A 243,793-nucleotide genomic window follows, 5' to 3' on the forward strand; every position below is an offset into this window, starting at 1 on the left:
GCTCTGGTTCTTTACAGAATGATAATGCTCTGAAATTTTCATTGGATGGTAACCAATGGGATTCTCCGGGCAAGAATACTGGAGTGGGTTGCCATGCTCTCCTCTAAGGGATCTTCCCAACCCAGGGATCAAACCCACATCTCTTATGTCTCCTGTATTAGCAGGCGGGTCCTTTACCACTAGCGCCACCTGGGGAGCCCTGTAACTATGTGGGTAGATTGTGCTGTATTTTTAAATCAGCAATAGTTAGTTTATATGTGTGATTTGTACATCGGTATATTACTCATGGTTTATGATGGTTATGCATTGCAAGTATATCTATGTATATACACACACACATACATGACTGAAATTGCTAATTTATAGCATATTAGCTCCAAGGTACCCACTCCAGTGTTCTTGCCTGGAGAATCCCAGGGACTGCAGAGCCTGGTCGGCTGTCGTCTATGGGGTCGCACAGAGTCGGACACGACTGAAGCGACTTAGCAGCAGCAGCTCCAAGGTACTATCATGATTTTAGAAAGCTGAAGCAGTCATTTCCTTACCAGTTCTATTATGTCATATAAATATACACATTTGGTGTGGGAAAGAAAAAAATGTTGTACAGGCAAAAGATTGTGTATGAGAAAGACAGAATATTTGAAAGAGACTTAAATTCCATGATAAAATGAGAGAAGGAAATGACATTTCAAATACAATGCCCTTGTCAGGATATGTTAGAAAAAAATTTATGTCACTGACAAGCCAAAGAAGGAGGCATTTGTATGCTACTGACAGTTGGTACAATGTGTATGTGGAAGTAAATTTAAGTGTGGGGGAAAAAAGGAAAAAGACAACTGAAAGAAAATAGAGGATAGAGAAAGAAAAAGCAACTAAAACAAATGTTTAGCCATATGTGATGGACAGCAAGGAGATCAAATCAGTCAATCCTATAGGAGATCAACCGTGAATATTCATTGGAAGGACTGTTGCTGAAGCTGAAGCTCCAATATTTTGGCCACCTGATTTGAAGAGTCGACTCATTGGCAAAGATCCTGATGCTGGGAAAGATTGAGGGCAGGAGGAAAAGGGGGCAACAGAGGATGAAATGGTTGGATGGCATCACCGACTCAATGGACATGAGTTTGAGAAAACTCTGGGAAATAACAAGGACAGGGAAGACTGGTGTGTGAAAGACCATGGGCTCACAGAGTTGGACACGACTTAGTGACAGAACAGCAAACAGTTCTTAAATATAATTGCCTAAGATTCTCAGTGATGGATCTGCGCTGACATGCTGTCTGAGATTTCAGACCAAGTACTCAGGTTCACTTTGTTTAAAATCTTTACCCTAGACTTGAACCAACAGCTTACCTCCAACAGGGCAACTCGGCTATTAGCATCATGGAATATGAGAGTATAAGTTGATCAGGAGGAAATCCTGGTTTCAGGATAAAATGGCAAAGATATAAAGCCCCTATGGACATAATGCTGTAGTCAGCATTGAAAACATTGGCTGAATAGATGGCATGGACACAGAGTTTCATGCAAAGAATCCGGATAAATGCTATGACGAGTTAACTAAATCAAGAACATCTAAAAATGTTTCATGAAGTTGTAGCATGGCAATTAATTTATTATAGTACCACCCACAGATGCCCGGGTTCTAAAGACATTGCTCTTTTTGGGAAGTTGTGGGGGAAATGAACCCCCCTCTAGGATTTATGTGACTCTACAGCTTGCAGTGAGGTAGGCTTTGAATCAGTGGTAGGAAGAACTTCCTCCCAGAATCCAGAGGAATTCAAAAAGGATCAGAGGACTATGAGTCATGTTTGGCAGATACCAAACAATGCTGCTGGGGAGGTGGGTTTTGGAGGCCAAGGCATTAAGGAGATTAAGTGAGAGTCTACATATTCCAGTATTGGGGATTATTTGGCTAACATACACTGAGCTCAAGCAAGCTTTTCATAAATATTTGATGGATGAACTCATTGTTTCAATACTTTCTAAGTATTTTGAATCCCTCGTGAACTGTGGAAACTAAAACTTGATTTGGTGTGTTAATGTCATTACTATTTATGTATTGTCACCCTGAGCAAACCAGTGAATAACTTTTGTTGGTAAGACATCAAACTCTTTTCTAATTGAAAGGGATAAAAGAAATATGAGAAATGACCCTGTCATTAAAGGCTTATACTTTGGGAGACAAGACATACCCATGAAGGGAGAACTACTAAAGCAAGAAAGTACCAGATTAGTTGTGACTACATTTGTTTTCTCACTCTTTCCAGAGACTTGAAAGGCAAAGCGTTAGCCCTTTGAACGAGTTTTTCTTTTTCTTTATGGCTTTCCTTACACCCCTTTACCAATCTCAACCCAAAGTGTTGAGTTGGAAAATTTAGATCATCTGTGAGTTCCCATCATAATTTAATTTGAGGAGCACAGTAGAGACAGTAATTTTGGAGGGTGGCAGTTACTGGGCCCTTTGCAGAAAGTGTGTGTGTGCTCAGTCACTCAGTTGTGTCTGACTCCTTGTGATCCCATGAACTGTAGCCCACCAGGCTCCTCTGTCCATGGACTTTTCCAGGCAAGAATATTGGAGTGGGTTGCCATTTTCTACTCCAGGGGGTGTTCCAACTCGGGGACCCAAATCGTGTCTCTTGCGTCTACTGCATTGGTGGGTGGGTCTTTCCCACTAGCGCCACCTGGTAAATGTTTACAAGAGTGAAAAGTGGAAAGAAAGTGAAAGTGAAGTCACTCAGTTGTGTCCAACTCTTTGTGACCTTGTGGACTGTAGCCCACCAGGCTCCTCCGTCCATGAGTTTCTCCAGGCAAGAATACTGGAGTGGGTTGCCATTTCCTTCTCCAGGGGATCTTCCTGACCCAGGGACCGAACCCAGGTCTCCCACATTGTAGGCAGACGCTTTAACCTCTAAGCCACCAGGGAAGCCCACTCTCACTCTTACAAGAGTGAGACTCAGATAATTAGAAATGTGGGGTATGGATATTACAGGAGGGAGGAAGAGCCTGAAGGGGCCGCCTTTGAGGAATGAATGAATACATCTGTTTTACTGAAATGGGTAGGACAGGATATTCTGGGAGAGAAAAAAAAAATCTTGGAGAGAGATGGGGCAGTATGCAGATTGTAAAAGTTCTTTAATAGGGACTAATAGGGCTTCCCTGGTGGCTCAGAGGTTAAAGCGTCTGCCTCCAATGCGGGAGACCCGGGTTCGATCCCTGGGTCGGGAAAATCCCCTGGAGAAGGAAACGGTAACCCACTCCAGTATTCTTGCCTGGAGAATCCCATGGACGGAGAAGCCTGGTAGGCTACAGTCCACGGGGTCGCAAAGAGTTGGACACGACTGAGCGACGGAACGGAACGGAATGTAACCTATAAGTAGTGAAAAGTCAATGCAGGTTTGTACATATGTGTGTAATTTATACAAAATAGGATTTAAGAACCTTTCTAGACAGATGCATAGTATGGATTGAAGAAGTGAGGATATAAGAGGTAGATAAGCTATCCAGTGGCTTTAAAATGGCTAGAAACAACTGAATTAATCATCTTATAATGTGAGAGTGTGTGTATGCGTGTGTTGCATGGAGGGTGAGGAAGCTTGGCATGGAGATCTCCTTAGGTCACAAGCTAATTAATAGCAGAGACCGACTAGAAACCAAGTATCCCTCCTCACAATTTAGGACTATGTCCACTGTATCATGGTTAGGCATCTATTGCAACATCCAGAGCTAACAAATGAAGGCCTGAATTGCATACTGCCACTTGAAATTGAGATGAAAAGGACATTTGAGAGGAAGTGTAAAGTAAGAACCAATGGAGATGTGGTTGGTGGCTGGACAGTGTATTTGTTTCCTCTTGCTGCTCTAACAAATTACCCCAGACTTGAGGGTTTAGAACAACACAGATATATTATCTTGCCATTCTGGAAGGTCAGAAGTCTGTGATGGGTTCTGCTGGACTAAAATCAAGGTGTTGGCCAGCTGCATTCCTTCTGGAAGCTCCAGGGGAGGATCTGTTTATCTTTTCCAGCTTCTAGATGTGGCCCGCCTTTCTTGGCTCATGGTCCCTTTCTATCTTCAAAGTCAGGAAAGCCTGTTAAACCTTTATGAAGGTCCATCACTCTAACACTGACTCTTATATCTCCATCTTCCTCTCTTAAAGGACTCCTGTATTACTCTGGGTTTCCCAGATAACTCAGCTAGTAAAGAATTCATCTGCAATGTAGGAGACATTGGTTCAATTCCTGGGTCAGGAAAATCTCCTGGAAAAAGGATAGGCTACCCCCTCTAGTATTCTTGGGCTTCTCTGGTGGTTCAGATGGTAAAGAATCCACCACAATGCAGGAGACCTGGGTTTGATCCCTGAGTTGGGAAGATCTCCTGGAGGAGGGCATGGCAATCCATTCCAGTATTCTTTCCTGGAGAATCCCCATGGACAGAGGAGGGTGGCAGGCTATAGTCCATGGGGTTGAAAATAGTTGGACATGACTGAGCAATTAAACAAGCAACTATTACTCTGGGTCCACCCATTTAAACTGGGATAATCTCCTTATTTTGCAGACAGTCGATTAACGACCTTAATTCCTTTTCTAATTTCTGATTTCCCCTTGCCATGTAACATACCATAGTCACAGTTTTCAGGGATTAGGTCATGAACTTCTTTGAGGGTGGGGGAGGGCGGTGCCATCATTCTGCCTACCATAGATAGATTGCATGTGTGCTACGTCACTTCATTTCTGTCTGGCTTTTTGTGGCCCCATGGACAGTAGCGCACCAGGCTCCTCTGTCCACGGGATTCTCTGGGCAAGAATGCTGGAGTGGGTTGCCATGCTCTCCTCCAGGGGATCTTCCTGACCCAGGGATTGAACCTGCATCTCTTACGTCTCCTTCATTGGCAGGTGGGTTCTTTACCACTGGGTAGCCTAGTTCTTTACCACTTGGGAAGCCTAGTAGATAATGGGGCACCTGGAGAGGTAGATTATATAAAAGTAAAAAATCAAGGATAATTCCAAGGTTTTAAATCTAGGATACTGTAAAGACAATGATACCAATGACAGAAATAGGAAAGTTGAGAGGGGAAACGGACATGTGGGCAAATCATCTTGAGAAATGATGAGCTTTGATTAATGATGCTATTTTCAGAGAAAATTTCCTAACAGGCGATTATCAAGAACTCAGGGTCAGAAAAGCTATTTGACTAGTGCTAATTACTACCATGGTAAGATCGATTTCATGTTGTTAATTTTTCTGTTTGTGTATTTCAGTGTATTCAATAATTTTTTTACTGTAAATACTTATGTAGATGGATGTTTTGTTTTGTACCATAGAAACTCATGTTACAATTAATATGTCTACTATTTCAGAATTATTTTGCCTCTAAAATAACTTTTCCATATACACATAGTATATAGTTCCATATATACATAGTTTTATATTATAAAAAATACTGAAGGCAAAGCTTTCTCATAGCACCAGTGTTTTAATGGAGTTCTACACAACTTCAGATGAAAATTCTTTTACATAATAGGTATATTATTCAATATCCAGAGGCAATTTCCTTTGCAAGCCAAAATCATAGCAGCTGGTCATGATTCAAAATATTTGCAGGTAGTTGTACAGATCGCTAACAGGTACCACTCTGAATTATTCCAAATAACATTCCAAAATCAGTGCCAACATCTTATCATTTTGAGAAATTTATTTCCTAGAGTATTTTGTGTCACAAGTTTTTTTCTGTAATTTTCCAAAGCGCTGCTGATAGGGTAACAAAATATAGCCAGAGAGCAAGATTTATATGGTACAGTAATTAAAACAGCATTGTACTAACACAACGAAAGATAAATAGACTGAGGAGAAAGACTCAATAATCCAGAAACGGCCAAAAATCTATACAGGGAACTTGAAGTATAACAGTTATTAGTCAGTTGAAGAAAGGGTTCTGGGATACATGGTATTAAAGGAAAAGAAAAACATTTTTCTACTTCACACAGTAAAAAAAATAATTTCAGGTGGATTAAGATTCGTATACAAGTGAAATCTTAAAATGTGCAGCAAAAAATGAAGCCAAATTTGTTCATATCTCTGAAAGCACCTACCATGAGAACAGATTGTTAAATTTAATGATGTAAAAATTGAAAACCTGCATCTGACAAAGGCATTATTTAAAAACTTAAAAAGCAAACCAAACTTGGGATAGATTTTTGAAACACATGTGCTAACTAATAGAGTATTACAATCCAAAATACATGACGAGTTCCTACAAACAAGAGTGAATAAAATAAATAACTCAATAGGAAAATAAGCAATGAATGCTGCTAAGTCACTTCAGTCGTGTCCGACTCTGTGTGATCCCATAGACGGAAGCCCACCAGGCTCCCCCATCCCTGGGATTCTCCAGGCAAGAACACTGGAGTGGGTTGCCATTTCCTTCTCCAATGTGTGAAAGTGAAGTCGCTCAGTCGTATCCGACCCTTAGCGACCCCACGGAATGCAGCCTACCAGGCTCCTCCATCCATGGGATTTTCTAGGCAATAGTACTGGAATGGCTTGCCATTGCCTTCTCTCTTCATTGCCAAGCAATGAATAGGGAAAAAAATATTACAGAAACAACACCCAAAGGACAGTAGACACAAAGATGCTCAATCACACCTGAATTCAAGAAAATAGAATTAAAATACAATGAGATATTGAAAAGAAGCAAGAAGAATTACAATCCCAAAGCTGCTAGAATGAAACCTACATCAGAGAAAATTAATCAAAATGAAAATGTAGATGGTTATGTCCCAGATGAAGTAACAAGATAAAAACCCAGAAAAATAACTAATTGAAGTGGAGATAACCTTCCAGAAAAAGAATTCAGAATAATGTTAATGAAGATGATTCCGGATCTTGGAAAAAGAATGGAGAAGATGCAAGAAATGTTTACCAAAGATGTAGAAGAACTAAAGAACAAACAAACAGAGATGAACAATACACTTGAAGGAATCAATAGTGGAATAATTGAGGCAGAAGAATGGATAAGTGATATGGAAGACAGAAGGGTGGAAATCCGCTGCAAAGCAAAATATAGAAAAAAGAATTAAAAACAAACAACTGAAGACAGCCTCAAAGGCCTCTGGGACAACATTAAACACATCAGCATTTGCATTATAGGGGCCCAGAAGGAGAAGGACCTGAGGAAATATCTGAAAGAATAATAGCTGAAAATGCAATGAGATATTATTTCACCACCATTACATTGAAGTGATTTGAAGTGATTGATAATACCAAGAGATGGCCATGGTGGGAGAAAACAGTATCCTCAAACACTTCAACAAGGGTGTAAATTGATACAGATGTTTTGGAAATTAGCTTATACTTTATTTAAACTGATCATAACCTCTTATCCATAAATTTTCAACTTTAAGTATATATACCTCTAGATAAACTATGGTAAACACATCCATAGAAACATGTTCAAGGATTTTTTCCAAGTTTTTCTTTTTTTTTTTGTAGCAGTAAATGTTTGAAAACAATTTGAATTTTCATCACTAGAACAATGGATGAATTAATTGTGCTATTTTAACACAGTGGAGTACTATATAGAATTTAAGTGGATGATGTAGGTTTATACTTTTACTGGTCACATTTAAAAATTTTAAATACTATGCTAAGTGAGAAAAGAAAACTTTGAAATCTACTTTTTATTATACCATTTATGTAAAATGTCAAAAACATACAAAGTAGATTCATATTTTGTTAATGTATATACACGTAAGTATGGAAAGGATCAAGATATGCATAGGAATGATGCTCACAAGCTTTATGATAGTGGTTATTTCCAGGTAAGGTGGGAAAAGTGAAGAACGAGGATTTCAATTTATTTAATAGCCTTTTGCTTTTTAAAAATATTTGGTGCAAAAATAGCAAAACAACATATTTAAAAACCTTGGAGATATCTTAATGGTCTCTACTACATATTCTTTATGCAGTGTATAGGTTCTTTTATTCTGTGTAGTTTCTAACATAATTTGCTGAAACGAAGTTCACATACCATATATATTCACCAATTTAAATCGTGCAATTTGATGATATTTAGTATATTCACAAAGTTGTGCAACTATTGCCATAATCAATTTTTAGAATATTTCCATTACTCCCAAAAGAAACCATGAACCCATTCGTAGTTACTCCCCATTTCCTCCAAATCCTCTACAGCCCTCAGTTCAGTTCAGTCCAGTTCAGTCGCTCAGTCGTGTCTGACTCTTTGTGACCCCATGAATCACAGCACACCAGGCCTCCCTGTCCATTGCCATCTCCCGGAGTTCACTCAAACTCATGTCCACCGAGTCGGTGATGCCATCCAGCCATCTCATTCTCTGTCGTCCCCTTCTCCTTCCTCCCCCAATCCCTCCCAGCATTAGACTCTTTTCCAGTGAGTCAACTCGTCACATGAGGTGGCCAAAGTATTGGAGTTTCAGCTTTAGCATCAGTCCTTCCAATGAACACCCAGGATTGATCTCCTTTAGAATGGACTGGTTGGATGGCAAGCACTAATCTTTTCTGTCTCTATAGATTTGCCTATTTTGGTCATTTCATATCAGTACTTCTTTTCATGGTCAAATAATATTCCATAGTTTGGATATATCATGTTTTGTTTATCCAAACATCAGTTGATGGAAATTTGGATTATTTCCACTTTTGGTCCTTTATGAATAATGCTGCTATGAACATTTGTGTATAAGTTCTTTTATGGACATATGTTCATATCACCTAGAAGTGGAATAACTAGGTCATATGTTAACTCTATGTGTAGTGTTTTGAGGACCCGTCAAAGTGTTTTCCAAAGCAGCTGTGTCATTTTACATTCCCATGAGGGATGTGTGAGTATTCTAATTTCTTCACATCCTCACCGACACTTGTTATATTTTTAGTCTTTTTTTTTACAGTTATGCTATTGAGCATGATGGTTTTAATTTGCATTTTCTTGATGGCTAATGATGTTAGCATGTTCTCATGTGTTCATTGTCTCTATGCCTTTTTGAGTGCATGAAGTACTTTACAACCAAAAAAGAAATTTGAAACAACCCTTGTAGATGAAATCTTGATATGGAGGCTGATGGCATATAGAGTCAGTTCACATTGGTTTGGGTAAGTGTTGGGAGAAAAATAGCTTAAATATTTTTTCAGATATGTATTTGGGGCAAAATTGCCCAGAAGAAGAAGCAAGAACAATATTCAATCAGTGGGAGAGGGAAAGCTGTGAGTAGGGGAGTTAATGTAATTACAAGAAAAATACAGAAACTTGATTTCACAATTAGAAAGAAGGGGTGTGTAAGGGTATTATGAGTCATAACCCATGTTTATTTTTATGCAATGAAATACTAGCAAAATAGAACTGGAACACAGCAGAACAGAGAGGCTCTCCCTTGATCATTTAAAATAGAAAGATCATACACTCTGGGACAGAAACTTCCACCTAAACAGTCTGTTCCATAAATATATATTAATTTAAAAAGCAAGTAAACTCAGCTTGATGCTCTATGATGACCTAAAGGGGTGAAATGGGGGTGAAGGTGTGAGGAAGGCTCAAGAGGGAGGGGATATATGTGTGCATATGGCTGATTCATATTGTTGTGCAGCAGAAACTAACACAACATTGTAAAGCAATTATGTTCCAATAAAAAAAGTATTGATCTCTACTGCAAAGGTTGTAATTCAAATTAATTTAAAAGTTTAATGAAATTTGATTATTGTGTCAAAAGTCAGATCAATATATTCTACTACTCCATGAATAGGATAACAGTGCCAGAAAAAAAATGACATGATAGTTAAAGATTTATTCACAAAGAGCTATGAAGTCTTAGTGGGTATAAATTGGGAGAATTAATTAAATCTTTGTGTCCTGATGTACTTGCATTCATTTCAAATACTGTACCTTGTTTAAAGGAAAAATGTGTCTTTTTTTTCAGTGATAAAACATAATAGAAGAACTGTTCAGTTTTAGTATATTATTCAGTATACTGCTCAGTATAACTGTTTAGTTATAGTATCCTGTCCTTATTTAGACAAGAAAAATTTATATACTGATTGTGACATTTTCAAAGAAAATAAATTCGTTTTACCTTGAACTATTGTCAAAATTGGGTTTCTCAAGGTGTGTGCGTGTGGCTCAGCAGTAAAGAATTTGCCTGCCATTGTAGGAGGCGAGGTTCAAGCCCTGGTCCGGGAAGATCCTCTGAAGAAGGAAATGGCAACTCACTCCAGTATTCTTGCCTGGAAAATCCCATGCGCAGAGGAGTCTGGCAGGCTACAGTCTATTGAACACAACTTAGCAACTAAACAGCAACAATCTTGCTTAAAGGAAAAGTGTATCTCTTTTTTCAGTGAAAAAGGAGAATAGAAAAACTGTTCATAGAAAATCTACTTAGTGAACACATTAAAAATAAAGAAATGCTTCTTTCAGCAGCTATCTTGAAAATAGTAAATAATATATGTTATATATGTTATACATTTGGCCATATCCTAAGTATCATCAATTTAATTCATATATTAAATACATGAAAATATCAGTAATAACTTCAATGAATATAACTAAGGAAGAAAAAAAATACTGTCAAATTTTTCATTTTAAGTCCTTTTCTGCCCTCCTTACTAATTTCAATTTCTATTGGACTTACTTGCAAATTAAAGGAAGAGCCAGCCTCCAGTCTACAGAACTTTCACACAAGAAAGGGTGCATGCAAATCTCCTAGGACTAAAGCAATGACTATGGATGAATAAAAGGATTACTGGCCATTCACTCCCTCGACAAATATCACCGTGTCCTGCCCTGGGCCAGGCACCTCAGAAGCACGTGGTGTAAAAAGGAAGTAGATAGGTAAACAATGCAGTGTGATAAAGTCTAAAGCTCAAGTCTCCACAGAATTTTAATGGAGAGCAGAGCATACTAAACTCAATTCTAATCCTGAAAGTTTTCTTAGAAAAGATGACTCTTGAACTGGACCCAAAGGAATCAATTTCAGAGACAGAATGAGGGAAGAGTTTGGGGAAATGAATTACACACAGAAACAGTATCATGTGTCCAAATGCAAAACAGAGAAGAGCACATTTGGACAAATGCTCATAACTCAGTATGTTTGAATTTAAGGGCCTGTGTGTGGTGGCAGAAGGCTGGTAGGAGAGGAATTAGCAATCAGGCAGTCATAAAAAGTAATGAAACTGGGTCATTTGTAGAGACGTATATGGACTTAGAGACTATCATATTGAGTGAAGTAAGTCAGAAACAGAAAAATACATATCATGTATTAACACATTTGTGTGGAATCTAGAAAAATGGTATAGATGGATTTGCAAAGTAGATATAATACAGACATAGAGATCAAACATATGGACACCAAGGGGGAAAGGGGGTGGTGGTGGGATGACATGGGAGATTGAGATTGACTTACATACGCTATTGATACTATATACAAAATAGATAACTAGTGAGAACATATAACTTCTGCACAAATTCCAATTTTTGACCCCCTTCTCTGATTAGGCAAACACTTTGACTATGTGCCAGCAGCAGGTCATCAATTTCCACCAAGACCATTTCCTATCTCTTTTATTGGGGAACAAAGATCAATTGCTTTCTAGCCCAAGACATGGGAAACTTCTCTCTTCTCACATCTCCAGCTGTCACTGGCTGTCTGATTCTCAATTATGGTTGGAGATTTACTTAGTGGATAGATGAATGACATGGTAAATATATATTCCCTTCAGGGAATACACCATTCCCAACTGCTGCTCTCATGATTGCAAGAGCATGATCACAAAATTTAGTCTCATCCAAGTACTATAATTAAAGAGTTTGATTCTTTCCAAAAATATTAATTTATTTATTTGGCAGTATCTGGTATTAGTTGCGCTGTGTGGGGTCTTTGCTGCCTCGTGGGATCTTTTCATTGCAGTGCATGAAATCTCTAGTTGTGGTGTACGGGCTCAGTAGTTGTGGCACACAGGCTTAGTTGTTCTGAGGTTTGTGGGATCTTAGTTCCCCAACCTGGAATTGAACCTGCGTCCCCTGCACTGGAAGGTGGGTTCTTAACCACTGGACCACCAGGGAAGTCCCCTGGAGATTCTATGTGATTCCTAGCTTCTCCTCACTAAGGGACAAGAGAAACATTGTCAAACATGGTTAAAGAATTATTTCTGTTTTAGTGCAATAGGTAAGAGCTTGGATTTCCAAGTCAGACTTTAAGACCTGGCTCTGTTACTTACTAGACTATGTGACTTCGGTAATTTAATTAACTTCCCTAAGACACAGGTTCTTCATTGGTAAATGGGATAAACAATAATACCTACATTGAGGATTGTTCTGAGACTAGAATGAGATAAAATATATAGAGTTCCAGCATAGTGCCTGGCATGTAATAACCAATAAACAGTAGCGATTATTATTATTACTACTGTTATTTGTAATTTTGTTTCTTCCTTTTCTACTGATTATTTTGTCTGTTTCACATTATTCCACATTATGATTTTCATAATATTAAAACTTCTAAACAATAGCAAATAAATTTCATTATGTTGTGCCTCTGCAATTGTTTGGAATATTTATTATTTCCATTTGTTTTTTCTAATCATGTTTTCTGAAAAATTTCTGGGTTTAATTGTTACATAGGAAAGCATCTGATACTACTTATTTAAACCTGACAGACTGAATTTTTTTTTATTGTAACTGTATTTCAAAGTGTTACTTTGTCTGCATATTTAATTTTAAGCCTTTTCTCTCTCAGAGTAAAATGTAGCTCTGTCTCTTAACACAATTTCAGAAATTAATAAGCATTCTATATTTAGTGTGGCTTATCTTCACATTTTTTCTTCCACTTATACTACATAACTTAATTGGTAGGTTTTGTGGAAGTTTCTGCAACTATATGCTGCTGGTAACAAGTCAGGTTCCCTGTCTCAAAGAACTCATGCTTTTCTGCAGAAGATAAACATGAAAAAATAATAGAAATACAATCCTGAAAGTGTAATAATAGAAGCTATGTTTGGTCAAGGCAAAATTGGTTGCACGATACATTTAGCAATAAACCACCTGCAGCAGAGAAGGAGGGACGAGAGAAAGCTTCAAAGAGAGGGTTGTGTTTACTCAAGGGCTTGGTAAACAGAGACAATATAGCTATGAAGAGAAGAAAGAAATAATTTCATTCAAAAGGGTGTATGCGTGCCTGTGTGTGAAGGTATTTTATTATTCAGTCACTCAGTCATGTCTGACTCTTTGCGACCCCATGGACGGCAGCATGCCAGGCTTCCCTGTCCTTCATTGCCTCCCAGGGTTTGCTCATGTCCATTGAGTCGGTGATGTCATCCAGCCATCTCATCCTCTGTTGCCCCCTTCTCCTCCTGCCCTCAGTCTTTCCCAGCATCAGTCTTTTCCAATGAGTCAGTTCTTTGCATCAGGTGGCCGAATAATGAAGGTATGGAGGCATGAAAAAATATGATGTCTCTTTCAGGAAACGATGAATAGTTTGGGCAATATGTGGAGGAGAAAGATAATTGAAAGGAAGGCAAAGACCGTGTTTTGGAGGGCTTATTATATTTGAAGGGAAAGACTGGACTCCACTCTAAACAATGAGGGAAGACATTTTAAGTATGGTAGTCACATGCTCTTAGTTGTTTTTAAGGACAGTCATCTGGCGGCAGTTCACAGGATGGTTTGGAGTGAAACTAGAAAATTTGACCTGTAAGGAGACCTTTGTAATGATCTAGGAAAGAAATATAGGCCTGAAAGATGTTAGTGGTAATGGGGATGAAAAGGATCTGGCAAACATGAGCACGTTTCCTTTTGATTTATTTTTATTTGGAGGATAATTGCTTTACAATGTTGTGTTCCTTTCTGCTGTACAACAAAGTGAATCAGTCATAGTATACAAATATCTTCTCCCTCTTGGACTTCACTCCCACCCACCCCTTCAGGTAGAATGAGCATATTTTAAGAAGAAATGAATAGAACCTACTGAGCTAGTGAACATGAGCGAAGGGGACCAATTGTCAATGATTTGGAAGAAGGACAAGATCTTGTAGGATGTACAGGTAGAGATACTGGCTTATAGGTGTTATCCTTGTTATTTAATCCTCAGTCATGTCCAACTCTGTTGCAATCCCATGAACTGAAGCCTATCAGGCTCCTCTGTCCATGGGATTTCCCAGGCAAGAATACTGGAGTGGGTTGCCACTTCCTTCTCCAGGAGATCTTCCCAACCCAGGGATTGAACCTGTGTCTCTGTGTCTCCTGCATTTCAGGTGGATTCTTTACTGCTTAGCCACCGGAGAAGCCCTCACAGGTGTGGAACCTAGTACAGAACTTTGGGTTGCTGCTGCTGCTAAGTCACTTCAGTCGTGTCCGACTCTGTGTGACCCCATAGACGGAAGCCCACCAGGCTCCCCTGTCCCTGGGATTCTCCAGGCAAGAACACTGGAGTGGGTTGCCATTTCCTTCTCCAATGTGTGAAAGTGAAAAGTGAAAGTGAAGTCGCTCAGTCGTGTCCGACCCTTAGCGACCCCACGGACTGCAGCCCACCAGGCTCCTCCATCCATGGGATTTTCTAGGCAATAGTACTGGAGTGGCTTGCCATTGGGTTAGAAGCCAAAATATTAGGTGTTGTGATCAGGAAATGTAGAATTATAATAGAAAAGTACCAGGAGCAACACTGCAGACATGAGGGTCGCCAGGCAGAAAGAGGAGTCAGACCTGCAGAAAAAGTTTTAGAAACAATACAAAGAATTCCTGTACACCCTTCACCCATATTCCCCACTGTTCACATTTTAACTCTTTCACTTTATCGTTCAATCTTGCTCACACATATGTAAACAAGCACACGTATTATTACTTTTGTTCTGAAACATTGGAGAGTACATTGTAGACATACAGCTCTTCTTTCTCGTAATAATTCATGTGTATTTCCTAAAACCAAGACATTCTCTTCCATACCCACAGGACAGTGATTGAAATCAGGAGATTAACATTAATAGAGCACTACTATCTAGTCTACTGAGGGCTTCCCCATTGGCTAAGATTGTAAAGATCCACCTGCAATGCAGGTAACCTGGGTTCAATCCCTGGGGGTTGGGAAGATCCCCTGGAGGAGGACATGGCAACCTGCTCCAGTATTCTTGCCTGGAGAATTCCATGGACAGAGGAACCTGGTGGGTTACAGTCCATGAGGTTGCAAAGAGTCAGACATGAATGAGCAACTATCTACAGACCATACTTAAATTTTGCCAACTAAAGAGGAGATAGACTTGTTTTAGACTGTGAAGAAGCTACTGGTTAGGTAAAATAAAACCAGTGAAAGATAGCATTATCATCACAGTTTTCCAGAAAGAAGTGGTCCTCTGATTAACAGTACTAGAAACTCTGAATAGCTTATCCTTGGAAGGAAAGATCCTAGCCGTACAAATACCTCCTTATTTTTTATCCTCTCTCTTTATGGCTGTGACCGCTCATTCCTAACCTTGCACATTGTTGTTGAACAGTAAGTGACAAACAATATTAATGATGCCTGTAAAACTAGAGAACAGAGAATTTTCTCACAGATCAAAGAAATAAAGTGGCATCTTTCTCTATAGCAGTCAAATGATAAATCGAAGAAAACTCATAAGATTTGTCCTTTACTGTATCATGAAACCTTTCAATTTCTATAAAGTTCAAGCACATCATCCTCATAAAAAAAATAAAAAAGCTAATTGGAAACTACCTCAGTGTGCCTGATACTGACTTAGCACTGTTCTCTCAGTATGTAAAAATGACTTTTATTTGTTTACTATCAGAAGATACCTACCAAATTCCATTTAACTCCATATGGAAAAATCCCTGTTCTAGTTCACTTTCTTATAACTAAATATCAAAATACAATTTAAAAATATTTAACAGGTTATAGAATTAAAATATTGCTTTTTAAAAAGGAAAAATACCTTACCTAATTAAGAAGTATTTGATTAGAGCATGGAAGTATAAGCAAGGGGCATTTCTTACATAGTCATTATTATCAAATTAAATAATACACCAAAATTGCTTCATTATCAGCACTGGTTCTGACCAATTTTCTGAGTAAAAAGGCATTTATTGGCAACTGAACTTGAGTCTTGATTCTGTAGCTAGTATTTTTAGTAATCTTGGAGAAAAAGTTAATTAACACACCTAGGCTTTATTGTTGTTACCTAAAAATGTAATAAAGTATATATTGTAAGGGTAAAGTGATGCCACACGCACACACACAAAGTAAAAAAAACATTGGAGTTCTGTGATTACAAATTGTTGTTAATTGCAACTTCAAATTTGCAAATATTTGCAGGCAACTTTTAAAAAGAAAAAAAAAATCAGGTTTTGACTCTAATGCTCAAAACCCAAACAAAATAATTATCTAAAATAATATGTAGCATTAGCATAATTTATAAACTATAAAATATACAATTTAATTTTAGATATCAGAGGATGTTGATGTTTCCAGTTAAAGTTTTAACCTAGGCTATTTTTAATGCCAAAAATGATGGTAGCTTCTGTACTTAAACTCTACTATATTTGTACTGTGGTTTTTATTTACAAAATTTGTAATTTTCAGGGTTTGGACATACTATATCATAAAGAATAGAGAATTTCCATGAGAATGAACTTTGAATATAGAACCAAATCCTCATTCCAGTCTGTGAAGTTTAAAGACAGTCATATTTTTTGACACTCTTCTTATCAAAATAATGATTATTAAAATTTTTTTCATTTTTTATTGTGGTAAAAAAACACATAAACTTTGTCATCTTAACCATTTTTAAGTGAACAGTTCAGTGTTGTTTGTGTTGTTCAGTTGCTTAGTCGTGTCAACTCTTTGTGATTCCATGGACTGTAGCCTGCCAGGCTCCTCTATCCATGAGATTTCCCAGGCAAGAATACTGGAGTGGGTAGCCATTCCCTTCTTCAGGGGATCTTCCCGACCCAGGGATTGAACCCAGGTCTCCAGCATTGCAGCAGATCCTTTACTGCCTGAGTCACCAGTTCAGTACTGTTAAGTATATTTGTATTGTTGTGTAACATCTTGAGAACTTTTCATCTTGCAAAACTGAAGCTTATATCCACTGCATTAACAGTTTCTCCATTCCCCCTCCCCTCAAACTCTGTCAGCCACTTTCTACTTTCTATTTCTAAAAGTTTGACTTCCCTGGCTGTCCAGTGTTAAGACTCTATGCTTCCAGTGCAGGGGGCAAGTGTTCCATCCCCATTCAGGGAACTAAGATCCCACATGTCGCATGGCATGGCAAAAACAAACAAACAAAAGTTTGGCTACATTAGATGACACTAAAATGTCTAATCCTGCAGTATTTGTAAACGAAGGAATTTATGTCCACTTGCTTTCAATAAGGTTTGTGTGACTTGTACAACACAGCAGAATTGACGCTAAGACAATTTCTGACCTAAGCCTGAAGATACAGACAGTTTCAACTTTCTGTTGGAATATTAGTTCCTGGAACCTGACTGCTGCACTATGAGGAAGCCCAAGCGGTCCTGTGGAGAGGCCCACATGGAGAACCTCCTGCATAGAGCACCCAAGGTACCCAGCCAATAGCCCCGGTGGAGTTTGCAGTAGAGCCAGTGCAACTTGCCAGCTAAGTAAATGAGCCATGTTGGAAGTGGATTCTGCCCCAGTTAAGTTGCCCCCAACTGACGCTGTGGTGGACAAAACATGCCATTCCAATAAAGCCCCCTGCAAACTGCAGACTCAGGAGCAGAAAAAAAAAAAGATTATTATTGTGACCTCCATCCCACCCATCTTGGTCATCCAAGAGCACCGAGCTGAGCTCTCTGTGCTATTTTACAGAGCTTCCCACCAGCTAGTTTACACATGGTAGTGTGCATATATCAATGCTGCTCTTTCAATTTGTCCCACCCTATTTTTCCCCGTGTCCATAATCCATTCTCTGTGTCTGTGTCTCTATTCCTGCCCTGCCAGTAGTTTCATCCGTACCATTTTTCTAGATTCCACTTATAGGCAATAATATATGATGCTTGTTTTTCCCTTTTGGTCTTGCTCTGCTCTGTGTGACAAACTCTAGGTTCATCCTCATCACTACAAATGACCCAATTTTGTTCCTTTTCATGGCTGAGTAATATTCCGTTGTATATAAGTACCACAACTTCTTTATCCATTCATCTGTTAATGGACATCTAGCTTGCTTTCCTGTCCTGGCTATTGTAAATAGTGCTGCAATGAACATTGGGGTACATGTGGGGTATATGTGTCTTTTTGAATTGTGGTTTTACATTTGGGGTGGTCTGTCATGCAGTAATAGATGACTGGAATATAGTCTTAGAAATATGGTTTAGGTGAAGAAAAATCCGTAAATAAAAATATTCATATTGCAGTTTCAAAGACACATGATGTTAAGACAAATTCCTTTTTTTAATGTTAAATAGTTCTCTCATGTTACACGCAATAAGAATAGAGTTACTACTTTAATATTTGGACTGAATAAAGTGGAAAGCTGGAACTCTGGTTAAACATAAAAGGTGGAAAGAAACTAACACACTGAATTCAAGCAGACAATGACACTGGCATGTACAATAATTTCAAATATGCTTGCCTTATTAATCTAATTCCTGCTGGAATTAGAATTAAATCTACTGGCCACATACTTTCTCTAACATAACAATAATAACTTCACATGGACTAGTTTTCATTCTCAAGTTTGGAGCTGGAAATCCACTCAGTAAAATTTTAGGATCACAGATTGGGCAAAATGACAAAGATATTGAATGTAATTTTACCTCAGTGAATCACCATTTCTATCTAAACAATACTTATTGCTTTTTGGTACTAAAATAAGATAAATATAGCTTTGATGGACTGGACTGTAGCCATGGTTGACAAATCGAAAACTGTTATAATAATTATATTAAAAAGAGTAATTTAAAAATTCTACTATCAATGCAAACATGCTGCTGCTGCTAAGTCGCTTCAGTCGTGTCCGACTCTGTGCGACCCCATGGACGGCAGCCGACCAGGCTCTGCCGTCCCTGGGATTCTCCAGGCAAGAACACTGGAGTGGGTTGCCATTTCCTTCTCCAATGTGTGAAAGTGAAAAGTGAAAGTGAAGTCGCTCAGTCGTGTCCGACTAGTAGCGACCCCATGGACTGCAGCCCACCAGACTCCTCTGTCCATGCGATTTTCTAGGCAAGAGTACTGGAGTGGCTTGCCATTGCCTTCTGCTTATTTAAATTGAGGTCTTGAGAGAAGGCGAGAAGGCAGTACATGTGTTACTATATCATGACAATGCTATCCCTCGTCATCATCAATTGCTCTAGGGAAGAGTATGTGAGCCAAGTCTGGCCAAAAAGACATGGGGAAAGTGAACTGGGAACATTTAGAAGTCATTTCCTTCCCTATAACAGAGGCGCTTAAGGAGAATACAGCTTTTCTCTTCACTTTTAAGGTTTTTGTCTGAGCACATGATGCTAAAGAAAGTCCGTTAACCATCTTGCAATCACAAAACTGGCAGAGGGTAAAGATGGAAGGAACCCATGTTGTTTGTGATATTACTGAAACCCTTCCTCTGCTGTTGAATTGCCTACATCCAGACTTCTTTTTGAGTGAAATATCTAAATGTCTCACTAATGTTTAAGCAAATGGCAGCTCACTATTGTTTACGCAAATGGCAGCTAAAAGCAATTCTAATCAATTCAATAGTGCCACAAACGGCTCACACAGTGTCTGAAAAATAATTTTTTTTTGGCCAAGCCCTGAAGCATGTGGGATCCTTGTTCCCTGACTAGGGATCAAACCTGCACCCCTGCATTGGAACATGAAGTCTTAACCACTAGACCACCAGGGAAGTCCTGACAAATGGCTTTTGTTCAAAAACTTTGATTATTATTCCTGTAAGTAAGACATACGCTAAAATATAAAGATGAATACGTCAAAATCACCATTGATTCCCATTTGCTATTTATAACCCTTCCTCACTCTGAAATCTCAAAACATTTTGTCCTTTTATTATTTTTGACAACAAATTTGAATCTTTTTTCACATGATTTATATTGATTACTAGATTTCAATAACTCTTTTGTACCACCAATTACTTTATAGCTGGCAGATATTCAACAACTATCTGTTGAATAAATTAATGATTATGTTGATGCATTTAAATTGCATAAATATGCAAAAAAGCAAACATCATAATTTCTAAGGACTGTATTTTCAGTATGTATATATGTAACTTAACAGGATGACAGCAAATATTAGTAAATTTTCTGATAGTTTTCTATTTACATTTTGGACCATACCATTGACTGTAATTCTGATTTTTACTTCAGGATGAAAGTTACATCAGAAAATGTAAAGCCATTTGAGGATCTCACCTACGATTCTTCTTAGGAAATAGAGTCGAGGTCAGGAAGATGCCCTGGAGAAGAAAATGGAAACCCACTCCAGTATTCTTGCCTGGAGAATCCCATGGGTGGAGGAGCCTGGTGGGCTGCAGTCCATAGAGACTGAGAGTCAAACATGACTGAGCACACACACACACACACACACACACACACAGAGCCAAGTCCAGTGAACTTTGATCAAAGGTGGATAACCGGGTTCCTGCCAAGGTACTCCCCAAACTTCTATTCAGCTCAATTTAAGTTCACTGCTTTTTGTCTACTGTGATTGCAGAAATATCTTGACTACAAAATCATGACTAAATAATTCTGGACCCTTCCAGCTTTTCTATATTAGGGAAGAAGAGTTAAATTTCTTTAAAAAATACTGTGTATTTTTAATTGGAGGGTAATTGCTTTACAATATTGTGTTGGTTTCTGCCACACATCAATATGGATCAACACTAGGTATACATATGTCTCCTTTCTCCTGAATCTCCATCCCAATTCCACCCCTTTAGGTTGTCACAGAAAAGGGTTTGAGCTCCCTGCGTCATACAGCAAATTTCCACTGACTATTTTACATTGGGTAATGCATATGTTTCAATGCTACTCTGTCAATTCTATTTTTAAAGTCTTCTTCAGAACCAGCCACCAGAGAGGGAAATGGGGGAAAAAAAAGAATTTGTATGGGTCTTGTTTATCTCTCATTTTATTCAAAGAGCCTTCTTTGGAGCTAAGTAATTTGCAACTTTCTACCTGTGTAAATTTGGATAGATTACTCTCCTCCCTCTCTGAGTTTCTGCTTCCTTTAGTTGTACAGTAGGGATAATAATTCTTACTTGAGTTCCTGAGAAGTTTACATGGAATATATATGGAGTGTGTGTTTGTAAGGTTACTTAGCCTGGTTCCTGGGGCATAATACCCACTCACCTCCCCCATCTAGGGAATGTTAGATGTAGTCAACAAATGATAATTGAATGTTTACCAGCTGCTCTTCTTTCGGCACTGGTAATGCAAAGTTCTCAAAGAGTCAGACAGGACTGAAGTAACTGAGCATGCAGGCACGCAATGAAAAGTTGAGCAAGATGAAGCCTACATTCTAGGGAATGAATGAAAAGAGGTGCGATCATTAGAAATGACTGACCAACTGTAGCAACTAAAAAATACTCAAATTATAAGTTCTTGCTGTTTAAAAACATATGTTTAACATGTAATGAAGCATATAAAAGTTCAGTTCAGTTCAGTCACTCAGTCATGTCCAACTGTTTGCGACCCCATGAATCACAGCACACCAGACCTCCCAACACCAGACAATCACCAACTCCCAGAGTTCACTCAAACTCATGTCCATCGAGTCGGTGATGCCATCCAGCCATCTCATTCTCTGTTGTCCCCTTCTTCTCCTGCCCCCAATCCCTCCCAGCATCAGAGTCTTTTCCAGTGGAAACAGTGTCAGACTTTATTTTTGGGGGCTCCAAAATCACTGCGGATGCTGATTGCAGCCATGAAATTAAAAGATGCTTACTCCTTGGAAGGAAAGCTATGACCAACGTAGATAGCATATTATAAAGCAGAGACATTACTTTGCCAACCAAGGTCCGTCTAGTCAAGGCTATGGTTTTTCCAGTGGTCATGTATGGATGTGAGAGTTGGACTGTGAAGAAAGCGGATCACCGAAGAATTGATGCTTTTGAACTGTGGTGTTGGAGAAGACTCTTGAGAGTCCCTTGGACTGCAAGGAAATCCAACCAGTCCATTCTAAAGGAGATCAATCCTGGGTGTTCATTGGAAGGACTGATGCTAAAGCTGAAACTCCAATACTTTGGCCACCTCATGCGAAGAGTTGACTCACTGGAAAATATTTATAAGGGAAATACATACTGAATTTTAATACATAATAGATTTGTTCTGTCTTGTTTGGAATTTTCTTTTAAAACATTTTGCATTTCTGAATTGTAGAAGACATAAGAGTGTGATCTTCTAGAGGATTTCATAAAGGAGGAAGAAGAAAATTGAATAGAACACAGAAATGGAAGGAAAAGTCTTCCCAGTGGCATTAGTGGTAAAGAACTCACCTGCCATTGCATGAAATGCAAGTTCGATTCCTGGGTCAGGAAGATCCCTTGGAGAAGGAAATGACAACCCACTCCAGTACTCTTGCCTGGGAAATCCCATGGACAGAGGAGCCTGGTGGACTACAATCCACTGGGCCGCAAAGAGTCAGACACGACTGAAATGACAGCAGGCGCACGTTTACTGAAAGCTGGGGAATTGAAAAAGGAACCTAAATAGTCTAATAGTAGCACTAGTTAGATTCCGAAGAGTGGAAATAATTTTCTATTCACACTCTAATCCCTTCTAAGAAGTTATGTATATACATGTCTAAATGCATATCCTGAGAAGAAAAAAATCTATGAAAGACCATTAATCTGAGGCCATACCTAAAATATTTTGGTATTAAGGATTCATTAAGAGAAATATTTTCATTTTCATTTATGTTACAGACCTACATGTTTTCTTAGTAAATCAAGTTTTGAACCAGAGCAGATCCGAAAGGCTGCAGTTGTTTAGAGTTTTCAAAACATCTGGGAGGTTATTCTGGCAAATAGACTCAAATCCATTAGTAAAACAGATGTTTTCCACTGTGGCTGGAAAAGACAACTTTCTTACATATATTGCATATGGTCCAAAATCCATTTCAGAAATAAAATTCCACCTCTTAAAGAGTCTTGGGACCACAGTGGTCTCTTAGACTCAGCCAATGAAAGCATGGCCAAGGCCATTTAGGGGTTTGAAAGTCAGTTTTTTTGAATAATCTTTTTATCTAATGTCTTATAAAATAGAGAAAAATGTTATGCAGCTCTAAGTTGCTTCTCCAAGCCCTCAGTTTGAAAAGTTGGATTAAAACCAGCAATCTTTGGCATGACCCCTGGGAGCTAAGAGCAGGGAAGGACAGGAGGTCATGAGAGAGAATGGTGGCCTGAAAGTTGTTTTGGTCTTTCCTCCCAGAGAAAGTAAAAAGGAAGCTTCTTCCCACTGACCCTTAGGGAAGAGTATCAGAAGCTCTAGAAGATGGGTTTTGTGAAACATCCAGAGATTATTGTGCCCCAGGAATACAGGAAATCCAAAAACTCATTTAGGGAAAATTTTTTCTTTTACAGATGCATCTTACATTATCATATACAGATGAATTCTCACGGTGAGGTGGCATAAATCACATGTTCTAGATATTTTTAGCCTTTGTAAAAACAGATATAAAATTTGAATAGACAGCAAGCATTTGCATTGGCCTTTTGCCAATTAATTGTTTTGAACTAAAAAGTTCCATATTCTTAGCCAATGCAACATTTTCCTGGTTTAACAATTCAGATTCAGCTTTCTTTTAATCAAGAAAAAACAGAAATAAGGAAAAATAGACTGAAGATATTATCTATTTTTAATTGTATCAAATACCATGAGAATAATTCTTATCACAAATAAGAGAAGGAACCCTTGCTGATTAAGCGGATTAAATTGGTTAAGAATTATCAGGATTGTCAGTACTTGAAAATTTTGCTTATATATAAAGAAAGAAGTACTTGGGTTAGCACAGATCATTGCTGAGTATTCTAACATGTTTTATAATTTCAAAGGCACAGCCTGTAAAGATAAAAGGTGCAAATCATTATTTGGCTTCAGAGATATGGAGATTTGTGGTCTTTCTAGAAAGAGGCTGCTTGCTGTCACGAACTGTTTTAGGTCTCTTTATAATGAGGTGCCATCATGGTATTGGCTAGAGTACTGACAAAGATGCTTTATCTCCACTCTGTTCGTCTTTGCTTGGTGAATACGCCTGCCAAAATAGAGACTATTATGAATGATGGGATTTGGATTCACATGTGTCAGGAAAATGTGAACAGAGTCAATTATTGATACTAGGCAGACACGTCTTATTTTCAACATGTTATTAACATCGTAACCTGTTTCACTTATGATATCATTGCCATCTCTGTTTACTCTTCTGTCTGAAGCTCGCTCATCAGGAATTTCAGAGAGACTGCCTTTGAACCTGAAACACTTTAATTATCACCTTGCTCCAGGGAATTGAAAGCTAGGAAGATATCATGTTTTAGAGCGGAAAATAAAGATCTCTCTGGGAAGATTATTTGCATTTGTCTAAGAGATAACGCTATTCATCCATTGTCTGGAGGGATGCCCAGAATCAAAATGAGCAAAGATTAGCTGAGTGGATAGCTTCATAATTCCGTTTGAGATATGTCTTCCAAGTAGAGCTTTACTTTGTTTGAAGTGCTGTGATTTTCCAAAATTGGGTATATACCAGTTTGGGTAAGTGTGAAAACACATCCCAAAGCCAGAAAAGAAATGAGTCTTGTGTTTTCCATAGCCAACCTCTTTCCCCATCCTCATAGCCCTGCTAGTAAATCATTGGAAACTGATATCATGTGGATCAGAAAAGGAGCAACTAGAGATAGAAAAGGCTTCCCAGGTGGCACAAGTTGGTAAAGAATTCATTGGTCAGTGCAGGAGATGCAGGAGACCTGAGTTTGATCTTTGGGTTGGGAAGATTCCCTGAAGAAGGGAATGGCAACCCACTACAATATTCTTGCCTGGAAAAATCCCATGGACAGAGGAACCTGGCAGGCTACAGTCCTTGGGTTGCAAAGAGTCGGACACGACTGAGTCCTTGTCAGCAGCAGAGATAGAAAAGCTGGGCAAAGGCATGAAAAAGATAGGAATGTGTGTCACTGAAAGGGCTCTGTGTGGTGAGAATAGAGGGAAAAGAAGAATCAGAGGGAAAAGGAGAGTCTAGGATAATTTCTGGGACTATGAATTCCAGAGTGTGTGTGTGTATGGTATGTGTACACTCCAGTTGCTTATAGAGGAGCAGGAAAGGAAAAGTTTAGCTTAAAAGAAAGAAAATTGGGGGAAAGGAACGGTTTCAAGGAATTGTTAGTGGAGAAAGAATTGCAGGAAACAACAGTAATGATTACATAGTTTAAGACATATTGTGAAAGAAACATTATGTCTTGTCTATAACTGCCTACACTTAAATTAACTTTTTCCTGTGGAAGGAGGAGTAGGGTACAAAAGGGAAAAGGCAAGGAGGAAAAGGATGTGAACCCAGATGACCCTGACCCTTTCCTAACTTACGAAAAGAAAGTAACAATATGTCATTAGGCTCTTTTGGGCCTAAAGACAAAGAAAAACTTTAGGCTCCTCATAAAGACAAGAAATGTCACTAACCAGGATGGGAAAAGATGAAAAACTCATGAATTATAAGGAAACTCAAATAAAGAGGCTAGGGTTTCTATTTAACTACCTCTTTAAAAGTATATTAAATCATTTTTCCAGCTAATGTTATTGAGTGAAATATTCCATCTGGCTCCACGGAGAAAGAATTTCGAAGTTGTGGAATAGTAGAATCAGAGTTGGAAGTAACCCGAGTGTCTTCTCATCCAACCCCCTCATTTTTCTTTTTAGCAATTCTGGGGTGTGATGTAAACAGACTGTAGCGAGTCCACATGCTCCAGACTCGCTCATTAAAAACACCAAACGGCTTCTGCCACTCTTGTGTTCCTTTCCAGCTACAATGGGTCCCTCTTCCTTCCTTGCAGTAGGAGTCTACGTTTGCTCTCTCCACTTCTTCTCCTTCCTTTCCCCTCCCCAGGCCACAGAGCTGCCCCTCCATTGAAATCCTCTTCCCTCAAGGGCCCTCACAAAGCACACTCTTCTATCTGTGCCAAGTGGGCTTCGGAGGAAGATGACTGGACTTGAAATCTTGCTTCTGTCGTTTACCTCCTGTGTAACCTGGGGTAGGTTCACCTCTCTGGGCTTCATTTTCTCGTCTATAGAGAGGCAGTCATCATCAGCATCATCCCTAATTCACAAGGGTGTTGTGAGACTAGAATGAGACAAGCCACAGAAGCTGCTTAGAATGGTCTCTGTCATGTTATAGACCCTTAATAAAATAAATTTGAGCTCTTCATTCTCATTATCCTTCTTGCCACCTTCGTGGTCCTAGTCCCTCCTTTCAAGCTTCTTTCCATCCCTTCCTTTTCCCCTTCTTTCCCTTCCTCCCTTTTCCACATGTATTTGCGTGTCTCTTTACCCTCTGCCAGGACACTGAGGCTGGAGCAGTGAGCCAGACAGCACATGCTTGTTCTCAGGGGCTTAAACTTCCAGTTTTCCTCAAATCTCACTATTATGTGCTTCCCTGTTTTTGGTGGACATTCTTCTTCCTCCCTCCACCTCTTGCTCTCTTAAATTACCCTTAAATTTTGTGCCTTATTCTATTTTCCTGAAGATAAAGGCATCCATGCTATTCCAAACCTGTCTTCTGTCTTCACTTTGCACTTAGGGCCACAGTTCCACCTACGTATTAGAGAGACTTTAATCCTGAGATTTATAACACAGGGTGACTTTTCTGCGCAGCTCACCTCCTTTCACCGATCCTGGTTTTACTGTGTGGTCAATGGCACCCCTACCCATCCAGACACTTCTGTCAGAATCCTCTGCCTTCAACTTCTCCCTCTATGTTCAATCACATCACAGCTCTATTTGCTTCTCAGGTGTGGTCTCTCTTCTCTGCTCCCACTTTCTTCATTCAGGTCTTCCTTATTTTCCTCTTAGTAGAAGACCAGCCTTCTCAATTATCCCCACTTCCTGTCTTCTATTCCACCCATCTATGCTTCTGTGTTCTTTAAGACCAAAACCTGGTCATTAATTCAATCATGCGCTCATTCACTCATTTACTTACTCTCTCACTTACAGAGTGAATGAAAACCCACCAATCCTTTTTATTTCCCTCTAAATTCCTTCCAAGGTGCTCTGGTTCCTTTGCATTATCCTGTTCTTCTGTACATTCTGCTGTCCTCCCTGGGCCCTCCCACACATGCACTACTTTTTCTCTTGAAAAACCAATACATATTCTTCATAACTCAGCTCAAATTTCTCCTCATTCATTTATTCAATTAATTCTGTCCAACACTGGGGATAGAGCAATAACTACGAGTGATAAATCCCTACTCTCACAGAATTTACATGAGGGAAACAGACAATGAATAATTGAACAAGATGATCACAGATTGTGATAAGTGCTAAGAAAAAAGAAGGCAAAGTAAAATCAAAGGAAGAAGGAGAAAGAAAGAATTGAGTTTGTGTGTGTTTAGGGAGTGCACTTTTTTTTAATTGAAATATAGTTATCTTGCAATGTTGTATTAGTTTCAGCTGCATAGAAAAGTGATTCAGCTATATATATATATGTATGTATTTATATATATATATGTCATATGTGACATATATATATATATCATATATTTATGACCAACCTAGATAGCATATTAAAAAGCAGAGACATTACTTTGCAGACAAAGGTTCATCTAGTCAAAGCTATGGTTTTTCCAGTAGTCATGTATGGGTGTGAGAGTTGGACTGAAAGAAAGCTGAGTGCTGAAGAATTGATGCTTTTGAACTGTGGTGTTGGAGAAGACTCTTGAGAGTCCCTTGGACTGCAAGGAGATTAAACCAGTCAATCCTAAAGGAAATCAGTCCTGAATGTTCATTGGAAGGATTTATGCTAAAGCTGAAACTCCAATACTTGGCCACCTGATGCGAAGAACTGACTCATTTGAAAAGACCCTAATGCTGGGAAAGATTGAAGGCAGGAGGAGAAGGGGACAACAGAGAATGAGATGGTTGGATGGCATCATCAACTCGATGGATATGAGTTTGAGCAAGCTCTGGGAGTTGGTGATGGACAGAGAAGCCTGGCATGCTGCAGTCAGTCCATGGGGTCGTAAAGAGTCAGACATGACAGATAAATAAATAAATAAATTATGTGTATATATATATATATATATATACATATATATATATATACATAAGTCTATTCTTTTTTAGATTCTTTTCCATTATAGGTTATTACAAGATCTTGAATATAGATCCCTGTACTGTATAGTAAACCCTTGTTGATTACATATTTTGTATATAGGAATGTTTGTCTATTAATCCCAAATTCCTAATTAATCCCTCCCCTTGGTGGCACTAGTGGTAAAGAACCTGTCTGCCAGTGCAGGAGACATAAGAAATGTAGATTGGATCCCAGGGTTGGGAAGATCCCCTGGAGGAAGGCATGGCAACCCACTCTAGTATTCCTGCCTGGAGAATCCCATGGACAGAGGAACTTGGCGGGCTACAGTCCATGGGGTCACAAAGTGTCAGACATGACTGAAGTGACTCAACACACAGTACTTTTGGGGGGGTGTACAGCTTTAAATAGAGTGATTGGTCAGAGAAGTCTTTTCTGATGAGGTAACATAGGAGCTGAAACCTGAATGCAATGAGAGAGCAAGCCATGTGGATATCTAGAAGACAGGCATTCTGGGGCCAGGGAACAGTGAGTGTTGGAGCTGTGGTGGAAAGGGGCCAGGGTGCTCGAGGAACATCTGGGAAGTTGAAAGGCAGTCGGACGAGTCCCTGTGATGCCAGCCTGACTTTGCACAGCTGAGTTGGCGTTCATTTCTCTGGGCTCAGATAGTGCTAATACTGCAAGCCCTCAAGGGTGGGGACCATTTTGTACTGCTTTTTGTATCCCCAAGGCCCATCCCTGTGTTTGGCAAGCGCTTGAACCTTTGCTGAATGGATAAATCAGAGGCTTGTAGATGCTTTCTTAAGTTTGAGTCATCTGAATGAATTTCTGAGTTGCTACTATTTTCAATACTTTCCTTTGATCATGTCACTCTCAGCACCTGGTATTGATCTTTCACCTGCTTTGGCTACTTTCCTCCTGGAACCTTGACTCATGAACACTCCTGTATTGATTTCCAGCCATGCCCCTCCACTGCACCCCAGGTTTCTTCATGTTGCAGTGGTCAGTGTGGCTTGTGTGGGCAAGGCCATGGAAGGGTTCCACATATTGGTGCTGTGGGGAGTTCACAGCTGGAGCATTGATGAATGTAGATAAATATACAGGGTGGGGTCAGAACACAGAAGGACTTGCCGGTGGAGTAAAGAAGGAAAATACAGGCAACTCACTGTGATGATTTAGAAATGTCACCCTGAGACCATAATTTAAGATTTTATAAATACTTTAATATTTATTGTCATCACATTTTTTGTGGCTTCCCAGGTGGTTCACTGGTAAAGAATCTGCCTTTCAGTGCAGGAGATGCAGGAACATAGGTTTGATTCCTGGGTTGGGAAGATCCCCTGAAGAAGGAAATGGCATCCCACTCCAGTATTCTTGCCTGGAAAATTCCATGGACAGAGGAGCCTGGTGGGCTACAGTCCATAGGGTCGCAAAAAGTCAGACATGACTGAGCATGTAGGCAACTAATGTGATTATTTTTGGGGCAGGAGTAAATAAACTGTTTAAGAAATAAACTGTGACATCACCAACTTGATGGACATGAGTTTGAGTAGGCTCTAGTAGTTGGTGATAGACAGGGAAGCCTGGCGTGCTGCGGTCCGTGAGATTGCAAAGAGTCAGACATGACTGAGCGACTGAACTGAACTGAACTGAACTGAAATAAACTGTAGCCCTTAGCTTATTTTTGTATCACCAAAAGGTCATACATGCATATTTTAGAATAGCATGATTCACCAGGTGTCAGTTTCTGAAACTAGGTGACATCTATAAAAGGAGACATAATATTTCCTTTTTGTAGAGCAGGAAGTTAGAGTTATTTTTCAAAGATAACAATCTCAAAAACTGTGAATACAGGTGACAATCATTAGTGAAGAATAAAGTCTTTAAATTGTTGAAATAGATGTTGTCAAGAATGTGAGTAAAATTTGTATCTTATCAAAAAATAACTCTAGGGCTCCTTATTAAAATCTACTTACTCTAATTTCATGTTCAATTATAATAATTTATCTTTTTTCAAGTCACAGGAGATTAAAAATAATAGTTTTGACAGAAAACAAAATTCTGTAAAGCAATTATCCTTCAATTAAAAAATAAAGACATTTAGAATAATAATGAATTATTAGGGCAGGAAGGTGGTAAAGGAAGTTACAGCAAAAACGGAAAAAGAATGGAAGACTGTCCAACTACACAAAGGAGGCAGAAAGACTTAAAGAAGCAAACATTAAGCACTCAAAATGATAGCCATTAGAGTTTCAAATGAAAGGCCAGCGATGAAGTTCCTCCTGTGGCACCTTATACAGGTGCGTGATGGCTTTATCTGCAATACCAAGTCAAAAGTTTTTTTTAAAAGTTGTTTGTTTGCTTTTTTGTTTTTTCCAAATTTCATTTGGTGACAAAGCCTGACCTGACTTGTGCTTGTCTGACAGCACATCTCATCTGAAGGACTATGAGGCTACTTAATGAGCTTCATTTTAAAGTGTGTGAATTTGTTTTGTTGCAGAAGTAATGTGTTAATTACAGACCCTGCTGGGGTGCTATGAATAGGTCTCTAGTATAAGCACCATGTTACCTTCACAAGATGCAAACATCCAGTTGAAAGGGTTTGTATAAAGAATTATGTACTTGCATGGTACAATCATGAATTATGTGTATAATGATAATTGTGGTGAGTAAGATAAACACTCTGCTTAGGAAGATAAGAAAGTGTGGCACATTCTTTGAAAGCTTTGCATTAAAAACAAGTATTCATTAGAGAGAAGAAAAGTGTATTTGCAAAGTCAACAAGCACCCAGAGATTTCTGTGTGTGTGTGTCCAAGTTCTTTAAGATGAAATTAGACTTGGAATCTGGGGGATATTTTTCCTGTTGCCTTGCCGAAACTTGGATTTAAGCACCATTATCAGGGCTTTTGAAATGCAGTGTTGGAGGAGACTCTTGAGAGTCTCTTGGACAGCAAGGAGATCAAACCAGTCAATCCTGAAAGAAATCAATCCTGAATATTCATCGGAAGGACTGATGCTAAAGCTGAAGCTCCAATACTTTGGCCACCTGATACGAAGAGCTGACTCTTTGGAAAAGACCATGATGCCGGGAAGGATTGAAGGCAGGAGAAGGGGATGACAAAGGATGAGATGGTTGGATGGCATCACCGACTCAATGGACACGAGTGAGCAAACTCTGGGAGTTGGTGATGGGCAGGGAAGCCTGGCATGCTGCAGTTCATAGGGCCTCAAAGAGTCAGACACGACTGAGTGACTGAGTAACAGCAAGAGCAATCAGGGAAATTATCTTTCAAGTTGCTGGAGTTTTCTTGAGTACCAGAGCTACCGGAGTGAGAAAGCTAATAAGAGGTGTGAGTTTGCTTCTTAAAATCTTCAAATGTGTAATAGGGGGTGTTTTTGTTTGTTTGTTTGTTTTATTCCACCCTCTCCTGTCTCCAGGATTCTGCTGTCAATGGAGAAAAAAATTTGGGTGCCAACTTAAGGAAACAGAGTCTGTGTTTGCAATGCCAATGAGGGTACCCAAGGGGAATTGTTAAATAGCCTGAGGGTTATTCTAGCCCAGAAACCTAAAGATATTTTAGACCTCAGTAACCGAAATTTTAAAAACCTCACTGAATTCTAGACAGAAACATACAAAATGCACAAAATATTACTATGTTAAATTTTCTCTGCCACAAAATAATACAGGTCAATTTTTAAAATTCAAATATTATAAAAATATATTAACTAAAACAGTAAAAAAATAAAAGCATAAAATAAAATTAGCAAAAAATAATTAACTAAATAGTGAAAGGAATTCTTTGCTACACTCTCACCTTTCTCCCCATAAAAAATACTGTTAAAATATGGCTTGTATTTCTTTAGCTGTTATTCTTTTTTAACATAAATTCATTCATACTACATAGTGTATTACAACTCACCTTTCCTTTTAAACCACTATATATCTTGATGTTCATCCAAATTAGTACTTAATATAACCACTTCATTCTTTTTCATTGTGAGTTAGAATTCCATTTTATGGCTATTCTGTAATTTAAAATTAATGATTTTTTGAAGGCTTACTTTTCCCCATGGCTATTTTATTTTTCTCCTTTGATTTTCATCTGCTTTTGTGATTAGACACAAGTGGAAAAATAAAAAGTTTAGATCTGATTAGGAAAAAAAAGCTATGAATAGTGAGATAAAAAAATCATTCTCATGATCTTGGAGTAGGGATTAATTGAGAGAATGTGTACAAATAGCCCTCTACTATGTGTCTGGCACATAGTAGATATTCAGTAAAACTTACCTTGCTTCCCTTTAAAAAAATAGTGAGATAGCTGTTTTCAAAAGGCAAATTTCCATTCTGTGGAATGAGCAGTACAGTTATGTCAAAAAGGTAAAATGAACTGTGTCTCATCTGCATTTTAAAGAATATTCACATGTTACTAGTAAAGGAATCAATAACAGTCAGATTTAGGAGAACTAAATTTCCCTTGATTGTACAGAGACATTAGAATTTCTGGATGAAATAAACCTTGGTGTAAAAATAAACTTTCAGATTTAAAATTAGGGACAGACTATCTGTGGTCCTCCTGGAAAGGAGTGTTTTATCTACAGAGCTCAGTGGACTTTGAAAGGTCAGGGATAAAAAGCAATCTCACATTTTGATGACCTGTGTCCAGGTAAATAACTGGATCACTTTCACCACAAATCTGAGTTACAACTGCCTTGTCCTTCTCTCATTCTGGCTCATCTTTTCAGCCTTTCCATAGTTATAACCATTTCCCTGCATTAATGTCCTCCTCCCTGCTGTATGCAATTCAACAACATTTTCCGCCACAGGAGCAAGAGTAGTAATTATGGTAAACACCAGTGACACATATTACATTAGTAGTAGTAGCAGTGTTAGTCATTCAGTCATGTCCGACTCTTTGCAACCCCAAGGACTGTAGCTCACTAGGCTCTTCTTTCCATGGAATTCTCCAAGCAAGAATAGTGGAGTGGGTTGCCATTCCCCTTTCCAGGGGTTCTCCAGAGGGTCTTCCCAACCCAGGGATGGAACCCAGATCTCCTGTATTGCAGGCAGATTCTTTACTGTTTGAACCACCAGGGAAGCCCCCATCCCCAGTACATTACTATCACAATTTGTCTATAAAAACCTCCTTTTTTTCATTTCCCTTCCTGACTCCTTAAATGTTACCACTATTCTGAATTTTAAGATAAACATTCCTTTGTTTATACACTGGTTTTAGCACATATATATGTGCGACAGAGGACGAGATGGTTGGATGGCATCACCAACTCAATGGACATGAGTTTGAGCTAGCTCTGGGAGACGGTACAGCAAAGACTGGCGTGCTTCAGTCCATGGGTCACAGAGTCGGACATGACTGAGCGACTGAACGATAACAACCAGTAATATGTCATTTAGTTATGCTTGTTCCTGAACTTTGTGAAAGGAGCAAGTTACTGTACATAATTTATGCGACCTTCACTTAACTTTATGTCTCTAAGAATCATTTATGCTGCTGAATGTGGTGGTTGTTGCCTCGTGTTCACTTCCAGAGATATTTCATGTCTTGACTATACCGGAAATTATTTCTCTTGTTTTTAGTTCTCAGTATTTTAATTTTCCATTCATGATTTTCTCTTTGATCCGTGGTTATTTGGAAGTTTGTTTTTAAATCCCACTTATTTAAGTGGATCTTTAAAAATTAAAATGTACTGTTATTTAACTTTTAAGTGAAATCTTAAAAAAATTAGTATGCAATGCATTTCTAAATCTGTTGCCTTGTGAGCAGAGATTACAAAGTTTAGACTGAGAATCAACAAACCCAGTCAACACCTGTTTTTTTTTTTTTTTTTTTATAACTGGTGAGCTAAGAACGGTTGGCATATTTTTATTTATTTATCTATTTCTGGCCACTCGGTATGTGGGACCCTAGTTCCCCTAACCAGGAATCAAACTTGTGCCCCCTGCAGTGGAAGTGTAGAGTATTTTTTTTTCTTTTTTAAAAATTAATTTAATTGGAAGATAATTACTTTACAGTATTGTGATGGTTTTTGCCATACATCGACATGAATCAGTCACACGTACACATGTGTTCCCCCATCCTGAACCCGCCTCCCACCTCCCTCCCCACCCCATCCCTCTGGGTTGTCCCAGAGCACCAGCTTTAAATGCCCTGCTTCATGCATTGAAATTGCTCTGGTCATTTATTTTACATATGGTAATATACATATTTCAGTGCTATTTGCTGTGTTATCTCCCGTGTTGGCAGATGGGTTCTTTACCACTAGCGCCACCTGGGATCTAGCCCATTACAGAAGAAGTTTTTCAACCTCTGGTCTAAATAATCCAAATTCTTTGAAATGTGTTAAGGTACACTGGTAAATTTATGTAAGTATTTCTTACAGGTTTGATGAGAATATGTATTCTCTTAGTGTTGAATGTTGACATTGTAATCTCTAAATATTGTGTATCTATATATCTGTATCTATCTATATACATGGAATTATCAATAACTTATCAATAGGTAAGATAATTTTGAAATAGCCCCAACATAATGTTGGAGCTATCAGTTTCTCCTTATAGATTTTATTATGTGATACCCTTTCTATCTCCAATAATGGTTTTTAATCTTAAAGTTCATTGTGTGTGATATTAATGTAGCTCCACCAGTCTTCGTTACATGATTATATACCTGATAAATGTTTTCTACGTCCTTATGTTTTATAAATAGCATATACCAATGTTTCTGAAAAGTACTCTGACTCTTTTAGCTATAGGATTTAATCTATTTATGTTGTGATTACTTACATATTTGAATGTTGTTTTTCCCTTCAGTTTTTACTTTCTATCTTTTATTCGACCCTCCTTTTCTACACTTCTTTCCAGTATTTTTTAAGTTTTTCTTTGCACAGGGTAGAAAATGGATATACTCTTATGTTTATTTGTTCATTTCTTATTGCCTTGCCCTTCCTCTGCTGGGTTGGAATTTCTACACTCTCTGTCCACTCTTTTAATATACTGTAGAACATAATCACCAAAGGCATGTTTTCTGGAGCCAAGCTGTCTGAGTTCAAATCTCAACTTTGTCATATAACAGATGACTTATGGCTCATGTTTTTGTGTGTTTTCCCCCTCCCGTATAAAATGGAGACTGTTAGAAGATTGCTGTAGGAAGGTACATGAGTGTGTGTGCATGTACTGTTGCTTCAGTCATGTCCAACTCTTTGCACCCCAATGGATTGTAGCCTGCCAGGCTCACTGTCCCTGGGATTTTCCAGGCAAGAATACTGAAATGGATTTCCATTCCCTTCTCCAGGGGATCTTCCTGACCCAGGGATCAAACCCGTGTCTCCTGTATCTCCTGCATTGCAGGTGGATTCTTTACCATTGAGCCACCAGGGAAGCCCAAACATAAAATTATGGAAGTATAACTATGTAAGGTGAAAGATACGGTTTAATTGCAGTCTATGTGAAATTGACTTGGATGTTTTACCTCTCTGTAATTACTTTGCCAACAAAGGTCCATCTAGTCAAGGCTATGGTTTTTCCAGTGGTCATGTATGAATGTGAGAGTTGGACTGTGAAGAAAGCTGAGTGCTGAAGAATTGATGCTTTTGAACTGTGGTGTTGGAGAAGACTCTTGAGAGTCCCTTGGACTGCAAGGAAATCCAACCAGTCCATCCTAAAGGAGATCAGTCCTGGGTGTTCATTGGAGGGACTGATGCTGAAGCTGAAACTCCAATACTTTGGCCACCTCATGTGAAGAATTTACTCATTGGAAAAGACCCTGATTCTGGGAGGGATTGGGGGCAGGAGGAGAAGGGGATGACAGAGGATGAGATGGCTGGATGGCATCACTGACTCGATGGACACGAGTCTGAGTGAACTCCAGGAGTTGGTGATGGACAGGGAGGCCTGGCATGCTGCACTTCATGGGGTTGCAAAGAGTCGGATACGACTGAGTGACTGAACTGAACTGAATATGCTTGCTAAAAAACCTAATGCAGGTTTGGGATGTGTTATTGAGCGCCGAAGAATTGATGCTTTTGAACTGTGGTGTTGGAAAAGACTTTTGAGAGTCCCTTGGATTGCAAGGAGATCCAATCAATCCATTCCAAAGGAGATCAGTCCTGAGTGTTCATTGGAAGGACTGATGTTGAAGCTGAAACTCCAATACTTTGGCCACCTGATGCGAAGAACTGACTCATTGGAAAAGACCCTGATGCTGGGAAAGATTGAAGGCGGGAGGAGAAGGGGAAGACAGAGGATGAGATGGTTGGATGGCATCACTGACTTAATGGACATGAGTTTGGGTAAACTGGGAGTTGATGATGGACAGGAAGGCCTGGCGTGCTGCGATTCATGGGGTTGCAAAGAGTCGGACACGACTGAGCGACTGAACTGAACTGAACTGATTATCAGGGTATGGCTGGATCAAAGGGGCTGATCCCTGCAATATCTGCTTCTCAACCCACTATATTTGAATGTTGTGTTTTCTTCAGAACACACAATTTGAAGAGAAAAGTGAAAACTCAAAGCACATTCAAGGCAGGGTGTGGAGTGTACTTATGAGAACTCACCATTCCATCTGAAGAACAGTGAGAGGTTCTAAAGATTTTGAAGAAGAAGAAAATATGAGAAGATCTGGTAGTTACTTAATAATTGGTTCAAATATTTCAAGGCTTGCAATGTCTATAAGAAATGAGGTTAATTTTGTGTGGCTCTTAGGGGCAGAATAAGCACCAGTGCTTAAATTAAGGAAAGTTGATTTGATGTTTACAAATCAAATGACACAGACTTTAGAGTTAAGCATTTTTAATTTGGATTTTAATTCTGGCATCAGCATTGGCTTTGCCAAAAGGAATGAAACTTCTGAGTTTCCTTTTCCTGCTAAATAGGTATAACAAGGCCCATCTCATTTTAAGGATTAGCAATAGCATATAAAAATTGCATAGTTCCTAGCATAGTATTCAATAAAAATTATAATTATACATAATATAGATAAAAATAGAACCCACTCCAGTACTCTTTCCTGGGAAATACCGTGGACGGAGGAGCCTGGTAGGCTGCAGTCCATGGGGTCGCTAAAAGTCCGGACACAACTGAGCGACTTCACTTTCACTTTTCATTTTCATGCGTTGGAGAAGGAAATGGCAACCCACTCCAGTGTTCTTGCCTGGAGAATCCCAGGGACGGGGCAGCCTGGTGGGGTGCCGTCTATGGGGTTGCACAGAGTCGGACATGACTGAAGTGATTTAGCAGCAGCAGCAGCAGCAAAATGGAAAAGTTTAAGTGGTTGATGGTGTAGAGGAAATATTGGAGAGAGGATTTCTACTTAAGATACTGGACTGGACTTAGGTTTATTCCAACTTTTAGGATACTGGTTTTATTTCCCATCTTGGTGTGAAATCTTTCTTTTCCCTGACTACCGTTGTTCCTTATTGGATGAAACAAGAAGATTCAATCCATTTTAACCAAGTTTATTTTATGGTCTTTCCTTGATTCCTGGGGTTCATGACCTTAAAGAAGTAAGAAAGAAGGGGGCCATAGCTATGACAAAGGGGGGTTTCAAGAAGAAGTGAATGCAATGTCACACATGGAAGGACTCCTCATTCAGTGGTTCCAGAGGCTACTGGGTGGAGAAAATGTTGTGAGGGTTGGTTAGGATGACGGAAGATGAGATGGTTGGATGGCATCACCAACTCGATGGATATGAGTTTGAGCAAGTTTGAGGATCTGGTGATGGACAGGGAAGCCTGGCGTGCTGCAGTCCACGGGGTCGCAAAGAGTTGCACACGACTGAGCGACTGAACTGAACTGAGCAAGGTCGTGAGAGTCACTTTGTGGAAGAAGCCTCCACTATTTCAAACCACATCAGTTTCTTGGCCGGAGCTACGAGAGAAAAATAGCATCCCAGGCAGGTGTGTGAAGAGTGTCTAGTCTTGCCGCTTTCACTTAAGGACCGGCAGTTTGGAAACTCCCAGGGACCGAATGGGGGCCCCCTTGGGTGCCACCAGTTGATGGCATGAGTTGGGGAGAAAAATAAAAGGAAGGGTCAAAAGGGGAAAAATAGGTGGGAGGGTCCCGGGAGGAAGACAGAAGCTGGAGGGTCTTTGGGTGCGCCGGGTTTACTGTTCGCAGATTAGTGGCCACGACGTGCGCACCAGGACCTGGGGTGCTCCCTCCTCCCGGAGCATCCACTCTTGCCCGGGGCAAACCTCTTGCTCCGGGCAAACGTCTTGCTCTCCTCCCCTTCCAGCGCCTCCCGGCTGCTAGTCGGGCTTGCTAGGGCACTTCTGGAAACCCGTCGGCGGCTCAGAACTTCGGTCCGACTTTGATCGTGGCCTTGATAACTCCGTGCCGTGCCCGGCCCTCTCTCATCCCGCCCCTCTCCCGCCCACCAGGCCTCCCGGCGTGTTCACCTGACGCGCTGGGGTCGACCAGTTACTCGGCGGCTCGGCTGCCGCCAAGACCCGGAGAGTGGAGCCGGGCTCGGGGCCGCGCGGCGCGCGCTCGCGGGCTCGCTCCCGACAGGGGCACTGGGCATGCGCGGCGCGCGGCCGATGCAGCGGGCGAGCCGGCGAGCGGGCGTGCAGCTCCAGACTTCCCCGGCAGCGGCGGCGGGCGAGGCGGTCTCGCCGAGCGCGAGGCCGGCGCTGAGCTCGCCCCGGGAGACCGCTTCTCCTCCGTCGGGCGCCGACGGCGGCCGGCGGCTCGCGGAGGACTGGGAGGGAGCGGTCCGGGTCGGGGGCTTTCTCCCGGCCGCCTCCCGCCTGGTGAGGGCTCGAGGCGCCTCCGGGGAAGCCGCGGCCCCGAGGGCGGATCCGAGGTAAGAGCCCCCCGGAGAAGGGCGCCTCCCGGGGTCCCGCGGCTCGGACTCTTCCGTCGATTTTCAAAACCCGCCTTTGTGTGCCGAGATGGAGCGGTGCCAGGCGCCGAGTCCGCCTTCGTTCACTCTGACTGCTTTCAACTGGTGTCGGGAGCCAGGTGTGCTAGGGCGCTGCCTCCGGAGCGAGTCCGCGCGCGGGTCCCGGGCGCCCCGAGCCGGTGCCCGCCCTCCGCGCCCGGGGCTCCGGCGGGGTGGGCGGAGGAGGCGCACACGGTCCTTGCCATATTTCCCGGTAACCTGAGCTTCCGCAGGTACACCTGGGTTTCTCTGGTCCTCCGGTCGACTCCAGGGCCGAATATTCTTCTCCCGGCTTGTCTGAGACTTGGGCTTTCATAGAGCTACCCTCCCCATCCCCACATTGAGGGGTGTGTGTGTGTGTGTGTGTGTGTGTGTGTGGTCTTTTCCAATTGACACTTTGCAACAAGATCCCACCATCGCATACCCCTGCAATTTCGAGAGAGCACGTTGTTTGTGCGTAGTTGTCACTCCTGATTCCTGGTGACTTTCCTTTCTGAGCGGCTTCACTCGGCTCACTTACCCTTTTACTTTTGGGAAGACGGCCCTTCTGGGGTCTTTGTCAGTAAATGCCTTCGGAGTGGGTTTCCGAGACCCTGCCCGCTCCTCCTACGCTCTTAGTTTCTTCTCTCCTTTCAAGGACTCCCTGTATGCAGAATCTTGCTAGGGATCGTCCCCTCCCTTGCATTGTTTGTCAAATCCTTTCCCCATGGTACCCACAGCCTCGCTGGACTCTCTTTGGGGGTAGGATGCTGTATTAGGTATGAGGATTTGAACCCCTTAGGCGTCAAGAGCGGTAGGGCATTAGGAATTGGAATTCACCTTTACAAAATATATTTCCATGAAATGTATTATTGCTTTTCTTTTGACGGTTTCAGTCCTCACCTCAGATAATAAGAGGAATAGCTAATACCTGAAGAGTTCAGATAAAACTTGGTTTGAGACGCGTGTGAGTACTTTGGTTTTGGCTTTATTTTGGGGGGAAATAGAAGAATTGGGAGTCCTAAAAGTCTTCTTTATATACATATAACAAAGTAGCTGTGTTGTGTATTGCTTCTGGGTTTTGTAAAGTGTGAACCGGTAATTTAGATCATGTGGTCATTGAAAATTAAAGACTGTTGCCCTTTCTCACCTATTTTCTATTTGGAATTGGAGTTTTCTGGACATATTACTATAGTTCTTATATAGCTGGTGTGGGAAATTTTGGTCATGGGTTCACATTTTTACTTGGCAATTTGAAAAATAACTCACTTTGTAGACTTGCCATGTAAAGGGTAGGGTAGAATGTATCACAAATGTAATAACATTTTATAGACTGCCTTTAGTGCAGAATTCAGAAATTAAGACTTCTAAAAATTCCACAAGTCATTCTCTTCATAGAAGAAAAGGAAAGGTAACTTGCTTTTAATTCCAGTGTTGTGAGATAACTCACAATATTTGATACATCCTCATTGTAATCTTTTTTCTTCCACTTTTCAGTGTCATTGTATATCATTATATAGTAATTTTCATCCTTTTAGTAATATTGGGGGAATATTTTAAGTTGTATTTAGCATGATGTTTCTTCAAAATGGTTTATTCTTGTTTGTTCCCTGTTGGGAATCTAATGCCAAATTTTGAACACTTGTCTTGTTTCCGATCAAATGTAAAGATTTTTATTTTATTTTTATCTCTAGATTTTCCTGCTTTCAATTTTTTGTCTATGCTAATACTTTTCAGATATCAGTTCTTTTTTTTTTTTTTTAATGTTATGACATAGGCTTCCTGCCCTTTCCTTTCAGTGATTTTATGTGATACATTTCAAATAGTAATCTTTTCAAATAGTTCCTTTTTCATTATTTTACACCCGTGTTCACGCACTACTTTAAACTTTTTAAAAAAATTTACAGTTTTTTCTGGGTCATGCAGCACGCAGAATCTTAGTTCCTGAATCAGGAATCGAACTCATGCCCCACTGCAGTGGGGCAGCAGAGTCTTTACCACTGGATCACCAGGGAAATCCTCACCCATTACTTTTTATTCTTCTTCTCCAGACTCTTCTGTTTTCTTCATTTATCTACTTTAATTCTGCAGCAGCTCACTTCACGATGTGTATAAGGAAATACATTAAGAGTATCCAGAATAAAAGATGATGGTTTTTCTTAAGGTCTTGGTTTAGATGCTTCAAGTTTTGTCAGATGGATATTTTAGCACTGATTTGATTTATATAAAGTTTGTTAGCTTTTCGGAGTTGTATTAAGTATACAACTATGTTTGGGTCATCAGAAGGCAACAAAAGTTAATGATAATTACAAACTTTCAGACATCTGCAATGGTCTGTAAGAGGAAAAAGAATTTTAATTTTAGTTAAGTACTTCACTTAGGGTACATCCCTGCAGGGAATTACTGTGTGAAATTGTTTGCAGCTGTTAGTGATTGAAAATATTTTCTTCAGAAAAATTCTGTAATGGAATAGTTGTAAACATTTGAGGTTTAGTGTATCCATGGAAGGTGTGAGGTTCTTCCATGCTTTACTACAGCCTCTTCAGTGTTTTCTAGATACATTCTTAAATGGTATTTTTAAAAACGTATTTTGTATTTTAGATCAGATTTATAGAAAAAGTGTGAAGACAGTAAAGTGACATCTCATATACCTCCATATTGTTTCTCCTCTTATTACTAGCCTACATTAGTATTTGTTACATCAGTGAGACAGTCTTGGTACATTGTTGTTTAGTCACTAAGTCCTGTCTGACTCTTTTGCAGCCCCATGGACTATAGTCCCGCCAAGCTCCTCTGTTCATGGGATTTCCCAGGCAAGAATGTTGGAGTGGGTAACCATTTTCTTCTCCAGGGGATCTTCCTGCCAGAGGGATCAAACCTACATCTCCTGTATTGCCAGGCAAATTCTCACCACTGAGCTACCAGGGAAGCTCGTTGGTACATTATTATTAACGAAAGTTTATACTTTGGATTTCCTTAGTTATATCTAATAGATGCCTTTTCTTTTCCAGGACCTGTCATCTCGGGTGCCACATTACACTTGGTTGTCACATGTCTTTAGGCTTCTCTTGGCTGTGACAGTTTCTTAGACTTTCCTTGTTTTGGATGCTCTTTACAGTTTTGAGGAGTACTGGTCAGGTATCCTATAATCCCTCTATAGGAATTAGTCGAATATTACTCTCCTCATCAGATTGAGGTTTTGGGTTTTTGAGAGCAAGGTCACTAAGGTACAGTGCTACTTTTATCACGTAATGTAAAGGGTGCTTACTGCCTCAGTTGGTAAAGAATCTGCCTGCAATGTAGGAGACCCTGGTTCGATTCCTGGGTCGAGAAGTTACGCTGGAGAAGAGATAGGCTACCACTCCAGTTTTCTTGGGCTTTCCTTGTGGCTCAGCTGGTTAAGAATTGGCCTGCAATGCGGGAGACCTGGGTTCGATCTCTGGTAAAGAATCACCCACAATGCGAGAGACCTGTGTTCGATCCCTGGGTTGGGAAGATCCCATGGAGAAGGGAAAGGCTACCCACTCCAGTATTCTGGTCTGGAGAATACCATGGACTGTATAGTCCATGGCGTTGCAAAGAGTCAGACACAACAGAGCGACTTTCACTTCACTTTCACTATCAGACATGATTTATCACTGTTGATATTGATCTTGATCACCTGGCTGCAGTAGTATTAGTTTTCTGCACTGAAAAGATTGCTCTTTTTTCTTCCTTTTAATGCTGTTTCTTAGCAGGAAGTCACTGTGAACAGCCTATACTTCAGAAGTGGAGAATTATGCTTCTCTTTCTTGAGTGTAGAGTATTTATATACATTTTTTGGAATTTTTTTGCATGGAAGATTTGTCTCTTTCCTCCATTTATTAAGGGCTTCCCTCATAGCTCAGTTGGTAAAGAATCTGCCTGCAATGCAGGAGACCCTGGTTTGATTCCTGAGTCAGGAAGATTCCCTAGAGAAGGGATAGGCTACCCACTCCAGTATTCTTGGGCTTCCTTTGTGGCTCAGCTGGTAAAGAATAACCCTGCAATGTAGGAGGCCTGGGTTCAGTCCCTGAGTTGGGAAGATCCCCTGGAGAAAGGAAAGGCTACCCACTCCAGTATTCTGGCTTGGAGAAAACCATGGACTGTATGTATAGTCCATGGGGTCGCAAAGAGTTGGACACGACTGAGCGACTTTCACTCACTCACACTCCATTTATTAATTTACTTAATCATTTGCTTATATTGGTCTGGACTCCTGGGTATACTTACATTTGTACTTCGGGTTGGAATCCAATACTACTTTATTTTGTTCCCCAAATTGTTTCAGTTTTGGATACTGTGAGCTCTTTCAGTTGGTTCCTGTCGTCCTTTGACATCGCTCTATTAATGTAAGGTTTTTTTAAAAAATCTCTCCTTACTTTCTAACATTAAAAGATGCTCCAAGATTATCTTGTGTATTTCTGTTTCTTGCCCCAGCCCTAGGGTTAGCCAGATAGAATCTGCTTCATCTTCTTGGGAAATGATGTTAGAAGCCAAGATCTGGGTTCTAGGTATTCTTTTTTTTTTTAATTATTTTTAATTGGAGTATAATTGCTTTACAATGTTGTGTTCTTTTCTGCTGTACAACAGTGTGGATCAGCTGTATGTACACATATATGCCCCTCCCTCCCACCCCTCTAGGCCATCACAAACTCTAGGTATTCTTGCTGCTACTGAGGTGTCATTACTTCTAGAACCTCGCTTCTGACAGCAGGGAATGCATATGTGTGTATACAAACGCCTGTATATATACTTAGCTATGCACGTGTCTCTGTGTAACCATGTGTCTCTGTGTGCATGTGCTTGGTCCAGTCCAATTCTTTGTAGCCCCATGGACTGTAGTCCATCAGGCTCCTCTGCCCGTGGAACTCTCTAGGCAAGAATACTGGACTGGAGTGCCATCTCCTCCACATGCATATCTATTTTAAGCTAAATATGAGTTCATTTGGCTGTCTCTTACTCTGCCTAATCCATTACCACCTGTATCATTCTGGATTTCTCTTCCTTGCTTGTCTGTAAATTCACTCTAACGGGGAGAAGAAACCTGGCTTTTACCATCTGCCATCCATTCACTTCATTGTTCAAACCCATTGTGTGTGTACAACAGTATCAAAATTGTTAACCATGCTTTCTTTAGAAAGAGGAGGAAACAGCTTTATCAACTAGCGTACAGTGCTTACGTGCTATTCCTTTTACAGATTCCACTGAAAGATGCAACGCCTTCCCCCCTCCCATCCTTTTATTGAGGTTGTTGCACACATTTATGATACAGGTAGATACTTTTGTCACATCCTAAATTCCATCTTGGGATCCCCAGACCTTCTAAGTGATTTTTAAAAAATTTACATATATTGTTTCACTCTTTGTTCTGTGAAGTTCTGTGGGTTTTGACAAACCCACGTTTATTTATCTACAGAAGTATCATACTGAATAATTTCAACACTTAAAACACTGTGTTTCACATATCACTCCCTTAACCCCTCCCCCTGGCAGCCACTGATTTTTTTTTTTTTTTATTGTCTCTATAGTTTTGCCCTTTCTGGATCTCATGTCACTAAAATCATACAGCCTTGTCCGATTGGCTTCTTTCTCTTAGGAATGTGCATTGAAGGTTCCTTCATGTCTTCTTGTGGTTTGATAGCTCATTTCTTTTTATCATGTAATAATATTGCATTGTATGGATGTATCCACAGTTTGTGTCTATTCATCTGTTAAAGGGTATCTTGCTTGCTTCTGGTTTTTGGCAGCTATGAGTAAAGCTGCTATGATTATTCATGGGTAAATTTTTGTGTGGACAAAAGTTTTCACATCAGTTGGATAAATACCTAGGAACACAATTGTTGGATCATATGGTAAGATTCTGGTTAGCTTTGTCACATATTACCAATCTGTTTTCCAGAGAAACTGTACATCTTGCATTTCTCCCAGCAGTGAATGCAAGCTCCCATTGCTCCTCATCCTTCTTAACATTTGATATTATCAGGTTTTTGGATTTTATCTGTACTAATAAGCACATAGTAACATCTCATAGCTTTAATTGGCCCTTTCCCTAATGGCATTTAATGTTAAGCATCTTTTCATGTGCTATTTTCCATCTGTATATTTCTTTGATGAGATGTCTGTTAGGAACTTTTGCCCATTTTTAAATAGATCTCTGTTTTCTCTGTTTTCTTTTTTTTTGGCTGTTCTGTGTCTTCCTTGCTACGCAGAGGCTTTCTCTAGTTGTGACAAGTGGGGGCTACTCTCTAGTTGCAGTGCTTGGGCTTCTCACTGGGGGGGCTTTTCTCGTTGTGGGGCATAGGCTTTATGGTGCGACGGCTCAGTGGTTGTGGCAATGGGGCCAAATTGCCCCATGGTATGTGAGACCTTAGTTCCCGGACTAGGGATCAAACCTGTGTCCCCTGCATTGCAAGGTGGATTCTTAACCAGTGGACCACCAGGGAAGTCCCGTTTTCTGTTGTTGAATTTTAAGAATTCTTGATACATATTTTTGGTACAAGGGCTTTATCAAATACTTGTTCTGCAGGTGTATTTTTCTAGAGTGGCTTGTCTTTTTGTTCTCTTAACAGTGTCTTTACAGAGCAAATATTTTTAATTTTAATGGAGGCCAACTTAGCAGTTTTATGGATAGGTTTTTGGTGTTGTATTTAAAAACTCATTGTCAAACTCAAGATCACGTAGATTTTATCCTGTTTTCCCACCCCTTAAAAGTTTTATAGTTTTGTGTTTTGCTTTTAGATATATGAACCATATTGAGTTAATTTTTGTACAATGGGTAAAGTCTGTGTCAGATTCATTTTTTTTTCACGGTGATTTCAAGTTGTACCAGTAGCTAGTAAATGTGATATTTTAAGTAAAGTAGATTATAAATTAGGTTTACGGTGGAAAGGAAAGTGTTTTGATTTGATTGTTTTTACATATTTTGCAAAATCAATTAAAAGAAACAGTTGAGAAATGACTTGGAAAACCAAAATGTAACACTGCGTAGACTTTAGACTATGTACCAAAATTGATTCCTGGACATCGTATATAATTCATTTTCTTCTTTCTCACCAACTCAGAGATTCTTCTTTGTGAAAATTAGAATTGTTAATTGAATAACACATGTCAGTTAGTTTAGATCTAATCATAGAAATAATGAATAAAGCCCTGTTTTTCACAGAAAAAGTCCGAAATAAGGGATTTGCAGGGTGTATGCTGAGAAGGGACCGGTGATATCCACACCATCTAGAAACCTGAGACTCTCTTGCCTTTTCTCAAGTGACTTTTTTTTTTTTTTTCAAGTACTTTTCATTTGGTCAACACTTTTTGTTGTTGACATTAGGGCCAGCAGTATTGTTATATTACAGTTAGAACAAGAACCCTTCAAGAAGCATCTAGATTAGATCAGACATTATAAAACTACCTCCTTTGGTGTGGCAAGTGTTACATACATGATCTCTTTTAAGTCTCACAAGACCTCTTGAAGGCAGGTCTCCTTATTTCTATATTCCAGGTAAGAAATAGGCTCAGAAAGAGAAAATGACTTGCCTGTGGTCTGCATGGGAAGAGAGAGACAGAGTTAGGATAGATATCTTGATCTTTCTGACTCTAAAACCCATGTTTTTAGCTTTCTTGTGTTATCTCTGGCTTCCCTGATAGCTCAGTTATTAAAGAATCTGCAATGCAGAAAACCCCAGTTCGATTCATGGGTTGGGAAGATCCCCTGGAGAAGGGATAGGCTACCCCCTCCAGTATTCTTGGACTCCCCTGGTGGCTCTATTGGTAAAGAATCTCTAATAACTGATGTTACTGATGTTACAGCTCTGGTAAGCTGGTGTTATCTGTAGTAACTGAAAAAGTGCTAGGGTAGTCATTCATGTGTCTTTGATTTTATTCTTTTCTTTAACATAGTACTTAATTGACTACTGATTTAACTGCGAATGCCTCAAAAGATTGTGTTTTTGAGATCTGTGGTGATGCTTTTAATTTTTTCTTTTTTTTTTTTTTAATGTTGATGGATCTACATCCCACTGATCCAGAGCTATGAGGTATTGTAACATCTATAAAGAATGAGATTCCTTTAAAGAGAGGAAGTTGTGGGGGATTAGGAAAAGTAGAACACGCATTGTTGTCGTTAGCTATTTGTTTATCCCTGTGCCTTGCTGAATTAAGTTTCTTGAGGGCAAGAAAGTGTCTCATTGATATTTAAGCACATCACATGTGCTGCCCACTCACAAAGCGTTTGCTAGATGAAATCAGCATGCTGTCATACTTTTTACAGAAGTATCTTTAGAATGTTTAGAAGGGGATGAACTTTTCTTCACCAGGGACTTTGAAGGTAATTCCATTTCATTTGTTCATTCCATTCATCATTTATTGAGCATTTGTTGAGTATCTGTTCTGTGCTAGACACTGCACACACAGAGAGGAGTAAGACAGGATCTCTGCCTTCTGTCATCAGGGAACCCAGAGAATGGAGGCAACCAGACAACCGTCTCAAGAGAGTGTGGAGCTCAATGGAGTATGTATTAAACAAACAAGCAACCGATGGACTTTGAAATCAGAGAGACCTTATCTGCCTTAGTTTTCTTATGTTAGAAGTGGAAACAGTAGTAGTACCAGCTGGTGCAGTTGTTGGGAGGAGGTTAAGTGAACAAGAGAAAAAAATGTACACATTTATATTTATGTCTCAGTACATAGAAGAAGAGAGAGGCTCACTGTTGTTGATGGAGTCAGAAAAGTCTTTACTGGGTATGTGACACTTGGCTTTATTATAGGATAAATTTTTGAGGTCAAGAATGAGAGGACTCCAGGGCATTCCAGGCAGAAAGATAAATACATGTGACGTGTGCAGAATGGGTTGGCATGACAGGAGCGATGGGGAATTCTGCACGTTCTCACAGATGGAGCCCCCAGGATTATTAGAAAGAACTGCATAACCAGTTACTTTTCATTTTTATGAGTAACGATACAAAAGAGTAGTCATTACAGTGGAGTAGGAGAGACTTAAGGTACCAAACCTGCTAGAAGAACTGTATGAATGCCTTCTGCTAATCATGTGATTTCTGAATGTAGTCCTTTATGTAGCAGATAAATTCTTGTGTTCCCTTTTACCCCTGTGACACTCAAGTGATTTTACTAAGAAAGAGCATTTGTGTGTTTGGATGAAATCAGAAGTCCTGTCTCAAACGATACTTTTTTAAAAAAACTTTTTATTTTATATTGGAGTATAGCCAATTAACAATGTAATAGTTTCAGATCATTCTTTTTTTTAATTGAAGTATAGTTGACTTACAATATAAGTTTATAGTGTACAGCAGAGTGATTCAGTTATATATGTGTGTATATATTTATATATATATATATAGAGACACACACACACAGATGAATTATATATATGTATATACACACACACATATTTTTCCATTATGGTTTATTAGCAAAGTGTTCTTGTATTTAGTAGCATGAAAGTGTTAGTTATGTCATGCCTGACTTTTTGCCACCCCATGGACTATAGCCTGCCAGGTTCCTCTGTCCATAGAATTCTCCAGGCAACAATACTGGAGTGGGCTGTCGTACCCTTCTCCAGGGAATCTTCCTAACCTAGGGATGGAACCCAGGTCTCATGCATTGCAGGCAGATTCTTTATCGTCAGGGAAGTCCTATATTTAGTAGCAAAGCAACATAAGAATCTAATATCCTAATGAAGTGGGATCTAGTCCTGTTTGAGCCAATCCAAAATTCTAAGAACCATGAACAGTTTTTCACCAGAACCTGAAACATAATACTTAGGAATGTGCTAAAGTAATTTGTTCAGTGAATCAATTATGAATTGATAAGAAGTCAGAGTTCTGTAGTTGAAAAATTGTGATTTTAATATAAGGAGAAAGAAAAGAACATGAAGTCCAATAGAAGGAAGAGAAGTTTATATTTAAGTAGAAGGAAAAAGATATTTTTCAAAGTCCTCTGTTAAAGGCTAGTGATATGAATTTCATTTTATTTAGAAAGTTTTTTATTAGCACGATGATAGTATTACTTCTCTATCACCATTAGAATATTATTCCTTTTCCTAGAAATATATGCATATTATTGATATAGTAAACCAATAGTGACATATTGGCTTAATGCAACAATAGAATGTTTCCAGTGTCTGAAATATAACATTTGTGATCACTGAATACTCTGATTTTTCTGCAGATTCTAATATTTGTAATTTTTTGTAATGTAATTGTTTCTAATTTTTTCATTAGAAAATAAATGTTTAAAAAATATAAGCAGCAGAACAAATTCATAAGGAAATACGTGGATGAAATGTGTTACTTTTGAGAAGACATTGAACATGATTTAATTTTCTACAATAATTTTGAGATTTTGAGTTAATGGTAATCTTAGACATGAACAGATGATTGTGAGTATATTGACTTAAATGTGAGAAAGATATAACTATGATGAAAGAGAGAGCAGGTACGTTTAACTTTCATATGGAAGAAAATAAGACATTATTATAGCTATATAGACTTTTCCCCCCAAATAAGCATGTTAATCTTGTCTGTGTGTTTATGTGTATATATTTAATTTCCAGTTTCTCTTTCCAGTATATTTAAAAACTTTGTTTTATGAACAACTGTATATTGGTATTTAAAAATATTCCTCTTTAATTCAGAAATATTGATTTAGAACCCTATCTTTAGGGTTTCTTGATTTTTCTTTATTAGTTTAGTATGTTTATCTGCATTATCAGAACTTCTGATGTAAAATCTTTTTAGTTTGTGGACTATAAGCTAGGTTAGATATTATATCTCAGGATCCTTTTAGTCAAGAGAAAACATCGGTTTTTGTTGGTAGTTTTTTTGTTTAGCTCTTTTGTGGGGCCTTGTTAGACTCTGAATAATTTAAAAGCAGTGGAATTCTTTCTGTGATAAAAATCTAGTCATCAGGCCAAATCTTGTAGCATTATTCATGTGATATTCATGCATGTAAAGGTGTAGAATTAATATGTTTGCCTGAAGTATGTATATTAAAGAGGGTGTTTTTAATTATTAAAATAGCCCTCTAAAGATTTTAACATGTGTGGATTCACAGATTTGCTTAAAGTCTTAGCTCTTCTGTTTTTAAGTGAATGATCTGTGATAGCCAAGCCTGAACAATAATGTGTAAAGAATAATAACAAAAACATTTATAACTTCTTTAAATTTAGGAGTAATTATTTTTCTATTTTTCTGCATTAGCATATTTGCCATGCAGCATTATAAGATAAATTGAGTTTAAAGTACCATCTTTTTCTGTTGTTTTACTTTTTCATATATTTCTTATCCAAACGACCAAAACAGAAGTTTCAGCACCATTTATTACTGTGTCCATGCACTTGACTGTATTTCATGTTTTCCAGTTTAATCTGAAGACTACATAGTCTCACGAAGGAAACAGTCATATAAAAATCTTGAAGCAGATAAATGACCATGTGAGTTTTCTCTCAATACCCCTTCTCTATCCTACTTCCCTCTTTCCTGCCTTACCCTGTCTTCCAGCACCAGTGTCTGACCACTTTTTTTCAGGGCCCAAATGGCATTAGTTGAAAATGTATCTTTCATAACTTTGCTATCTTTCCAGTTACCATTCAGACTTTCTCACTGCGTGGTGAGATCTCAGCTGTGGCAAGTGAAATCTGAATAAGAGAGACATTCATGGTGGTTATGACAGTGAAGGTTAAGTTTAGGCTGCTGGAGAGTTTGAAACAAAGGAGGAATTGAAGCCCTCATCACCTTCATCTTCTTTTGGTAGTAAGTAAATTATTTTGGAAGTAGTAAAGTCTCATTATGAAGATAATGAAATCTTGTCCAGACTAAGTACATTCACAGTGACTGACTTCAGCTGGAATGCATCTGAGCACCGCTAAGTTTTTATACTAATTAGAAAAGATCCACCATGGTTTTGTTTGTATGTTACAGTATATGTTAGTGACTTTTTAAAAAGCATTTTGTTTTGTAGGAGCCCCTTAGTACTACAGGGAATTTTAGAATTTGAATTCAAATAGTTGTCAAGTAAATTTATATAATGTAAAAAAGTTTTTTTTTTTGTATGGAAAAGTCCATGGTGTTCTAAAGGGTCTTCAAATAGGAGTCAAGTTTCCCTCATCTTGCCCTCAAAGCCTCCCCTCTCACACCTTCCCTATAACTGTTTTTTAGTCGCTCAGTCATGTCTGACTCTTTGGGACCCCATGGACTATAGCCAGCCAGGCTCCTCTGTCCATGGGATTTCCTAGGCAAGCATACTGGAGTGGGTTGCCATTTTCATCTTCAGGGGATCTTTCTGACCCAGGGATTGAACCTATGTCTCCTGCTTGCCAGGTGGATTCTTTACCACTGAGCCACCAGGGAAGCTTCTGATGCTCTTTTAGAAACTTCTCGCTGTGATCACCTTAGCTTCCTATTTCCCCTTTATTCTTACTAAGTTTCTGTTACTGCTGTTGGTCATACCAGTCACTGGGAAGGATAATGTGATGGTGGTGGTTTAGTCACTAAGTCATGTCTGACTCTTGTGACCTCATGGACTGTAGCCTGTCAGCTCCTTTGTCCATGGGAAGGATGATACTGTAGTAACATTTCCTTTGAAAGGAAGATTGCAGAAGAGGAATATGTATACAAATGCATAGTGAATGTAGCAAAATACATCCTGGAACGACTTTTGTATGTGATGGTGAGTTTTGTTAGTCGTTGTGGTGATAGATCTTGTTTGATTCATTTCAACTTTCTCCAGTGATCCTTTTGTGATATATATATATGAGATAGTTATGTGAGATTAAGGATTTGGTTAAACCATTAGCAAGCACATTGGCTTAATTCAACCCAATCTAATTCCTGGACAGTCTAACAATTCTGGACATATACAGCTTTATTTAATAGAAAATAATTTTGTTTCATTTAGTGAAACTTATTTTTCAGTAAAGAAATATTAAATAAATACCTGTATTACTAAGTAGCAATAATAACTGTAATTAACAAAACAGACAAGGTTGCTAACCTTAGAGTACACAGTGTCAGAAATCTAGATTAAAAGAAGCATAAAAAACTTAAAAGAAGCATCAGATTCTATGTAAATGGTCAAAAATGTGGAAAATAAAGAATAACCTTTCTGACTTCTTCCTGCCTCCCTTCCTTCATCTGTCTCCCTTTTTTTTTTCTCATTTTCATTTCTAAGAGAGTGACGATATTAGCATTTTGTATTATATTTTTCAACACATCCCAATATTGTGGATTTATAAAATAATAACATTTTCAAATTACATTTTATTTTACAGTCATCCTGCAGAAGAACATTTATTTGTGAACAACTTTGGGAAAAATTATGGTATACCAGTACTCCCTTTGAAAGATTTTTTTCAACTAAGGTCAGCTTAAGATCAGAATAGACAAGTATGGTTTGTATTATAGACACTACTCAGTATTCTTTTCTTGGAAATGCCTAGGAATGAAGAAGCCATTATTCATAAAATGAAGTCATGCTGAAGACCTCAGGCTGGTCGTAAAGTGGTCATCTTTAGAGATGGCAAAATGTGTCTTACTGGGAATTTGAAATGTGGGTAACTTGAAGACCTTCATTTGAAGCAACATTGCCTCCTCCTTCTCTGGTGGAGCCCAGCACTTCCTAACACACTGCTCAAATTACACACCACTGGCATGATCCCCACAATGTATTTGGCTCATGTGTTTCTCATTAGCTATTGTGAATGAAAGATTCATAACTATCTATTTCAAAAAAACGTCTTTATTTGCATTACAGAGAGCTCGCTTGGAACAGGATCAAGAATTGTTTTTAAATTGTAAGTCAGCATGTATGGTTTGGGTCATGATTGACCCTGGACTTTTAAAAAAATTCTGTGCACCAAGAAGTTTCTGAATCAATGTTTCAATGACAGTGTTGACATAAATGGAGAAGAGTGTCTGCATTTTCCCACATTCCTAGTGATTTGGATCAAGTATTTTTGTAGAAAGCCCTGCTAACTTTTCCCTTATCTTGCCTACCAGGTGATATATGACAGGATCACAGAGGGGAGTAGGACATCATGCAGACTTGCCAGACAGATAATTAGAGTCCCCGTGGCAACCTTGTGACCTGTTTTTCCAAACTCTGTCGTCCTAACTGGAGAGTTAATAGCTGTATGCTGTCAGCTTGAAGAACTGTAGGCTTGTGTACAAGTTGAGGGGTTGGGGAAGGGAGAGGGGGTGGATATATAAATCCCATCTCTGCAGGTTTGCCAAATCCATATTGTAGAAGCACTTTTGTTCTAAAAGAAAACTTAATTCATTATTTCCTCATTTTGGCTATTACTTCTTATATGTTAACAAATCACTACCAGACAAATTAGTACCAGAGGAACTTTTTTAAAAATTTTAATTGTTGGCATATTAGAAGTTAGTTATTTTTAAAGTCTTTTTTTTCTTTTTTTTTTCTTCCAGTTTTATTTATTTATTTTTTTCAAGTTGAACAGACTAATTTCTTTAAACAAACTTACTTATACTCCAGAGTCCTTTAAAAACTTAATAGCATTTATACATTGAAGGTATTTGATTTTCTTGTAACTAGCACTTCAAATGCAACAAGCATTTGAAGCAACAAGCATTTGACCCAACAAGTAAAACTTTCTACAGTTCATAACTTTTATAAATAAAATAAATTAAATGTACAGTGAATAAGTTCTCTGAAATATTTCAATATTTCTGCAGGTTTAGTAACATCGTAAAATACATTTCAACTAAAATTCACAAATCTAAAAACCTGTTAGGCATTTTTAGGCGTTTTAAGATGGAAATGAAGACCAATGTTACATCGTAATATGCCAATTACAAATAGTACTTCAAATAGCAAATACTACAGTTTGTCCCAAACTTTAAAAACTATTCATGAACTCAACACTGAACTATTGATGGCTATGAGAATTGTTTCCTAGCCTTTTTGAAAATTTCAACCCATTTACGTTTAAGGTAATTATTGATAAGTACGATCCCGTAGCCATTTTCTTTATTGCTTTGTGTTCAAGTTTATACACTCTTTTTGTGTATCCTGTCTATAGAAGATCCTTTAGCATTTGTTGGAGAGCTGGTTTGGTGATGCTGAATTCCCTCAGCTTTTGCTTGTCTGTAAAGCTTTTGATTTCTCCTTCATATTTGAATGAGATCCTTGCTGGGTATAGTAATCTGGGCTGTAGGGTATTTTCTTTCATCACTTTAAGTATGTCTTGCCACTCCCTTCTGGCCTGAAGAGTTTCTGTTGAAAGATCAGCTGTTATCCTTATGGGAATCCCCTTATGTCTTTTTTTTCTTAAAGAAAAAGGTAAGATTTGAACATGCTGGTTAGAGGGGGTAAAGTCATTTCCACCCTTTTCTTTTGTAGTAAATTAGTTTGTGCATTTCTGGTAGCAGTTCCTGAACTATCCAGATAAGATGAGGCTTGTTTTTCTCTCACTAGGCAAATATTAATATTTATGAATACCTGAAGTTGATTATGTGATATTAAAAGTCACATAAGATTTCCAGCCTTTGTTATATTAATACGTTCTACAAGTTGTTACTACAAAAATGAGAATTTTAGATACCAATGTGAGTCAGTCCTTTTTGGTTATACACTGACTTTTTTTTTCTTTTTTGGCCATACCTCATGGCATGTGAGTTTAGATCCCCCACCAGGGGTTGAACCCATGACCCTCCAAGTAGAAGTGCTGAGTCTTACCCGCTGGACCACCAGGAAAGTCCTATACTGACTTCTAATTGCTCTCCTGTCTCTATATATTCGCACTTGATATGAACAGGAACTTTTTCTTACTGTATATACGTATGTCATATGCTCATGTTGAAATATATGGAGATTATTTGCTGGAATAATAAAACTCATTCAAACTTGTGTCAGCTAGACTTTTTAAAATCACAGTTTTTTTCTGATGAGAACTTACGCTTAAATACTTGCTTCTATCATATCATGTCTGTCTTCCCACCCCTAACATTTTCTTACTTTTCTCCAGCATGTCTTGAAGGGGCTTGTAAACCCAGTTCTAAAATATGTCGTGCATCCTTCAACAGGTAATTGGCCCCATGCCTATCTTTAATCCCAAACTGCACTGAGGTAGCTCGTTCATTTTCCTTCTTCCTCAGATGTGATTAAAATTTTCTGACCTCGTGAGTGCCTTCTAATTTTCAATGTGACTTAGACCAAATTGTAGTCAGTCATTAATAATCAAAATTAATAATATTGGGATGTAATTTTAATAATTTAGGCCTCTCTATCTTTGTAAATGTAGTAGAGAGTCAGTTTAAACAGTTATTCTTCTGTCATATGAATGTGTCTGAGTCAGAGTGTTTATATAGTAAGCTGTTGGAGTCATGGGTCTCTTGATGCAGGATTATGCACAACTAGAAACGGTTCTCTTAATGATCTCTTGTGCTGCCTTTCCATCTGGTTCCCAGCCAAGATTCTTGACACGAAGCTTGTACCTGTTGCTTTCTCTACCTCACTTTTCGTATACACTTGTCAGCCCACTTTAGTCTGCTGCCTAAACTCATTCCCGTAGGTTATTTGTAGTCTTCGTAAAGCCCAAACTTAAAGGAAAACATTTGGTTTTTCTCGTACTTGATTTTGCTGTGGCTATTAGAAAGAACATGGCTTATATTTAGTTCGGTATTGGATTTTTATCACCTGGAGTTTCTAGTACTCTGTTGATTTTGCTTACTTATTTTTATTATTTATTTGTTTGGCTGTGTCAGTCCTGGTTACTGCACGCGGAATCTTTAGTTGCAGCACCCAGGCGCTCTCTAGTTGTGGAACAAGGGCTTAGTTGCCCCACAGTATGTGGGATTTTAGTTCCCCAATGAGAGATTGAACCTGTGTCCCCTGCATTGCAATGTGGATTATTAACCACTGGACCACCAGGGAAGTCCCTGTAGATTGTCTGTTTGTTAAATGGATATATGTTTGCAATGATCACTGTTCCCCCATCCCCCTGCAAGAATGGTATATTCCTTTGGCTCCCATGGTGCTGTTCTTTCCTGGTTTCTTTTTTTATCTATCTGGACTTAGATGCTAATTCAGAAGCTCTGCTCCTTGGAGTTTACTAGGTATGTAAAAAGTTGTTCTGCGGTGGTAATCTTCTAAAGTAAGTTCTAGCATCATTTGTTGGTAGCAAGGAGAGCCAGTACTTTTTTGCAGGGAGTGGGTGGGGGATGGGAGAGTGGGGATGAGTGGGTTCTCAGTTCATGATTTTGTCTATAATCTGAATACTCACAGGTTGAGAAGTTTCTGAATTTTCCAGGATTCTTTTCTCAGCCTTCATCTGATTTCATGTTTCATTATCTTCCAAGGTGACTTCAGTCACTCACATTGTTTCACTTAGAACATTGACTCTCAATTCTTTATCGCTCGCAGATGCTGTTCTCCTGAGCTCCAGGCCTTTAGTTCTGACTGTACCTGCATGTTGCACAGGCCCCTTGGCCTTCACAGATGCCCAAATACATTGTTGCCTTTTTCCTAACCCAGCTCCCTTCTCTTCTCTTCCTGTTGCTCTGAATGGAGCCACTGTTACACAAATGGTAACTCTGAATCTTTCTGAACTCCTCAGTTCAGTTCAGTCGCTCAGTCGTGTCCGACTCTTTGCTGCCTTAACCCTTAACTTAGTCCAACCTTGAGGGGATCGGTTTGTTGATTCTTATTATAGAATGGGTGACAGCATCCTTTCTTCCCTATATTTTATGTTGCTTAAAATTCCTCATTGTTTCCTCGTATGTTCATTACACAGTACAGTTCCCCCTCGTATGGCAGGCAACAGCTCCTGCTCTCCTCCCAGGCTTTTCCTCTTTGAATGCCAGTGCCCCACAAATGCTGTAACAATTGTCATTCCCTGAATACCCTCAGCGTCACTCTTGCGTGACTTTGCACACTCCATTTCCTCTGCCTGGGTTTCCTCTCTGTTGTCCTCTTCAGCTTATCTTATCATTTTAGATTTGGCTTAAAGATCACTTTCCCAGAAAAAAGTCCTTTCTTTGTGCCTAAGTGGTAGGCTGTACTTACTTCAAAATAGTAATTATGCTTGTGTTTTATAGTTTATTTACTCTCTTTTCTCTCTAACCAGTCTGAGCACTTACAGGTGGAAGATGTGTTGGAATAATCTTTGTCTTTCTTGTGCCTTAGCACGATGCTGGATGCAGAGTATGTGCTCAGTTTTTGTTTTAATATGTATTTGGTGAATGTAAGCAAAATGTCTGTCTGAGGAGGCCTTACAAATAGCTGTGAAAAAAAGAGAAGCGAAAAGCAAAGGAGAAAAGGAAAGATATAAGCATCTGAATACAGGGTTCCAAAGAATAGCAAGGAGAGATAAGAAAGCCTTCCTCAGTGATCAATTCAAAGAAATAGAGAAAAACAACAGAATAGGAAAAAAAAGATCTTTTCAAGAAAATTAGAGATATCAAGGGAACATTTCATGCAAAGATGGGCTTGATAAAGGACAGAAATGGTATGGACCTAACAGAAGCAGAAGATATTAAGAAGAGGTGGCAAGAATACACAGAAGAACTGTACAAAAAAGATCTTCACGACCAAGATAGTCACGATAACGTGATCACTGACCTAGAGCCAGACATCTTGGAATGTGAAGTCAAGTGGGCCTTAGAGAGCATCACGACGAACAAAGCTAGTGGAGGTGATGGAATTCCAATTGAGCTATTTCAAGTCTTGAAAGATGATGCTGTGAAAGTGCTGCACTCAATATGCCAGCATTTTTGGAAAACTCAGCAGTGGCCACAGGACTGGAAAAGGTCAGTCTTCATTCCAATCCCAAAGAAAGGCAATGCCAAAGAATGCTCAAACTACCGCACAATTGCACTCATCTCACACGCTAGTAAAGTCATGCTCAAAATTCTCCAAGCTAGGCTTCAGCAATATGTGAACCGTGAACTTCCAGATGTTCAAGCAGGTTTTAGAAAAGGCAGAGGCACCAGAGATCAAATTGCCAACATCCGCTGGATCATGGAGAAAGCAAGAGAGTTGCTATTTCTGCTTCATTGACTATGCCAAAGCCTTTGACTGTGTGGATCACAATAAACTGTGGAACATTCTGAAAGAGATGGGAATCCCAGACCACCTGACCTGCCTCTTGAGGAACCTGTATGCAGGTCAGGAAGCAACAGTTAGAACTGGACATGGAACAACAGACTGGTTCCAAATAGGAAAAGGAGTACGTCAAGGTTGTATATTGTCACCTTGCTTATTTAACTTATATGCAGAGTACATCATGAGGAACGTTGGGCTGGAAGAAGCACAAGCTGGAATCAAGATTGCTGGTAGAAATATCAGTAACCTCAGATATGCAGATGACACCACCGTTATGGCAGAAAGTGAAGAGGAACTCAAAAGCCTCTTGATGAAAGTGAAAGAGGAGAGTGAAAAGGTTGGCTTGAAGCTCAACATTCAGAAAACAAAGATCATGGCATCTGGTCCCATCACTTCATGGGAAATAGATGGGGAAACAGTGGAAACAGTGTCAGACTTTATTTTTTTGGGCTCCAAAATCATTGCTAATGCTGATTGCAGCCATGAAATTAAAAGACGCTTGCTCCTTGGAAGGAAAGTTATGACCAGCCTAGATAGCATATTAAAAAGCAGAGACATTACTTTGCCAACCAAGGTCCGTCTAGTCAAGGCTATGGTTTGTCCCGTGGTCATGTATGGATGTGAGAGTTGGACTGTGAAGAAAGCTGATCGCCGAAGAATTGATGCTTTTGAACTGTGGTGCTGGAGAAGACTCTTGAGAGTCCCTTGGACTGCAAGGAAATCCAACCAGTCCATTCTAAAGGAGATCAATCCTGGGTGTTCATTGGAAGGACTGATGCTAAAGCTGAAACTGCAATACTTTGGCCACCTCATGCGACGAGTTGACTCACTGGAAAAGAGTCTGATGCTAGGAGGGATTGGGCGTGGGAGGAGACGGGGAGGACAGAGAATGAGATGGCTGGGTAGCATCACCGACTCCATGGACATGAGTTTGAGAGAACTCCTGGAATTGGTGATAGACAGGGAGGCCTGGCGTGCTGTGATTCATGGGGTCGCAAAGAGTCGGACATGACTAAGCGACTGAACTAATTGAACTGAACTGAACTGAATGCTTAACATGCCTTTTGGTGTTAGCGGGCTTGTCTTCTACAGGTTAACAGAGTATGATGGAAAAACTGAGCAGAATTCATTTATTCACTATTGGACCATTTCACCTGCTCCTTTCACAGAGCATACTGGAGGTGAAATTTTGAGGCAGTCTGTTTGCAGTGTTATTCTGTCCCCAATCTCCTGTCATTCTTCCATATGTTGCACCATAGATGCCTTAAGGTTATCCTCCAGTTACCCAAGACATATCTCTGTGACTGTCTTCTCTACCCTTGTGAACTAGTGAAATATATTGTTCAAGTTATGTCTGGCTGGACATCCTGTAATTTATAGATAAAATGCTGAAATTGGGAAATTTAAAAAATTTAAATTAAAAAAATGGGGCAATTTAAATGTTAAATTTAAATAGAAACTTTTGCTTGCCACCACCCTTCACAACCCTCCTTTCAATGAAAAGAAGACCTATAGTATTTGCCAGTGAGAGATCAGGACCCAACCAAAGTGCCTATCTGGCAGTGACTTATTTTGTATAATAATTATTTAAGAAAAATTAATTATTTAAGAAAAAGTAGCTTATGAGTAATCAAGATAAGAATATTAAAATATGTTTTTGGCATTGTGCTTTGTACCATTTATTAAATAAAAATTAAAAAAAAATGTTAACCATCATCTCAGCCTTCAGCAAGTTATAAAAATATTTGCAATAGTAACAGATCACTGATCACAGATCACCATAACAAATATAACAATGTTGAAAAAGCTTGAAATATTGCTAAAATTGCCAAAATGTGACAGAGGCAAGAAGTGAGCAAATGCTTTTGGACAAATGGCACCACTAGAGTTGCTAGATGCAAGGTGGCCACAAGCCTCAATGTGTAAAAAAGAAACACATTATCTGCAAAGTACAGTAAAGTCAAGCACAATAAGTGAAATATGCCTGTATATGCAATGGACTATATCCACCCACAAAAAAGATATCTTGAATATGCTACAACATGGATGAAACTTGAGGACATTCAGTTCAGTTCAGTTCAGTTCAGTCGCTCAGTCGTGTCCGACTCTCCGCGACCCCATGAATCACAGCACGCCAGGCCTCCCTGTCCATGCTAGGTGAAATAAGTCATAAAGATAGATACTGTATGATCTCACTATTACATGGAGGACTCTGAAAATAATCCGCCAAAAAAAAAAAAAAACCACGAAGAGATTGGTGGTTGCTGGAGGTGGGAGAAATGGTTCAGTTCAGTTCAGTCACTCAGTCGTGTCTGACTCTTTGCGACCCCATGAATCACAGCATGCCAGGCCTCCCTGTCCATCACCAATTCCCGGAGTTCACTCAAACTCATGTCCATCGAGTTGGTGATGCCACCCAGGCATCTCATTCTCTGTCCTCCCCGTCTCCTCCCACCCCCAATCCCTCCTAGCATCAGACTCTTTTCCAGTGAGTCAACTCATCGCATGAGGTGGCCAAAGTATTGCAGTTTCAGCTTTAGCATCAGCCCTTCCAATGAACACCCAGGATTGATCTCCTTTAGAATGGACTGGTTGGATCTCCTTGCAGTCCAAGGGACTCTCAAGAGTCTTCTCCAGCACCAGAGTTCAAAAGCATCAATTCTTCAGCGATCAGCTTTCTTCACAGTCCAACTCTCACATCCATACATGACCATGGGAAAAACCATAGCCTTGACTAGGCAGTGAAGGGGTGCAAATGTTCAAACTCAAGTCATAGGGGGATGTGTAATGTACAGTGTGCTAACTATGGTTAATAATATTTGTATTGTCTGTTTGAAAGTTGTTGAGCTAGTAGCTATTAAAATTTCTCATTATAAGAAAAAATGTTATATGAGAAATTTAGAGTTTGTGTATTTCAGCATTCTTATTTTACTGACGAAGAAAGTAAAACCAAGATGTGTCAAGTGATTTGCCCTAAGTCACGCAACTAGTTTATTGCAGAATTTCCTAATATCTAAGCATTCTAAGCCTCATATAACTGTACTGTCATGAGCCTGATGCTGTATTGAATTTGTCAGGAAATTGAAAATTCATTTATTCAAAATATTTATCAGCTATCTTCAAAAAAATATAGTTCTAGGCATTGATGATACAGATGCTAATAAGGTGGCTCTCCCTGGTTGCACCTAAATCGTGGCATGAGGGAGGCATTAAAAATTATGAAAACGATATGAATGATATCTATCTACTCAAGTCACAAGTATAATACTTGGCCTATATTAAAAATCTCTTTATTAAAGTCTGAGAACAAACTTGCTTAGTTTTTTTTCCCAATCCCAGAGCAAACAGGAAGAAAGAAAAATAGATGATAATGAGGTTCTAGAAAGGTTTATAAACAGTAATGTGAAGCTGATAAGCTGGGGAGAAAGAAAAAATAAATTTACTTACGCATACTATATACTATATATACTGTATGTTAATATATCAGGCAGAAGAACCCAAACTCATTGCAGACTAGGAAATGACTGTAATCCTGAGCAGAGCATCAGTGGGGCTGAGTGTCCTTTGGGCTGCAGAAGAATGGTATCATCACATGGGGAAATGAGAGTTTTCTATTGTTTTCTCCACTCAATCCTGAAGGAAATCAACCCTGAATATTTACTGGAAGAATTGTTGCTGAAGCTGAAGCTCCAATACTTTGGCCACCTGATGCAAAGAGCCAACTCATTGACAAAGACCATGATGCTGGAAAAGATTGAAGGCAGAAGAAGGGGGCGGCCAAGGATGAGATGGTTAGATAGCATCACTGACTCAGTGGTCATGAATTTGAGCAAACTCTGGGAGGTGGTGAAAGACAGGGAAACCTGATGTGCTGCAGTTCTTGGGGGGAGGGGTGGTCACAAAGAGTCGGGCATGACTTAGTGACTGCACAACAACAACCATTGTTTTCTCCCCATGAAGAGTACGTGGTTTTGACAATCACCCATGGACAGTAGGGCCCTTGTGGAATTCTGGTCGTCCCCCACTGTTGTGGGGGGAAAATGTCTGAGATTGCATGCACTGAAGAGGGCAACGGGAAGAGATTTGGTTTACTTGCATCACTCTTCCCCAAGGTGGCACAGCTCAATGCCAGTAGGGACCTTCCTGACCAGTGCTTTCTTCCACAGAGTGTTTGAGCACCCCCAGCGCCTCATCCATTCATAGCTCCATACTCTACCCTTTGGCCAGCTCCCTGTGTGCATCCCTGAAGCAAAGACAGTTAACCTTTGCAGACACTGGTGAGCACAAATGGAAAGCTAGCTGAACTCTGCAGGATTGGGAGAGACCACATGAACTTGAGCATTCAAGACTGCCCCAGGGAAAGCAAAATGGGAGGCTCTCATCATTTGACCTGGCTTTGCAGGATCCACAGAAGGCATACAGTCTTAAGAATTCATGCACAAAAGAACAATAAGTGTGGAACAGGTGAATCCATAGAAAAGAATTGAAAAAGTCTCCAAATTCCTCACAAGGCTCTGGAAGGTGTTTTTCTCCTAAAACCAGTCTATAAAGACTGGAGTAGGTGACTGCTTCTTCAAATGCAAAGACAGCAATGCAAAACTCTAAGGAACATGAAAAATCAAGGAAAAATGACACTATATAGGAACACAATAATTTTGCAGTAACTAACACCCTTCACCTACAAGACCTTTTAGAACTAACACCCAAAAAAGATGTCCTTTTCATTATAGGGGACTGGAATGCAAAAGTAGGAAGTCAAGAAACACCTGGAGTAACAGGAAAATTTGGCCTTGGAGCACGGAATGAAGCAGAGCAAAGGCTAATAGAGTTTTGTCAAGAGAATGCACTGGTCATAGCAAACACCCTCTTCCAACAACACAAGAGAAGACTCTACACATGGACATCACCAGATGGTCAACACCGAAATCAGATTGATTATATTCTTTGCAACCAAAGATGGAGAAGCTGTATACAGTTAGCGAAAAGAAGACCAGGAGCTGACTGTGGCTCAGATCATGAACTCCTTATTGCGAAATGCAGACTTAAATTGAAGAAAGTAGGGAAAACCACTAGACCATTCAGATATGACCTCAATCAAATCCCTTATGATTATACAGTGGAAGTGAGAAATAGATTTAAGGGACTAGATCTGATTGATAGAGTGCCTGATGAACTCTGGACGGAGGTTCGTGACATTGTACAGGAGACAGGGACCAAGACCATCCCCATGAAAAGAAATGCAAAAGAGTGAAATGGCTGTCTGAGGAGGCCTTACAAATAGCTGTGAAAAGAAGAGAGGCGAAAAGCAAAGGAGAAAAGGAAAGATATAAGCATCTGAATGCAGAGTTCCAAAGAATAGCAAGGAGAGAGAAGAAAGACTTCCTCAGTGATCAGTGCAAAGAAATAGAGGAAAACAACAGAATAGGAAAAACAAGAGACCTCTTCAAGAAAATTAGAGATTCCAAGGGAACATTTCATGCAAAGATGGGCTCGATAAAGGACAGAAATGGTATGGACCTAACGGAAGCAGAAGATATTAAGAAGAGGTGGCAAGAATACACAGAAGAACTGTACAAAAAAGATCTTCACGACCAAGATAGTCACGATAACGTGATCACTGACCTAGAGCCAGACATCTTGGAATGTGAAGTCAAGTGGGCCTTAGAAAGCATCACTACTAACAAAGCTAGTGGAGGTGATGGAATTCCAGTTGAGCTATTTCAAGTCTTGAAAGATGATGCTGTGAAAGTGCTGCACTCAATATGCCAGCAGATTTGGAAAACTCAGCAGTGGCCACAGTACTGGAAGAGGTCAGTCTTCATTCCAATCCCAAAGAAAGGCAATGCCAAAGAATGCTCAAACTACCGCACAATTGCACTCATCTCACACGCTAGTAAAGTCATGCTCAAAATTCTCCAAGCCAGGCTTCAGCAGTATGTAAACCGTGAACTCCCAGATGTTCAAGCAGGTTTTAGAAAAGGCAGAGGCACCAGAGATCAAATTGCCAACATCCGCTGAATCATGGAGAAAGCAAGAGAGTTTCAGAAAAACATCTATTTCTGCTTCATTGACTATGCCAAAGCCTTTGACTGTGTTGATCACAATAAACTGTGGAACATTCTGAAAGAGATGGGAATCCCAGACCACCTGACCTGCCTCTTGAGAAACCTGTATGCAGGTCAGTAAGCAACAGTTAGAACTGGACATGGAACAACAGACTGGTTCCAAATAGGAAAAGGTGTATGTCAAGGTTGTATATTGTCACCTTGCTTATTTAACTTATATGCAGAGTACATCATGAGGAATGCTGGGCTGGAGGAGGCACAAGCTGGAATCAAGATTGCTGGGAGAAATATCAATAACCTCAGATATGCAGATGACACCACCCTTATGGCAGAAAGTGAAGAGGAACTCAAAAGCCTCTTGATGAAAGTGAAAGAGGAGAGTGAAAAGGTTGGCTTGAAGCTCAACATTCAGAAAACAAAGATCATGGCATCTGGTCCCATCACTTCATGGGAAATAGATGGGGAAACAGTGGAAACAGTGTCAGACTTTATTTTTTTGGGCTCCAAAATCACTGCAGATGCTGATTGCAGCCATGAAATTAAAAGACGCTTGCTCCTTGGAAGGAAAGTTATGACCAAACTTGATAGCATATTAAAAAGCAGAGACATTACTTTGCCAACCAAGGTCCGTCTAGTCAAGGCAATGGTTTTTCCCATGGTCATGTATGGATGTGAGAGTTGGACTGTGAAGAAAGCTGATCGCCGAAGAATCGATGCTTTTGAACTGTGGTGTTGGAGAAGACTCTTGAGAGTCCCTTGGACTGCAAGGAGATCCAACCAGTCCATTCTAAAGGAGATCAATCCTGGGTGTTCATTGGAGGGACTGATTCTAAAGCTGAAACTCCAATACTTTGGCCACCTCATGCGACGAGTTGACTCACTGGAAAAGACTCTGATGCTGGGAAAGGTTGGGGGCGGGAGGAGAAGGGGACGGCGGAGAATGAGATGGCTGGATGGCATCACCGACTCTGTGGACATGAGTTTGGGTGTACTCCGGGAGTTGGTGATGGACAGGGAGGCCTGGCGTGCTGTGGTTCATGGGGTTGCGGAGAGTCGGACACGACTGAGCGACTGAACTGAAGTGAACACCCCTCCCCCATAAAGGAGAGCTACAATTGTTCCCAGTAAAAGATTTCAAAATAGTAATTTTAAGGAAGCTTAGGGACCTACAAGAAAACACAGGCAATTCAATGAAATAAAAAAAAAATATATGAACAAAATGAAACGTTAAAAAAGCAGAAAAAAAAAAGAACGAATAGAAATTCTGGAGCTGAAGAATATGATGAATGAAATTAAAAAATGCAGTAGCATCAGTGTCTGACTGGATCAAGCACAAGAAAAATATGTGAAGCAGAAGGTAGGTCATTTCAGATTATCCAGAGGAGTTCAAAGAAGAAAGAATGACAAAGAATGAAGAAAGTCTTTGTGAACTATGAAATACCTTTAGGAGAAACAACTACATATTATTGAAGTCCCAGAGGGAGAAGGGAGCAGAAAGCTTATTTAAAGAAATAATGGATGAGAATTTTCTAAATATGGGGAGGAAGTTGGGCATCTAATCTTCTGAAGCTCATAATTTCCCCCCAGATTTCAACCCCAAATGATTTACTACAAGACACATTATAATAAAACAGTCTAAAAGGCAAAGAGAATTTTAAGAGCAACAAGAGAAAAACCTTCCTTAAAGACAAGGAAACCCCCTCAAAACTATCAGTGGGTTTCTCAGCAGAAACCTTGAAGGCCAGGAGAGAGTGGGATGATATATTCAAAGTGATGAAAGAAAAAAACTGCCAACCAGGAATATTTTATCCAGTAGGAGAAGGCAATGACATCCCACTCCAATATTGTTGCCTGGAAAATCCCGTGGACAGAGAAACCTGGTGGGCTGCAGTCCATGGGGTTGCTAAGAGTCGAACACGATTGAGCAACTTCACTTTCACTTCTCATTTTCATGCATTGGAGAAGGAAATGGCAACCCACTCCAGTGTTCTTGCCTGGAGAATCCCCAGGATGGCGGAGCCTGGTGGGCTGCCGTCTGTGGGGTCGCACAGAGTTGGACACGACTGAAGTGACTTAGCAGCAGAGTTGTCCTTCAGAAATGGAGATGCAGAGACTTTCCTGGTGGTCCAGTGGCTAAGACTTGGTGCTACCAATGCAGGGGGCCTGGGTTCGATCCCTAGGCAGGGAACTAGATCCCACATGTTGCAACTAAGACTTTGCATGCCTCAACTAAAGGTCTCATGTACTGCAACTGAGATTCCACCCAGCCAAATAAAAAAAAAGAAATGGAGAGATAAAGATTTCCCAGACAGACAAAAGCTGAGGGAATTCATCACTATTATACCTGCCTGATGGAAAGGGCTGAAAGGAGTTCTTTAAGCTGAAAATGAAAGGACCCCAATTATAATAGTAACAAAAAACCATGAAACTGTAAAATACAATGGTAAAAATCACTATAGTCGTATTCAGAATACATTAATACTGTGAAGTGACTTAGCAGCAGCAGCAGCAGCAGCATAGTAGTGTGTTAAGCAGTTAACTCTAGTATAAAGTTTAAAGGACAGAAGTATGGAAAATACCTAGAGCTGCAATAATTTGTTAATGGATACACAGTATAAAAGAGGTAAATTGTGAAAACAACAAAATGTGTAACTACATTGGAAATACTATATAACTGAAATGAAGAGGGATCTGTTTTATATCATTTATGATACTGAGAAGCTACTATTTGTTTATTTATGTGTATGCATACATATTTTTGAAGAATTTTAACTTTGAAAAAGCAATTTTGTCCAGTGCCAAAGTTATGGTCTGGTTTATTGCAGAAACTCTATACAGATGTTGAGTGAATATTGAAGAAAAGTCCTGTGCTTGAAATTACTTTTCCAAAACATTGTAAAAATGTTATGTTCATAGTTTGCAGAAATTTATTTAATCCTCAATAGAATTGAGTTATAGTGGCCGAAGTTTTCTCTTTTTATAATTGGAACAAGAGTCATAAAATCTATCTCAGAACCTGAGGAACATATCTTACCCTTCTTGCTAAAACCTTTTGAAAAACATTCTCTCTAGTCTTTGTAATGTTCTTCAACAATCTGTTTTTTTCCCCTCGAGAAGGATTTTCATCTCTCTTTTTCCTTTGCTGATTCAGGAGTAAACTAACTTCTTTCTTGCCGAAAGAAGATACTGTTTTTTGTATGATAAAGTAATTAGGTTGGTTTATGTCCTTTTAGCTCTCTTGATCTTAAATTATGTGTATGCTATATACGTTTGTGTGGTGTGAATTTTTTTTTTTTTTTTGGTAGCATCCTGACTCTTTCCCAAAGTTTCTCTGTGCTGATCAAGTGATTGCTTTTTCAGATTCATCTAAAGTGATTTGGCTGAAATTAAACAGAATTAGAGACTGGTTGTAAAATGTTCTAAAAGCAAGAAGCTAAAAAACATGAGGGATGAAAGTTTGCTCAGCCACGTTTCATGGAATAGTTTTGTTCTTTCTTGTTGTTCATTTTCTAAGTCATGTTTGACTCTTTGAGACCCCATGGACTGCAGCACGCCAGGCTCCCGTCTTTCACTCTCTCCTAGAGTTTACTCAGACTCATGTCCATTGAGTTGCTGATGCAGTCTAACCACGTTATCCTCTGTTGCCTCTTTCTCTTTTTGCCCTCAGTCTTTCCCAGCATCAGGGTGTTTTCCAGTGAGTCATTTCTTTGCATCAGGTGGTCAAAGTATTGAAGCTTCAGCTTCAGCATCAGTCCTTCCAATGAATATTCAGGATTGATTTCCTCTAGGATTGACTGGTTTAATCTCCTTGCTGTCCAAGTGAGTCTCAAGAGTCTTCACCAGCACCACAGTTCAAAAGCATCAATTCTTCTGGTAACAGAGTGTTTGGGCTTGGACTTGCACTTCAGTTGATGTCCAAAAGTCAAACTCCCTTATTTTGACAGAAAGTGGTTCTGAAGCCACAGCACTCTAGAGAGCAAAGCTTCTTTACCCAGACTGCTTGTCCTGTGCTTATTCCAGCTGTCACTTGGCCTTCGGGTAGTTTACCTTTATGTCTGGTGCCTTGTTGCCTGGAATTAAAAAGGAAAAGTTATGATCGGACGGCCCTTAAGTTTTATTTTATATTTGTCAGTAAAAGGACTTTTATATGACAGGCATGTTTTCTCTAATTCACTTCCAAAAACTTGGAAAGAAAAAAGGACAAAATAGTGAAGGGACTTAGGGATCACTTGCTTGTAATATCTCATTTGAATACATGATTAAGTTATACAAAAATATGTTTCTTTCCCTCTTTGCTATTTTGAAATTAGCTCTCAATACTGTCACAAAGAATCCTTACAGTCAGTTAGTTCCAGAGAGTTCAAAGCCAGGGAGAATCTCTAGACTATGAAAAGAGCACATCTTTGACCCTTCTCCTTTGCCAGCCACATCCAATTGGTTGCCAACTCCTGCGACTTTCACATTAAAGTTAATCCTTGCCTTTGCCCTGTCTGCTTTAACATTCACAATTTTAGAGTCACATAAATGTTTTCTTAAGCTATTACCTCCTAAGCTGTATCTGCATCTGCTTCTATCCTACTTCAGTTTTCATTCTAATTGCTCCTTCCAGTTCAATTTTGCTAAAGCTGAGCTCAGATGATGTCAGTTTGTGCTTAGTTGCTCAGTTGTGTCCAACTCTTTGTGACCCTGTGGACTGTAGCCTGCCAGACTTTTCTGTCCATGGGGATTCTCCAAGCAAGAATACTTGAGTGGGTTACTCTGCCTTCCTCCAGGGGATCTTCCCAACCCAGAGATCGAACCCAGGTCTCCCACATTGCAGGCGGATTCTTTACTGTTTGAGCCACCAGGAAAGCCCAAGAATACTGTAGTGGATAGCCTATCCCTTTTCCAGGGGATCTTCCCGACCCAGGAATCGAACTGTGGTCACTTGCATTGCAGGTGGATTCTTTACCAGCTGAGCTGCAGATGATGTCAGGCCAGTCATTAAAAAACTGCCGACAGGAAAAGATTTAGTCTCGTCTCTCCGTTACCTGGTTACTTGCTTTCATTTTCACTTTAGCCTCAGTTCAGTTCAGTTCAGTTCAGTCGCTCAGTCGTGTCTGACTCTCCGCGACCCCATGAATCACAGCATGCCAGGCCTCCCTGTCCATCACCAATTCCCGGAGTACACTCAAACCCATGTCCACAGAGTCGGTGATGCCATCCAGCCATCTCATTCTCTGTCGTCCCCTTCTCCTCCCACCCCCAACCTTTCCCAGCATCAGAGTCTTTTCCAGTGAGTCAACTCGTCGCATGAGGTGGCCAAAGTATTGCAGTTTCAGCTTTAGCATCAGTCCCTCCAATGAACATCCAGGATTGATCTCCCTTAGAATGGACTGGTTGGATCTCCTTGCAGTCCAAGGGACTCTCAAGAGTCTTCTCCAACACCACAGTTCAAAAGCATCGATTCTTCGGCGATCAGCCTTCTTCACAGTCCAACTCTCACATCCATACATGACCACGGGAAAAACCATTGCCTTGACTAGACGGACCTTGGTTGGCAAAGTAATGTCTCTGCTTTTTAATATACTATCAAGGTTGGTCATAACTTTCCTTCCAAGGAGTAAGCGTCTTTTAATTTCATGGCTGCAATCAGCATCTGCAGTGATTTTGGAGCCCAGAAAAATAAAGTCTGACACTGTTTCCACTGTTTTTCCATCTATTTCCCATGAAGTGATGGGACCAGATGCCATGATCTTTGTTTTCTGAATGTTGAGCTTCAAGCCAACCTTTTCACTCTCCTCTTTCACTTTCATCAAGAGGCTTTTGAGTTCCTCTTCACTTTCTGCCATAAGGGTAGTGTCATCTGCATATCTGAGGTTATTGATATTTCTCCCAGCAATCTTGATTCCAGCTTGTGTTTCTTCCAGCCCAGCATTCCTCATGATGTACTCTGCTTATAGCCTCACTTCTCTCCTTTCTTATAAATGACTCTTGAGCCAAATGAAGCACTCTGCATTTGCCCCTGAAATCTTCCATCTTCCCGGGTTCTCCACTCTTAATGTCTCTCTTCTCTCTGTTTACTTGGAATGTCTTTTGACCTTATCTTCATATGCAAATCTATTCTCGTGGCAAATATATTCTATGCCACCATGGAATAAAATTTACCTTCCTTGATGCCACCCTCTCCTGCTCCCACAGTCCTCCAGTTTGTTTTCTCAGGATCTCTGGCACTCACTCACTTCTATTGTGTGCTATAAGGTATATGTGTATGTCTCACCAGACACCAGGTATTTACCCTCTGCCTTCCGACTCTATAGACTCCATATCTGATTTTTATTCCTGGCTAGACCACAAGACCTAGAGCAGTGATTTTATGTGTGATAAAAGCTTTAATATATGTATTAGTTAAATGGTAAAATAAACGAATCTCTGTCCTGCATATTCCACCATGAATTTTACATCAATAGGACCTCAGTTCCCACACCTGAAAAGACAAATTTTAATACCAGCCACCGTTTTTTACTGAGCCTGCATTGAAATACTCTGTGAAAGTTTAATCATGGGGACAATCAGAATGTACTCTGTCATTTAAGAAAAAACCTCTGGCAAACACACCTGTTTTTCAAGTTCTCAGTTTTTAAACGTGGGCTATGATTATTCCCATTAAACATCTCACAGATTTAATAAAGTGAGCCATTGTGTTTTAAGGTTTTATAACTTACTCCGTGAAGAAACTGAACTCTTGAAATAGAAGGCTAACAAAGGTGAGAGTATTTCGACTTGACACTCTGTTCTATCCATTCCTGTCATTACAGAACTGTTAAGATTGGTGTAAAATGCCAGCCTGTGAGTAAAACAGTGAGAACTTTCTGATACTTTTATTAATCAAATCCTCCTGAAAAGGGCCTCAGAAGCGGCTCTTTAGCCCATTGTTTTTAGAAAGCTGCATGATAATTGTGAATATTTTTAATAGTATGAATAATATCCAGTCTTTTTTTTTCTTCTCTGTTTTCTTTGGTAAAGTGAATTGGGTTCAGTGTTGCTTGTTAGAATTTTGTTTACCACGTGATTCTCAATCCAGGTTTTTATAATGAAGTCCAACTAAGAAATGAAAATTACCAATAATTAAGACACTGGAACTATTTTGGGTATTATTCAGCTGCTGAAAGGAAAACAAATATAACTACAAAAAAAATTTGAAAAATAAAGAAATATTACTCTGGTCAGAATGCTTAGGAAGTTTTTGTACTGTGTTCAATTTATTTATTTTGCTCTGTACTCAGTTTCTGATGTATTAGACAAAGGACTGAAAATATAGTTACTATTTAGAGATGTTCATTGTTTGAAAAGAAATTCAGCTGAGTCTTGAACATTCTTATTACATGTATGGAATAATTTTATAGAGACTGTTTTAAATTATAAATACATCTTCTGTGTTTATGTTTTAAGTGTTGCTTTCCAGATATGATGCTTAAGATATTTCTCTGGACATGTTATATTCTAATTGTCTCATTCAATGGTGTCTTACACCATATGTGTTTAAGTGAAAGTTGATTGATATCATAATGCTGGTTTGCTTGGTTTACTTAAAATCCTGAAGAATTCTCTTAAATATTTCCAGGAAGGTATATTTTTTATTCATTTCTTCCTTATATGTATATACCAACTGTGGCATCTATTTTAATGAGTGTCAATAAAATTTACAGAAGTAGAATTGCTGTTTGTGTTATTAATGATGGAAAAATGACTTGTAACATGTTCCTGACTGTGTCTATTATTGTGTATGCTTTTTGATAACCATCAGTTTATTTTGTTGAAATTATTCTATAGAAAGAGAACTCATCCTTTTTTTAGTGGTTACTTCATGCAGTCTTGATTAATGGAGCATAAAGTGAGATCTTATGTGGTGACAGAGACTTGGGTTAACTTGGGAGCATATAGGAAAAAATGAAGTATCTCTTCAAAGAATTTAAATATCTTACAGAGAACTCTTTGCTACTCAATTGTGAACAATTATAGTTGTGTCTAATTTTTATTTTATATTTTAATTGCTCAGGTGATTTTAATTTTTATCTGTAAAGCCTTAAAAGTATAGTCTGATTAAAATAATTTGTGTCTAAGAAATGATTTTGATCCCTTTAGATTTTTCTTTTTCTATGGAATCAAAAGGTGTGTAAACCTGGAACCCTCAGAGTGCCAGATCGTCTCCTTTTGTCTTTTTGTCACTATGGTATCATATGTTTTCTGGTGTCACTGTTAATATGACTTCAAGTGGCAGCTGTCACTATTGTTTAATGATAGTCATTCATCTCTGAGGGCTAGGAAAATTTTTTTTCCTGTGTGCTTATGTGCCCATAGCTAAATCACTACTATGATGGAAGGAGATTATATTTGTTTAATACTGAAACTACTTTTTTCGCTAATAATTCTATAGTATCAAGAACTCAACTTTAGAGTGGTATTCTTTAATTAATTCTTGGTAAGTAGAGCACACCCAAGTTTGTACAAGCTGCCAGGGAACTGTATTGTATTTTTACTTCTGTTCTTAAAATCCCATCTTCCCCTGTTTGCCCAGGATTGTTGTTTGCTATTGTTTAGTCGCTGTCATGTCCGACTCTCTTGCGACCCCGTGGAGTGTAGCCCACCAGGCTCCTCTATCTATGAGATTTTCCAGACAAGAACACTGCTGTGGATTGCCATTTCTTTCTCCAGGGGTTCGTCCCTACCCACGGATTGAACCTGCGTCTCCTGCATTGGCAGATGGAATCTTTATTCCTGAGCCACCTGGGAAGCCCCTTCCCAGGATTATTCAAAAGTTAATCGTATAATCCAGAATGGTCTTTTTAAAAAATGGACACCTCCAAGGCTCTTTCCAGCTCTAATATTCTACAAGTTGTTGATTTTAATTTAGCTCAGTTCTTACTTCAAGGGAAGCATGATATAATTCTAATTTTTAAGGTAATACTTACATTTATTTATATTATCTTGAGTGGAAATCTTTATTTGTAAAATAACAACTGAAAAATATCCAGCTTTTTATTCTCTGGGGAAAGACAATTCTGTAATACATTTTTTTCCCCTTTACATTTGCAATGCTTTTACTTTGTGAAATTGGGAGAAGAGATCTCCAATAAGCTTGAAACTGACAAATGAGTATTTTGACAGATATTCCTGGAAGAAGAGCTTCCAGATATTCCTGGAAGAAGAGCCATCAACCACTTCAGTTTCCTTATTATAACAACTGTGTTTAGCAGAAAACAAGACACAATTTGAAACAAATATTTAGTTTTTGGGGAGGTGGGTGAATATAAGACTTTTTAAATGTATTTGAAAAATAGGGCATTTGTTTCAGTGTTAAAGAAGAAGAGAGAGACTAACAATGTTGGTATAAAGTACTTTTTTATGGCCTAAGACTGACCTGATACTGTGAACTTTTGCATCTTCCATTGAAGAGGATATTCCTAAAAGAGGAACCACTTTTCTCTGCCATCTAATGGCTTTATCCTGTGTATCGTCTATCTGTGGCTTTAGAAAAGAAAGCTTCAAAATAAACCTAACAGCAGAAACAAATTTTTTGGTTTTTGTATAAAATACCATTGGCGAGCAGTATTCCTTTGACCTCAGACTGGTAGAGCTAGTCTGTTTCTGTAAAGTTGCGTTGTGGAAGAAGTAGACCTGAGCTCTTTTGTTTCTATTTTTATCTCATTCCAATTCCACTTTGTAAACGTTTCATTAGCCTGTATGTATTGTAAACTGTATTCTTTAGGTTTCCCGTGATCATATAAACACACTGAAGAAGCAACATGCAATCTCTTGTTCATCACCCAGAATGTCGGCTTCTGCCATTCGTTTTCTCCATCATCATCATCACCATTGCCAGTGTTGATTTATCATTAATATATGTATTTAAAAAACAGGGACTGCTGTTTGACTGGTTTGTAGAATTTGTGAAAAGCATAAATCTGGGGCTTCCCAGGTGGCACAGTGGTTAAGAATACACCAGCAACACAGGAGACATGGGAGACGCGAGTTCAACACCTGGGTCAGGAGAATGCCCTGGAGAAGGAAATGACACCCCACTCCAGTACTCTTGCCTGGAAAATCCCATGGACAGAGGAGCCTGGTGGGCTATAGTCCATGGGGCTATAAAGAGTCAGACACAACTGAGCAACTGAGCATACACATAAGTCTGAAAAGCTTAAAATGTGACCTGGTGTTTAAAATTATGAATAGGTAAAGAATGTAGGGAAATAGATGGAAAAACAGTGGAAAAAGTGTCAGACTTTATCTTTTGGGGCTCCAAAATCACTGCGGATGCTGATTGCAGCCATGAAATTAAAAGATGCTTACTCCTTGGAAGGAAAGTTATGACCAACCTAGATAGCATATTAAAAAGCAGAGACATTACTTTGCCAACCAAGGTCCGTCTAGTCAAGGCTATGGTTTTTCCCGTGGTCATGTATGGATGTGAGAGTTGGACTGTGAAGAAAGCTGATCGCCGAAGAATTGATGCTTTTGAACTGTGGTGCTGGAGAAGACTCTTGAGAGTCCCTTGGACTGCAAGGAGATCCAACCAGTCCATTCTAAAGGAGATCGGTCCTGGATGTTCACTGGAAGGACTGATGCTGAAGCTGAAACTCTAATACTTTGGCCACTTCATGGGATGAGTTGACTCACTGGAGAAGACTCTGATGCTGGGAAAGATTGGGGGCGGGAGGAGACGGGGACGACAGAGAATGAGATGGCTGGATGGCATCACCGACTCGATGGACATGAGTTTGAGTGAACTCTGGGAGTTGGTGATGGACAGTGAGGCCTGGCATGCTGTGATTCATGGGGTCGCAAAGAGTTGGACACGACTGAGTGACTGAACTGAACTGAAAGAATGTAATTCCGTTTGGTAGTAATGATTGAATGTTTTTTCCTGGTTTAGCAAATCAAGCTAGATATATTTTTACATGACCCCAGGGAGTCTTATTTCATAAATTTAAGCCTGCCTTACAATCAGTTTCATTTAACTTTTAACTAGGACATGGTCATCACCGTATTCTGTTTTTAAAATTGAAGTGTAGTGGTTTAGCAATATTGGTGTCAAGTGTATAGCATAGTTAACTCAGTATTTTTACAGTTTATACTTCATTAAACATTACCCTAATATAATGACTGTTAATCCCTGGCATGTGCAATATATCCTAGTCTCTTACCTACTTTATACAGAGTGGTTTGTATCTCTTAGTCTTGTACCCCAAACCATCCCCTCCTCTACTTTCCTCTTCCTCACGGATGACTGTTTTCTGAATCTGTGAGTCTGTTTCTGTTTTGATATATATATTTATCAGTATTATGTTTTGGATCATATATATAAGTGAGGTCATACAGTATTTGTTTTCTCTGACTTATTTCACTAAGCATAATATTCTTTAGGTCCATCCACACTGCTGCCAGAATTTCATTCTTTTTAATGGCCAAGTAACCTAGATAGCATATTAAAAAGCAGAGACATTACTTTGCCAACCAAGGTCCGTCTAGTCAAGGCTATGGTTTTTCCCATGGTCATGTATGGATGTGAGAGTTGGACTGTGAAGAAAGCTGAGCGCTGAAGAATTGATGCTTTTGAACCGTGGTGTTGGAGAAGACTCTTGAGAGTCCCTTGGGTTGCAAGGAGATCCAACCAGTCCATTCTAGAGGAGATCAATCTTAGGTATTCATTGGAAGGACTGATGCTAAAGCTGAAACTGCAATACTTTGGCCACCTCATGCGACGAGTTGACTCACTGGAAAAGACTCTGATGCTGGGAGGGATTGGGGGCAGGAGGAGATGAGGACGACAGAGAATGAGATGGCTGGATGGCATCACTGACTCGATGGACATGGGTTTGAGTGTACTTCGGGAGTTGGTGATGGACAGGGAGGCCTGGCGTGCTGTGATTCACAGGGTCGCGGAGAGTCGGACACGACTGAGTGACTGAACTGAACTGAACTAAATGTTCCAGCATGCATATATATTGTGTGTGTGTGTATACACCACATCTTCTTTATCCATTTGTCTATTGATAGATACTTAGGTTGCTTCCAGTTCTTGTCTGTTGTTAATAGTGCTGCTATGAACATTAGGGTATGTGGATCTTATCAAATTAGTGTTTTTAATTTTCTTCAGCTTTCTACCTGGAAGTAGAATTCCTGTATCATATGTTACTCCTTGGGTTTCCCTGGTGGCTCAGATGGTAAAGAATCTGCCTGCAATGTGGGAGACCTGGGTTTCATCCCTGGGTTGGGAAGATCCCTGGGAGGAGGGCATGGCAACTCAGTCTAGTATTCTTGCCTGGAGAATCCCCATGGACAGAAGAGCCTGGTGGGTCCATGGGGTCGCAAAGAGTCACACAGACTTAGCAACTAAGCACAGCAGCATGTGTTAGTTCTGTTTTTAGGTTTTTTTTTGAGGAACTCCATATTCTTTTCCATGGTGAATATACCAATTTACATTCCCACCAATAGAGTACAAGGGTTCCCTTTTATCCTCTTCCTTTCCAACATTTGTTATTTGTAGACTTTTTGATGATAGTCATTCTGACAGGTGTGGGTGATTTCACTGTGGTTTTGATTTACACTTCTCTGACAATTAGCAATGATGAGCATCTTTTCATGTCCCTGTTAGCCATCTGTATGTCTTCTATGGAAAAATGTCTCTTTAGGTCTTCTGTCCTTTTTTTGATTGTGTGGGTGTCTTTTTTTTTTTGGTGTGTGTGTGTTAAGTTGTATGGACTATTTATATAGTTTGGATATTAACCCCTTGTGAGTCATATCATTTGTAAATATTTTCTTCCATTCCATTGGTTGTCTTTTTGTTTAGTTAATAGTTTCTTTTGCTTTGCAAAAGCTTTTAGGTTTGATTAGATCCCCATTTGTTTATTTTTGCTTTAGGAGACAGATCCAAAAGGGTATTGCTACAATTTATACCATAGAGTGTCCTGCCTATGTTCTTGTAGAGTATTCATTTCTCTATTAAACCTTTTCTCTGAGTGTAGATACATTATCTAAAATCAAAATACTCTCGCCTTATAGGAGACTCGTAATTCCTTTAACTTCATATAGACATTTTGAAAATTACTTGTTTGTAATACTAATTACCTCACTTCTTGCTTTTCTGAAATAATTTCTTTCTCCAAGTTTTGTTGCCCTCCTGTCATTTATTTCTTCCTTCCCTACCGTCAATAATTTTTGTGTCTCATACTTTCTCTCCTAATATTTTAAAAAAACAAAACCAACTGTTCTTTTAAACTGAAGGCTGTTTGAAGGGTGCAGTTTTCTAATCCTTTATTCTCTCTCTCTCCTTGGAAAGGGGGCTCTGTATTTTTCCCCTTTCTTTTTTTCTTTCTCTTTCTTCCCCAATAAGTTCTTTTTCAAACTCTTACTAATATCTAACCGCTCTAATGTCTATTTCAGATGGATGTAGAAATCGGCAGTGGGTGTGGAGACCTAAGTAAAAGTATGGAGTCACACCCATGTTCCTAACAAGTATTTATGCATGAGACTTTTACTTGTATTCTATAGTTTATTGTCCTCTGATAACTTGAAAGTGAAGCAGTACATTGCTAGGCATTAATCTTCAGGGGACAAGCTTATTTTATTTCTTATTTATTTTAGGTATTCTTTCCAGTTTCTTTTATTAAGGGAAGTCTGGTTGTTAGTTTTGATTTGTGAACTAAAAAAAGCTTTAAAATGTTCAAAATTGGATCTTCTTTTAAAAACATTTTTGGCCGCAGCTTGTGGGCTTCTCTGGTGGCTCAGAGGTTAAAGCGTCTGCTTCCAATGCGGGAGACCCGGGTTTGATCCCTGGGTTGGGAAGATCCCCTGGAGAAGGAAACGGTAACCCACTCCAGTATTCTTGCCTGGAGAATCCCATGGACGGAGAAGCCTGGTAGGCTACAGTCCATGGGGTCGCAAAGAGTCGGACACGACTGAGCGACATCACCTCACCACCACCTGTGAGATCTTAGTTCCCTGACCAGGAATTGAGCCCAGGCCCTCAACAGTGAAAGCGTGGAGTCCTAACCACTGGACCACTAGGAATTTCTGGATCTGCTGCTTTTTTTCTGATTTCTCTGGAATTCTAAATTGGCTGTGACCCCATAACGGAAAGAACTCCTAAGCTTAATTACAACCTGATCAATATTAAATGCAGCTTAACCTCTGTTTATAGAAAAAGATGTTTCTGACTTTTAATATGAAATGATTTAATGGAAAGTGATTAATGGCTTCCTTTTTTAGAGAATGATGTTGTACATGGCATTGATGATACTTTAGTTTTAATGGTTGTAGATAGTACTTATCTTTCACTGCGTTATTTATAGTATCATTCTTAGAAAGTATGAGACCTTGTACCTTGAGATGAGTGATTAGATAAAGAAGAGGTCAAGTTTTAGTTATATTATTCAAACTGAACTCTTTTCTGTAGAATCTAGCACCTTAGATTTATGTCATTCTTGGGTATTCATTGAAAAAAGATAAATTGTTGAAGTACAGTTTCTTCTGAAGTTCAGATATTATTTTATCTAGTTGAAGTTTCACCAGGCGCAGAAAATGTAATCCTTATGACTGGCAGGCATAGACTTACACAGAGAAAAGGTCTTCAAAAGTTTGTAGGTTTTACACCTCAGGTAAAATCAGTCCCTGGTCCTGATAGCTACTGTCTGATATTTGGTCTCTTTCCTACTACGTAGTAGGATATTTTAAAGTTTGCTTTTGCCTTGAACTTTGTTGAGTTGAACACATAATCTCTTAACTTCTCAGCTAGCTACTTCTTACTTTTCTTATAAAATATTTTTTACACTTTAGCTTTGTACAAGTACTGGGCAGAGTATTATGAATTAAAAAAAAATCATGGTTTGTTTTCACAGTAGCAAGAAATCTCCTTGGAAGATAAACAATTCTAATATACACTAGTAAAATATTGTGGGGGCACGAACAAGTGGAGGAGGCCTGGAATAGGTATGCCTTCTGTGTGAAATGAGTCTGAAATTGGGAACTTTGAGGTCTAAACTGGAGCACTGGCATCATGATACAGAAGAATTGCACTAAAATTTGATTCCAGGCTGAAATGGCATGGAGAAAAGAAGATGCTATGTAGTGTGTTCATATATATATATATATCCTAGTGAGTTTATCTTTCTTCTAGTTATATCATCTAGTTGAGAGTTGCATCATTCCCTTTATAGATACTGTTTGAAGTTTGCAATTTTTTACATTAAGGAACAGAGTCCCCTTGCTGTGAAGCCAGCAGAGTCACTGTGTTGTGGGATGGTAGGTTGTCTTGCGTGTCAGCTTTGCTCCTTTCTCAGAGACCATTGTTGGGGGACTAAGGCAGTGGTCAAGCTGTTTCAGCCTCCTCCAGTGTCTCTAATCTGTGCAGTCTCCCCACTTAGTATGGAACTCACCCAGATGTGTCATCCTGTAGGTTGTTAAATATCGTCTCCCATCTTTCCCTGACTTGCCTTGTTTTTATCACCAACTTGGGAAGTTTACTGTCTGAACCCAGTTGGATATCACTGTCAGATGTCATTGACATACACACCTATTTCCCTATTTATCCAGGTTATGATTATGACCTGATTCTTGGAAAGAATCCTATCCCATTATTTTAAAATATAACATAAACCTATATAGCAGAAACAACTAACCATAATTTTATAGTGAAAACACAATTGGAATTCTGTTTTCTCTCCTGAAATTTAAACAAGGCTGAGAATTTTTTTTTTAAGTATACAAAAGTTTAAGTTGTTGATGCTGGTATGTTCCTTAATTGGAAGCTGGTAATTCTATTGTATGAAATACTATAGAACTTCATTAGGATGTTTCTTTATTGTAAAACATTAGTTCTATATTAAATCAGACTGAGATTGTGAAAATATATTTAATTGCTACATTAAAAGCATGATATCACTTTATTTGGTGAGAAATAATTCTGCTTCCCAATTGAATGAACAGATGTTCCTTTTCAAACTTAATTAGTTAATGAAAATATGTTTATTGGGACACATTTCATAGATTATAGCACTCTTTTGGTTACTATGAAATCAGATGTAGAGGATATAAAATACCAAGTTGTAAAATATGAAACCATAAGCAATTTTAATGATATAGTTCATGAAAGAAGTATATAATAGGTGTGAAAGAAGGAGGAGAATTTAATTCCTCTACATCTTTTTAATAATTTTTTAATACCTATGGGAAAGTTGGAGGAATAATACAATGAACATCCATTTATGCTTCATTCGAATTCACCAGTTGTGAGCATTTTACCACATTTGAATTCACTTTTTCTCCCGCTTCCTCCCTCCCCACCTGTATGTTTTGTGTGTGTGTGTGTGGGGGGGGGTGTGAATGTATATGTACATATATTTTATTTCTCTGTGTAGGTATATATACATGTAATGCTTTTTTCCTTTTATTTCATAGTGAGCTGCAGATGTCAAGATATTTCATTACTGATTAAGTATTTCCTAAGATTGAGAACATTCTCCTACATAATCACTAGACTATTTTTATACTAAAATTTTAAACACTGATTCAATGTTATCATCAACGACATAGTCCAGTTAAAATTTTTTTTTTCATTTATACTGCCTGTCCTTTTTTGTTTTGTTTATTTGAGCTTGGAACTTTCAAAGAATGACTTCATCCCTCTATATATTGTGAAAACAAAGTAAAACTTTTAAAACTTTCTCAGTGAAATCTCATTGCAAATCTGTGTTGTTGGGATTTCTGTGGTTTAAAAACACTTCTTGCAAGCCCTGCAGGAAGGATTGATTTCTGCTATTTATTGCTTTAATCATCTTAGTGTATATTTATGGGTCCACATAGAATATTTCATCATTGTCTCTCTGGTGAAACAGCTGTTGGTTAGACTACGTTGCTAATGTTAATCGAGTTCATGATATTTAATTCCTCTATGGGCTGTACATTTTCACCTGTTACTTGCTCTCAGACTGAATATTTAGCAACATTTTCTTCCATGTAACTGGTTACAGGAAAAAGTCCATGAGAGAGTGAATGAATCAATTAACAATTTAGAAAAGTAAATCGAAATACAACTCTGGCTGCTTCATAATTGTATGAAAATATCAAAGTAATTCTGTCTAGCTGGGGAAAAAGCAATGAAAAAATAAATGAGTTTGACAAAGTATAAAATTTTGAGAGGCCCACGGTGATAGGAAGGCCTATGTGTTTAACTCTGGAAGTGTGAGATAAACGTGAAGGAAGACAGGACTGTTTAAGAGATGGAACAAAACTGCAGAGGGTAGAGTTGTTGGAGAGACAAAGAGGGAGTATTAGGATATTCTTGGACACTGGCAGATGGGAAAGGAGGGGAGAGGAGAGTGTTAAATTTTGAAGTATAAGTGTGGGCTTGGGTGGTTAGGAAAGAGACTAGTTTAAGGATTTGCTGACTGGGAAACTCATAGACTGAGACCCAATTGCTGCAGGTAGTTTCAAGATAAAAACTTAGGTGGGAGAAGGAGAGGGTGGGATGAGAGAATAGCGCTGAAACATGAACATTACCTTATGTAAAATAGATAACCAGTGTGAGTTTGATGCATGAAGCAGGGCACCTAAAGCCAGTGCTCTGTGATAACCCAGAGGGATAGGGTGGGGAGCGGGGCTGGGAGTGGGGTTCAGGATGGAGGGGGACGCATGTATTTACCTATAGCTGATTTGTGTTGATGTATGCAGAAACCATCAAAATATTGTAAAGTAATTATCCTCCAATTAAAATAAATTTAAAAAATAATAAAAAAGAGGGGCTGGTTTTCCAAAATCTTCAGACAGAATGTATTGGCTTGCAGGCCCTAAAAGGCTCTGAAAGTGCTCATGTGTGAGTAATGCCGTCCACCTGTACCTTGGATAGATAGCATTTGTCGAAGCTGTTCTCCTGACATCTTTGCCTTCTAGGATCTAACAGACTTGACCTCAGGACAGTTTTCTGCCTGTGCCCACATCAGACCCGTGTGGTATCTGGGTCGAGGGGATAGCAAAGGGAGGAGCTCAGTTCCAAAGGCTTAGGCTTCCAAGAGGAAGCCAGACTCCCTCCTGTCACACCTAGGAGAGGCGAAATAAATAGTGACTGAGTGGCAGGTTGCCTGGCATTGTCACATCACAGCATCACATGATCAGCTGCTCAGCCAGCCTGCATCTCTGCCTCTATCACTTGGGGAAAAAAGTTAATATTGTTGCTTGTAGAGATTTCTTTTTCTTTGCAGGAAGTGGAATGGGAGATTTCTTTCCCATATTTCATTCACATTTTTTAGCTAAAAAAGTTTTATAGACAGTTTGCTTGGAAAACTTGGGACTGGATGTTCAGGGAAAGGAGTCATCATCTTCAGTTATGGAAGAAGAGTTTGAGAGTCATTTGGATGTCTTTACCACTGCTAGCATACATTACTCTGTTTGCCCAGGACCTTGAGAGGAGTAGCTACTCACTTATTCCTCATTCATTACCAAGCTATGCCAACTGCTCTATTCCCAAACCAGCTACTAAATGAAACAGGACTGTGCTATTACATGACTCATCCTCCCTGAGTTGTTTTCCCCCTGTATTTCAGATTTATAATGCTGTGATGTGAAAAGGTTCAGGATTTCCATTCCTGCTCTTTTTCTGGCCAAGCTCATGATCCCTGCCAGATTCTTCCTTTCCTTCATCTGCCTGAAATTTTGGTTTGAGTTCTGGACTCTCTGGGAGTTTATAGAACAGAGTCATTGAAACTCTCTTTTTCCAAATGGGACAAGTGTCTTAATTGAGGTCAGGCCAACACCTACTGTGACAGAATCTTCCCCTCATCCCCCCTGGCACAGGGAGAGAACTCACAGAGGAGAAGAATGGTGTGAAACTGTGTCTCCAAACAGCGTCCACCGGGATGAAGCTAATGCCCAGTTGGAGACACAACACAGCGACTCTCTTGCCAGGCTCTGTTGTTCTGCTTGGTCCCAAGCCAGATGGCAGCTTGGTGGGTGAACTGTTGGCTCTGGCCTTCCCCCGGGCCCCCTCAGGTCTGGGATAAAATGCCCAGCTGTCCCTTCCTTTGCAGGACTTACTTTGTGGAAACAGTAACTATCCTCACTGTTACTTAACATTTACATCATTTTTTTTTTTAACTCTGTAATTGCTATGCTACTAATGCTCTTTTATTGGTAGTATGAAAGCTTTAAAATACTTGCTAAAATTCAAGAATGGAGTCCATTTAGTACCAGACTATTTAAGTATTAAAACAGTTCTGGCATGAGCTTTATAGGGGAAGTGAGAGGATCTGAGTTAAACTAGGGTAGTTCATGTACTATATTTAGTTATTTTGATCACTCAAAACACTTCTACTAAGATTTGCTTTAATTTTAGTATCTTTTACTTTTTAGCCATTTTCTGACATCTGTAAGACAGAGATGAGCATCCAAGGTCTTACTTAAGTTGCATCTGCTGGTACTTAAGCTTTTGTGCCTGGATTATACTATAGTATTAATTACTCATTATCTCAGTAATGGGAGTGTCATTTATAGCTGTTATGGTAAGTTTTCAGTCCTCAACTAAAGTTGGAGGTATATGAAAAATCGAAGAAGGAATTCTGGAAAAGGAGAAAAGACCTTGGTCATTTCACAGAGCTTCATCTGTATAGAGACAGTAAAGACTCTGCCTGCAAATGCAGGAGACACAGGATATGAGGGTTCGATCCCTGGTTTGGGGAGATTCCCTGAAAAGGAAATGGCAGCCCACTCCAGTATTCTTGCTTGAGAATTTCATGGACAGAGGAGCCTGGCTACAGTCCGTGGGGTTGCACGGAGTCGGACACAACTGAGCGACTTGCACTTGCTTTCTATGACTAGGATGCATTATTAGTACCATTCTTACAGTTGTATTTTATTTAATTTTTGCTTTTTAAAAATATTTTTGAAAGAAACAAAAGAGCCCAAGGACTTTATTGATAATATTTCTTTTCTTAAAGTCTTTATTGAATTTTAGTTACAATATTGCTTGATTTATATTTTGGTCTTCTGGCCCGGAAGCATGTGAGGTCTTAGCTCTCTGACTAGGGATCGAACCACTGCGTTGGAAGGCAGAGTCTTAACCACTGAACCACCTTGGATGTCCCCATTGATACTATTTCTGAAGCTCATCAGTGTTTCTTTGTTGTTGTTTAGTTGCTTAGTTGTGTCCGATTCTTTGAGACCCGATGGACTGCAGCACACCACGCTTCTGTGTCCTGTTTCTAGATGTTTCTAGATAAGGCCAGGTTACTTTGGTAGACTGGGAAGAAATCAGTTTTTCTGCCAGCCCATGCTGGAGTCTCTTGTTCACCACTGGATCTGCAGCTCAAGGAAATATCCTGATTTCCTGAGGTTCCAGTTACAGCCTGAATCACATTTCTTAAGACACCAATGCTATAAATAAATTATGATTACCCTACAAATGCCCCTTCCACCATAATGTGACTGAAATGATGCAACTAATATTTTTGATGTCATTAAAAAAATAATGATTCCCTGACTTCCTCATAGGATTTTATGAAATGAAATGAATTAGTAGATTCCAAATTGTTTGACATTATAATGAATTATAGACATTATGATGAATAACATTATATAACATTAATGAAGACATTATAATGAATAACATATATATATATATGCCTCAATAACGAGGCATTCTGATTATGGTTATTGATGTTATTACAGTTAATTTTCTGTTACTTCTATCGTTCAGTTCGGTCGCTCAGTCGTGTTTGACTCTTTGTGACCCCATGAACCGCAGCAGGCCAGGCCTCCCTGTCCATCACCAACTCCCGGAGTCCACCCAAACCCATGTCCATTGAGTTGGTGATGCCATCCAACCGTCTCATCCTCCGTTGACCCCTTCTTCTGCCCTCAATCTTTCCCAGCATCAGGGTCTTTTCAAATGAGTCAGCTCTTTGCATCAAGTGGCCAAAGTTTTGGAGTTTCAGCTTCAACATCAGTCTTTCCAGTGAACACTCAGGACTGATCTCCTGTAGGATGAACTGGTTGGATCTCCTTGCAGTCCAAGGGACTCTCAAGAGTCTTCTCCAACACCACAGTTCAAAGGCATCAATTCTTCAGCACTCAGCTTTCTTTATGGTCCAACTCTGACATCCATACATGACCACTGGAAAAACCATAGCCTTGACTAGACAGACTAGACAAAGTAATATCTCTGCTTTTTAATATGCTGTCTATGTTGGTCATAACTTTCCTTCCAAGGAGTAAGCGTCTTTTAATTTCATGGCTGCAATCACCATCTGCAGTGATTTTGGAGCCCAGAAAAATAGCCACTGTTTCCACTGTTTCCCCATCTGTTTGCCATGAAGTGATCTTTTATCATTACTGACATCAGTATTATTAATATCTCTGCTGTTGGAGCATAATTTCTCAGGCCCATCTCTTTTACTTCCTAACAAACTTATCAGGAAAGGAAAAGTAATTTAGAATATATAATTGGGGATTTTTTTTTCCTTAAGAGAATCTGAAATTTAGTATAATGATATTTCTGATTCCGGGCCCCTGGATTTCTTTTCCCCACAAGCTTTATTGAGATATAATTGGAAAATGAAATGGTGTATATTTGAAATGTACAGTGTGATGGCTTGATACACTTAGGTGTTGTGAAATGATTGCCATAGTCAATTAATATATCTACCACCTCTCACAGTTATCTTCTTTTTCTTTTTTTAATGTGGTGAGGATACTTCCGATTTCCTGTCTTAGCAAATTCAAGTATACAGTACAGTATTCTTAACTCTAATTACTGTGCTATTGGATCCCCAGAACCTATTCATCTTATAACTGAAAGTTTGTACTCTTCAACCGGTATCTTCTCCAATGGGTCCGTGGTAAAGAAGCCACCTGGATTACAGGAGACATGGGTTTGGTCCCTAGGCCAGGAAGATTCTCTGGAAGAGGAAATGGCAACCCATTCTAGTATTCTTGCCTGGAGAATCCCGTGGACAGAGGAGCCTGGAGGACTACAGTCCGTGGTGTCACAAAGAGTCAGGCATAACTCTGTGCGCACACTCATGCGCACACACACACATTCTGCACGCACACGCATGCGCACACACATTCTGCGCGCACACGCATGCGCACACACACATTCTGCACGGACACGCATGCGCACACACATATTCTGCACGGACACGCATGCGCACACGCATTCTGCGCGCACACGCATGCGCACACACACATTCTGCACGCACACGCATGCGCACACACATTCTGCGTGCACACGCATGTGCACACACATTCTGCGCGCACACGCATGCACACACACATTCTGCACGGACACGCATGCACACACACAGTGGCTTCTTACTTGGTGTCAAGCACCATTGCTGCTGTTTTTGCATTAACTTTGTACCTCACACCGGTAACTGGGTTTCTGTGTTGCTTGTATGACAAAACCCTCAGCTGCAGCCCAGGCTGAGTCACTGATTTCCCATGTTGACTCTTAGTCTCGGCCTTAAAGACCTGTGCAGAATCCCTTAATGCTTCTTTGATTTCCTAAATTTAGCTGACCCGCTGCTCTCCTTCCACATGCTTCAGTTTTCAATCTTGCCGGAGTCTCAGCTTATTCACCAGCAATCTAGATAGCATAAAACATGTTGTCTGAACTATGGCATACGTGAGACTTGGTAGGATTAGTGCTAGCATGAAGAGAATATGTTGCGAGGTCACAGAGGAGAAAGGAGAAATGATGTGAACACAGCATAAAGGTATAAAGGGACAGGTACACATTTCTTCATCTGCAGGGTGTGCATTTTATAAAGGCAAGAAATGTCCTTTTGTTTACTGTTGTATTGCTCGTGTGTGAAAAAGTGCCCAACATTTAACCTATCCAGTAAATATTTATTGAATGGGCATTTGGAGGACACACTGAATTGACTGGTTTGAGTGAAAGACAATTTAAAGTGAACTTTTAAAGACTGGGATCATTATAGCGTTGTTGACTGCCATAGCTTCATATATTGGATTAGCCAGAAAGTTCAGGTTTTCATAATACCTTATGGAAAAACCCAAATGAACTTTTTGGCCAACCAACATTTTTGCTGAATGAAAAAGTATTGGGGTTGGTGGAGTTGGGGGCTTTCCTGGTGGCTCAGATGGTAAAGAACCTGCCTGCAATGCAGGAGACCCGAGTTTGATCCCTGGGTTGGGAAGATCCCCTGGAGAAGGGAATGGCTACCCACTCCAGTATTCTTGTCTGCAGAATTCCATGATCAGAGGAACCTGGTCAGCTACAGTCCATGGGGTCACAAAGAATCCGACGTGACTGAGCAACTAACAGTGGAGTTGCGGCTGGAATGCTGAAACTGAAAATGTAGAATCTCAAATGCTGAGACAAGGACTTGATTTTTATTATGACAAGGAAATAGGCAGAGTTCTGGATCTTATTGTTTACTTTTGGTGTCTAAAGTGATCGTTTTGTTCTCTGTATATGCTTATTTGATCTGAGAAGTTTAGGAAGAATATCCTTTTGATATCAAGGAAAAGAAGAGATATTTTTTATATAAGATGCTCTTTGAGTTTAAGTCCAATATCAGACTAACGGACATGTTTCTAAAACATGCTTTTGAAAGTTGCTTGAATGGATAGCCAACATGTGTTTACATCCCCATAGCAGAAGTATACTCCTATTCAATATTCTGTGAATAATTGCTATGCTTTCAGGTACTCAACAAAGTGAGGAAAGCCATCCACTATTTTCATTCTTATTTTGAAAATTTTGGCTGTGTTGGGTCTTCGTTGTAGCCTGTGGGCTTTTTATTGCAGTGTGCAGGTTTTTCTAGTTGTGGTGCATGGGCTTAGTTGCCCTGTAGCACATGGATCTTAGTTCCCCAATCAGGACCAAACCCATGTCCCCTGAATGGATTGGAAGGGAGAGTTTTAACCACTGGACAACCAGGGAAGTCCCCCACTCTTCCCCTTCTTGCTTGTTTTGGCATCCTGTGGTGTTAAGTAGTATCTATTGCTTGAGGTTCCTTGACTTCGGGTGACAGGCTGTCAGATTCACCTCTTCCTCTACCATTGTCTCTGGACTCTGACATGGACCATGTTAGGTCATATATATATATATATATATATATATATATATATAAACAGTGCTACTCTGGGGAAGTAATACCTATTCAGATGATAAACCAAATGATCTAATTGAAAGTGAAAGTTTTAGTTGCTCAGTCATGTCCAACTCTGCGACCCCATGGACTGTATAGCCTGCCAGGCTCCTCCATCCTTGAAATTCTCCAGGCAAGAATACTGGAATGGGTTGCCATTCCCTTCTCCAGGGGATCTTCCTGACCCAGGGATTGAACCCAAGTCTCTTGTATTGCCCTCTGAGCCACCGGGGAAGGAGAGCTCATTTTGATAGTAACACTTAGAGGAGTTTCATCTTGAATTTTGTCTTCATTGAGTACTTGGACTGCTGCTTATCAAATCATATTACCCCTGATTGTAATAAACAGTTTCATATATAGGTAGAGATTTTGCCTGCGTGTGTGTGTGTCTGCCATAGGATAGAGTATAAAGCCAGGCTTACTAATCAAGGGCAGTTGCTTCTGCCAGCTATGAATAAAACTGGAGTTGGAATTAGGGCACTGATGTGACAAACACACACTGAGCACCAGAGTGGCAGGTGTGTTTTCTACAGGGTGGGAGATCACTGTAGCTCTTGGCTCCCTGCTTTCACCTTACCTTTATCCAAGCACCCAGCACGTTTAGAAAGATAGCATCCAATTCTCTGGTCAGTCTTCCTCAGCAGGAGGAAATAGGAAAGTTATCATTTGAAGTCACTGGGCATAGGAGACAAAAGGCAAAAGGCTTGGAGGCTTCTGCAGTGTCAGTTTCATATGGTTGGGGATTCATTTTTCTTAGATGAATTATTATAGTCAGTCTAGATTTTGTTTACACATAAGAAACATTCTTTTAAGACTTAATGGTATATGGGAGCATCACTCAATTCTTGGAAACCAATCTTGGCAAACCTAAAGGGTAAATAGGCAAGTAACCATTTGTAATCTTAGCATACAGAGACAGTCGCATCTGATTTTAATGATGAACAATATATTTCTTTTTTTTTTTCAACTGTGTTGGGTCTTGGTTGCAGCACACTGGATCTTTGTTTCATCATGCAAGCTCTTCCACTATGGCCCGCACGCTTAGTTGCCCAGTTGTATGTGGCATCTTTGTTCCCCGATCAGGGATTGAACCCTCATCCCCTGCATTGCAAAGCAGATTCTTAACCACTGGACTATCAGGGAAATCCCTATATGTTGTTTCAGTGAGGATAATTTGTCTTCTTATTATTACCACTGTCATCATCACCATCAAATATTTATGATTCATTTCCTTGCTATAATCACAGCAACTTCCAGGAAGAGTAGAGAAGATAAATAAATGGAAGATGTGGTTTCTTCTTTTAAAAAGATAATTTTCCTTTTTTTTCAGTTGCTAAGTCATGTCCGACTCTTTGCAACCTCATGGACTGTAGCCTGCCAGGCTCCTTTGTTTATGGGATTTTCCAGGCAAGAATAGTGGAGTGGGTTGCCATTTACTTCTCCAGGGGATCTCCCCAACCCAGGAGGACTGAACATATGTTCTGGAAAAATAAAATTATAGTGGTACATGATTTATTAATTCAGTAGATGATTATTGAACTCCCTTATGTGCCAGATACTGTACTCAGTATTTGAGAAATAAGTGTTCAATCAGATGTAGTTTTGGCCCTTGAATTTACTGACCAGGGAAGGTGATAGACACTCAGTAAGAATTTCAATAACTTATAATGTGTGAATTCTCAGTGAGGTGCCACAGAAAGCTAGGGCTATAGAAAGATATTGTATTAACAGATACACTGAATAACATACTGGACAGAATGAAAGCATTCTTTAAAGTCCTTTCTTATGTTGTCCTTCAATGAGAGCCTGGGGCGTAGGTAGCCTTAAATAGTCAAGTAGTGAATGTGTTCTGTCAGTACATTACATCCTGCTCTTCCAAAAAAAACACAAGGATGGAGCTGGAGAAATTGTGTTAAGTGGGCCTTAAATTCTCTCTAGTAGCATATGTCTTAATATTTGCTTTCGTTAGAGGAGTTTAACATCAACATTGACAAGTGCATAAAGTGCTGATGTTTTGTGCTGTGGATTAAAGACAAGACTGTATGTTATTTTACTGCAAGTTGCCAGGTGTCAAGGTTAGCATTTCAGTGTGAAATCTGGGAAGCCTGATCTTGATTTCTTTCTTGTCAGTGGATGTTTCTGCCTCTGCAAGGAGGGAACTTGAGTGAAGGAGAAAAAGCTTAGGTCCATTATGCCTTACATATTAATATTTTGTCTTCACCTGCCAAGAAATTTTTTGTAGAAAAGAATTTTATGTCTAATTATTCCATTTAAATCAACATGTTATATTTTGTTTTCTTTATATCTGGTGAAAGAAATGAGAACTTGTTTGTTGTTTTTTAGACGCTAGGTCATGTCTGATTCTTTGCAACCCCATGGGCTGTAGCCCTCCAGGCTCCTCTGTCCATGGGATTTCCAAGGCAAGAATATTAGAGTGGATTGCCATTTTATTCTCCAGGGTACTTATTTGTACCTTATTTGAATTGTTCAGTTCCCCAGTGAAGATCACCAAGAGAGCTTTGGAAATTCTCTCCCAGGAGATCTTTCAGGAAAGGTGTTCAGATACTTAACTGCCTGAAATTGTTTGTGTAGAGTTTTGTGTGTCCTACTTTAAAAAACAAGATGTCTGAAAATCCAGACTTAGGAAATTGGTATCATTAAGGATAATTTTTCTCTTACTAATCCTACTCACTTTTGTTTTCTTACTAGGTGGTATATATTTGATAATAAACACAACTGTGAGTACTTGATTTAAGAATTTTGTTACATAATATCTTAATTTGTATCTGTGAAGCATTTTGCAGTTTTCAAAAACAGTTTTACATTATTGTGTCATTGGAACCTCAGAGGTTTTATATAGTAGAGGAGGCTGGTGTTATGATTATCCTCATTTTGCTGATGAGAAATCTGAGGATGAAAGGTGATAAGACTTGCCTGTGGCTATGAGTTACTAAGTGGTGGGGTTTGGCACAAGCCTTTGCTATTAAATTCTTTGCTGTTTTTAGTATGTATGTGTGTGTGTGTGTGCATGCATGTTAGTCACCCAGTCATGTCTGACTCTCTGCAACCCCATGGACTGTAGCCTACCAGGCTCCTCTGTCTGTGAAATTCTCCAGGCAAGAATACTGGAGTAGGCAGCCATTCCCTTCTCCAGGGAATCTTCCTGACCCAGCGACTGAACCCTGGTCTCCTGCACTGCAGGCAGATTCTTTACCAACTGAGCCACCAGGGAAGCCCTTTAGTGTGTATATGAACCACTAGTTCTGTTTCTATGTGAGAATCAGGTCAACACAGATTCTAGAGAACTGGATGATATCTCTGGGCCATTGATTTCTTTTTTCTGGCAACTGAATGACCTCTTGGGGATGTGAAAATACGTTTGGAGCGCCTCCCAAATTATTATTTAATCAGTTTCTTACCAGTGCAGCCTTGTAGATGGTAATTGGGAGTTCTCAGGTCAGTTCACAAAAATAATTTCACTTGTCAAATGACTGAATTGATATTACTGGAACTAACTTGCTTCTCATAAAATAACATGATTTGATGTTAAAAATAGGTTGAGTTTCTAGGAAAGAGTTGGTTAATGTACTAAGATTAAGAACTTTCACGTGACCAAATTAGCTATATACAATATCCAGTTCGGTTCAGCAATGATAAATTAGACTGTACAGTTTGGAGAACCAAAATAAAATTAGTTCATTAACTACTGAGTCCTTATATTGGAGCCACAGCCTGTGTAGATTGAGTTTTAGAGTTAACAAGACCAAATATGTACAGCAAATAAAGTTCCTAGGAAGGAAAAAGAGTTTTGCCATTGAGGGTTACTAGTTTTAGTACTGGGAGAAGGCAATGGCAACCCACTCCAGTACTCTTGCCAGGAAAATCCCATGCATGGAGGAGCCTGGTAGGCTGCAGTCCGTGGGGTTGCTAGGAGTCGAACATGACTGAGCGACTTCACTTTCACTTTTCACTTTCATGCATTGGAGAAGGAAATGGCAACCCACTCCAATGTTCTTGCCTGGAGAATACCAGGGACAGGGGAGCCTGGTGGGCTGCTGTCTACGGGATCACACAGAGTCAGACACGACTGAAGCGACTTAGCAGCAGCAGCAGCAGTTTTAGTACTATTTCATATATTGAAATAATTTTATCTTGTAGTTCTAGTTTAAGAAGTTCATTTTTTTCCTTGAATATTTACTGCATACAAAATATGTGGAGACTGTTGAGAATTTGCTAATGTCAGAAAAGGACAAAGAACAAAAAAGAAATCCCTGGTATGCCTTCTGTTTGAGAATGTCTTCAATGAGAGGAGAGGGTGACATCACTTTAGGAAAAGGAATTGTCTGTAGGGCACTGGAGGGACTGACAAAATTCAGGAGCATGAGAGTAGCTGGTGGTCAGAGCATATGCCTTGGATGGCAATTGTAGATGAGGTTGATTAGCTAAGTTTTGGCATGGCAGACCATGAATTCCAGTATAAGAGGTTTGTTGTTCTCATGGTAAGGGATTGCATTACTCTTCTAGCCCAGGACTCATGTTTTCCCGGTAAGGAAACCTAGTTGAGTTACTCAAATGAGTTAGTGGAGGAATTGAGGCTGAAATACAGGCTGCTTGATTATTAAACTAATTTTGTTTTTATTAAGTGACCTCATATGTTGCCACTGGACAGCAGAATAGAAGCAGTGCTTTTTCCTTTTAATATTTTTTTTGGCTGCACTGCATGGCATGTGGAACTTCCTGGACCGGGAGTCGAACCTTTGCCCCCTGTAGTGGAAACGTGGCATCTTAGCCATTGGACCACTGGGGAAGTCCACAGGACTTTTAAGAGTTAATTATTTTCCCAGTCTTATAAAAAGGATTAGATGAGGAAATTGTCTGTAGTAGGAAGACCAGTTAAGCTTATTTTGATCATGAGGTGATGTTGAGTGGAAAATGGAGGAGCCAGTAACAACTAGAGCTTCAAGCTGGGTGATGACGAGAAAGGAAGTGCCCTTAAAGTAAATGAGGATATTTGAAGAGTAACCTTGTTTTTTGGGGAAGATCAGGTTCAGTGTTGAATAAATTAGGACATAAAGGAGAAATGTTTTATTAGGTAGGCAAGAATAAGCGGCTGCGGGGGAGAAAAGTAGGGGATGGAGATAGCAAGTTTGAAATGGACATGTGCACACTGCTATATTTAAAATGAAGTGAACAAGAACCTGCAATAGAGCACAGGGAACTCTGTTCAGTGTTCCGTGGCAGCCTGGATGCGAAGGGAGTTTGGGGAGAATGGATACATGCATATGTATGTCTGAGTCTCTTTGTTGTCCACCTGAAACTACTACACCATGGTTAATCATTTGTACTCCAATATAAAATAAAAAGTTAAAGAATATGGGGCTGCTACTATAGATGTTAAATTATACTTTACAGATAGTGAGGATTGACCTGTAGGACAGCATGTATTATAGGACTAATCTTTTCACACAGAACAGTTGAGGGCAATTTAATTCTAGAAAATCTCCCTAAGACTGTTGCATCAAGAAAAAAAAAAATCTGTTAGATGAGCTGCTGAGTGAAATAGCTGGTTCATTGACTGGTGTGGGTTGGCTCACCTTAAAAAGACCTTTATAGGCCTGACTGTATGATGCTTCTTTTCCTCCAATAAAATTATTAGTTGGATATGCAACCCCATGTAAAAACTACGTGTTACATTAAATGGTGAACTCTTCAGCCATTGCTAGAGGGGCTTTGCAATACTTTATGATATGATCACATGTTTTATCATGATTGTAATTCAGGTTACTAGCAGTTAACTAGTTTTATTTGGCAATGTATTTGCCCTCGTCATTGATCATTTGTTGTTTTTAGACTTCCGTGTATCACTGAAACCAAATATGATAGCTGGTGGCGTTTCTACTAAAAGGTAGTGACCTGGAGCTATTATCTATTAATAAATGGTTCATGAAAAATTTAAAGAGAGGGCCAGTATCTTTGTTTACCTTCTCTTTGTGTATTTCTAAGGCTTTTCAACATATTTGTTAATTTTATGTCTTACTAACCAATGTATTTATTAATTTTATTTTTTACTAAACAGTTTACTTAAATTCTTGGTTCTAGGTATTTCCCATAACCTGTGTTCCAGCATTTATCACACTGTGTTGTCCTTATCTGCCTAGGTTTGAATCTAAACCTCATGCTGTGTTGTTGTTGAGTCACTGAGTTGTGGCCGGTTCTCTCCCAACCCCATGGATTGTTACCCGCCAGGCTCCTCTGTCCATGGTATTTTCCAGCAAGAATGTTGGAGCAGGTTTGCTATTTCTTGCTCCAGGGGATCTTCCCGACCCAGGAGTTGAACCTGTGACTCCTACCGTGTCTCCTGCATTGCAGGCGGGTTCTTTTACCACTGAGCCAGCTTGGGCTTCCCTTGTGCTTAGTAGCTGCAAAATATTCAAATTCTCCATATTTCCATATTCTCATGTCTAAGATAGGACAGTATTTTCTTTACATCATGGGCTCATTGTGAGAATTAAATCATATATGTCAAATACTTAAAGAGCCTGGCTCATTACAAGCTCTTAAATATTAGCTGTTGCTACCATTACTGAACTGTTTCACTTTCTCTCTTGTTCATTCTTATATGCCCTGGACCTAGAACTGTCTGCTTTCAAGAAAACCTTCAAGGATGAATTAAATAAGGAAGGGGGCTGGGAAGGTATTCCAGGGCACCTCATGGCGGGGATCAGGAAGAGGCCAGCTCTTTTTTCACAAGTGCTATCCTAGGTGGCTCTGTGGTAAAGAACCCACCTGCCAATGCAGGAGACGTGGGTTTGATCCTTGATCCAGGAAGATCCCCTGGAGAAGGAAATGACAATACACCCCAGTATTCTTGTCTGGAAGTTCCCTCGGGCAGAAGAACCTGGCGGGCTACAGTCTGTGGGGTCGTAAAGAGTTGACACAACAACATTTCCTGTTTTGCTCGGTTCCACTCTAGGTGAAGACGTCTTTGACTTCCTCTTACTGATCCCCTGTATGATGTTGTAAAGAAAACTGCTGGCTGATCTAGGTTGGGAGTGTCTAATAGGTTCCCAGTAGCTTTTATACTTGAAGAAATAATGTGTTCACCAAACACCCCTCTACTGGTGGCAGTATTTTTGTTGCCATCATGAAGAGAAGGATGGAGCAGGGTATGTAATTTGTAGGGCCCAGAGCAAAATGAAAAGAGGGGTGTCCAGCTTGGGTGGAAAAGTCAATCCCTCTTTCTCATGGACTGCCATGCCAAACTATGGTCCACCTCCAGGGGGTTGCCTCCAGATTTGCTTGGTGCCTTCATTGGGAGTGGGCAAGAGGATGCCATGAGCCACACCTAATGGGCTGTGGTGCTACCAGCTAGGATATGGATGGCCAATGTTTCTTCTCCCTGCCTCCCAGCAGTCTAATTACTGGCTTTGGTAAGGAGGTGTTAGGAGGTGGGATTCCTCATGAACCAAGGCTCTAAGCCAAGCCTTATCATCCCATTGGACTTCATGTACCAAGCACAGATTCAAAGGTACGATTATTAAGAATTTTAAGACAATTACTGCAGAACAAGATCCTGGGCCTTTGTGTGTGAGATCCTGTGCACCTGTTCTGCTTGCTTGACCGTGAAGCCTGCCCTGGTTAAGAACAGTTTTTTCAGATATTCCCTTCTGAATGGGATCCTCTAGGTGGGCAGTTCAGTTCTGCCTGGGAATCTGAGCATGAGGACAAACTTGCCTTATTGTTCATTTTGTTGGCTGCTGTTACTTTTGAATGTTCAGGGTCTCTTTGTTGTTCAGTCACTAAGTCGTGTCTGACTCTTTGTGTCCCCAGGGACTGCAGCACGCCAGGCTTCCTTGTCCTTCACTATCTCCCGGAGTTTGTTCAAACTCATGTCCATTGATTTGGTGATGCCATCCGACCATCTCATCCTCTAACACCCCCTTTTCCTCCTTTCCTCAATCTTTCCGAGCACCAAGGTCTTTTCCAGTGAGTCAGCATCAGGTGGCCAAAGTATTGGAGCTTCAGCTTCAGCATCAGTCCTTCCAATGAATATTCAGGGTTGATTTCCTTTAGGATTGATTGGTTTGATCTCCTTGCAGGCTCTCTGAAAGCACTATTTTTAAAAAAAGAATATTACCTTTTTCCTATCACTCCTAGTCCACATAGACGTACTCAATTGATGGTCTTGGACAGCATGATTCATTAACTGTTTTTTCCTCACCATTTTGCTGCAAGAGAGGTATTTCTTCTTTTATTTCTATTGAAGTATAATTGATTTATGATATTGTGTTAGGTTCTGGTGTACAGCAAAGTGATTCAATTGTGTGTATATAGATACGTAATATTTTTCATATTCTTTTTCATTATGACTAATCACAGGATATTTAGCATAGTTCCCTTTTCTATATGATACAACCTTGTTATTGAGCTATTTTATACATAGTAGTTTGTATCTGCTAATCTCAAACTACTAATTTAACCAAACCCTTCTCCTTCCTTTTGGTAACCATAAGTTTGTTTTCTCTATCTGTGAATCTGTTTTTGTAAGTTCATTTGTATCATATTTTAAGATTCCACATATAAGTAACATCATATGATATTTGTCTTTCTCTTTCTGACTTACTTCACTTAGTGTGATAATCCATGTTATGCCATTATTTCACTCTCTCTTTATGGCTGAGTAATATTGTGTATATGTATGACACCTTCTTTATCCATTCATTTGCTGATGAATGCTTAGGTTGCTTCCATGTGTTGGCTATTGTAAACAGTGCTGGTGTGAACATTGGGGTGCATGTATCTTTCCAAATTAGATTTTTCTCCAGATATATGCCGAGGAGTAGGATTGCTGGATCATATGGCAACTCTGTTTTTTGTTTTTTTTCAAAGACTGTCTATACTATTCTCCACAATGACTGTACCAATTTACATTCCTACCAGCAGTGCAGCAGGGTTCCTTTTCCTCCACATCCTCTCCAGCATATGTTATTTGTAGACTGTTTGATGAAAAGGGTGATATTATCTCTGGAAATCAAGGCTCAGAATGGTTGATCAGTACCTTTGCCAAAGACATGAATAATTGGCAAAACTGAGATTTAAACTTGGGAAAGAGGGTCTTATACATTAGCCTATGTAGCTTCTACTGGTTCCAGTGAAAGTTTTAGTGTCAAATCTACAGGGCATCTATGTTTTGTTGGCAGCTTTGGGCTCGAAGACCTTCTCTTTTATTGAATTAGCGTATGTATTTGTAAGTGCTCTGTAACTTTTAAGCTCTATCCAAATTTCAGTCATTAGTAGATATCTCATCCTTTATGCAGTAAGATTCTGCATCTGTCAGTTTGATTTTTTTCCCCCTAATCTGTTCACAAGATTTCTCGACTGCTTAGATTTTTTCTTTGAGCATGTTTTCCATTCTCAACTCTTGTCTGCCCTCATCCGAGAACTTCTGTTGGTTAGTAGTCTCTGTATCAATGGATTCCCTGTGTGTCAGAGAACCTAAGAGGGAAAAATGAAGGACTCCCAAAGGAAGCTAACATCGCTTTTTAAAAGCTCATTAAAAAAACGTCTAAAGTGACCTCAAGGGACTTTTAGAGCCTTTTTCAAAAGACGTTGTTTGTTAGTAAGCGTCTGTTCATTGGAGAAGGAAATGGCAACCCACTGCAGTGTTCTTTCCTTGAGAATCCCAGGGACGGCGGAGCCTGGTGGGCTGCCGTCTATGGGGTCGCACAGATTTGGACACGACTGAGGTGACTTAGCAGCAGCAGCAGCAAGCTTCTGTTCAGAGGACTCAGTGTTGAGAATTTGGGCTGTAGTCAGACTGACCTGGCTCAGGTTGTACCTCTGCTCTGTAACTTTGGGACTTTGAACACATTTTATAATCTCTAAGCTGTGACATCTTTATCTGTAAAATGGGAGTAGTACTGATACCGAACTCCCAGGTTATTGTAAAGATCAGGTGGACTGAAATGTGTGCTGTGTTTAAGTGTGGTACCTGGCATGTCGAGTGCTATGTTACCTGGTTGTATGGCTGGAAGGCGAGGCTTGGAAGAGTAATAACCCAGGAAGAGAGTCTGTGCTGTATTAAAGTTAGATGTTACCTCCATGGGCTAAGGGGGAAAGGTGAAACCACACCGAAAGTCTCTTAAATCCTAATCCCAGGTTTGGTAGACTCAGCTTCATCATAGAGTTTAACTGTGGGGAACTTAATGATTTGATCCAGAAGTCCTTGGAGTGAAGGTAAATGGACTCATAGGTGAATTCAAAAAAATATTTATTAAGCACCTGCTACTGTCAGGCACTATGCAGGTGCTGATGATACAAAAAAGATGTCTGCATCTGTTTTATTGGAATTCATATTCCAACTGGGGGACAAATATGTAAACAAATGAGTGCTATAACATGATGTGCTTCAAAGTACATGCAGAATGCCCTAGGGGATCTGGCTAGTTGGAAGGCAGTCATTCTTTGTTGAGACTATTTTCAAGGATAAGAATTTTCTTATAGTAGAAGTATTATCAGTAAGTCTAATGATTTATTTTGACATTTTTCATGTGAATTGATCCGTTAAATGCCAAATACATTTAAAATGTAACTTTACTTTGGCTATTTAACTGAAAGCATCCTCTTTTTAAACTTTTTAACCATTTTATTTATTCAGAATCTTTACAGTTTAGATAAATAGAAGTTACAGGGAAATTTTTGTTGTCTGATGATTACATGAAGACACTTATACATTTATACACTTCACTGTATAAAAGGGTTTCTTGGTCCATCAGAGAGGATGTGTTTTCCAAGTGACTTTTTACCATGGGAAATATTGTTGGCATGTGGGGAGAAGTAAGTCTATGTTAACCGGCAAAACAATCATATCAACTTGTAGAATAATTACTAGATGTTAACAGAGTATTAGCTACTGTGTATTAAACATTACAGGAATATATATATTTCTGTAGTATACAAAATATATTACATCTATTGTATATACAGTAATTCAAATCCACACATCATAGTATTGAAGACACTAATTTCCTTATTTTATAGATGAAGGAATTTGAACTTGCTTGAAATTATGTAAAACCATGAAGTGATAGAACCAAAATTAAATTCCAGACCCTTTGTACTTTACATTTTTATGTTGAATGCAACTGTTTCTCACTTAGCAAAGATTCATAATGTGAAATTTAAATTACAAACACATTATCCAAAGTTGAAGAATTTGAACCAAAATCTGTGCTACCATTCTCATTCATCATGAGCTTTCTTAGTGTCAGTTGAAGTAAACAAAAACTTTGGAAGTAAAAAAAAAATCTAGTCTGGCAGTTTGCTTATATTTTTTAACCAGTTGTTACTTTTCCAGTTTCCAAGAAATTGCTGTTTCCAGTGTACTAGCAGAACTTAATAAAGAGGCCATAACTTACAAACAAAACAACATTTTCAGTAAGGAATTGAGGCGAATATCTTCTGGTTGACACATCAGTATTATTATCTAGTCAAAACATTTTTTTTTATAGGAACATGCAGTTAAATTTCAAATTGTTCTTTAAAGTACTTCTGTTATAATACTTGAGGTACCATTTTTTGATGCACTAAATTTCTCAGATTAAAAATCATTTGTACTGTGGAAAATTTCACATATACAAAGTAGATAGAATGGTGTAACAAACACTTTTATAACCGTGATGTAGATTCAACAGGTATTAACTCTTGGCTAATCTTGGTGCATCCATCTCCACATTTTCTTCCCTCGCTTGTAAAACAAAGCATATTTCAGACATACTGTTTCATTTGTGAACCTTTCAGTATGTTATTCTGGGCTTCCCAGGTGGCTCGGTGATAAAACATCCACCTACCAATGCAGGAGATGAGGGTTTGGTCCCCGGGTTGGGAAGATCCCTTGGAGTAGGAAATGGCAACCCACTCCAATACTCTTGCCTGGAAAATCCCATGGACAGAGGAGCCTGGCAGGCTATAGTCCATGAGGTTGCAAAGAGTAGGACACGACTTAGCAACTGAGCATGCATACATGCACAGATAGGTACACATTTTAAATGTACTTTACATCATTGTAAGTTACATAGATATAGGTCATTTAATAACGTACTTTTAATATGGGTCTATTTAAAATATCTTGGTTACTGTGTTTATTTATAGGCTGTGAGCTGAATATACAAGTTTAACTACATATAAGAAATAATTAAATATGCCTATTCTACTTAACAGTTTGTAAAATGCTAGAAACTATTACAAAGATGCAAAATAAAGTGTCTTTGAGGCATCTGGGATTAGACATGGATTCAAGTCCTAGTTTAAATCTAGAGTCTTAGTTTGTTCAGTACTTCCCGGAGTGACTGCACAGATTAAATCAGATAGCCTGTTAATGTGCCTGTCACAATATGTGATTCTTCATGGTCTCTTTCCTCTTTATCTTGTCCACCTATATAATTTTCAATCTAAGATAAAAAGAGAACACAAAGTATAAGTACAAGAGAACACAGTGTATTTACTAAGCAAAAGCAACTGTTATTTATTTGCAAGCTGTGCTTCAAAATGAGTGATATTTTACCTTACATTTATTCATTTACTTTTATGTGAAGGTCATCTCTAATATAGCTCTTAATGGGCTGACGTGAGAAACATAAGAATTGGAGCATGTTTTCATTTTTGTGGTGAGTTCTTATGAAGATAAATTAGGGCTTTGCTTGTGGCTCAGCTGGTAAATAAATAATCTGCCTGCAATGGGTTCGATCCTTGGGTTGGGATGATCCCCTGGAGAAGGGAAAGGCTACCACTTCAGTATTCTAGCCTGGAGAATTCCATGGACTGTATTCAGTTCAGTTCAGTTCAGTTCAGTCGCTCAGTCGTGTCCGACTCTTTACGACCCCATGAATCACAGCACGCCAGGCCTCCCTGTCCATCACCAACTCCCGGAGTTCACTCAAACTCATGTCCACAGAGTCGGTGATGCCATCCAGCCATCTCATTTTCTGTCGTCCCCTTCTCCTCCCGCCCCCAACCTTTCCCAGCATCAGAGTCTTTTCCAGTGAGTCAACTCGTCACATGAGGTGGCCACAGTATTGGAGCTTCAGTTTCAGCATTAGTCCTTCCAATGAACACACAGGATCGATCTCCACTAGAATGGACTGGTTGGGTATAGTCAGACACAAATGAGCGACTTTCACTTTCACTAGTATATTTAAAGTAGTCTTCTGTTTCTTAGGAAATTTTGTCATTTTGTACTCAGAAACATACCACAATTATGCATGAAGTGCTGTTAGTATGGAGTGGTGGTGAGAGCCCCAGGCGGTATGAAGCTCTCCCACACCAGCCAGCTTTGCTGCAGTTCCCTTGGTGTTAAATTCTTTGGGTCAGTTTACCAGTTTTAGAATGGGAGTGATACGGCTATTGACTCTAGTACCTTCCAGATTACATGTTGTGAGAAGAAGCTGACATCATGGATTTGAAGGTTTTTTTAATTACAAAAATGTAAGGTAGAGGCCTTAGTATTATGAACTGTCACAATGACTTAAATGGGAATTAACAGTTTACTTGGAGAGAATCTTTTTAAGAATGATCTTTTTGAATGTGGTTATAGCCTAATGCCACTAAACCAGTGGTAATTGTAGTGAGACAGGGGCATCTTATGTCTCATTTCTGAAAAAACTGGCAGACACAAAAGGAGAAGATGAGAAAACTAAGAGAATGTAGATGTGGTGGAGGAAAGAACACAAAATAAAAGAAAACCAGTTAAATGGTCTTATAATCACTGGAGTTCTAGAACTATAGATTTCTTTACCTACTAGGAAATATTAGAAAGGATTGTTAATCTGTGAGTTGCTAAAAATGTATCCTTTATTAGAAACCTTTTTACATTATTTGCTGCTGCTGCTGCTGCTGCTAAGTCACTTCAGTCGTGTCCGACTCTGTGTGACCCCATAGACGGAAGCCCACCAGGCTCCCCCATCCCTGGGATTCTCCAGGCAAGAACACTGGAGTGGGTTGCCATTTCCTTCTCCAATGTGTGAAAGTGAAAAGGGAAAGTGAAGTCGCTCAGTCGTGTCCGACCCTCAGCGACCCCACGGACTGCAGCCCATTATTTGCAGTATCCTTATATTCAGAATTTTACATTCTTGCTGTGGAGAAAACTCTAGTTCTCAGTTTTCCCTTTTCTAGAGTTTTAGCCATTCATCTGTCTGCCTTGATGTTTGTGGTCTGAAGCTTGGTAAAACTGTTTCTTCTAACTCTGTCAGTTTTTTTGTTTGGTTTTCTTTTTAACTTCCTGTATTTCTCTTGTTCTTCACCCCACACGCACACATCATGGTCTGTCTTCTGTTTGGGCTGCCCAAAAGAGTTTTTCATCTATCCTTTTTTTAAAAACCTTTTATTTTGTATTTGAGTATAGCAGTTAACAATGTTATAGTTCCAGGTGAACAGTGAAGGGATTCAGCCATACATACACATACATACATACATACATATATATATATGTATCCGTTCTCCCCAAAACTCTCCTCCCATTCAGGCTGCCACGTAACATTGAGCAGAGTTCCCTGAGCTATACAGTAGGTCCTTGTTGGTTATCTGTTTTAAATATAGCAGTGTGTAATGTCCATCCCAAACTCCCCAACTATCCCTTCTACCCATCCTTCCCCACTGACATCCGTAAGTTTGTTCCCTAAGTCTGTTTTCACATATCCTCTGATTCTTGGCCTCCCAAAATGTATAATGTATACTAAGGTTTTTTTTTTAAAGTGCCGGGACACTATTTAGTAAATGTGATTACTATATTTCTTTCTGGTAACTAGTTTTGAGAGTATTTTTCTATATCTTAGAAGAGAAATACTGTGAAATTACTGTCTTACTGTACTCTGTTGTAGGAATTATCCCATTCTGGTATAGTGGTCGTTACTCTATAACTAGTTATTTTGGTCATCTTTTGTCTAATGTTGCAGCTGCTGACTGTCTTAGTCTCAAGGAAAGTGTTACATTTTCCTTGCACAATTTATTTATTATTCAGCTCCTTGCTAAGTGACTGAGTGACTGCTGTGTTCAGGGCCTTTCACAGTGATTAGTGACTTGTCCTTTAATCTTCAGAGGTAGCGCTACAGTTTCAATTCCTCTGTAGCCTCTTTAACCTCTAATTTATTGCTTGGCTGAGTCATCTGGCAACTACTTTTGTGTTCTCTTTATACAATGGCAGATCACATTCTTTTGTGTCTTCAAAAGAGATGTTGGTTTCTTACTTGTTAAACAATTGGTTTATTTAGTTTCACTTATAAGTCATTTCTTTGTTTCCACAAAAGAAGTGGACCAGTCCAAAGAAACATCGTTTTAGGAGGCTTTTACCAATTAAAAAAGAATTTAAATAGTGAGTGAGGGATGTAGCAGAAAGGCCTGGGTTCATAGTCTTCACCATCTAATACTTGTAAAATTTCTGCATCTATCTGCTTTGAGTCTCAACATTCAGAGTTATGGGTGCAGTGTTACCTTTATAGAATTGTTGGGATTAAATGAGATAATGTAGACAGAGTGTCTAGAACAGCGCAGAGCACAAATAGGTACTTAGTTAATTATTGTCCTTGCTGATTTCTCCTCCACCTTGTGATCATATTCATAATTATATAATGCAACCTTGATAAAGGTCCCTTGTTTCAATAGATCACCTTGAGAATTGTGTATGGTTTGAAGTTCTTTGTTGCACTATTCTCTTTATTAGGATGAGAAAGTCTAGGCTTACAGATAGATCAACATATTTGACTTACAAAAATGGATTGATTGGTCACTAATGAGCTCTTTCTGGCAATAGTGTTAGAGTTTTATGAAATGCGTAGTTTAACTTCAGACTTAACTACTCTTAGAAGTAGACAGTTATTTAAACTGTTTACCTTGGCAAAAGCAACACTCAAAAAAGTAATAACTACTTAAAATCCACCTTTTCCGGATGTTTACACTGTATGGATATGATGAAAAATTTTATAATACGTGAATTTTTTTAAATTAAAAAAAATTAAAAAATCTGTGAAATCAGAGTTTAAAGAACAGACTATATATATATATATGTATATATATTCATCACTATATATATAGTGATAAATCATCAGCTTTCTTTTGCCTACAGACAGGCACACTTTACTTTTTGTCTTTCAGTTCAGAATGTACAAGCTGGAGGGGTAAGATAACAGCGCACGGAGTAACTTCTTGCTGTCAGTGTGGGGATAATTGAAACTTCTGACACGTCAGACTGAATGAAATCTTTTTTTGTGCAAGATTACTAGAAAAAAATGTTTCTGTTCAGAATATACTCTAGCTCTGACTCTTTAGCATGAAGTTCGCTTGAAGTGAAAAAGCCTGAGTGAGTGAAATATTTATTTTAGTTTTATACGCTGAATTTAATTCTTCAGAATACCTTTGAAAAGGCAGTAACTTTCCAAGAGGACAAGGATTGTGTGTATGGGGATTTGATTCAATCAGTTAAAAAACTTGGGTAGCAGTTGCCCAGAACATTTTGATTATTCCATACAAAGAAGATTTATTTCCATATCATAGAAAGACATGCCTGTAAGATAATACTATAGGCTATATTATTGACTCAACTTTTTCATTTTTGAAGTGAGCATGTGGAATATTTTAAATGTCATATGGAAGCTTGTCATTTGTGAATCCATTTTTAAAGCAGTATTAATATCTAATAGATTGTGCTATTGGAGATTTTCTTATTTCCATGTAGATTAGGGAGGTCATCCAGTTCGTCTCTATTGTTTTATAGTTATATGTGAAGTGCAGTTATTTTCTGAGCAGGATGAAGGAAAAGAGGAGCTGTGTTACAGCTTCAGAATATGGTTGCTGTAGGGAATATGTCATGGAACTAAAAAGAAAGTTTGACGAGCAGCAATCAGAGACCAACTAATACTGGAATAGATTTATAGGGTTCCTGATTGTTAAGTTTGTAATTCTCCTTAGCAACACAGGAAGTGCACATGTACTGAAGCTTGACTTGTAGGAGGTCAGAGTATCAGTAAGGTCTCTGCCCTCAAAAAGTTAATAGTTTCATATACAAATTAGGATGATCTGTTTTAAAACCTCTTAATTTCTAAGCTCCCTGCAGATATGAATAGTCTAGTTGCAGTGTATCTTACTGATTCCTTATTTTTCAGATTGTCTTACTGAATCCTTATTTTTCAGATTATATTCAAGTACTACCTCAGTGCTTAGAGTATGTATTGGTTAAATTAAACTGGCAGTATGATATCAAGTGCAAAAGAGAAAGACCCGATGTTTCTTACCTGTGGACTAAGCAAGCAGAGGAGTGTAGACTTAAATACTTTAGAGAGTGGGAAAACCAAGGCCAGAATCCCCAACTGAGAATTCTGTATCTGGCAAAATTGTCCTTCAAAAGTAAAGGAGAAATGAAGACTTCCTGACTTGCCTCTTGAGAAACCTGTATGCAGGTCAGGAAGCAACAGTTAGAACTGGACATGGAACAACAGACTGGTTCCAAATAGGAAAAGGAGTACGTCAAGGCTGTGTATTGTCACCCTGCTTATTTAAATTATATGCAGAGTACATCATGAGAAATGCTGGGCTGGAGGAAGCGCAAGCTGGAATCAAGATTGCTGGGAGAAATATCAATAACCTCAGATATGCAGATGACACCACCCTCATGGCAGAAAGTGAAGAAGAACTAAAGAGCCTCTTGATGAAAGTGTAAGAGGAGAGTGAAAAAGTTGGCTTAAAGCTCAACTTTCAGAAAACAAAGATCATGGCATCCGGTCCCATCACTTCATGGCAAATAGATGGGGAAACAGTGGCTGACTTTATTTTTTCTGGGCTCCAGAATCACTGCAGATGGTGATTGCAGCCAGGAAATTAAAAGACGCTTACTCCTTGGAAGGAAAGTTATAGCCAACCTAGACAGCATAATGAAAAGCAGAGACATTACTTTGTCAACAAAAGTCTGTCTAATCAAGGCTATGGTTTTTCTGGTGGTCATGAATGGATGTGAGAGTTGGACTATAAATAAAGCTGAGTGCCTAAGAATTGATGCTTTTGAACTGTGGTGTTAAAGAAGACTCTTGAGAGTCCCTTGGACTGCAAGGAGATTCAACCAGTCCATCCTAAAGGAGATCAGTCCTGGGTGTTAATTGGAACTGATGTTTAAGCTAATGTTGAAGTACTTTGGCCACCTGATTCGAAGAACTGACTCATTTGAAAAGACCCTGTTGCTAGGAAAGATTGAGGGCAGGAGGAGAAGGGGACAACAGAGGATGAGGTGGTTGGATGTCATCTCTGACTCAGTGGACATGAGTTTGGGTAGACTTTGGGAGTTGGTGATGGACAGGGAGGCCTGGTGTGCTACGGTCCATGGGGTTGCAGAGTCGGACATGACTGAGTGACTGAACTGAAGATTTCCTCCGACAGTACCACAACTGCAAAACACATGGGGATTTGTCACAAGTACCCTTACCTTGAAGGAAAAATTAAAAGAAATATGATTTCTAATATTCCAATCTGTGCCTTATCTTTTTATTTTCTTAGTTGTGTTTAGCACACTTTTATTGGTTTGAATATTTTGCTACTGAAGCTTGAGGTCAAAATCTGTTATGCTTTGAATATTTTTGGAAGTAGTCTCTCTGAAAAGACCATATTCAGTTAAACTTATTCAAAATCTTAGCTAGGTAGTGTTCTTTTGTATTGAAAGTAAGTCACAAAACTTAAACTTTGGACTCATTTTCTTACAAAAGAGATGTGCTGTCCTCAAGTAGATGTTAGGAGTAATGGGTGACTTTTCAAATTCAGTTAATGACTTAATACCAGGGAGAATGTTCCTGATTATTGTTGTAACATCCTCTGAGGTTCTTTGTCGAAAGAAACAGATTACCTTTCCATGCATTGTGAGTCAATGTTACTGAAAGGGCCACTTCTGTAGTTTCTTTTAGCTTCATCTCTTGGACTGTTATTAACTTGGCATAGGATACTGTGTAAATTATATACATGCATACACTCCCAAATCACTTCCTGGTTTGAAAATGGAACCTATGAATTGGCTTCTGTGTCTGTTTTAAGAGTTATTACCATGGTGATGAATAGTCTGCTTAGTTTTATGGTTGGCATGATTCTTCCAGCTTGGGTCACCTGTGTTTTCTTACAGCCAGTTGCCTGTACTTTGGGCAGCAGTTAAATTTCCACCAGTAAAAAGCGAGTAGTTAGAAGACAAAACCAGTGATTTAGTAGAATTAGCTGCATCATTGCTTTTAATCTGTTGATTATTTCCTTTCAGTGCTAACTAGCAGGCACTTACTCTTCACATTGCTTTTAAGCTTCCCTTCACAGTTGGAACTGGTGGGGAATGACTATCCTGTTCTGTAGTTGTAGATTTGTCATTTGTTGAAGAATTACAGGGGAGGGAGAAAGAAACTCATGAAAACATCTTGAGAAAGGAAACTAGACTTATCCATTCCTGATTTTAATGTGTCCATGTTTCAAGTACTTTTTTAAGCTGTGGCAGTGAGTCAGCTATCTTAGCCTTAAACCTGTCCATATCTACGAACATTAAAATAAATATTAAGATTTTTCAATTACATTTAACATGTAATGTAGGAATGAGGAGGGATAATCACAAGTGATACGATGAATCTGGGGTTATTAAATGGGTTGTTAATTTGGAAATACATACTATATGCCGAATGGTCAGACTGGATATGATGAGAGCTTCCTATAGCAATCCCAGCTGAATATATTCCTAGATGTTTAGAAATTAAATCAGCCAGGGAAACAAGAAGAACTCCAGATGCCACAGGCCTTGTGAGGAATTTAAATGGTAAAACTGTAGTTACTTGTGTATTGCTCAGATTTAGCTAAACAACTTAATACAATTTCCTGAGTGGAATGATGATTTAAAAGAGCTGCTGCTGCTAAGTCACTTCAGTCGTGTCTGACTCTGTGTGACCCCATAGACGGCCTCCTCCCAGGCTCCCCCGTCCCTGGGTTTCTCCAGGCAAGAACACTGGAATGGGTTGCCATTAAAAGAGCTAGTGAATTTCAGACACTGGGAAAATACGACTTACTGAATTACAGTCATTCTAGTCTATTTAATAATCTAAATCTAAGATGTCATATGCAACAAAGTTTCATTTAGTTCATTTCTGGTTATATGTCTTCTCTATTTCATAACTCTTAGTAATCGAAATTGTTTTCCATGTCATTAGTTGAAGAGATTTCCCTCTTGCTCTCTCTTACTACTTCTATGGATTAAGAGAATCCATAAAAATCATTTATGCTTCTAGGATGATTTCATTTATGCCTAGTATGCTACATGCTTCACAATAGGCACTCAATAAATCTATTATTCATGCCTTCAGGAGGCCAAAGGACGCAGGAAAACTAATAACTAAGATGTTCAGTTCAGTTCAGTCGCTCAGTCGTGTCCGACTCTCTGCGACCCCATGAATCACAGCACGCCAGGCCTCCCTGTCCATCACCCACTCCCGGAGTTCACTCAAACTCGTGTCCATCGAGTCGGTGATGCCATCCAGCCATCTCATTCTCTGTCGTCCCCGTCTCCTCCTGCCCCCAATCCTTCGCAGCATCAGAGTCTTTTCCAGTGAGTAAGCTCGTCGCATGAGGTGGCCAAAGTAACTAACATGTTAAGTGAATGAATAATTAATAAATAAGTAAAAAAGATAAAGCTACAGATTATCACTTTAAAACCCACCTCTTATTGTATTTTACTATTTTGAGGAATGCCTGCTATATCATAAATATCTCAAACAACAAAGCATTCTATATATATGTATGTGTGTATATATGTGTTTATCTTCACTCTTTTCTGTCACTCCATAGATATCTAGGTATTTGACAAAACCTGGCACTTCCCTTTTGACTATTTTTCATAAATCCACGTGGCATTTGTCACTATAGAACTTAGTTGTTCTAGTTCTCTTGCACATATTTGAACTATACTGAACTGATGCTCCCTTCTCCGGGTGATTTCTTTTTAAGATTTTCTTCTCTTAAATCTTAAACAACAGTCCCCCAACAACCCCAGAGACTGAATTTTTTTTTTTTTTTACTTTTCTTTTTTTTTGTTATTAGTGTTTTTTTTTAATTTATTTATTTTAATTGGAGGCTAATTACTTTACAATATTGTATGGGTTTTGCCATACCTTGACATGAATCTGCCCTGGGTGTACATGTGTTCCCCATCTTGAACCCCCCTCCCACCTCCCTCCCCATCCCATCCCTCTGGTTCATCCCAGTACACCAGCCCCGAGCATCCTGTATCATGCATCGATCATGGACTGGCGATTCATTTCACATATGATAATATACATGTTTCAATGCCATTCTCCGAAATCATCCCACCCTCGCCCTCTCCCACAGAGTCCAAAAGACTGTTCTATACATCTGTGAGAGACTGAATTTTATACCCCACAGCGGAATATGAAATTCTTAGTCCCCTCCCCCAATCCCATCACTGTGTTCTCCTTGACATTATTATATGTCTTGTTTCTTGCTGTTTTTCTTTCTGCTTGTATCCTTTGTTTCTTAGCTTGTCTTTCATAGGAAAGACACACTTAATCCTTCTTGCTTTATCAGGCTGTTTTGTTTCAGTTGTGAAATCATCTTCAGTATTAACTACCCTGCAAAGTCTTTCTAACTTTACTATTAATAGGAAACAAGTGGCAGTTTGCTTCCTGCAATCTTTTGTCTATTCATTCAGGTTTTATGATTAACTCCTCCCTAGCTATCATATTAAAGTCTTCTGATCTTTTATTTGTACTTAAGTATGATTTTTATTAGGTTTGTGCTGAGTTTAATGTTCATGCATATACCTGTGCTACTTGTATGCTTTTAGTGTGTGTATCTATGTCTGTAATACAGAGTAACCTAAAGGGAAAATTCTTGACTTTATTTATGAACCAATCAGCCATACTCACATGAGACAAATTTCAACAGAAATATATACTGTTTAGTAAATATGTATTTAGTTGTTTATTTACAGAGCTTATGAATTTTTAAAACTCACATTTTTTTCCCTCATTCGTATTTTTCTTCATCCATGTCTCTTTCCTTCCGTGATGAATCAAGGCTCTTATAATGAGATTTCTACAGGTCTGGTGTTTAAGGTCAGTACTGAGTAGTGGATGAGTCACCATGTGACTAAGAATAATTGGTGTAAATCCCACTGTATAATTTTGATAGGGTGACAAACTTAAAAGAATTAAGAAGAAAAAAAAAGCAAAAGTGTTCTGTAGACTATATACGCACTACATACTCACACTTGGAGAGTGATTTCAAGCAATAGAGAGTTGAAGGTGAGAGATAAAGTGTGTTGTTGCTGTAATTACTGACAGTCCTCACAAATGAGCGGAAATTGGCTTAGAGGGCCAGCAGGTGAGTATCAGATATTTATGCCTTATCCTGATTTATTGGCATGCATCTGTGGGATAGTGGTACCCTCATGACATGCAGAATAGGGTTTGCCTTGAAGTAAACAAGGTGAATTAAAAAAAAAAAATGTTCCCGAACAAGATGCCTGGGAATGAGTAATCTTCTGTTGATATAGAATTTTGTTTCATTGTTAAGTGAATCAAAATGATATAAAGTGAACTGAAGGCTCATTATTTTTGCAGATTATATACAATTTTAATTTAATTTTAATTTGAAGACTGGTAGCTTTTCAGAATAAAGCAGTATCCATTACTCTCAGGTCCTGAGATGTCTGTAAATAGGCTCCCTTACCAAATGGAGCAATGCCAAGAGAACGGTATGGGCGTTATGCACATGTATATATCTTTCTCAAAGATCCATGTAAGCATTAATTTAAAATCCCTATAAGTGACCATGTAATATGTGCTTGTAGTACCATAGCTATTCAATTTTAAAATAGAAGTATAGCTGATTTGAATTATTTTTTATATTTAAAGATATAGAAAACCTTTGATAAAATTAATTCACATTCAGAAAAGCTGTTATTCTTTCTGAATCTTAGTTTCCTCTAGAATGTCAGAGTCAGCTAAGGGAGACTTTAGGGTGGTATTTGAAACATACCATATATGTTAAACTGTGTGTTAGTCACTCAGTTGTGTCTGACTCTTTGTGACCCCATGGACTGTAATCCACCAGGTTCCTCTGTCCATGGAATTCTCCAGGCAAGAATACTGGAATGGATGGCCATGCCCTTCTTCAGGGGATCTTCCCAAACCAGAGGTCAAACCTGGGTCTCCTACACTGAAGGTGGATTCTTTACCATCTGAGTCACCAGGGAAGCCCATCATATGTGTAAAATGCACAGTTTATCCTGGGAGTCTGATATGAGGATTGGATTTTGACATCAAGCTCTGAAAGTTCATAAACTTTAGGGATTGACTGACTGTCTAAGGGGTGATATTTTGATTTTATGTTAAGAAGCCATAAAAGTTTTCTGTTATGTTAATGAATATGGTAATATTCAAAGACATTAAGAAATAAAGAAAGAGTGACAAAAGGCATCCTCACATAAATGCTGTTGTAGAACTGGACATGGAACAACAGATTGGTTCCAAATTGGGAAGGAGTATGTCAAGGCTTATTTAAATTATGTGCAGAGTACATCATGAGAAACACTGGACTGGATGAAGCACAAGCTGGAATCAGGATTCCTGGCAGAAATATCAATAACCTCAGATATGCAGATGACACTACCCTTATGGCAGAAAGTGAAGAAGAACTAAAGAGCCTCTTGATGAAAGTGAAAGAGGAGAGTGAAAAAGTTGGCTTAAAGCTCAGTATTCAGAAAACCGAGATCTTGGCATCCGGTCCCATCACTTGATGGCAAATAGGTGGGGAAACAGTGTCAGACCTTGTTTTTTCTGGGCTCCAGAATCACTGCAGATGGTGATTGCAGCCATGAAATTAAAAGACGCTTACTCCTTGGAAGGAAAGTTATGACCAACCTAGACAGCATATTGAAAAGCAGAGACATTACTTTGTCAACAAAGGTCCGTCTAGTCAAGGCTATGGTTTATCCCCTGGTCATGTATGGATGTGAGAGTTGGACTATAAAAAAAGCTGAATGCTGAAGAATTGATACTTTTGAACTGTGGTGTTAAAGAAGACTCTTGAGAGTCCCTTGTACTGCAAGGAGATCCAACCAGTCCATCCTAAAGGAGATCAGTCCTGGGTGTTCATTGGAAGGACTGATGCTGAAGCTGAAACTCCAATACTTTGGCCACCTGATGCGAAGAACCAACTCATTGGAAAGGATCCTGATGCGGGGAAAGATAGAAGGCAGAAGGGGAAGGGGATGACAGAGGATGAGATGGTTGTGTAGCATCACCGACTTGAAGCACATGCATTTGAGTAAGCTCCGGGAAATGGTGATGGACAGGGAGGCTTGGCATGCTGCAGTCCATGGGGTCTCAAAGAGTCAGACTTGACTCAGTGACTGAACTGAGCTGACTGAGGTGCTTCCCTGATGGCTCAGTTGGTAAAGAATCTGCCTGCAGTGTAGGAAACCGGTGTTTGATCCCTAGGTCGGGAAGATCCCCTGGAGAAGGAAATGGCAACCCACAGTAATCCTACCTGGGAAATCCCATGGACAGAGGACCCTGATGGGCTGTAGTCCATGGGGTCGCAAGAGTCAGACATGAGTTAGCAGCTAAACCACCAGAGTAATCTAGACAGGTATAAAGAAAGGATTATCACATGCATCCAATTTATAAAAAGATTAATTTTGTTCCCAATTTAGAGATAAGGTCTGGTACTATTACGGGCTTCCCTGATGGTTCAGAGGGTAAAGAATCAGGAAGAAACACAGCAGGAGACACAGAAGATTCTGATTCGATCCCTGGGTTGGGAAGATACCCTGGAGAAGAAAATGGCAATCGACTCTAGTATTCTTGCCTGAAAAATTGACAGAGGAGCCTGGTGGGCTACAGTCCAACGGGTCTCAAAGAGTTGAATATGACTGAATGACTGAGCATGCAGGCACACAGGCATGTCTGATACCATTATAAAAAGTACAAAAAGACCTAGTCTACCTTTTTTTAAAATAAAAGGTATGGATATAAGGTCTACAGTATATGTTCTCAGTTGGAGCTTGACATTGAAAACATATATTTAAGCTGCGTGTTTATTTTGGTCTAATCAAATTAACAATAGAGGAAAAAATCTTATGCATGTTTATGCCTTATATATATACAATTTTAAAATACTCATGCTGACAACTGACAGCTGAATCCTGTTGGTCTAAAAGAAAAAAAAGATGAAACATCAGCAAGAAAATTTTGAGGAAGTTATATGGAAATTGTTTTAAAGAGAGATGAATATGACTGCTAAACTAAGAGATGTTTAAAAAAATTTTCCACTGCCAAATTGAAATAAATTTTTAAAACAAATAATATGCAGTGTTTGGTGAGAGTGTGGGTGAACAGAAAAAAAAAACTTATAAAGTCATGTGAAGTGTGATGTCTAGAGCACAGGGGAGAAGAATGTTTTCCTTAATTCTCTCAGGTCTCCTGGCCAGACCTGCAAATTAAGCTGACAAAGGCAGATTAACAGGAGAAAAACACATACATTTATTTAGTAAAAGTTGTTTGTGATATGAAGCCTTTGTAGGGAAATGGAGAAACAGACCTGAGTGGTTTTATGTTGGTTTTGATGAAGAGTGGATGGTTATGGAGGAATATGATAGGTTAAAGTGTAGGAGGTAAGTGCTGGAAACTGGGGGGAAATTTAAGAAGGCCTTTGTGTTCAGACTGTTCTGTTTGCCTTTTGCTTCAGAAATAAAAATGTTCCTTTTCTCTGGGTATAGGAAGGGCACCTCTCACATGACGATTTTTGGACCCGTTTCTGGGGAGAAAGGCTTGGGGAAGGTTGGGTGACTGTCTTGCTTCCACTTTTTCCTCACACTTGTTGTTTAGTCACTAAGTCATGTCCCCAACTCTTTGCAGCCCCATGGACTGCAGCACTCAAGGCTCCTCTGTCCTTCACTGTCTCCCCACTTAAAATATTCTATGCCGGGGTGCTATATTTTGGGAGTAGTGTGTCCCGAACTCTGTCATTCATTCTAAAACTTCACCAAGAACTTTCATGGTCTAAAAACTGAGCTAGTGTAGCTTGTCCAGTAACCCATTGAAATGGTCTCTAGGTGCTGGAGATTTCTCTGGAGACAAAAAATACAAAAAAACAGGTTAATGGTTAGAATGAACTATGAACTTAGTTTTTGAGTGCAGAGGGCAATCAGCTGTTGAGAGTATTTCTAGATGTTGGACTCAGAGAATCTTCAGATAGAGTAGGGGGAGTGTTAGCAGCAATGTGGCAGAGTTTCCTAGTCTGCAATTTGTCTATGTGATGTCATCAGACCTTCTGGAGAACTTTCTGAGGGACTCATATGGCAGCAGGAAGGAAGGTTGTCCATACATGAGTTATTGTGGTGATTTCCCAGAAGTTCACATCAACTTGCCCAGCTTCGGCTTGAGGGACTTTGGAAAAGAGGCAGTTTTAATTTTTAGTGATTCCAAGTCAGAAGAATGGGAAAAAAATTGAACACATTAGTTTGGAGAGTTGTAGCTAAATATTGGGGGAGCCTGGAAGAATTCAGGATCCAGTCCAGTTTACAGGTAGTTGACCAAACCTCAAAGACAATGAACAGGACAAGAATTTAATACCCACAGGGGTGTGCTGTAATTTTGCACTGAAACATAATTTTTGTTTTTGGGGACACTCATTTCTGTCAAAGATATTTTAAGTAAGACTAATTTGTGTGCAACATAAGTCTGGTCTCATTAAACTTGGCCTGATAATTTATATCAGTCCTGCAAGAATAGTTATCAACAATGTATGCTCTTTTTAAGTCTGCCTTTCTGGAGCCACTTCTAATAAGAAATCTCAGATTGCACTTAGCCACTTGTAATAAGGCATCTCAGACTGTCCTCTTAAAATCTTCTGGAGTTAGGAAGCCAAACCAGTGACTCACCATCAGCTTTTGCCTGCAATACTTAAAGACAGGTGAATTCCTGTCTTCTGGAGGTCCCCCCCACCAATATCCCTAGGTTCCTGGGTCTTGTAAGAATAGACTTTGCTCTCTCACTTGTTAGGCAGAAACCATATAAGCAAGGTATCAGGCTGATTTCTGAAGCGAGCTTTATAAACATTGGCTCCCTAAATTCAACCTTAGTTCCTTAAAGCTGTCTTGTCATATCTTGCTTGACTCTGTGCACATCATTCTCAGATATGACATTCCAGTGCAAGTTTCGTTAATATAGCCAGTGTTTACCATTCTCTCCTTTTAGAAGAACAGATGCTAATTGAACTTTATGTAGATAACTATATGGCTGTACAGATAGAATATTCACTAAGAGTTTTCAGATTTTGGGGGGATCAGGTAGGGAGAAGAGATAAATGCTTTGATTCTGTTTACAAAGGTATAATTTACCAGATTGCTATAAATTATAGGTAGCTTAAGAAAAGAGAGAAAAGACTTCTTTAAGTCTGGAAAACATAACAGTAAAGAGCCAGCAATGCCTCAAACAAAAGTCAAAAAAATTATAATCATCCACACTAGTTCATTCAGTCCCATATTCTGTTTGATTTTTGGTTAGCAGTTCAGTTTCCTCATTAGTTCTGGAAATTCTTACACAGCCCAGTGGCATGATCTCTACGTTATTCAAGGTAGGCCATTATGGTATGTTCTCACAGTAGCTGATTGTAAAAGCTTTCAGGGAAGAATCAGAGTAAAACAATAATTGTGAATGGTGGAAGACTTAAAAATAGTCATGGTTAAAGTTTTGATGAGAGTTCATTTGATAAGGATATAAAGCATGCAGCAGTTTAAGATCGTACTCAGGCAAAGGTAAAGAAAACTCAGAGAAGTGGTGATATTTGTTAAACTGCCATTTTATTCCTGACAGTTAATCAGGCTGTGCTCTTTACATGCTTTTCATTCAGCTTCTATGAAAAAGAGCCTATTATTTTCACTTCATAAACAAGCATAAAGACTTAGTAATTTGGCCAAAGTCATACAGCTGTGAGTAACAGTACTGGTATCTGAACCTGTTTTGCACATAAAGGCAAGTTCTTTATAACTATATCCTATTGCCTATATTAATGATTTGTTTAAGGTTGTGTGTGCATGCATGCTAAGTGTATTCAATTGTGTCTGACTCTTTGAGACCCCATGGACTGTAGCCCACCAGGCTTCTCTGTCCATAGGATTCTCGAGGCAAGGATACTGGAGTGGGTTGCCATTCACTTTCATTGTATTATCACTTTTCTGTTGCCTGGGCAAACTCGAGTCCAGTAATATTCAAAGAAGTTAAAAGTGATACAGCCTCTAGCACTTTAATCTCAGTGCATCACGGTGGCATTCAGACATATGTTGAAGTGTTTGCTGCAGTGACTTTTCTTTATGTGACTGCAGTTCTCTGTGCCACTGGTGAGGCTCATACGATTTAAGGCCCCTGTGCAACCCCTATTTATTGGTGACATACAAGCTTCAAGGATCATTTGATGTGCAAATTTAATTGCAAGTTGTATTTTCGAAGGATGATGTAGGCTATGTCATTCTCAGGACTGTTTATACAGCTTTTCCTAATCTGCTTGCTCTGAAAACAGGCATTTCATTCTGTTTATCGTAGTGCTGCCTGATTTAATTTTTCAAGGCTGCTTGCTTAGTATTAGCTTGTTAAAGTATATATAGGATGATTCTTCACAGTATTTCACAGGGTGCGTTTCTCTGGAGTTTTTGGTAAGATGGTCCCATATCAGCTTTCACGGTTCATTTTCTGCATTTGCTGACTTGCTCCTTACTTTCTTCCTGGTGCCATAGCATGTATGTGATTATACTTAGGAGAGGATGTGTGTATATCTGTGTGTGTGTGCACGCTCTTTCATATCTGACTCTTTCCCACCCCATGGATGGTAGCTGGCAGGCTCTATGTACATGGGATTTCTCAGCAAAAGTACTGGAATGGGTTGCCATTTCCTTCTCCAGGGGCTCTTCCCAACCCAGGGGTCAAACCTGCAACTCCTGTGTCTCCTGCATTGGCAGGTGAGTTCGTTACCACTGAGCCACCTTAAGTCATATTATCTAGCTAATGTGATAATTTCCTGACTGTAAAAATACTTTTGGAAGGGTTTGGTACTTTATATTAAATGTCTTTTTCTTTCCAAACGGCACTTAAATATCCTGAAGCACCCATGATTTTAATAGGCTAATGTAGTATGATCATTTTTTTAGCGTTTAACTTTTTGTGGAAAGCATAGGTTTGGGGGATGATGTTATAAGTTTAAAAATGCTGTTTTACAAGGAACATCTTGGCAGTTCTTTTGATGTGTATTCATCCAGCCAGTTCTGTGAAATGCCAGCCGCATCTGAGTCAGGTGAAATGAGGAAGCTGTAAGTGAAATCTTTATAATGATGAGAAATATTGGTACTGTGTGCCAGAAACTTCTATTTTCTCTGCCTCTCAAATTTTTTGTTCCTGTTGTGTTTTGGCGGAGTCTATATATGCAAATGGGAATTTTTCAGCAGAAGTTGGAGGCTCTGTAAAAGTATTTCTTTTTAATTTCTGAGGTGAATTTATAGCTGTCCTCATGGCAACTGACACTTTTTTCCCCCTGATTTGTCAACCTAGGTTCCATCCCTGGGTCAGGAAGATCCCTTAGAGGAGGAAACAGGAACTCACTCCAGTATTCTTGCCTGGAGAATTCCATGGACAGAGGAGCCTGGTGGGCTATGCAGTTCATGGGGTCACAAAGAGTTGGACACGGCTAAGCAACTAACACTTTCACCCAGTTTTCTCCTTGGTAATTTTATTTTTCTGAAAATTTACCATTTTCTGTTGGAGAGAGTGAAACTGTCAACTGCTGTGTCTTCAGTTCCCTCAGTCGTGTCTGACTCTTTGCAACCTGTCTTAGCCCAAATCTAATGAAGGAGATTTTCTGTTTTTAAGTTTGAATTAGGTAAATGTTCTAGAATAGACATGAATGAGAGTTTACAAACGGGTCTCATTGATCTCCTTTTGCAGGTGAGGAAATGGAGCAGAGGGAGGTTAGGTTACTCCGTGAGGTACAGAGCTATTCAGTGGCAGAGTGAGGGCATGAACACAAGCGATCAGTTTCTTTGAGCTGAGGTCACCACACTTTCCAACTTCTCTTTGGTTGTAGGACATGAATAGAAATGAGAAATCCTTTTTTCTTTTGTTTTTACCATGTTTTTCAAAATTTTGTTGGCCTTTTAATTGAAATTGTCAAATAAAAGCATGACTCATTGGAACTCTACAGTGATTCCTAGGTTGAAAATGACATTGAAATCCATAATCAGGTAAGTCTGTGTGATGTTTCCCAAGTATATACCTAAAACTTTGCCAATTTAAGGCAAAACTGCCATTTTGTTCACTTACATGCCATTATATTATTTTACAGTAATAATGAGTTCATTGTTCTCAAATCAGTATTTTCTATCTTATAATAAGAGAGACTTAAGCTGTCTGTGGACTTCCCTTGTAGCTGGTGAAGAATCCACCTGCAATATGGCAGACCTGGGGTTGATCCCTGGGTTGGGAAGATCCACTGGAGGAGGGCATGGCAACCCACTCCAGTATTCTTGCTGGAGAATCCCCCTGGACAGAGGAGCCTGGTGGGTTACAGTCCATGGGGTCGCAAAGAGTCAGACACAACTGAATGACTAAGCATAACACAGCACAAGCTGTCTACAGACCTGAAGTTGAATTATGATCCCATTCTTCTAAATGACTTCTGTGAAGAATGAATATTGTTAGTCCTGTGTATATTTATTCACAAGAAGTGCCCATTTATGTTTGTTCTGTTTTTATGTTTTCTACCTTTTATTCAGATTCTGTGTCCAAACAATGACTCTTAACCCCTAGTGACTCATTTGATCTTTTATTATATGAACAAATTGGTTCTTCCTCTCTTTCACATGCCATGCATGTTTGCCCTTTTGTATGCCTGTAAAGTGTTAATAATGTGACATAATTCTCCCCCAATATGTGTTATATTGTACTCTTATTCCTTTTCCAGATAAGTTGTTAAGGTATTTTGTTAGTCATTCTACCCGTATGTATTCAACTAGCTTAGTTTGTATATAATTGAGGTTTGACATTTAGAGTTTAGAAACTTCTTTTGGCTTCCCAGGTGGAGCTAGTGGTAAAGAATCTGGCTGCCAGTGCAGGAGACACAAGAGATGCAGGTTCAATCCCTGGGTTGGGAAGATACCCTGGAGGAGGAAATGGCAACCCATTCCAGTGTTCTTGCCTGGAGAATGCTGTGGGCAGAGGAGCCTGGCAGGCTACTGTCCATAGAAAGAGTTGGACACAACTGAGTGCAGACACACACACAATTTATTTTGGATTTTCTCATATTTCTAGCACATTAGTTTCTTACTCTCATTGAAAAAAGGTTTTAAAGTTAGAAGGAGAAGACCCAGCAGATTGTGATTCTTGGGAGAGGAAGGAATGAAAGACAAACTGAAGACCTGAGAGTGAGACTCTGTTTAGGTTTGCACAATGAGTGGGTTATGAGAGTGTTGATCCATTCTGCTTGGTGGTCCTAACAGTTTATGTAAATGCCGTCAGGTCTTTTTGGATCTGGTGGCTTTAGTTTGAGAGGTTTTGCTGCAGCTTATCTTGTCTGCTTCTGTATTTGTGGTTACAAAACGTGGAATGTAGGGCAAGGTTACTAGTGGAGATGTGTGTGTGTGTGTGTGTGTGTGTGTGTGTGTGTGCATACACAATGTCCAACTTCCTTTAGTAGTCATGGGAAAAATGTATAGCAGTCAAATCTGTCACGTTCCAAATATATCCTGTTTCTCATGACTGCTTCTGGTGTTCTGCTCTTTGTTCGAAAGGTAAGGGAATCAGCAAATACCCATGAACCTTGCTTAGATTTGCCCAGTGTCATTGGCATTCTGAGTGTGCGTATGAATATTGTTTTAGTTTGTGCAGTTTTTTTTATTGGTGTTCTGGATAATGATTAGTTATATACCAGCCTGTACCAGAGTAAGACTGTGGGTTCAATCCCTGGGTCGGGAAGATCCCCTGGGGAGGAAATGGCTCCCCACTCCAGTATTCTTGCCTGGAAAATTCCATGGGCAGAGGAGCCTGGTGGGCTATGCAGTTCATGGAGTCACAAAGAGTTGGACATGACTGATGGCTGAGCACACACCACAACTAGGTTAAGATTAGCCTTGTATAAAACTATCATTAACATCTTTATCAATGATTCAAAACTAAAAGATATATCAGAATTCTGCTACTGGGGCATGGGGCAAAGCTAAGCTAGGCTCATGGGTTTTTGACTTTCTCCCCTTTCTAAGGTAAGGCAGCTCACCAGAAGTAGCCATGAGAAATATGTATTTGAAATGTGGTGCATTTGTTTGGTGCACATTTTTCGATGACTATTAACAAGGGAAGCCAGAAATTGCATGCACACACACATGCACATGCGCACACAGCCCACCCCCCCACCAACACCACTCATATCACTACTGGTAACCTTGTCATAGCAGAGTATTAAATGTACCTGTTAACTTGCTTTGGGAAAAGTGACTGTCTTGAATAAATGTTCCTATTTCTAAGCAGCTACAGTTTTGGCATTTCACAGACTCCTGGGCCTAAGAGTTTTATCTTCAAAGCGACAGGGGCTAGAACTGGAATACCCTGTTAAGATTCTTTTTGACTCTCAAGTTCAGAGATACACTGATATGGCGGGTGGGAATTTTTGTGATTATATTGTTCATTTTCAAAAAGGCCTTCCCTTCTATTATCAAAGAAAGAGATTATATTAATACCTTTTGTCATTCTCCTGGCTGGTTACAAGTCTTTCTTACTCTTTTCACTTCCTTGATAGTATTGCTCTCATATCCTGTCTTTTTTATTCTTTTCTGATTTTCTTCTGTTGCACTTTGAGTTCCCTAGGATGCAAACTCAGATGGAAATTAGTGTGCTGGAAATTTTTCAGAAAGTGCCCTTGGGATCAATCAAGCCCTGGGAGTTGAAGGAAGAAAACAACTCTGGCAGGGGGCAAGTTAGGCTGTCTTATAGTTTTGGTGGAAGCCTGACTCCTGGAGGCTCTAAAGCTGGGATGGTGTTTCACCATTGTCTCCAGCCAGTCTTTGGAGGTGGGCTGCCCTGAGAGGGGAGCATGAACTTACATGAGGAGACTCTTCAGCTAAGGCCATTCTTAAGAGAGCTGATAGCCAAGGCCTGCATGCTGGCATCACTACAACATCTGGGGAAAAAAAATCCTTCAGTTGTGAAAGAGGATCAGGGTGGCACATCACAGTTTCCACTCTATCTTTTTTGCAAGGGTTGGAGGTTTCTGAATGGCTTGGGGGATGGGTTAGAATTTCCAGGAATGAAGAGTGATCAGGAAGTTGAAAAATAGTAGTGAAGAAAAGTTGGTGTGAATAGGTTCTGCCAGATAATTAAGTTCTGGTATCGATTAGAACTTTTCTAAACAAGTTTTTAAAATTCTATTTATAGTGATGCTATTTTCCTTTCTAAGTTACAGGATTCTGATGAAAACTATGGGTCCTGTATGCAGAGAAATGCACATGTCTGTATGCATATAATGGGAAATAGATGGGGAAACAGTGGAAACAGTGTCAGACTTTATTTTTTGGGCTTCAAAATCACTGCAGGTGGTGATTGCAGCATGAAATTAAAAGACACTTACTCCTTGGAAGGAAAGTTATGACCAACCTAGATAGCATATTAAAAAGCAGAGATATTTGCCAACAAAGGTCCATCTAGTCAAGGCTATGGTTTTTCCAGTGGTCATGTATGGATGTCAGAGTTGCACTGTGAAGAAAGCTGAGCACCGAAGAATTGATGCTTTTGAACTGTGGTGTTGGAGAAGACTCTTGAGAGTCCCTTGAACTGCAAGGAGATCCAACCAGTCCATCCTAAAGGAGACCGGTCCTGGGTGTTCATTGGTAGGACTGATGCTGAGGCTGAAACGCCAATACTTTGGCCACCTCATGCGAAGAGTTGACTCACTGGAAAAGACTCTGATGCTGGGAGGGATTGGCGGCAGGAGGACAAGGGGACGACAGAGGATGAGATGGCTGGATGGCATCACTGACTCAATGCACATGAGTTTGAGTGAACTCTGGGAGTTGGTGATGGACAGGGAGGTCTGGTGTGCTGTGATTCATGGGGTCGCAAAGAGTTGGCCATGACTGAGTGACTGAAATGAACTGAACTGAACTGATGTGCATATAAATTTCAGTTTGATTGTTGTAAAACCTGCTTGTTTTTCACTTCCCTATTTATAGGCTCTTTTCTTCCCCCATCTCTTAATAATTCTGCTTTTCTGGCATCTTCATGTTAAAACATTAGTTGAGTGCTAAATTTTCCGTTTGCTGTATTCGTTAGTACTCAAATACATCAAATCACAGTAAATCATTTTCTCACTTATTTTGTAATTTCTAAATTATAAGCTACTTTTTAGTGAGAATTCTTTTTTGCTTTTGTTTTGTATTGATTTAGTTTTTCTAGATTGTGGGAATCCATTACGGCCTTGTTGATGTAGTGTTACTTTTGATGGAGTTTTATTTTTGTTTATTTCAGATACTCCAGGGATATCAGAAGCCCAGGATCCATTTTTTCTTCCATTTCTTACTTTGCAGATTCTCACAGACTTCAGAACTGTTGTGACACAGGCTTGGGGTTTGTTTGTCTTATTTTTAATTTAATTAATTTATTTTTTTTGGCTGTGCTGGGTTTTTGTTGCTGCCTGGGGCTTTTCTCTAGTTGTGGAGGGCGATGGCTACTCTCTAGTTGTGGTATCCAAGCTTCACATTTCCGTGGCTTCTCTTGTTGTGGAGCACGGGCTATGGAGCCTGCAGACTCAGTTGCTGTGGCTCGCAGGCTCTAGAGCACAGGCTCAAGAGCACAGGTTCAGTATTAATGATGCACAGGCTATGTTGCTCTGCAGCATGTGGGATCTTCCCAGATGGGGGATTGAACCCATGTCCCCTGCATTGGCAGGCAGATTCTTTGCCAGTGAGCTACCAGGGAAGCCCCAGGTTTAAGGTTTTAATTTCTGGCTGTGTTTCCCCTGACCTTTCACCCAGACTCTCAGAGACAAACTCCACTGAAAGTCTTGCTAAGACAATGTGTGGATTTCTCCTGTCACCCTCATCATTCTGTAATTGTGATTGCAGTCCTTTGTCGACAGCTCCAGTTTTATGGAAGGACCTCAGAACCAACTTTATGCCCAACTTGTGTGCCTCTTCTTCTCTCCCTATATGAGCTTTAGGGTTGCTGTGGATGGTTGAGCAGTTTGTATACTGTGCTGAAGAAAAGCAGGGCTGGAAATCTCGCCCAGCTCTGCTCTCCTGAGAGAGAACTCTCTTCTTTTTTTAACTTTTTCTTTTATATTGGAGTATAGCCAATTGACAATGTTGTGATACTTTCAGGTGGACAGCAAAGGGACCCAGCCACATACAGACATGTAACGATTCTCCCCCAGACTCCCCTCCCATCCAGGCTGCCACATAACATTGAACAGAATTCCCTGTGCTGTACAGTAGGTCCTTGTTGATTATCTGCTTTAACTATGAAGCTGAAGTCAGAAGCTAGTGCACAGACATGAAAGTATTGTGCTTTTCCCATAGTTCATGCCTTCAGTGTTATGTCGCAACAAAGAATTTGTGTGTTTTGGTCACTCAGTTGTGTCCAACTCTGTGACCCCATGGACTGTAGCCCACCAGGCTCCTCTGCCCATGGAATTCTCCAGGCAAGGATATTGGAGGGGGTTGCCATTTCCTTCTCCAAGCGATCTTCCTGACCCAGGAATCGAACCCAGGTCTCCTTCATCATAGGCAGATTCTTTACGGTCTGAGCTACCAGGGAAGCCCATTTTAACTATAAGCAGTGTATACGTGTCAATCCCAAACTCCCTAACTATCCCTCCCCCCCATGCTTCCCTGCTGGCAACCATAAGTTTGGAGAGAACTTTCTTCTGATCCCATTCTTTGAGGAGACGTCTCCATACCAGTTTCAGTTAGACATAAGGCTTAGACACTCCAGTGATTCTTCTGTTGGCCACTACTGATGATATTTGCTTTTGTGCTTACTAGTGCTTTGACTATCAGTCCTGGCTTTGGTTTGGCACCGGGGGATTTTTCTTTACTGCAAGTGGAGCTGTGTATTTCATTTAAAAAATCTGTTTCTGTTTCTCATTTTTTCTGTGTATCTGTGGTGGAAAGTCTTCTTCATTAGCTCAGCTGACCGGATTGTGGCACCTGTAGTTCTCACTAAGTTACTTATTAACCTCTGTTCTTCAGAAATCACCTCTTTAGATGGGAATAATAATAGCCCATCTGTACAGTGTTAGTTTAAATTTAGAGCACCTAGCAATTTCCCCATCAGTATTTGTACCATTTACTGCTTTACCACTTTAGGGAAGAGTTGGAAGCATAGTAGTGGCTGTGTTTACTCACTTAACAAGAGGAGGAAGTCTTAGTTAACGCCCTGGAGAAACCAGAGAAACTTTGTCCAGGGTAGCACAATGCCGAAACTGAAGCTCCAAGCCCCACCCTTGCTGATGTTGATGTGCCGAAGGTCACTTGGCACCAGAGTGAACAGAGAGGAATGTCCTCTCAGTATTGCCCGGAGGATCCTCAGAGCAGCTTTCCTGGCTTGTGTGGGTAAGTTTGAGTTTGTGAATGTTTTCTTTGCTAAGGAGGGCTCTCAAAGGCGTAATTATCATGGAGGATATTTGTAGACCTTGAAACATGTGGTAATACTTTTAGTCCCAATAAGCCCTTTGACAATATTGTAAATTCCTATTTGGAACTCCAGGGGAATTCTGGACTTGGTGAAGTTGGTACTCTAGGTGCTATAGGGTCCTGCCTTCATGGTTCTTGCTTATAGAGGTGAGGATATGCAGAATTTTCTTCCCTTAGGTCAGTGGTTAAGAGAGTAATCCTTCCTCCCTCCATCATTATAGCTAATAAAAAAATCTGTTGACTATTAACAGTTGGGAAACTGTGTGTGTGTGTGTCTGTGTATCTCAAGTTTTCTTAAAATTACTTAAAAATTAATCTGATATGCAAAATGCTGTGATTATCCTATAAATATTTATTGCTCTGGGTTATTCTATGCCTTTAGTTGTGCTGTGAAAATGTGCTTATTACCAAGCTCAGCTTTCTTAAGTTTTTATTGGCTCTGAGCACAGACTTTGCACTGCCAAATTTCTGTGTAAACATTTTGCTTGGGACCAAGAAAGTAGTGAATATGTGTCTTTAAAGGTTTTTTTTTTTTTAAACCCATGTATGTTAATGGATCTTTTAAATGTTTAAAGAGTCAATTAATGGAATTTTTCAAAGAACAACTCTTCTCCAAAAATCCATAACTTTTCATAAAACTCTTTCATAACACTCCATAATTTTATACTTAGGGTGTTTTAAGTATGAACTTAATGGCAAGTATATATAATTCTTAGTACATAGAGATCTACTAGTTTTTATAGCTCTTATCTATTTATTTGTTACATTTACTATTCAGGAGGAGACTTTTTTTCTCTTACTAATAATTAAGTGCAAGTATAAATTAAGATACTGTAGAAAATCAGAGGAGAGCTAGTAAAAGTGTATCACAGTGTAGTGCATAGCAGAAGTAACTGATTATATCACTGTTAGGGTGCTGGGAAGTGTCATGCCTTCTGGAGTTCAGGTGCCATGGTTATGACTGTATGGATCCTTTTGGAAATGGGATAAGTTGATTTTCCTGTAATGTGTCTGTTGTTTATTGAGACTCTACACTGTAAGGAATATTAACAGTTCATGCAAGTTTGAACTACTCGTACAACCATTGTATGCAGCTTTTTGTCAGCATAAAAAGAAAACACGATTCCTTGAGATGTTTATGGCTTGATTTACTTTTACCCTTGCTACAAAGCTTTGGTCAGCTTTACAGGCCAAAATTGCCAGGCACATGTCAGTCTCACTGTTACTATAAATCTCATACATGCACTGGGGATGGTATATAAAATATTTTGTCTTTTGACACACCTATTTTCACCTGAAGAAGGATATCCTTGTACCTACTGTACCTAGAGTATTTTCAAGGAGGTTTCTGTTTTTCAGTAACTAAACTTGGACACAGTTTCTTCAGTTTAAATAAATTGCATATAAGAGGGAATGACATTGGAGGGACTGATGCTGAAGCTGAAACTGCAATACTTTGGCCACCTCATGCGACGAGTTGACAACTGGAAAAGACTCTGATGCTAGGAAAGGTTGGGGGCGGGAGAAGAAGGGGACGACCGAGAGTGAGATGGCTGGATGGCATCACCGACTCTGTGGACATGAGTTTGAGTTAGCTCCGGGAGTTGGTGATGGACAGGGAGGCCTGGCGTGCTGTGATTCATGGGGTCACGGAGAGTCGGACACGACTGAGCGACTGAACTGAACTGAACTGAACTGAACTGAAGATAAATGTTTAGACTCATTTTCTATGTAAATAATTCTGAAATAAGTTGTATCGAGAGGTCTCCTTTTTCATTTATTCTTCAGTGAAATCACATATGTCATTAACTCATCAAGGTAGGTATGATGTTTACTTAAGGGAACTGGCTTGGAGTTTTAAGGGACTCTGAGTCAGCTCATTATATTTTGGATTTTTAAATAATAGCTTAGTTGAATTGCATAAAATTTTTGTGGAGGTGATATAATGAGGTAGATTATCATACATTCTTTTGATCATTTACCCTATGGGATAGTTCTGATTTGATTAAACCATTAAATATTCTTTAAAAATTCTTTTTTATTTTAGAGTTGAAGTTTGTGTATGTTTTTAACTGTTTGGCTGATGAACATGTTAATTAGACTTTTCAGCTATGTGAAAAACTATACTTCTTATTTTAGTTAAAATTTATGGGCTTTGAATACAAATCTTCTGTATAGAATGTATTAACTTGGTTTGGGAATTTGATTAGAAGAAGCCTGTGGTAGTTTTAATTCTTAATATATTTTCTAAAAATTTAAAGCACCTTGTAAAATTTTGTTTCTCTACTTGGTAATGTAAAATCTCAGTTGAAATGCATGTATGTTTCTTAATCTTGCTGTAGATCTCACATGAGCATATGTTCAAGAATGCTTTTGCTTTTAGGAACATTGGTATACAGTTTTTTGAGTATTAAAAGTACATTGTGTCAGATGTTTAGATGTAATTCACGATCATATTATTTAACTCCCCTCACTGTGTGATCCTAACGAATGTCAGATTTAAATATCTGACAATATTATTATTACTGTAGGTTGCATCGCATTCTCTTGTTTCCTTCCTCATTTCTAAAAAATACCTTTTCCTCATTTTGTGGGTAATTTTCCTTTTTTTTCCCACTTTTTCATACAATTTGCCAGACCAAATGACACAGTTAGTATCCATTAAGTAGAGCCGTGAATATCAATCTTGGACACAAAGCCGGGAATTGTAGCTGGGGGAAGCCCTCCTGCTGTGCTGGCCTGGCATCCAAAGACTCTGAATGAAGTCTCTTAATTTATTCAAAGCCCGGGATCTCTGAAAACCCTCTGGGCTCCCCGTTGCCCATTCATCACTGATGTTGCATTCTACTGGTTAAAAATTGTCTGTGGCGTTTCCATTTCGCATCATATCAAATGCAAAGTCTGGTACATAACTTAGCACTTGTCATATATCTTAATTTAAGGCCGACACGTCTTGATTTTTATGCTTTACATCTCCATGTCCTGCTTTTTTCTTGACTCATGCCACATTAAGGAAGTCTCTCTCATATCCAAAATTTACTTCATCCTTCAGGTCTGCTAATCACCTCCATGAACTTTCTCCTGGTCCCCTCTTCCAACATTGAAGGTAATGTATTTTGTACTTTCTATTAAGGTGCTTCATGTTATGTTTTGTGTTACTGTTATTTTTACATGTGTTGTAATATTTTACACCTTCTGCATAACATGGAAGCCCTTACATAGCACTGACTTGAAATAATCTGCTGAGTTGAGTCTCAACCTCTTACTATGATGGGTTGGATGTAGCTTCATCTTTTTCTTTTTTTAAACGTTTTATTTTGTATTGGAGTATACAGTCCATGGGGTCGCAGAGTTGGACACAACTGAGCAACTGAAGTGAACTGATAGCCAATTAACTATGTTGTTATAGCTTCAGGTGGACAGCGAAGGGACTCAGTTATACATATACATGTATCCATTCTCCCCCAACCTTCTCTCCCATCCAGGCTGCCACATAACATTGAGCAGAGTTCCCTGTGTGTACAATAGGACTTGTTGATTATCATTTTAAATATAGCAGGATAGGATGTGGTTTCATCTTATAGCGCCTATGCATTCATGTACTTAGCCGATTCTCGCTGTAAATATTTGACAACTGAGTAAATGTCATGCCATGGCAGTGAGTTATTGACTAGCAGGCCTTTTCCTCCTCTGTTGCAGTGGATACCTTTGCGGACAGGACAGTTTAGCCTCCTAAACACATACGGCATGGCTGTCTGAATCAAAGTTCTCCATAGCTGGGAAAGCTGAAGAAACAAAGATGCAGTTAAATATTTTAGATTATGTGTAGTAGCTCAATACTGACGAGGAAAGAATGACTTCTTGGTAAAGGCTTTGGGCTGGTAGGAAACTGAAGGGCAACACAGACTTTGAAAATAGTGATTATATTTCTGGGAATGTTTTTCAGGAGTTCACAGTTTGGAGATAAATACAGTCAGTTCAGCTACCGTGCTTGTTTTGAAAATGAAATTTTATTCCTACAGCGTTGATGTTAGGGAGCAATTTGAGTAGAATGTAGATTTCACATTTATTGTGCCTGATTTTACTTTATTTTCACCTAGTTGGTGAACACAGGGCATTTCACCTAGCTGAACTGAGAACCACATAGAAATTGACAAAATACCCATGCACACACCTCTGCCGCCCTACAGCTCCCTGACTTCACTGCATATCATGAGCCACAACCACCCGTGTCTTGATTCATAACCCTCCAATTTCAGATAAGCCTTCTTCCACCATTGCACAGTGAACTCACAAGCCACAGCCCTTGGACACCCAATTCCACAAGCAAACTTCAGGTCTTTTGCAAAGTAAGGTACCATGTTTATTATCATTTTAATTTATTTTTTAGCCATTTAACATTTGAAAAACTGTGCTAGGGTCTTTTCTTTTTTATGTGTCACTGATGGCTGTTTTCTCCCCTCAGGCCTGTGCTTTTCATGGTGTGATTTTGCATAGCATCACGATTTTTCAGGAACCCATATGCCACATTATAACTAAACTGACTGTAACTAATTGATAACATACAGAATGTGAACTGAGAATTCTCTTTCTTTCCTTCCTTCATTTCTGTCCTCCCTCTCCCCTCTCTTTGAATGGTGAGAGACATTAAAAAAAAAAAAAAATCCCTGCAAGAGGAGCACAGTGCAACAGAGAAAAATGCCAGAGAACTTGTTTAACCAGTGTCATTAAAAAAAAAGGCATGAATTTACCTGTGTAAATAAATAGATATGCTCAGAAGTATGTAGAGACTGGGAAGGTAACCTAAAAGATCAGGGAATTCCTGATTTACCCGTAGATGATAATTATGTTTAACTTTTTGTCAGCCTTTACTATATGCCCTGCACTATAATGAGTGCTGGGTATGGATTAAGCCACGCAACCCTCACAAAACCTTATAAGTAGATGTTATTACTGTCTTTATTTTACAGATGAAGAAAAATAAGGTTTAGAGGGGTTAGTTAACTTGCCCAAGGTCATTAATTCATAAATGTAAATGGCAGAGCCATATCTTTAATCACATCTAACTTCTGAACCGGAGATCTCAGAGGCCTCTTAGAGTACTTTATAGATAAGAAAAACTTCGACTGTGTTATTTTCTCTGGCCTTAACTACATCTGATTGGCATCACAGGCTATCTTTTAACCCCTGTGATAGATAAAGAATCAGAGGTCCTCAGGCTAAGAAATTGCTCAGATTCTCAGAGGCAGAGCAGTAGCAACTCATTCTGACATGGAATTCAGAGTTTTTTCCATTGGGATTTTGTGTGAAAAGGGACAAAAATGGACAAGTAGGAATCAGGTGAGCTGAAATAGGGAAGAGAGGAAGAAATTATTGTTTTGGAAGCTGGGGGGAGAAAGGTGAATTTATTAAAGAGTATCAGAATTGAAAGGAGAGAGCCTAAGGAGGGATGGGCAGTGGGGGGACCCCTAACTCTTTGGTTGTTGTTGAGTCTCTAAGTCGTGTCTGACCCTTTGCAACTCCATGGACTGTATGTAGCCCGCCATGCTCCTCTGTCCATGGGATTCTCCAGGCAAGAATTCTGGAGTGGGTAGGCCATTCCCTTCTCCAGGGACTCTTCCTCGATCTAGAGTTTAAACCAATTGAATTCTAGATTGAATTCAACCTAGAGATTGAATTTGCCTGTTTGGCAGGCAAATTCTTTATCACTGAGCCACTAGGGAAGCCCAGTTCTGTGATACAAGAAGCCTAATCAGATTCTCATCTAGGAGCTCAAGCTAGCACCAATTTCAATTCAGGATTATGGGAAGAGAAACCCGAGGTCATGAACGTAAATTGGTTATGCTGTAAATCCGGATTAATAGTAGGCTCAGGGGGGAAAAAAAAAAAAAGGAAAGAAGTGACAATAGAGGAAAGCTTCAAAAGGCTTTATTTGTACTTCTTTTTAATAACATGAGATGTATCTCTTTTTCTTTAGGTTATCAGTTGCCTGATAGCACTTTGCATATAAATGTGTTAATTAGTGTTTGTTAAACTGAAGAATTGATAAATAGTAGAGAAAATTTTCGGTTAAGTATTAAAGAGCCTAATATTACACAGATAATGAGATGAGGATTAATGAGCATCTATAAATTTAGAGCATGGGGCTAGCAAACTGTGTCCAGGGTTTTCTTTCTACTAGCCAAGAATGATTTTCACGTTTTTTGTAGATTATTAAAAATAAACACAAAAAATTTGACAGACACCACATGTGACCCAGAAACTCCAAATAGTTACAACCTGGCTCTTTACAGTAAATTTTCAACCCTGCCCTGAAGTATAGACATAAAACAGAAGAAGTTAGATTTGTCTTCTTTCAGGAAATCAGATTAGGTAACAGAACCTGGTATATTTCACAGACTTTTTATTTTCCCCTTCATGGAGGAAGGAGTTGATATGTAGTGCAGTATTTTACTAGCGACTTTAGATGCTTTGTATTTATTTCTTATACCCTTGAAAGATTTTATTCTTACAAATGAGGACACCAGGCTCATAGAGGCTAAGTAAACCTTCACATTTATTAAGTAGTGGGATTCATATTTGTCTGGGTTTCTCCACATAAGAACATGGTAGAGAAAATTTGTTCCTAAAAATTGAGTATCGTCTGTTCAGAATTCTGACTTGAAAATATCTAGATATCAGATATGAACAATTTTAGTGATTCTAGCTAATATATAAAATATTGAAAAAAATGTAAATTGTGTACACCAAAAGTAGAATTGGTTGCAGAATTGGTAACTTTTCCCCCAGACTTTAAACTTTTTATTTTATATTAGGGTATAGCTGATTAACAATGTTGTCATAGTTCAAGGTGAACAGCAAAGAGACTCAGCCATACATATGCATGTATCCATTCTCTCCCAAACTCCCCTCCCATGCAGACTGGTGAGAACTATGTAATTTTAATTATAAAAATTGCACCTGAAGGAAGATTTTGGATAAAGAGTTATAAAGAAAATGTAAAGAACAGAGAATTGAAGCCTCATGTTAAAAACTTAATATTCACCTAAAAGAAAGATGAAGCTTAAAATATTCTCACTATAAAATACAAAATAGAAAAGTATGTTCTGCTTCAATAGAGATTCTACCATGTAGCAGTTTATCTTTGAAAAACAGATTATCAAACAAATATTGGCCTATGTGTCTAATGATAAAGTTTTATAAGGAAGACTTCAGGGTGTAATGAAAACATGCAATAAGGGATCTAATACAGATTGGAGGGGTCAGAGGAATAATTCTTGAGAGGCTTATTTAAATTGAGACACAGGATTTAGGGGGTTCCTATGTGGCTTCATGGAGAAGGAAATGGTAACCCACTCCAGTATTCTTGCCTGGAGAATCCCATGGACGAAGAAGCCTGGTAGGCTACAGTTCACGGGGTCGCAAAAAGTCAGACACGATTGAGCGATGGAACAGAACAGATGTGGCTTCAATGGTAAAGAATCTGCCTGCCTATGCAGGAGACACAGGTTTGATCCCTGGGACAGGAAGATCTCCTGGAGGAGGCATGTAACCCATTCCAGTATTCTTGCCTGGAGAATCCCATGGACAGAGGAGCCTGGCAGGCTACAGTCCATAGGGTCACAAAGAGCTGGATACAACTGAGTGACTGAGCCCCCACACACAGGATTTAGGCAGTCAAAGACAAAGAGGATGATTATTCCAGACATAGAATTGTAGGCCTTGAGGATGGAAAGAGCGTGGCATATTCATGATCAAAGGAATCCACTGTGTCTCCTGTCAACTCAGAAGAGGAATTGTATCTGTTTGATCATCATTGTATATATCCAGCCTTGGACATACCTGCTGGCACAAAGGAAGCTCTCAGCAAGATTTACCAAAGCGACAAAGATGGAATAGATATTTTTCTGGGAAATTCACAGCGTAATTTTGAGTCCAGGGATTGTCTGGATGTAGCCTACTGCCCTCCTCTCTGTAGCTCACCTAATTATATTCAAGTCCTCGGATTGTTGGTAATCCCAGGTTATTCTAGGCCACTGGCAGCCCAGCTTTTCCAAACCTTCTTAAATGCTGTTAAGTATCTGAATGGATCCTGACCTGGAGAAAGTCTGCACAGAAAAGGCAGGAAAAAGGAACGTAGACCATTTCAGCCAGATCCGGTCCTGAGCAGGAGAAGTGAATTAGCATTATGACAGCGCCAGGACTAACTCTGAGATAGAGTGAATATAGCTACTTTGCCAAAAATAGCCAGCTGAGGGGGAGGGTGTTCTGTCCTAGAGCGCATGAGCCCAGGTTCTCTGGGTGATCACCGGGCTTAGAGGTTGAATTAAGAAGTTAAATACTGAAGCACTTCCTGTTTGTAGAACTTATTTCTTCAACATCAAATTTGAACTTCTAAATTGAGATAATATCACTTACAGGTTAAGTGCATTGAGGAATTTATAAGGTAGAAAGAGAAGGGGAGGGAATTGTATATTTCCCAAGGGAGTGAACTACGGTCGTAGTGGATTTGGAAGGACGGTTTTATAAGATATTTGCTATAAAATAGAGGTGAAATAGGGGTTTACTACAATCAAGGAAAGAGAAGCTCACTTAAGTGGGAAGGAGAATGGGACTTGAAGACAGAAGGAAAGAAAACATTTCAGAATTATTCTGAAATGTTAATTTTGAGTTGAAAAGAGCCATAAATGGTAAAAAAGCAACACATATATAGCTGATTATATAAGAATTTAATAATAAACTTGTCTGTGCTTTAAGCTTAAACTTTAGTGAACTTTAGTTGATGGGATTTAATGTTAAGTTTGAGGAATTTCATACTGGATGTCAAAAGTCTATTTCCTTACAAAAAGAGAAATACTGGCTGGCAGATGGGGTGTGCTTTCTCAGAGTTGTGAGCTCATTTTGATCAGCAAGGAAAAAAAGACAACCCATGCCCTCTGAAGAATATAAGCTTTTCAGATGTATGTTGGGAGGAATGACTTGTGGTAAATTCTTTTTCTTGGAAACAGATTCTTTCTTAAGTATTAAAATATCTGAGTTAGATATTGTCAGTGTCACCTGGCTTATTTCTGGGGACTAATTCCTGCAGTTAACAATTTACCATAATGCATCAACTTGATGATAGCTTTGTTAAAATTACAGACTTGTTTCTTATCCTTTTAAAATGAGTCTTAACTTTTATTAATGTAATTTTGTAATTCCTTTTGATATTTGGTATGGGACTTAATGGGGTCGCAAAGAGTCGGACACGACTGAGTGACTGAACTGAAATGAACTGATGGGACTTAATAATTAACTGATTAATAATGAAAACAAAAATCTAAATCTTGTTACTTTAAAAGTTTGACCTTTGAAGCCATCTTATTGAAAAAGTGTATATTATATATACAACATGGGACTTTCCGGCTGATGCCAGTGCAGGAGATGCAAGAGATGTGGGTTTGATCCCTGGGTTGGGAAGATCCTCTGGAGTAGGAATTGGCAACTCACTGCAGTATTTCTTGCCTGGAAAATTCCATGGACAGAGGAGCCTGGCCGGCTACAGTCCATGGGGCTGCAAAGAGTCAGACATGACTGAGTGACTGAGCACGCTGATATATATACGTGTATACTCTATATATATTTATTTATTTATATATTTACCCCCTTAGGAATACTGATGTATTTTATTTTGTTCAGTGGATGTTTGCCTCAAAGTTTGCATGCATATTAGATTATTTGAACACTCACTTAAAAAGTAAAAAATGCAGAGGAATTTTAAAAATGTTGTTTGAGCCATTTGATCATATGTCAAATGACCCTTTTGTAAAGTAGTGTATTTATTCCAAATCATTTTCTATGTTAAAATAATTACATATGTATATATATTATAATATATATACATTGCCTTAGTTTATCCCATTAATATACTGTGAGATTGGTATGTTGTGGGTGAATAGAATAGAATAGAATAGAATCCTACTTCATTTGAGTAATGACAAAACTGTGGGTCACTGAGAAATGGCGTTTAAGAGGGGCTTCCAGGTATGGTTAGAGCTGAATGAGAAATCGAGAGTTGGTGAAACAGGATTAGTGCTCTTTTTTCTCCCCCAAACACAGTTTAGCTTATTGCTTTCGCAAATTAGGGATTATATCTCCTGATCTTTATTAAAGTAGGATATGTAATAATCTAATTTAGTTCAAATTAAAATATGTATGGGTCTAAAGATCCCTGGAGGGGGAAATGGCAACCCACTCCAGCATTCTCGCCTGGAGAATCCCATGGACAGAGGAGCTTGTTGGGCTACAGTCCATGTGGTTGCAGAGAGTTGAACATGATTTAGCAACTAAAACAACAACAAAATATGTATGTATCCCTATGTATATCTATAAATCTATGTGAACACATACATACACACAAAAGATTGGAAAGATGGTTTTAATCTGTGTGTTTGCCACAGAAATCCTTGATGCCTCTGCTATGTCCTCATGACAGAGGCAGCTGCAGTAAGATACAGCATTTCAGGCAGCCACACCTGATAGGCTTGCAAACACTCAGTGGTTTATTCATCCCTCCCTTACATTTTTTATTATCATGAAAAAAAAAATATATATATATAACATTCAGTGGCTTCCCAGTAGCTCAGATGGTAAAGAACCTGCCTACAGTGAAGGAGACCCAGGTTCGATCCCTGGCTTGGGAAGATCCCCTGGAGAAGGGAATGGCAATGCACTTCAGTATTCTTGCCTTGAGAATCCCATGGATAGAGGAGCCTGGCAGGCTGCAGCCCATGGGGTTGCAAAGAGTCGGACGTGATTAATTTGACTTAGCATGCAGTTATGAGAGTGCTTTCTTCACTTCACTATTTAAATCTTCTTGTGTATAAATTCTTGGGCATTAAGTACATTCACATTGTTGTGCAACTGTCCCTACCATCCATCTTTGCTACTTTTATATCTTCACAAATGGTTCCATACTCATTAGAGTTTAACTACTCATCACCTTTCTATCCCCCAACAGCTTCTAGCAACCACCATTCTCCTTTCTAGGTTCATGACTTTGATAACTCTAGGTACGTCATGTAAGTAGAATCATACAGTATTTAGCTTGTTTTACTTGGCATAATGGTTCAAGCCTCATCTATGTTGTAGCATGCATCAGAATTTCTTTGAAAGGCTGAATAATGTTCCACTGTATGTATAGACCACATCCTAATTATCCATTCATCTATTGATGGATACCTGGCCTGCTTCCATCCTTCGGCTGTTGTGGATAATGCTGCTTTGAGTATGAGTTTACAAGTATCTGAGTTCCTGCTATCAGTTCTGGGTCTACACCTAAAAGTGGAATTTCTGGAACATGTGATATTTCTATGTTTAATTTTTTGGGGGAACTGCCCATCATTTTCCACAATGGCCACACCATTAAAGGAATGTTTTAAATTAAAAACAAAAAAGCAAAAAGTGATTCATGTTGATGTTTGGCAGAAGCCAACACAATATTGTAAAGCAATTATCCTTCAATTAAAAATAAATAAGTTTAATTATTAAAGAAACCCAAAGAACAAAAAGCAATCTTTAGGTCTCTGGATTTTTTCTTTTCAGACATGCATTGCTTGTAGGATCTCAGTTCCCTGACCAAAGTTTGAACCTGGGCCATGATAGTGAAAGCCTAGAATCTTAACTACTAGGCCACCAGAAACTCCTAGTCTCTGCATTTTTAAAGTGGACTTTTCTTAAATAGGATGAATATAGCTCCCTTGGGTTTCTTATGTAACTAATAACTCTAGAAAATATGAGCCGTGTCCTTAAAGGTTGTTGGTAAGCACATTTTAAATTGATTAAACTATCTTTCTGCTTCTCCTTGGGGAGTTAAGAAGTTTGAACACATTGTGAGAATGACATAGGTGAGCCTTAATTTTTTAAAAAAAATATGTAGAGCAGAATATTGTTGGGGAGAGTCCCACAGGAATGAAAGAAACAGATAAAATTATCTTGAAATTAGCTAACTTTGCTTCTTAATCTAATCTACCCTCCAGAATGCCCCATAGTTATTTCATTAAAATTAGTAATATGGCTGTTACTCCCTTCACTGGTTTACTGTTTCCATAAAAACTGAGTCTGAATTTCTTTACATGGTCTACAAGGCCCCTCACAATCTGCTGTCACACTTTTCTTTGCTACATCATCTTTTACATACCCTGTATCACAGTTACATTGAATTATCTCACTGTTCCCTAAAACTTGCCTTTTTCCATGTACCATGCTTTGCGTATGCCACGAAGGTCGTCTCCTACCCGTACTCGTGCTGATAGACACACTCCCTTTGCCTTTCACGTCTGGTTCTGCTGTCTCTTCCCAGATGAAAACTTCTGACAGCTATCCTAGGTTGATAGTTTCATAGAACATCGTCTATACCAAGACAGTAGCATTTACTAAGTTGCATTGTTATTATCTCTTTGCATATGTCTCAGTCAACTGTGTGCTCCTGAAGAGAGAAACCCCGGTGTCTCTTTTATGCCCTGATGTGAAGCCCAACCCCGAATACTATGCTTAGTCACTTAGTCACGTCCGACTCTTTGTGACCCCGTGGACTATACAGTCTGTGGAATTCTCCAGGCCAGAATACAAGAGTGGGTAGCCTTTCCCTTCTCCAGGGCATCTTCCCAACCCAGGGATCAAACCCAGGTCTCCCACATTGCAGACGGATTCATTATCAGCTGAGTCACCAGGGAAGCCCATGAATACTAGAGTGGGTAACCTATCCCTTCTGTAGGAGATCTTTCTGACCCAGGAATCAGGCTGGAGTCTCCTGCACTGCAGGCAGATTCTTTACCAGCTGAGCTAGCAGGGAAGCCCTAACTCCTGGTATATGGAAATAGAAACACTGAGAGAATTTCTTGCATGATTTTGCTCACTGTATGGGATGTATGCCTCTAATAAGTAATCATTCCATCTGTAAGCTGGAATTTTTTTCATAATTTTAGCAGTTATTAATAGCTAAATATATCTTACCATAAGCAAAAGTATCAAACAGGCAATTTTTTTTTAGCTTCTTAAATTTTTAAAAAAAATTTTGTATTGAAACATAGCCAATTAACAATGTTGTAATAGTTTCAGATGACCAGTGAAGGGACTCAGCCATACATATTCGTGCACTCATTCTCCCCCAAACTTTCCTTCCATCCAGGCTGCCACATAACATTGAGCAGAGTTCCATGTGTGAAGTGGGCAAATTTTCCTTCAGTTGTTTGCTACTGCTCCATTTCTGTGCAGATTTCTTACATTTTGGGGCATATTGACCTCATCAGTAATGTTCTCATATTACCCTGGTTTCCTCCTATCTTAGAAGTATCTGATAAGTTATACTTAAGTGTTGATAACGTAATACATTATTACTTCCAGAGATATTTGTATTTTAATCATGGTTCCTAGGGATAAAAATGCTTAATTTAAAAGAATAAATCTGCAGTGACAAGAATTTCATTCACTCTGTCCCTTGGGTAAATGGTATCATTTAAGGTAACAAGAGGACTCTATGTTAACCCTCAAATCACACTAGGCAGGCAGGCTTCTAGGAGCACCCCTGAATCTTCAGCACCTCCACAGGGGTATTCACACTGGCAATATACTTCCTGAGGCTGCTGCTTTAAGGGCCTCACCCTTCTGGGTTAAATCACCTCCTTCTAAATTTCCCCCTAATTATTTGAAGGTCAGGGTGGTGTGACTTGTTCCAAAGTGCATTTTCTGCCTCCTTAGCTAACTAGGAATTTATTTTTCAAGTATTTTGAACTACAAATAGGGAGTCATTTAATATTTAACCTGATTTCTATGAATCAGTTATAGATAGGAACGAACACTTACTAGCCAACGTGGCATATTAAAGGATGATCTTTTTCTGGAAGCAAAATACTTCAAGAGTCAGATATTTGAAGGCTTTCCAGTCTAGATTACTCAAGAGGAAGCAAACAGCAAAACTCAGTTTAATTGCTTGTTATTTTGAAGAAGGAAATGTTATGTGTATTTTTCTCCCCCAAGGGCCTTGTCCAGGGCAGTATCATTGTGGTGTTTTTGCAGTCCCGTGAGATGTTTCCAACATGGTAGGACTAAAAAAAACAAGTGAGACTGACATCAGGGTATCTGGACCAGTGGAATGTTTCAAAGTTTATCTGAGTAATTGTTCTTCTAGATTAAAGGACTTGGTATTAGTGGTACCCAAATGCTGTTGATATGATGGTCACATAGATGGGCATGCGTAGGTTTCAGCTTGGATTACACAAATATGGAATGTTTATACAGATGTCCTGTGTGCTCAGTTGCTCAGACGTGTCTGACTCTTTGTGACCCCATGGACTGTAGCCTTCCAGGCTCCTCTGTCCATGGGATTTCCCAGGCAAAAATACTGAAGTGGGTTGCCATTTCCTCCTCCAGGGGATCTTTCCAAACCACGGATTGAACCTGTGTCTTCTGCATTGGCAGACAGATTCTTTACCGTTGCATCCCCTGGAAAGCCTGCTTAATACAGATGTATATATGTGTCATTGTATGTGTGTGTGTTTAAGTGTTTTTAAGTTTTAGCAACCTTTATAATGGGCAAGGGTATCACACACAGAGACTGAGCACAGATACTGGGAATTTGGGCTCTTCCATAGGTCTGCCTGGGTTAAGGGCTTAATCATATACTCACTGTATGGTACTGGCCAAGGTACTTTATTGTTTTGTGCCTCAGTCTCCTCCTCTGTAGAACAGAGACAGAAACTCTTCTTGGAGGAGTTGTGGTTGTCAAGTAAATTAATGTGTGCCAAGAATTATAACAAGACTTGGCACATACAAGCACTTATGTATTACCTATTGTTTTTGTAAATTATTATTAAAAATTGGGCTTTCCTGGTGACTCAGTGGATAAAGAATTTGCCTTCAATGTATTAGATGCAGGAGGCATGGGTTTGATCCCTGGGTTGGGAAGATCCCCTGGAGAAGGGAATGGCTACCCACTCCAGTATTCTTGCCTGGAGAATCCCATGGACAGAGGAGCCAGACAGGCTACAGTCCAGAGGGTCACAAAGAGTTGGACATGACTGAAGTGATTGAGCACATTAAATATTGGACACACAGGTGATTCAGAAAAAAGAAAAAAATTAGGTTGTTTTAAGCAAAAGACATTAGTTAATTTTGTGGATAAAAATCATAATGTTTCTTCACCATTAAGAGATTTTGGTGTAAAGAGGGATATGTGTAGGTAGTTAGTGGTTTATTCATTATAATATACCTTGAATTATCCATTTTTGACCGTATTTAAAGTCCTCCCTTTCATGACCAGATAATAAATGTTTATGGAATGGTTTCCACTTTGAAACCTGGCTGGCTTTGGAAAATATATGTCTTCTGTCTGTTTTATGTTAGACTTCAATTTTGTTTAATCAGTGTTTGAGAGAAATGGCACTTGTATATCCTTGCTTCCAAGAAAAACATTGGGTGTTTCAGGAAGTGGTCTTGGTTAGTCAGAGGATAATACTTTTTCCTCTGAGTCAGTTCTGAACCTCCTTGATATAAATAGGCGCACTTTTACCCGAACTTCTGCTTTTCAGATCAGATGTTAAATCATCATTTATATATGCCCGTACCAGCAGCAGTGCTTTCATTGGTTTCCACTCAGTCAACACTGAGGGTCTGATCTAACTGTGACTGTAGAAATTCTGCTAAATAAATTCTTTTAAAAAAATTTTAGTCCAGTTCTGTACTTTCTAAATTTGTTTCTATTTTGTATCAAATTTTCTTTAGATGGGAGTCATTTGTGTCACGTTGTCATCTGTGTCAATCCCAGAGGACATTTCTATTGCTGATAGTATTCACTTTGGTCACTAAAATTCTGTGTGTTATTTTTTTAGCATGCATATATAAGCTTTCTATAGCATCTGCTTAGTTACTGAAATTATTTTGCTAAAGACTGTACGAGTTTGCCTCACCCCAGAGCAATGTCAGATTTCCCAAGAAATAAATCAGAGAGGTTCTTCCTGGTTACACTAAAAAATGTTAAACATAATAAGTAATTGCCAGATGACTAGCTGTTGCTAGTGTTGAGTTAGTTAGGAAAACCTTAAGAAAGAAAGAAGTAGGAATTGAGCAATTGCTGGATGGTTGGTATAAAGTAGTAGGTGGGGCTTTCAGGGTAGGAGCAGAAGCCTGTAGGTTAACCAGTACAAGAAGTACCCAGGAGAGCCTGTGGTTCTAGTGAAGCTTTATAGGTGGCAGAGCCTGTGAGAATGTGGAAGCCTGGAGAGATGACTGCTGGCAAACTCTTCCTGGTCTTGAATGGTGAGCTAAGGAGTTTTCTTTTTGTGCATGTGCAAGTTTAATGGGCAACAGCCTTTATTTTTGTATCATATATTTCTCTTCTGTCCTATTGATTGACTGAAACTGGATTTTGCTTCCGTGAATTTCATTTGTTAGAAACAGCATTTAAAGAAAGGGTCTCCATCTCTATTTCTCTCCTAAATAACTTCTTCAGGAAAATAAAGATGATAGACATAGATACAGATATAGATCTTAAGGGACCTGTGGCTTTTTATAATCCTTATGACAGTCTTATCTTCATTTGATAGATAAGTAAACAAAGGCTTAGAGAGGATAATGACTTGTCCAAGGTCACAGAGAGACGGTAGAGTCAGGATTTAAATTCAGGGCTCCCTAGCCTACATGGGCAGAGAAGGCAATGGCACCCCACTCCAGTACTCTTGCCTGGAAAATCCCATGGATGGAGGAGCCTGGTGGGCTGCAGTCCATGGGGTTGCCAAGAGTCAGGCACAACTGAGTGACTTCACTTTCACTTTTCACTTTCATGCATTGGAGAAGGAAATGGCAACCCACTCCAGTGTTCTTGCCTGGAGAATCCCAGGGACCGGGGAGCCTGGTGGGCTGCCATCTATGTGGTGACACAGAGTCGGACATGACTGAAGTGACTTAGCAGCAGCAGCCCACATGGGAGGGCAGTTTGGGCGATAATGGATACATGTATGTGTGTGGCTGAGTTACTATGCCATAAACCTGAAACTATCACAAGATTGTTAATCAGCTACACCCCAATAAAAATAATAAATAAAATAGGGGTATGCAGATAAAATTAATTAATTCAGGGCTGCCTATCTTCATAATTTTTTTTTTTGTTGTTGTTGTTAGTTCTCTCACAATACCACGGGCTTCCCTGATAGCTCAGTTGATAAAGAATCTGCCTGAAATGCAGGAGACCCCGGTTCTATTCCTGGGTCAGGAAGATCCCCTGGAGAAGGGATAGGCTACCCACTCCAGTATTCTGGCCTGGAGAATTCCATGGACTGTATAGTCCATGGGGTTGCAAAGAGTTGGACTCGATTGAGCGACTTTCACTTTCTTTCACAATACCACAATGAAAGCATTGGACTATACTCAGTGGGCTTCCCAGGTGGTGCTAGTGGTAAAAAACAAAACAAAACAAAACAAAAAAAACCTGCCTACCAATTCAGGAGATGTAGCAGATGGGGGTTCAATCCCTGGGTCGGGAAAATCCCCTGGAGGGTGGCATGGCAACCCACTCCAGTATTCTTGCTTGGGGAATCCCACAGACAGGAGCCTGACAGGCTACAGTCCATGAAGTCTTAGAGTTGGACACGGCTGAAGAGACCTAGATAGCATATTAAAAAGCAGAGATATTACTTTGCCAACAAAGGTCCATCTAGTCAAGGCTATGGTTTTTCCATGGTCACGTATGGATATGAGAGTTGGACTAAAAAGAAAGCTGAGCGCTGAAGAAATGATGCTTTTGAACTGTGGTGTTGGAGAAGACTCTTGAGAGTCCCTTATACTGCAAGAAGATCCAACCAGTCCATCCTAAAGGAGACCAGTCCTGGGTGTTCATTGGAAGGACTGATGCTAAGGCTGAAACTCCAATACTTTGGCCACCTCACGCGAAGAGTTGACTCACTGGAAAAGACCCTGATGCTGGGAGGGATTGGGGGCAGGAGGAGAAGGGGACGACAGAGGATGAGATGGCTGGATGGCATCACCAACTCAATGCACATGAGTTTGGGTTAACTCCGGGAGTTGGTGATGGACAGGGAGGCCTGGGTGCTGCGATTCATGGGGTCGCAAAGAGTTGGACACGACTGAGTGACTGAACTGAACTGAAGCGACTTAGTACTCATGCATATTCAGGAAGTTTGTATTGTTTCCAGTGGCTCTGGGGGAAAAAAAGTACCCTCAAAGCATTTTCCTTCTTGGCAGAAGAATTATTATTGTTAATTTTTAGGAATAGGAAAATGGGTTTTGGATGTTAGGAAATTGCCCCTGGGCAGGCTTGCTCACCCATCTTCTTGGAGAACAGCAATTGGGCCATCTTTATTTTCTAAAAGGATATTATCATCATTTGAGCCTCTGTAAGGTTTGCAAGGACCATGAAATATGTTTAGGGGTCATATGTGGGCAGAGGTGATCCATACTGTGGATCATTTGTCTACTTATTTGATGAATAGTTGATCATTTTCCTTTTTTTTTTTTTCTGTTTTAAGCCCTTGAGCCTTGATCAGCAGTGTCTTTGATTTTCTGCCTTGGCACATACAGTCGTTACCGGAGCTTGCCACTCAAGTTTCATCCTATTTCCTTCATGGCAGGGAAGCATGCATGGCTCTTGACAAATCAACCCTCCTGGAGGTGTCAACAGTGGCAGTTGAGGTTAAGCATCGCTCTTGTATAAATGCTGAGTCTCATATCTCATTGAATGCAAAGACTCGTTTAAAACATTTTCCATTTCAGCATCCTGGAATGAAACAGTTCCATTCATAAGAGAGCCAGGAAATGCATTATATTCTTCCCGGCTAACTAGTTCATATGCTACTATGTGCTGCTGTGTGCTAGTCTTTCCCTTCTTCAGGGGATCTTCCCAACCCAGGGGTCGAACCCAGGTCTCCCACATTGCAGGTGGATTCTTTACCAGCTGAGCTATCAGGGAAGCCCCTTTCACTTTGTATAAACGCTGAGTCTCATATCTTACCAAATGCAAAGACTTGTTTATAAAAATTCCATTTCAGCATCCTGGAATGAAACAGTTCAATTCCTAAGAAAGCAGGGAAATGCATTGTATTCTTTTCGGCTAACTAGTTCATATGCTACTATGTGCTGCTACGTGCTTTCCCCAGGGTGTCTTTGCAGCTAAATTATAAAGAAATAAAAAGGACAACATTCCTCGTGTCACATGCTTTCTTCATAGTCAGGCCTGGGGTTTATGAGGGTAGAGTTCAGCCAGTCCTCCAAGTTACTTATGTAAGGGCCACACCCTCCACCAATGAGAAAACAGAATGCCCTTCTCTACTCTGTTTTGTCAGATGGTCTGTGTAGATAACTTTGTATGACAAGAAGCAGGTCACTGAGCTAATGTGCTAGCTTTTGTCACTGATGTCATCAAGCTAATGCACTAGACCTTAGAGTTGCAAAGAGCTCTTGGAGATACCCTAGCTTCTAGCTTGTGTGTGTGTGTGTGTGTGTGTGTGTGTACACTCAGTCGTGTCTGACTTTTTGTGACCCCATGTTACAGTAGCCCACCAGGTTCCTCTGTGCATGGAATTTCCTAGGCAAGAATACTGGAGCGGGTTGCCCTTTCCTCCTCTAGGGGAATCTTCCTGACCTAGGGATCGAACCCATATCTGTGTCTCCTGCATTGGCAGACAGATCCTTTACCAGTGAGCCACCTGGGAACTAATTAAGAAACTATAAGTTTAAATGACATGTCCAAGGGCACAGAGTTAGGAATAGTATTAGCAAGGCGAGACATAGTATGGACTTTGGTGTTCTGGGTTCTTTCTAATCTCAGTTCAGCGCACTGCATGCATGCTCAGTCGTGTCCGACTCTTCGCAACCCCATGGACTGTAGCCCACTGGGTTCCTCTGTCCATGGGATTTTTCACACAAGAATAATGGAGTGGTTTGCCATTTTCTTCTCCAGGGGATCTTCCCCACCCAGGGATTGAGCCTGTGTCTCCTGCATTGCAGGAAGATTCTTTAGTGCTGAGCCACCAGGGAAGCCCTTTTTAGTGCTTACATGACACAGATATATGGAGTTTAAGAATTACTTAAGAGATAACACCAAATATAAAAAAAATGTATGTTATCAGAAACAGTCACCTTTCTCCCTTGGAGTGTAATATTTTGTAACTCTTAGAAGAGGTTGCTGAGTTTAAGCTATACTGACACTTAGCAGCTGGAAAACTGTTAGTTCTTTTCCCATTGACTTCAGTAAAAGTAAATAGAATTGTTAGAAAAAGCAGCGCATGTTTTTAAGCTGATTTGTGGAAGTTCCTGAGAGATGAAGAAACTTCCTCCACAGAAGTTGGAGGAAAAGTGCCCACTGTGTATCATTATGTTTCATAGAGGGAAAATGGAATATCTCTACAGTTTCTTAAGCTTCTTGGGGGGCACTTTTTTGGTATCTATCTTTCATAATAGTTCTTACATCCCCATGTTTATAAAAACATACATTGCCTCAAAGTTGGATGTAAAGGTCAATTCTGGTTTTATTGATTGCAGTTATGCAGGTGCGAATATGTTCTCATAGAGAAAGACTGTGTAACAGATGTGTGTGTGTGTGTGTGTGTGTGTGTGAGTCTCTCAGTCGTGTCCAACTCTTTGCAACCCCGTGGACTGTAGCCTGCCAAGCTCTTCTGTCCATGGAATTTTCCAGGCAAGGATCCTGGAGTATGTTGCCATTTCCTTCTCTAGGGGATCTTCTCGACTCAGGGATTGAACCCAGCTCTCCTGCATTGCAGGTGGATGCTTTACCATCTGAGAGACTAGGGAAGCCCGTAATAGGCATAGACTTTGCTAAACAGAAATCAAGGTGATGTCATGCCCTTTTAGAATTTTGTGATCCTGTTGAAGTTCTAGGGTCCATTGTTTTTATCCTGGTACTGTCTTTGCCTTTATCTTGATACGATTTCTAATAGTCCTAACTATCTCCTGCCTCTACTTCGTAAATATCCAGAATCCAGACCTTTTCTTTCTTCTTTATAAGTAAACTTGACTGTTCTTTTCTATACAAATGTACACACCTCATTTGTAATAAATTTATAGCAAAAGAAAAAAAATCACTTTAATTCTATTTAGATGCTATGTGAATTCAGGTGAAAAACAACCCTCTGACCATTATTTTCCTCTCTGTGGCAGAGTGGCTGAATTTATTCTGTATCTACTACTTACTAACTTTTAAATTTTAAAAAATTGAGGCGTAGTTGATTTATAGTGTTTCAGATGTACAGCAAAGTGTTTCAGTTATACATTTGTATATATTGTATATATAATATATATAGTTCTTCTTTTTCAGATCGTTTTCTATTGTAGGTTATTACAAGATACCGAATAATGTTCCCTGTGCTATACAGTAGGTCCTTGTTGGCTATGTATTTTGTGTATAGCAGTATGTACCTGTTAATCCCAAATTCCCAGTTTATCCCTTGCTACCCTTTCCCCTTTGGTAACCATAAGTTTTTCTAGGTCTGTGAGTCTGTTTCTGTTTTATAAATAAGTTGATTTGTATAAATTTTTTTTTAGGTTCCTACTTCCTGCTTTTTTTAAGATTCCTATTTAGATAACTCCTTAGAGACATTGGCATGTTATTTAACTCTGTACTTAGCCTAACTCGTGAGTACTGTGAGCATAGTAATGGTCCCTCCCGTGTAAGTCTGAAGTGACAGTTTAAAGAAAGTGAAGAGATGTAACGCACTCAGAGTTGTGACTGGCACATAGTGCTCTCAGACTGGTAGCTGCTGCTGCTGCCACTTTTCTTCCTCTTTGTCCCATCACTACTATTAGCAGTCACAGTAGCAGTTTAGTTCTCTTAGTGCATTGACCTGTAAAATCATTTGGCTTAAACAGGGGGACAGCAATTATGCTAGCTAAACAGTATCAAGTTTATTTACTAAAGAGCTGGAATCAACTTGGGGGCTATTTAGAAATATTAAAATAAACTTGTGCTTGTTATGAGCGCTGCCTTTTAATGACAACCAGTCATGCTCCTCCCCATTTTTTCTAACTCCCTCAGCCTGTGGGCCATTTTCCCAGTTGCTCGGAGTTGGGAACTATGGGAATGGAAAGAAAGAAATGCAAATGTGGCATTACCAGCCTTGTGATAATTCCCTCTTCAAATTTCTACTTCCTTTAGACCTCAAATAGCCTGCTTCCCCAAACAGATCTATCTTCACCTCACAAACAACAATCCACACAATGGGATCCAGGAACATGACAACTTGAAGTGATTCTCCCTTCCCTGGCTGACCCAAGCACCTTTTTTCACTTATTAATTCACTGGAGAGTTGTGTTTGCTCTGTTTCCATTCCAAGTGCTCAAATCCAGAATTTAATACCTGGAAAATATTTTTGTTTTTTGATTTATAAATTGACTGTGACCCAATAGTGGACATGTTGCTATAAAAACTTCCATTTCTGCCCAAGTAGTAATAATAGTTCATTTGTTTCTCTCTCATTTCCTGGGTTCTTAAATTTGAAGTACTTTCAGTTACCATTTTGTAGATTTTACTGGCTTTGTTGTTGTTGTTAAGTTTCTAATTCGTGTCCAACTCTGTGACTCCATTAACTGTGGCATGCCAGGCTTCCACGTCCTTCACTATGTCCCGGAAAGTGAAAGTTGCTCTGTTGTGTCCGACTCTTTGTGACCCCGTGGACTATACAGTCCATGGAATTCTCCAGGCCAGAATACTGGAGTGGGTAGCCTTTCCCTTCTCCAGGGGATCTTCCCAACCCAGGGATTGAACCTAGGTCTTCCACATTGCAGGTGGATTCTTTACCAGCTGAGCCACCAGGGAAGCCCATGTGTCCTGGAGTTTGCTCAAATTCATGTTCCGTTGAGCAAGTGATGCCATTCATCTTATCCTCTGCCACCCTCTTCTCCTTTTGCCTTCAATCTTTCCCAGCATCAGGGTTTTTTTTCCTAATGAGTCAACTCTTCGCTTCAGGTGGCCGAAGTATTGGAGCTTCCACTTTAGCATCAGTCCTTCCAATGAGTATTTAGGGTTGATTTCCTTTAGGATTTACAGGTTTGATCTCCTGCTGTCCAAGGGACTCTCAAGAATTTTCTCCAGCACCACAATTCAGAAGCATCAATTCTTTGGTGCTAAACCTTCTTTATGGTCCAACTCTCACATCTGTACACAACTACTGGGAAAACCATAGCTTTGACTCTACAGACCTTTGTTGGCAGGGTGATGTCTCTGCTTTTTAATACGCTGTCTGGGTTTGTCATAGCTTTCCTTCCAAGGAGCAAGTGTCTTTTAATTTCCTACTTTAGTTTTTTCAATTCTTCTTTCCTATTATCTTTTATTTTATTTAAATTCAGATTGTTACCTGGAATAGGGTTAAAGAAACCAACCAATATAATATTGTAAAATAAAAAAAAAAAAAAGAAAACAACATTCTCATTCAGAGTTATTTTTGCATGTATTTGCCAACAGGGCATTGTTTCTGTTCATCACTTTTGAAACACTGAAAGCACTTTCAAAAACATGCATAAATTCTTTGTTTTATATCCTAGGTTTTAAGTGATGAAATCCTGAAATAACATTTTCAGAATGAATCTCTCAGTCCCATCCTTTTCAGAATTGTGTACCTAGGTTTGACTCGATCTGACTTTATAGATTTATAAGTTATTGTTGTTCGGTTGCCCCATGGACTGTTGCACACCAGCCTCCTCTGTCCTCCACCTTTTCTGTTCTTTTTCTTCTAAGCAATTAACAAATGATATATTATTATATTTGTTATTTTACTTATTTCATTATGGCTTCCCCACTAGATTATAAGCACCATGAAGAAGCACCACTAAATTAAATTTAGTAAAATTCAAATTTCAGATCCTCAGTAGTACTAGCTACACTTCAGGTGTTTAATAGTTGTGCCCAGTTACTACACTGAACGGTGATGACATTGTTCTTTTCCATCAATGCTGGAAGTTTTATTGAGCAGTGTTTATCGTGAGCACCAGTAACTATGGGATGGTTATCAGTAAATCCATGTGAAGGAGCAAATGCACGAATGAGTGCTGTTACTGGCTCGTGCCGATGTGCCGAAAAACGCTGGATGACTCTTGTTTGAGTAGTCATTTACAAAGGTCATTTTGACTTTTAATTCAGGAGTGTTGACATAGCCCCAGCCAGCTTCAAAATACCAGATTTGTCATTAGTTAAACGAAAGTGTACAACAGTGGTTAAAAGCATGACTGGCGGTCAGTTCCTAGCTGTGGTACATAGCTATTATAGCCGAGTTACCTTTACTTGTAACTTTTGTAGGTCCCAGATTTCCTATTAAAATAGGGATAATAAAACTCTTACAACTCTTATAAGGTGGTAAGAATTTAGTAAGATAATGTACAAATAGTGCCTGGCACAGTGGCTGACACCCTAAAATGCTTAATAAATGAGCATTGTTTTTTTATAATAGTAAACTGAGATATGTCTGTTTTTGAAAATGTCCATTTTGTTATAACTTGGCAGACGTTTTTTAAAAGTAGTACTGTCCACAGTCAAAGCTTATATTTACTGTCTTTTAAGTATGAAATTTCATAGCACTGATTTAAAAAATTTTCCCATGGGACTTAAATTTTTCTTTCTTTAATTTTTATGACTATAAAAATATCTAATCTCTGAAGAAAAAAAAGCTTCACTCTATTTTTTATAGGCAACTTGAATTTTAAAATGAATGCACAGATATCTCTTGACTTCTGATTGAGGGGAGCTCACAAAGAATTTGTTCCCAGATACTTTTATTTTAAAAGGCATCTCTTTGGAAAAACTATTAAAAAATCTGTTTGATTAAAGTGAATAAATTAGTGGTTATTTACCTAAGGATAATGTTCAGGTTTCATTTAGGAACCTAACACTGTTGTGCTATGATTTAATTTCTGGAAAAATAGTTACAGCATTTTTCGTTAACAATAATGCCTGATTTAGCTAGAGATATTGCCTCACTTTTACATATTATAATGTTTCTTTCCTGGAAATTGAAAATAACATTTGTTGTTACAAAAATAACAGGCAGTTAATTGTATACTATCAAAATATCAGCTGACTTTTTGTAAAGTGAATTACCTTCATCTTGTGTGTGTATGCTTTTACTCTTGACTTTTATGGTACTTTTATTTTTAGTATAAACTTGTACTCATATTTCGTAGCCACCTTAACTTCTCAAGTTCATATTAGAGGTGACTTGAATTTTTCTCCTAAGTTTTTCATTAACAGATATCTGTCCATTTTTATGCCATGAAAATATATTAGATATGTAATATCCTAAATAAGAAAAGAATTTGAAAAAAAGAGTAGAAAAAAATGATAAAAAATTTTAAAAAGGGAAAAAACACATTTTAGGATATGATAAGAAACCACAAGTCAAGCCATGTTCCTTTAAATTTTTTTTTTTTAATTTCTTTTTAATTGAAGGATAATTGCTTTACAATATTGTTTTGGTTTCTGCCATACATCAACATGAATCAGCCATAGGTATACTTATCTCCCCTCCCTCTTGAACCTCCCTCCTGCCTCTTAACCCATCTCACCCCTTGAGATTGTCACAGAGCACCTGATTTGAACTTGCCACATTATATAGCAAATTCCCATGAGCTATCCAATTTTATATACAAGCTGTGTTCTTAGGTACAACTTAATAGTAATAAAGATGACATTTTTTATTTAAAAAAATACGTTAGAGAAAGAAGCAGATTCAGTTCAGTTCAGTCTCTCAGTTGTGTCCAACTCTTTGCGACCCCATGAATCGTAGCACGCCAGGCCTCCCTGTCCATCACCAACTCCTGGAGTTCACCCAAACTTATGTCCATCGAGTCGGTGATGCCATCCAGCCATCTCATACTCTGTCGTCCCCTTCTTCTCCTGCCCCCAATTCCTCCCAGCATCAGGGTCTTTTCCAATGAGTCAGTTCTTCTCATCAGGTGGCCAAAGTATTGGAGTTTCAGCTTCAGTATCAGTCCTTCCAATGAACACCCAGGACGGATCTCCTTTAGGATGAACTGGTTGGATCTCCTTGCAGTCCAAGGGACTCTCAAGAGTCTTCTCCAACACCACAGTTCAAAAGCATCAATTCTTCGGTGCTCAGCTTTCTTCACAGTGCAACTCTCACATCCATACATGACCACTGGAAAAACCATAGCCTTGACTAGATGGACCTTTGTTGGCAAAGTAATGTCTTTGCTTTTTAATATGCTATCTAGGTTGGTCATAACTTTCCTTCCAAGGAGTAAGTGTCTTTTAATTTCATGGCTGCAATCACCATCTGCAGTGATTTTGGAGCCCCAAAATATAAAGTCTGACACTGTTTCCACTGTTTCCCCATCTATTTCCCCGAAACAGATTAAACACATACATTTTTTCCACTCCTTCCAAAAAAGATGACAGTGAAGGGATTTTAAAAGTGCAGAAACTTGGTAAGACCAAGGGACCCTGGAAAATCCAGAAATGATTGTAACTAGCCTATACATCCTGAGAAACTGAAACCCAAGCCTCTAGGGAGAGACATTGAGGTTCACATCAGAAAGACTCAGCAGTGAGGGTGGGGTGAAAACAGGTGGCAGTGTGTTTCAAGAGAACTTGGACCCCAGGCACCTCCCCACTGTCCAGCAGGGCTGGAAGTTTACTCCTGGAGAACGTGAAAGCGGAGAACTCTTGAGTGGGAGATACCAAGGCACAGATGCAGGGTAGAGGACTAAGTGAAATACTTAATAAGTAGTGAGACACCCTCAGGGTACTGCAGTTCCTCCCCCAAATTTTGGAAGTCATGTATGTATTCTCTAGGTATGAATCCAGAAGATGCTTCTTTGAAGACTGATCCATTTGTGCAGAAGACTTATAGGTACTAATGGTTGGGGTCTCCAAGTGGAACAGCCCAGCCAGATTACGCTGCAGTGAAGCCCACCTGTTAACAAGACCCTCCATTGGCACAGACTTTCCAGTCAGCTTTTTAGTGCTCCGTCTTCAAGGTGAGGAACAGCCAGTGATCACCAGTCATTTGAACAAATCCAGAGACCAAAACAAACCTAGATTAAACAAGGAACTTGACAGAAACAAAGACAATGAAGGGCAAATAAAATTTTAACATACTGTTATTAATATTCTCAGAAATATCAAAGGATACACTGCAGTTAGGAAATAAGAAGAGGTGCTTTAAGGAGAGAAACATGTAGGGTGTGAAAATGTACTCCTGAAAATTAAAAATTGATGAAGGACAATGAGAAATTACAATGTATTTTGAAGATAAAGTTGAGGAAGCCACGCAAAAAGTAGAACAAAAATAGCAGGAAATGGAAAACAAAAGAGAATAGACAAGAAAATCAGAGACTCCGTCCAAGAGGTCCTATTCTGAATAATAAGCTTTTTTTTTTTTTAAAAAAAAGAAAAAATTTAAAAATGTAGTGAAGAAACTGAGCAAGAAATAGCTCAAAATTTACTAGAATTTAAGGAAAATGATTTTCGAATTTAAAAGGCTTATGGAGTTTCTAACATAATTGAATTTTAAAAAACACTCCTACACTGATGAGACTACTGAGAAACAGAATGACCCTTGTCATCTCAGGAAAAACAGTGAAGACACAAGAACAATGCCTTCAAAATTACAGCGCAAAAATAATTTCCAGTATGAAATTTGAAACTGAGACAAATTATTGATCATCTATGAAAGTAGACTAAACACATTTATAGTTATATAAAGCTTCAAAAATTACCTTTCTCATCATACTCTTTCTCAGAAAGTTCCAGAAGTATGTGCTTTTCCAAGATTAAAAAAAAATAAACACCAACTTTAAGAAAGTGGGAAAGTTGGGATCCAGGAAACAAGGATCTAAGATAGGAGAAAGATGAGGGTAACGAAGAGGAAGATATTGAATTTGGGTACCACGATGAAAGCCTGCTGGAGGCTTAGAGAGTCATCAGTTCTGATCATGGTAGGAATATATAGAGATCAGAGAGAGATGCCCACAGAAAGAGGAAAAGGATAGATGGTGTTTAAATGTATTGAAAGGAGACCACCACTTCTGGTAGACAGTAAAGGAATGAAATTAATAAAAGTACATAGGAGAACTAAAGGTCAAGGGTAAGATAATTATTAATCAAGAGAAAAGATTGTACAAAAAAAGAAATTTAACCCCGGTGTACTGTGAGTGGCAATTGCACAGGCACAATGAACTGAACTTTGGTCTAACCAAATTTGATATGCATGTAATTTTGTCTCCTGTGATGCTCATTCTTATCGTATCTCCAGCTTCATTCCTTGTTGCGTCCTCCCTCTTCAAGTTATTCTGCAGTAACTCTGGACTGGTGCTTTCCTAACTGTACGAAGCTGACTCTTACCTTCACTCCTCCCTTTTCTCTTGTGGTTTCCCTGGTTCATACATCATGAACTGAAGACCTGAAGGAAGGCTTTTAGGAACTGAATGCCCTCCCCTTCCCAACAGGAGGTGCTCACCTAGTCTTCTGCGCTCTGCTTACCACACTGTACCGTAAATGATCCTTTGATGCCTCTCCCGCACTGTACCATACATTTCTAAAGGGCTTTGTCTTGCCTTCTTTGATTTTGTCCTTTGAGGGCAGTTTTGTTCTGTAGACTCACCCCTACCCTAGCTCTCTTGAACTCTGTACTATGCTTCACATTACCTGTAATGTGCTCATTTCCTAAATATGCCTTTTCTTTCCCTCTAAAATTTCCTCATCTCTGTAAGATGGACACATTTTCAAGGAAGGCTTTGTTAGTGCTGGATCTTCTGTGAGTTTGATGCGGGTGCCAAGGGTTATTTTCTTAGCAAGAATACCTACTTTTGAGCAGTTATTTTCATATTCAGCCAAATGCAGGTGATCACTGGAATTGACATTTTTTTTGTTTTGACTATTTTCTGTTGCATCACTTTCTTTTCTTTTTTTTTTTGGTTTCCAAACAAAGACTTTATTAAAGCTCCATTAATTAGGTCAAGGTTTATACCTCTCAAATATTCCAAATTATAATATTATGTGCCATTACCAAGTGTGTTTAATTATTACAACTATACCAATCACTGCAAACAATGTGACCAAAACTTGCTAACAAGAGCAAAGTTAAGGCTAATGTTTTATTTGATCTCTTTACTTTCAACTGCAAGCTGGATTTCTATGATCATGTCTGCCTTTAAGTCTGCCTTTTATTTATTCATTTTTTTTGGTAATTAATTTATTTTTTATTGGAGGCAAATTATTTTACAATATTATATTGGTTGGTTTTGCCATACATTGACATGAATTCGCCCCGGGTTTATATAAGTTCCCCTCCTGAACCCCCCTCCCACCTCCCTCCTCCCTTTATCCTCCCTCTGGGTCATCCCCGCATGCCAGCCCCGAGCATCCTATAACATGCATTGACCCTGAACTAGTGATTCGTTTCACATATGACAACATACGTGTTTCAATGCCATTCTCCCAAATCCTCCCACCCTCACCCTCTCCCATAGAGTCCCAAAGAGTGTTCTATACATCTGAGTCTCTTTTGCTGTCTCGTATACAGGGTTATCATTTGCATCTTTCTAAATTCCATATATATGCGTTAGTATACTGTATTGGTGTTTTTCTTTCTGGCTTACTTCACTCTGTATAATAGGCTCCAGTTTCATCCACCTCATTAGAACTGATTCAAATGTATTCTTTTTAATGGCTGAATAATACTCCATTGTGTATATGTACCAAAGCTTTCTTATCCATTCGTCTGCAGATGGACATCTAGGTTGCTTCCATGCCCTGGCTATTATAAACAGTGCTGCAATGAACATCGGAGTACATGTGTCTCTTTCAATTCTGGTTTCCTCGGTGTGTATGCCTAGGAGTGCGATTGCTGGATCATATGGCAGTTCTATTTCCAATTTTTTGAGGAATCTCCACACTGTTCTCCATAGTGGCTGTACTAGTTTGCATTCCCACCAACAGTGTAAGAGGGTTCCTTTCTCTCCACATCCTCTCCAGCATTTATTGCATGTAGACTTTTGGATAGCAGCCATTCTGACTGGTGTGAAATGGTATCTCATTGTGGTTTTGATTTGCATCTCTCTGATTATGAGGGATATTGAGCATTTTTTCATGTGTTTGTTAGCCATCTTTATGTCTTCTTTGGAGAAATGTCTGTTTAGTTCTTTGGCCCATTTTTTGATTGGGTCATTTATTTTTCTGGAATTGAGCTGCAGGAGCTGCTTGTATATTTTGGAGATTAATCCTTTATCCGTTGCTTCATTTGCTATTATTTTCTCCCATTCTGAAGGCTGTCCTTTCACCTTACTTATAGTTTCCTTTGCTGTGCAGAAGCTTTTGATTTTAATTAGGTCCCATTTGTTTATTTTTGCTTTTATTTCCAATATTCTGGGAGGTGGGTCTTGGAGGATCCTGCTGTGATTTATGTCGGAGAGTGTTTTGCCTACGTTCTCCTCTAGGAGTTTTATAGTTTCTGGTCTTACATTTAGCTCTCTAATCCATTTTGAATTTATTTTTGTGTATGGTGTTAGGAAGTGTTCTAGTTTCATTCTTTTACAGGTGGCTGACCAGTTTTCCCAGCACCACTTGTTAAAGAGACTGTCTTTTCTCCATTTTATATTCTTGCCTCCTTTTCAAAGATGAGGTGTCCATAGGTGCGTGGATTTATCTCTGGGCTTTCTATTTTGTTCCATTGATCTATATTTCTGTCTTTATGCCAGTACCATACTGTCTTGATGATTGTGGCTTTGTAGTAGAGCCTGAAGTCCGGCAGGTTAATTCCCCCAGTTCCATTTTTCTTCCTCAAGATTGCTTTGGCTATTCGAGGTTTTTTGTATTTCCATATAAATTGTGAGATTATTTGTTCTAGTTCTATGAAAAATATCGTTGGTAGCTTGATAGGGATTGCATTGAATGTATAAATTACTTTGGGTAGTATACTCATTTTTACAATATTTATTCTTCCAATCCATGAACATGGTATATTTCTCCATCTATTAGTGTCCTCTTTGATTGCTTTCAGTAGTGTTTTATAGTTTTGTTTCCTTAGGTAGATATATTCCTAAGTATTTAATTCTTTTCGTTGCAACAGTGAATGGAATAGTTTCCTTAATTGCATCACTTTCTTTTTTTTTTTTTATGGTGTACTGATAAGGGGAAGTGAAGCTGGGGAACATTCAACATGGGCTTAGTAGGCTATGTTTATGTGGGTCACTGCAAGGTAAACCCACATTGGTTTAAAGCAAATAGTGAGGTTTATGAAGCATCTGGATTACAGCCAGAAGCCAGAATTTTTTTAAGCTGTTTTTTAAGCAGTAATACATTAAAATGTATATATAAATTGTGAATAAAAGTAACCAATAAACTCTTTGATTAATTTCTGAATTGATTAATAATTCAAGTCACATGAATATATGAGAAACCATGTTAATTTCTTTATAATTTGGTACAAAATATTGACAACAAATTCAGCACAAAGCTCACAATGTGAGGGTGAGGACATTGGCAACTAACTGTTTTATGAGTGTTGTTAATAAAAGGTGTGTCTGTCAACCACACCAGGCACAGAACAACACACAAGTAATTGCATCACTTTCTAACAGCATATTAGGACTGCCTCTGTTTCTGAGGATAAATGAAAAATAGTATTTTGAAAGGAGTGCATTTTTGTATTTGTCAACAGAATATTAAGCTGTATTGAATAATAGGAATAAGAATAAGTTCAGAATGGTTTGAGAGTTTTACCTTATCTGCCTAATCATGAACTTTCCATGGGCTTATATATGTACGTTGAACTTGATATGCTCTGATACCTGATACACAAGGTCTTCTATCAGAGTGAAATACTTGCCCCCGTGTAACCATTATGCTGATATTTGGATCTGTAAAACCGTGTCTTGCTAAAACAGATCAAACAAATTGAAATAATAAATAGTCTTTGATAAGATGTGAGACCTCCATGTTTTCTTATCAAATTAATCAATGTTTGAGTGATATGGCAGACAGGGAGAGATGAAATTAAGATGGGAAGTAGCATCTTTTAATAAAGTATCTGAGAAGCAAAGTAGGGGTGCTGTGAGCATGTGCATTATAATACATCAGTAAGCTGATCTGATCTTCACTTGTACAGAATTGCTTTTTTTTCCTAAAGTCCTGTATCAATCCTGATAAGTGTTCAACTTAAACATTTTTACTTCTAATAACCTTCAGTTCAGTTCAGTTCAGTCGCTCAGTCGTGTCCGACTCTTTTGAGACCCCATGAATCACAGCACGCCAGGCCTCCCTGTCCATCACCAACTCCTGGAGTTCACTCAAACTCATGTCCATCGAGTCGGTGATGCCATCCAGCCATCTCATTCTTTGTCGTCCCCTTCTCCTCCCGCCCCCAATCCCTCCCAGCATCAGACTCTTTTCCAGTGAGTCAACTCATCACATGAAGTGGCCAAAGTATTGGAGTTTCAGCTTTAGCATCAGTCCTTCTAATGAACGCCCAGGATTGATCTCCTTTAGAATGGACTGGTTGGATCTCCTTGCAGTCCAAGGGATTCTCAAGAGTCTTCTCCAGCACCACGGAGATGTATTTATGTTTTGGAAAAGTGGGATGAATTCAGCACATTTGCTTAAAGGTGACATTTCCCATTTTGTGGGTTGTGACCATTTTTAAAATTATGTTGTCTAGTTTGTAAACCATGGGTCCTCTTAAGGAGCTGTACTGAAAATTCAGAGTGAATTGCCTGCCACGTCCTGTTTATTGTTTAACATCCTTTGCTCTAGGTAATGCCGGGGAAGGTAATCTTGGCAACAGGGTAGTTAAATATTAAAATGTTATGTCTCATCTGTGGGTCAGAGCTCTTCTCACTGTACCTGTAAGGTTTTATGATTTACTATTTTTAGGGACCATTTAATTCATCATAATGAAATTTGAATTCGAGTTTCGATTTCACTAAGGATAAATTTAGAACTTTTTTTTTTTTTGGTCTGTCTCTCCACCCAGCTGGGTTACATCAGGCCCAGATAACTCTTTGTTTGCCTTTGTTAAAAGATATGTTGCCCTGCACTAATTTAGTGTAGGGCACTACCATGGGAAAAGGATGTTTAGCAATTAAGATATATATCATATGAAGTCCTCATTTCCTCATGGCGTTTGTTTTGTATAAGTCAATGGCACAATTTTGGAAACCTTCCACCAAGGTTCCTACAATATAATTGAATAGTAACCCTCAAGTCTGATGTACAAGAAGAGGAAATTTGAAAAAAAATTATTGGGGGAGGAGGCAGGTGTTGTGGGTGAGACGGTTTTCTTGACTTCTTTTTCCAAAATGTTCTCTGAATTCTGCCCAGTTGAGGAGTGAATTGACAGAAAAAAAATCTATATTTTATTTGTATCCTGAGAGAAAATGTCCCCAGTGAGTATTTTCCCACCTCTTCTGAGAATCCGTGCCCAACAACTCTTTACTTCTGGGAAGATTGGAATGTCTTAAATAATGTTTACTTTTTAAAATTCTGATCATCTTTTGCTGGTGGTAGCCAGGGGTTTTGTTAAGGGCTATACTCTCTCTCATGCCCTGATTTTAGTTGCTTTCTTGGTTTCATTTTCTAGTTCTTTTATTTCTCTCTCTCTTTTCACTTTCTCTCTTTAGCAGTATTCTGTACCCAGTACAACTGAAGCTTAACTCAGATCTTCTCTGGACTACCTGAAATAAGAGTTTTACAGGGAATGAATCATCAGGCGTTTTTATTTGGTGAAATCTAAACTTCTTTTTTGTTTTTCCATCTTACTGGTTTAATATTTTTTTAAAAAATAGAATAAATAAAGTAATGGTGGGAAATACACACAAATCTCTATGTAGAATAATTCATAATAATTTGTGTAGATAATCCTTCCTCAAGGAGGTGGAGCATCACTCTCCACCCCTTAAGAATGTTCTACACACGCTGACCTCCTTCCCAGGAGGGCTTGTGTAATGGTGGTGAGGAAAGTCACTTTATCATGGGGAGACCTGACAAATGCTGCCAAGGTCAGCATAAACCATGTGGAGTCAGGGTAGCAGCATGTACTACTCTTGGTATGGTGTGATGAGAATGGCACATATCTCTGTGTCTTTCTTCCAAAATCTATAACTCCATTCTAACCATAAGAAAAAAATCAGTCAAACCCCTATAGAGAGACATCCTACAGAATAGCAAAGTACAGCACTCCCCCAAAAAATCCCAAAGTCATCATTGCAGGTTGAATTGTGTCCGCCCAAAAGAAATGTTCATGTCCTACTGCCCTGTTCATATTAGTGTGACCTCATTTGTTTATTTATTTTTAATTTAAAAACCATAGCCTTGACTAGATGGACCTTTGTTGGCAAAGTAATGTCTCTGCTTTTTAATATGCTATCTAGGTTGGTCATAACTCTCCTTCCAAGGAGTAAGCGTCTTTTAATTCTATGGCTACAGTCACCATCTGCAGTGCTTTTGGAGCTCCCCCAAAATAAAGTCTGACACTGTTTCCACTGTTGCCCCATCTATTTCCCATGAAGCGATGGGACCAGATGCTATGATATTACTTTTCTGAATGTTGAACTTTAAGCCAACCTTTTCACTCTCCTGTTTCACTTTCATCAAGAGGCTTTCTAGTTCCTCTTCACTTTCTGCCATAAGGGTGGTGTCATCTGCATATCTGAGGTTATTGATATTTCTCCCGGCAATCTTGATTCCAGCTTGTGCTTCTTCCAGCCCAGCGTTTCTCATGATGTCCTCTGCATAGAAGTTAAATAAGCAGGGTGACAATATACAGCCTTGATGTACTCCTTTTCCTATTTGGAACCAGTCGGTCATCCAAACCATATGGTACTAGCACAAAAACAGACATATTAATCAATAGAACGATAGGTTAGAAAACCCAGAAATAAACACATGCATCTAATATCAATTCATCTACAACAAAGGAGGCAAGAATATACAACGGAGAAAAGACAGTCTCTTCAACAAGTGGTGCTTGGAAAACTGGACAGCTACATGTAAAAGAATGAAATTGAAACATTCTCTGACACCATACATAACAGTAAACTCAAAATTAGTTACCAACCTAAATGTAAAATGAGGCACTATAAAAGTCGTGGAGGAAAACATAAGTAGAACACTCTTTGACATAAATATCAGCAATATCTTTTAAAATGTCTCCTGCTGCTGCTGCTGCTAAGTCACTTCAGTTGTGTTCGACTCTGTGTGACCCCATAGATGGAAGCCCACCGGGCTCCATCAGTTTATTGTAGCAACCAGTATATAAGACTGTAAGTCCACTATTAGTCATGTGGAAGGTACACATTTTGATGAAAGGTTTTATCAAGCCTGTATAGGAAGGGTACATATAAAAAGGAAAACTCATACATAAATAAATATATACAGATTTCACTTTAAATTCCTCATACCACTTGTGAAATTTCATGGAAACCTTGCTCAGAAATTGTTCAAGATATGACCCAACCACTATCTCTTCCCCACACTCCCAGTAGCAACCTCCATGTTCCTGTTCAGGAATTCCAGTTCCAACTGCCTGGCCTGCTCTCTTCAGAGATCTGAGTCCCAGATCCGTGGATTTGCTGAACTATTTTATTTTTTCAAAAATTTTATGGGACTATAGTTGCTTTACAGTGTTGTAATAGTTTCCGCTATACAGTGAAGTGAATCAGCTATATGTATGCACATATCCTATCTTTTCTGGATTTCTTTCCCATTTAGGTCACCGTGGAGCACTGAGTAGAGTTCCTTGTTTTATGCAATAGGTTTTCATTAGTTTTTATCAGTTCAGTTTAGTCGCTCAGTTGTGTCAGACTCTTTGTGACCCCATGGGCTGCAACACACTAGGCTTCACTGTCCATCACCAGCTCCCAGACCTTACTCAAACTCACGTCCATCGAATTGATGATGCCATCCAACCATCTCATCCTCTGTCATCATCTTCTCCTCCCGCCTTCAATCTTTCCCAGCATCAGGGTCTTTTCAAATGAGTCAGTTCTTCTCTTCAGGTTGCCAAAGTATTGGAATTTCAGCTTCAACATCATCCCTTTAGTATTCAGGGATTTGTTCTCTGTGTCTGTGGGCACCTAGTCTCTTAAGCTCAATTTCTCCATCTGTAAAATGGGAAAGAGTTACTTCCTTCAATAATGAATGTAAAGATTAAATAAGATAATGGATAGAAAATGTTTAGCATAATACGTGGTACAGCGCAAACAGCTGATAAATAACAGTTGTTCTTCTTTAAAGTAGCACATTTTCCCAAATCAGTATAGTATTAATGTTTTGAACTGAAATGTTAGTCATATATCATATCAAAGAGGTGTATATACACTGATGATATCATCATAGCAATAAGAATTAGAGGGAAATACTCAGATAGTACTAATAGGGTATATGTGACTCTTCTCTGTGCTAGGCCTTCCTAAGAAGTCTATTAAGTACTAAACATATAATTATGACCAGACTGTTTCTTGTTAGTTGCTTGTTAAGTTTTAGTAACAAGTATTTTTTTTCACCTAGTTGTTAAGCCAGTGACATGCTGAATTGAATACAGATTTTCCCCCAAATTATGACCTAACTTATAAACAGCTTAAGAATTTTCTCAGAACTATTAAAAAAAAGATTCAAGATAATTATTTTAAATGAGTGAATGTATTGTACCTTTAAGGCACAGAATTATTCTTTCTACATGGAGATTGGCCTTGAGAAAATACTGTGCTTCCATATAGCCTAGAAATTATTGTGATACTTTAACAAGTGTTGACTACTATTGTCATTATCATTTTTTTTTATAACAGTTTAGTGTTATTAGTTTCCTGAGTTTTTTCATGGGGTCGCAAAGAGTCGGACACGACTGAGTGACTGAACTGAAGTTTTTTCACACACAAAATTTCTCTATTCCTAAATGGTTGACCAATGACGTAGATAAATAGATGGTGACTTTTCTACAGGTGACAATACTGGTAAGATGTATTGAAAAGTGATTGCTCTAGAAGACACAGAAGGAGTTAGAATATGTGATGATTTAGAAGGTTTAAATTATACTTTTTGGTCTTGTTTATACTGTAAGCAAATCACTAATAGACAATGTCACACAGTATTGGGAGAAATTAAATTTCAATGACCTTTTACTTAAAACCCTACATAATGATGGTAATCAACCTCCTCACCCCGCAGTTTGGTTATCACTTAGATCAAGAGACAAAAATTAAATTAAATTGAAATTGAAATACAGTTGCTTCAAGATAGGTATTCTGTCACACTCAGACTAACAAAAACTTAAATAAACAAGCAAACAAAAATCTGTGACATTTTTCTTAGGGCATGCATCATTTCAGAACAGTTTAATATACAGAGAGGGCTGCTGGTTGTGTATTAGCTAGATTGTGTAGTGGGATACTAACATTGAGTAATGCCTACAGGCTCATTGATCAATTTGTAAATGGAAAAGAAAAGGGAATATAAATTATTATTTTATTTATATTTGGATCTTAACTTTCTGATACAAGTTTATCTTGCTAGTTTAGCCTTATTATAGCCTTATTTATTTCTTCTTACAGTGACTTTCATACATTTTATTTGCTTTCCTTTGAAAATTTCAGTGTTGAACATTTTTGGTACTCTTACCTTAGATCTTAAATTTATCCTCCTTATCCTTGTAATTGCTAAGGAATGCTATTTTCTGGAGAAAATGAGGGGAAAATTATAGTAACTATGACTTACAAAATGTTTTCATAAGGAAATTGATGCTCTTCTTTCAAATTTGTTGGAAGCTGTTATGAAGATTTCAGTGTATACTTTTAGTAGAATTAAGTGGTTAATGTATAGTAGAGTTAACTGAATTTTTCTGCCCTTAAGAGCAGTGAAGAAAAACTTTGTCTCAGTTTTTGAGCTGTTTTGTCTAAGTTAAAAAAAGCAAAAGCATATAATTTCTCAGTAAGAGTTGATGATTCTTCTATATTATATATCTGTACCTGTATGTAGATATCTCTACATATATGTATATACGTATATATACACACACACATATGCATATATTGTTGTTGCTGTTCAGTCGCCCCAGTCACGTCTGACTCTTTGCAGCCCGATGGACTGCAGCATGCCAGGTCTCCCTGTCTCGCCTCCTATCCTGGAGTTTGCCCAAGTTCAGGTTCCTTGTATCAGTGATGCCTTCCAGCCATCTCATCCTCTGATGCCCTCTTCTCCTTCTGTCCTCAATCTTTCCCAGCATCAGGGAATTTTGCAATGAGTCGTCTGTTTACATCAGATGACCAAAATGCTGGAGCTTCAGCTTCAGCATCAGTCCTTCCAGTGAGTATTCAGGGTTGATCTCCCTTAAGATTGACTGGTTTGATATCCCTGCTGCCCAAGGGACTTTCAGGAGTCTTCTCCAGCACCACAGGTTGAAGGCGTAAATTCTTTGGTATTCTGCCTTCTTAACAATCCAGCTATCACAACTGTAGGTGACCCTTGGGAAGACCATAGCCTTGACTATACGGACCTTTGTCGGCACAGTAATATCTCTGGTTTTCTACACACTGTCTAACTTTGTCATTGCTTTCCTGCCAAGAAGCAGTCGTCTTTTGATTTCATGGCTGCAGTCACCATCTGCAGTGATTTTGGAGCCCAAGAAGAGGAAATTTGTCACTACTTCCACCGTTTCCCCTTCTATTTGCCATGCAGTAATGGGGCCAGATGCCATGATCTTTGGTTTTTAATATTTAGTCTTAAGCCAGCTCTTTCACTCTCCTTCTTTACCCTCATTAAGAGGCACTTTAGTTCCTCTTCACTTTCTGCCATTAGAGTGGTATAATCCACATATCTGAGGTTGTTGATGTTTCTTCTGCCTGTCTTGATTCCAGCTTGTAACTCATCCAGCCTGGCATTTCTCATGATGTGCTCAGCGTATAGATTAAACAAACAGGGTGACAGCAGACAACCCTGTCATACTGCTTTCTCAATCTTAAACCAGTCTGTTGTTCCATACAGGGTTCTAATTTTTGCTTTCTGATCTGCATACAGGTTTCTCAGGAGACAGTAAGATGGTCTAGTATTCCCATCTCTCTTAAGAGCTTTCCACAGTTTGTCATGATCCACATAGTCAAAGGCTTGAGTGTAGCTGATGAAACAGATAGATGTTTTTCTGAAAATCCTTTGCTTCTCTGTAATCCAGTGAATGTTGGCAACTTGATCTCTAGTTCCTCTTCCTTTTCTAAATGCAGCTTGGACATGTGGAAGTTCATGGTTCGCATAATACTGAAGCCTGAAGCCTAGAGTGCAAGATTTTAAGCATGACCTTACTAGCATGGGAGATGAGTGCATTTGTCCAATGGTTAGCATATTTTTTGGTACTACTCTTTTTGGGAATTGGGACCTTTTCCAGTCCTGTGGCCACTGCTGGGTCTTCCAGATTTGCTGACATAATGAATGCAAAACCTTGATGGCATCATCCTTTAGGGATTTGGATCGTTCTGCTGGAATCTCATCACATCCACTAGCTTTATTAACAGCAGTGCTTCATAAGGCCCACTTGACTTATGTAGATATATATATATATATATATATATATACACACATATGGTATATGACGGAGAAGGCAATGGCAAGCCACTCCAGTACTCTTGCCTAGAAAATCCCATGGATGGAGGAGCCTGGTAGGCTGCAGTCCGTGGGGTCGCTAAGGGTCAGACATGACTGAGCGACTTTACTTTCACTTTTCACTTTCACACATTGGAGAAGGAAATGGCAACCCACTCCAGTGTTCTTGCCTGGAGAATCCCAGGGAAGGGGGAGCCTGGTGGGCTTCCGTCTATGGGGTCGCACAGAGTCGGACATGACTGAAATGACTTAGCAGCATGGTATATGTGTTTGTGTGTGTGTATATATATATATATATATATGTATGTATATATATATATATGTATGTATGCATATATGCGTATATGGTTTCCCCAGTGGCTCAGAGGTAAAGAATCTGCCTTCAATGCAGGAAACGCAGGTTCAGTCCTTGGGTTGGGAAGATTCCCTGGAGGAGGACATGTATTCCCATTCCAGTATTCTTGTCTGGAGAATTCCATGGCAGAGCAGCCTGGTGGGCTATAGTCCATGGGGTTGCACAGAGTCAGACATAACTGAAGTAACTGAGGACTCAGCATATATGTGGTCCATATAGGTATAAATTGGATGTATCTTTTAAAAGCCTAAAGGAAAACAAACATTTGTAATTGTCTCCTTTGCAGAGTGCCCTGTATTGCTTTGTTTGAATATCTAAAAGCCTCCACAATGCTACATGAGCATCTGTGACAAATGACACTATGGTTGCTAAAGAAGAAAGTTTCTATATTTAAAATTCAGTTTAGCAAATCAACATTTTCTATTCCTTTTCAAGTGTCTCATTCTGACAAATCACTATTTTAAAACAAAACACAAACCACACATTTATTTGACTGTCATGAAGAATTAAACATGAAAAAGATGAGCTGTGGCTACCGCTTTTCACTAAAACCACCTGCTGTGGTTTTAAAATGCAAACTAGATCAAAATCACTACAAACCCTGGGGGTTTAATTTATGTACTGAATGAACCAGCTTGTTTTAAAAGAGTACTTTTTTTTTTTTACCTTTAGGAGAAACTTGTACATCTATCTCATTTGATCTGTCATTAGCCCTGTGAGCTAGAGAAACCAAGAATTACCTCTGTTTTACTGATGAAAAAATAGAGATGGAGGCTTAATTGACTTGCTTAGGCTAGTTAGTGCCAGAAATGGTGTTAAAGTTCTAGGCTTTTATGAAAGCCTCTGTCCTAACCTTTAGCTCCCTGATGGCTCAGCAGTAAAGAGTCCACCTACAGTGAATGAGATGCAGGAGACGCAGATTTGATCCCTGGGTCCAGAAGATCCTCTGGAGGAAGAAATGGCAATGTGCTGCAGTTTTATTGCCTGGGAAATCCCATGGACAGAGGAGCCTGGTGGGGTACAGTCCATAGGGTCACTAAGAATTGGACACTACTGAGTGACTAAACACACACACACACACCCCACACCACACAAAGACACCATAATGTTATCGTAGGCTTCTGTCCTGGCCCAAATTCTAGAATATGACAGTGGTATGCTCTCTCTTGATCCTATAGGCTTGTGAGAACCAACTGTGAAATATTCAGGAATTCGTAAGCTGCTGTTAAACCGTTGCTAGCTTGGAATGGGCCATAGTGGGAATATTTATACAATGCAACTCAGGAAGTATTACAAATCAGGGTTCTATTTTTCTCTAGAGACCTGGTTTACCTCTGTGCACTGATTGTATCTAAGTATAAATCAAAGGAAAATCAACAACAATAATAGAAACAGAAACAGTAATATAGTATAAATGTAATTTTATGGGTGCACTATTTACCTAGATTAAAGGTCAATATTTCTTTGTTCCTTAATTTAGAAATTTGCTTCTAAGCTGTGAATAAATATAGACAATGTTGAATTAAACTTGAGTGTTTTGAGGACCTTTATAAATCTTATCCGTTCTTTAAGAACTAGGTCTAGTTCCAATCCTTCTCAAAATTATGACGTTTGCTTTGCTTTTCCTATCTCAGAACTTCTAATAGATTTAAAATAGAGCCTTATACCTTGGGACCTATTTACTGTGTGTTTCATATGGATTGGTTTTGTCTCCATAAGAATACAGTAAACTCTTTGAAGAGTAGGATGTAGACTTCCAGTCCATCCTTCTTTCTTTGAATTAATATCTAATGAACACCCAGCCTGTTCCTGGTACCATTCTTAATGCTTAAGAAACAGCAGTCATCAGATAAGTCTCTGCCCTCTTGGAGCTTAAAGTCTAATGAAGAATCAGGAATTAATTTAAACAAATGAGAAATTACAACTGTGGTAAATACTTTGAAAAATTGTGTATAGTGCTGATAGTGGACTTTTATCTATTCACAGAAGTCAGTAAATGCTTCCCTGAGGACATGGTGATTAAACTGAGATCTGAAGAATGGAAAAGAGTTAATTTGAAGTTACTAGGTCTTGGATATTGTTTCTTTATGTAGACTTTCTGTGCCCTCCTTATTTAAGTTCCCATAAATCATATGCCCCCTCCTCATTTGGCCCTGAATTTTCCCTTTGTAATAGTAACAACAATTTAAAATATTATATTTATTTACTAAGTGTATGTTTTTCCTATTAGACTATTGTCCCAAAGCTAGGACTATGTCTCTCTTGATCTCCTTAGGAGACCCAGTATTCATCATAGTACCTGACATGTAACTCGCACAGTAGTTGTTAATGTTTCGATTCTCTTTGCCTTTGTCTCATAATAAAGCTGGGATATGTCCCACCTACCTCTCAGTTATTGAAGCAGCATAGTAATGTAATGTATACAGAAGTCAGACATGTAAGACAAGATCCAAAATAGTTTAGTGCCACAGAAACCAGGAAGGGCCAAGTCTTTAGGGGTGAATAAAAATTATTCAGGTGTAGGAATGCTTTCTAGGAGAAAAAGAAAAGGCCATTGGATATGGCAATAAGGAAGTTTTACTTATTTGCACTCACCTTATTTGAAGGATTTGTTCAGTTTATGAAACAAATTAAAAATGGTTTCTGGAGAGAAGCATCTAGTATTAATTTTAAAAGTTGCTTTTCTTGTGAAGAGTAGAAGGAATGTAATGAATACGTTCTTGAAAAAAGGTGTATCCAAGTGTATGGATAATACGTGGTCAGATATGCTCTGAAAGCAGGAATAAAGAAAATGGAAGGAAGGAAAGAAGGAAGGAAGAAAAAAAAGCTAGATACAGAAAAAAAAAGACTGGAAGAAACTGACAGGACTGTTAAATGGTTATCTTTAAATGATGGGGTTGGGAGATACTTTTCCCCTCTGTACCATTTTGTATTTTGTGCTTTTCTGTATTTTTCAAGTTTTTTTTAATTTAATGAGTTTATGTTACTTTCATAATGAAGCATTAAAATAACATTTCATAAAATTGAGTAAAATATAGAATTATGTTTATCTAGTTTAAGGGTTCAGAACTATATTTACAATTTTTCTTTTACTCACCTGGGGTTTGATCCCTGATCAGGGAACTAGATCCCATGTGCTGCAACCAAAGATCCCACACGGTGCAACTAAGACCCGGTGCAGCTAAATAAGTAAATAAATATTAGGAAAACAATTTTTAAATGGCAATTTAGTCTTTGTTTGTATGTCCATCTTGTAATTCTGGAGCCTGAGCTCTCAAAGGGTGGAGATATTTATATTTCTAGCGTCATCCTGGAAGTGACACGTATTTTGTTGAATGAATAACTTTAAAGCTGAGATGTCTCAACCTTTTTACTGCCTTCAATCCATGAACCTTTCTCTTTTCAGAACACAAGCATTAAAATCACGATGAATGGTCATATTTCCAGTCATCCCAGTGGTTTTGGAATGAATCCATCTCAAATGAAGTAAGTTGGAAGTTTTATATTTAATTTCTTGCTTATTTTAATTTGTTTTGGTGGTTTTAATTGTTTTATATTTTCAGCAAAAAGATCTGTTTCACTTATATATGTAGTTCATTCCTCAATATATAATTTCTTTGTAACACTAAGATATGTTAATGTTAAAAGTTTACTGTGTCTCATAAGAAAAAAGATGGTTAAACCATCAACCCCAGTGACAGTGATCTAATTGAAGACGTTTTATTCTGGTAATTTATGTATTAATGCTTTCCATAGTTTAATATGTACTCTATTTCATAGCTTTCACTTTCCCTGGAGCATTCAACTTTTGTTATTTGTAAAATATTTGCATTTGAGGAAAGTTAAATGTCATCTAGTCCAGTCTCTCAAGATATTTACCATTGTGTAAAATTATAAAAAGGCCAGTTCCTGTGGCTTTAGATATAATTTGAAATTGGTACACCGACTTAAGTGGCCATTGCCTTTTTGTTTTGTTTAATTTATTTATTTTAATTGGAGGCTAATTACTTTACATTATTGTATTGGTTTTGCCATACATTGACATGAATCTGCCCCGGGTGTACATGTGTTCCCCATCCTGAACCCCTCTCCCTCCTCCCTCCCCATCCCATCCCTCTGGCTCATCCCAGTGCACCAGCCCCGATATTGTGGTTAATATTGTTGTTATTTTATATTGGTCATTCTGATTTAGAGTTCACAATCTTTCATAGCTCAGTTATTCACATTTTTCAGGTCTAGCCTGTTCACATTGCTTCAGCTTTTCTTTTTGCTTCAGCTTTTCTTTTTACAAAGATGATTGCCAATACCTTTAGTGCTGGTCAGTAAGAGACACCAGGGGAGTATGTTAAGTGTCATTTTTATCTTGTCCATCAGTTTATTCTAGTCAGAAAGTTTTACCACAGTTTCATTTTTTCCTTTTTCTTATACTAAATATCCATTTAATCATGAATTTATTATAATTATTAAGCAATTCTTATTTCTATCCCAAACTATTCCTTATCTTCTAACTTTATTTTTGGGCTTTATCTCCTATGTGAATTTTTACAGTCCCTTTGCATCTGGTTTTGTTCAGTTGCTCAGTCATGTCTGACTCTTGGCGACCCCATAAACTGCAGCACACCAGGCCTCCCTGTCCTTCACTATCTCCCAGAGTTTGCTCAAATCCATATCCATTGAATCAGTGATGCTATCCAACCACCTCATCCTCTGCCACCCTCTTCTCCTTTTGCCTTCAGTCTTTCCATCTGGTTACCTTGCCATTAATTCCTGGATTATCTTTCTTAAAAAGTAGTTTAGATCATGTTACTTCCCTGTATAAAGAGAATAGAAATTTAATTCTTAAGCTCTCTATTTGCTTTCCCTGCTTCTTGAGCCATTCATCTCTGCCAAGCACATCCCATTAGATGCTTATTCCTTCAGCAGCCATGCTGGTTCTTGAGCCAGATCTACAGGCTTTCTCCTCACTTAATTCTCACCTGCTTCTGGAGCTGCCTTCCATTCTTTTAGATTCTGCTTAAATGCCAGTCAAGTCTTCTTGAGCATACTTATAGAAACTTAGTCCTTTGTTTGATGTTTTATCTATTAGTTTTACCCAGATATCACATTCTACTTGTTGTATTAACAGTACACTCCCTACCCCACTACCCCCACCTTTGTTGTTGTTTAGTTGCTAAGTCCTGTCTGACTCTTTTGTGACCCCATGGACTGCAGCTCACCAGGATCTTCTGTCCATGGGATTCTCTAGGCAAGAATGTTAGAGTGGGTTACCATTTCCTTCTCCCAAGGATCTTCCCAATACTGGGATCGAACATGTGTCTTCTGCATTGGCAGGCAGATTCTTTACCACTGAGCCACCAGGGAAGCCAACCACATTACTCCTCATTTTTCTAGATTTTCAGTTCAGTTCAGTTCAGTCGCTCAGTTGTGTCTGACTGTTTGTGACCCATGGACTGCAACATGCAAGGCCTCCCTGTCCATCACCAACTCCCGGAGTTTACTCAAACTCATGTCCATTGAGTTGGTGATGCCATCCAACCATCTCATCCTCTGTCATCCCCTTCTCCTCCTGCCTTCAATCTTTGCCAGCATCAGGGTCTTTTCAAATGAGTCAGTTCTTGGCATCAGGTAGCAAAAGTATTAGAGTTTCAGCTTCGACATCAGTCCTTCCAATGAATATCCAGGACTTATTTCCTTTAGGATTGACTGGTTGGATCTCCTTGCTGTCCAAGGGACTCTCAAGAGTCTTCTTCAACACCACAGTTCAGAAGCATCAGTTCTTTGGTGCTCAGCTTTCTTTACAGTCCAACTCTCATATCCATACATGACTACTGGAAATACCATAGCTTTGACTAGATGGACATTTGTTGGTAAAGTGATATCTCTGCTTCTTAATATACTGTCTAGGTTGGTCATAACTTTTCTTCCAAGGAGCAAGCGTCTTTTAATTTAATGGCTGCAGCCACCATCTGCAGTGATTTTGGAGCCTGAAAAAATAAAGTCTGTCACTGTTTCCCCATCTATTTCCCATGAAGTGATGGGACCAGATGCCATAATCTTAGTTTTCTGAATACTGAGTTTCTAGATTTTAGGGCTTAATAAATGTTTACTGAGTAAATTTAAAAAATTTAAATAATGTTTACTTCACATAACAGTAAATTGGAAGTAGGGTATAGCTAGTCAGATTTAATGATAAAGTGTTATTTTTGTTAACTTCTCTTTAAGTATTTGTGAAGACAATACTGTCTATTTTGCTATAGCTTGAATGACTGAGAACTTTTTATAATTGGATCACTGCTCAGAACTCAATTTAGTATGGTAAACTTGAATTTTTCTAAGCTAGCTTTAACCTTATTGAATCTCCATGGTTGTTTTGTTTTTTTTTTTTTTGAGTCTTTATTGAATTTGTTACAATACTGCTTCTGTTTTTATGTTTTGGTCTTTTTTTTGTTGTTCACGAGGCATGTGGGATCTTAGCTCCTCTATAGGGATCAAACCTGTACCCTCTGCATTTTGAACGCAAAGTCTTAACTACTGGACCACCAGGGAAGTCCCTTGGCTGTGGTTCTGACTTGGCATTTGAGAGAATCAATATTGGGTCAGGATCCAATAGCCTATTTCTGGACAGAACCAGCTATATAAACTCTTATACTTTTCTAAAAACACATGGTGATTGTGGTACACTGGAATTTGCATTTGTAGTTTTGACTTTTTATTGCTTCGTTTGGACTTTAACTCATCACACTGACCTTTTTTTATTTTTTTTATCACAGTGGCTACGGATCATCAGCCACCTTTTCCATGGATAGAGATCACAGTTCACGAACAAGTGCAAAGGCTCTCTATGGTATGTTCGTATATTTAATAGGATGTAAATACATTTCTGACTACTTTTGCAAATGACATATTCAAAGCCACAGTTTGAACCTATGACTTGTTTATATTATTGGGAATGAAATAGAGATAAATGCATAAAGATTATTCTAAAAATAATTTTTGTGGACTCTACCAAAGCCATAATTTCTACTGGCTGTCATACAATTTAGAACTATAGATGAAATGTATTCAGTGCTTTCTATGGAGACTTTTTCTATGGAGACCTAAGTACCCTAGATAGATTTCCCCATCTAATGATGTGTGATGTGTTTGTTGATCTTCATGACTGATTCTGTTGATCATGGGCTGACAGCGGGACTTCTTCCTTTCAGCCCTTGAAATTTTTGGGTAGTATTACAGTTTGACCAATAGCCCTTACGTAATTTCTTAGTGATCTTTCTCTAACTTCCATTGTCTTTCTTCTGTTGTCTCAGCTATAAATACTGTTTTTTTTTTTAAACTTCAAATATAAAACAGAATTCAGTACTACAAAGAAGTTGAGGACTCCTGAAACGTATCACATGTGTTTAGGAAGACATTTGCTTTTATGGGATCTGTGTGGCCTTTTCTTACTGTATACCCTTAAAGAATGAGACTAGTATTGGGGTGAAGAGCAAAGACTCTGGAGCCAGCCATCCTGGTTGAAATCCAGTTCTACCATTTATTAGATGAGTGATCCTGAACAAATTACGTTACCTATGTGTCCCTCATTTTGCTTATCTGTATAATGGAAATATCTCATAGGCTTGATATAAGAATTTAATGAGCTACTACTTGTGAAATGCTTAGTACAGTGCCTGGCAAGCAGAAAACACTGTATATATTTGCTATCATTGTTATCAACTGTAGGAACCAATAGCATTTTCTCAAGTTGAAATTCTTTTCTTTTTACATCATTCAGAGCTACAGAATTTTGGCTGTGGTAAAAATGACTCATTGTAAGATTTTGTGATTCTTTCTCTTCCTGTATATCCAGTGACTAGACTTTAGAACTCAAATGACACATTCATAAAATGGATTTTATACCATATACATTTTCCTATGACCTTGTCAATCTGATTAGCTTTGGTTTCAGTTCTCTTGAGTACGATATTGTGACATTCTTACCATGCCCTAGTCATTATGAGTTGTAGATCTAGAGAATATATTCAACAAATATTTATTTTGTGATTAATACATGCCCAGAATGGACCAGTAATTTATGTGCCCCAAACAGGGCCAGTAATAAGGTCCCTTGACTTTATGAGACTTTCACTCTAGAGCATGACTTAAAGAAACTGAAAAGGGAAAAACTTTTTTTTCTTTTTTGCAAAAATAATTCCTTCAGCCTTTCATTTCAGAACAGATACTTATTTGTTTCTGTGTGCCTGGCTGTGATCTTCACAGTCTCTGTTTGCATGTCATTTGATTCATTTCAAAGATGAATAAGAGATGGTCGTTGGTTGGGCACTGTTTTGGTGAGGTAGACCTGTGCGTGCGATATTATAAAGTGCTAAATAAACTCAGATGGCAATGAGGTGCAGATGATGGTGTGGCGGGGTCAGCTTCTCTATGTGAATGGGGTGAGCAGGAGGAATTTCATAGAGAGGTTAAACTCTGAAATTCTCCAGGCATTTGTTATTAACCCTTCTAAAAGTAGACCCTAAGCTCCATGAATGTGGGCCACCTTTGCCTTCTTTGCTTCAGGATTCCCTAAGTTTAGCTCAGTCGCTAATATATAACTTATGCTCAGTTAATACCTGTAGAATAAATATAGTGCATCAATGAGTTGTAAACAGTTGAGTACTAACTGGAGGGTTCAAGGTGGTACATCGGGAAATAAGATCAGAAAAACAAACACAGACCACATTAGAAAAAAATAATGCACTGGTATCTGGACATTGTTTAAAAGGTATGACAGGTCAGTGAAGTGCTTTAATGGAGGGGGGGTGTGGCGGGGAGAATAATAGGTCCTATTTGTCTTGGATCACTCTGGTAGCAGGTGAGGATGGATTCGCTGTATATGGATAGGAATAGATGAATCAGAGACGTAAATAATGTAGATAAGTCAGATACCTAAATAATAACCCAGAGATTTTTGTTAAGGAGAAAGAGTATTAAACTTTTCACAAATACTATAGATTCAAAGGTCTATTTTCAGAGAGCTAAGACAGGAAAATCACTGCAGATGGTGACTGCCGCCATGAAAGTAAAAGACACTCCTTGGAGGGAAAGTTATGACCAACATAGACAGCATATTAAAAAGCAGAGACATTACTTTGTCAACAAAGGTCCGTCTAGTCAAAGCTGTGGTTTTTCCAGTAGTCATGTATGGATGTGAGAGTTGGACTATAAAGAAAGCTGAGTGCTGAAGAATTTATGCTTTTGAACTGTGGTGTTGGAGAAGATTATTGAGAGTCCCTTGGACTGCAAGGAGATCCAACCAGTCCATCCTAAAGGAGATCAGTCCTGGGTGTTCATTAGAGGGACTGATGTTGAAGCTGAAACCCCTATACTTTGGCCACCTGATGCGAAGAGCTGACTCATTTGAAAAGACCCTGATGCTGGGAAAGATTGAGGGCAGGAGGAGAAGGGGTCGACAGAGGATGAGATGGGTAGATGGCATCACTGACTCAATAGACATGGGTTTGGGTAGACTCCAGGAGTTGGTGATGGACAAGTAGGCCTGGCGTGCTGCAGTTCATGGGGTCACAAAGAGTCAGACATGACTGAGGAAGTGAACTGAACTGAAGACAGGAATAATAAAAATTAAGACTCACTTTTAAATGTTAATATTTTGTATTGGGAGCAATTTCATGAAATCATTGGTCCAAGGTTTGAATCTTTAGCTTTTTTTAATTTATTTTTTTTATTGAAGGATAATTACTTTACAGAATTTTGTTGTTTTCTGTCAAACCTCAACATGAATCAGCCATAGGTATACATATATCCCCTCCCTTTTGAAACTCCCTCCCATCTCTCTTCACATCCCACCCCTTTAGGTTGATACAGAGCCCCTGTTTGAGTTTCCTGAGCCATACAGCAAATTCCCATTGGCTATCTATTTACACATGGTAATGTAAGTTTCCATGTTACTCTTTCCATACATACTCTTTCTTATCCTCTCCTCCCCTCTTCCCATGTACATATGTCTGTTCTCTATTTCTGTTTCTCCATTGCTGCCCTGTAAATAAGTTCTTCAGTACCATTCTTCTGACTCATTTGAAAAGACCTTTGGGAAAGATTAAGGGCAGGAGAAGAAGGGGACGACAGAGGATGAGATGGTTGGTTGGCACCAACTCGATGGACATGGGTTTGAGTGGAATCCGGGAGTTGGTGATGGACAGGGAGGCCTGGTGTGCTGTGGTTCATGGGGTTGCAAAGAGTCAGATTGCTTGGCCATATGGTGATTTTGAGCTTCCCTGGTGGCTCAGATGGTAAAGCGTCTGCCTCCAATGCAGGAGACCCGGGTTCGATCCCTGGGTTGGGAAGATCTCCTGGAGAAGGAAACGGCAACCCACTCCAGTACTCTTGCCTGGAGAATCCCACGGATGGAGGAGCCTGGTAGGCTACAGTCCATAGTGTCGCAAAGAGTCGGACATGACTGAGCAACTTCACTTCACTTCTTCATGGTGATTTTATCCCTAGCTTTTTAAGGAATCTCCATACTATCTTCCATAGTGGCTATATCAGTTTACATTCCCACCAACAGTGCAAGAGTGTTCCCTTTTCTCTACACCCTCTCCAGCATTTTTTGTTTGTAGACTTATTGATGATGGCCATTCTGACCGGTGTAAGGTGGTATCTCATTGTAGTTTTGATTTGCATTTCTCTAATAATGAGCAATGTTGAATATCTTTTCATGTGTTTGTTATCCATCTGTATGCCTTCTTTGGAGAAATATCTGTTTAGATCTTCTTCCCACTTTTTGATTGGGCTGTTTGTTTTTCTGGCATTGACTTGTATGAGCTGCTTGTATATTTTGGAAATTAATCTTTTGTCAGTTGTTTCATTTGCTATTCATTTCTCCCATTCTGAGAATTGTCTTACTTATAGTTTCCTTTGATGTGCAAAAGCTTTTAAGTTTAATCAGGTCCCACTTGTTTACTTTTGTTTTTATTTCCGTTACTCTAGGAGGTGGGTCATAGAGGATCTTGCTTTGATTTATGTCATCAAGTGTTCTGCCTATATTTTCTTCTAAGAGTTTTATAGTTTCTGGTCTTACATTTAGGTCTTTAATCCAGTTTGAGTTTATCTTTGTGTTTGGTGTTAGGAAGTGTTCTAATTTCATTCTTTTACATGTTGCTGTCCAGTTTTCCCAGCACCATTTATTGGAGATGCTGTCTTTGCCCCATTATATATTCTTGCCTCCTTTGTAAAAAATAAGGTACCCATAGGTACATGGGTTTATTTCTGGACTTTCTATTTTGCACCATTGGTCTATATTTCTGTTTTTGTACCAGTACCATACTGTTATGATGACTGTAGCTTTGCAGTATAATCTGAAGTCAGGAGGGTTCATTGCTCTAGCTCTGTTCTTTTTTCTCAAGACTGCTTTGGCTATTCGGGATCTTTTGTATTTCCATATGAATTGTGAAATATTTTGCTCTAGTTCTGTGAAAAGTCCACTGGTAATTTGATAGGGATCATATTGAATCTGTAGATTGTGTTTGGTAGTATAGTCGTTTTCCCAATATTGAGTCTTCCTACCCAGGAACTGAAAAGATAACTTAAAACTTATCTTTTAAGTAGTAAATTTTTATTCCCCTCTTTTTACATATAAAGCAAACTGGGGCTCCTTTCTAAGGTGAGGTAGTTTGTCAAAATAACAAATTTAAAAATCTTGACTGTAAGAAAGAGTAACAGTTAATTTGGGGTAGTGTGACAAAACTGAGCAGCATATAGGTAAACAGAGGACATAAATAGAATGATGGAAACAGGCAAATGCAAGAAGCAATCATCAGGAAGAAAGAAGACTCAGCAGCGTGTTAGGCTTAGATGTCAGAAGGTTTTAAATTCCTTGAAGTTGCAGGTAACATTTCACTCCTCCTTGTAGCTAATGCTCACCTTTCCCTCTCAGCACACTGTCCGCAAAGACACACATGTACTTTATGCCTTCTCTCTGACAGGTTCCCAGTAAATGCATTGAGTGAAAGGGATGAATGGTTACATGGATGAATGACAGCATAGAAACATGTCCAGGTTTTGAACAAACCTTTTCTAGTTTTGGCTCGAACTATATTTAGTTAATTTTAGGACTGTTTAGCCTCCCAAACTGCATGTTTTAACTTTTCTTTTGTAATTAACATGTTGGTAAAGGAGAGATTTGTAATGTCATTTATTGTGTCATGGTGTATGCCTTTAAGATTTCTCCTCTCTGATGATTAAACCGGTTGAATAAATCTTTCAAGAATTCACTCGCCTTCATGGCTGGTACATGGATTCCTCTGGGATGTGTGGGCATTATTTAGCATGCTGCAACGTGAGTTTCACGGTAATGACCACTGTTTTTTATGTACCGAGCACAGGCTAGAGCCTGTGTCAGGAGTTTCATGCAGCTTGGTCTTTTTTATGAGAACACTTTGCAGTCTGACACCATAATGCACTGTTATGACTGCTTCAGTATCTCTCTCAGAGAGGCAGCTCATGGGTTTGGGGGGCCACGTGATCCGTGGCTGAATCATCGCACTTCTACCAAAAGGGCTGCCGTTTTGAGTGAACGATTTAATCTGTTGGTCCCAGTTTCCTCAACTGCAAAACAGAAATGATGATAATATTGCTGCAGGTATATATGAAAAAATAAAAGTAGTGAACCATCATGGTAGTGAGGAAGGGTATAGGAGGGTAACTTTTAATCATGGGTTTTCAGATGCATCAAATTTAATATTTTACTGTTACCTCCAAATAATGTCATACATCTCATCTCAGTGATACTTTGCCAGGAACAAGAGGTAATCTTCATCATATGTTTTAACGTTTGCATCCCAGCTATCACTAGAAATTTTTTTTTATAAGTTCTATGAATGTGAACGGCACAATTATGATAATAAATTTGCTTCTTCTAGATATATTGTTTAATTTATTCAAAGAAAATGGTTAAGTTGTGCTGAAGTTTTAATCACCCTAAACTGTCATTTATTCATTATTATACAAGAAATTTTAAAGCCAGCATGTGAGAGGCTCTGCATCAATAAAGTCCCTGACAACATAAGTGGGAAATACATATTAATTTCTCTCTTCTACAGTTTCTTTCTTTTCTTATCTCATGGTGGTAACATTTCATTTGGCTGCCGTTATCAGGAAATTGAAAATTTTATGTATTTTTTTCCAGCTAGCTGCTTGTCAAAGTCTTTTTTTAAGGGAAATGCTTGTAAAAAGCCTTGGACATTCCCTTCTGTTGGGGCGTTGCTCCTGTAATCCTCTGTCCAGAGGATTAGTGGCGTATACTCCAGCTTGTGTACTGTGAGGTGCCCAGAGACTGCATTCCTTACCTTTGTTGCTGTTATTGTTGTTTAGCTGCTAAGTCCTGTCAAACTCTTTGCGACCCCATGGACTGTAGCCTGCCAGGCTCCTATGTCCATAGGATTCTCCAGGCAAGAATACTGGAGTGGGTTGCCATTTCCTCCTCTAGGGTATCTTCCTGACCCAGGAGTGAAACTTATGTCTCCTGCATTGGCAGGTGGATTCTTTACCACTGAGCCACCAGGGAAGCCCATTCCTTAACTTTGCGCCAAATCATAGAGGATCTTTTCCCTTAGGAGTATTTGAAGCTGTTCTATATTCCTGTGTGGCTAGGTCCCAAGCAGTTTTATTAAACTCAGGTGAACTGTCCTTTGTTGGTAATGTGCCTGCTTCTAGCTTTGCTTTTGATATATGTAGGGTAAGAAACTAATAGGAAATCTTGTGAGCATTATGCATAGGTTGTAAGTAGGGAATAGAGAGTCTATGCATTAAAATGTGCAAATATTAACATTAGACATTGTGACATCTCTGTCTCCCACTCGGAGGGCTTATTTTATTTAAGTGTGGGTTCTTTGCTGTGTTCTGAAGAGCTGAACTTCCTCGAAAAGTGACTTTCCTTTAAATGAGCTAAATTTGGAATATGACAACTTACCATAACTAATCAGCTGTTTAAAGTCATCCTATCACCAGAAAAATATGTTTCACAGAATTACCAGTTAGTAATACTTTATTGTCATGACCTACATTTACTATATTGTTGGGCGGTGATGTAGTAAAAGATAATTATGACAGGCAGTCTCTCAAGTTTCATTTTACCTGAAGTTTGAACGCTGTTGTGATGTTAACATGTGGGAAGATATACTTGTTTTTTTCTTCTTATGGAGGTACTGGTAAAGTGAGCACCAGTAATCTGTTATCTGTATACTTCATTTCTGTATAACTGACTGTAAACTTTGCTGTATTTTTACACAGTGCTCAACTCAATGTTCTCAAATATACCACTTTTCTTAATAGATATTGACCCACATATTTTTCTTTTTGTTCTTATCTTTCTTTTTCTTTAGGTTCTTAGTTTGGAATTATTAGTCTCTTTAATTGTCCCATTTGAAGTCTAGGAGAGGTCTTATAAATTCAGGTGGCACTGAAGGGTTAAAACCCACTTCTCTTATTTCCATCCTCATTGTTGACAAGGTGTAATTTACTTGGAAAAAAATACATAGTTTAAGAAAAAACATTTTTTAAAACTGTAATAAGTAAAAGGCTCTTGACTATATATTACCAGGAGGTTGGGCAATGTTAGAGTCAACATCCAGCTTCATAAAGTATGTCAAGTGCTTGTGTCTCAGAAAGACAGTTTAGCAATTTTTCTATGTTATCTGAAAGTTTTAGAGCTTTTTTTTCTCCTTGGGGGATTAGCTGTTTTAACAACTTGTTGGACCAGGCAATAAAATGAATTCTTAAATAATGTGGTTTTGTAAAAGTGACCTTGTTTGTTTTTAAAAAGTGATCTTGTTCAAAGACTGATTTGTCAATCTTGCTTACAGTTTCCTACATCATGAGAGCTTGTAATTATTACTCACTGCTTCTTACTGATTCCCGCTAAGCCACCTCTCCTGTACAGAAATTAAACACTAAAATAATGGGAAAGGAATTCTCCTTTCCTATGGCTGAACGTTTCTATAAGTGTAAAGTAATATGAACAATAACCCATTGTTTTCACTAAGAGGAATACTGGCAGCTACTTTTATGTTTGGCTTCCCTGGTGGTTCAGCTGGTAAAGAATTCGCCTGCAGTGCAGGAGACCTGGGTTTGATCCCTGGGTTGGGAAGATTCCCTGGAGAAGGAAAAGGCTACCCACTCCAGTATTCTGGCCTAGAGAATTCCAAGGAGTGTATAGTCTGTGGGGTTGCAGAGTTGGACATGACTGAGTTTCACTTTCACTTTTATGTTACACTTTTTCTTTTTAATAACCAAATCCTTACTTTCTGAGTAGCACTTTGTTTTTGGAGAAAGAGAAAATAACAATTTTCTGAATATTAGCTGTTGCAAATCTTGCTATCTTATGTGTAAGCAGCAATATAGGCAAACGAGAATTAAGTTTAAATGCTGAGACCTGAGTATTGTTATAGTGGTCATTGTACTCATTGAAGAGTTAAGTGAAACCTTTTTTTTTTAATTAAGACATTTTTGGGGTCAGTTTTAGGTTCACAACAAAATCGAGGAGTACCAAGATTTTCCATAAACCCCCACAGCCTAGTCTCCTTCACTGTCAGCAGCCACCTTCAGAGGAATACACCTATTAGATTTGATGAACCTACAGTGATACATCATAATCATCCAAAGTTCACTGAAACCTAAGTTTAAGTACCTGGTCCAGAAGTAAAATAGAAGTTTTCACAGCATTGTATCAACTCAATAACAGTAAAATAATGCATAAAGAATTCCCACCTTTGCTAACTGAATCCACTTGATTCCATCCACTGTGGTTTGTATATTCTGGTCCATGGAATAAAGCCACTAGGAAAAACAGTGAAGCACCAGCAGTGGCACTGCAATCGAGCAGAGTTTGTTCCTAACTCTAATTGTATCAGAGAGAGAGACTATTTGACCATGGCTTACACTCTTAATTCGGAAAGAAAAAAATTTCAACTGAGACCGTGGTAGTTGAGTTGGCCTTTGTGCTGATTTTGGAATAGTAGTTTCCAACCTTGGAATTAGAATGAAAAAAAATTAGAGTTTTCTGGAGAGCATTTATAAACTCCAATGCTAGACTGCATCCTAGACCAACTACATTAGAATCCTGGGCTACGTAGTATGGGTGGGGGAGGGCGTGCAGTGTTTTTTAAAGTTCATTTTCTAATGTGCAGCCAAGGTTGAGAACCATTTCTTACAGAAAGTGATGAACCTCAACAGAGACTTTATCTTAAGTATCATGGCGACTTTATTGAGGCTTTCCATACTGTTTTAGAGCTCTGGGTGAGATATTTTAGGTTTAGGAGCATAATTACTATTTACAGCTGTACTTGAGAATACATATGATTTTCTTAAAAAATAAATGTTACTCTAATTGCCTTTTAGGAGCTTTATTTCAAAATTTCCTATTAAAATGTTCATAGTAACTTTTATTCATTGACTTAAATCACTGAAACTACTAGTTTATGTGTAAATCCATTTTATGGCATTTATACATTTTTAGGATTTTTAAAAGGTGATTTCTTATAACACATACGTCTTATTTATTGTGTAACACTGGAGAGAAAGAGCTTAGGAATTCCTTCAATGGATCGTTAATTTAGAATATTAGAAATGGTACCTTATCTTTCAGTTAACATCATACTGTTTATGAATGCTATCAAACAGTGTTTTCTACTTTTGTAAAGTATTTTTCTGTAGGATTGAGAAACTATGTTAGGAAATTTGGGAGAACAAAGTTTTATTGTTTCGTAATGAGAATATTTAATTCAGTTCAGTTCAGTTCAGTCGCTCAGTCGTGTCCGACCCTCTGCGACCCCATGAATCACAGCATGCCAGGCCTCCCTGTCCATCACCAACTCCTGGAGTTCACTCAGATTCATGTCCATCGAGTTGGTGATGCCATCCAGCCATCTCATTCTCTGTCGTCCCCTTCTCCTCCCACCCCCAACCTTTCCCAGCATCGGAGTCTTTTCCAGTGAGTCAACTTGTCGCATGAGGTGGCCAAAGTATTGGAGTTTCAGCTTTAGCATCAGTCCTTCCAATGAACACCCAGGACTGATCTCCTTTAGAATGGACTGGTTGGATCTCCTTGCAGTACAAGGGACTCTCAAGAGTCTTCTCCAACACCACAGTTCAAAAGCATCAATTCTTTGGCGATCAGCTTTCTTCACAGTCCAACTCTCACATCCATACATGACCACGGGAAAAACCATAGCCTTGACTAGACGGACCTTTGTTGGCAAAGTAATGTCTCTGCTTTTTAATATACTATCTAGGTTGGTCATAACCTTCCTTCCAAGGAGTAAGCGTCTTTTAACTTCATGGCTGCAATCACCATCTGCAGTGATTTTGGAGCCCCCCCAAAATAAAGTCTGACACTATTTCCACTGTTTTCCCATCTATTTCCCATGAAGTGATGGGACCAGATGCCATGATCTTCTTTTTCTGAATGTTGAGCTTCAAGCCAACCTTTTCACTCTCCTCTTTCAATTACAAAACATCTAATAGTTTTTATCTTCAACTGTGTTTGCCATTCACTTAACTGAAAAACTCAGTCAAGCATTTGCACATCCCAGGGTTGCTATATCAATATTGGAGACCATGGCAACCACTGTCATTTCTTTTATAGTCCTGAGGCCAGACAAAAGGAAACAGAACTGCCCTCATGTTCTGATTTGGGCATGGAGAATTGTGTTAGAATATGATGAACCGGTGATTCTGAAACACTGATTCTTTCTAAAATGTGATTTAGAAACACTTATTCTTTACTGAGTCTTTCTAAATTCTTTCTCAGATGTGTCCCTGAATTAAATATTGACTTTTTAAGAGTTATCATTGGTTAAGAGTTATCAAGTATCCATTTGTTCATATTTCACATTGATTAATCCTTGGCTAATAATCAGAAAAATTATGGTTGTTCACTCTTAAAAAGGTGTAAATTAAGGTTTATGTTTTGTCATGTTGGAATAGAAAATTTAAGGTGAAATCAGATGTTTCTTTTCGGTGACATTGTTTTGGTAGGACCAGATGGATCATACTTCTTCAGATCATCGTCCAAACAAAAAAAGAAAGGTAGCAAATGCTGAATGTTATAGTGTGCCCATTTTTAGTAAATAACTTTCATGCTGCAAAAGCCAAAACAGAATGTATTGGAATAATATCAGAGTGATGTAATAAAAGGCATATTTATATTCTGACCTAAGCTTTAAGAAAAATGTAAATGAAAAGTTGTAACTTTCATAGATATTGTGAAACCAAAAGTTATCGTTTTAAAAAATCCTATGTATTAACTTTCTGAGTTAGTATTTTTGTACTTACTTTGCTTTTATGTTCAGCAGAACTTTTCAACTTCTGTTGTAGCAAAATCAGAAAATTTCTATATTACCTGAAACAAACAGGTTTAGATTTGGATAAAAACATGGTTATTAGGAAAGCTAAGGTGTGTTTATGTGAGAGAGGTATAGACAGAGGCAGAGAGAGAGAGAATAAATTTTAGTGCTCTTGGAATCTTGAAACTTGAGCTTATTTAACCCTTGTATTTACAATAAGGGTGCTGAAATGCAGAGGTTTGCCAAAATCAGTCTCCTACTCAGTGACAAGAGACAAAAGCTATAATCCAAACTTTTCTGCTTCCCACTTAGTTTTTTTCACCACAGGGAAAAAATATCGGGCAACCCCAAATTTACAAATTATCAAGTTGCTTGATTAGAAAGCAACAAGTGCAAAATATTGCCATCACATATTTTATTTTGGTTTTGCAGCATTTTGCAAAAGAAAAACAGATTGCTTTTTATATAGTTGATGCAGTTACTTTCTACCTAACTTTCTTATTTTTTTCTAACAGCTTATGCCTACAGTTCTGAGTATCACATTTGTGTTTTGTAGATGTGTGAATACTGTTAGAGTTAAATGGCATTGAGTGTGATTGAATCATGTTTTGAATCTTCTCTAACCTGCTCCCTAGTGTGGATATGGTGAAACGTGTTCCTTGCAGTGTCTATTATTTTAAAATTGTAGTCTAACTCATATAATACAGTATCTGTGGCAGTATTTGCAGTTCCATTTTGTTCTCAGTGCCTTAAAAGATGAATTTTACAAGCCAGATTTTTCTCTTTTCTGGTCAAGAGGACGTCCCTAGTTAATAACATCTTTACATGAAATAACTTTTTTCCTTACACATGAATAATCTTGTTAATTTGGGGGATTATGATCATTTATGTTGGTCAGATCGTTTTTGCATTTCATGTAAGCTTTTCCATGACTTTTTCATTGAATATGAATAATGAGTATTTTCAGATAACCACACAATGGTGACTTGTCAACTACTGTACTTATATATGAGATAGACTAGTTTTAGAGATGGCCATGAGACACTGCTATATGAACTTCAGCCTATTCATGGATAAATAACAGCTTTTTAAACTTCTTTTCCAGAACAAAGGAAGAATTATGCACGGGATAGTGTCAGCAGTGTGTCAGATATATCCCAGTACTGCGTTGAAGTAAGATACTTTGATGTTTGCTACAATATAGAATGAAGCTTGAGGGACGTAAAAATTGGTAGTAAAATCAGAGTGATGTTTTATTTCATGTCTATGATGTTGTAAATTGGGTTGAAATTTTTCTTTTATATTTTTTAAAAACAGATGTTAAATATAAAAGTATCTAGTTAATCTGTTTTCATGGAGAATAAATTAAAATAACTACTAATTTATCATTATCAGCCTTTTTTTGGTTGAAAACAGAACAAAGACTTCTATTTTGTATTATGGAATCTTCTTGAAATAAACCTTAATGGTTTTGTCTAAAGTTATTACAAGTTCTGTTTAAACAGTGGTCTCTCTCTTTTTTAATTTTCCCTCTATTGCTGTCTTTTAAGATACTTGCTCTTAATTGGAATCTATTTGGGTGAACTTTGCTTATTATAATAGAAAATATTGAATTAGGGAATAATTTTTAAATTGTTCCTGTTTTTAGGTTTCTATTTCCTCAAGCATGCTTAATGAAATTTAAAGTTTTGTTTCAGTGGAGTGAAAAGTTTGACACTTGTTGCAAACTAGAATTGCTGTTGCTGTTCTCAACTACCAGTATCTATAGTTTTCAGGCTGGTTTGTAGACTGCCTTCTATTGTTCAACATCTCAATAACCAAGATGGAATAAAATGGATTAAATAAAGAGCATGTTATTTAAGCTGTTTAGAGTTTGTTTTTCTCATGTTTGTCTAGTTCAGCAAGGCTCAGTATTAAACAGATTTAGATATTTTATGATTCAAGGCATCATTTCCTCTATTCATCAAAAACCTGTTTTGACTTTATTATCCCAGTAAGGTTCCCATGAAATTTTAAAATACTTTGTATTGGATTGGTGAAAAAGTTCGTTCGGATTTTCACATAAGAGTTGTGAAAATCCTGAATGAACTTTTTGACTAGCCTAATCTTTGTCTTTCCCCTCTACTAGCTGACTTCAGTTATGTTAACTTTACAGTTTTTTGGGGAAAATGTTTACTAAGAGGCTATGTGTGTTATGTTTTTTCTTTTTTCAATCATAAGCACTTGACCACCTTTGTTCTGGATCGGAAAGATGCTATGATAACTGTTGATGATGGAATAAGGAAGCTGAAATTGCTCGATGCTAAGGGCAAAGTATGGACTCAAGATATGATTCTTCAGGTGGATGAGAAAGCTGTGAGCCTGATCGATTTAGAATCAAAGGCAAGTTTGAAAAACATATGCTATTTTATTTTCAGGAAAATCTAAAAATGTTTATGTTCACGTTAGGTCAGATTGTTTGAAAATGGGTAAATACTTGGCACCATAAAATACTCTCGTCAGTGAATTTGAAGGAAAAATGTCCTTCTCCATATACTTTATGCATGCAAAATCATGTTTTTAAACTAGAAATAGAGGGATACAATGTTTCTTTAACCATATATGATGAGATGGAAGAAGTGAGGAAAAAATATATAGCGCTAAACTCAAGCCCTTATAGGGCACTATTCTTTAAGACATATGTTAATTATATGTTAGGCCAAGCCATGTCCAAGTGTTGTGGTTTGAACCCCAGTGAGTGAATTGGGATGAAGGAGTTTGTGTGTATGTGCCTCAACTTCCACCAGGTCAACACCAGGTACCTTTCTTTCACACAGGTAGTCAGGTGAGATGCTGGAGCTCTTAAAAGAGGCCTTTTCTGAGCCCCATCACCTAGTAGGCATTTGAGTTGCTAAGATAAAGAAAACAACTTTTGTAATCATGTTAGAGTATTCTGGTTGGAGTAGGGTGTAAAATCTGCCCTTTCTTTCATCTCATCCATTGCATTCTTGAGAGAATAACACCCAGGAGCTTCTCTAATCCTCCTAGTTTCAAGTAGTTACAGAGAAGGGATATTATTTAATTTATTTCGAAAGAAAATTGTTATCTTCCTGGTGTGGCCTAGAAGTTACATTCTGTTTTAGTGGAATCTGCATTTTTTGTTTCACCTTTTCTGGGTCCCAAGGAATGAGGGCTTAGAATAAATTTATGGTGTGAGGTCTGTGTATATGTGCTTTCTGTAATGAAAGTTATTTTTTTTTATGTTCCAGTTATCAGGGATATTGAATTTTGTTTACTTATAATAAGCCACCATTTCTTCCATCATGACACTGCTTGCTATTTGTATAAGGTCATCCATGTTAGGATAACCACTTTATTTATTTATTTTTTTAATATCAACATACATTTTATAGGATAACCACTTTAAATGTATCTCATTAACAAAGAATTCATTATTATTATGAACAGAAAATTAACTTGTTTCAGAAGTAGTTATTTGATCTATCAGGGTCTTATTGGCATGCCTTTTTATTGGTTAGAGACTATTCAATTTCATATGACCAAGGAGCTTAATCATTTCAAAGAATGTATTTTTTAGCAAGATTCTTCTAACCCTGATGTTTGACATTTTTGGCTGTAAAAACTTACATAGTGAATTTTTCCATCTAAGAGATTCACTGAAATAAGAAGTGTACAAATGCTGTATTATTCTTAGCTTAACATTTGTGATTACTAAAGATAACAACTAAGAGTATAATTATAATATTCAAGTAAAAACAAAACATCGCAAAACCTTGATATTATAGAGCCACAGGGAAAAGAATACCAGGTAAGATGGAGAGTACCTTTGGAAAGAGGCCTCAGTTTACCTATTTTTCTCTTAAAGGCATCCTCTCTATCCCATAATCTTGGGAAATCCGTACTGCTAATTTCAGGTTTTCTTCTGTTTATTAAGAACAGAACCACATTCCTTCATTAAATATTTCCATCTTTTCTGCTCTTTCTCTCACTCCTCCTCTAGCCCAGGATGGTGTCTTTTCTGCCTCCTTGTACCTGCTCATCCTCCATATTTTCTGTGTTTACTAGTGTTCATTGTCAATGTGGTTTGCATACTTTAAAAATTACTGCTATGATGCCTAGAGGTCTTGGTGGAGCAGATTTTATATATCCAATGAAAAGTAAGGCAAGTTGTATTTTTGCTTTTTAGAATGAACTGGAGAATTTTCCTTTGAACACCATTCAGCATTGCCAAGCTGTGATGCACTCCTGTAGCTATGATTCGATTCTTGCCCTGGTGTGCAAAGAGCCAACCCAGAGCAAGCCAGACCTTCATCTTTTCCAGTGTGATGAGATTAAGGTAAAAGACTGGTGAATTTTCTCTCCCTTTAAGCAGATGTTCTAGCTTTTGATTACCTCCTTCAATCATATGGCTACTAGGTACTAGATTTTTAGTTTCTTAACAATTTTGTAAGGAAAACACCTCAGTATCTTCCCTAGGGTGTTTAGGCTAAGTAAATAAAGAGAAGATTGAGTTATTTAAAAAATCAGATGCATTCTGTTTATTTAAAAAATGCGCAGGTAATACATTAAATTCTTCACTGAGGGACTTGGGCTTATAATTAAAGATTGATTCTTCAAAAATCATGCTTCACAGACAATAACCATGTCATCTGTTTTATGCTGGCACCAATCACATAGCATGGGTTATTGCAATGAAACATTTGGACATTTTCCATGGTACTGATTTAAGGGTTACTGTTCAATTATGTGACTTGAGTAAATCCACAAGTCATAATGTGAAAAGAGTTGAGCATAGTTACTAGTAATAATACGCCATATCCTGAAGATTTATATTTCAAAGTACACTGTAATTTTCAAATGATTATAATTTGTGATGCTTATTGGACATTAGAGTTTATCTGCAACCTTGAATCTTTATTTCATGAGTTGATTTCTCTAAAAGGGAAATCGTTTTTAATTGAGTTGATTTTTGCTTTGCCAATACAGTGATTTACCACTTGATTGTATGTAATATATACAGGTATTCTTTTTCTTATAAAGAAATGTTGGGAGATTAGCATAAAGTGTCATTTGATCTTTTCTGTAATTCTTTGACATGAAAATATGATAGGTAAATTAAGATTGACTATAAATAGTATATTTTATAATTTTCTTTTTATTTCAATTTATGTCATAAATGACTTTCTAAAAAATATTTAAATAAATGACTTTCTTACTTGGAAAGAATTGTGGCAATAGATAATTTGTATAAGTTCATCTGACTTCTCATATGGTGCCTTTGTAAAGTCATAAAATGCGTTGAGTTTTTTTTGCAAGGTTAGATTTATTACATCAGTAAGGATTAAGATGGATATTTTACTCTGAAAACAGTGAAATTTAATTCAAACATTTTAAACACAGAGAGCTATGCTTAAAGACATTTTAAATCTGCTATATGTCTCAGTGCTCAAAAATCTGTCCCTGGAAACTGTTATTGGATTGAGTGAAGTTTTTGGATTCCAGTTTTGAGGATAAAGGGCTTGCTTTATTTGTTGGGGCACGATGATATTGATGGGTCCAAAACAGATTCTGAATGCTATTTTGTCCTGCTTAAAAACTCAAGTACCACCACACAGCTCTATGCATGTACTCACTGGAGCCATATTCCACATTTGGGATGGATTTTTTCCCTTGCCCCATTAGACATATAAATGGAGTAATATATGTAGTTTCTTTTATATGGGTCATCTTGCAACTTCCCTTTTGAGTTTTAACCTTTTTTATCATGGGACTTTATACAAGGCTCCTGACCACCTCAGTATAAATTTTTTCTTGAAAATACGATAGCCAACTCCACACCCTGCCCATAGGAAATTCAGGACTCCTAGACCTCTTCAATTTTATTTCCTCAAATAATAGAAAGACTTTGGCATGATGTTTGTAGTATTTTCCTGAAACTAGGATGTTCTTACCCAAGTGAAGCTGGACTAGGACATGTTAGCATTCTCGTTTAATAGTTGTGTGACCTAGGCCAGATCATCATATGAGTATTCCTCAGTTTTACTAATTATAAAACAAGAACAGATTATGTGATCTTTAAGTGTCGCCTCACTTCTAAAATTTTATGATTACCTGTGCCTATAGTAAAGAGTATAATATATAACTATGTATGTATGTGTGTATATGGGAGCATCCCTGGTGGCTCCATGGTAAAAGAATCCTCCTGCCAATATAGGAGATGCAGGTTTGATTCCTGGGTCAGGAAAATCCCCTGGAGAAGGAAATGGCAAGCCACTCCAGTATTCTTGCCTGGGAAATGCCATGGACAGAGGAGCCTGGCAGCCTGCAGTCTGTGAGGTTGCAAAGAGTCAGACACGACTTATCAACTAAATAACAATGTGTGTGTGAGTGTGTGTGTGTGTGTGTGTGTATTTGAGGAAAACATACATAATTACAGAGAACAAGCAGACATAAAATAGGAGATGAATATATCCCAGCAAGAATGTGTTATACAGTAATAATCACTGGCTGTAAATGAACTTCAGAACCAAACAAACTTCTGAGCTGCTAATCTCACATTGGTTCCCAGGAAAACCACATCAGACTTTCAAATGCTCTTGTTGGAAGAGTATCAGAAACATCATTCCTTTGGAGAAAGCTGAATTTTATTAACCTGAAATGACAGAATAAAAGGGTTATCACAAGGGTTACAGCCAAGTGTTGGGGTCCACCTAGGTATGATTTGGGGCTATCTTAAACTGAGGGAGTGGCTCTGCTGGAACTGAGTTACGTGTTAATGGGTGCCCAGTGGATGGTGAGAATGGGGGAGGGGAGAGATGCTGCTGCATATGCTGGTACTCCCGATTCCTTCACCTCTTCCCAGGCAGAGGTATTAACCCAGTTACATTTTCAGCATGTGATTATACTTTCAACATATGCAAATCCCTTTTCTCTTTGCTTTTAAAAAAAATATAGCTTTTTTTTTTTTAATTAAAGGAGTCTGGATGAAATAATCTTTAAAAATTCCTTCCATTTTTGAATCCTTTCATTACAAAGTTCACTGAAGAAAACTACAAGTGTCATATTTCAAAAGCAGATTTTTAAAAAAGTCACTTTTCTTTTGCATCAAGACATTTATTAATTTGGACAGCGAACATAATCCCTCTTTCTGTTTTAACCTACATACCAAGATAGAGAAATCCATACGCTCCCAGGTAACTTGTCTTTCGTTGCAGGCAAACCTAATTAGTGAAGATATTGAGAGTGCAATCAGTGACAGTAAAGGAGGGAAGCAGAAGAGGCGGCTTGATGTCTTGAGGTAAAAACATTAAAAGAAATTAAGGGCTAGAATCGGTTTTTATTCGAGTCTTTTTTTCTTTAAAAATTAAAATATTTTCAGCAAAGGTATATTATCATGTTTTACAGATTGCAGTCTGTAATCTCAACTCATTTGCTTTCCCAAGGTTGTTGGGGTGTGTGTGTGTGTGTGAGCATGGCTTTTCTCTCCATAATTCTGGTATTTCTCTGGTATGGCTTCTCCCACTTCTGTTGTCCTAGAGACTCATGAACAAAAGAGTGGCATTTTAAGGGAAGATAGCCTAAGGGAATATAAATAGATATTAGGACTCTAGTTTTGTTAACACCCTTTACTAATCATAGGAGACCCAGAAAAATACGTTATACCTGGTTTTCAGTTGAACTGAAAATGTTTTGTACTTTTCATATACATTTATAAATATACATAATATGGGATGGTTAAGAAATCCGTGTTTTTATACCCCAAGGCATAGTTCTTGAGGTTAAAGAACTAATACATAAAACTGAGAGAACTGATGTGTTATAGAAATAGAGATGGTAAAACTTCAGTTTGTTTTCATCTGTTTTCAGGATGATTTCCAAAGCAGACCCTGGTATACCTCCTCCACCCAAAGCTCCTGCCCCCGTGCCCCCTGGCACTGTGACCCAGGTGGACGTTAGGAGTCGAGTGGCAGCCTGGTCCGCATTGGCAGCTGACCATGGAGACTGTGAGTACTTTCAGGGATTGGTACTTACTGAACATTTACTTTGAGTTGTGACCCAGTTCTTGCTTTCAGCCTCTGATGCTGATTTCTAAGCTGAAACTTGAGGTTAGTTTTGTAAAAATAGATCTTACGTAAAGGAAAGTTAAGGGCTTTGTAAGATTATTGTCTCTAAGAGTTAAGACCAGTCTTTTAATAAATCTAGTGTTAGAGTATTTCCTTTTTAAAGCACTCAAAGAGGGAGTTTGACTCAACTAACAATTAAAAGAATGATAATTGAATATTTTAATATACTTAATATTATAAAGTATATTTAAATATGATATATTTAATACAGTGTTTTAATATATAAATTAAATATTTAAATATTTAATATAATTTAGATCAATATTTTTTAATGTTACTTCGAAGTTCTTTCCATTACTGTTATCTTACCACTGTTCTCTCTTGGACAAACTGTTCATGTTTACAAGGGCAGGATGTCAGGACAGGGGATAGGGAGGTGGGAAAGGGCTAAATTGCATTCATCATCATGTAAATTTACCCAATGGGTCCTATGTCTGTACTGTAATTTTGCTCTGATATTTTTTAAAACAAATAACCATACCAAAGAACATAGTGTAATATATGTCAGAATGTTTCACTACGTCTGAAATTTTTATAACTGGAAAATGCCTTAACATATGTTTGGTCCAATCTCTTGATTTTAAGGGTAAATAAACTGTGATATGGTGAGTTTGAATTTGATGGAGACCATAGTGTCAATTCTTTTACCTCCTAGTTCAGTGTGACTACTTAAATCACTTGCTCTTTAACTAGTAAAGCATCAGTCATGAGAATATCTAGCAGTGTAGTTGAACTACAAAACTTAATTGACAAAACAAGTGATACTGGACTGTCCTTTGAGTCTGGTGAACCAAAATTTAGGCTCTGGGGCAAGCCCGGAATCTACCTGTGTGACCTTAAAAGTTATGCCTCACTTGCAGAATGGGAATGGGTTAAACTCATATGTTTCTGTGAATCTGAAAGGGAATAATGTATATGATAGTAACTGTAACAGTATAGTAGGTAGACATTTTTGCCAAATTGAGTTCATTTTATCAATCACTTTCCATTTTATTTAGATTCTTGTGTCCTTAAAGCTATTTTCAGTTTACATATAAGCCCAGCTACCAAACAGATGAAAGAAAGAAATCTTTGAAGCATCCATTTTTCCAAAATAAAGTAGCATAATTTTTAGTTACTGTAACTTTATAACACTTTATATACATTTCCACTTTGTATTTAAAAAGCTAAGTGGAATTTTATAGTGTTTTATTGTGTACTTAGAGTATTTTTGCTATTGTTACTCTTTTGGTAGAGGAGATGTGGGTTTTGAAAGAGGTCAAAATGGTCTTCCTTGAAGTTGAGGAAGGATAAGACACCTTAAGTTTTTTAGACATTCTGAATAAACCTATAAAAACGTCCATCAAACCTGTAATTTACAACAACAAAAATCTATTCCCAGGAATTTCTGAGCCCTCATTGCGTGTGTTAGTTAGTCATGTTCGACTCTGTGACCCCATGGACTGTAGCCCACCAGGCTCCTCTGTCTATGGGATACTCCAGGCAAGAATACTGGAGTGGGTTGCCATTCCCTTCTCCAGGGGATCTTTCTAACCCAGGGATCGAATCCCAGTTTCCTGCATTGCAGGCAGACTCTTTACAGTCTGAGTCACCAGTGAAGTCCCTCATTAGATGTTGTCTAAATGAACTCCGGGAGTTGGTGATGGACAGGGAGGCCTGGCGTGCTGTGATTCATGGGGTCTCGGAGAGTCGGACATGACTGAGCGACTGAACTGAACTGAATTGAAAGTACTCTGTTGGAGAAGGCAATGGCAACCCACTCTAGTACTCTTGCCTGGAAAATCCCATGGACGGAGGAGCCTGGTAGGCTGCAATCCATGGGGTCGGGAAGAGTCAGACATGACTGAGCGACTTCACTTTCACTTTTCACTTTCATGCATTGGAGAAGGAAATGGCAACCCAGTCCAGTGTTCTTGCCTGGAGAATCCCAGGGATGGCGGAGCCTGGTGGGCTGCCATCAGTGGGGTCGCACAGAGTCGGACACAACTGAAGCGACTTAGCAGCATTAGCAGCAGCAGCAAAGTACTCTGTACAGTCTCATCTATTAAGTTACAGTTAGATAAGCTTTTCAGAACTTCTAGTTTACTATTAGGTCGAACAGAACACACCACTTACCATATGAGGTTCTGCTTGGATCCAGGCCACTTTGTAGTTGAAAGCCCTCTAAGAGGAGTATCTCTCTGTTCCGCCTGAAGGCTCCAGCTGACTTAGGTTGGATGACTCCTTCTTTGGATCCTTGACATAACTCTTGGGGCTTCCCAGGCGGCACAGTGGTAAAGAATCTGCCTGCCAGTGCAGAAGATCTGGGTTTGATTCCTGGGTCTGGAAGTTCCTCTGGAGGAGCAAACGGCAACCCATACCAGTATTCTTGCCTGGAGAATCCCATGGACAGAGGAGCCTGGCAGGCTACAGTCCACAGGCCCCAAAGAGTCAGACACAACTGAGCATGCAGGCACGCATGCAGCCATAGCTCTACCGTGACTCCAGAAGAGATCCCTGTAGAATAGTGGCAATTGCAGTGCGTTCCTAGTAGTGCCTCAGAATATGAAAAACTCTGAGAAATACTACATCTCTCACTGTGTCCTCCAAATGATATTTTGGGACCTAGTAGAGTTCCTAATACCTATATTTCAGCTTCAACTTAACTGCTGCCCGGTATACCTATAACCAAGATAGCAGCCAACCACATGTAAAAACAGCAGCTAACTGGCTAGATTGCATATATGGAAATTGTATTGATTAAGTTTTGTAAGACTCAGTGATTTTTTTTCTTTTTTGGTGAATATTCCATTTAAGGGTAAAGTTAGGCATAGAGGAGGCATAGCAGTTTGCAGTATTTTTTGCACATCTCTGTATTGAACATGATGAGCCATGAGGCTCCATCATGAGTTGTGTTTCCATCTAGTAATGATGCAGTTCTCCTATTCCATCCATCCCTTTTTCTTTCATTTCATCTACTGAGAAATGTTGGAATGAGTATCTGTGTTAATTGAAAGTGTTAACAGTCTTGTAGCTGGAAGGAGTTCAGGTAATGATACTGATTATCATGCCCTAGCCAGCTGAGCTAACATAGTATCTCGAGACTTCTGTTCTTCAATTTGCAAATTCTTGTAGGTATTTCTGTTTTTAAAGCATATAGCTTCAAATGAGAATGTGCCCAACATTGTGGGCTTTAAGCTTAATTACAACTGAAATATTAGAAGCCCTTTACTATCAGAAGACCCAAAGCTTTACTGTTATCACGATGTTAGAAAGTATGAGGAGGAGCTTTAAAACTTAGAACTTAGTTGGCCCCTTTTAAGAAATAGGTGCTTAAAAAACATGTATGTTTTTTCTTCTGTATGAATTAAAGGGTACTAAGTTAGGCTTGGTTCCACAGGCATCTGACGTTAGAAGAGAGAGAATAGAGGGGAGGTTACAGGGTAAATCAGTAACATGCAAATGGAAGGCTGGTTCTTCAGCACTGTCAAGTGTGGTGGTGGGAGCGAGTGTCAGAGATGATGGTGGTGAGGATACATGTCAGAGATGCTAGTGGCGGGGGTACAGGCCAGAGGTGATGAGCACAGCTTTGATTTTTGTATCCAGTGCAAGTGTTTACTTTTGCCAGTGACACTTTTCTAGACAGTTTGCATGTCTGGTTATCTTTATTGGTATCACTTAAGCAACAGGTTGAAAGATGTATGATTTTCTTTTCTTTAGTTGAGAAACAGAGAAATTATTACCAGCAGGAAGAAACCCCTGAGATGATGGCAGCCCGCGTTGACAGAGATGTGGTAAGTGAAATGGTCATCGTTAGATCATTGGCTTTTTCTGTTTTTAGAGAGAAAATATTAACAGGAAAAGTTAAGTTGATTTAAATAAAGGTATTTTGTGAAAACTATATTTTTTCTTTTCAGTGATCTTTGAATTATTTTTTTTCTTAACAATTTTTGCCTTTATGCCAATATTTAGCTAGTAGACTATGGCTGTGATAGAACTAGGATATTAACTGGTTTACAAAGGAGTTTAAGCTGAATTGTCAAGATTTGAGGGATTTTTCTTTTCTTGTGGTTTGTAATCTATAATTAAAATATCTTTTTAATTTGTCTTCCTGAAATTTATTCTAAAATGTTTTATAATGCCTGAAAGATAAAAGTTATGTGGCATTTCTTAAGGATAGATAAGTATATTTTAATACTTTATAAAAGATAAGGCTGTATTGATTTTGATTTCTCTATAGTAATTTCCTGCCAAAATGACACTGCCCTGTGACATAATTATAAAATATGATGTCAGTATAATTGATTTTTATACTCTACTTATGTTCTAAGCTTATTTGGAAACAAATACTTAAAGGACTTTAGAGTTTGAAATTTAATTTTTATATTACAGTGTTACTTGTTAACACTTAAAGGTTTATTTAATACTCAAAAGTTTATTTAACCTCAGTTTTTAGTCTATAACAGAATGTCAAGTTTCACACATAAAAGGAAGTCAAGAAAGACTATAGTATGTATAATATACAGTATATACTAATATAATATATGATATAATATATAGTATAATTGAAGTTGATCCCTTGATCTGTGAAAGCATGGTGCATCATTAATTCTGCTTTACCCTGTAGAAACTCTTATTAATGCCTATTACTACAGATTATCAATGTGTGTGTTAGGTTATCACAACATTCTATATACCTTTAGTCCTGAGAAATAATATTGTCATTGCTTTATTGGGAAATTTATTAGAAAAACTGAAATGCTAGTGCTATTCTAACAAACTATTTTCTTAGAATCCACCCCCCCAACTTTATGTGGGAAGAACACAATGAGAAAATTAGAGTAATTGAAAATAGTTAATCTGAATATATATTGTGAATGTTTTCTTTATGATATTGAAAATAGAATAAAATAAAACTAAATAAAAATGCAAATGTTAGACTTTAGCCACAGGTATACTTAGTTGAATTCTTTTTCTTAGAATTAGTGATAAACTTGAAATTATATGTGGGAAGTGTTCCTTTTTCTTTTCTTTCTTTCTTTTAAACTTTCTGATTTTCCTTCACATTGTAAAGCTAAGGCAAAAATACTTTTCTTCTGCTTTATATTTTATTCTGTAATTTCTAATTTCAGCAAATCTTAAACCACATTTTGGATGACATTGAATTTTTTATCACAAAACTCCAAAAAGCAGCTGAAGCATTTTCTGAGCTTTCTAAAAGGAAGAAAGCTAAGAAAGGTAAAAAGAAAGGACCAGGAGGTGAGTTGGATTTTCTTAACCTTCTATAGACCCATTCAGAATGCCAGTGATAGGCAGAGCTGGCACTTCAGAGTTGTTAAACAGGACTCTATTGACCAGAGACCAAGGTCCCTTTTCTGGTTTTGAGAGAACCAGTGATGTAGGCGGAGAGTATGATAAACCTGGGCAATAGCCCGTTTGGTCCCAATTTGGCTACAGTAAAGAAAGACTCTAAGACATTCTGCCTAAACTGATTGGAGACTCATTCAATAGTGGCCATCTGTCTATAGTTTTTGTTAGTCATTGTAAAAATAATGTCTGTTAAAGAAAGTCATAGCACCATTCTTCTCATATTTAAATTTATTTTACTATAAATATAAAACCTCGTTACTTTGTTAAAGAATTGACTCTTCTCATTAAAATAGTTAAAAATGTCGATGGATTTTAATTTTTTATCACAGAACTCCAAACAGTACGTTCAGGTCACCTTCAAGCAGTTTTTTACATATGCTGCAGTTCAGTTATTTAAAATGACCTCAAGATATATAAAATTATAATTTTGTAACAAAATGGTGTAGATTGAAACATGTAAGAGAAGAGTAAATGTTCTTTCATTATACATGACTTCCACATCTTTCTCTAGCTCTATCTGCATCATAAGCATATGACAGTAGACCTGTTTTCTAGGAAGTGTATATGTGGATATACTTTACCTCATATATTCTGAAATTCAGTATTATTGCTTACTGATGTACTTGCTGCTCTTGTACTCTTTACAAAGGGTATGCCATCTTCTTGGTCATCCAAATTCAGAACCATAGATTTTTTTGTGAGTCCATTCTTTAGTTTATAACCAACATTGATTTTATTTTTTCAGCCTCTCTTGTATCAAGTTTTTTTCCCTTTTCAGTTTCATATCCAGCAGCTGCTTCAAGGTACCTCATTTTTTACCCGGCTTTCTAAGCAACCTTCAAGCCTCTAGTCTTCCATTTTGCGAGGACATTCTTCTTAAAGCTGTAAGGCAGTTACTTCATTTTTTCTGCTGAAAAGCTTGTTAACCCCATGTTCTATTGCTTTATGTAAGTCAGACTCCTCACCCTGGCGGTCAAGGTCATTCACAGTCTCACCTTGATCTACTTTTCCATTCTCATGTGTCTTTGCTTTTATGTGTGTTGTTTCATGTAGACACTATTTCCTTTTTCCATGTTTTTGCTAATGCTACTTTTATTCAACCATGATGTTTTTCTTACCAAACTGCCCTGGAACAAACTTTCCAAATCCCGTCTAAAAACTGCTTTTCCCAGGACACATCCTTAAGTATATATTTCCTCATCTGTAGTCTCTTTGTAGCCTCAGCTGACACATCTCTATTACTTATCTGATTCATGTCTATGGATTTTTAGGGCCTTAGGAGCAGGACGTGTAACTTACACAACTTACACCTTTTTATAGTCTTCATGGTGATAAACACAGTGATTAGCATGTAGAAGGGCTACAATATAAATTTATGGAACCTGATGAGTAATCTGGTAGTGCCTAAGGGTACAGGAATCCATTCCAAAGGTTGGGTCATCTTAATTTGTTACAGTCAGTTTAGGAGAAGTGGGAAAGTAGCTAGGTAGCATGATATCTGATGTGATCATCAAACTTTACAAACGTAAATGTGTTTTCTTTTCATTGAATAAGTTTTCTTGGAACTTTGCTCTCATCTACCCTCTTCTCCTGTTTCATTCTTTAGAGGGTGTTTTAACATTGCGGGCAAAGCCTCCACCTCCTGATGCATTTGTGGACTGTTTCCAAAAGTTTAAACATGGATTTAACCTTCTGGTAAGTGAAATTTATTTATGTACTATTAGAAGCAACAAACGGAAGAGATCAGAGTCTAGCTAGGATGTACCTGATCAAATGAAAAGAGTATACTGATTTTTTTGTATGTGTTTTTATTTGCCTTTAATTAGAATAGCAGATGGTAAAACATACATCTAAGAGACTTGATCAATAAAGGATGACTCTAATTTTTAAAATAAAATTCTCCTAATCTAATTCAGGGCTTGCTAATTAAGATTCCAAAGGTGAAACTAGTAGTAAAACCTCTTCTTTTCAGTCTGTGTTGAACCTTTTTGAATGTCTGTCTTTGGCCTGATTACATTGTAGTAATGTGTTTGCCTGCTTTTTTAATCTTACAGGCCAAATTGAAATCTCACATCCAGAATCCTAGCGCTGCAGATTTGGTTCATTTTTTATTTACTCCATTAAATATGGTAAGGTTTTGTTAATTTCAGAAAGTAATTATTCTTAGCATTTTTTCAACCCCACATATCTGTCTAGATTATCTAGACAGTGTTTCTTTATTGCCTTGCTTGGGTACTATTTCTTTTGGCGTCTGTTGTGGACATTGATGATGTGAAATTTGAAAGCTTAAAAGAAGAACTAAAGAGCCTCTTGATGAAAGTGAAAGAGGAGAGTGAAAAAGTTGGCTTAAAGCTCAACATTCGGAAAACTAAGATCATGGCATCCGGTCCCATCACTTCATGGCAAATAGTTGGGGAAACAGTGGAAACAGAGACTAACTTTATTTTGGGGGGCTCTAAAATTACTGCAGATGGTGATAGCAGTCATGAAATTAAAAGACGGTTACTCCTTGGAAGGAAAGTTATGACCAACCTAGACAGCATTTTAAAAAGCAGAGACATTACTTTGTCAACAAAGGTCCATCTAGTCAAGGCTATGATTTTTCCAGTAGTCATGTATGGATGTGAGAGTTGGACTATAAAGAAAGCTGAGCACCAAAGAATTGATGCTTTTGAACTGTGCTGTTGGAGAAGACTCTTGAGAGTCCCTTGGACAGCAGAAAGATCCAACCAGTCCATCCTAAAGGGAATCAGTCCTAAACGTTCAGTGGAAGGATTGATGTTGAAGCTGAAACTCCAATACTTTGGCCACCTGATGCGAAGAGCTGACTCATTTGAAAAGACCCTTTTGCTGGGAAAGATTGAGGGCAGGAGGTGAAGGGGACGACAGAGGATGAGATGGTTGGAAGGCATCACTGACTCAATGGACATGAGTTTGGGTAAACTCTGGGAGTTGGTGATGGACAGGGAGGCCTGACGGGCTGCAGTTCATGGGTTTGCAAGGCGTCAGACATGACTGAGTGACTGAACTGAACTGAAAAGAAACGTAGAAATTGCCTAGTCCAGACACTTAATTTATAGCTGAGGAAACTGATGTCTTTGACAGAACTAAGAAAATGAGAAAAAAGAAAGATTTATTGAATGCCAGTGTTTCAGTATATACTAGTGTACAACATAAAGGGCTTGAACAATATAGAAAGTTTTATTTCTCTCAAAACAGGCTAGGCATGAGGACTCCAATGCTGACAGATAGCTTTGCTCTATGAAGTTACCCAGAGATCCAGATTTCTTTCAGTGAGATGTTCCTCCATCTCCTGAGCTGCATCTGATCCAGTCACTTGTTCATTCATTTATTTATTCAGCAGATATTAACTGAGAGCCTGCTACATGCTTGGCATTATTGGTAGCTCATCAAAAACAAAACACATAAATTCTTTTTTTAACCTTTTTATTTTGTATTGGAATACAGCCAATTAACAATGTTGTGATAGTTTCAAGTGGACAGCAAAGGGGCTCAGTCATACCCACACTCTCCCCCAAACTCCCCTCCCATCCAGGCTGCCACATAACATTGAGGAGGGTTCCCTGTGCTATACAATATGTCCTTATTGTTATTAATTTCAAATATAGCAGTGTACACATGTCCATCCCAAACTACCTAGCTATCCCTTCCTCCTTCTCTTCCCTCCTGGCAGCCATACAGTCATTCTCTAAATCTGTGAGTCTGTTTCTGTTTTGTAAATAAGTTCATTTGTATCATTTCCTTTTAGATTCCACATTTAAGGGATGTGACTTCATTCTTTGACTTCACTCAGAGTGATAGTCTGTAGGTCCATCCATGTTGTTGCAAATGACATTATTTCATCCTTATTAATGGTTAAGTAATATTTCAGTGTCTATAGGGGACGACCGAGAATGAGATGGCTGGATGGCATCACCGACTCTGTGGACATGAGTTTGAGTGAACTCCGGGAGTTGGTGATGGACAGGGAGGCCTGGCGTGCTGTGATTCATGGGGTCGCGGAGAGTCGGACACGACTGAGAGACTGAACTGAACTGAACTGATATGCACCACATCTTTCTTTGATCCATTCCTCTGTCAGTGGATGTTTAGGTTGCTTCCATGTCTTGGCTGTTGTAAACAGTGCTGCAGTGAACATAGGGGTGCATGTATCCTTTCGGACCTTAAAACACATAAATTCTTATTGGAACTTGTGTTGTACTATGGAGTGGCAGCCAATAATCTGAAAAATGTATAAATAATTCACTCAAAATCAATCCTGTGTGGAAAAATACAGAGAAAGAGACAGGGAGTACTGTGTATATGTGTGTGTGTGTTGTGAAGTTTTACACTTTTTTGAATAGGGTTGTTTAAGGGAACAACTCACTGAAAACGTGTCATTTGAGGAAATGAAGGAATGAGTCATGTGGGTTTCTGAAGGAAGAGACTTCCAGGCAGAAAACAGTTAATGTTGATGCTCCAAGATGGTAATATGTAAATCCTGTTCTTGGAAGAAATAGGTATTGTCACTTGAATGGAATAAGAGGGAGCTCAACTACAGGGCAATGAGGTCAGCAAACAGGAGGACATATCCTATTGGTCTTCACAGATAGTTGTGAAACCTTTGACACTTTTGGAGGGTTTTCAGCAGAAAAGGATTGCTTTAGCTGCAGTGTTTAGAAATTTGAGGGAGGAAGGGACTGAGGTGGCCCTGGAAATAATCCTGATGGGAGATTATATAGTTGTGACCAAGTAACATTGGAGGTGTTGAGAAGTGTGATTCTTGTTATTAAACAGAAGCAACAGGAGTTGCTGGCAGATTGTAGGTGTTGTGTAAGAGTCCAAGATGTTTCCACAGTTCTGGCTTAAGACTGGAAGGATGGACTAATTATTAACTGAGATGGGGAAGACTATGAGTAAAATGGGTTTTTGGCAGGAGGTAAGGAATTTTCTTTAGACAGTGTCAAAACTGAGTTATGTCCAGATGGAGAAATTTGAATTGGTAGTTGAATGTATGAATCTGGGGATCAATGGAAAATCAGGCTAGAGTTATAACTGTGAAGATCCTCTGCATACAAGGCCATGAATTTGTATGATGCCACCAAGGAAATGATACATAAAAAAGAAGATGGAGCCTTAGGTAGTTTCAATGATAAGAGAGTAAGAAGAATCAGCAAAAAAGAGTAAGCAGGAAATCAGAAGAAGAAAAACAGGAGTATCATGGTAGGTATTCTAGAAGCCAAATGAAGAAAATGTTTGCGAGAGGAGGAATTGAAATACTCAGGCTGGCATTTCTAATGTGGAAGCTGACTTACCTCCTTGTAACAGCCATACAATGGCAAAGAAAAATAACTTTAAGAAGGTAACTAAGCTTAAACAGTTTCTGGCATTATCCAGTTGGTGTGAACTTACTCATGTGGCCATGCCTAACACCAGAGGCATGGAATCGCCACTGGAGAAGCTATGAGTCCATCTAAAATGTAGGGACTTCTCTTTTTAGAGGGAAGAAGGAGAGAATGGATACTAGGGGATAGTTAGCAGTCTTTGAAGGCCCATACATGCCAGGTATAGTGATGTGTTCATAACACAGGTTTTCCTACAGAAAACTCCCCTTGTATTTTTGTAAAAAGCATGTTTTTACATAAGGTGTAATTTTTGAAGCTAACAAAATGGTGCATTGGGAATAGTCACTTTATGAAGAAGCTGGATATATCCAGCAAAAAGTTATACGACTTGTTTCGTAGGCCAGGATCCAAGATACACATTTTCATCTTCCAGATTTTCCATACCCAGGTATGATCTTTTCTTATATGTTTAATGAAATAGGTTCAGTAATATACTTTCCTTCCCATTTTCTCTTTCTTATATTTGCAAACTATGTAATAGTGGGTTTTCCAAGCTAACATGTACCACTGTCTTGTCCTCCTGGACACTTAAGAAAATTAGCTGAAATAATATTTGAGGGCACAAAGAAAAGCACTGGGATTTAAGAAAAGCAAGGCAACAGAAAGCAGATGAAACAGTTGTTAGCTTTTCATACAGATAGATCCCAAAAGAGACTGGGCTACAAATCAGTCTTTTCTAAGATACAATGTAAGACCACACTTTGACTGTCTTTCCTCTTTTTTGTGGGGAGGGCCCGTGAGGGAGCCATGGTGAGAAGACAGAATCTCATTCTTTTAAATACCTCTAGAAGGACAGTTTTCTGTTTGACAGAGTGGTTTTGAATGGTTAATCCTGTCAAAAGAGCAAATGATTGATTTCTAGAATAACAATAGCAATAATGATGATTGTCAGTGGTATGTGACTGCTCTGTGTATTATTTCTTTGATCTTTTTTTAAAGAGTAAGAATGGTAACTATGAAGCAGATCAATTTCACTAATTTGATTTAGAGCATATGAAGACCACCGAGTTCTTCAATCTTTATAAAAAATGGAGCAAATTCAAGCATTTCTCATAGGTTTTGCTTGAATATCAGGAAAAAAATGAGAAAAAGAATCCAGGTAACAAAAAGGAATACACCTCATTCTTCTTTCCCCAAGGGTAACTAGACAAGACCTGAATTAGAATATGAAATGAATACTGCTTTACAAACATAAGAAAGTAAGCAACCTTATCAACATGAATTTAAGAACTGGGCGATAAGCAATTGGAAGATGAAAGTTCAAGGCTACATCAATAATTTATGAATGTGTCCCTACATTGTGGCTATAAATAGAACATCTGATTTCTACTTGCCTAGTTATTGTTGAATAATTCTTGCTTTATAAGCACTTTTAAAAATTGGATCAAGGCTCTCCATATGCAAAGAAACTGATTCTAACTCATTAACAACATTTTTATTCTTTATCCTTCAACATATTTGAAACTATCTTAGTTCAAGTGTTAGGAAGTATTGTTTAGAAAGCAGTTTTTGCCACCTGCTTTCATTCCGTTCACAGTCTTTCACAGATCATAAGTAGGTATCTAGACATTACACAGAATAGAACTATAAAATAATGGGACAGGTTTCCCTAACATACAGAAATTAATCTTTGTAATCAGGCTATGCACCTGAAAACACTGATTTATTTTATATTTTCATTTCTCAGAAATGACTCCTTATTAACGGCCTCCCAAACGTAACACTTCACAGTGCCTGCTACCAGCCAGACAAAATTTTGTGGTTTTAAACCTTGTGAGTTACCATGTGTACGATAGACAGCTAGTGGGGAACTTGCTGTATGGCACAGGGAGCTCAGCCCAGTGCTCTGTGGTGACCTAGAGGGGTAGGATGGGGGTGGCTGGGAGGGAGGCTAGAAGTGAGGGGATATATGTATACATGTTCACTTTTTTGTATAGCAGAAGTTATCATAACATTGTAAAGCAATTACACTCCAGTTTAAACAAAGACATTTGATTAAACCATAAGACCTCGTGGGTACCTCCCTGTGTCCTCCCATTTCCATGCAAGCATACCAACAGCACGTACATCTGCACATGTGCCTACTTACATTCTTAAGAGGGGACTATGGCCCATGACTTTTATTTACTTTCTTTTGTTCCCTTCCCTATTCCCACTGTTAAACCAAAGATTTTCGTGTTTCTTTACTTAATTTCCCTCTTAGTCATTGCTATTTTTTTTTATATTTATTTCTTTTTATTTTTTAAAAAATTTATTTATTTTAATTGGAGGCTAATTATTTTACATTATTTTATTGGTTTTGCCATACATTGACATGAATCTGCCCCGGGTGTACATATGTTCCCCATCTTGAACCCCCCTCCCCATCCCATCCTTCTGGTTCATCCCAGTACACTAGCCCCAAGCATCTTGTATCATGCATCGAACTTGGACTGGCAATTCATTTCACATATGATAATATACATGTTTCAATGCCATTCTCCCAAATCATTCCACCCTCGTCTTCTCCCACAGAGTCCAAAAGACTGTTCTATACATCTGTGTCTCTTTTGCTGTCTCGTATACAGGGTTATCGTTATCATCTTTCTAAATTCCATATATGTGCATTAATATACTGTATTGGTGTTTTTCTTTCTGGCTTACTTCACTCTGTATAATAGGATCCAGTTTCATCCACCTCATTTATTAGAAGTTCTAGGGCTTGGAAGTTTAAAAATCCCTGTGCCAGGCTGTCATGGTAGGTTTTGTTCTCAAATAAGAATCTGCCTACCTCCCTTATCCTTCATCTTTTCTTTCATGTATTCTGATTCATTCCCCTAATCGTGTGTCTTCTGCAGTTCAAAGTCAGATAAACTTTGGTCCATGTTTTCAAGGGAGGAGAACTGAAAAATAAGGTCCACGTTACAGTGAAATGTGTGACTGATATCCATGCTTGCGGACCCCAGGGTGCATCAGAGTTACACTGTGGGGTTAGGATGGGCTTCTCAGAAGAGGTGGGACCCTAACAGAGTTCTAAAATGATGAGGAAGGGCCTTCTGAGGGTGCTAGGAACCAGCACGTGCAGAGATACAGACATAAAAAAACAGCATGGCAGGCTCAGCACACCAGGATGACTGGAGAGAAATTGACTCTTGGTCTGGCGCCATTCAAAAAAAGATCCCTTTATTCTTGTGCCCTATCTCTGGGAAGGTGAGATTTTCATAAAAGGGCTCTGGTTTCTGCTCTAGGAGATTGCCATTCTTTAGCCAGGAAACAGCCCCTTAGAAATAACATTGGAGCAGATTTCAGACATCTACTTATCATCATTTTGCTTATCAGAGAGTTGCAACTGTTTATTCGCATTTGCTCATCATGAAGTTATCTATTTTATATCAGGGTATTTCCTTGAATTAAATTCTGGGAAGCAATACCGTAGATTCAGAGGACCATTTCTCCTTCTTTTCTCACCTTTCCCTCTGGGTCCCTTTATTTTTGTATGTCTTTATAGGCACAGTCATAGACTGTTAACTCAAGCCTTGTTTCTCCCTAGCGTATTCATTTTGAGAACTGTATTTCTCAAGTTTGGCATAATAGATTTTCCAGTAAAGATATATATATATGTAAAGGCAGCAATAGTTAAACCATCTGACTAAGAGTTCTCTGGGTAACCATGAATATTTTTCCAGGGAATGTGCAATCATGTGAAGCCAATAGACAGATTCTGTGAAAACTGTTAAACTATTAACTTTTCATTTTAAATTAGTCACCATTGGGCTGGGCAGGTTAATCTGGATCAAGAGTTACTTGGAGTGTATAAAGACCACTTGTTTTTTTCATGTTTTTTTTAAATCTCCACATTTTGAAAGTGTACATATAATCATCATCTTCTTGCTAAAAAGTGATTTGTTGCCACTTCAGGTGGTGCAGGCAACAGGAGGTCCTGAGCTGGCCGGTTCAGTGCTCAGCCCCCTACTGACGAAAGACACCATTGATTTCTTAAATTACACGGTCAGTGCCGATGAGAGGCAGCTGTGGATGTCACTGGGAGACTCTTGGATGAAAACCAGGTAAACATACATACGTGTTTAGCATTGAATACCTATAATAACTTTTAAAGCACAGCACAGCACATTTACTAGGGCTTCCCTGTTGGCTCAGATGGTAAAGAATCTGCCTGCCATGAGGGAGACCTGGGTTCGATCCCTGGGTTAGGAAGATCCCCAGAGAAGCGAACGGCTACCCACTCCAGTGTTCTGGTCTGGAGAATTCCACGGACAGAGGAGCTTGATGGGCTACAGTCCATGGGGTCGTAAAGAGTCAGACAGAACTGAGTGACTAAGGACAGCACACCTATAATAACTTCTAAGTGTTGTTTGTTTAGTACACAAATCTAGTGAGATATTTCATTAAACTGGGTTTGAAGGAGTAGATGTTGTAGATGAGAAGGCCTGAATTCTTAAAAAACTGGAGGTCTTGTGGAGATGATGAGTCCCAGGAGAAACTCATTAAAACTGTCACTTGGCAAGATGGAGCTGTCAGGAAGACGGTTTGGAGAGGAAAGCATTTAGCTTTTAAAGAAGCCATGTGTTAGTCATGTTCAGTCACGTCTGACTCTTCATGACCCCATGGACTGTGTAGCCCACCAGGCTTCTCTGTCCATGCAGTTCTCCAGGAAAGAATACTAGAGTGGATTGTTATTCCTTTCTCCAGGGGATCTTCCAAAGAAGGGCTGGCCTTTAAAATCATCAGATGATAACACCAGTAGGTACATGTGTATAATCATATGTGTATGTATAGTGTTTGCTAGGCACTCTACCGTGTACTTTACATAGGTACCTGTATTATGCCTATTTTACAGGTGAGGAAACTGAGGCAAAGAGAGATTTTCCCAAAGCCGTACAACTCATATATGGCAGAGCTAGACTGTGAACCTAGGCAGTCTGGCCCTGGAGTGGATGTTCATAGTTATTTTGCTTAGGTGCCTTTCAACAGGCTTAGTAGGATTTCCACAAACATGTAGCAGGGAAAGGGCCTGTCCAGTTGAGAGAGTGGCATGAGCGAAGGCATGATGCAAGCAGTCAAGAGAATGGAATATGAATGTGGAATTAGCTGGAGTATAGACTTTGGGTTGTAGAGGATTGTGGAGAACAGGGAGGGGAAGAATGGTGGTGAATGAGGTGTACAGAGATAAGCAAGGCTGGGCTCTGAAGGCTCCCAGTACCATGCTGAGAAGAACCAGTAGCTTTGTGACTAGGAGTGTGACACATACACAGCCACACCTTTAAAAGGTCAGTCTGGTCATTAAGTCTAGTAGTGACGTGGACAAAATTCACCCAAGCACGAGGACCCTTGGGACAATAATGCAATTGTAGAGGTTCCTTATTAATCAGCATTTCCTGAGATAAGAACTGTGGTGGTGGTCATGGGAAAGAGGAGGGAACGATTTTACAATTATGTTTCGTCAGTAAGGTGACTGTGGAAAAGAAATCATTGACAATTGCAGGATTAGAGTTTGCTGGGCCAAGCAAATTTCAAAAATACTTCTCATTTCATTATATGTGATTAAATAATGTCTTCTCTCCTCATTTATTCCAATCTTTGTATTTATCTCACTGCATGGAGTAAATAATTCACACGATCACTTGGAAGTTTGTCTTCCTAAGGCTTTTAGGCTAGCCTAAAAGTCAGACAGAGGATGAGATGGCTGGATGGCATCACCTACTCGATGCACATGAGTTTGGGTGAACTCTGGGAGTTGCTGTTGGACAGAGAGGCCTGGCTTGCTGCAATTCATGGGGTCGCAAAGGGTTGGACACGACTGAGTGAGTGAACTGAACTGAAAAGTAACGGACCAATTCATATCTTTTTCTCCTTTTTTCTATTGAAATATATATAAACCATTCCCACTTATATTTTGGACTTTGGCAACCACTTGTGTTGGAATATGCTTTACACGTGGAGTGGTTTACGAAGCAGAAGATTCTTAAAGAGCACTGCCATTGCTGCTTTTATATTGAAAATATTATCTAATTTTTATGCATATTATTTATATATTAATATAGAATATATTATATATCTCATGCTATGTAAAAACTGGTTAAATAGTTTTCTTAAATCTATTAGATTTATGTAGATTATGATTTTATGGTAAGTATAGGTAGAGATCTTTTCATTTTTTTCTGTAAACTTTATTCAATTTATCAGATCTCATAGTATTAAAATAGTCTAGGCTTTTTAGTTTCTTTGTCTTGGGTCCTACCTCAGAATGAGAACATTAATGACTACTAGGAAAACTACATCAAAAGGAACTCATATTGTTAGCTTTTGACATGAGAAAATGGTCATTTCCCATCCTGATTATTTAGAGTATTAGGAAGTGTATATGCTGACTTAAAAACTCATAAAGATAAAAAAGAATCATAAAGGTACATAACAATCTGAATGATAGCTCACTTCATCATAGTAGACATATAACCTGAAGAATTAAATCATGTGTGAAACATAAACAACATATTTTAGCAGAGTTTAATAATGTCTCAGAGTTATTAAGTAATGAATGGATCATGATTTTATTACAGATAGACCTCACTTGATTTTACTGATGAAAATCTAGCTGATCCATTTAATATATAAAATCGGTAATCTACTTCATTTTAGGAGACTTCATAACTTAAAAAGTCATGAGCCTTAAGAATGTTGTCTGCTGTTTCTCTTTTGAAAAATATATATCAAAAAGTATCATAATGATGGGAGGATAATGAAGAATAAGATGAAGATCAGAAACTGCTTTAGATGCTTGGAGAACCTTATGTGCTAAGTACTCATCACACTTCTAGCTTTGCATTCTTTCCTCAAATTTTCAAAGACCTATATCCATGTTAAAAGTTGAGTTGATGGAGCGTTAAGGCAATGTAGTGGAAGCAGATCATGAAGTAGAACTCTGGCTTCCGTTCATGTATCACCATTAAATACAAGCATAAACATGTAAGGTTCTCTGGATGGAAAAAGGGCAAATTAGGTGTGAATTGTTTCTGTTGTTGTTTTCGTTTTTTTGTGTGTGTGGCCAGCCTTACTGAAGGTCATTTTGAGCATAGAAGCATTTCTTAATTTCTTAAGACTGTTCCCCTGTCTCAATGTCCTCCTGCAGAGCAGAGTGGCCAAAAGAACAGTTTATTCCACCCTACGTCCCTCGATTCCGCAGTGGTTGGGAGCCCCCGATGCTGAACTTCATGGGATCATCAGTGGAGCCAGATCTATATCAACTGAATGAGTCTGTGGCAAACGCAGCAGAACATCATCGCAAGCAAGAAACAAAGAGGTTATCCACAGAGGTAGTCTTTCAGCATCATCTAATTTTTTAAAAATTTGTTTATTTTTGGCTGCACTGGGTCTTTTTTTTTTTTGCATTTTTAAAAAATTTATTTATTTTAATTGGAGGCTAATTACTTTACATTATTGTGTTGGTTTTGCCATACATTGACATGAATCTGCCCCGGGTGTACATGTGCTCCCCATCTTGAACCCCCTTCCCACTTCCCTCCCCATCCCATCCCTCTGCAGACTTTCTCTAGTGGTGCTGAGCTGGGGCTGCCCTTCATTGCGTTACAGGGGCTTCTCATCGCGGTGGCTTCTCCTGTCATGAAGCACTGGCTTCAGTAGTTGAGGCGGGAGGGTGTGGCTGTGGCACAGAGGCTTAGTTGCCCTGCTGCATATGGGATCTTCCCAGACCAAGGATCGAAGTGGTGTCCCCTGCACTGGCAAGCAGGCAGATTCATCCACTGAGCCACCAGGGACGTCCTTGGCATCATCTTTTGAGGGAGGTGCAGTCATCTGTGCATTCTCATGTAATTCTGATTGTGAGTTCTCCCTTTATTGACCTGAAGATTGTTCTCGACTCAGTGACTAGATGTCCTGCTGTTCTCAGTTACCTCTTACCTCGTTGTCATGGCGACAGTTGCTCTGTTTCCCTGTGAAGCCTGAACCCAGCCGGTATCATACCTCACAGCCTGCTGGCTCTCCTCCCTGCCCTTCATGCCAGGGCTCTTGAGCCCTGATGATCCCATCTTTTGGACTCTGTACTTTCTCTCCTTATCAGGGAATTGCCTCGCTGCTGCTGGGCAGCAGCTGCTGCTCATTTTTCCTATGTTCTTCTCCCATCATCAGACCCTCAAGACAGTCCCTTGGACCCAGGACCTCTAAGCCTGTTCCAAGCTGCTCTTTCCTGAATGCCTCATTTCTTTCTTTCTTTTATTTTTTGGCCTCATATTAAGCCTTCCCAAGTCCTATCAGCCTGGCTAGAAGGCCAGAGCTTCTCTTAGACTCGAGTCCTAGGTCCAAATGACGACTTATACCACTATTATACCCTGAGGAGATCGTAAAATTTATTGTATCTTTTATGATCTTTGGTAGGCTTTAGACTGTAATTTATTGGGAGAGAGGATCGAGGGATTCAAATTGGGTATGTTATCTCTTCACATTCCTTAAAAATGAGTTTTTCTATGACTCCTCTTGTTATGACAGAAAATTAAACACCGTTTAAAGTGTAACCAAATCAAATAGCATGATTGGAACCCGAGGAGTTAGACAATTGAGGTCTAGTTGGAAGGAGAAAAACAAAATTCATGGCTAGATCCTCCTCGAAGTCCTGTTCATTTCCTTTATTGAATTCCTTAATTTTCTCAAATCCCTGTGGGTATTTACAGTGTGGCAACTGTGATATCAAGGAATGAAATAACAAATCAAAGTAAATCCTCACTTTTAGGGAGAAATATTTATATAAATTAAATTTCTTAAAATCAATTCTTTGGACAATAGCCATAGTGTTATAAAAGAGTGGTTAAATTCTGAAATTTTACAAATAAAGTGAATATACTACTCTGAAAATAATCTTTTTCTGCTCTGTTTTTTTTCTGTGGCTGCAGATAATGGTTGGTGTGAATTCTGTAACTCCCTTTCCCTCTAATTGCGTGATTAAAAAGATGACCTCACAGTTCTTGGCCCTGGTTAGCAGACATATGTCCCTAGCTATATTTTATAGTTCAGACCTCATCACAATGAATTTTCCCTCCTCGTAAAGGGTAACTTTTCTGGAGGAAAAAAAATGTAATCAATCATGAAATTATGATACACTTGCTGTTGCTATAGTTACAGCTGAGTATTTTCAAATCATAGAAATTTCTTGCTTACAGTCTTCAGATCTTAAACAAGAAAATTTATCCATTTAATAATGTATGCCTCAGAAATTCCCTTTTGTGAGTTCTCTTTCAATTTGTGCATTTAAAGAGAGAGTAATATGTGCTGGCTTCCAGTATAAAGGTTTGTCTACTCTCAGTGAATAAGTATCTTTAAAAGAATTATTGAGAATTCTTCCTTGTAATGAGTTATCATTTTCCCATTGTAAACTATTTTCCATTTTATAGCTTGAGCACTTATTCAGACGTTTGAAAAAAAAGGAACTGAAAAGCACCTGCTAGCAGTTCTTGGGAATTTTATGCCTTAAGATTTTGTTGGAAAAGAGGCTAAAGTAATGGTGATTTAACAATGCATAAAATGCAACCATCCCCAGAAGAGAGATTTTATCATACTTTAGTGCAACTATAGTAGATGCACTCAGGACAAGACTTGGGTGATTCAGGATCTGGTGACTTTGTTTCGAATTGAAAGACATAGGTGATGAGGAGTGGCAAATATGAGTGGCGATAATCAGCTTCTTTCCTTCCTCAAAACCAGCAGCCGCCTGAACTACATTGTGTAGTCATCACAGTCAATTGTCATCGTTTCTCTCCTCCCTGCTAATATTCCCAGTTATTCTCAAAACCAGTGATTTCATACTGTCTGACCACACTGTCATGTTCAGAGCCAGGCAGAAGGTGTGGGTGGTTCTTGTTTCTTCAACTCTTCCCTTTATAATAGCGTTTAATAAAAATGGCCTGATCATCTAGTGCCTGTGCGTGCTCCTACGGAAATGATAAACTGAATTAAATTAAGCCGTTTGTCCGTTATTTTATTTCTTACTTACAGTTTCATAGAAGTGTAATTGACAAATAAAAACATAAGCTTTTTAAAGTCTATTTCATTGTGATTTGATATTGGTATACACTGTGAAAGGATTCCCTGCCCTCCATCTAGTTAGTTAACACACCCATCACCTCACATATTTATCTGTTGTTGAGAACATTTATGTTCTACTCTCTTAGCAAGTTTTAATTATATAATACAATGTTATCCACTGTAGTCCCCACATTGCATTAGATCCTCAGACCTTATTTATTTATGGCTGAAAGTCTGTACCCTTTTACCAACCTCTCCCTATTTCTCCCACCACCCCCCCAACCCTGGCAACCACTTTTTTACTCTCTGTTTATATGAACTTGATTTTTTTCTTTTTTACACACCACATATATCAAGTGGTGCTTGTCTTTCTCTGCCTGGCTTATTTCATTTAGCATAATGTCTTCAGGGTTTATCCATGTTGTCACAAATGGCAGGGTTTTCTTCCTTTGCATGACCAAATAATAGTCCACTGTATATTCACACATACTGCATCTTCCTTATCTACTCATCTGTAATGGGCTCATAGGTTCTTTCCATATCTTGGTTATTATGAATAATGCTGCAGTGAATTTTGAGGTTTAGAATTCTCTTTGAATTCCTAATTTCATCTTCAAGATTATACTCAGTAGTGGGACTGCTGAATCATATGAAAGTTCTATTTTTGTTTTTTGAGAAACTTTCTGTTTTCCATACTGGCTGTACCAATTTTCATTCCCACTAACAGTGCACAAGGGTTCCCTTTTCTCCATATCCTTACCAATGCTTGCTATCCCCTATCTTTTTGACAATAACTGTTATCAGGTGTGACGTGATATCTCAGTGTGATTTTGATTTCCTTTTACAGGATGATTAGTTGAACACCTTTACGTAATATACCTGTTGACCATTTGTATGTCTTTGGAGAAATGTCTATCCAATTCCTCTTCCTATTTCCTAATTGGATTGTTTGCTTTTTGCTATTGTGTTAAGACCTTTATATATTTTCGATATTAATCTTTTGTCAGATACATGATCAGATACATGATTCGTCCCATCTCATAGATTGCCTTTTCACTCTTTTGATGGTTTAAGCTAAGGTATTCAAATAGTAAAATTGTTTATCTATATTTGTATGTTAAGTGCAGCATCCTGGTAAATATTCCACAGGAGTTACATGAAATGGGCATTTTGACAGCAGCAGCAGTCCATTGGAGACATCTTCACCTCCTCTGTCTGTGGATGAACTTAGTCCTATGCCTGCCAACTTAGTCACTAGAATTAACTATAGTAAATATGCATTCAAAACTTTTCTGAAACATTCCCAGTTTCAAATATTTTGTCCCAGTGAATCCATAAACAATCGAAATAGCCAAGGAATTGCTTTAGGGTCTATTGTACAGTTACCATGTGCATGCATGTGTGCTCAGTCGCTTCAGTCATGTCTGTCTCTTTGCGACCCTATGGACTGTTGTAGCCCACAAGGTGCGCAGGCAGGTTCTTTACCACTAGTGCCACCTGGGACTAGCTATCACAATTCATTGTATATAAGGAAACAATACAAGAATCCTTAGATGAGCTTTTTTGTTTGCCACATATCTTTAAAGCTATGCCGCTTAATGGGACCCATAGATAATGGTGCTCCCTTTCAGTAGCCCAGTAGACTCACGTCTGCATTGTGTTAACTGCAAAATGACTTCAGCATTTTCTTATCCTGTACTATTGGCTGTCAAGATCAATGTTTTTCTGTGTTCCTGTTAACAGTAAATCTGATAATAGAGCTGCCACTTAAAAAAAAAACATAGTGTCCATGTACATTTAAAAATAAGAATAAAGAGAGAGCAGTATAATTTTAATGTGTAGAGTTCAGATTATTTTCTTGCAGTAGTATTTCCTTTGGTAGGGTGTTAAAGGTTTGTTTCTTAAACATACAAAGCAAAGATTAAGAGTTTTATTATTGTTGTTTTCCAACCAGTTTTATTTTATACAAGCTGTTAAAGTCTGCTTAATACCGAAATCACCTATTATTGAAATTTCAGAGAAAAGAAGGCTTCCCAGGTGGCTCAGTGGTAAAGAATCCACCTGCCAATGCAAGAGATACAAGAGATGTGGGTTTGATCCCTGGGTGGGGAAGATCCCCTGGAATAGGAAATGGCAACCCACTCCAGTATTCTTGTCTGGAAAGGTTGGGCAGAGGAGCCTGGGAGGCTACAGTCCGTGGGGTCACAAAGAGTCAGACATGATTGAGCCACTCACACCAAGGAAAGAATTTCCTGTTTTTATACCTGGTTATTTCCGGAATTAAGATTTAGTCTTTGCACTGATTACCTTTTTTATTATAAGTAGGCCTTTGCCAAAAATGTATCACCCTCCCATTTCATAATACATTAACATGTAATAGCCAATCACTTGAAAATGAAACTGATCACAGTGTACTAGATGGTTCTTGCTAACTGATGCCTTGCTCATTCAAATAGTTGCGGTGATTTTTTAATCTTCCCTGCTTTGTCTTTCAGCACTCCAGTGTATCAGAGTATCCTTCAGCTGATGGATACACAGCATTCAATAACATTTATGGAAGAGGGCCCCATTCGGACCAAGGGGAGGCTGCTGTTGCTTTTAAGCCAACTCCTCTTCGCCATGTAGATAGGTAACTTTTCATTGGCCTCATTTGGAGAGCTGTAGATGATTATCTCTGGTTTAACACAGATAGAGATGCCAGTGTCTGCATTGTTCACTGCTTCTTTAAACTTCCCATCTAGTAATTATTAAAGTTTCAGCTGTTCCTTTGTAGAGCTGGCTTTGGTGAGCAAGGTCTCCAATCTATAATTCTAACAGCGCAAATGCCATTGGATGACTTTCCATATTTTAAAAGATGCTTCTGACAGAATCTGTGAATTAAGAAGAATTGTTTTGAAACTCTCTAGTGTGTACCAGATGGTCTCTAAGGATCTTTCCAGCTCTGTAACTTTTAAAGGAAATAATTTCTATCTTTGTCTCTCCCAGCAAAAACAAACAAACCTTCCTTTAGATAGAAGTATTTAAACTAAATATAAACTGAATATTTAAATAGAATCAATGCCTTATTTACCATTTTACCATTTCATTCTGTATTTCATTTTTACTTTTCAGTTTCATACTTCATTTATTTTCCCATGTTTACTCTCTCAAAAAATTCAGTGTAGGCAAAAATGGAGAATTAAGATGGGAAAGAAACAAATTGCATTGAAATAGGTTCACTTTTTCAATCTTATTTCCAATGTAAACTGCATGTGAGGTTTATATGGAGACAACCCATGTACATAAGAGAAAGGAAAAGGTGAAATATTGATAACAAAGGTGTATGAGAATGATCATTCAGATGAAGTGAGGTGGAGAGCTGGCCCCAGTACTTTCCTATCTCAAAGCATCTCTTACTATGAGTGTTAGACACCCTTAATTTCAGTATATATTTTTCCTTAATAGAATCTAGATAAGGTGGGGTTTAAATTTTTTTTTTTTTTTGCCAGGAGTGATAACAGAGGTAATACTTGAGTAAAATGATGTGGAAATTATACAGTTATTATTCTAAGGGCACTAGTAACATATTAAATTGAGTGCAAAGAAAAGTCAGCAATGAGTAATACATTTTGAAAATGTCAACATGCGAAAGAAGTTTTAATTATAGATTCAATTTTCAGTAGATACAGGTGAAAATCAGTTTTGAAGTTTAAAATTATGCCATTGAAATTCTTCTTGAGTAACTTGTTCTTCATCCTAATATTACCTTCCCCCCTCCTTTTTTTTTCTGTCTTAGCTGTGACTATTCTAGAAATTATTTCAGATTAGTGAAGGAAATTCCATTAGTGAATATTTAGAGAAATTAGCCAATATTTAGAGAAAGAATTTTTTAAAGGAATAAGTTGAATATCTCAGTTATGTTCAGGGGTCCAGTCTCTCAGCTGGGCTTATTATTAACAGAAGCTGAATAGTCAGTAGACACCTAGATCTTTGATGTTGCTAAGAAAATTTGTCATCATTCTTGCAAAAACTGTTTGAAAGTTTTTTGGTCTGAAATATAATACAGAGATTTGGAGTTTGTTTTTTATAATTATTATTAAAATCTATCTACATGCCAGAAATGCAGTAAATACCATATGAAGTCTATTCACTCTTCAGTGAAATTATAGTGCCAATTAGGGAAAGCACTTTTTGAATTCAGAGCCCTCACCTTTGAGGGATTATAGTTTGCTGCTATTCAAAAGCAATTCATGGCTCTTTTTAGCAGTCTCATGCCATTACCTTCTCTGTGTCTACTCTATATCAGGCGTGTATCTCTATGTGCAGACTCTGTATCAGGTGCATATCTATTACTTCAAACCAGAAACAGAGACCATACATTTTGTTACATTCTAGATCTCTTAAGAAGCATTGGTACATCTAAAAAATTGCAAAGTGCGATTTTCAGATTGATGACTATTCTAAGATGTACAAAATAGCAAAGACTGTCCTGCAGGCCCCAAACTGTGACTCAGTATTACAGATGATCTAGGTGGGCAACAAGCTGAATGGCCACTTCACAGGGGAAGAAAGACCAAGCATCTTTAGTTCCTTCCTGCTTTTTCTTTTACAGAATAAGGAGGAAGAAATGAGGAAACGTGGGAATGTAAATAGAGGAGAAGATTAGGGAGTAAAATTAACTTTAAAATAAAGTTATTATTTCATTGTTGCAATGAAAATACTAGTATATTGTTGATATGTCTGGTTTTACTATATAAAAACATTTTAAAATTACGTTGTTAAATCTATTAATTGTCATTTAATGATTAAAAGAAGTGTTTGGTTTTTAAAGAAAGTTTCCTTTTAAACAAATATACGTGTTCTTGATAGTTGGGGAGTTTGGGATGGACATGTACGCACTGCTATGTTTAAAACAGATAACCAACAATAACCTACTGTACAGCACATGGAACTCAGCTCAGTGCTATGTGGCAGCCTTAGGAGGGGAGTTTGAGGGAGAATGGATACATGTATATTTATGTCTTGAGTCCCTTTGCTGTTCACCTAAAACTATATATTATGTTGCATAACATTGTTAATCGGCTGTACCCCAATACAAAATAAAGTTTTTTTTAAATATACCTATTCTTACTCTTATAATAAGTTTACAGTAAATTAATTAACAAATTAAGAAGTGTTATTTGTCTTGTACTTAATCCTTACCTTCCTTTGCAATGTAGATAATGAGACAAAGGTTTCCTAAACATTAACACTTAGTCATAATGTTTTCATAGATATTTGGTTAATAAATTGAAGTCATTGCTTGAATCAGTGAAATCAACATATAATTTAAATTACCACAATTGGAAACTATCATCAGTCTCTTTTAGTTTTATGACACATGGTAACATTGATCATTATCCTGGCCCTTTCATGATAGAAATGCTGGTTTACAAAACAATAACCAGTATTCTGGATATTGGATTTAATGGACAAAGAATTAAAAGATTTGCATTCTAGATTTGGCTTTGCACTGACTAGCTTTGTGATGTTATATTATTTATTTTTACCCTGGCCATAGTTTGTTCATTTTAATGGTAAAATTGCCAAAGTTTCTTTTAGTTCTCATATTCTATAAGGTATAATAAAATATAACTTGTCCAAATGGTTTCTGGTAGAAATTGGCTTGCCTTAGCATTTTACTTCTGTTTTTCTTAGGAAATTCTAGCGGGGTGATCATGTTTCTTCTTTCTTTTTGTAGAAATTATGATCTACAACCCAAGAAATACGCCAAATCCAAGTATGACTTTGTGGCAAGAAACAACAGTGAGCTCTCAGTTCAAAAGGATAATATCTTAGAGGTAATAGAATTTTACCTTTTTATACTCTTAATAAAGTAAACTTATAGTTTTCCTTTTCTGGTGTATATCTAAACCTTCCTCAGAGAAATGCTGAGGTCAAGTAATTATTCTTCGGTATATTTTACCTTTCCAAGGATACAGCATATTATAGATACCTGTGTCTGTTTAGGAAGGGGTATCTGATTTGTCACTTTTGTGTTTATTTTGTGGGGAATGTGGTTGGATTTCTTGGCTTACCTTGCCCTCTTCCTTATTCTGGCCTTTATTTTTTCTGGAATAAAGGTTGATTATCACTTCAGATGTAGATGCACCGTAATTTTTGTTTTTATTTTGATTGGAATATAATTGCTTTACAATGTTGTGTTAGTTTCTGCTGTATAACAAAGTGAGTCAGCTATATGTGTGTGTGTATATACATATATAGATATATATTTATCTCCTCCCTCTTGAGCCTACCTCTTACTGCCCCATCCCACCCCTCTAGGTCATCATAGAGCACCAAGCTGAATCCCCAGTGTATGTGGTTACTTCCCACTGGTTATCTGTTGTACACATGGTAGTGTGTATATGTCAGTGCTACTCTCTCAATTTGTCCTACCCTCCCTTTCCAGTCTGTCCACATGCCCATTCTCTATATCTGCATCTCCATTCCTGCCCTGCAAATAAGTTCATTAGTGTCATCCTTCTAGATTCCGTATGTATGCATTAATATATGATATTTTTTCTCTTTCTGACTTATTTCACTGTTTGACAGGCTCTTAAGTTCATCTGCATCATTATAAATGACCCAATTTCATTCCTTCTTATGGCCCAGGAATATTCCGTTGTATGTATGTGCCACATATTATTTACCCATTCATCTCTCAGTGGACATTTAGGTTGCTTCTGTATCCTGGCTATTGTTAATGGTGGTGCAATGAACACTGGGGTGCATGTATCTTTTTGAATTATGGTTTTCTCAGGGTATATGCCCAGTAGTGGGACACCATCTTATTTTAATAAGAGAAAACATTTCCTCCTTCCTATTTTAGTACCCTTGCACAAATGTACCCAGAAGTGAGTGTGCTAATGGTTTTGGGAATAATCCACCATGACCAGAATCCCTTTCTTTAGTTATAACTGAGACGTCATCTTTTTAAATATATAATGTGGCCGGGTCATAATAGTTATTGTAAAAAAAGTTTTTAATATATTTCCTGTCTGTTCTAACAGTGGAAACAATAGACCTTTTCCATGTGACTCATCTTAAACACTTCTGATACCACAAATAGTTAAACACTCTTGGGAAGTAATATGGACCTGGGATGGAATGGTACCATACCTGTTCTATATTAGTCATTGTAATTCTTAGTGTAATTCCTGAGAATCATTTAACGCATAGTATGTTGGGTTTGAGTCCGTGTATTAGAAGTGAAACCATTTGCTTGGTCAAGAATACAGATTGAACTTTCTTCATAGATTAGTTTGGTACAGAAATGACATCTTTATTTTCTTTCATGATGACAGATCCTTGATGATAGGAAGCAATGGTGGAAAGTTCGAAATGCAAGTGGAGACTCTGGATTTGTGCCAAATAACATTTTGGATATTGTGAGACCTCCAGAATCTGGATTAGGGCGTGCTGATCCACCTTACACACATACCATACAGGTAATTACGATTTTTGAGCAAAAATTTAACTTTTTCAAATTTTTAGATTCATCGCCCCTCAACTGAACTTAAGCACTTTTATGTACTAGTCATTTTGAGACTTCATTGATTGTATAATTTATACCTTTTTTTCCCTAGGTAGCTGGGGCAGTGGCTAGGGACATAAGGAAGAATTGTACATATATTTTCTGATTTACTTCTTCAGGCAGTTGCTTAAGAAGTGACTGTTTCTCTGAATACTGTGTTTTTCTAGCATATAATATTTTTGACATTTGGAGAAATATTGGGTTGCCCAAAAGGTTCATTCGGGTTTTTCCTTAAGATGTTACAGAAAAACTCGAGCAAAGTTTTTGGCCAACCCAGTAGTATTTCTGCCTCTTCACTCTTACCCAGAGCCCTCCTGTCCAAGGGTCCTGATAGAGGATGGCACTGAGACAGTGGTTGGGGTGTCTACCAGTTCATCTTCCCCAGACTTTGCTCTCATCCTCTGAATAGACTTTGATTATAGTCTGTTTGCTTTCAACTTTCCAACTATCGCATCCTAATCCCTTTTAAAAAACTACCTTCACATGGCAGACCCTCCACCCAATTTTTAGTGCCATTATCTTTCTTCACGTTTGGTAATCACGTGAGACTTGGGCCAGCACCACGTGCTTTTGAATCTGTGACCTGATCTCTAGAGTCAGACCTGTCAGCAGAGATGGAATGGATGGACTGTTCCACGCTTAGTCTTTGAACCCGTGGTGACTACCTTCCCATGGCCCTGGGAAAATTCTTTTCATTTTCAAAATCTTGAGCAAAAGGTCACATCTGACTGTCACAGATTTGAGTGGAACCTGAAACTATGTAGAATATGCAGTGAAATAGTCAAATTCCATGCCGAGGCTTAGTAAAACACAGGTTGTCCAAGCCTAGAACTGTGGTCATGTGCTGTTACCATCATTCTGTAAGGAATTCTGGCTTCACACAGCATTCAAGCTCAGTGCATGTCCCACAGTTATCTGGAGAGACATTTGACCTTACTGGAATTCCAGAGTCAAGCAAACATTTAAAAAAAAGAATTGACGTACAATTTATGTATCTTGATAACTTAAAGTGATGGCAGTGGGAATCCTGTTTGCTGTGCTTACGTTTGGGCTGTGCTATGCTTATGTATCATGTACTTATTTTATGTTCATCATTTGTTATTAGCTCTTGATGCCAAAGAAGGAGTTTGAGTTATTCAAGGTATGGTCTACTCTGTTTCCCATGGATTTTTGAAGTGAATTTTCTAATCGAGTCTTAATAATTTTTTCTTTCCTAAGTTCTTACTTTTCTGATTTTGTGATGTGATTACCTGACCAAATATAGGCTTCTCTCTGGTTTGTAAATATCAGTTCTTTGTGTTCTTTGCTATAGAGGTTTTGACTGAATGCCTTAAACAGTGTTAGAGTGTATACCTAAACCAGTGATGGAGTGTATATACCCTTTGAGCTATAGCAACTGTTTTTTTTTTTTTTTTTTTTTTTACTTTTTTGTTTGTCTTGGGGTAGAGCTGATTAGCAATGTTGTGATAGTTTCAGGTGGACAGCAAAGGGACCCAGCCATATGTATACATGTGTCCATTCTCTCCCAAGCTCCTCTCCCATCCAGGCTGCCACATAACATTGAACAGAGTTCCCTGTGCTATATAGGAGGCCCTTGTTGGTTATCCATTTTGAATATAGCAGTGTTACATGTTATAAGCACTGTTTTTAGTATTTAACTCATGGTGAACAATAAGAAGCCCTATTCACAAAGGATATCCTGAGTTGCTATATGTGAACAGAAGCCCAGATTTTATATATAAAGTGTTAGAAACACTTAATCAAATGTGTTTTTATTTGTGTGCTTTGTTGCTAGGAATGGCAAACTCCCATAAAATAAGATACCTGAAACTTGTAAATACAAACGTGAATTCCAAGTATTTTTGCCCACTGGAGGTTTCCTGGGGAGTTTAACTTCTCTTACCCTTTCCTGTTTACTGTTCAGTCTTGTTTTTTTCTTCAGGTGAGATTGCTGGCTTGGGCCATGAGTTGACTTTCTGTTTAAAGGTTGCTTCTGTCTAAACCTGAACCAAAACTATTAATATATATCATAGGTAGAGTACTTTCTGAGAACATAAAATCTATTTCTCCTTCCTTGAACAGAGCCTCAGCTGATATTTTTTGTCAACTTTGGCAAAACCAAGAAATTTTTTAAGTGCTCATGGGTTTCAGGAGTTTGCTTGGCTACTTTATGTAAATAGAAACTTGTAGGGATTGCTTATTTGGGCTGTTTTCCTTTTAAACTTTTCAACACTATCTGACTGTGTTGAAATTTTCTGGATATAGCTCTGAATGTGGCGAAGTACATAGAAATCTGGATAGAAACTGTGTGTGTGTGTGCGTGCACACTTAGCTTGGAAGCACCACTTTGAAAAGGTATTAAAAGCAATCTTTTTTTTTTTAACACCTCCTGAAAACTTTGGTCTGATCCCAGCAAAACCACCAAAATCTTATAAAATTTTAATCAGCAAGCTTGAAAATCTGCTATCTGGCATAAATATGACTCCGAAAGAATTTCTATTCTCAAAGTATTTGTAACACACTCAGAGAAAAATGACTAGATATAATAAAAAAGAAAGGAAAAACAGCCTCAGAAATATTTGCCAGTTATTTTATCTCTAAACGTGTTGCCAGATACTTTCAAGTATCTAAATAAAAATTATACAGCTGTTTTCAGAATGACAATAAATAAAGATGCCACTGTATTACTGGTTATTACTGTATTACTGGTTTCAGTAATCCTAACACCCTAATATGATAGAATGTAATCCACTGGATTACAAGCATATCAAAAGTGGATTCTGTGTCTTATTCATCTTTCATTCATTCATCCTGTGAATATTTATTGAGTGCCAGCATCTCCCACTTGACGAAGAGAAAGACAGACGTCCTAGCACTGAGCAGATCCTCTGTAAAAGCCTGTCGCCCAGAATCAAATCTCCAGTCCATCTCCCCTGGCTTTGCCCTACCTTGTGTTCATGTATCAGGAGCAGTGACCCTCTCTCTGCTCAGAAATGACTGACACTTTTCTCTCTGTCTCGTCCATCCAGTGATACCAAAATTTTACAGAAATTTAAAGAAACTTCTTACGAAAACGTTCTAAATCTCTGCACTGTACCACAGAAAGATGCTCAGGCTATCTGCTGTTAAGGACCATTACGGACCTCACAAATACTAGGATATTTAATTCCTACATCAAACTTATGAAATAGGCACATTTTATGTATCAGGAAACTTAAGTATGGAGAAGGAACTTGCCCACAATTAAACAGCTGCCTGAAGCCAGGATGGGGCCCTGGGACTCTAGAATCATAACCCATGCTCTGACATACTTGACTGACATGGGAAATAGTGCTTACAAAAGATTGATACCCTGTTTTGCATAGACAGAGTGTTCACTGTGAAAAGTGAAAGTGTTCATCACTCAGTCATGTCTGACTCTTTGCCACCTTGTGGACAGTAGCCCACCAGGCCCCTCTGTCCATGGAATTCTCCAGGCAAGAATACTGGAGTGGGTAGCCTTTCCCTTCTCCAGGGTGTCTTCCCAACTCAGGGATCAAATCTGAGTCTCCTGCATTGGCAGGTGGAGTCTTTACCCCTGAGCCACCTGGGAAGCCCATGCAGCATCTACAAGGCACTGAATTTTCAAAAGGCACAGTGTTAGGACTGTTATTCTCATATACTTATATTTCTTGTAAATAAGTATATATATAGTGGGCTGGTCCAAATGTTTGTCCAGGTTTTCTATGTCATGCTCCTGAAAAGCCCAAACAAATTTTGGGGGCGATCAATAACTAGTGGCAGTTGCTAGAGGAGGGGCATGAGAACAGCCATTGCCTGTGGCTCACACACTTTTGGGTAGAGATTGTCTGCTGTTGGCAGGGATGCTCGTACCTGGCACCAGTCTGAAATAGTTGTTGAGTTGCCACCTCATGTCCCCACGAGTCCAGGCTGCTTAAGATCCTCACATTTGCAGTGAATTTCAACAGCTCTCTGTAAAGACAGCCATTCCCACTGAAAGTGTTTTCCCCCATGGCTTCAGCAAAGTTTTAAAGTTAAAGGGAAGGGAGGTAATAAAGAATTTATGAAAGATGCAGGACATTAAAAAGAAGGTTGGATGAAACCACTGGGATAAAGAAGTAAATGTTCCTGAGAGATGATGGAGAAATGAACATAAATGACCTATCTTTTGATGAAAATACTGTCATCGAGCATTCCAGGCCTTTGGCTTACTTTCACTAGGCAACACATGGACCGCCAGGATGCTCCCTGCCCTCTTGGCATCTACTTGCCCCATCAAGTTTCCTTTAGGTCTTCTGACTTGACTTCCTGAGGTCTCACACTTGGACTGTCTACCAAAATCACCCTTGTGCCAACATAGGTTTTTTTTTTAATCATGCTGTATATTATATCTCTATTTTTTAAATTTATTTTTTAATTGAAGGATAATTGCTTTACAGAATTTTGTTGTTTTCTGCCAAACCTCAACATGAATCAGCCATAGGTATACATATGTCCCCTCCTTCTTGAACCTCCTTCCCATCTCCCTCTAGGTTGATACAGAGCCCCTGTTTGAATTCCATGAGACATACATCAAATTCCCATTGGCTGTCTATTTTACATATGGTAATGTAAATTTCCACGTTACTCTCTCCATACGTGTCACCCTCCCCTCCCCTCTCCCTATGTCCATAAATCTGATCTCCATGACATAGATTTTCATGTTGAATGCCAAGTCTGAAACCAACCCCTGCACTTCTATTATTTCCTCAGAGGCTTGACTGAAGAACTCTTTTATTTATTATTAATTGTTAAGTCTCTGCTTATTATTATTATAGATATGCTACCCTACCAAGATGCATGTAATTTTGAGTGTCTGGTCATTGTGGTCCAGTAAGTTCAACAGAAAGTTTCCCTGTCTGCTCTGTTGCAGAGCAAGAGATGTTGTATTATGGAAACAGCTCCAGTCTAGATCCTGGTAGATGAGGATTCTAGTCCTGGCTCTGCCACTGAGTAGCTGTATGACCTTAAAGAAAGCATCTCCTTAGGGTATATGCCAAGTAGTGGGATTGCTGGGTCATACGACAGTTTTATTTCTAGTTTTTAAAGGAATTGCCATATTATTCTCCACAGCGGGTATATCAATTTACATTCCCACCAACAAAGCAAGAGGGTTCGGTTCCCCTTTCTCCACATCCTCTCCAGCATTTACTGTTTATAGATTTTTTTTGTTGATGGCCATTCTAATCAGTGTGAGGTGATATCTCATGGTAGTTTTGATTGGCATTTGTCTAATAATAAGCGATGTTGAGCGTCTTTTCATGTATTTATTTGCCTGTATGTCTTCTTTGGAGACCTGTCTGTTTATGTCTTCTGCCCATTTTTTTAATTGGGTTGTTTGTTTTTCTGATACTGAGCTCCATGAGCTACTTATATATTATTTTTCTGTGCTCCAGTTTGCTGAGTTGTGAAATCGAAGGGCCCAAGTTTCATGATCTCGAGAATCCAGTCTAGATATAAAATTCTTTTATATTCTATATACATGTTTCAGTTCAGTTCAGTCGCTCAGTTGTGTCCGACTCTTTGCGACCCCATGAATCACAGCACGCCAGGTCTCCCTGTCCATCTCAGTATACATGTTTACGTTCCGTTCCATCGCTCAGTCGTGTCCGACTCTTTGCGACCCCGTGGACTGTGGCCTACCAGTCTTCTCCGTCCATGGGATTCTCCAGGCAAGAATACCGGAGTGGGTTACCGTTTCCTTCTCCAGGGGATCTTCCCGACCCAGGGATAGAACCCAGGTCTCCCGCATTGGAGGCAGACGCTTTAACCTCTGAGCCACCAGGGAAGCCCGTATACATGTTTAAGTAGCCCTAAATTAAAAGTGCAGATGTTTTCTCCAGGTGAATACTAAACCACTAGTACTACTAATTTCAGCTCCTGTTACGAATGCTCTGTTTTTCAGGCTCAATCCTGATATTCAGATATTGCTGGACAGAGAGGAAAAGTTTACTAAAGATGTCTTTATATTCATTCCAGCAGACCAACATCCTAATAATATTCAGTTCTTAAGAAAAGTTTACTAAAGACGTTTTTATATTCATTCCAGCAGGCCAACATCCTAATAATATTCAGTTCTTAAAATTTTTTGAAGTTAATCTTAGAACACTCTATTCATCTATTAAGTAGAGGCATGGTCTTTAGACTGGGATGGTGGATGGTCTTAGATACTTTTATTCTGCTTCATGCATGGAAATTTTTCCAAATATTTCTTGCAGTAATTTGAATAATAACTACTCTCTTTCTCTCTTTCCGTGTATATAGAAATTCCTGCCCAACATGTATGTGTACAAAATTATAAAATTTTGTTTAAGTGCTTACAAGTTCAACTTGCTAAAAAAACACCATGGTATATACGTATTTCCTTTTGTAAAGCAACTTATAAGAAGAATTAGTCTTACATGTAATGAGCTGTAGTTGTATTCTTTATGAACTATAAGATGAACTTTTTTCTTAGTATTTTAAAACACAATACTTGGATACACGAATAGTCACTGAAATACTCCACACTGTTTATACTATAGTGTGAGTCTATATAATTTGTTTTATATGACTAGATAGTAGTGGAAATTAATTATATATTTACAGGCTCTTTCTCTGGTTGATTTGTGGGCAGGTAATTTTAGTGCCAAAAGCTAATTATCTCACACTCTCTGAGATTTGATTTGAATTATAATTGATATTATTGTAGTTCCATCTCCTATGTTAAATTTTCTCATTTGACGTGATTTGCTCCATTTTCCTAATAGCAATTACTTGGCGAGCTGTCAGAGGTAACCCACGTTTATTCCCTCAAGGCACTTCTTTTTTGATGTAATTTTTTGGATTCAATCTCTGGACTTAACACCCTCCAAATGTTCCAGCTGTGCCTAGTTTTCACTGCAGAATGCCAAAGAGACTAAATTTAGAGGGGAAAAAAAATGTGTAGATCCATTTTTAAGAACAGTTCAATTTATTGGCTTTGTTGGGCTTGCTTGCATAATTTCCCCTCTGAAGCAGTATCTTGCATGAATCAAGAGCTCATTGACAAATCTCTTTCTTTAATCCTTGAGAATTTCTACTTAGCTTTAGTGGCTACAGAAAAGTGACTCACTGGACTTAATTATCAACAGAAAGTGCACGTTCCATGTGTGCTCAGTCACTCAGTCACGTATCCAACTCTTTGTGGCCCCATGGACTGTAGTCTGCCAGGCTCCTCATGGAATTTTCTAGCCAAGGATACTGGAGTGGGTTGCCATTTCCTACTCCTGGGCATCTTCCCGACCCAGGAATCAAACTCAAGTTCTCTTGCCTCTCCTGCATTGGCAGGCAGGTTCTTTACCACTGCCACCATCTGGGAATCCAACATGTTCCATGGAATCTAGCAATTCTGACTTTCAGAGAAAGAGAAAAAAACCCAAGAGAGATTTTGTTTTAAGTGGAACTTGAAATATATTTGTGGGAGATAAAAGACAAGAGTTAGGAAGTGCCGATGATGGTAGAGAAGTAGGACCACACCAAGATGACCCATCATCCCTGTCTGCTCACTACTGAGGGCTTTGAAGGGATGTGGGACTTTCAGTGCTAACACTGGGAGGGTCCCAGGCAAAATGGGAATAGTTGGCCAAGATTTATTTTTGGGTTTGGAGACTCAGCACCCTTGGTTCAAGAGAAGAAAGTTCGGGGTAGAGTTCTCCTCTCTAAGACTTCCCATTAAGTTGATGGGCCATCAGCTCTCTACTTCCAGCCAGAAGTAACCAAGAAGCAGGGGAAGAAGGGGAAGAGCAGTGAGTGGGTGGTAAGTAGAGGACAGTGGAGAGGATGCGGGACAGTGGAGAGGATGCGGCACAGAGAGAGAAAAGAGATTTCCCGAGCGAGGCCTGATTCTCCTTCCTTCCATGGAGGATGACTCAGCCATCTCCATGGAAAAGCCACCTTGGTTTTGGAACAGGTTGTAATGATTTAAGGAAGGCACTCCCCGCTGCATCCCTTTTTTATTTCAGGGGTTGGAAGCATGAGTCAGGTAGGAGGACCACGAAAAGGGGGGAAATATGCAAGTAAATAAAATTTACAACCTAATTCATGAAACATTTTCCTTTGGTTTCTCTGCATGTTTTATATGTATGTGTATATATATATATGTATGTATGTATATATGTATATATATATATATAAAGCCTGTGATAGGTTATACTGATAAAGTTGTATTATGTAGCAATGACAGATGATTGAAACGAGGCACAGATTTGGCGAGCCTGTGTGCAGGCTTGATTATGACAATAACACAGGTATTCAGTTGTTCAGTTGTTCAGTATTATTTGATGGCTAGCAAAACACGAGCTGTTCTTGTTTTTTTGAAAGCAGAAAAACATTAATCATATCATGGAATGGAGAAGCTGATAGCATTTTTTGGTTTGTTTAAGTGTTAAAAGCAATCACTTAAATTCTGACACTTTTGAAATCCTAATGTGAGAATTCACTAACCTTTGATGAAATCATGTGCCGAGGACATTTTTGTCAAGGGAACACTGTATATACATTAATCAGATGACATTGGTGTCTGCTAAGTGTTACATGTCTGTGATGTTTGCTATATTTTGATTGCTCGAAATATTTTATTGGCCCAAATATAGGAACATTGTTTTGTAGATGATAATAATAATGTACTTGATTATTGAATATTAGAAATGTTTCCAGGCCTTGGATGTGGAGGGGCCAGCAAAATCTGTTTCTCTCCCGTCTGACTCCATGGCTTGCTCTGTGAATTTAACTCCTCCTCACTCCCATCCCCCTCCAAGAAACAGCAGCAGGATAAACATTTCTTTCAGTTCTTCTCCCATCCTTGGTTCATAATCCTACCTCCCCTACCCATGGGTAGGTGAATGGAAGCTTTTAAAAAGACAGTAGTGAACCAGTGCTGCGTCTCCATCTGGTTTCCACAGGTGTACTCATTTGCTGTGAAGGTGCCTCTGAGGATGGTGTGTTGTTTCTTAAGTAAGAAAAAGTGATGAATGTGTGCGGTGTGTGTTTTGATATTTTTGATCTCTGTGGAAATTGGGAAGGCCTCTTTTAAAATCAATACTGCCTTATATTTGGGCCAATTTAGAAATTTAAAAACTCTTCTAGACAAAGAACCAGATTACCAAAAGGCTTGCTTTTTATTGGCTAATCCTGAATTTTGGAATAATTAAAATTGTGCCAGTACTGTATCTAAACTTAACCTAAATTATAAGTCATTGCTCTGTAGCTTTGATCCGATCCAAAAAATTGCCTTTTGAGAATTTGGAACTTATTCTAATACAGTTATCTGTTATTTTGTTTAAAGCTTTAACTATTGTTTTTAGTTTAATAGGGAATATATATAAATATTATTTTATAATAGCCTAAATCATTTAAAAATTACTGAAAGTTGTATATTCTGTCACATCTACCTTTTAAAATACAAATCCCACATGACTTTTTTTTCTAATAATATGCTTTTGAGATGTAGTCATAAACATTTAATTAAAGATTATCTCATGACCCTCACCACATTCCTATTTTTAACAAGAAATTTAACAAATTAGCTTTAAGATGATGGCCAAAAAGGTTATGGTTTGAAAAAATTAACAGTATTTTAAAATTGTTTATTTTAAAGCATAGTCCTTTTATCTATTGAAATATTAACCCTCTTTTTAGAAAATTATTTGGAAACAATTTCAGAATTAAACACTTTTGAATAAAACATACATTTAAAATAAGGACTAACTAATACCTTATGTTGTTGATATCAGAAATCTTTTGCCTACTCTGCTGTTGTATGATTCCTGGTTCAAATTTAGTTTTCTTGTCATTTATTGCTGTCATTAGTACTCCTGTTTGCTATTGGTATATACTTTTGACTGCTGAATTTACATTTGGATTCTGAACAAATGTTTAGAATATTTAAAAGTAATTTTTAATAATTGTTGCATCATGTAAGATTGGAGGGTTATATGAGTGCATGTGTGTACATTAACACACCCACAAATTTGCTGTGTATCTGCAAGTAAGTTTACAAATAAATAGCCAACAACATCCAGTCAAAGTATAATTTATTTTCCTAGGCTAGGTTTACATCTTCACAATTCTGAATGAATTATTTGTTTCTTTGTAGAAACAAAGGATGGAGTATGGACCAAGAGCAACGGACATTCCTTCTGCCCCATCACCTCCTCCAACACCAGCTCCTGTCCCTGTTCCCCTCCCACCTTCCACTCCAGCACCTATTCCTGTGTCAAAGATCCCGGCAAACATAACCCGTCAAAACAGCAGCTCCAGCGACAGTGGTGGCAGTATTGTGCGAGACAGCCAGCGACAAAAACAAGTTCCTGTGGACCGTAAGTTTCCCAGGGAGGCAAAAACACACAGTTTCTCCTGTGAATCAAATGCACTACTAGGTAAAACTTTTTGAGTGTTGTTTCTGCTGGTGTATGCTAAGCCACTTCAGTCATGCCTGACTCTGCCACGCTATGGACTGTAGCCCGCCAGGCTCCTCTGTCCATGGAATTCTCCAGGCAAGAATACTGGAGAGAGCTGCCATGCCCTCCTCCAGGGGATCTTCCTGACCCAGGGACTGAACGTGCGTCTCCTGCAGCTCCTACATTGCAGGGATTCCTTACCACTGAGCCACTAGGGAAGCCCCTCTGCTGGTAATAAATATTATTAAATATATATAATAGTCCTTTATACTTGCATGGTGCTTCATTGATTGCAAACTCCCTTATATCTCATTTCTCATCCTCCAAGTAATTCTAAGAAACAGGAAGTCCTTTTTACTCTCTAATGTGTGTATTTCTACACATATTCCAATATATTGTGGTGGCTGAATGCAGACTCTGAAGCCAGACAGGCTTGAGTCTGTATAGTAAAACATCACTTGCTGGCCATGAGACCTTCAACAATGTAATTATTTTCTCTATACTTTAATATCTGACTGGTTGCAAATCCATGGACTCTAGCCCACCAGACTCCTCTGTCCATGGGATTTCCCAGGCAAGAATACTGGATTGGGTTTCCAGTTCCTTCTCCAGGGGATCTTCCTGACCCAGGGATCAAACCCAGGTCTCCCAGATTGCAGACAGATTCTTTACCATCTGAGCTACCAGGGAAGCCTAAATATATATCTGAAACTGTTGGGTGTTGGTTCAGGGGCTCTGAAGAACTCTAGTACCATAGTCCTTTATATCTCAGTGCAGAAGAGAATTCAGCGAGAGGCACAGAGACAGATAAAAAGTGATTTATTAGAATAGGACACTTGTGAGGCTTATGAACTGGTGGAGGAGAGATACCCTGCCCCAAGAACTTACTGGGCTACAGTTTTATAATCAAAGGAAACATCAGGAGGGGAAAAAGTTCTTCTTTGTCTTTGTTGAGTGGACGTCATGGTTCCATCATCAGCTCCTCCTCCAGGTCGGGCAGGGGAGTTTTCTTGTCCCTGCCTGGTGAAACAAGGTCCACAAATTATTGTTTATGTGTGCACAGAGCATGTCCTAGGGATCACTGACTTACTGAGCTCGCTGGGCAGGATGTGGGTCTCATGCCACCATTGTTTTATTGTTTTGGGACATGTCTCGTGCTTCTGTTGCATGGTTTTGTTGCTAAGCATGTCTGCTTGGTTTTGTGGTTAATTAAACCTACTTTCCTGAGTAATCATTAACTTACAGGGGTCTCCCATATTTTTTACTTACAATCCTCTAGTGGGATTAACTATTTAATCACCTACTTGGCTTCCCTGGTGGCTCAGATGGTAAAGCCTGCAATGTGGGAAACCCAGGTTTGACGACTGGGTAGGGAAGATACCCTAGAGAAGGAAATGGCTACCCACTTCAGTCTTCTTACCTGGAGCATTCCCTGGACTTAGGAACCTGATGGGCCACCGTCCGCGGAGTCACGAAAAGTTGGACATGACTGAGCGACTAACACTTTCACTTTCTTTCGTCCCTTTACTCTGTCCCTGTCATATATATGGTGTGTATACACACACACACAAAATCACACTAGCTTAATATAATTAGTTCTGAATTCTGTTCTTTTCTCATATAAACATACTTTTACTGTAGATGATCACTCTATTTTCTTTACTTTCAATATTATTATACTGTTGGAGTAACTCGAAAATTCATCTTCATGTGAAATCTCTCTGGCATCCAGATACATGTCTTGAACTATTAACGTCATAGCTGGATCGGATACTTGAGATTCAGGTTTTTATCTCGGTAAATCATAGCCCCATCTATTCAGTTGCAGTCCTCCTTGATAAATTAAAAGTTTTTTAAAAGAAGACACTGAAACTATTACTGTTTAATTGTTCTAGAAATTCTGGTTAAATACAATAAGCACAAACCTACTTTTATACATTACTTTCTCAACTGAAGTATAGTAAATTTTAAATTACCTTCTTATCCATATCTTGACCTTACCAAAGAAACTAATGGAAAAATGAAGTTTTGGAAAATGAGAACCTTTTCTGTGCAGCAAAAACAACTATGCCTGCACACGTGTGTGGTTGAGAGTGTGTGTATAATTGGCTACTAAATTTTAAAATGGCTACATTTCCGTGTATTTTTTAGAAGGTTGCTTTTCTTTTTTTTCAGACGATAAAGACACAGTTTTGAGATGAGAAAGTTCTATAAATGTTTTTGTTGATTTCCCTAAGGAAAATATTGCTGTCAGAGAGTTTTTTCATTCTTACCACCAGTTTATAATATCTCCCTTCTCTCATACGTCAGTGCAGTAATCTTTGACACGGTGGCCCTTTTTTTCCAGGCCTGGGATCAGGGTTCATAGGCATCCAGGCCCAATTTTGGAACAGTCTGTGGGCTGGGACAATTTGTTCTTTGTCCTAGTCTAAGAAACTAAGAATAACCTAATGGGAAAGAGGCATGGTTAGAATTCTTTAAAGATAGAGAACTCTCCTGATAATTGTGACTCATCATTTTTAAGTCTGTTTTTCATAAGTTAAAGGGTGACACTGGTATGTAAAACATAAACATCTCTTCCCAAATTAACACTTGTACTTTTTTCCTTAAACTAGTAACATTCTACATTACTTATATAACATTCCTTTTAGAGATAGCTCAAAAAATAGTTTGTCATTAAATAAAGATAATCCTTTTTATAAAACAAATATTCTCTTGATAATTTTTTTATCTTTTTAAGCACTTTTTGGACAACATTTCTTCTGAATGAATGTTGGGGCTTCTCAACAGTCTTTTCGAAGCAAACAAACATTTCTTTACTGGTAGCCTGGTTTCTTTCAGAATATACATTTTGTGCTACCTATGTTCTCTGCATATGGTCTCTGATAAGTCTGATAAAACTTCTGATAACAATAAAATTGAAGGAGCTGTAATTTGAATACTCAAATGTTACCAGATAGCCATGGACAAGGAAAAAAAGTCAACAGGTCCATTGATTCAAACCAGCTGCTGGAGCCGTGTGTCATATGAGCTCAGTTCAGTTCAGTTGCTCAGTCATGTCTGACTCTTTGTGACCCCATGGACTGCAGCACACCAGGCTTCGCTGTCCATCACCAACTCCCGGAGCTTGCACATTCTCATGTCCCACTGAGTTGGTGATGCCAGCCAACCATCTTATCTTCTGTCATCCCCTTCTCTCCTGCCTTCAGACTTTCTCAGCATCAGGGTCTTTTCTAATGAGTCAGTTCTTCACATCAGATGGCCAAAGTACTGGAACTTCAGCTTTAGGGTTAATCCTTCCCATGAATATCCAGGGTTGATTTTCTTTAGGATTGACTGGTTTGTTTTCCTTGCTGTCCAAGGGACTCTCAAGAGTCTTATCCAACATCACAGTTCAAAAGCATCTATTCTTTGGCACTCAGCTTTCTTTATTGTCCAACTTTCACATCCATACATGACTACTGGAAAATTCATAGCTTTGACTATACAGGCCTTTGGTGGCAAAGTAATGTCTCTGCTTTCTAATATGCTATCTAGGTTGGTCATAGCTTTTCTTCCAAGGAGCAAGTGTCTTTTAATTTTATTGGCTGCACTCACCATCTGCAGTGATTTTGGAGCCCAAGAAAACAAGGTCTGTTGCTATTTCCATTGTTTCCCTATCTATTTGCCATAAAGTAATGAGACTGGATGCCATGATCTTAGTTTTTTGAATGTTGAGTTTTAAGCAAACTTTTTCACTCTCCTCTTTGACTTTCATCAAGAGGCTTTTTAGTTCCTTTTTGCTTTCTGCCATTAGGATGTTGTCATCTGCATACCTGAGGTTATTGATATTTCTCCCAGCAACCTTGATTCCAGCTTGTGCTTCATCCAGCCCAGCATTTCGTGTGATGTACTCTGCATATTAATTAAATAAACAGGGTGACAGTATACAGCCTTGATGTACTCCTTTCCCAATTTGGAGCCAGTCCATTGTTCCATGTCCAGTTCTAACTGTTGACCCGCATACAGATTTCTCAGGAGGCAGGTAAAGTGGTCTGGTATCCCCATCTCTTTAAGAGTTTTTCATAGTTTGTTGTGATCCACACAGTCAAAGGCTTTAGTGTAGTCAATGAAGCAGAAGTAGATGTTTTTCTGGAATTTTCTTGCTTTTTCTATGATCCAGTGGATGTTGGCAATTTGATCTATGATTCCTCTTTCTTGTATAAATCCAGCTTGAACATCTAGATTTTCCCTGTTCACTTACTGTTGAAGCCTAGCTTGGAGAACTTTGAGCATTACTTTGTTAGCGTGTGAGATGAGTGCAATTGTGTGGTAGCTGGAACATTCTTTGGCATTGCCTTTCTTTGGGACTGGAATGAGAACTGATCTTTTCCAGTCCTGTGGCCATTGCTGAGTTTTCCAAATTTGCTGACATATTGAGTGCAGCACTTTAACAGCGTCATCTTTTAGAATTTGAAATAGCTCAACTGGAATTCCATCACCTCCACTAGCTTTGTTCGTAGTGATGCTTTCTAAAGCCCACTTGACTTCTCACTGCAACATATCTGGCTCTAGGTGAGTGATTACACCATGTGGCTATCTGAGTCATGAAGATCTTTTTTGTATAGTTCTTCTGTGTGTTCTTGCCACCTCTTCTTAATATCTTCTGCTTCTGTTAGGTCCATACCACTTCTGTCCTTAATTGTGCCCATCTTTGCATGAAATGTTCCCTCGTTATCTCTAATTTTCTTGAAGAGATCTCTAGTCTTTCACATTCTATTGTTTTCTATTGTCATATAAGCAATTCAGTCCTATTCATCATAGGTTTCAAAAAGGCTTTCCTCTTCCCACTTTTGAAGAGATCAATGCTTTAGCTGTTTTGCATGTCTTCTGCTTCCTTTGAAATGTTACTCCTTTTATTTGAGTTTAATCTTTAGTAATATAAGATTGTTTTAGAGAGAGGTATAAAGTTAGTCTAGTGTGTTATTATGTGCTAGAACATTTCAAGTGGAAACCAAAGCCAGGAGCACATCACAAGAGGTTTTTATATTCCCTGGAAAGAGGTTATACTTCAGACTGGAGATGGTCCTGCAGTGGCTAAGTCATCAGATAAGGAAATAAGTCTTTTAGTGTGGTGATACTTTTTTTTAATTATTTCTTTGAGATGTTCTCCTCTGTTATATGGCAGTGTGACTAAATCGTAGAGATTTAAAAGAGTTAACTAATAAAATGCATGCCGTGTATTAGCTAAATGTAATCATTGGTAATATTCCCTCTCTCTCTAGCCTCTCATCCTCCCTCCTTCCCTCTCTTCCTTTCACTTATTTCTCTTTCCTTTGACTTCTTTTTTCTTCAGAAGCTTTCCTGGGTACTTGAGGAATTTTTAAAAAATAGGCTAAAATAGCACTATCTTATTATTTCACACTTTCACTTATTTCCCAGGGACACCAAATACTTTCTGAAATACTCTCTATGAAAAAAAGAATCAGAAGAGTGGTCACAAAAGCTCCCTTAGTGACCAGGTCACTGTCACTTGCCAAGTTAGTTAAATTGGATTACTGTATCAGTTCTTTGTACTTAATCCTTGAAGGTGATATACTACAAATATGTATGTGTATGTCTCTGACTCAGATTTTAAAAGTATCAATTTAGCTGTTGTATTGAGAAAAGAATGAAGAGCAAAGGGTGGGGTCATGGAGAGAAGCAGCAGAGAGATCTGTGAACAGGCTGGTGGATCAGACCACACTGGCAACAGAAAAAAGATGGAGTGAAGTGGTTGGGTGTGTGGCATATTCTAATGGTAGGACCAACAAGTTTTGCCAGTGGATTGGCTGTAATTGAGGGCAAAGGGGAATCAGGCCTACCTCAGTGGCATTTTGCTGGAGGCACTGGAAAAGTAGAATTCCCAACTAAGTTGGGAAGTCTAGCATAACAGCAAGCTTCAGGAGAAGATGAGTCATTCCAATGTAGACATGTTGCATTTGAAATATCTAGTAGACATCCAAATGAATATATCAAGTAGAGAGTTGGTGTAATATGAGTCTAGAGTTCTGAGGACCAGCCTGGACTGCAGAAATAATTTGGGTAGTTACCAGCTTTTAAATGGCGTTTAAAGCCATGAGACGACCCACAAAGATCATTGATGCAGAGAGTGCATCAAGAAAAGAGGTCTAAGGACTGAGCCCTATAGAGTTAGGGAGATGAGACAATTCCAAGAGTAGGATACTGAGGCCTGTGAGACAGGAGGAAAGTCAGAGCGTGTGTATGTCCTGAAGGCCATAAGAAGGTGTTTCAAGGAGTTGCCTTCTTCAAATGTTGCTGATGGATGACATAAGTAAATGACTGGGAATCAACCATTGGAGTTTAGCAAAATGATGCGGAGAGATGCACCAATAGCCTAATTGCAGTGAATTTAAGAGGAAACTGAAGAACAGGAGTTTCAGTAGGCTAGTCTGGACAGTATTTTTAGTTTCGCTAAAAGAGGAGCAGAGAAATGGGCAGTAGCTGAGAGGGGAGATGGGGTTAAGAAAGGGCTTATTTATGGATTTCCCTGGCAGTCCAGTGGTTAAGATTTCACCTTCCAATGCAGGGGGTGCAGGTTTGGTCCTCACTCAGGAAGCTAACTAAGATCCCATATACCTCACAGCCACAAAACCAAAACATAAAAGCAGAAGCAATATTGTAGCAAGTTCAGTAACGACTTGAAAAATGGTCCACTTAAAAATCTTATTTAAAAAAGGGACTTATTTAAATGTGAGAGAAGTAACAAAATAATAGCACGTTTGTAATTGGTTGAAATGATTCAGTCAAAGAGGAAAATTGATAACATGGAAGAAGCAGGGGAAATTACTGTCAGAGGATTTAAATAGACAGAGGACGTGGAGTCTAGTGCACTTGTAGAGGGGTTGCCTGAGGACTGTGGAGTCACTTGTCTATAATGTAGTAGAAGGACAGCTGGCAGAGTGTACAGGGAAAGTGCTGGTGGTGAGGAGAACTACTAGGGTATCTTGGGGGGAGAGCTGCTAAGGAAACTTAGGGATCTAAGTTTAACTTCTTTATTTTACTCAGAAATGATGAAAGTGAGATCATCAGCTCAGGGTGGGGATTGGAGACTGGGTGTTGGGAGGTTCACAGAAGGAAAAACAGGAAATGTTTGTCTAACAGCAGGCAATTGTATGGTCCAAGGTGGGATTTCTCACCATGAGCCCTGTGGACTTTTGAGGCTGCATGATTCTCTGCTGTCGGAGACTGACCTGTGTGCATTGCAGCCTGTCTTGTTATCTCAGGCCTCTACTCACTGCATGATGGTAGCTTCCTTCTTTCTTGACCCCCATTTGTGACATCTCCCAAGTGTCTCTGGCTGTTGCTAGATGTCCCCTGGAGTCAAAATGCCCCGCCCAGTTGAAAACCACTGGCCTCAGGAAATGTAGCATGATTATCAGGGAGCATTAACCGCCTAGTGGAGGTTCCTGATCATGAAATTAACATGAGCTCACTCAGGACTGTTGTGTTCTATTTGGTGTGCAGGTGTAGAACAGAATAAAAAGGTGAGATTTAACAAGGGTGGGGGTCTTGCCAAATGAATACATTGAAGACAGAGAAGAAATAGGGAGTGATTTTAATAACTGATCACAAAGTTTATGCTTGGTGAGAATGAAAGGGAAGATAGGAGGAATACTAGATTGTCAGCCCTGCTGGGGTCAAAAGATTGTTGGCATTGGAGTTCCAGAGAGTGAGTTGTTGGGGCTTTAAAAAGAAAATAACCTCCTCTGTGTTGGTATCTAGGGAGGAAATCTCAGATGGAAGAAGTGCAGGATGAACTTATCCACAGACTGACCATTGGTCGGAGCGCCGCCCAGAAGAAGTTCCACGTGCCACGGCAGAATGTGCCAGTCGTCAATATCACTTACGACTCCACCCCAGAGGAAGTAAAGACGTGGTTGCAGTCAAAGGGCTTCAACCCTGTGTAAGTCTTTCTGGGGATCCTTTACAGTTCTGTGAGTGAAACATGCAGTGTTTTCAATTTGATCACTAAGATGCACAAGTGATTCCTAGAAAATGTGAGAACCCAAGCTTCATCTGTTATACTTAGGAAGTGACTCTAGTCATTTATAGCTAAAAAACGAATTGCAAGAAACAGAAATAACTGTCTTTTGTTGGCACCCCATTTTCTGGATGGCGGTGTCTGTTCATCATCGGTTTCTAAAGCAATCTGTTGGCAGCTGTCTTTATCCTTCAGAAGGTCACATGTGTAGACTGTGGTTTTAACCTAGACTCCCCAGGCCACAGAGAACACAAAGCAGAAACTTTCCTCCCACTGCTGCATGTAGATCCCAAGCAAATAAAAAAATAGATGACATTACTTATCATACGTTATAACCTAATAGAGCTTTTCCTTTCAGAAATCCATAGTGAAGTTTCTGTTTTTCTATTCAAAAATTGTAAATATTTTGTGTATATTTAGTATGCATATCGGAGAAGGCAATGGCAAGCCACTCCAGTACTCTTGCCTGGAAAATCCCATGGATGGAGGAGCCTGGTAGGCTGCAGTCCATGGGGTCGCTAAGGGTCGGATACGACTGAGCGACTTCACTTTCACTTTCACACATTGGAGAAGGAAATAGCAACCCACTCCAGTGTTCTTGCCTGGAGAATCCCAGGGATGGGGGAGCCTGGTGGGCTTCCGTCTGTGGGGTCGCACGGAGTCGGACACGACTGGAGTGACTTAGCAGCAGCAGTACACATATTTGAACATGTGTATTTGAACTCTTTGAACAGTACGTATTCAAGAGAATCTGACACATGTGACTCACCTATGACTGAAAAGAATGAGGTACACTGGTTAGTCAGTTGCCTGACTGCTAGAAAGTTATCTATTCCTTCTGCAAAATACCACATTTCAAGGAGTTGCTACTACATAATAGGAATAATAAACCCAGATGGCTCGCTTTTGATAGTTTATAATTAGTGATCTTATATAGCCTCAAGGTCATTATCAAGCTAGCCCCCTGCCATTCCCCTAAGCACTCTAGTACCATTTATGTTTTGCAGTGCATAGAACACCTAGAGAAGAGACATTGTAGAGGACCAGAAATTTTCCTTTTGTTTTTTCCAGACAGTTTGTATGTATGTATATATTTATAATTTATTTTTATATAAATGTAGTTGGTTTATAGTGTCGTGTTAATTTCTGCTATAAGCAAAGTGGCTCAGCTATACATCTATATACATTCTTTTTTATATTGTTTTCCATTATGGTTTACCCCAGGATGTTGAATATAGTTCCCTGTGCTGTACAGTAGGACTTTGTTGCTTATCCATCCAATCTATAATAGTTTGCATCTGCCAATGCCAGACTCTCAGTTCGTCCCTGCCCCTTGGCCACCATAAGTCCAGACAGTATTTTTAATGCTCTGTTTTTTTCTTTTGTTTTCTCAGGACTGTTAATAGTCTTGGAGTATTAAATGGTGCACAACTGTTCTCTCTCAATAAAGATGAACTGAGAACCGTCTGCCCGGAAGGGGCCAGAGTCTTCAGCCAAATCACTGTTCAGAAAGCTGCATTAGAGGTATGACTTATCAACCTACGATGGTGTTTTTCTGTATTAGTCATGAGGGTGGACTGCAGTTTGAAAGCTCTGGAAATAATGTTTGTATCCATATTGGTCACTCTCTTTACCTTTCATACAGAGCTGAATTCAACTTGAATCAGGTTGAATAATCTGTTACTGGAGTCATCAGTGACCACTTTTAGGGAGATTAGTTTATTAAAAGTATGCCTGCAAAATGAAGCTTGAACTTCATGTATTTTTGGATGTCTAATAAAAAGCTTAATTCTTTCATTTTATATGTGCTAACTACTTCTATAGGAATTTTATTTACTCATTTACTTCAAGTGAATAAATGACCTAAGAGGCCAGAACATTTTTGCCTGTCCTTAACATTTAGTTTGTAGATTCTAGCAAGTTAGAGATTGCTGTTGTTTAGTTGCTAAGTAGTCTCTGACTCTTCTGTGACCCCATGGACTGCAGCCCACCAGGCTCCTCTGTCCATGGGATTTCCCGGGCAAAATACTGGAGTGGATTGCCCTTTCCGTCTTCAGGGGATCTTCCTGACCCAGGGATCAAGCCTGCATCTCCTGTATTGGCAGGCAGATTCTTTACCACTGAACCACCAGGGAAACCCAGGTTAGAGGTTATAAAGTGTTAAAACCGTGGCTGTGTGCCTTAGGCCTGCTTAGTGAAGTGAAAGTTGCTCAGTCAGTGTCCAGCTCTTTATAGTTCCATGGACTGTACTGTTCATGGAGTTCTCCAGGCCAGAATACTGGAGTGGGTAGCCTTTCACTTCTCCAGGGGGTCTTCCCAACCCAGAGATTGAACCCAGGTCTCCCACATTGCAGGCAGATTCTTTACCAGCTGAGCCACAAGGGAAGCCCAGGAATATTGGAGTGGGTAGCCTATCTCTTCTCCAGCAGATCTTCCAACCCAGGGATCAAGCCCAGGTCTCCTGCATTGCAGGCAGATTCTTTACCAACTGAGCTATCAGATAAGCCTAGACCTGCTTATATATATAAATAATCAGAGGGAAAATATTAGGTAGGGACCACTGGAAACAGAGAGCCCTGAAGAGTAATTCCTTAGTTATAGTTGTTTCTGTGAAAGCAGTAAATTTTTTCTAGGTTGGATATACTTAAGCGTCCAATATCCTGCTCTACTTAACATGGGCTGTGTAAGAGTAGTAGTTTCTGTTACATCTCACAGCTCTTAATAGCTTTCATGAAAATTAAACTCAGACTCAAATGAAAGGATATAAGCTTTGGTGTGAAATCAATACACAGTTATCTCTAGTAGGTATATTGTGTAAATTCAACAGCTAAATAATGTACTAAAATAGCCTCGTGCATGCAACCCTGTAACCATTCTCAGTCAGGAGAAATATTTCCCTTGGAAATTTTTCCTACCACATTGATCCTATGTTAGGCTTTCTGTCTATTGAATATGAATCAGGATTATATCTTTCCTCAGGCTGTTTAGTTACCATTATACATTCTGATTTTATTGAGAATGTGTAAATTACTCCCTAAGGGTTAAGTAAGTTCCACACTCCTAACACTTCTGAGTTCCTTTAGTCCAGACTCCCTGTTGCTGTCATTTTCCCTGACTGCCCATGTCCTCCTGGCCTCTTGTTCCTCTTCCTCTGGATGTGAATGGAGGCAGAGACTTGTTACCTGAGGTCCTTCATCTTCCCTAGGCACCTGCCCATCATGCCTTTCTCTTGTGTCTAGTTCATTGTTTGCTCACCTGTGTCGCCAGAGACTTCTATAGACGAGAGAGGATTATAGTGGGTGCATAGGGGTTGTAGGTCAGACTTCAAAAGGACAAAAACCAACAAGACGTCAGATGGTCAGAACCCTTTGGTGTGGGGAAACTTGGTGTTTTCTGAGCCCAGTCTTTGGGCCTGATTTAGAATCCCCTACAGCAGATAGATGAATATCTTGCTTACCTAGAGAGCATTCTTTGGTAAGTTACCATCTTTTTGTGCTTATTGTGCAATCTCTTCTTTCTCCCAGGGAATCTAAAGCATTCCACATGCATTACTGATTTACCTGTAACATGTTCAAGTGAAAGCATGGTGAATGAATGGTCTTTAGACACTATAAGTGAAAAAGTGAGGTTAGTGAGGTCCAAATCATCACTTACGCAAAGGGTAGCCTTCAGTTCCCCGCCAAGAGACGTGAGAAGAAAAACACAAAGAACTTTCAGCCTGAGCCATTTCACTACATGATCTGCAGCCTCACAAACCACTAACCATCTTGTCTGAACTATGTTTGTTTTTCAGGATAACAGCGGCAGCTCTGAGTTGCAAGAAATCATGCGAAGACGACAGGAAAAAATCAGTGCTGCTGCAAGCGACTCAGGAGTGGAGTCTTTTGATGAGGGAAGCATCACTAATTAGTTTCAAAACTCCATCATTCTTGGCATGTTTCCACCATGCTTTGTTTTAAGAAGCCATGAAAGGAATGTCAGATTCTTCTTTCTTGGTATACAGAATTTATCGCCATAAAGAAACAATGCAAACCTAAGTAAGCAGAGGACTTGCTTAAATTCTAAGCAGAATTTTTGTTGGGAAATATTTTGCGTATTCGACCAAGGTGAGGTTTCCTTTAATGGATTAATTATTTCATCTCAATCTCAATGCATAACCAGATTTTTTTGACAGTGGTGAATTTATTTACTGCAGCAAAACAAAAAGATAGATATGCCCATGATTCAAAATCTAAATATTTTTAGTTTTGCTGTGACTATGTTGTGTATCATCCAGGGTGTAGCTTACTTTAGGCTAGTCTCTGCTTACTTAGGTCTCTTCTTGGACATATAGACTATTTAGATTTATTTAAAGTTCTTAATGCCAACAGTTTAAAAAAATTGAAACATTTAATAAACTGTAAAGTACAACAAGGCCTTGGACATATAAATAGAAACCTTTGGAACATTCCTGCAACATTTTATTTGTCATGGCTCTGTTGCTCACAATTCTTTGTATAGCTTGTATTTCGATTTAGTTTATATTCTGCTTACTATCTATACTGTGTTCTTATATATTAAGAAAGCACAAGTGTAAAAGAGGTCACATACATTCAAAATCTGTCACAGGAAATAGCCTGCATTGGTGTGTGTTACAGTATTTTGCTTAATGAAGGCCTCAGTCCTGAATATTGATATAAGTAGTTAAAAGCAAATTGGGGCCATCTTATGTGTTTATCCGTGTCAAGTTTTTCTGGTAATAAATAATCTACACATATTTTGATCCTGTGAAAGATTCTAGGTAGAGAAAAGAAAGAGACCTAACCTTCAACAAAGTTATTTTTGGAAACATGATTTTTGTCATTAAATGTTATATTATTTCACATATATAAAACAGATGTTATGTAAGAATGTTGTATATTTTAACATAAACCCATTTAGAGAGATTATCTAGATTCATTAATTTTCATAGTGCCTTTTTCACATGAGTCAGCTGGAAAGTCTGCAATAAACAGTATTTGCTGTATGTTAATATATGGCTTCTGTCTCATTGGCAAAAGGGACCTTTGGCGTGAAGAATGGGGATCATGGTTGAGTGGAATGGGAAAAACAGAGGCCCACTTTTTTTTTCCCTTTTTAAACTGATTTCCAGTGACGTCTGAGTAGGTAAAAACCTCTAGATTACTTTCTTCAGTTGTTTCTCTTCCTTCCACCTGTCTTATTTCATCACATTTTCAGCTACCATCAAGTCCAATTGATCCCAATAGTAGAAACAGACTTACACCCCACATTTGTGATTATGAAGTGCTGCCATATAAATGCCTTGTTAGAGAGCTACAATAACCTGTGAGTTGTATATTATAGGTGAGGAGGATTGGCTTCCTAGAGGTTAATTTTTCCCAAATCATGAGG

At 38.7% G+C, this 243,793-nt stretch overlaps 1 protein-coding gene across 8 annotated transcripts; it reads left to right on the top strand.

Annotated features, from left to right (window-relative positions):
* Window positions 1-38,811: 38,811 nt before the first annotated feature.
* Window positions 38,812-243,408, top strand: EPS8 (EGFR pathway substrate 8, signaling adaptor). Of its 8 annotated transcripts, none has more exons than XM_088837300.1 (23): window positions 38,938-39,074; window positions 128,226-128,279; window positions 129,433-129,522; window positions 168,530-168,609; window positions 171,894-171,967; window positions 184,567-184,634; window positions 185,682-185,843; window positions 187,648-187,797; window positions 190,676-190,758; window positions 191,328-191,464; window positions 195,284-195,357; window positions 196,696-196,822; window positions 198,540-198,628; window positions 198,988-199,062; window positions 206,236-206,384; window positions 209,465-209,648; window positions 214,863-214,996; window positions 218,087-218,186; window positions 219,693-219,836; window positions 230,076-230,298; window positions 238,144-238,324; window positions 239,797-239,926; window positions 242,196-243,408. In XM_088837300.1, exons 4-23 carry the CDS (start codon window positions 168,551-168,553, stop codon window positions 242,310-242,312), a joined length of 2,460 nt encoding a protein of 819 aa, XP_088693426.1. In that variant the 5' UTR covers window positions 38,938-39,074; window positions 128,226-128,279; window positions 129,433-129,522; window positions 168,530-168,550; the 3' UTR covers window positions 242,313-243,408. The 8 variants fall into 8 exon arrangements, with proteins under 8 accessions (XP_055252383.2, XP_088693426.1, XP_088693428.1 ...); XM_088837302.1 differs by lacking the exon at window positions 129,433-129,522 and adding an exon at window positions 151,980-152,164; XM_088837301.1 differs by lacking the exon at window positions 38,938-39,074 and adding an exon at window positions 124,871-125,092.
* Window positions 243,409-243,793: the final 385 nt, after the last annotated feature.

Source organism: Moschus berezovskii, chromosome 6 (assembly GCF_049115385.1).
Source record: "Moschus berezovskii isolate FMDL1 chromosome 6, NW_MosBer_1.0, whole genome shotgun sequence".
In the NCBI taxonomy this organism is placed as follows: Eukaryota; Metazoa; Chordata; class Mammalia; order Artiodactyla; family Moschidae; genus Moschus; species Moschus berezovskii.

Bases quoted from the DNA above. Each gene is read 5' to 3' on its own strand.
- EPS8 (XM_088837296.1), top strand. The intron at 190,759-191,327 runs GTAAAAACATTA...ATCTGTTTTCAG, and splicing joins AGGCGGCTTGATGTCTTGAG to GATGATTTCCAAAGCAGACC. The intron at 239,927-242,195 runs GTATGACTTATC...TTTGTTTTTCAG, and splicing joins TTCAGAAAGCTGCATTAGAG to GATAACAGCGGCAGCTCTGA.